General features: G+C 37.3%; 11 protein-coding genes across 25 annotated transcripts in view; 7 read left to right on the forward strand and 4 right to left on the reverse strand.

Moving 5' to 3' along the window:
• Nucleotides 1-6,503, forward strand: part of mtmr1a (myotubularin related protein 1a) — an 18,116-nt gene extending 11,613 nt beyond the window's left edge. For all 9 annotated transcript variants that reach the window (XM_065248795.2, XM_065248797.2, XM_065248791.1 and 6 more), the window contains 4 exons: nucleotides 4,049-4,141; nucleotides 4,372-4,485; nucleotides 4,608-4,784; nucleotides 4,872-6,503. In XM_065248795.2, the coding sequence (XP_065104867.1) occupies nucleotides 4,049-4,141; nucleotides 4,372-4,485; nucleotides 4,608-4,784; nucleotides 4,872-5,039 (552 nt within the window). In that variant the 3' untranslated portion in view covers nucleotides 5,040-6,503. The remainder of the gene's footprint in view (nucleotides 1-4,048; nucleotides 4,142-4,371; nucleotides 4,486-4,607; nucleotides 4,785-4,871) is intronic.
• Nucleotides 6,504-7,743: 1,240 nt separating this feature from the next.
• cd99l2 (CD99 molecule-like 2) lies at nucleotides 7,744-26,827 on the reverse strand. Of its 5 annotated transcripts, none has more exons than XM_065248802.1 (12): nucleotides 26,575-26,827; nucleotides 24,337-24,384; nucleotides 24,149-24,196; nucleotides 23,868-23,945; nucleotides 20,371-20,445; nucleotides 18,577-18,651; nucleotides 17,787-17,837; nucleotides 17,229-17,300; nucleotides 17,075-17,113; nucleotides 16,242-16,361; nucleotides 16,089-16,154; nucleotides 7,744-11,667 (listed from the first exon to the last, which is right to left on the reverse strand). In XM_065248802.1, exons 1-12 carry the CDS (start codon nucleotides 26,630-26,632, stop codon nucleotides 11,606-11,608), a joined length of 792 nt encoding a protein of 263 aa, XP_065104874.1. In that variant the 5' UTR covers nucleotides 26,633-26,827; the 3' UTR covers nucleotides 7,744-11,605. The 5 variants fall into 5 exon arrangements, with proteins under 5 accessions (XP_065104874.1, XP_065104873.1, XP_065104876.1 ...); XM_065248801.1 differs by having other exon boundaries at nucleotides 17,784-17,837; XM_065248804.1 differs by lacking the exon at nucleotides 20,371-20,445 and having other exon boundaries at nucleotides 17,784-17,837.
• Nucleotides 26,828-30,489: 3,662 nt separating this feature from the next.
• Nucleotides 30,490-34,725, forward strand: hmgb3a (high mobility group box 3a). Its single transcript, XM_065248807.1, has 5 exons — nucleotides 30,490-30,620; nucleotides 32,536-32,738; nucleotides 32,906-33,042; nucleotides 33,209-33,383; nucleotides 33,466-34,725. The coding sequence occupies exons 2-5, from the start codon at nucleotides 32,589-32,591 to the stop codon at nucleotides 33,637-33,639; spliced, it is 636 nt and encodes a 211-aa protein (XP_065104879.1). The 5' UTR covers nucleotides 30,490-30,620; nucleotides 32,536-32,588; the 3' UTR covers nucleotides 33,640-34,725.
• A 3,820-nt stretch (nucleotides 34,726-38,545) lies between these two features.
• Nucleotides 38,546-92,545, forward strand: arrb2b (arrestin, beta 2b). Its single transcript, XM_065248808.2, has 15 exons — nucleotides 38,546-38,799; nucleotides 73,032-73,062; nucleotides 73,668-73,728; nucleotides 74,122-74,166; nucleotides 77,370-77,566; nucleotides 77,775-77,834; nucleotides 77,926-77,993; nucleotides 78,083-78,218; nucleotides 78,467-78,551; nucleotides 81,367-81,439; nucleotides 82,617-82,754; nucleotides 84,419-84,502; nucleotides 84,581-84,657; nucleotides 88,130-88,184; nucleotides 88,275-92,545. The coding sequence occupies exons 1-15, from the start codon at nucleotides 38,777-38,779 to the stop codon at nucleotides 88,366-88,368; spliced, it is 1,227 nt and encodes a 408-aa protein (XP_065104880.1). The 5' UTR covers nucleotides 38,546-38,776; the 3' UTR covers nucleotides 88,369-92,545.
• A 1,088-nt stretch (nucleotides 92,546-93,633) lies between these two features.
• On the forward strand, nucleotides 93,634-110,393 carry pelp1 (proline, glutamate and leucine rich protein 1). The gene is made up of 17 exons (XM_065248809.1): nucleotides 93,634-93,816; nucleotides 94,172-94,236; nucleotides 94,369-94,474; nucleotides 94,569-94,718; nucleotides 97,542-97,613; nucleotides 97,700-97,759; nucleotides 97,835-97,991; nucleotides 98,069-98,201; nucleotides 98,334-98,421; nucleotides 98,531-98,619; nucleotides 98,774-98,887; nucleotides 99,828-99,972; nucleotides 101,513-101,672; nucleotides 101,761-101,816; nucleotides 101,983-102,207; nucleotides 104,099-105,895; nucleotides 109,846-110,393. Exons 1-17 carry the CDS (start codon nucleotides 93,676-93,678, stop codon nucleotides 109,936-109,938), a joined length of 3,651 nt encoding a protein of 1,216 aa, XP_065104881.1. The 5' UTR covers nucleotides 93,634-93,675; the 3' UTR covers nucleotides 109,939-110,393.
• Nucleotides 110,394-114,610: 4,217 nt separating this feature from the next.
• On the forward strand, nucleotides 114,611-133,233 carry alox12 (arachidonate 12-lipoxygenase). Its single transcript, XM_065248811.2, has 15 exons — nucleotides 114,611-114,792; nucleotides 116,748-116,891; nucleotides 118,655-118,859; nucleotides 118,942-119,023; nucleotides 119,118-119,240; nucleotides 120,839-120,945; nucleotides 121,993-122,165; nucleotides 122,982-123,125; nucleotides 123,717-123,920; nucleotides 127,440-127,526; nucleotides 128,000-128,169; nucleotides 130,427-130,548; nucleotides 132,141-132,241; nucleotides 132,518-132,688; nucleotides 132,828-133,233. Exons 2-15 carry the CDS (start codon nucleotides 116,748-116,750, stop codon nucleotides 133,005-133,007), a joined length of 2,013 nt encoding a protein of 670 aa, XP_065104883.1. The 5' UTR covers nucleotides 114,611-114,792; the 3' UTR covers nucleotides 133,008-133,233.
• Nucleotides 133,234-135,594: 2,361 nt separating this feature from the next.
• Nucleotides 135,595-137,227, reverse strand: rnaseka (ribonuclease, RNase K a). Its single transcript, XM_065248812.1, has 3 exons — nucleotides 136,967-137,227; nucleotides 136,429-136,511; nucleotides 135,595-136,164 (listed from the first exon to the last, which is right to left on the reverse strand). The coding sequence occupies exons 1-3, from the start codon at nucleotides 137,042-137,044 to the stop codon at nucleotides 136,020-136,022; spliced, it is 306 nt and encodes a 101-aa protein (XP_065104884.1). The 5' UTR covers nucleotides 137,045-137,227; the 3' UTR covers nucleotides 135,595-136,019.
• A 594-nt stretch (nucleotides 137,228-137,821) lies between these two features.
• Nucleotides 137,822-143,204, forward strand: LOC135730841 (uncharacterized). Its single transcript, XM_065248814.2, has 7 exons — nucleotides 137,822-138,335; nucleotides 139,004-139,220; nucleotides 139,389-139,498; nucleotides 139,576-139,663; nucleotides 139,764-139,925; nucleotides 142,365-142,482; nucleotides 142,583-143,204. The coding sequence occupies exons 2-7, from the start codon at nucleotides 139,014-139,016 to the stop codon at nucleotides 142,681-142,683; spliced, it is 786 nt and encodes a 261-aa protein (XP_065104886.1). The 5' UTR covers nucleotides 137,822-138,335; nucleotides 139,004-139,013; the 3' UTR covers nucleotides 142,684-143,204.
• Nucleotides 143,205-143,344: 140 nt separating this feature from the next.
• Nucleotides 143,345-146,662, forward strand: LOC135730840 (P2Y purinoceptor 3). The gene is made up of 2 exons (XM_065248813.1): nucleotides 143,345-143,574; nucleotides 144,465-146,662. The coding sequence occupies exon 2, from the start codon at nucleotides 144,579-144,581 to the stop codon at nucleotides 145,839-145,841; it is 1,263 nt and encodes a 420-aa protein (XP_065104885.1). The 5' UTR covers nucleotides 143,345-143,574; nucleotides 144,465-144,578; the 3' UTR covers nucleotides 145,842-146,662.
• Nucleotides 146,663-154,467: 7,805 nt separating this feature from the next.
• On the reverse strand, nucleotides 154,468-160,370 carry LOC135730842 (BPTF-associated chromatin complex component 1). The gene is made up of 5 exons (XM_065248815.1): nucleotides 160,135-160,370; nucleotides 159,794-159,888; nucleotides 155,564-155,781; nucleotides 155,353-155,457; nucleotides 154,468-155,177 (listed from the first exon to the last, which is right to left on the reverse strand). Exons 1-5 carry the CDS (start codon nucleotides 160,153-160,155, stop codon nucleotides 155,113-155,115), a joined length of 504 nt encoding a protein of 167 aa, XP_065104887.1. The 5' UTR covers nucleotides 160,156-160,370; the 3' UTR covers nucleotides 154,468-155,112.
• A 455-nt stretch (nucleotides 160,371-160,825) lies between these two features.
• Nucleotides 160,826-172,067, reverse strand: ache (acetylcholinesterase (Yt blood group)). 3 transcript variants are annotated; one of them, XM_065248816.1, is made up of 6 exons: nucleotides 171,835-172,067; nucleotides 170,868-170,940; nucleotides 167,465-168,931; nucleotides 166,793-166,985; nucleotides 166,497-166,675; nucleotides 160,826-163,495 (listed from the first exon to the last, which is right to left on the reverse strand). In XM_065248816.1, the coding sequence occupies exons 3-6, from the start codon at nucleotides 168,870-168,872 to the stop codon at nucleotides 163,374-163,376; spliced, it is 1,902 nt and encodes a 633-aa protein (XP_065104888.1). In that variant the 5' UTR covers nucleotides 168,873-168,931; nucleotides 170,868-170,940; nucleotides 171,835-172,067; the 3' UTR covers nucleotides 160,826-163,373. The 3 variants fall into 3 exon arrangements, with proteins under 3 accessions (XP_065104888.1, XP_065104890.1, XP_065104889.1); XM_065248818.1 differs by lacking the exon at nucleotides 170,868-170,940; XM_065248817.2 differs by lacking the exon at nucleotides 171,835-172,067 and having other exon boundaries at nucleotides 170,868-171,247.
• Nucleotides 172,068-264,511: the final 92,444 nt, after the last annotated feature.

The raw sequence follows: 264,511 nt of genomic DNA on the forward strand, positions 1-264,511 counted from the left end.
ATTGCATAATCAGTGTAAACATGTCACTTCCTGTTGCCAGCTGGTGGCGCTATGACCATAAGTGACTATTGACATGTAGATGTGTTAAGTCCAGGACTCTTATTAATCATATGAAGTTAGGGAAAGATCGGACATTGCATAATCAGTGTAAACATGTCACTTCCTGTTGCCAGCTGGTGGCGCTATAACCATAAGTGACTATTGACATGTAGATGTGTTCAGTCCAGGACTCTTATTAATCATGTGAAGTTAGGGAAAGATCGGACATTGCATAATCAGTGTAAACATGTCATTCCTGTTGCCAGCTGGTGGCGCTATAACCATAAGTGACTATTGACATGTAGATGTGTTCAGTCCAGGACTCTTATTAATCATGTGAAGTTTGGGACAGATCAGACATTGCATAATCAGTGTAAACATGTCACTTCCTGTTGCCAGCTGGTGGCGCTATAACCATAAGTGACTATTGACATGTAGATGTGTTCAAGTCCAGGACTCTTATTAATCATGTGAAGTTTGGGACAGATCGGACATTGCATAATCAGTGTAAACATGTCACTTCCTGTTGCCAGCTGGTGGCGCTATAACCATAAGTGACTATTGACATGTAGATGTGTTCAGGTCAGGACTCTTAGCAATCATGTGAAGTTTGGGACAGATCGGACACTGTATGCCTGAGTTCCAGCAACCTGTTTCATAGCGAAACATCCAACTTTGTCGGGCCAGAACCGACACAAATTTTAATATAGAATCAAATCCTTCGCAATTTAGCATCACAAAGGCCTTAAGATGAGACTCGCCAAATATGATGATGATCCGACGAAAACTGTAGGAGGAGTTAGTTAAAGTATGACTGCTGGAAATGAGAAAAACTGAGCCAAAATCTGAGAAATAATTCAAAATAGCTGACTTCCTGTTTGGTGTAGGGCGTTGCTCCAAGATACTTTTTTGTAGGGCTTGTAATAATACATGAGTATACCGAAATTCGTACATGTAAGTTAAACACAGTCCAAGGGCTGCTGCATTGAATATTTGAAAGTGGCGCTAAAACATGTTCCTTCAGGTTGCCAGCTGGTGGCGCTATGGCTATAAATGAAAATTGTTATGTAGATGTGTTCAGGTCAGGACTCTTAGCAATCATGTGAAATTTGGGACAGATCGGACATTGTATGCATGAGTTCCAGCAACTTCCTGTTTCATTGGAAAACATCAAACTTTGTCGGGCCAGAACCGACACAAATTTTTACGTAGAGTCAAATCCTTCGCAATTTAGCATCACAAAGGCCTTAAGATGACACTCCCCAAATATGAAGATGATCCGACGAAAACTGTAGGAGGAGTTAGTTAAAGTATGACGCCTGGAAATGACAAAAACTGCGCCCAAATCACAAAAATAACTCAGAATAGCTGACTTCCTGTTTGGTTTACGGCTTCGCTCCAAGAGACTTTTTTGTAGGTCTTGTCATGCTACAGAAGCGTACCGAATTTCGTAATTGTACGTTAAACACAGTCCGAGGGCTGCTTCGTTGAAAATTTGTAGGTGGCGCTATAGAGCCGTTTTCCCACGCCTAATTCCAAAGCCTACACCACATGTAAATTTTCATCACTCTTGACATCCGTGCAAAATTTCATGAGTTTTTGAGTATGTTTAGGCCCTCTAAAGTCCCGCTGAAGTCGGAGAAAAATAATAATAATAATAACTCCTTGAAGAACAATAGGGTCCTCACACCCCGGTGTGCTCGGGCCCTAAAAAATAAGGGTTTGGATGAAGTTGTGGAGACGGCAGGAACATGGTCTGTACAAGTTCACTTTGCATCAACTTTACTTTGTGCTGCACCATGACTGCTTTCGTCTACCATCATCTCGCATTCTAATTGGATATTGTTTCGTTTCACGTGATAATCTCAAGAGAGTGAGCGCGTTTGTCCTCGGGGTTCCCCCACACATCAGGAGTTCTGATCGTAAATATTAAACATGTTTAATATTTACGATTTGCGATCGGGTACGGCTCCAACGTTCTTCCGATCAGGTTCGGACACTCTTAAAACACCAAACAAAATGTGAAAATCTGATAAGATAATCTGTAGAACCATCAAGATAATCGCGACATAGCTAGGATTGGCGAAAGGGGGAAAATCGGACCAAAATTAGCCCAATTATTTTTTGGTTTGTGTACCCAGCAGAAGTCATGGCTCTCCAACCCTGTTTCTGGAGGGCAGCTGTCCTTCAGATTTCAGCAACAACCCCAATCAAACACACCTGAACCTGTTAATCAAGTTGTTTAGGGCTACCTAAAAGTTAGAGGCAGGTGTTAGAGTGAGTTGGTACTAAAATATGCCTGACAAGTGCCCTCCGGGAAAACATTGGAGACCTATGGTGCTTTGTTAAACACAGAGCTTTTTTTGCAATAATCTAAAAGTCTATAGAAAAAATGTAACGTCTTTTAGTGAGGGAACCCATGTCCCGCTAACCTCCGGGGTTGGTTTACAAAAATTCTTCATCCCTGCGGCACTCTATAGAATAATCATTAAAGGATTAGTCCCTTTTTTTAAAAAAAAAATACCATGTCATCCAAAATGTTGATGTCTTTCTTTGTTCAGTCGAGAAGAAATTATGTTTTTTGAGGATTTTTCTCATTTTAATGGACTTTAATGGATCCCAACACTTAACAGTTTTAATGCAGTTTAAAATTGCAGTTTCAAAGGACTCTTAAGCCGAAAGTATACTCGGGACGTCCGCGTATGCGCGCCGTCCGCATGACGTCATTTTCGTCATCAGGAGGGTCCGCGGCCGGCCGCGCGGACCGTCCGCGTGCAGCCCAAAATTTGAGACCGCGCGGACAGTGCGCGTACAGTCCGCGTACGACAGCGCATGCGCATGAAAATATTTAGACAGGACACTCCACTATAAACAATTATACAAAGGAAATAGACAGCATTTGCACACACACTATCGTTTTTCTTCTTTAACTTTTACTTCTTCCAAGAACAGAAAGCTCTGGAGCATGTTTGTTTGATTCCTGTTCTTTGTTGTCTTGTTGTTTGTTCTAAACTGTGTTTGCAATGGTGGATCAGTTACTTTTCTTCACCTATCCTAATGTTATAATGTACTGTAAATGTCTCCAAATCAGTGCTGCCCTGACAGCCTGTTAGACTAATAATTTGAATAAGAAATCATATGTATTGCGTATAGTGTCGAACGCGGCCATCCGCGTGTAGCCGCGAGGACTATACCCGGAAAGCTGCGCGGACGCGTGCGCGCGCGAGCCGGACGCGGACGCGGAAAAAAAGTATACCCGGGCCTTTAGCGATCCCAAACGAGGCCTAAGGGTCTTATCTAGCGAAACGATTGTCATTTCTGGCAAGAAAAATAAAAAATATACACTTTTTAAACCACAACTTCTCGTCTTCCTCCCGCTGTGTGACGTCGAGCCAGCACGACCTCACGGAATTGTGTAATGACGTTAAAAGGTTACGTTTTACATATATGAAACGCACATTTGCGGACCATTTTAAACAATAAACTGACGCAAAGACATTAATTAGTATCATTCCACATACAACAACGTCGAAACGGTCCTCTTTCTCCACACTTGTAAACACTGGGGCGTAGTTTCGCATACGTCATCCGTGACCTCTTGACGTCATGACATATTGCGTGAGGTCGCGCTGGCTCGTCACACAGCCGGAGGATGACGAGTTGTTGTTTAAAAAGTGCATATTTTTTATTTTTTAACCTCATTAGAGATTGTTTAGAGTCCTTTGAAACTTCAAATTTAAACTGCATTAAAACTAATACGTTTTGGGGTCCATTAAAATCCATTAAAATTAGAAAATCCTGGAATGTTTTTCTGAAAAAACATAATTTCTTCTCGACTGAACAAAGAAAGACATCAACATTTTGGACGACATGGTGGTGAGTAAATATCTGGATTTTTTAAGAAAATTGACTAATCCTTTAAGAAACGGTATACAATTTTTCTTACAAAGTTATTTTCTTTTAAAAAGCATTATATTTAATTACTAACTCCTACCTCTCATAATTCCAGCGTGTCGGTCATGGAGATGAAAATCATGCAAACTCTGAGCGTTCCCCTCTGTTTGTGCAGTTTATTGACTGTGTTTGGCAAATAATGAGACAGGTGAGCTAACTTATGTCATCTGTTTATCCTTTATTGTTGTCTAGACAATGCACATTTATAATAACAACAGTACAATGTTAATGATGGAGTTGTCTGTATGGCATCATAAAGTGTTGCTTGTTTGTAATTTTCTGAATAATTCTGGAATGTTGTATTGTGGAAATTACTTCTGGTGAACGAACAAACAAATGATTCACATCACTGATGTGTTGTGGTTGCCTTTATTTCAGTTTTCCTCTGCCTTTGAATTCAATGAGCTCTTCCTCATCACCATTCTGGACCACCTCTACAGCTGCCTGTTTGGTACATTTCTCTACAATAGTGAACAGGAGAGAGTAGAAAAGGTATGTGTCATTTTGTTAATGAGTCAGATAGGTCAAATTTATGTTAATATAAAAAATATGTGTTCTTCACCTTTCTTTCTTTCTTTCTTTCATCTTCTCTCTTTCACTTTTACTCGATTCAGGAAGTGAACCGCAAGACGGTGTCTCTGTGGTCTTACATCAATAGTCAGCCAGAAGACTTTACTAACCCATTTTATGTGGACTATGAAAACCACGTGCTATACCCTTCAGTAAGTCTAAGGCATTTGGAGCTGTGGGTTGGATATTACGTGCGCTGGAACCCCCGCATGAGATCACAGGTGCAAAACATCAAAAGAGCTGTAATGTGTGATTTTACAATCACCTCCCAGAGTTAAATTGAAATGCTGTCTGTGTTCATTCTTTAGGTGCCTGTACACCAGAATCTAAAGGAGCTGTTGTATTTGCGTACGGAGCTTCAGAAGAGGGTAGATGAACTTCAAAAAGAAGTATCTTCATCAAACTCAGCCTCCTCTTCATCAGATCATGCATATTCTCCCTCACATGGCGGAACGCCCCTACACACCACTGCTTAAAATACATAAAAGGTCAAATCACTGGTAATGTGACATCTATATGTTCATTTATTTTTTACTGAATAATGGATAGGGCAGAATGTAGAAAGGCCCAGCACTTAAACACTCAGGCAAAAACTTGCATGAATACAAAAGTGGACAGTCTTCCACAGAATAGTTTGTGTATTTACAGTTTTTATAGGCATACTATTGAACAGATCATCATTTTAATTTAAGTTATAAAATAGCCCAATTTTTAGCATGTTAAATTTCCCTATATGTTTTTTTCTTAATAATTTATAAGAATGTAGCTCAAGTAATATGTGTTTTTTTTTTCACTTTTACAGTATTTTTATCATTTGATTGTTTCTGTGCCAATCCAGTATGACTTTTTATATTTTTTACACTAGTTTTATTTATAAAATCTTCTTGTAAGAAGAGTATAACTTGTGTTCATGTTTAAGGTAGAATAAATGAAGTAGGATAGTTGTTTAAAGATTATTTTGTGATAGAGAATGATGATTGGGTCAGGAGGAAATACTGCTGTTACTGCCATTTTTGAGTCATAAGCACTTGTTAGTATAAAGATTGAAGCCTAATGTTGCATACTGTACTACTGACATTTATGTTTACATTCACTGTAATGGAGGGCAAGCGGGTTTGGAGAATGCACTGTAAAGTAAAAGAGGAAGAATCAGAACCGTACTCCCTCTGTTGATCATGTATGTTTGTTTTATATTTAAAATCTGTAAAAAATAATAATTATGCTTGATCTTTGAGTTAACACAAAGTATTTCTGAGGAACTTTTTCATATTGAGCAAGAATCCTTTACAATCTGCAGTTAAAGGGACCCTTGGTGTTTTCAGCAATATTAAAGTTTCAGCTCAGATCTTAAATTATACGATGTTGAACATTTGTGTATGCGATGAAAGACATGCTGTTTTGTGTGTGTTTCTTTAAATGCGAAGAAAGCTTCTGTTCCCATCCCCGAATGCAAATTAGGGGGTAGAGCGCTTACACATGTGCTTTGGACTACATCAAAACATGTGTCTCTGGCAGAAAGTTGAATTACGTGCTCATAAGGCGGAGTCTGTGAACGATTATGGTTGGGGCGTAATTAATTTGATATCACACACACACATGTGTGACTATTGCTGTTTAAAGGAGATTACACAAAGAAAATAAGATGGATTTGTATAATTACAGAATGTTTCTGCACACACACACTGGAGACTCATTTTATTTAAAAGTGCATTTTCTGGGTTGGGGGCTTTAAGGGTTGCCAACTTTCTGTACTTCCACTTAGAATTATTTAATGAAGGGTTTTTTTACTTTACAAGTGAGCAACAATTCAGATCATTTTAACAAGTCAGGCTATGCACCTTAAAGGGATGTTCACCCAAAAATTCTGTCATCATTTACTTACCCTCATGTTGTTATAAACCTCTATGAATTTCTTTGTTCTGATGAACACAGGGGAAGATATTTTGAGAAATGTTTGTAACCAAACCGTTCGTGGATCACATTCACTTCCATAGTAGAAATAAAGAATACTATGGAAGTAAATGGGGTCCACGAAGGGTTTGGTTACAAACATTTCTTAAAATATATTCCTGTGTGTTCATCAGAACACCAACATTTTTACAGGTTTGTAACAACATGAGAGTGAGCAAACGATGACAGAATTTTCATTTTTGGTTGAACTATCCCTTTAAGAGGCCAACTGTCAGTCTTACAGTTTTAAAGGACAAGTTCGATATTTTAGACTTAAAGCCCTGTTTTCAGATTGTTTATGAAGAAATAGAACGGTTTTGACTGAAATTTGGACATATGATGCTGTCCCGAGAATTTTCGGGTGTTTGTTGTTTCACCTCCCACCTCTACAATGGGTCTATAGGTGCACTGGGACAATCCTTCCTAAAATGCATTAAACTTTCGTTTACAAAGATGTGAAACTCACCGAGTGATCAGGGGTGTTCGCTGATATGCTCACACAAAAATCGCTGCAAAAGATGCTTTCCAACAAGTGTTTTAGCATTCGTTGTAAACTTGTGGACCTATTTTTCCAAACGCCTCACACCCGTATATTTTTCCGTTGAGAGCTTGAATAATAGACAATCCAGCCCAGTTGGTGCCGATAATCCGCCTTTGCCAATTGCAAGAATACAAACAAAGTTCCCGGCGTGGAGTATTACAAGTACCTCACAGCACATCTAATACAAGTCAATTGAGTTGGACAAAACTACGATAAAACCTTTTGGAAAGCATCTTTTGCAGCGATTTCTGTGTGAGCATATCAGTGAACACCCCTGACCACTCGGTTAGTTTCACGTCTTTGTAAACGAAAGTTTAATGCATTTTAGGAAGGATTGTTCCTGTGCACCTATATAGCCATTGTAGAGGTATGGGGTGATACAACAGAAACCAAAAATTCTCGGGACAGCATCATATGTCCAAATTTCAGTCAAAACCGTTCTATTTCATCATAAACAATCTGAAAACAGGGCTTTAAGTGTAAAATACCGAACTTGTCCTTTAAATGTTGATTACAAGTAATATTTCAAATGCACCTTTTAATATACTGTGTATTTTTGTTTGTTTTATTTGATAAGTGTATTTTTGTATATGTTTATTCTTTTTGTTACTTTTATTCTCTATACATACCTATACATTTCTTAATTGTAGATATTACAACCTGATAAGTAAAATAAATGAAACAATCAATCAAAGACAAGATAAATCGTTTATTATTGGGTTTCTTTATGCTGATATCCGCTATAGGTAAAGCCAGTGGGATACAGAATAAAATTTCTGAACAAAATTTGAATATCAAATTACAATAGTAGAAATTTAAAGTTTCTAAAAGGGGATTCCCAGTTCAAATCCATGTATTTATACTGTATGCGTTTGTGAGTTTTCATTACATTCTATATTTGTGTAATTCAGTGAGAGATTCAATGCTGAAAGGTTCAGATCATGACCAAATGTATTTACTTAAACCACCTAATATTGCACAGCATTAAAAATCTGATCTGTGGCTGTAATATGATGGGAAAGCTAAACTGGCAGTGCAAATTCAAGACACCTCAGAAACGTCTGGCCCAATAACAACATTTTTTTTTATCAGGAATAAACCCAGCACACAAGAAGAACTTTAATATTATCTACAGCTAGAATTCAAAACATGCAAATCTGTACAGTTCTGCGTTTACACCCTTGTTTTGACAACATTGCAACTACTGGCCTAACAATACCAGAGAGCCTTACAAATGCAACCTTTGCCATTCGAATCTCTTAAAGGCCACCTAATTTTTTTAAAATTTAGACTAATTTAAAGGATTTTGGGAGGTTTTAACAGTCGGATCATGCAGACCAAGCAACCAATGTGGAAACGGCTATTATAAACACAGATAGGTGATGGGGTCTTTCATTTAGTCATCCTTTAAAATTCACCGGATCACTACATTGACACCAAAGTCGAAACACATGCAAAAACCATCACATTTTATCTTTGGTGTTCTTCATTTCTTACAAATCTAGCACCAATAACGCTACAATGTTCTATGTAGCCTAACAAACGTCTTATCAGTAAAAAGAGTTACATTCAGCTAACATTCTGTTGGGTTGTTTTTATTGATATGCTTCAAAAGCCATGAAAGGATAAACTGTCACTGTGTAGAGTTGGCTGTTTAAAGCAACGTGCTGATATCAGGCAACATTGTGCCATTGTACTGTAAATCTAGTTCATCTTGAATGTGATTGATAGAGAGAGAGCAATATTTTGGTTCAAACTGCAACCAATGCAGGTTCTAATCTGCTACAGTATGTCTGGTTTAAACATTCAACTGATGCAGCCCTCCTAATGGTTGCGACTGTAAGTGGTGTTAGTTTGCTTGCGTGTCTTCCCTAATGTTAGCGTGGTAAGGCGTTAGGAAGGAAAGCACCATTGGCAAGGACTAGAGGAAGCTAGGGGGTATAAAATGTGCACCTGATTTCACAGTGAAAAACAAAAGCTACAGGAAAGTCTGGAGCATCGATTAGGGACGGCATTGTTCTGCTTTCCAGTCAGTTTTGCTAACTCTCCTTGCTAGTTTTCCTTACAATTCTGGATGGTAACCATTAGAGAACTACAGGGTTAATAAGGCTGGGCCCTTTCATCCGAGCAAGTGAGATGGACCAATATGCAAAACAGGCTACTGGGAATGCAGCCAGGGACTTAAGGCAATAGCAAAACTGGTAAGGGTGCAACAAGTCTACAAGGATACTAAAAAGACTCGAAAGCTCAAACATGCTACAAATGATACAAACACTAAGCTAGGACGAAAACTACTCCCCATTTGAAAAGAAAATGGGGGGGCTACAAACATTTATGTACATTTAGTGCTACAAGTGTGAATAGAGATACACTGACACAACAGTTCGAGTACAATCTTCAAGTACGCAATATACAAGCACATTATTCCCTTAAAACTCCCATACGGCAATCGAACAGAATTTGCGATACAAGAATTACTACACCGCGCAAGTATTGTGCTAACATGAAAACACAACTAACAGTTACTTCCACACACAACTGTAACTAGCCACTCTCATCACGTCGGGGTCATCTATTCCTCAAAAGAAGGAATCGTAACCACTGACATCCAGCTATACTACGCACAAAAGCAGTCGACATGGTTTTTTCATCAACACAATCACATCTTCACACTTATACCCCTTTTGATCATTGTTGTTTTTTAAGCAAATTAGACAGTAAGCAGCTGTTGGTTAGTTTCTGACATCAGTCATTAAAGGAATAGTTCACCCAAAAATGAAAATTCGGTCATCATTTACTTACTCTCATGTTGTTACCTTTATACATTTCTAAAATACCGATCACAAGCCCCATTCACTTCCATACTAGAAAAAAAGAATACTATGGAAGTGAATGGGGCTCATGGTTACAAACATTCCTCAAAATATCTTCCTTTGTGTTCATCAGAACAAAGAAATGAGACTGAGTAAATGATGAAAGAATTTTCATTTTTGGGTGAACCACACCCTTAAATTGAGTCAAAAAGTCACTTCACTAAAAAGTTTGCTAAGACACACAAATACCTGCATATATGTGTAACAATCTTTTCACATTGCCATGTGAATGCAAGGCAAATATATACAGATCGTGTAAAACTAACGATCAAACAAAAACCCCTTCCAAAATGCCAAAAGTGCAAACATAAAATAAAAGACAAATCCTTCATGAGCATATGCCACCAATAGCAACAACCTGTTAGCGTACTGTAACAGTCTAAAAGCATATTTATGATTATCCAATCACTTGTTTCTGTAAACATAGGAATCGTCAGTTATCTAAAGACTGATTTACTCACTCGCAAATCTCTATGACTTGCTATCTTCTGCAGAACACATCATTTCTCTCCTATGTGCGTTCTTGATGTTCATATTATGTACATTTTGTGTATATTTGAATGAACATGAGCTTATGATTTTACTGTAAACGTGATAAAAAATCAACCAGACAGCACTTGGAAATAATCAGCAAACCACATTCACTTTTTTTGGGGTGCTTTATAAGGGATATAGTACAGCCAGACGATTGTTTTTGCAGAATAAATCCCGACAGGATGACTTGAGTCTTGTATCACCCTGTATGGATTTATTTGCAATAACAACCGTCTGAATGTACATTAACACATTTATAAGAAAGCTATTTGGCACTCGGGGTAAATTTATGGAAATAAAATATTGATTTGATATATAATTCGCTGGTTTGTAAAAAACAAAGCCAACGCAAGGAGAGAAACCCATTACCTAGCGGGTTTAGGTCAAGGAGTGAAGTTCAAACAAGACGAACATGTATCTGGTTTAATCAATTGTCACTATAATCTCACGATATTAATAATGCATGTATATTTTTGATTTGTGGCTATTTAACTGCACCTGTCAATATAACTCACAGTTGCCGGATGAGGCGGTGTTATTAGGAATATGAAACCTCAGAATGTCATGACTAGCCAATCAGAATCAAGCATTCCAGAGCGCTGTGTAATAATAAGCAATAAAAAAACTATGATAGACTGCCATTTTATTGAACTCACCCAGATTTTTTTAATTAGCCTATAATGCGTTCTGCAGAAGAATAAAGTCACACGAGTTTAAAACAACATGAGTGAGTAAATAATGACAGCAACTTCAGTTTCTAAAGAAGTAATCCTTTAAGCATGCATTTCTCTAAGCTAATCTGACACATTAATTTGAAAAGGTAAACATCAAGACTGTACTGCAGTACGGTGTGCGACTCTTTGTATGGGGTTCCATACCGATTCTTAAAAAACTTGATTGCGAATGCTCGGGTCTCAGCAGACCGTGCTAAACTTAATTTTTACCAGAGTTCAATTCATTATTGCAAACACACTTCAACAGTTGAATAAATTAAATGATATGACATTAAGTTTAACCTTGATTTAAACAGTTACATTGGTACTTCAAAAAGGGCGTGTGGTGTATGTATAGTGGAAAACAGTGGAATTGAAATGGGGAAATGAAGATTCAGAACTGTGCCCCTTCTGTTTGGATGCGTTTCAGGTTACACTGCATTTTCCTCTGTCGGTGGCTCGGCATTAGGAGGCTGGAGAAGAGTTTGTTGAACTGGGATTGGAAGAAAAAATTTAATCTATATCAAAGAACTTCACATTCAATACAAAATACATATTCAATATATATTCTGCTATCCCTAAAAAAACTTATAAACAGATCAAAACATGAAAAGTAGAATAAAGGTGCCCTAAAGAATGACAATCATGTTTACAAAGACAAGATTAAGACTACTTATATGGTATTTAAAATATTATAATATAGTATCTAATATATAGTTATCCTTTATAAAATCAGCTATGTCTGTCTCTCTCTTAAGGTTTTTTTTTACCTAGGACTTTTTTCCCACAGGGTTTTTCTCCTAGGAGTTTTTTCAACCCCTAGTGAGTCAGCTGACATTGGCTTAACTTAGAACTCTCTTCTATAAGTTACATTATTATTACATTACTACATTACATTATTACATTACATTTTTACATTACTCGCTAGTATGGTTTAATCTTAGCCGCTGTTCTCTGCTTCTTATGTTGTCCAACGAGTTTTCTGTTTTATTTTTTAATGTAAAGCTGCTTTGAAGCAATTAAACAATTGTGAAAAGCGCAAGTATAAATAAAATTGAATTGAATAAATATATGTGGTCTGATAAGTCATTTAAAGGAAAACACCACCGTGTTTCAATATTTTACTATGTTCTTCCTTCAACTTAGACAAATGAATACATACCTATCTTTTCTCAATGCGTGCACTTAATCTTTGTACAGCGCGTCGTAAATGTGTTAGCATTTAGCCTAGCCCCATTCATTCCTTAGGGGTTGTGTACACCAAAACTTTTAAACGCGGCTGAAAACGCCTTGAGGACGCCGAATGCCAGCTGTTTTTCAGCTGAGTGCCAGCTTTCTTCAGCTGAGCGCTTTGGTAGCTGTGATACTTCAGCTGCGAGCCGGTTGGTTGCTGTGGTAATGTCCCGCCCCTCCTCCACTGTGATTGGGCGGCCGTGTGAGAACTGACATTGACGAGCGGAGCTTTTCTACCAAAGTTGAATCCCATTCAACTCTCGACGCTCAGCGCCGAGCGCGGAAAAACCGTCGAGCGCCGGTTTTCAGCGCGGAAAAAACCCGCTAGCTGCTGGCTTATTTGAAAAACGCCGAGCTTCCATTGGAAACAATTGAAAACATGCGCCGGCCGCGGGCGTAAAAGTTTTGGTGTACACAACCCCTTAGGATCCAAACAGGGATGAATTTAAAAGCCACCAAACATTTCCATGTTTTCCCTATTTGAGACTCTTACAGGTAGTGTTGTTTTTGGCGGCCTGTTTTCATTTTAGTTTTAGTCTAGTCTTTGTGTCAAGCTGACATTTTAGTTTTTATTAGTTTTAGTCAGTTCATACTCTTTTTAGTCTAGTCAAGTTTTAGTCGACTAAAAGTCTGGGCATTTTAGTCTTATTTTAGTCAGAATTATCCTTGACTATTTTTGTCTAGTTTTAGTCGACGAAAACTGGTGACATTTTTAGTCTAGTTTTAGTCAATGAAAATTGTATTTTAGTCTCTTTTTAGTAATTCAATTCTATTTAACCCAGTCAATTTAGTATAAGTACCTAGCAGTAGTGTAGACAAAATCAAAATTTTCTTTTAGCCAAACCCATTAAAAAAAGTTATCTTGTTATATTATACCTTATAGATATAAGAATACATCCATTTCAGACTTGGAAGATGCTCTGATTGGAATTTATTTGATTTGAAGATATATATTTTACTTAATTTTATTTAACCTCTGAGTGAGTGACTTGACTGTAGGTAAAGAGTCTACATTAAAGTCTACATCAGTGGTCACCAATCCTGGTCCTGGAGGGCCGGTGTCTCTGCAGAGTTTAGCTCCTACCCATCAAGCACACCTGCGGCAGCTAAGTAAGGAGCTTCAGGTGTGTTTGATTAGGGTTGGAGCTAAACTCTGCAGAGACACCGGCCCTCCAGGACCAGGATTGGTGACCACTGGTCTACATAATCAAAACAGAGTAGTCTAAGCAGAAACACACACACAGGGCCACTGCTGGTCAGATGGGTGCCATAAGCTGACTTTTACGGTGGTGCCACCTTTAGTTAAAAAACAACAACAAAATCACAACTATAGTAGGCTATGTGTGAGAATAGCACTTTATTAAAATGCTATTGTTATCATTTATAATTGTATTTTGACCACACAAACTACAATTATACAAATATGCAATATAGTATATCTGTATTTGTGTAGCTAATGGCACTCTAATGTGACAAAGCTAATTTTACGTGTCAGTATAAATCCAAGCAATTTTGGAGAATTACTAAATATCTTTCTTGTAAGTAAATTAAAAGCCAGCTTTAAGAAACATCAGATGTCTATGAACAAAAGCAAAAGTTTGTATGTATGGTTATGTTCTTAATAATACAGCTGTTTGATTGATTTAACACTCAAGCATTCAGTTAAGCAAGTTTAGTTAATTCAAATAATAAATAAGGACACAGCTAGACCCTTGTTGTTAGCATATAAGTTATAAAACAACGTCTTTAGCATATATATATTTACCATGCTTCAAAACACAACGCAGCACATGTCATTTAAACGATTGAAGATGCAAACCGGTACATTGTTATATTATTTAAATCACACTGATGAGTTTGCGGTGCCAGCAGTCAACGCTATACATATTAACAGGCTTGTGAACTCACCTGAAAACGATGCACGGGTTTCATTTTGGACTTTTTGTTTCCATTTGAAGACTTGATGCGGCGGTGTATTCGCGGGCGCAGCTGGCCATCAAACGTGACGTGTCATGTGTTTCTGCGCAAACGGATTGCGTATGATATCAAAGCATCGCGAGAACAGACTGCTCTGCATGCTTTATAATCGCTCTCGCGGTACGTTTACGTATTTTTGCGGATCGATTTGCAGCGCGCCATTGAACACACATGATAATTTGCAGTCAGGTGGCGAGGTGCCAAGAGATGGCTAGACGAAATAACATTATAACATTTCGTCTCGTCTCGTTTTGGTCAACGAAAATGAAGAAACATTTTAGCATAGTTTTTATTTAGTAAACCACTTTTAGTCTCGTTTTTATTCGTCAACAATATTGTATTATACATTTTATTATAGTTTTCGTCACATGACCAGCATTTACGTTGCATCTCGTCTCGTTTTCGTCACGTGATAAAGGTTCGTTGACGAGGATATTTCGTCATACTTTTCGTTGACGAAAGCAACACTACTTACAGGAGTAGTTACACGAGTAAGTATGGTGGCATAAAATAAAACGTGGCGATTTTTTAAGCGGATAAAAAATTAGAACTATTATATGGAAAAAGAGCACTTAGTTTGCAGCACTTCCACCTCAGTAATATCACTCCTTTGTGCCACCACTCATGTAACAGTCTTTAAAATACATGTAAACATATTGGCATATAAAGGGTTACATTTTTCAAAAAATTTATTTATATTTTATATGAATGTTTCAGGCAAAAGTAGTTTTAAAAGATTGTCTCGTTTAAAGTGAATTTTTTTTCATATATAACATTTTTTGTGCAGTTTTTGTCAAGGTGTCATTTCTTGGCATACGTAAGAAAAAATTAATCTCTTAAGGGTTAACAAATAGTCCGCAATAATTGCATAATTAGACAGTTAGATTAATTTAACCTTTTCTCGTGTAACTACTTGTGTAACAGTCTTTAAATAGGGAAAACATGGAAGTGTTTGGTGGCTTCTAAATTCATCCCTGTTTGGATCCTAATGAAAGAATGGTGCTGAGACATTCACAACGTGCTGTACAAAGATTAAGTGCACACATTGAAAAAAGATGGGTATTAGGTATGTATTAATTCATTTACATTGAGGGAAGAAAAGAGTAAAATATAAAATATTGAAAACGGTGGTGTTTTTCTTTAAATTCCCTTTATCATGGCTGCCATGCTAAAATTAAACTAATCATTCAATCATCTAAACTAATATAAAAACAAAAAGTCTAATACCATGTAAGAAATATCAAAGCACTGTGCATTTAGTTTAATACACATCAGATTATAATGTTATACATACCTTTGATATGATATCTACAATATTACAATGGAGTGTTTCTCAATTGAAGTCCTTGCATCCCCCCTCCCATTATATTTTATATATCTCCATATATAAAAAAAACCCTGATCCATCTCATCAGCTTGTTAGTGTGTTAAGGTGATATCTATACTATTAGGCTTGTTCGACTTTAGTGGTGCTGTGCAGACAGACTCTGTACTCTGTATGCTTTCAGATCACTCTTGCGGTACTGTGATGTCACACTCAGACTGTGATGTCGCCATTTATGTTTGAGACATCTAAAACATTCTGGAGGTGGTGGTGTGAGGACTGATATTGAGAAACACTGTTATAAAACATTTTCTACTGTAACTGTTTCATAAAACTGATCTATTTGTCTCGTAAAAATGTCATGAAAAGGGGGTCTCTACCTTGTGGCTCCTGTGCTACTACAGCATCTGGAGCATCCGCCTTCACCATATCTGTATTCAGACTCTCTGTGGAAAAATTAAGTATGAGAGAAGCAATTAGAAGCCATTCAACTTAAATGAGATGTGATGAATTTGAGATTGAAACAGTCTTACGTTGTATGCTGAAGCAAAACTTCTTCTTCTGGTAGGAGATGTAGCCGCTCACTGCACCAACCAGCGCCATGCCAATAGCACTCGCAATACCAGCGATGGTACCAGTCTGAGCCACTGTTTCTACAAAACATATTTAACCCTTAAGAGATCATAGGGACATTTTTTGCCATTCTTATTTGACTGTGTTGATTGAATATTGCCCAAAATTGCCAGAGGTTAATCATTTTGGTTTCAGTTTTTTAAATTACGGTAGCTTAACATGGCTAAGCTACGCAAAAACCGACACATGTGATCATAGGGCCAGAAAAATGCCCCATTGAAAACCATTATAACTGCTATTTTTGACCCCCCCCCCCCAATTTATCTTAACATAAACTAATGCATACCTTTATGTCAAGTTATTATTTTGGATTAGTGGCCTTCAAGTTTAGATTTTTATACTTGTGCACCAGGTGGCGCTATTCCATGCATGCATTAAAATGTAACAGTTTTTTTCTTTACAGTTTACGATGTCCCACAAAAGGTTTCACGACATCAGCCGAACACCGTGGTTCGACTAATGTAAACGTATAGGGTATAAAGGGTTAAAATTTTCATAACTTTTATTAATATGTTTCAGGCAGAATAGTTTTAAAAGATTGTATCGTTTAAAGCTGAAAAAATATTGATATATAATATTTTTAGTGCAGTTTTTGTCAAGGTGTCATTTCTTGGCATAAGTACATTTTTTAATTTCTTAAGGGTTAACAAATAATCCTCAATAATAATTGCATATAAAAAGTATTTAATTAGACAGTTAGGTTAATTAAACCTTTACAATTTGAGTTTCATACCATTTTCATCCGAATCGCTACCTCCAGTTGCTCGTCCACCTGCAAAAACATGAACATTAAATTTACACAACTACAATAGGCTAATTACTGCTCTTAAATTTGACATTTACCTCAAACCATGTGAGATAGTGAGATTTAACAGATAAGCCTTTACCTTTGCCTTTGTCTGGGTTATAGGTTTCATCTTTCCCTACATCCACAAGGTCGTTGTCTGAGAAACCACCACCTGAAAAGTTAAAGAAGACAATTAGCCTGAGAGCAACATGATAAGTACACATTTACTTTATTCAATCTTGGTTCTTTTCATTTTATTTGACATATTAGCTCTCTATAGCTCTCAAACTAGAACCCAGAGCGATTTAAACGAAGAACCTTGTGGGATCCCAAGATAGGAAAAAGCCAGAAACCCTTAAAACTGTAGGAAACAGAAAGCTGCTAATACAATTGAGTGCAAAGCAAGAGAACAACAGTCTGGAGGATAAAACCCAAATCCATGCAAAATCCAAGTTTGCTGCAGATAAAAGAGATTAGGAGCCTTTGTGGTCAATATGTAAATAGAACATGATTCAATTCCTGAAAGCCGAACAGCCGATTAGAGTTTAAAGAAGGGTGAGGTTTTTATTTGATTCGGTATGAAGCGTGATTCTTCCAGCCAAGAAAATAACGTTTCCCATGCTACATTACCCAAAAACAGCTGTTGATTTCTTACCACCTCGGCTATTGGGTTGGCCATCATCACGGCCTCCTCCTCCAAGACCTTTATCTAGCAAGGACAGGAGATGCATCACGCCTGGCTATCTTGGGTTAATTCATCCTGACTACCAATAACAGCTGAGTAGGTTACCTGCTAATGTATACTGTGATCCTATTGGCTATGCCTTTGATGACCCTTAAGATTACAGGGACATTAAAAATTGGGAAGAATAACCTGTCAACTCTCAAACCTGTCAACAGTTTTGATTCCAGATTCCAGTAAGAAACAGCAGCTTACATTTTAAAAATGGCTGGGTTATTTTTGACCAATAATGGGTAAATATTGGACAGAAAACATGCTGGGTTAAAAATTACCCCATGCTGGGTTATTGTTATGCAACCATGGGGTATAATAACCCAGCAGTTGGGTGAAAACAACCCAGCATTGGGTCAATTTTAACCCAGCAGTGTGTTCTGTCCAATATTTAACCACTTTGGGTTAAAAATATCCAAGCCATTTTTAGAGTGTAAGGTAAAATCTTACCTTTATGTATTTTAAAACAATATCGCCATGTTTATGAATTTGACCTATTTATATTTCTCAGACAAATAAGACTTAACCAAAGACTTATTTAGCAAGCTGGATTTATCCATCTTTTACATTTAACATTAGGTGCTTTGTATTCAAACCAAACATTCCTGTTGAAGATGGCTGACTTACTCAAATAAACTACAACAAATCAAATATGTAAAAAGATATAGACAGAAAATTGTATACAAGAAAACTGTATAGACAGAAAAATACGCACCATTTTTGTCAGAGTCTTTACCCTTTCCTTTGATGTCATTGTTAGGATCCAAAGCATCCGCAAGATCAAATTCATCTATCAGGCAAAATAAATGTGTCAGTATATAACTCACACAGTACATAAGAAACACAGAGTTAATTGTACAACAACTACAAGTGACAATGGAAAACACTAAACTGAGTAGTCCGGTAGTGATACTACGGTACAGTGATGGTATCAGATGGTAACCCCATTATGGTTTGACATATAGCATGCTACTAAAATGATTAAAGACAAGTACAAGTGATGCCCAAAATGATATGATACTAGAGTATAAAACACTTCAAATAAATGGATAAAAAGATGAATTGGAGCTGGTCAGCAACGTTTCACTGACTGCAGTGAAGTCATCAAATGACATTAACATGCACTAAAACAGACTGAGGAACGCTTAAACCTGATTGGTTGAGCTGACTAATAGAAATCAACTGCAATGACCATATATGCCAATCCTGTAAGAGCTCAGAAGCTACTGAGTACCAGAGGTCTTCTCGGGTCCAAAGAAATGTACCCGACCCGAAATGACCCGAATAACTTCATACCCGAACCCGACGTGCATAAATAAAAAATTTTTAAAGAAAGACCCGACCCGAGACAAACCCGAGAAAATTAGACCCGAGTCCAACCCGAACTAGTGAAATTTTTTTTTTAACCCGACTGGAACCGAATGTAAACGGCACTGACGTGTGTGCATTCTGCAGACCCACGCGCAGCAGTCAGACAGAAAGAAACTCCGGTGGCCTTGCAACCAATTTGGCGAGCTGCTCCATTCGTTTTACTTTGTTATCTGACGACGACACCAACGTAACCGCTAAAATGTACATTTATAATTGACTGACATGTTTGTCTCAACGAAAATGAACCTTCCGACAACCACACAATGTCGCAAGCGCTCTTGGCAAACAGATGAGAGGTTTGAAAAGGACATTGACGCACACAGGCGAGAGAGTTCGCGTCTTCTCGGGTCCGTTCAGAAGAAACACATTCATTTTTAAATTACCCGAGACCCGATGCCGCTATTATTGTACCCGACCCGTGTCCGAGGCACATGTGAAACTTTTGGACCCGAACCCGATTGGGTCTCGGGTCGGACCTCGGGTTTTCGGATCTAAGTGGACCCGTGAAGACCTCTACTGAGTACCTCAGTAAAAAGGAAGGGCCACAACCCACAAGAAAGTTTTAATGTGATTCACTAGACTAGTGGTTTCTAATGCAGTAAGATATCTGAACTGTAAGCTTTTGCATTTAGCTAACTGCTGTGGTCTGCATGAAATGATTGCCAGTTCAGATAGGACACATTACAATGAATATACCTCATTATTGGTTTGTGTGCATTCTGTATTAGAATTGAACCTTTTATAAAAGTAACATAGGCTATGTTTATATGTGTGTGCATTGTTATACTATCAGTGTACGAGACATTACAAGCTACATAAACTGACTCATGCTTTTTACTAGTAAATTGGATATAGGACACTTACGTTAAGAATGTGATGGAGACATTGCCTTTCTTTTGTGTAGACTTTTTAACATGCACATTCAAAGCATAATAGAAAACAAGGCTAACAGCTACAAAATGATCACATAATGGCCAAAATGTATAAGATTGATCTTAAACCATAAATCTGCTGTTAATTTTGGCCTATTTCTCCAATCTTGCTTAGACTTGCTGTGAATATAAAAATCTTCATGCAACACAGACGAAAACAGACATGATGAACGGTTCTATGAGCGGGCTGACAGCACGGTACACACCAAGAGGTTTAGTGGTTGTTCGAGGTAACAGACCCGGCCGAATGGTGGAATCAAAGAATTCCCTGTATATCTCTTCTGTTAGTAGAGGTTAAAATGTTAGTGTTTGTAAAGAAGTTCACATTTACACCAAAAGGTTGTCCACCAAGGAGTGTACATCAAATGAAAATATTATCAAAAATATGTACCTTAAAGGGATAGTTCACCATAAAAATTAAATTCTGTCATCTTTTTACTAATGTTGTTTGCAACCTGTATTCATATATTTATGCTGTCAAACATAAAAGATGATGTTTTGATAAATGATGGTAACCAAACAGTTGACAGTACCCATTAACTTCCATCATAGGACAAACAAATACAATGGATTGAAACTAACGATTGACATCCATAGGGGATTTCCAAGGTCGTTTCCAAGGTCTTTGGTTCTTACCACCTGACTACCTGCCTGTTAGATCCCATACCCACCCATCTCCTTCAGGCCATCTCTCCATCGGTTATCCCTGCTCTCACCCACCTTAACAACTCATCTCTTTCCACTGATACATTCCCTGCAGCTTTTAAAGAGGCCTGGATAACCCTGCTGCTGAAGAAACCCACACTTAACCCTGCAACGTTAGAAAACTACAATCCCATATCTCTCCTTCCCTAATTGCCAAGACTCTTGAGCATGTGGTTTTTGACCAGCTCTCCTCTTTTTTCACACAAAATAACCTCCTGGACAGCAACCAGTCTGGTTTCAAAAGTGGTCACTTCACCGAGACTGCGCTGCTCTCAATGATTGAAGCCAAGCCTAAGGGAGGCAATGGCAACCTCCAAATCATCTGTAGCCTACTGATCCCACTGGATCTATCCGCCGCTTTTGACACTGCCTATCACTACATCCTCCTTTCGACCATCGAGGCTATGGGTGTCTCTTGTACAGCGCTACTATGGTTCAAATCTTACCTCTCAGGTAGGTCATTTAGGGTATCCTGGAGAGGTGACGAACCCCAACATCTTAATATCGGGGTACCTCAAGGTTCAGTGCTTGGCCCACTGCTCTTTTGTGATATACATGACATCCCTGGGTTCTGTCATTCGAAAACATGGCTTTTCCTACCATTGCTATGCAGGTGACACACAACTCCACCATGAAGATCCCATGGTTTCTGCCTGCATCTCAGCATGCCTGAGGGACATCACCATCTCCAGCTAAACCTTGCAAAGATGGAGCTGCTTGTCATATTGTCTGACCCTAAGATTTATCACAACCCTTCCATTTAGCTAGGTTCTTCGACCATTCGCCTTCCAGGGCAGCCAGAAACCTGGAAGTGGTAATGGATGATCGATCAGCTTAGCTTCTTGGAGCATGTTGCCAGCACCGCCCGCTCTTGTAGATTCATCCTCTACAATATTAGAAAATTAGACCTTTCCTAAATGAGCATGCTATTCAAGTCCTAGTCCAGGCTGTTGTCCTGTCCAGAGTGGACTATTGCAATGCGTTACTGGCCGGACTCCCAGCCTCCACAACCAAACCCTTATAGATAATTCAGAATATACATCAAAGCTCTGCTCCTGGCCTTTAAAACCACCACTGGGTCAGCCCCCTTTAACTTCACTCGCTAATACAAAGTTATGTGCCCTCTCGATCCCTTCACTCTGTCACCGAGTGACGGCTTGTGGTGCCATCTCAAAAAGGGGAAAAAATCACTATTGTGTACCTTCTCTGTGGAATAATCTGCCGGTCACGACACGATCTGCTGACTCTGTAGCCGTCTTTAAAAAATCGGCTAACACCTCACTTTCTAATACAGAGCTTAATATATTTTTCTATTTTCAATCGTAATCTTTATCTGTACATTTCCTGTAAAAAAAAAACTAACTAACCCTTGAACAAAAGCGTCTGCTAAATTACTAAATGTAAATATAACTGTGCACTTACCATCTATTATCAAAATAGTTTTGTGTTTAACAAAAAAGCTTTTAACATGTGGGTGAATTTTAGGGATGCACCGAAATGAAAATTCTTGGCCGAAACCGAAATGAGGAAACCAAGGCCGAAAAACCGAAACACCGAAATAAATTATTATGCCAATTATTAGTACAAATGCCTTTATGGCTATCACTGTGTACTAACTTTACTAGGGGTGTGTGACAGATCACAAAACTCACGGTTCAGATCACATTACAGCTTTTGAGGCACGGCTCAGATTATTTTTCAGATCAGCAAAAAGGGGGTGGGGAAAATCTAATAACAAATAAAGAAATTACAAACATTTATAAAAAAAGAACAAAGCTGCACATTAATAAGGGCTAACATTAGCATTAGGGACAGAAATCGAATTAAATGAGTCATAACGCTGTCTTTATTGTATAAATTAAATATATTATTATTTTTAGAGCTATTTGTATAAGTATGTTAATTGAGGTTACTGTCTCTTTAAATAAGCAGAGACTGGTTTATTACTGTAATCTATACATACACTTAAGACATAAACAAATGTTTTTATTAGAAAAAGAATACTTTGGAGATAATTTTGTTTATATGTGCCCTGTCAATAACAGAAAGATTTTACGTTCGCTTGTTTGCGTCTCACTCGTGTGTGCACTATTGAGGGCACTTAAACGCGCGCACACAGAGAACGAAGGCGAATCCCAAACAGCGCAGCATAAAAACGTTACGTTGTTTTTAATTGCTTTGTTCGGCACATGTATGTTAATGGACTATACAGTATGAGACACATTTGCGCGACTCTCTCTAAAGTTTACACATCAAGAGTTCTGATCTTTGAAGGGCGTACTCACTGTGATGATCACGTCTGGACCGGACACAACCGCATGTGCCTCTGTGCGTACTTTAGCGCCTTTTTGCTGTTAAATACATCCACGCCGCATACATGTTGCTTCAGACAAGCATGTGCAGGTCGCAGTCTCTGTTTGCGTCATCACAACATTTCGGCCGTATTGTTTCGGTGATAAAAGTCTTTCGGCCGAAAGCCGAAAATGGTCTTTTGGGCCATTTTCGGCCAAAAATTTTCGGTGGCCGAATATTCGGTGAATCCCTAGTGAATTTGGATTTTTTTGGGTGAACTATCCCTTTAAGAAACCAGCAACAAACCATTAGGTCATATGATGTTGTGACTATAAATTAATAAATAAATATATATATATATATATATCAATAAAATAAAAAATATTCTTATGTGTATTTTATTCTTATTGTTAAAAAATTTTTGTCTTTACAAAAAAATATTATTTTTGTGCCTCATACTAGTTATACAGCCTCAATAAACCCTTTTTTTTTTATTAAACTTTTCTATGAGCTTTTTTACTTAACAAGGTACTGCATGTTGTATATTAACAGTATGTTTTGGCACACAGAATCCCAGTCCATGAGACTTCAGGGGCATGAAGGGATTTTCTCTTTCAGTGTTTGTTTGAGAGGATTAGTAGGATAATTAACTATCTGGTTATCTGAAGAAGAAACACTGGCAAGGATTCGATAAGGCCCTTCTCACCTGTCTCTTTAGGCTTGGGCTTTGCTGGATCCTTTCCTGGGACCATGGGCGGAACAGGACGCTTAGGAGTGGGCTTTACTGTTGAACACAATAAAGATAATTTTCAGATATTTTAAATTAGTTTTATTTAACATCCATTAATATTATTGAAGGTAATTGGTTTTGAGTCTTAAGATTTGATTAATAATCACATCACTGAATTATGAAAGCCTAATTTAACAACTTTTGATCTACTTTCAATGTTATTAACTATTTGCAAAAATGCAACATTGACAACTGACCTGCTGGTCCGTCACCGCCTGCTGGTTTTACTTTAGGTGCTGGGGTAGCTGTAAAAAATGCTAAATAAATGTCCTTCTTATGCAGATAAGTAACAGTAACAGTCTTCTCATTACATTTACCAAAAGCAGACAATAAGCTTTTAGCTGAAACGCTGCAGGGTTATGCATCAGCTCTTTTTCATACTCACCTGGTTCATCATCAAATGCATCTGCCAAACTCAGATCCTGACCAAATCCTGTAACACACACAAACCAGTATAAAATACTTCAGTGCAAAATTATTTACTTCAGTGAACATCACGCATACTAAATAAACAAGAATGTATTGCACTTTTACATCTAAACATTGCAACATTGTATATAAAAATTATCATACTTATTTGCATGTTTATGTTATGGATATTTACATTTATGCTTTTGGCAGATGCTTTTATCTAAAGCGAATTACAGGGTATGCATTTTATCAGTATTTGGTATCAAACTCGTGACCTTGTGAGCTGCTAACAATGCTTCTACCAGCTGAGTTACAGGAACATTACATATCACTATATCACATCACATCACAAACAGTTTTAGCAACAGCACCATATTGTTATGCTTTTACTACAGCTTTACTACAGATTCCTCTTGAAAAACAAATTCCACAGCAGTGCCGTTGCATTCCTGGATTTTAACAAAGACATGAAAATGACAGCAATGCATTCTTGTAGCACAAAGAGATCTTTTGTGTTTATATAACGCAAAAACACAAAGACATTTCTGGAAAGATGTTTTCCCCATGTGTCATTTTTGATGGTACATTTATGCAAATTATTTTTTTCTGTAATAAGTCACACTACAGTCCGTGTTCATCTTATGCTGTAAATGCCCTGCATACATATTTAGCCCAGGGTCACCTATTCAGTTTATTCGGGTCAATCTTTTTTTTTCTTAATGGCTGTTTTTTATTTATTTGTCTGTTTGTTTGTTTGTTTGTTTCTCTCTCTCTCTCTCTCTCTCTCTCTCTCTCTCTCTCTCTCTCTCTCTCACACACACACACACACACACACACACATATTATTTCGCAGCTGTCTTGTGTGACTATATGTCATCACACTGCACACCAGTAATAGCAACAGGACTATAAGTGCCTCACATGCAGCAGTGCCAAAGCCAGTTCAGATGGGGCACACTGTTATGTGGTCAATATGTCATGTGATAGAAGCTATACTGTCACGTGCTTCTAACATTCACAACAGATACATGCAGGTTTACATACATGTTGGGATTAATATGATTTTCGGATGGCATTTTTCTCTAAACAATGTTTACAGATAAGAGAGTGTTATCATGGATCTGATTACATAGCCTACAACAGAGGGTGTGGCTCACAAGGAAATAGGGAGGAGATGTCTATCACTGCCATTCTGCACCGGCTTACTTTATTCATTTTAATGGGGGTCTTCAAATTTAAAAGGGGTCTCAAAAAATAAAGGGCGGGGTCCACATCATCTTTCAAATATTCAAATTAGTCTTTCACAGCACATGATGGTATAACTTTCACCAAACAGTTTCTGATTTCATAACCCTGCATGATTTTTATCAGAAGTTTTGAAAGACTACAGGAATTGTGCCTAAGAGAATCCTTTTAAACCGCACAAGCAGAACGACACCCCCATGCCAAAATGTTGGTATCTTCCTATCTTCTGCAGTCTCCAAAATATTCCAGACTCGTATGCCGTACCTGAGCGCATTGTGCCTGCGTATACGCATGCGCTCTGACTCCAAACTCCCAAACCTACCTGTACTGGAGAAGACTACATTGTTCTCTAAATATCTTTTGATTCACTATTGTAATATTTTGCTAGCATATGAGTAATGCTATTTCCGTTACAAATAGAATGGGAATTCTCGTCCGGAAATTATGTTGGCAGCAATCCCAGTTTGGTAAGATTTAACTACCCCTTATTTCTATATTCAAGAATTGGGGTTTGGTTAATCATAAAAAACAACAAAAAGACACAACAATTATTCGTTTTTGAATTGGCCTCACTTACTAAACAGTAATAAATGTGAACTAAAACAAATAGTCTTATTCACTATCCTCATGCGTAAAGACTTTAAATTTCTCACATTTACGTAAACTCACATCTTCATTGTTTCTGAATAAGTGATCATTTGTTGAGCCTCAATATGTCATGCACGGCACGGTAGCCATGGCTAGACACCGACATACAGCATGATGGAGACTGTGTCTACAGATGTTAAAACGCAACTTTAGCGCTCTCTGAACGAGGCTCTTATAGACTATAAAGAATCCAGTATACATAAATAAAAAAGAGGTTGATTTTTAAAGTCTATTATAAAAATGCTTTCTCACTGTGCCCGCAGGTCGACAAAATAGTAGGCATGGCACAGGGTTCAACAAAGAGGGGCGAAACGCTTACCTTTCACTACCAGCAAAGAAAAGACTGCCAGAAGCGTCCATGTCGAAAGCTTCGCCATGTTAAAAGTGCAAATGGCACCTGGATCTCAACGATATTAAATTTACAACAGAATTGTAGTAAAGAGTATAAAATGACTTTTTGTCCTTGGGCCTAGCTGAAATTTAAACAGCTCTAGTGAATCACTTTGATCAGGAAAATGCTGCGAGACTCATGCGAGTAACAGTCTGCAGTGCGAATGAGGTAGCATGAGATTTGCTGACTGGATCACGTTACATCGGCTTTAGGGCGGTTCCTTAACCTAAGCTTTGCTTTTGGTTTTATAGAGCACGCTGAAATACATTATTTTATTAAAAAAAAAAAAAACGATAGCAATAATAGTACTTTTAATAAACAAGTGTGCGATTTGTGTAAATGAAAAATGAATACAATTAACCATTACAAAAATGTCATGTGGTAATCGTGAAAACAACAGAAAAACACATATGGCATCTAATTATAAATTCGTCTGATACAGTACAACAAAAAGTGCTGTGGTATTCCTGTCATATTTAGCTACACACATTTGTTGTGTGGTAGTTTCTTGATGTACCAAAGCACCACCACAGCGGTTTTTGTTTACGTAAGGAATTTAGTTGAACCACAGGAATGAAACTATTATATGACAAAAAAAGAACGCTTCGTACATCTTTACCTGAATAAAATCGTGGTTAATTAGGATTCATTAGACAAATGAATCCTGATCTAACTGACCGAACTTCTGACGAGGGAAATGTACAGAAAATGCGCCTCTTAGCGGTGTAGTGTACTGTTTATCATGTGTTAATCACGTGCAGCGGCTGGGTGTTTGAACAACACAGTCTGGGTTGGTTTGAAGGGATAAGATGAGCTTCTCTAGCCTAGAAATCTAGACGCACCCTAGCGGCCGCAAAATATATTTGCTGCCAGGGTTTAGTCTAGGCACTCACAATACACTTAACAGCTCCAAAAACCAAAATTTGGTCAGGCCAATCACATCGTGTGTAGCGTCTGTGGGGCGGGCTTAACATGATGACGACAGAGCTGCGACGGTTCCTACTTGAAAACTTTGTTCTTCGTTGCTCTGATTGGTCATAGCGCTATCCTATTGCGTGCAGAGGCATTTTGAGGGACAACCTTATATCCCGCCCCTTGCATTGAGCCGTTTGTGCGAAGAGTTGCCAGACCTTACATCTTGATGTAGGTCTGGCTAACCAGGCTAGAGCTTCTCTCTTCTCACCTGACTACCATTGAATGCGTGAATTAGGATAATTATGCGTTAATAATTAAGTGCCATACAGAATTTACTCAATTATTGATTATTGTGGTGTTTTTTCACGTGCATCTATGATATATTCAATTGATATCAGTTTAAATATAGCCTATACATTTTGTTTACAATGTTGCATTGTTTCAAAGCAGCTTTATATGAAATCAAGGAAAAAACGAATATTAAATATATAGAATAGAATGCAAAGTATTATTGCAAAGTATATTGTTTGCATTAAAAGACTGTAATCTAAACATATAGCCTGTATTTTGCAACATATGTTTAATATCTATTTAAAATGGGATAGGTAAATATTTAATTTGCTGTTAGTGTTCATATGTGTATATTGTAATTATATGTTATAATTTTGTGATTAAAAATAGCTATACTATTTTAGGTGTGGACCTTACTGCAAACCACCAACTGTTGCTCTAAAAGCTGTCAGAGAAGGGCATTATTGTCTCTGCATTTCCTATTTTGATTTGTTTTTTTATGCTGCTATATTGACAAATCAGTGCTGTTCTCCAAATACTGCTCTTCGTTGTCCAAATAGCAGCTTTAAGGCTAAACAACTGGAATGTCCCATTTACCTTATCCCATTTTGGCATTTTTATTGACCTTTGAGACCTGGGATTAGAAAGGGACATGAACTCTCATATTTCTTTCAAATGTGATTTTCACTTATACAATAGTCATGTGCTTCATTGTAAATCAATAAACATAAACAGGTCTACTTGCAGAAATATCCCATTTAAAAAGAGTGCATATCCAACTAAGTGTTGACACTAGTGCATATTTGACCATGTATTGCAATTTCACTCTTGTGAAACATCTAGAGAAAATACTCTATCACAACATAAATACATAAAAAATTTAGATTGTCTCACGCTGCATACACTATAGAAGTAATATAACTTATGGACCCACAAATGTTATCTTTTGCTGCCAGTCAGTCTTTCTACAGGTGTACATAACTTTACTGTGAACTAGACAACTGTAATACTTTCATGTGGCATCTAGAAATAAATGTAGCACATGTATTTGTTTGTTTGTTTGTTTGTTTGAAATGTTGAGGGAAATGTGCTGTAAAAAAAAATCTCAATGAATAGTGTTAATCGTTGGTCAGGTGGATATCAGTCTAATTGAACAAGTTGAATGATTGGTTTTATGTCTTATGTGAAATAATTAACACTTCTTAAGTGTAAATAACAGTTAAGAGAACTATCAAAGTTTACTTTTCATATTATTACTAATAATATCACCATAAAGAATGTATACATGGGTCCTCCATGGTATATTATGAACATATAAACAGGACTGTTGGTCCCAGGTGTGCCCACAAAAGCTCTGCATGCAGCCTGATGTTTACGTGCATATAACTTTGAAGTGTCATTTCATAATGATAACGGAAATGTGTAAAGGAAATCGGTTATGCCAGGGTTTAGTTTCAATTTGCATTGTTTGATGAGACATGGTTTTTTTTGCCTGACAATTGCTCTAGGACTATAAACTATAAAACATATGGCCCTAAACCACAAAACCAGTTTTATGTCGCACAGGTATTTGAAGCAATAGCCAACAATATATTGTATGAGTCAAAATTATGGATTTTTGTTTTATGCTAAAACTCATCCTTCATGAGGATGTATTGAACATTTCCTACTGTACATATATCAAAACTTTATTTTTGGATGCAATTGCTAAAGATTTCATTTGGCAACTTTAAAAGTGATTTTCTCAATGATTTGATTTTTTGCACCTTAGATTCCAGATTATTAAATAGTTGTATCTCAAATATTGTCCTGTCCTAACAAAATACATCAAAAGCTTATTTTTTCAACTTTTTAGAAAATTGACCCTAATGACTGTTCCAGGCTCACATATGTGTATAGTTTCATACTGTTACCCTCACAGTGCAGTAAGCTTTGTTTATTCTGTGACAGCTTTTATCATGTTATGACCGTTATTAAGCAATTATCAGTAATATCAGTTTATAAACAGTTTGTGCAAACTATTTAGTTCTTTTTATATACGGCAAATGCAATATTGTGTTTGAGTTTTCTGTAGGCAAATTATAGCATGCGTTTTAAGTCGGCCTATCAACTGATTTCTTAAACTGACAGTTTGTGCAAATCGGTGGAAGCAAGACAATTTTAACTTTTGTGCAAACTTAAGTATCACATTTTCTATTAGGCTAATAGGAAAAGCAGAATGTTATATATACATATATTTTTATGTTATTTTATCGTGTGCGTGTGTGTGTGTGTGTGTGTGTGTGTGTGCGTGCGTGCGTGCGTGCGTGTGTGTGCGTGCGTGCGTGCGTGCGTGCGTGCGTGCGTGCGTGTGTGTGTGTTTCTAAGGCTGTAACATTATGTTCAGGTGACCCTTTAATAAAATAAAAAAATTTAACTTTTGTACCTCATTGTATAATGTTTCAAAACAAGTACTAGGATGAACTAAATATAGATATATCCTACAACTGGAGCCCAAGTTTATCTTCTATGCACGGTCACTGGGCAACATACAAAGTAAAGAGGCCGGGCAAACGAAGACCTACAGTAGGACCAATCTAGGTGGAGAGTCGGTAGATGTGCACGTGGCACTGCCCAATGAAAAGCAATGGAGGTTGTTTTGAATCGGCGAGACTGCCTAGCCAATCAGGCCGGTCTCGTGTTAAGCTAGCGCGAGGCTGTGCGCTAGGGTTTAAAGAGGGGAGAGAAGGGAAGACAGTGGCGAGATTTCAATCAACTCAACAACACAGGTATGGAAACTCGTCCCATATTTAACAAAACACATTTAATTCATGTTTAGCTATATCTTATTATATAATGCTTATTTATAGATTTTTTATAAAGTGTGAAAAAATATTAAATATAGCATTAATAATACAGACGTAATTTTAAAGCAATTTGGTGAAATGTGAAGGTCAAGAAAGAGTTAAGAGTATCTGCAATTTGTCAATTTTCTCGTGTTGTTTTTTATTAGTAACGTTTTCTAAATAAAACAATGTAGAAATATGTAAAAATGAATATGAATGTACAAAGTATTTTGTTTTAAAGGTCAAACGATATACAAGTTTTATTGCATTAAACAATGTTTGTTTTTCAACGGAATTATGAAAAGTTAATAAACTGTTAATAAAAGACTGTATTCTTCACGGCGCGCATCGCTGCTATTGCTCTGTGTAATATGGCTTGCTATGTTCCGTTTATGAACCACCCCGTCTTCTCCTATACAGACCGATTTCGATGGCATCTTTACGTAAATGTTATATTTTATTATCCAAATCATTCGCTTATGCTATGTCTTTATGCTCTCTATCTTATGCACTGAAATATTACCCAGTACAAGCGTCGTTAACATAATATTGCATTTTTCCTATGCAACTTAAACAAGCGCGCTTGCCGTGTATTAAAATGGCTGGCGATTGAGACCACTGACGAGCAGCTATTCCTTCATACAGCAAGGACGGAAAAATTTCAAATCGCAAACAAATATCTTAATAGCAAAACTCCCATTTCCTTTCGTTTTCGCTTTGAGGTGTCTATCTCTAATGTGTGTGTTCAAATTAAGACAATGCAAAGCGATTTATTATGTTTTATGGTTTGACAGTCGCGCTTGCATAGTGAATGGCTGGCTTGTAGTCTTTGTTAAGGCAGCACTGCGCCAAGCGACAGCTAGGGATCTAACTTAGAAAACAGTTAATTACATCAAAATACGATATGACAGCATTTAAAAATCAACATAAACTGAAAATACAACGTGTGTTTTAGTTAACAAATATGTTTTTCCTTTGATTAAAGGTGCGAGATCGCTAAATTCGCGTTTTTAAATCCGAGGGGGTGTGTATGGCTTTGTTGCACGGTCAACCCATCTGTTTGCTCGCTCCGCAAAGAAGCCATTTTAATGAATGAAGCATCGCAAAGAACAGCAGCCCAGGGCTGAGCTTATACAACAGATATAACATGCACTGTATACCACTAGAAGAGGAAGAAGGTTTTGCGTATTTTAAACAAGAAAAGTACTTTAAATGAAAAATGAAAATAAGCTATAAAAATATGATCAAAAATAAATAGCAGTTTCTCTCATAAGAATGCATTTCACAAAATGGATGATGAATAAATCTAGGTGACTTTTCTGTGTTAAGCTTCTCTTTTTGATATAGGTTACCACTAGGCTAGCACTTAAAACATTTAGTGCAACAGAATCACTACGCTGGGTCTTCATATGTGAGCAATGAAGCATCCCAAACTTTTTGCACTATAGGAAAACACTAATATATATCTATATATAATTTCTAATTACTTATGAATTTAACCAACAAAGAAGATTACAGGGACACGTAATGTTTACTAAAAAAGAGCAGTGAAAACCAATCAGTCTCATTAATAATCAGTTCACATCCCCCACAAAAGAAGAATGGGTCTGCAATTCCCTTTGTGTTAAAGCTTTGGTAATAACAAGTCTCATCTTGGTTTAATAAGCCCTGCATCCCACTGCTTTTGAAATATAACAGGCCAATATAGATTATTAAAATTATTTTTCAACACATTTCTTTTTTTAATAACTTGCTTTTTACAGAAAAGGGGAAGACAATTAAATATATTGTTGCACTTTCATATGTTCTTTGTCTGGTTAATGCATTTTTTTATTAATCTATTTTTATCACATTTTAGATACAATAAAAAAGTGAAAGTTTATTGGACACAGGCCAACCCATCTCACGAAAATGGCAAAAGGGGACCCCAGGAAACCCAAAGGCAAGATGTCTGCATATGCCTACTTTGTTCAGACCTGTCGGGAAGAGCACAAAAAGAAGAGCCCAGAGATACCAGTCAGCTTTTCCGAATTTTCCAAAAGATGCTCTGGAAGATGGAAGGTTAGATATGCTATAACATTTCAAAAAAATGTAATTAATTGTGTTCAAAATGACCAAACTTTCTGGTTTATTTTAGCCATTTATTAATTTTAGCAATTAAATAATTCATATAATATTGTTCAGAAGTATTTTTCCATTCCAATCTTCATTGAATTATTTGTGCTTAGGCAATGTCTGATAAAGAAAAATCCAGATTTGAAGACATGGCCAAACAAGATAAGGTGCGTTATGATCAAGAGATGATGCATTACATGCCAGGCAAGAGAGGCAAGAAGAAGGACCCAAATGCCCCCAAGAGACCAGCGTGAGTACAAATTGTATTTTTTCAGTAATAATTCAGTAGTAATTATTTAATATGTAGGTGTGTAAAAATGATAGATTTATTATTTTTTGCTGTTTTCCTTATCTCAAAAGTAAAGCTCATATTGTTGATGAATAAATTTATATTGTTTTCTCCCATGATTCAACAGCTCTGGATTCTTTCTGTTTTGCTCTGAACATCGTCCACAAATTAAGGCTCAGTATCCCAGCTTGGGTATTGGAGATGTGGCCAAAAAACTAGGCGAGATGTGGAACAGCCTCACAGATGCCACCAAGCAACCCTACCTGATAAAGGCCAACAAGCTTAAGGACAAGTATCAAAAGGTATGTCTAGATCTAGATGCTTGAGTAGTTCTCCACCATTTACTCTGGTATTATTATAATATATATAATATCCTTTTCTCAGGATGTTGCCGATTACAAAACGAAGGGCAAAGTTGGTGGTGTTTCCATGGGAATGGGAATGATGGCGAATTGCGTGGCTCCAAAACCAGTGATGAAGAGCACTATGGACGATGAAGATGATGACGAGGAAGAAGATGAAGAAGAGGACGATGATGAATATGATGACGACGAGTAGACTTTCATTTGTGTGTGTATTATAATACCTGTTTTCCTCCCATTGAGGTGCAGTACGATACAGATTACACTGGCAGTCTTTCATTGCCCCGTTGTTGTTTGAATAGAGGTGGAATATTTTGTTTGCTGTGGGTGAGAGACTACCACGGCTTCTTACCTCCGGCTTTGTATGTGTGTGAGTGCATGTGCAGATGTAAAGATACAACTATTATAGTAGCCCAGTGTCTTCCTAGCCCATGTATCCTTTTACCAGCTGTATAACAAAGGCCTTTACACAAGTATATGTAAATCCCTTTTCTATGTATTTTTGTTCTGAGTTTTCTGAGATGTCGGTAACTCTGTATATGGTTAACTTTGAGTAGAGAGTGTTTCATGGTTCTAGTGAGTTGCATGTGGTGTCATAGTTCAATACTGTGCACCAATAGCAGACATTTCATGCTAAACCAGCAGCTGTTTCTTTTCCCTAACTATTTTAGGAAAAAACTGCATATCAGTGTGCAAAAGAGCAGTTAGTACCAGCACGTCTATTAGTCCTGCTGCAGGGCATGTGCTATATATTGTCTACTATACTTCATGCTATACTTCATGATATATTAGCACATCTGAGAGCAATATAGGAAAGATTTATATTATCTTTCCTATATATAAATTGTCGTGTAATCTAGGAATGCACCAACATAGAAATTATGTTGTTATTGCTGAAAACAGATTAGCTGTACAATATTACAGGTACTTTTAAAACAACATGTAACTGTTACATGCTTGTGTAAAATAAAATTAGGTGAAACTAATGATGAAAAGTTAACTGAAGAGTTATTAAATATGGCATAAAAATAGTATAATGTTTAAATTGAAGAAAATAAGCCCCGATAACATCCAAGTCTAAAGTCCACATACAATATTTAAAACACTAATATTGGCCAATATTGATATGGTCCCTGATATATTGTGCATTCCTAGTTTGCTCCCTTATTTTTTTCTTGAATATAATGTAAGAAACAATGCTGATGATAAAACTGTACTTATGATGTATTTATGATTTTCACTTAATATGTTTGAAGTTTGCAATTAAATTGAAACATTTTTATTTGTGTACATTATATGTTTACATATACAAAGAGGATAGGATATAGATGTGAATGGACCCTGGTGAAAATGTAAAATAACGAACATCACAAACTACATTATGAAAAATACAGGGAATAATTGCAAAAACGTGATGGCACTGATATCTGAAAATCAATAATTTTGTGGATACATTATTACATTTGGCTCATCACCTTAAATGAGCACCAAAAAATTCTACCTTACCTCAGTATATCTTACCGCATTCATTGTGTTTCAAGCCCATAGCTTTCAAAACTTTAAAAAGTATATTTTTCATTAATGCAAAGACAATCTCTTCTACTTAAAATTTGCAGATGCATTCATTAAAGGCGACATTTCACAAGACTTTTTTAAGATGTAAAATAAAACTTTGGTGTCCTCAGTGTACGTATGTAAAGTTTTAGCTCAAAATATCATATAGATAATTTATTATAACAAGTTCAAATTACCACTTTGTAGGTGTGAGCAAAAATTTGTCATTTCAGGGTGTGTCTTTTTAAATGCAAATACGCTGATGAAATGCCAACACTGATCACCATTATGGTGGGGGTTGAAATTGAAACTCAATTGTGCTGTCAATTATTCTCTCTCTCTCTCTCTCTCTCTCTCTCTCTCTCTCTCTCTCTCTCTCTCTCCCTCTGCACCAAATGGCAGTGCTGTGGTTGGATAGTGTAGATTAAAGGGTGGTATTATTATAATAAGATTTTTTTACTCAAGGGCCATGTCAAATTCAGATGTAACCTATTTATTCCAAATCAGCACTCTATTACTGTATTAAAGATGGACATCTTTACTTTTCTTTTAGGAACACAATGTCATATTTTGGGAAAAAATCACATTTACATTTCTAAAGTAAACATCATAATCAAAGTAATATATAGCATTGTAAAACACAACTCTCATTTCATATTCATTGTGAGACATAATTACAGTTACCATCATGTTATATTAACCATGGCTTTATTTTTGTAGTAACCATGATTTTAGCAGATTAATTAGCATTTGTATTACAATAGTATAGTTTTACTACAAATAAAATACCATTGTTATTATGGTTAGAACTTTTGTGGTTACTTACTGCAAATAAAACTATGTTTACTAGTCATGATTTATTTTCTTAAGGTCAAATGATCACAAGTGCATTACTTGATAAATAAAAACAGAGAAAAAACAGTTTGTGGCAATACTTTGGGCAAATCACACCTACCACCTTCTGTCGTAAGCTGGTGAAATATTTTGCTTTCCATTCTGAGTTAAACAGTGTATATGTCTCGGTGGCAGCCGGTGAATCTTTATTCGAGGGTGCACGATGCGAAGTTCGTCACAACATGTATGTAGCCCTTCATGTTTGTGGTTCGTAATTTAAATATCCTATGTGCATCATGTGTCTTTTCAAAATAAGTGATGCAGATGCGTCTGGGTTTATGATAAAATAGATGCTTGCATTTGCCAGTTACTCGAATAATCTCATGCGTAATCAACGTTTACTGTTAAGGGAGTGTCTTGTGAGTATTTTGTGAACGTGAGCGTCTCTTTTATCATAAACCTGTTTGCACGTATGCAGCAGGCACTTATTTTGACAAAACACGTGATGCACATGGTTCACATGACACTCCAAACACATATTTTGAATTTGTGCCCCCCAGATGAGCAGTCACGAGCCGCCACTGATATCTTTAATCTTGTTATTTTTTCAGTAAAACAGCAGTCAAAATGTATTTGTAAATTCTTTTTGGGCCTCCCTGCTGCTGATGGCGCCCTATGCGACCGCCTGGTTTGCCCATGCCTGGAAACGTGCCCCTGAGTATTAGTTTTTTCTTGTTGTAGGTGGTATTACGGGAATGAGATTGACATTAGAAATAAGTGCAGAAATATGTTTTTAAAGAGCACCTATTGTCCAATTCATGTTTTTACATTTCCTTTGGTGTGTAAGTGTTAGTAGGGGTGTGTGGGGCACAAACTAACTCAGGGTTAAATGGCTGCCAACAAAATAAATGTGCCTGTCTTATCAAAAATTGTGTGTCAAAATGTATTTTTGTTTATATCTTTAATATTGATTGAATAAGGTGATGTCAAAGATTAAAATCATAATGAAATTAATGGCCAAGATCAGACTTTGATTTTCATTAATCTCAGAATTTGATTTTGATACGTTAGTATGGTTTTTACAGACTGGTTCACAAAAGTGTTTTTTTTTTTTTGTGTTAAAAAAAGCAGTTGTTCCCCGCTCTCCCATACATGTTAATGATATGCAAAAGGTACAAACCTTACGTCTCCAACGTAAATCTCTTTGACTACAACAAACACACGGATTGTAGGCAATAGTTTAATTCCTGGGATTGGTGATGTAGACAAGACCGACATTATCATAATTCATCCCGCTTCAGACTCAGAGTCACAGCCTGTAAGTTAACTTCTGTTAGCATTGCATTTTGACCAAATCTTTCAAACATGGTAAGGAGCGTCACATTTCCAGCTGACATGAGAAGTATTCAGGCCAATCACAATGTATAGATTAGCAGGCCAATCAGGGACACAGAGCTTTTTAAATCCATGCATTTCAGGAAGAGAGTGAAATCTGGAGCTACAAAAATGTAAGGTATGTGGAAAATATTGTGTTTTTTAACCATAAACCACGCAAACACACTGTATTATACCAAATACACAAAAAAAAGTTTTTTTTAGCAATGAAATAGGTGCTCTTTAAATAAATACTGTTGATGTTTAAGAGTTTCAACATATTCAACTAATATTTTTTGTTTGTTTATTGAAAATAAAAGAGGAAACATCATGTAATATAATTATCTATAGACAATAACTACATACTACCAAAATAAAATATATAACGTGATTAGCCTACTTATAGCCACTGTTTAATTAAGTACTTGTCCTTTTCTGTTTCTTCTAAAATTATCAATTGTCAATAATTCTCTTTTTTGACCTTTACTGAAAACTGACTACAACATTGACATTGTTAAACCCCTTTATATGTCACCAACATGATGTTGGAACCGAAAATTTTCAGAGTTACTTTTAAATGAATGATTGTATAAATGAATTGCGCATTATTTAGGAGTCAAAATATTTTCATTAGTAATTAAATCGACACACAAATGCCAAACAGATGTAGTTACATTACAGACTCAAGCATTATAGCATTTCTCTAATGGGCATGTGTTTTATATTTTAAGTCGCAAGGTGGCGCAATACTCTATTGTTTTACATTAGTTTGTATGAGATCATGCGTTACATAATGCCAGCATTGGAATTTTTCAATAGTGAAATTGGCAACGATTACAGAAAATGTAAGAATAGTATATTTCTTTTAAGCATGAACATGCAATCATAAAACAAACGTAATATTAAGGTGTCAGAAAATAATGTATATAACATTGCAATAAATACTCGTTTTAACTGGTTATTACATGTATTATATTTAGTTGCTGCTCTGTTGACATATGACATGGGCTCCGTTCAGACAGCAAAGCGAGCTTAACATTTAAAAACATAAAACATTCAAATAAGCCTTTTAATCCCGTAAAATCAATCCTGTCAACTTCTTTAAAGCAACATCTTCTAGCAGTTAAGGACCTGCCTATTATTTGATAAACCATAAGACATAAATATGTAAACTAACGAAGTACTATCCTCCTTGCACTGTGCCGAGCAGAACGCATCTTTCTTAAAATGATTTTGATTGGCAGTGCCTAGAGCAAAGTAGGCGGACCTTCTGATGACTTCAAACATTCTGGCGCATGCGATTGGCTATTTGTGGTGCCTATCAAATTCCGAGGCCAAAGCCCAGTTGCTAGCTGTCTGAAGCGGCAGCGAGCGGAGTTGGGCAAGAAGCTTCCGTCTCTCTCTGGGCTGCGGAAACTACTACAAGAAAGCCAGAGATCTCTCTTGGTTGGAGACTCTTGAACGGCGGCTGTGATTTGGGGAAAGGTTGAACGCTTTATTCAGAGTCTCAGCTCAACTGACTATACATATTTAGAACATTTTCATCTGATAAAGGTTAAAGGCCTTCGGAGATGGGCGACAAGGCGGGGACCAGGTAAGACACTTTTCAGTACAGGTTGATTGGTGACCCGAAAGCTATTGAGTTTCGTCTTATTCTCGTGATGGGTAATCCCACCCAACCCGTGAGGCTGGTGGGGTGTCTTGTGAAACGTAAAAGCCTCTGTGGTGAGGGACTCGCTAAATCTGTTGCGGGATGTGTATCGGCACTCGATTCAAAACAATTTCTCTCTTAAACACAATCAATGGACATCTTATGTGCTTCAGTGAGGGTGGGGTTGCTTACAATCGTGTCCCCACCATAAATCCATAAAGTCTTTCTGTTTACACCAAGGAAATGCGAATGTCTTTAGTCTAATTTTAATAGGCATATGGTCGCGTTATTAAGTTGCTTTAAAATGCACACTTGTCTGTTATGATTCATCTGATGTCATTTGGTTGTTTCAGGAGTGAAGTTGTGACCCTCCACCAATGTTTTTGTAGCATTCACTGCTATACGTTCAGTAACAGTAACAAACACAACTGTGAGACCGTGACAGATTGTTATAGTTCGGAATTCTTTTACATCAACAGAAAGCTTGAGTATTTTACGCCCCACCGAAAAGTCGTCGCCTAACTATCGCACCCAGTTTGAGAAATTCCTGCTCATCACTGAAAGCTCACTTCCTCAACTTTCAGAAAAGGGCTCGACGTTTCCTGTTGCAGAAAGCGGTTAGTTTGATGAGCCTAAAATGCAATTTTAACACAGTTGTGCGTGCGTGCGCGCGCGCAGAATAGGCCCTGTAAACGCAGTGTGGACTGATAGTCGAGTCGTGGGCGACGATGTACGTGCGCTGAGTTTGATGAGTAACCCAGCAATCCTTTCAGTTGTGCCTTCATTTCTGCTAACATGTCACGGCTCACACACCACCGTGAGAAAAATCCACAGTCTTACAGCCTCCAGCGGCAGCCTATCTCACGGCTTTCTTACGGAGCTTTATCAAGGAGTCACGCTAAAATTATGCAGTGACGTTCGTTTGACGTATGACACAATATAACAGCAAATGCACAACATAAGTCCATCTATCCTGCAAAACGTTTAGATATCGTGCCTCTTCTAGTTAGCGTTTTGCTGGTTAAATGCAAACTTACTTTTCCTCTGCAAGTGAAACTCAACGGAGAGCAGTGATTGTTAGCTCGTGTTGTGTTTTAATACGATTAAAAAGCGTAGCTTTTGTGTATGAAGAGCAGTTGTTCGTCGGTCCACCTGCACAGCAAATTCATGGATTGGCACACATTCAAGCCGATGCAAAGCTGTAAAGAGGCGGTTATATGTTGGCGTCCTTTCTGTGCATTTAAATTAGCTTTGCTTTTATTAATACTTGCTGTCTCTTCCTTATTCTGCCCTTATCTTTCTTCCTGTTAAACACATTTTTGCTTCATAAAAAACGCTTAGATGCTTTCTACGTGTTCCTACTTGTTTCTCTTTCTGCTAGGTCTGTTCTTTACATTTATGCATTTGGCAGACACTTTTATCCTAAGCAACATATGGTACATTCAATCTGTACATTTCTTTTACAAGTATGTGTGTATGTCACATTTGCATTTGCTAATGTAGTGTTTTACCAGTTAAGTTACAGGAGCGCTAGTGTTGACTATCTAATGTGGATCTTTGTAGAATCACTGGCGGAAACACCAGTGTGTTTTCTTCTTGCATGTCCTCTCAGTGTCTTTATCAGATGACCTTTCAGCAATCCTAGCCTTAACCCAACCCTTGTAGCAGCATACCCTTGTTTTGTAGTGATCGGTTAATTTTCTACCGCCCTTTAGTACAACACCACCCTCTACTTTATTGTTTTCTGTCTTTTGTTTTATATTGTTATTATTAAAAGGCATCTAATGTATTTATACATGTTCTGTTTAACCTTTGCCCAACAGTCACAGTTTTTCATTCAGGAAGTGTTTATTTTTTTACAGCAGTGTCTAATGCAGCATGGCCGCATAATGGCACACACAGTAAACATTATGCAAGTTTTATGCAAGTTTTAGAGAATCTGGCCCAATAGCAGTGCAGACAGGACAAAATAACAAGAACATGAAGAAATGTTTAGTAAAAACGAAAGAAACAAGAACAACAGACTTCTTAGGTGGTTGTTGTCATTTTTATATAGTTTTGTTTGGTAAGTAAAAAAGAAATGGACGGATGGGAAAATAAAGTGCTTTAAAGCAGTGGTTCTCAAACTTTTTTTTGGTATCGTGCATCCCTAAGAAAATGTATGACATAAAACATTTCAAAACGTAAAATTTGAATTAAACAAAACATTAAATTATTAAAGGGCACCTATGGTCCGATTTACGATTTTAAATGTCCTTTGGTGTGTAAGTGTGTATTAGTACATGTTAACCATATGCAAAAGGTACAAACCCCAAAGTAAACGATGACGCGAATTATCGTTTCCAACGTAAATCTCTCTTTTTGGACTACAACAAACACACAGATTGTAGCAACAGTTTACTTCCTGGGATTGGTGATGTAGTAAAGGCCGACATTATCATAATTCCCTGTACTTTGGACTCAGCCTGTAAGTTAACTCCTGTTAGCATTGCATTGTGAGCAAATCTTTCAAACATGGTAAGGAGCGTCACATTTCCGGCTAACGTCAGAGGTATTCAGGCCAATCACAACGTACAGATTAGCTGGCCAATCAGGGACCAGCGCTTTTCAAATCAATGAGGCTATATCCACACGAAGCCGGTGCATTCCCTATCCGATCATTTTTTTTCCTTGCTCTAAAAAAATAATCCGTAAACACGAAACCACTGAAACCGACTGAAAGCGGTGTAGTATATATGCCGGACCAGTATGGGGCGCTGTAATTCTGCCACAGATATACACTATACACGGAGAAGAAGACTTTGAGCATGCGCATAGCCAACGTATGGTGTTGTCCATTATCGCTTATTACACGGCTCTCTGGAATGCTTGATTCTGATTGGTCAGTTGAGACATTTGCAGGTTCGTTCTTTTCGAATAATAACCGCTCCAAAATAATAACGCATAGCCGGTACTACTTTTACGAGTAAGATCGCTCCGCGCCAATAAAGATCAATAAAGATTACTGTCTGTTTGGCGCCATCTTGTGACAAACACTGGACAACCACGACAAGACACAGAGAGCTTACTGAGACTGAACTTGACAAAATAGAGCATGACAGCTACGAAGCCAACACACAAAAAAATACAGAATAGGCATTAAAACTTCTCAAAGACTGGCTAAAGAGAAAAAAATGGAGATAGACAAGTATGAAGCAGAGGATCTTAATAAGGTATTACGATCATTTTATGCATCTGTGCAAAGTTTCGCGGAAGGATATAAATGTTAATTTAAAACAAATATGCCAATAAAATGTTTAAAATTCATATTCATGTCCAGTTTGTTGTCTTATGTGACAAGTAGCCGTGTAATAAGCGGGATAATGTAGAGGCAGCCGGTAGTTATTGGGAAATAAGCCCCTTCAGTGTGATACAAGACCCTCCGCTTCGCGTCGGGTCCTGATCACACTGTCGGGGCTTATTTCCCAATAACTACCGGCTGCCTCTACATTATCCCTTACTTGTTGGTCACCACAATTGCATAGAAGCAATAGATTTTGCTGTAATAAAGCTAGTAGGCTTTAGTAGCTTCTGTAGCACGAACACAATCTCGTAATCCGCCGTTATTGTTGTTGCTGTTACGTGTGACGCTTCCGACACGTGATGTGATGACGTTTTCGCTTCACAAAATATACAGATTGGCTGTACAGACGAAACCGCAAGGGTGTCGGTTTCAGATTTATCCACGTTAGGACCCGGTTTCAAAAAATAGCGGATTCAGTCTCCCAAAACGCCGGATCCGTGTGGATGAAACGCCAATACGATAACAAATTTATACGTATACAGTGATACGCGTCTCCGTGTGGACAGCCCCTGAGTTTTGTACAAAATCCATGCGTTTCAGGAAGAGAGTGAAATCTGGAGCTTCAAAAATGTATGGTATGTGAAAAAGAATGTGTGTGTTTTTTTTTAACCATAAACAACATGAACACATTGTATTATACCAAATACACAACACAAAATAACGTTGTTTTTAAGCAATTAAATGGGTGCCCTTTAAATTATACAATGTAGTGGTGATGTTTAGTAGCCTTATTTTCCAAAGGTTTAATTACACAGAATTTCTGATCAATCAACCTTTTTAATAAAACGTTATTAAACTGGGCAGTTTGAGAAACACTGCTTTAGAGACATGAAAGAGGAGGTGCAGGACGCAATTTGCAATTGCTGTTTTTATTTAAATAAGCTATTTTAATCTAGAGCCGAGCTCGTCAATCCATCCCCAGTGGGTTAGAAGACAGAAGTTGTGAGCAAAAAGGGTCACAACTAATTTTCTGGAGTTTTCACATTTTTACTATCTAAAGTTGCTGTGCATTGTAAACAATTCATCTGGCGATTTTGGGTTTTGTAAGCCCTTTGATAAAACCAGGGCAGGATAAGTGGAAGCGAGCATCTTTTAAATGATTTAAAGATCAGAGTGCCTCTTGTGTGGCCCTATACAGTAATGCACTGGAGAACCACATACATTTTTTTTCGCATTTGCACCATATTAGTGCAATATCCTGGATGCAGCTGAGCTCGTAATATATTGGGGATTTACTTGTGGCCAGCTTTTGCACCAGCTTGTTTTAATAGTTACATTGTTGCATGCTCAAATGTGTAGGCTACTCCCCCGTGTTGTCCTCATTTTGTTGTGTGGCATTAGAGTGATTGATTGGTGTGTGTCATTAAATCACATGAACATCAGTGAGATTAGATACAACGTTTGTGTGTTTTGGAGACTGACCTTCAGTGACCTAGATCATTTTTGTGCATGTTTTTTACTCTGTCCTCTGAGTGTTCTAATTTTCCCTCACGTCACCCCGCCGGATTTTCTTTTTTGTGTTCGTCTTTTGACTCTGGAATTAACAACACTGCTGGTGCACCTAGATTTGTGATGATCATTCCTCTTCATCTCTAATCAGCACAGCAGTTTATAGCATAATTGAAAGATTTTTGTAAAGTACTGTCATGATGGTCGATAATGTGAGATGAACTAGTTTGTCTATAGATTATTTTTATATATGTATAGAGTTCAGATGCAAAACCTGCTAAGTGCGTCTAGCATAATCAGACTCTTAATGGATTCTGCAAAAAAAGCATTTCTGAATGGCCTTAGGGTGGGATTAAGCAGATTTGACCCCGAAAGTATTTGATGAATGCATAGTATGTGTCAAACATTCGGTTACAATCATTATCTTATTTTTGATAGAGGTGGCATTTAGTGGCTTTTGCATCTGAACTCTTCATATATAAAAGTTTTGTACCATATCGGCATTTTGTCCAGACAGACCTGTTGAAATTGTTTTTTTTTTTTTTTATACCGGGTTCCAGAGTGGATAAATCTGAACACGTCACCTTTGCAATATTGTGTGTCTTTTATGATACAATGATGTCATCAACCCATGTCTCAACCCTAGTCAGATGCCGCTACATCACGTAACGGCACCAACAACAACAACAAAAATTACCGATTACATGTTTGTGTTCATGCTGCAGATGGTAGTGAGCGTACTAGCTAAACTTTATGTAAGAAAAATCTTCTGCTCCTCTGCTACTTGTGGGCAACAAATGATTATGGACAACATCAAGCTTCATGCGCATGCTCATAGTCTTCTCTGTTTTTAGTGTATTTTGTGTCAGATTTACAGCACCACATACTGGCTTCGTGTGTACACAGATATTTCTTGAGAAGACGCTGTGTTTACAGACTTTTTTTTAGAACAAGGAAAAAGAAAGATTTGATGGGGAAAGCTCAGGCTTCGTGTGGTTGTGGCCTCAGTATGTGTGTGTTTGTGTACATGCCCTGTTTTCTCTCTCTCTCACACACACACACACACACACACACACACACACACACACACACACACACACACACACACACACACACACACACACACAAACTCTCTAATTCATCTGCTGATAGCTCCATTATCTCATTTTAAGCTGTAAAGTGCTATTCACCAGAGGCTCAGGAGCACATATTTAGACACCTATCTGCACTATTGGATTAAAGGTTTACACTTAATAGGAACCCTGTACCTCTTAACAGTCTTCTTTAACCTCTCTTGTGGGATTTTTGTTCCAAATTAATGCTGTGCCGCTCCATTGGTTTTGTTTCATATATACTTTGGGTTTGTAAAGCGTACACTTGATTTATATACAAGGGTGACCAAAGGCTTTGCTTTGAATGTAGAAATTTGCTTGATGGAGTTGGGAGGTCCAGACCTTTAAGGGGTCCAGTATAGCCTGGCTAACACCAGACCAGTCTCATAGAGAATGAAACGTGGTCTGGAAACCACATGCTCATTTTCTCATATTTGAGGCGTGGTTTATGAATGCCCAGAGACGTTTATTGGGTGCTACGAATTTCTATCAAATGCGTCTGTATGTAGCTCATAGCCAATCGTTTCTATTATACCAGATGATGTATGTAGAGTGACATAAATTTTAACATCAACAGCTTTTATCGGGTACATGTGCACACAGCTGAAAGCTATGCAACTAAACCGGTAGCTAATTGAAAAGCAACACAAATCAGTGGCATTGTGACAACCACAGTAGGTAGACTACAGGCATAATGACAATATGATATTACTAAATACCACTTACCATTTAAAAGTTAAATGGACTTTGTCGATCGACGATGCCTAGCAGGTTGGTCCTATAAAACTCAGTGGCTATCATGTCTTGCCATATCCATGCAATTGTTTATCGCCAAAAGTTGCTCTTTTTTTTAAATTCAAAACTACTCAGAAGAACACTACCTAAGGCTGCATCGAAAAGTAACTTTGCATCTGCTGCCGTGTTTGATAAACAAAACTGCTTCGGTGTGTCGCATAGACGTTGTCATCGTCTTTGCCTGCCCCCTCCCTGTTCTGTGATTGGTTCCCTATTTCAGGGGGAAAATTGGTCCATGGTTTCCATGCTAGACTTGCAGCTTGTAAACATTTTTGCGTGCAAGGCAGCATGGGGAAACCCAGGCTAGGTCCAGTAAGGAAAATGACCTAAATCTCCTTATGATGGCCACCACTGTATCTACATCATTATGCTCTATAAACCATAGAACCGAGCCGTAATGTGGAGATTTAGGTCATTTTTCTTACTGGCCCTTGAAAGTCCTGACCTCAACCCCTAGAGCGAATTTGGGGTGAGTTGGAAAATTGCAACTGCAGCGTGTTGAATGCAATGCTATGCTATTCAGGCCACTGTCCTCCATAGCCTTTATCATGTTCAGTGCATTATCTCTGACAATCTCATGCAGACTTCTCAATGTGCCAGGTAGCCAAAGCATCAGATATCGGTGTTGCAGTTTGTGACTCCTGTGCGTAAAAAAAACTAACAAAAACTGGGGTCTATCCACTGTGCTTTTAAGCTAAGGGTGCTAGTTTGGATAACCTCTGAACACCAAATGTGTGTGGTAAAATTTAGTTAGAGTTGGGTTGTCTGTGGTCATAAGCTCATGAACATGTTTTGCAACACGTTCTTACATTTTAGGTAGACAGGTTTCTGCAAAGTACCATATGCTTGGCATTGGATTTCGTAGGCTCCTACAAAAGTTTTAGCCGCGTTAAACAAAGTCCTCTGTGATCGAATGGCTGGTCATAAAAGCAGGTAATGAATTCTATGTTATCCCACATGTTTTAGCATTATCATCTGCAAATTTCTTAGTCTTTTCAAAAAGTGTGGCAGATGACAGTGTGTGAGTTCTAGTTGTTGTACTTTTAACCAATATTGTTTTGCATTACTCTTCATGTTCAATTGGGTCTCGTGATTTTAGATGGTGTATCAAACCTGTTGCCGAAAAGTTCTTGGGTACCACACCTCCTCTTGAAATTTTCTCAGAACAAACTTTGCATATTGCCCATGTGTAATCCGATTGACCAAAACGCACCTTAATACCACCAGGTATAAACAGGGTCTTAGGAAAGTAATAGCAGACCTCTCTCTTCAGCAGTAAGTTGGTGTCATTAATGTTTGTTGCACAAATTGTTTGGAGTTTTGTTCAGCAGTTTAATAATACTTGGGGTTTACATTATTGACGGTTGCTTTACCAAGCACAAAAATTATATAAGACTGTCTTTCCCTAAAAATAGCAAAGTTTTATTATTTCTATTATCGGTTTCTATATTCGGTTACCATGTACAAAGATATTGAATGTTTCACATTGTCCTCTTAGCTCATATAGCAGAAAGCAGACATTTAAGAATTCAGCGGTTTGAGTTCCCAAAGGGAAGTGGTCTTGCAAAATTGCATTTATTTGCATCGCACCTCAGCAGTGGATAAAATGAAAATGGAGAATTGATCTCAGCTGAGTTTTAGTTTGGTTTTTCAGTCAGTATTTTGCTGTTTTAATTAAAAAGTTGCTTGACCTCTATGGCTGCAAGGTGAAATTATCGGAATATCTGTATGTTTCTGTTTTTAATGCATTTTACTATTTTATAGACTTAAAGCATTATTATATTGTATATTGCATCATTTAGGGAGTTATCAAATATTTCCTTTAATACCGTGCAGCCATATTGACCATGTAATTTTTTCATATAACATTTAATCTCACTTTGCTCTAGATGTAGGTTGTCAAAAGTGCACGAGTTCCTTAAAACAGGGCACTATTGTACATTTGGTGTGTGACAGCAGCACTGTGACGTGTGGTTTGAGTGGTTAGCCTAACGTCCTGTATGTCGTCTACGTGTGCTTGTGGCTGACAGGTGATTATAACCAGTTACATTTCCCGCTTCCATTGGCTCTATCCAAAGACAACATTAAAATTGATTTAAGTCTCTCACACACATTTACTATATCTGTCCATTGCTGTCTCTATTCTTTACAACATTGGTCCTTCATTCTTTTATTCTTTTTTTCATTTCCATTGGTTAGTTATTGTTTTAACTACACATGAATTATTATGCATGTCTCTTTGTTTTTCAAATTAATTTGTTTACCGTATGCTTATATTTGATTTGTAAATGTTAACTAGCCATACACCCCAAACTCATTCTGCAGTTATCTGTTTCTGGTGGCATAAACTTGAACTCTCACTAAGCCAAGGCTGTTATTTATGTCCAGACATGAGAAAAATATCTGTCTATACTATTTTTTACATACACTCTAGTGTTGGGCAATATGCCCCATTTTGAGATCGTCCTATCGTCAGCCTGTGAGATCGGCGATACACCATAGTATCGGGGGCGGGCAGTAGTTTATTCATTTTTTTTATTTGTTAATTTTTTACTTATTATAACAAGTCACTTGATTGGTGGACAAAAAAGAACTAGAGCAACACTGTCATGACTGCAACCTTCTTAAAACTGATCCCATTAATGCGAGCGCATCATTAAAACACTAACTATGATTACTTAACTCTTTCACCGCCATTGACGAGATATCTCGTCAATTAAGAGAAAACGCTTCCCCGCCAATGACGAGATTTTCCGTCTTTCCGCAATACCGCTATTCCGCAACTTTTTAAACCCGGAAGTATTGCCCTATGGCAAGCGGCTGCATGTCCGTGTCTGTTTTAAAGATCGCTCTGAATGGGATCTCCATGAAAAGTCCGTCACAAAAATGGAATTACCTCTGCTTTTTGCTCAAAATGTGGTGTTTTTGCAGAAACCTACCCATATTCAAAAGCTGATTACAAAAGAACCACTGAAGGTAGGATGAAACGGGTTTTTTTGTTTGAAAGCAGAGGGTCTGTTCTTTCATTTGGTATATTGTATGTTTATATATTTAAAGAAGAACATTTTCTGGAAGGCATTAAACTTTGGTGAAAATCATGAAAACCGCTGTCGCTGGCTGGCAACTTTTTTTAAAAAAAACGCTGGCGGTGAAAGAGTTAATAATTGTAAAAACATGCATCTGCGCACACACAAACGCACGCACGCACGCACACACACACAGGTGTGCGCACATACAAACAATTCAATGCATTTGTTTAGTGCTGTTGCAGAAGGCTACACGTGTCAAGCAGTGGTGGCTTTTTAAACACATTGGTCCAGCCCAGCGGAACGCGATCATATTTTAAACACAATCATACTTTAAACACGAGGGACGTGTTGCTACAACTCATTGAAATGCATATCATAAATAGGATTAATACCTAGTGATCTGACTTCGGACAGAGCGCAGCTCTCTGCACGTATGCGAGAGTGAGAGAGGCGCCAATATACAGCGGCTCATATTTTAAACAAAAGGAATAGTTTGCCTCAGCTTGCATGAAACGCATTAAACTGAACAAATACATAAGCATTACTACTTAAGTTTATGTTTAGACTTCGGACAGATGCGAGAGCGCATGCACGTGAGACAAAGGGAAACGCAGCTGGATTTAGTGATAGAAGGAGTCCAAGACGCGCACATGAAGTGCAGGTACGTGCAAGAAGGAATTCTCTCTTTACAAGCTCGCCGCGGAAAGTGAAGCCCACAAACCCTCATGCTAGGAAAAGCATGCAATGTGGATGTTAAAGTAAAACTATGATAATAATAATAATAATAATAACCATTTGCCAACTATCGTCATGACTATCGCCATGAAAGCCTGCCATTGGTGATATGTCTGGAGATCGTCGATACTATCGGCACAACCCTAATACATGTATTATGGATTTGGCAAAAAAGACAAGTTTTGGGGAGACAGCTTATTTTGTAGGAATTCTGTCAATTATAATGCACACACCCAAAAGCAATAAGGCCCATTAAATGGAGGAGGGGTGGCTTTATAATATATTTATAAAAATAACAATTATTTACATTTTTGTCTACTAGGGATGGGCCCGAGTACTTGAGTGCTCGAACATCACATCGACGATCTATTACAAAAACGATGATCGTGTAGGTTTATTTCTTTTATTTATTTGGATTTCTGACTGGTAAAAGCTCCTGTGATCCATAGTAAAAGATTGAGGATGTGTTTGACTTTGTGTTGCGCTGCGCAGACCAACTGGCGTATGACATCATGGTATCAGTGATTCAAAACCGCATGGAGTATTTCCCACCCATTCCAAATTCCCTTAATTCCCTTAATTCACAGTGGAAAACAAGCAACCACTTTTTTTTTCTCATGTGATATTCTGTCTGATTAAGAAATATGTCACAATGCGGAAGTAAAGTTGAGCGTGACTTCCTGTTCACTGGGACTTACTAACAGAAACCTTGCATTGCTATTTAAACCACCAAATATTGACATCTGAGATCTGGTAAAAACTTAAGTTTTGCACTAGTGTATCATAGGAGTCTCTTAACACTTCTGCAGTTTCCCTTCATGCTCTTAAATGTTAACAATTCCACTGTCATTTCTTCCTCTTTCTTAAATCCCTTCAGCTGTTGTAATTGATTGTGATAGATCTAGTTCCTCTATATAGACTCTGTTTTAATCTGGTCCAATCCATATATGGGCAAATGTTCACACTGGTTATTGCAGGGTAATACAGTAGTGTGAAAAGTGTTGGCCCCCTTCCTGATTTAAAATTTTTTTTGTATGTTTTTCACACTTTAATGTTTCAGATCATGAAACAAATTTGATTATTTCTTAAAGATAACACAAGTTAAAACAACTTGCAGTTTTTAAATGAATGTTTTTTTATAGGGATGCACCGATAGGATTTTTTTGGGCCGATACCGATTTAAACAGACATCTTCTGGCCGATGCCGATACCGATATTAAACACTTGTATACAATACTATACAGTTGGTCTATTAGCTAGTTTATTTCTGCATCAAATTATTTTTACCTGAACACGGATTGGATCTAATTAACATTCAACTGACCAACATAATAAGAGAAGCACACATTAAGCTAAAACAAATATAATAAGACAACATGACAACCTTCAAAGGTGGTTTTTGCTATTCAGCATTTATTTTATTAACGACATTAACAGATTTTTTTACATATAATGGATATCTTTATGCAGTTAATTAATAAACAATCGGTATCGGTCTTTCCCGTGCTATTGCCGATATGCCGATGGTTTCAAATTCATCAAAAATCGGCCGATAAATATCGGCGGCCGATACATCGGTGCATCACTATTTTTTTATTATGAAGGGAAAACAAAATCCAAACCCACATGGCCCTGTGTGAAAAAATATGTTTGCCCCCTAAACTCAATAACTGGTTAGGCCCCCCTCGCAGCTATAACTGCAATCAAGCGTTTGCGATGACTTGCAATGAATCTGTTACAGTGCTGTGGAGAAATGTTGGCCTACTCATCTTTGCAGAATTGTTGTAATTCAGCCACATTGGAGGGTTTTTGAGCATGAACCGTCTTTCTGCATCTATTGAGGTCAGGACTTTGACTAGGCCACTCCAAATTCTTCATTTAGTTTTTCTTCAGCCATTCAGAGGTGGACTTGCTGGTGTGTTTTGGATCATTATCCTGCTTAAGAACTCAAGTTCGCTTTAGCTTGAGGTCACGAACAGATGGCCAGACATTGTCCTTCAGGATTTTTTGTAAACAGCAGAATTCATGGTTTTATTTATCACAGCAAGTCTTCCAGGTCCTGAAGCACCAAAACAGCCCCAGACCATCACACTTGGATTTTTATAATAAAAACCTTCATTTAAAAACTGCATGTTGTGTTTACTTGTGTTATCTTTGATTAATATTTAAATTTGTATGATGTGAAACATTAAAGTGTGACAAACATGCAAAAAATAAAAATCAGGAAGGACATTTTCACACCACTCTGTTAAGTGTCAGGGTGTGATCTTGTGTTCAATTTATGTTCTTGTTTTGCGAGCCACCGATATATGATTGAAATAATAAACAAATGTCTGCTCTGACAGTATTTGTTTGTTTGGTCTGTATGTTTTCCATTTTCATTGTTTTCTCTAGAGCTAGAAAAACATGCAAACACGCACTCTGGAGTCAGCAGGCAACAGGAACACACAGAGCGTTGTTGATCCAAACTGTGTGTTTGCTGTGAACGCATTGCTTGTCTGTTAGCGTTTTGGAGTTTGGATCATTGTTCTGAAGTTTGTTTCTGTCATCATTTTTCCTTGAGTTTATGTGCGAGATGTTTTAATGTCTGTCTGTACATGTGATTTATGACGACTTTGCACAGGGGCAGTTGTTTTACCCTGAGGTGTGGTTGAGTGTGTTTCTGAGAGAGACTTCAGGATGAGACTGAATGGGATTTATTATATGAAATATGTAATTTATGTTCCCTAGGGGCATTTATAAATTAAAGGAGAGACCAGACATTGGAGGAACTGAGAAAGCGTCTGGAGTGGGACTGGCATCTGTGCTGATTCAGTGTCAGCTGTTGACATTGAAGTGCGATAGCTATAGCTACCTACTTCCTATTTTTGTTTAGATTTTGTGTTGTGGTGATTTTTAGCTATACGGTTCAGCTGTAGTTTCTTGGAAATAGTTCTGACAGGTTGTAGAGGTAACTTAACTAATCTAAAGCGGTTTCCAGGCCTCACGCTGTCTCTCTCTGAATGCTAACGTAAGAGCCAAGTGACTTGAGAAAAGTGGTGCCTTCATACAAAAACACAGCCTCAGATACAGCCTAAAATGACTAATGCATCTATGAAATCTATTATCAGACATGTAATCTGTGTTGCTGATAGTTAGTGTTATGAGGCGTGTACACCAAGGCGTGTACACCTGCGGCCGACATATGTTTTCAGTTGTTTTCAATGAAAGCGTTGTGCTTTTGCAAAAATGCCAGCAGTGTTTGGTTTTTCTGCGCTCAGCTCCCAGAGTTGAAAAATATTTCACTTTTTTGGTGAAATGTTCAGCTCGTCAATGTCATTTTTCACTCCATCCAATTTTCAGCCATCCAATCACATTGAAGGGTGGGCGGGACAAATGTCTCAACAACCAAGCGGTGCATTATTCAAATAAAACTGATGTATTATAGTAACCAAATCGCTTGGCTGATAAAACCCTGGCAAGCGCCCACAGTTGGCATCCGCCTGCTGTTTTCAGTCACGTTTAAACGCTTTGGTGCACACTCCCCCTTTTTCAAAACCCTCCATAATTTCAGTAGGATGAATAGATCATATAAAAATTTGAAACTCCCTTTGAAGTTCATGTATTAATAATGTTGATGTATACATTCTGAAGACCTTTTATGCATAGCCAGACATTGTCCCCCAATTATGTGATACCACAATAGTCCTGGCAAAATACTTTTTCAAGGTGATTCATTTAGTTAGATACTACTGACCACCAAACCACTGTATGGTAGAGGGTGAGGTCGGATACAGGATGGCTGTCCTGATCATAGACTGTAAAAAATAAAATATGGACGTGGTGTCCGTGACGTCACCCATAGGTTTGTGAAGAGCTTTTTGAAGCCAATAGTAGACGGAGACTGCCGTCGCCATCTTGGCCGCGTGTCACCACGAATCGCTCGCAGATAATCAAAAATGAGTAGGTGGGACGTGGTTGAAGCTGAGGTGGCTTGTTGCTGAAACCACACACGCCTAGCTTGACTCTATGACAGCAGTGGCTGTTCAACCGTCACTCAGGTGGCCACACCCTTAATTATGCTGATCTTTAAAACGGATGGGTTACAAAACAATTGTCATGAAGGGCAAAATTCACTATATAGACCAAAAACACTTTTTGTTCCAGGCTGTAAACACACTATATTTTGCTCCTAAAGTTGTGTATTTTGGGGTCTATAGGAACTGGAGCCAGCCTAGGGCTGGGTATTGTTTAAAATCTTTCGATCCGGTGCCAATTTTGATATCTCTGTTTCGATACCGGTTCCTAGCGGTACTTTTTTGGATACCATATGCTTTAAAATCCATTTAAACATCAACAAAAATACATTAACTTTTTTTTTCACCTTAATTAAAACTAATTCTGGTAACACTTCTCACTCAGGGTAACATTATTAATAAAACTGGTTGTGTTTTTGGATAGGGATGCGCCAGCAGACACACTTATCTGTTTATTTTTATGAAAACAAGGAAACAAAAATAAAGAAATTAAGAATATAATTAACACTGATTTATTTTATTTTATTTTATGACATGTAAAATGGTCTTTAGCTACTAACAGTATTTAAATAAGTGGGTTTATTATAGCTGCAACTTTGACCAAAAGTTAAATTATTTAAATGGGTGACTGAGTTTTACTGGGAAGATTTGTATGCATGTTTGTTTTGTAAACAAAGAAATGTAATACTCAACTTCATAATAATCAAAATATTAAATGCATTTGGGATTTTTAAAATGAGTAGAAAATGCATTCAATGTCATTTCATTCAAGTTGGCAAACCAGTTAAATGGAATTTAACGAGCCAGGCTTGTAAGCAGTGTTGGGCTGCGCGTGTGTGTCAAGTTTAAACCATAGACCTTAAAAAATAGGTTTAAATGCATCGTCCATTTTGGGAGACGGGGGCATTAAGTCTTGCGATGCAGAGAGAGAGGCGCAAGTATTTCATAAGCATTGAGGGACACAAGCTGCGCATGTGGGTCAAGTTTAAACATCTTGAGTGAGCGCAGGTATAGACCAATTTCGTGTTTGCAAACAGAGATGACGTTTTTTTTTGTGGGCGGAGCCAAACTGGTTGCAGAAAGTGACTGTTCCGCAGTAGGGTTGTGAAGTGTTTTAGCATTAAACCGTTATTTTTATGGATCTGGTGTTCTGTCGAAGTCTGATTCCCCTATGTTTCTCTTTAGTGCAATGTTTCTTATAGCGTTTTAATCACGTTACGTTTATTTTTTTAGATAGATAAAAAGTTTAAATGGCTTGGCTACTGATATTCATGTATGTGTATATGTATTGTTCTTTTTTGCTAAATCAATTATTTTTACAGTCTGAATCGCTTAAGTACATATAAAAGCAATACTATCATGTATTATATATAATAGCGTTTATTAAATATTTCATAATTTTCCTGTTTTCTATTATTTCTTCCTTATATTTATCTTACGTGTTTGTTCTAAATCTATTATAAATTATAATGTTTAAACATACATTAAAAAGGCCTGTTTATATATTAATAACACTTTATATCATGTGTGTGTTTGTGTGCTATATTTATATATTTATTAAGTATGTAAACATAATAATTTTAGAACAAACAGGAAGAAGACATAAGCTAAGATATAAGGAAATAAAAAGAAATAATAGAAAACGAAAAAATTATGAAATATAAAAAAATTGTGATATTATTGCTTTTTCATTATATTAAAAAAAACATTTATTCTGAATAAATTATAATTGTAACGTGATAAAAACACTATAAGAAACACATGGAGGGAACAGACTTCGACAGAACACCGGACATCTTCTCTACTTAATTTCTATTCTAATTATTAAAAGATTTCCAGATGATTTCCTCCCTCCATTCTGTCCGTTTAAGGGCTTATTGTAATCATAAACACCTACGTTTATCTTCAAATGATGTCTTCGACGATGGTATTCTATAAAAATGAAAGCCATCTTTTTTGGCATTCTTATTCTGACACTTAACAGCACAACAGGACATTTTCCAGTGAGTTATCTTGCTCTTTTCACTCGTGTCTAATTCATTTCCACTGTTTTTCTGCAACCGCATTGCGCGTGCAGCTTGCAGTGGCGTAACTGTGACATCTACTCTAAATTGGTCTATAAACATTCATTTTAAACAGCCTTATTTACCTTTTTTTGTAATTTTTTTTTCAAATTGTTTTTCTTCTTTATTGTTCAATGTATTTATTACCTTTCTTTCAATCATTTTGCACATCAATGCAACAAGAACGCATTTAAGGTATAGTTTACCAAAAATAAAATTTGCCCATAATTTACTTCTATTCGAATGCCTTTCTATAGATTATATGATATTATATGATTTCCTTTCTGTAGCCGAACACATTTAGCATTACACTTCTAATATAAAATGCGAAATCAGCATACAACTAACGAAAACGAATGATCATCTGAAGGGAGGAAGTCGTATACACCTAGGATGGCATTTAAGTGAGTAAATGATTGCCTATTAATGTCTTTTTTTATAGGTCAGTTGTACCATATTAATTCCTTTTTTTACTTTTCAAGTTGAATAAATAAACATTTGCTCATTTTGTATAAATAAATGAGAACTAAAAATGAAAATGGCTATTTGTTTTCTGTTTCAACAGCTAAAGGTTGTAGCTGAGGGTGATGTAATTTAAGTATCTGTGTGTCTGCCATTTGTCACAAAAAAGTCAAAACTCCACAAGTTACACATGCACACATGTCTGCTATCTATCTATTTATGTTTGGTGGTTCAATGTATGTGTGGAAACATAATTCCGATGCATAAGCAGCACTGTTACCTGCTTGCATGTGCATTTCTGCATGCGACCCGTTGCTTAAACCTTTGCTGCTTTCTCACACCTACACAATAGGAACAGGAAACACACAGGCAGAATGAAGGAAGTGTGACCACCACATGATTAGGCAAGAGATCTGACTCCACTTATCCCCTCTTTCCTCTCTTGCTCTGCTTCTGTCTCTCTTTCCCTTTGCCTTCAGTTTCTTTTTTTGTATTCTGTTGACAGTTTTCCTCATGTCTGTGTTTTTGCACATTTTCTTTTTTCATGTTTTAGATTAGGTTTGCGTACAGTGCGCTTCACGTAAATTTCTTCATCAGAAAAGAATGCGTGCAGCGGGATTGTAGTATGTCTGTTACTGTCTGGCATGTGCGTACAGGAGAAAGTAACACTCAAAAAAATGAAATGTTGGATTTACTTAAAAATATTTTGTCAACAGGTTCCACATAATTTGTTAAGTAAACTCAACGAACAATAATTTAGTTCATTTAACAAAAGAAGATTAAGTAAACTTAACAAACAACAGTTGAGTTGATTGTACATATAAAAATTAATTAATGATGACAAAAATTTGAATAATGCCATTTTATAAACTCCACCCCTTTTAACTAATAACTCCTTAACACTGAATCAATCAATCAATCAATCATAGTGCAGCTGCTTAATACAACTAATCATATAAGCCTCTTAATTATAACTTATCAAGTACATCACAAATATATTTGAAATGAAATGTTACATTTCAAACCATTAATTTGTTTGTTTTTGTTCTAATAATATATCAGAACAAGTTAATTCACTCATAGTTGGGCACAGGTACGTATCTAATGGTGCTACACTTCTGCAAGAGGGTGCCAGAACAACAACAATTACCCATAATACACTGCAACATCATCAGCCAATGAGATGCCAGTCTTTATTGGTTTTATTAATCTGTTAATTTTACACAACACTGTTATGTTGGCTGAACAAATAATTTTTAAGTAAAGCTGACAAGACACACCTTTTTGTTGAATAAACTCAATTCAATTAAGTTCACGTTGTTAAATTAATTTTTTTAAGCAATCACAATATGAAAGGATTAAGTAAAACTGGCAAAGGCGAAAGTTCATTTTTTTGAGTGCAGGAGATTCATAGCATTTTGTTGCAATGCTTATACGTCGAACTCTGTGTATATGTACGAGTCAAATAAACTATGCTTTCCTAGGCTGGTACGTTCGCCCGTGCGCATACGTTCATGCACATGTAAAAAACCGACTACACTCTGGGCTTTAGGGGTCATGTCCTGATCCTGTTCCTGTATCTCTGGGACATGGTTTATTATGCATGTAACTTTCTGCTCTAAATGTCTGATGAAATAGTTTTTGAGTAAGTATGGAATTTAAAGCGTTTCCTTGGGTTACGAAGAGAGGAAACAGGGCATGAGGATATGCGTGATGATTCTGCTGAAACTCAGCAGTCTTTCTTCCTCAAGAAAGTAATGTGTGCTTGTTATCTGACCTGTCTCTTATCACTTTCTTCTATCTAACTTTTTGGCTCTTGTTTGAAACTTAACTTAAAGATCTCATGTTCAGAAGACCTGAGATTATGGTCACGGTCATGCTAAACAGCTCAAGTATGTTACCCAATATTTCCTCGTCGATCAGGGCAGATTAGCAGTGGTATGACAGCCAGTTGGGTAAAGCTGTTAAACCACGACTATGTGAAAGTGTGCAGAGTGTGTTATATCTCCGGCAGATGTTGTGACTCGAGACGTGAAGGAGAATCATCTTCGCATTGTGTGGCTCACTGTTACTCACCAATTGTTGAAGCGTCACCATTTTGTAAAGAGCCTTTCGCTCTATTTTCTTTATGTTTCTCACTCCATTATTTTCAAATGATCCTCTTTTCAGGCCTTAATTTCCTGATGTCAGAGATTTGGGAAGAAAAACTGTTGAAGCGATAAATATCTAATCAACTATGTTCTTCACTCATATGTGCTTTAAATTGGTTTGTGTATAATGAAATTGTCTATTTCATTTAATTGAGAAGATAACCCAAACAGACAAACAGCATTTGTATTTTTTGAGATCTTCTAAGTTCTCAAGCTTTTTTTGACGTGCGGCCCCCCTTGTGTACTGTGCATCCCTTCATGGCCCCCAAAGCAAATTTATGACAAAACATTTTAAAACTTAAAGTATTAATTAAACAAAACATATCAGATTAGACTGTTGATTGGTAGTCTTATTTTTTTTTTTAGGTTTAATTGCACAGATTTATGGGAATGTGTTTTATAAAATGTAATTAAAGGTCCCATTTTTTCTATGTTTTTGAAGTTTTGATTGTGTTTACCGTGTGCAATATAACATGTGTTCATGTTTCACATGTAAAAAAACCACAGTATTTTTCACACAGTTTACTTATCTGTATAGCGCTGTTTTCACTGTCCTCAAAACGGGCTGATGTCTTCCTTGTTTTATGAAGTCCCTGCTTCAGAAATACGTAATGAGTTCTGATTGTGTAGCTTGTTTAGTGTGTTGTGATTCGACAACAGCTTGGCTTGGCAGAGCCATTTGAGTCAAAGCTGGCAACTGATGTATTCCTGTGGGCGGAGTTTAGTCAAAAAACGGTTTATGGATGTCATTTATCCGGAAAGTAGAGGGCTGTAGTCCAAACCGGCCGTTCGCTGTAGGCTTTGAAAGGGGAATTCTGTTAAAGAAAATATATCGCATGGCAGTGAACTTTGAGCTTTATCATTTTGCAGTTATTATTTATGCTCTAATAGCAACATTACACACTAACTAAGGTTTGAAACATGGGATCAGGAAGAACGTGACCTTTAAACTGGGCTCCCCTCACAATCTCGCGGCCCCCTGTTTGAGAACCCCTGCTCTAATCCTCTACTATATACTGCAGCAGTATAAATTTGCAAATGTAAATCTGAACAAACTTTGGGTTACAAGCTCGACTCTCTAACCTTTGGCCACTAGGTCAGTCTCAGTCTATAACTGTTAGAGGTCTGAAATTCAGTTGAGTAATATTGTGAATTGTGATGATTTACATCCACTACACTTATTGATGTCATTTTGATGCTAAAAAGAATGTCAGGGACACCTTCCAATAAAAATGCACAGCAATTGAAACATTCTTGCTTAAAGAGCACATATTATCCGATTCGCAATGTTACATTTCCTTTGGTGTGTAATTATGTATTACTACATGTTAACGATACGCAAAAGGTAAAAATCCCAAAGTTAACAATGACACGGGTTATTGTTTCCAACCAACGTATATCTCTTTTCTTGGACTACAACAAATATTTAAAGATTTTACTACTGACTAAATCATGATTCAAACGCAAGTTTTGCACAGTGCAGAGTAGCGCTTGTTGTATCTGCGAGATGTTTGGTTTTATGTTTTAGTGAACCTTACCTTACCAATCTGTAATGTTCTGCTCAAGCCGCACTGGCAAAGTTGATCGATCAGCTTGGCCATCTGCATTTTCTGGATCAGATTCAGCTTGTATTGATAAGGTAGTAAATACAATATTTACTTCTGTTAGCATTGCATTGTGAGTTTATCTTCATGGTAAGGAGCGTCACATTTCCGGTGGACGCCAGAGGTATTCAGGCCAATCACAGTGCTTTTTAGATGTGTGAGCTTTGTAAAAAATCAGAGCGTTTGAGGAAGGCACGGATATATGGAGGAACAAAAATGTTTGGTATGGTGAAAATAATGTGTTTTTTGAACCAGAAACCATGTGAACACATTGTATTTTACCAAACTTGCAAAATAACATTGTTTTTAGCAATGAAATGGGTGCTCTTTAAAGAACTCTAATATACATTGATGCAGATGACATGTGTGACATACCATCTGAACTGCTATCAAGGGCATATGTTTTGCGATGTTTATGTTTAATTTTAATTATTCACATTCCATATGTTTTAGGAAAATCCAATAAAAACACAGTTTTTGTCAAGTCACTTGACTTTTATATTTTCTAAACACGGTATTTACAGTTCTTGCACCCTCATTTGATTTTCAGCACTCGACTACACATCCTGTTTACTTCAATGCATTTAAATTCCTAGAAGTAATTTTAAGAGAAAACATGCAGCCACTTTTGCAGCTTTAACATTTAAGAACTTCAACATGACATTGACTATAAATATAATACTGGTGTATTTTTAGTTTTTTCAGTAGTTAAAAATTGCTTAATGCTGGGCTTATAAATGATGTTTAATCATTCAACCAAACAAACCTTCTGGCACAATTCAGTTAAGTGTTGTTCTCTGTACTGAGTTTATTAAGGAATTTAAAATTCAGCACCTGTTCCTTTAAGTCAAGGACTTTGTGAAAGTTTCAAAATGAAACAAAAAAAAAACATTCACATAAAGTTTCAACATTGCATATTAAGGAGGCGTTTCTGGTTGATAAGGATGATTTTCAGTTATTTCCAGACTTCAGTCTCAATCTAATTATTATGAGATTAGGAGCATCAAAGATTGATTTAACTCATTGATTTTACATAGATTTCAATTTTGACATGACCTTATTCAGTCATAATTAAACATAGCAATGTAATATTTTCATAGAATGTTTACATTAGGATGAGTTTGTTGAAAACCGTTTGGGTTTTAACTATAGGGTCACATTTTATCTCTTGTCTGTTGATTGTATTTGTAATATAGATGTGTTAGTATGTAATATAAACTAAAGGACTGTAACAAGGCCTACCGAATGGACTATGCTTGCTTTATTTGCATGTCTCATTTGTGAATTTGTAAATAACTTCCATCCTCTTACTCATGGAAAGCTCATGATTTGCATGATTCAAAATTGCAGATTCCATATAATTGACATTTGATGCATTTTTATGCCATATGTAATGTGTATATTTTATATATATTTCTCAGGCCTCTAACATTAAGAGACAATATATTATAATTTGCTGAATCGATGCATTTATATAAATAATTTATGAATTGCTCTTTAAATGGCCATGACTGTCACAGGATCAATACTTGCCATCTGTGAATACTAAAGCTGACATCTCGTGTTTTATGCTTTCTCTCTTCTATTTCTCCAAATGCTCCCCGCACTCTGTGAATGTCGAGTTTGTGTCTCAGTGTCACGCTCGAACACAATCGCTGCCTCACACGCAGTCTGTGACGCACGATCCCTTCGGATCCTGAAAGCTGAAGTCGATCTTCCTCAGTCAGCAGTTAGCACAGACTGTGTTGTCAGCTTCTAATTTCTCACTTAAGTGTTTTGTCCATTTGTGTGGCCTGACTGAGCTTGCCTAATAAGTTTTAGCGGCACCCAAGAGAATAAATGTTTAAAAAATAGATTAAAAACCCAAATAAACTCATTTGGACACAATATTAAAGAACACAAATGGACCAATAACGAAAATAAAGAATACAATCATGCAATCTTAAACTTCCTAAATATCACTGCTGTTTCTTTAATATTTTTTTTCACCATGCCTCAAAAATATGCTAATCACGCGGTTTTATAGAGTTTAATGTACAATAAGGTTTTAAGACTGACATTCCTAGCGATTAGCCTGTTTGGTCATGACCCTTATTAACATGCCAGTCGGATCCAAATGACCTCACGTACCTCATGTAAGTTAATAGTGTGTGTGTGTGTGTTTGTTTGAGTGTTTATCAGCAAACGGGTCTCTATTTGGCTGTTGCTCATTGGAAAACGCAAAATCCCTGACAATGACGCACACTGTAATCTGCCAAAACAATAGGCAGAATTCAGTGGGCGATTTGGTATTAAGTCTTGAGTTTAGCTTCTGGCTGTGCAGAAAATTGATAGCCAGTAATGTGGGAAACACACAGAGATCTTGCCTCAGTTTCAAAAGGCAAAATGCTGGGAAATCATCTATAAACTTGTTTGTTCGGATGGGGGGTTAATATTTTAAGATATGCGGTTTTACCACACAATGCTATATCATTATTTTCACACTAAGATTTTATCTATTAAATTAAATTTCTTTATAGGAAAAATTACATTTTTAAAAAACTATAATTATATTGTCAACTACATATTAATATAATACTGTTTATCCAGATCCCTGTCGATTGTTACCTCAGTCTATAAAGCACATCATGATATATATATCATCATGACACTGGTAGGGCCTTTGTCTCCAAACAGTGTGACTTCTCCCTTAAAGCGATAGTTCGGCGAAAAATGAAAATTACCTTATGATTTACTCGCCCTCAAGCCATCAGAGATATACATGTCCATCATCTTTCAGACAAACTCAATGTCAGTCCTGCATTATCTTACAAAGTTGCATTGATTGACCCCAGAAGACCTTTATTAACCCTCTGTAGCCGTGTGGATTACTTCTGTGAAGGAGAGATGCACTTTTTTGGACTTGAAAGTCGTGCACCAAGTTTTCGACGGTTGTAAAGCTTGGAAAAGCCAGGACATTTTATAGAATGACTGAAAATGTGTTTGTCTAAAATGGATGATGGATGTTTGTATCTCGAGGCTGAGTAAATCATGGGGTAACCTTCATTTTTTTGCTTAACTATCCCTTGAACAAAGCTTCACTGAATCATATTTTCATTAAAATAAAACATTTGAAATGTAATATTTGCTTACCAAATACTGGAAATGATACTGCGTGCATACTCTCAAAGTAGGGGTGCGCGGGGAAAAAACTAACGTGGGGTTAGTTGTAACACGGACTCTTTACATTGTTGCACAAGGTTGAGGGTTTTGTATTTCTGGTATTTTTTCACGCTGCCAAAAGACGATCTCTCGCAAATGATTGGAAATGTATATGAGATATTTATGAACGAGTGTTTTGGTGGCATGTAAGTACATTTTTTTCATGGTTTTTTTTTTGGTTTATAAGTTGGGTGTGTAAGATACCAAATCCAATGTTATGTCACATTAATCAGTAACAAGGGGCCAGTTGTTCAAAAAGTTTAATCTGGATCAAAATGATCCGGATTTGGAAATCACATTTTTTCCTATTCAGGATCAGGTAATCCGTCTTACTTTTATGCCGGTTTTTCAAAGCAACATTGGATTGGATCACCCTGATCCAGATACACAGTTTTCAAGATTACCAAATCCAGATTACCTGTGCTCTAAATGGGACAACATATCACAACATTTGCTACCAGCTATGTGAAGAACAGGTAGAAGAACCAATGTGGGATCACTGTAAGAGTTTTTAATTTTGAGACAAAACGCAAAAATAACATAAACATCCATTTATAATTTCTTTTATGAACCCTCATCTGAGTCACCAAAATACATTGTGGACGCACAAAGGACCTTTAAGTGTCTTTTCTGAGCTCCTGTGACTGCTGGCTCTACCAGTAAGGGTCCAGGTTGTATTTCAATAATACAGTAGGGCTGAGATCCAGAATGAATGTTTCCTCACTTTCCTTTACAATCGTAGGCTCACCATCCCCTACAACACCCTGAATCCCATGCAGAGCTTTATAGTTTTCACCTCCAATAATGTCCAGAACCACATCTATGTATTCATCAACACTACTCATTGCAAAACAAGATGTGCAATTGAGCTTTTAAATGGAGTTCTGAAGAGACGCTTTGCATGCCTTAACTACTTGCGAGTGGAACCACAGAGAGCATGCAACATAATACTAGCGTGTATGTCCTGCACAACATCTCTACCAGGTGCAATGTCCCTCCCTGTGATGATGTTTATGATGCACCTGAGCCGTTTGAAGAACCAGACCAACCTCTGGCATTCTGTCAGAATGAGGGACTGAGTGGACGTATAGTAAGGGATGCCATTGTTAGACATTGTTTTTGACAGGCTCATCTCTGATGATTGTTTCTTTGAAATTAATATATGATGATGAATGACATAAAAATTGAATATATTATTTTTGTTTGTGATTGAAATCTGTTTGGGGGATTATTTCATATTTCATTATTTTTACTTTACTGAATAGCTTAATTGGTAGCCTATGTCTATACTATATCTACTTTATCACTGTTACAACAGTTACACAAGTCAAATGAAACAAATGTGTTATTTGACCAATTTTAAAGTTTTTCTACATTTCCCTCCTGGAATCCACCTTTAAATCCTACCCCCTGTTGGGATCAGGATAATCCAGTTTTTGTGGATCAAAGTTATCCAAATCCTACTGACAAGTTTTGAACAACACAAACTGAAGGTTTGATCCAGATTTAAACTAGGATTGGATTCTGTAATCTAATCTGATTTCAGATTCCTTCTTTCCCTTTTGAACAACCCATTTTCAAGATTTGATCCAATCCGATAACCAAAATCCGATCAGCTTACCTTTGAACAACTGGCCCAAGATGACTAAAACATAGCATCATTTTGAAATATGTCTGCAGCTTTTAGCAACTTTTTTGGTGGGCTTGAAAATATTTTGACTCAGCGGGGTTAATAGTAACGCTGTGTTACAACTTACCCCTCAGCACTTATGATATGAAAACCGCTAACGTTTGCGTAATTCTTGCCGTTTTTTTTAAATAGGCTACACACAAATGATTGCTGGCTGCCAACAAAATAAATGTGCCTGTCTTATCAAAAATCGTTTGTCAAATGTAGTTTTGTTCATATCTTTAATATTGATTGAATAAGGTCACGTCAAAGATTGAAATCATAATGAAATGAATGACTAAAATCAGACTTTGATGCTCATTATCTCAGAATTTGAGTTTTGAAACTGTAGTATGGTTATTACATACAGACTGGGTCACATATAAAAAAAAAGTTTTGTCATAATTTTGCTGCTTTTTCTCACATTATTTAGACATTTGTATCCATTTATAATTGAACTATTGTTAGAAAAGGGCTGGATTAATGAATACAGTGTGGATACCTGTCTATTATAGACCGATATATAAATAATATCCACTTCAAGTAATAGTATTGAAATATTTGCCTGCAAACTTAATATTTAGCAAGTGTTACAACTAACCCCCTGCCTGTTACAACTTACCCCACCTATGTGGTAAATTGTAACGTTTGCACTTCTGTCACGTTTGGTGTAATTGTCCAAGAATGGTAAGTACTAAAAATAAACTTCAAATGTTCATTTGTAGCAGATATGTGTGTGTTGATTGTGTAAAACTATAATTAATCAAACTAAAATATTTTTAGGCTGATTGAGCCAAAACCAAAACGCGTTAGGTTGTGCCCCGCCTTCCCCTATATATAATAAAAATGAGTATATGAAGCAAGCAATCAGCTTATAATTAGTCTCACACCTTGCCATTCTGACCATGTGTCAGAAAATGTTATGGGTGCATTGCATTGTGGGACATTGCATACTGCAAACAAAATACATTTCTCACAGACGTATATAGCCCCATATCATGTAGTTTGTATACTTTTGAGTAAAGTGGGTATAGTGTGACCAGAATTAAAAAGTTCTGCTTGCACTTAGTATTGATGCATATTCAGACTTATACAAGGCCAGTCGTGTTTTTTTTAAACCTTTTAAAAATATGTCTGGCATTTACAGTACTCCTTCCCCACCTCCCTGGTATGTCTCCCTCTATCTGCCTTGATAAATGTGCCTTTATTTAGCCCCTCTTTACCCTTCCCAAATTAAATTGAGACCCTGATTGATTTTCCCATCTCCTTCTAACACGAGTACACATTCGTGCACACACTTGCAGTCCTTGGCGATAATGAAAGTGTGTCTCCTCGGTGTGTATAGATTGTGTATAGTATATGTCCTTCTACTGTAACAGTCTCCAATGTCAGATCTATAAGGGCCTGTTTTAGAATGGTGATGTTTGATACTAATGACGTGTGATCGTCCTGGCATTTGAACTGCAGTGATTTGAGGAGAGAAATGGAAAAAGTGACAGAACGGGATCAACACAGATCGAAGATACCAACAAACGCTTCCTATTTTCCCTTTTTTAAAAGTATATTGTGTGCCAAAAGCATTTGCATTTTACATTTGAATGAGGGGAACAGGAACTATTCCTTGCCATATGAGTGTTGTCTGTGGATGCACAGTCACTAATATTTGCATTCCTACAGAGCATAGATACATGGCCTTGTATATATTTGTTTTTTGTTGCTTTGCTGTGTTTGTAAATGGTTATCAGTCACTAGGATACGGCCTGCAGTATCTTCCCTACAGGATTTTGTCACATAAAATTTGGATGTTGTTTGAGATGAGAGCAATGTGTGTTTTAACACCATTTATGTAGTCGAGCGTAAATTTCCGGCATACAGCAGCAAAGAAATCAGAACATGAATGTTTTTCTTTTTAATTATTACAGTACAAGAAGATTTGAGAAAAAAAAAGTACCGTGGTTGTTATTAGCACCATATTACAGTTGTATTTTTTCAGAGGTGGTATTTTGACAGAAATCAGGTTACTTCAGGTTGTTTTGTTTTTAAATTGTAAGACACATGTCAGTTTCCCCTAAATTATTGATGCCCTCAAATTTGGGTGACAGTAAAGGTCGATCGAATCACTCGAGCTCTTTTGATGTTTTCTTTTTGCAGACATACAATTAGCTGCTTTTCACTTCCACATTCACATCGAAGTGTCTGATGTATTTTCCCTCCAGTTTGTGGTTGCTGTCTTTTTGCTCTTTCTTTTCTCAACAAATGTACTTTTTGATGTACTTTGCGTGCGCCGCCATGAACTTTATGCCTTATTCTGTCGTCATGGCAACACAAGAAAGCTCCTTTCGGCTGCCATGGTAACTGAATGCAGCGTATTTAGGCAAGTGTGCAGCTTGACTGGGATTAAGTGGATAAAAAGCCAGATCATAACGTTCAGACGCACACTTGTTAATTGACCCTTTGTGCTAGAGACTCGATTGGTTTACGAAGAGTGCATTCGGAAAATGATGCATGCATGTGTCTGTTTCTAATGTGGTGCGCTCTGTTTAGTAAGCATGCTAGAGCATCTATATAAAGTATGTGGTTTTTGCAGGTGCATGCATATGCAAGAATACAGCCATCCACGCAGACAGAGGTGTGAATGTGTGCGTTTGTGGTATGTATAGGGCTTATTATAGTTTAGCTTAGGTTTTAGCCTCAATCCTCAATCGGATTTCATATACTTCTGCATTGTCATCCGTGTCTGCATGCAATTACACATGCAGACCGCTAGTAGGCAGTATTCATGTGTGTAAACCAGTGCGACAGCCAAAGAAGAAGTAGCTTCGCCAGTTAACTAGAGCACGACCGATTTCATTTATTTTTTTTCTGGGGGGGGCGATACAGATATTAGGAAGGAAAAGGGCTGATAACGATACATCGCCCGAAATTCTTTGTGTATATTATAGTACAGTACACATATACTACAGTATATTATGCTACAGTGCTATACATATACTATATACATTAACAGAATATACTGTATATAAATAATACAATGCAGTGATCAATCAACAAATGTGGTGATCAAACACTTAAAATGTGACAAAGATATGTAATATAGGCACATAAATAAATAATAATAAACTTTGTCATCCAAAACAAGTCTGATATCAGTGCACAAAACCGTAAACTTCACTTATTATAATGTTTAATGTATTGCACAACGTTTTTATAACACAAACAGTGTTCGGCGCAGATTTGACACTTTTATAAAACTAAAGCGTTTGCTCCCAGCCTAATTTATTTAGCGAGGGTGTAAATTTTTGCGAGCTTATTTGATCAGTTGCTCTGAAATTACAATTTTCAGTAACAAAATAAGCAGCTGTACTCTCACACACTGTAACAGTAGTGCGCGATTGCGCGTAAGATTAAACGTGTCAGTTTCCGCCTCGCGTCATTTCTCTCGCTTGCATTTGTTCAACTCGCAAGTAACCCGCCCATTAATCTAATCTAATGTACTGAACACAATGTTTTACGTCTTTTCTGACTTCTGGCGAATACATGATGTACAGCGCTATTTTAAGCCTTTCATTGATAAAACTAAAGCGGTCGATCCCCACAGTTTCATTTAGCAAGCGTGTGAAAGTTGTGCGATCTTATTTCATCAATTGCGCTGAAAATTCTGAGGAATCTCTTACAACACAAGCAGCAGACTCCGACATAATATTAGTTCGCATCCATATAAACTCGTCATTTCTCCCGCTCATGTTTAAATGACAAGGTGCAAAGTACTGACAGATGTTCATCTGACAGGAAGTTTCGTTTTATCAGGTATGTGCGTGTATCATACTTTTCAACTGGCAGCACAACTAACATGGCAGGACATCTTTGGGTTTAAGGTCAGATATTATATTTCATAACAGTCTACTCTAAAAATGGCATTGCATTTTTTTTGTGCTTTCAAAAAAAGTTAAAAATCGAGAATAGAATCGTGACATTGGAATCGAAAATGTAATCGAATCGCGGATTTAGAGAATCGTGACACCCCTACTCTACAGTAAACCCACAAACGAAGAAGTAGCAGCTTGTTGTGTATGACTTGAGAAGACCAGCAGTGATGGATTGCAGCTTAAGTTAAATCACTCCTCAACTTGGCCCATCTTTGTTCTTACAATCCAAGCAGAAATGCCTATGAGGAAATCCGATGCAGATTTTTATTTGACGGGTTCTAATCGACCAATGACAGTGATAGAATGGATGCGTTGTTAAAATTTTGGTGAGGTGCACGTCAGGCTACACCTACGCACAATTATAAATGAAGTATATGGCTTTGACAGCTGCTCAAGAGTTTAAATTAGATGAAGAATTTAAAAATATGCTTTTTATTTTGTTTTGCTGACTGGAAAGCTGGCAAACATTTGTTGGAGTATTCAGTGTACATTTATCAAATTGACAAAAAACGCGAAGAGTTATAGCAGCAGACACTTTTCTTTGTACTTTGACTTTTTCTTGTAGGTGTGCTTGGCACCTACAACTCTATTGTTTGATGTTCTTTGAGTATGAATTAAAGAAGGCAGTTGACATTTATAGCTGAAGTGGATGAGGTCAACAGTCACCATCTAGCTGTGTTACACACACACACAAACACTATGGTGCTGGGGTTATGGCATTAATTCTGCAAGTCTTCCTCTCAATCGCTTTTCTTATTCTGAGTGTGCATATACCGATATACTTGGGGTGTCATGCATGTGTGGTTCAATAATGGTGAGGTGTAATGACCACATGCCACTGCTGTGTTTTCACTTCAGGATGTGGCAGTGAGTCTGTAAGCTTGTGTGCATCTCAATGCTGTCAGTTTACAGCACATCTCTTATCTCTGAACTTGGTTTGACAGGAGACTTTGTGAGAGAGTTTTTCATTCATGGCACACACATTCCAGTTATATATCACCATCTTGGCATTTGTCATCAGTGGTAGGCCATTGTTGCTCACTTATGGGTAATTTATTTCTAGACATTTAGGGATTGTGTTGCCAAGGATGTTGCTCCAGCATCTGAATGTTTGTACTGTAATTCTAAAACTTGGCATAAAACATTTGTAATGTTTTGGAACATGGTTTGTAACTTTTTGTTTCTCTGTTGTTCGTCTGCGTGCATGTATGCGTTTAGATGCATGCCAAAAACCATTTTGAATGCATAAACCATCACGCCAGACTTTTGAAAATAAATTTGAACTGCGAGAGAGAGAGGGGTGTAGAAAGTAAAGAACACATGGGGAACAGATGAGTTTCAAAGTGGGATGCATAGAGTAGGCCTACAGAGTGATTTAGGGAAAGTGAGGTGCTGTGGAGGGAGTGCACATGATGTTGTTTCTCTGTCATTTGAAACAGATGGAGCAATGGGACGCCACTCCTCTCAGCACAGGGTGAGACCGCTTCCTCTCTTATGTTGCCCGCACACATGACATCATCACAGACACACCCACATTTAGATCTCGCTTACAAGTGCACGTTTCCTATAAACAACCATTCATAAATGGGATGGAACAGAGTTTCTTGATAAACTTGTCTTGACTGTGCCCTCTTAAAATGTAAATGGCAAACTTGCACTCAGAGTCCCATGTAAAGTAACCTATGTATTGTTTTAAGAGGTTAGCTTATAAGTCATTGGGTACATGGGGTGTGTTTTGTTTCCATTTTCCTGTTCTGATGGTTCAAGAAATGCTGACAGGGACTTGTTTGACGGGCATTTATTGTCAACTACTGCTGAGGCTAAGGTTTTACTCTTCCTCTTTCCTCTTCTTTCTACACTCACAGGCATGCAAAATTCACAACCTCTACAACAAATTTGGACAACAGGATATGATGTCATGCTCTGTTTGTTTAATAATTGAGCTTTGGAGTTGTATTTAGTGTATTAAATAGAAGTCAATCAGTGATGCTTAGTTAATATATGGCAATAATATTACTTTGTCCATGTGTGTGCATGACAATAATTACCTTGGAGTTAAAATTTTTGTTTCATTGCAGCTATAAGGGGCCGTTTCCTGGACAGGGCTCATTCTAATCCCAGACTAAAATGCATGTTTGAGAAACACCTTGTACTGACATATCTTAACATGTATTAGTGCAATAGTTTTGTCTCAAAATGCACATCAGTATTGTTTTTTTATAAGGTATGTTTGTAAACACTACTTTAATTTCTTATATAACTAAGGCCAAGTGCTAGACTAAGCCAAACTCCAAACTTTGTAAGGCATTACTTATTTAAAACCTGTAACTGCATATATGTCGCCATATCTGTTTTAAACCTTAAGGGTTTATTGCTAACACTTTATTTTGAAGTCCATTCTGGTTGAAATGGATTGGCTACACATTCAAAATATGACTTTTTGTGCGTGTACGTCTAGTTCATTTACAATTTTTGCATGCAACATCTATAACCCTGGCCTGAAGGAATTCAAAATAATGCAAATACTTTCGACGGTGAAACGAGTAGGACATGAACCGTCGTCGTGTTTGACCTGGAAAAAGTTCACGTACGGTGCACTGTTCCTACATGGCTGTGGTAAGGGATGGGGACTTGGTTGTATTTTCAGTAAATCAATTCATAGAAAAGACTTTTGTCTGATGAGTATAACAGGGATCCACCGAATCCAGATTTTTTGGGTTCGACCGAATACCGAATCTGAATACCGATAGTAATGACTGACAGGAAGAAGTTGGAGGATTTGCACAAAAATCCATGACAAATCAGTACAATCTATATCACTTTAAAGCTTGCTGCGAGATATTTAAAAAGATCGCAAAAGTGAAAGTGAAACTCGAGCGCGCGCTCAAACGCAATTTAAATACCCAATGCCTGAATTTCATGCACCACAATTACCCATCCAAATCTGTGAGAGAATACATAAGCATTTAAAATATATTTTTTCCTCCCTATAAGTCAAGATAGCTCGACAGATAGGGCGGGGATGCATTTTGATAGCCCGACTGCAAAGCACAATGAAAGCGATGTGGTGCGAAACGCCCCTAAGGCTCACCGAAAAAAAAAACTTATCTAGACGTCTGCACCTGATGTGTGTAATCAACGGCCGCTTGAAGTCGACCAGCGTAGCGCAAGCTTAGGGTTCGGTTCGGTGGAAAAAAATCTAAGATTCGTCCGAACCCGAACCCTGTCAAAAAGCCCAGTATTCGGCCGAATCCGAATCCTGGATTCGGTGTTCCCCTAGAGTATAACGCCCCATTCAGACAGCCAGCGACCAGCAGTAGCAGAGCGACGCGATCTCATTCATTCCAATGGAAACCGGGTGAAAAGTGATCATTGGCGACTGTATGGGTGTGTCCAGCGACGCGGGAAAGTTAAGAAAAGTTTAACTTTATGCAAATGTCGAGAAAATTTGGATGCGACAACCAATGAGAACTAAGCAGTGTAGTTCACGTCATCCTTCTCTCGTCAGTTACTCGCGTGGATGGTACTCATTTGTTTATGACAAGCAGATTTAGAAACGCCTCATTGAAAGTGATGGGGGTGACACACAGCGATAACATCGCTGGCTGTCTGAATGCGGCTTAAGAGGCAAGTCCTGGTTTGACTTAAATGACCCTCATACTTTTTCAAAGTGCTGTGCGAGTACCAAGACTTTGTAAATGAATGGCTGCTATGGTGGGGTTGGATGATGTACAGTCCAATCAATCGGATAAATTGTGTAAATATATATTTTTTATTCGATAGAAATAGATTTTTTGTCTAAATGGTACATATAAAACACAAGAAGTACACCTTACTCAACAGGCTGTACTTCTGTTCCTCGCAGGCACCTTATTAATGACTTTTGCCGTCATGTACCCTGACTAATGTCTAGTACTATTATTTATTGTCTGTCTACTACTGATCTCTCTACTGTCTCATAGTGGTTTAACCCCTTGTTCTTGTTCCTTGTTTGTCCGTTTCATATTTTTCTGCATTTAGATGAATCACAAGCACCTACAGTAACTCTCCCACACTTTTGTGTGCTTTTTTTGTCATTATCTTCCTCTGTGCAGCTGCGTCTATCCCATTTAGTGTTTTTTCTGTTCTTCCTTTGTCCTTCTCCCTCTCTCTCTCTCTTTCCTTTTGTCCATCTTCTCTGTGTTTGCCAGAGCAGTTTTGTCATTATTCTTTTGTCCCTTTCTTCCTTTCAATCTTTCCCATTCCCAGACAGAATTAGACTTGCTTCTATAAAAATTGTGAATTTGCTCATGAGCCACAGATAATACTCCAGCAATTACATTGGTTAACCACAAGTAGTCACTGGCTTTCATATTTTGCAGTTTGACTAAACCTTATAGTGCTTATAGTCCTCCTAAACCTTAAAGGCGAATGAAAAGACATTGAAAGTGTAATTTAATCTTGCACAATAATGATAAATTTGACTAATGTCGCGTTGCATGATCTTTTGGATTTGCCCACTTTGGTATGTTGTCACATTGATAAATACCTTATAAATGTGCTCTGTTTTATTTGTCATGTTGCAAAAATCATTGACAGAAAATAGGTTTTGTAATGATTTCCTGTCTTTCATTTATTACAGAGTCTTCAAGAAGTCCAGCCCCAACTGCAAGGTAAGATTCCCCTGTGGTAGGTGGGTTCATCACTGATCTCCATGGACCTTTTACCTTCCTGTTTCTCTCTCTTCACCTCCCTCATTTATCTCTCTCTTTCCGTCTCTTGTACACCTCACCTCTACAAATCCCATAAACTTCCTACAACTCTCGGTTTTACTAGATTCACATCTTTTAGATGTTTTTTTTATTGTTTTTTGTTCGAGTTGGTGCGTTTTTCTTCCTTTTTATCTTTTGACTGCTTCTTTATCACCAAAGCGGTGATCACAACATTACTTCCTCCGTTATTATCTCCGTTTGCTATTTCAACCAAGTTTCTTCTGTTCTGCATTATCTCTCTCTCTCCTAATCTTTCTCTGTAATGGAGAGCGTTTTGCTTGTGGAGGATGTGTGTTGTGAGATCACGCCGCCTAGAAGGGTTTTCTTCAGGAAGGGAGTGGAGCAAGCAGGGGTCAGCTTGGCATGCCTTGAGCTGTTTTTTAAATTGTTGTGTGTGTGTGTATACTTGTGCAGGTTTCGCAGAATTTGCTTTACCTCAAGGGTCTTTGTGTAGCAAGTTGAAACTTGTGCTGTTTTCCAAAGATGTTTCTGATTTTCCGGTTTAGCTCACAGTATACTTGGGGAAGAGGGACTTTGTGGATCATCTAGATCACGTGGACCCTGTAGGTAAGTCAAATGAGGGGTCCTACTTAAAATATCTTGCTGTGTATATTGATGGATATACAATATTGATGGATATACTTATTTAATTACCTATTTAACTGTAGACATTAAAACCTCAATTCCCCTGAGAATGTCTTACACTCAGTGTTGCATGGCAGCCAGTCACTTGAGACATCAGTCTGGGAGAAACTGTTTGTACAGGCGTGTTGCTCTAAACATATTAATGGGCTCTGTGATGAGGAGATTAACAGTGTCTTGCTTAACTTATGTGTAAATAAATCACCTATATGCTGAATTTTGTTTACTATGCTATTACAGTATTTATGTAAACATTATTTTGTGCAGGTTTCACTTTAATTTGCTAATGCTCACTTTTCATATTTTGGGTAACTTTAGATGGGGTGCTCTTGATCGACCCAGAATACCTTAAAGACAGAAAAGGTAAGAGAATATTTTGTTTTACTGTATATTTAAATTATTTGTATAGCTTGTCATCAACATGTTCTAAACAAATGGACCTTGGACCACAAAACCAGTCATAAGGATGTTGAACCTGAATAAATAAGCTTTCGATTGATGCGTGGTTTATAAATTATTTGAATATCTAGAATCTGAGGTTGTAAAATTCAAAATATTGATAAAATCGTCTTGAAAGTTGTCCGAATGAAGTCCAATGCAAGTTACTAATGATAAATACTATGGATGTGATGATAAATTGCGATACAAACTAATAATACCAGGCCGATAACTACTCTGAATCGTACTGCCGATATTATGCTCAGCTACTATGTATTACAACTTTTGATCATTAAAGGTGCAGTGTGTAACTTTTTGAAGGATCTCTTAACAGAAATGCAATATAATATAACTATAATATCAGTGGTGTATAAAGACCTTTCATAATGAACCGTTATGTTTTTATTACTTTAGAATAAGACATTTTTCTACACATACACCGAGGGTCCCCTTACATGGAAGTCACCATTTTGTGCCGCCATGTTTCTACAGAAGCCCTTAGCAGACAATCTTTTTTTACTAAGTTGTCTCCGACTATGACATGTTTGTCCTGTGGCGGCTACCGTAGCTTCTCTATGTTTTTCAAAAGCGAGGAGTGAGCCGTGGACTGGGACGTTGGCGCTAGAATTTACACACTGCACCTTTAAGTCCTTATCGATCTAAAATCACTATTAGTTTGAGTCGTTTTTAACATGCATTTGAAAAAGCAACACTCGTCAAACATTATCAATATTAATATTCTTTATTATCATGAAAATACCTAAAAAGGTTTGAAAAACAGCAATATAAATATATGCTTAAGCCATTTCCTGGAGCTGCGTGTGTAATGGTTGTTCTTCAGCGCATATTGAGTTTCTTCACGAGAGCGCCCTCTGGCTTTTGGATGTAGCGGCATTTCACAGTAATTCATTGAGAAGCATAGCAAGCATCATTGGCCGATATATTGGTGCACCCCTAATAAATAATTTTTTTATATACAGTCTTGTTCAAAATAATAGCAGTACAATGTGACTAACCAGAATAATCAAGGTTTTTAGTATATTTTTTATTGCTACGTGGCAAACAAGTTACCAGTAGGTTCATTAGATTCTCAGAAAACAAATGAGACCCAGCATTTCATGATATGCACGCTCTTAAGGCTGTGCAATTGGGCAATTAGTTGAATTAGTTGAAAGGGGTGTGTTCAAAAAAATAGCAGTGTGGCATTCAATCACTGAGAAATCAATTTTGTGAAGAAACAGGTGTGAATCAGGTGGCCCCTATTTAAGGATGAAGCCAACACTTGTTGAACATGCATTTGAAAGCTGAGGAAAATGGGTCGTTCAAGACATTGTTCAGAAGAACAGCGTACTTTGATTAAAAAGTTGATTGGAGAGGGGAAAACCTATAAAGAGGTGCAAAAAATGATAGGCTGTTCAACTAAAATGATCTTCAATGCCTTAAAATGGAGAGCAAAACCAGAGAGACGTGGAAGAAAACGGAAGACAACCATCAAAATGGATAGAAGAATAACCAGAATGGCAAAGGCTCAGCCAATGATCACCTCCAGGATGATCAAAGACAGTCTGGAGTTACCTGTAAGTACTGTGACAGTTAGAAGACGTCTGTGTGAAGCTAATCTATTTTCAAGAATCCCCCGCAAAGTCCCTCTGTTAAAAAAAAGGCATTTGCAGAAGAGGTTACAATTTGCCAAAGAACACATCAACTGGCCTAAAGAGAAATGGAGGAACATTTTGTGGACTGATGAGAGTAAAATTGTTCTTTTTGGGTCCAAGGGCCACAGGCAGTTTGTGAGACGACCCCCAAACTCTGAATTCAAGCCACAGTACACAGTGAAGACAGTGAAGCATGGAGCATGATATGGGCATGTTTCTCCTACTATGGTGTTGGGCCTATTTATCGCATACCAGGGATCATGGATCAGTTTGCATATGTTAAAATACTTGAAGAGGTCATGTTGCCCTATGCTGAAGAGGAAATGCCCTTGAAATGGTTGTTTAAACAAGACAATAACCCAAAACACACTAGTAAACGGGCGAAGTCATGGTTCCAAACAAACAAAATTAATGTTATGGAGTGGCCAGCCCAATATCCAGACCTTAATCCAATTGAGAACTTGTGGGGTGATATCAAAAATGCTGTTTCTGAAGCAAAACCAAGAAATGTGAATGAATTGTTAAAGAATCATGGAGTGGAATAACAGCTGAGAGGTGCCACAAGTTGGTTGACTCCATGCCACACAGATGTCAAGCAGTTTTAAAAAACTGTGGTCATACAACTAAATATTAGTTTAGTGATTCACAGGATTGCTAAATCCCAGAAAAAAAAATGTTTGTACAAAATATTTTTGAGTTTTACAGTCAAAGGTAGACACTGCTATTTTTTTGAACACACCCCTTTCAACTAATTGCCCAATTGCACAGCCTTAAGAGCGTGCATATCATGAATGCTGGGTCTTGTTTGTTTTCTGAGAATCTACTGAACCTACTGGTAACTTGTTTGCCACGTAGCGATAAAAAATATACTAAAAACCTTGATTATTCTGGTTAGTCACATTGTACTGCTATTATTTTGAACAAGACTGTATATTTATGGTAGGAAATTAACAAAATCTTTATGAAACTTTACTTAATATCCTTATGACTTTGTGATGATAAAAATTATAATTTTGACTCATACAATGCATTGTTGGCTATTGCTACAAATATACCCTTGCGATCTATTTTGTGGTCCAGGGTCAAAAATCGAATGTGTTTAGATTTTGTTTAGTTTAGGTAATGAGAGATTTAAAAGTACAGCAACATCACAGTAAAAACTTCATATAGCGTAAAAACTTCCACATGCAATGTCTCCTTGTGTTTTATCTAATATACATAAGTAGCAGGATTTTTGTTCAGTGAGTTTTTACTGTAGGTGGGTCTACTTGGTGAAGTGCCCAAATAAGAAAGTCAAGCAACCCACAAGACGTCACGGCACATTAGGACGCCTTTAAACACAAGACTGTTAAATTGCCCCTTGTGTTGTGTCAGTTTAGGACACTGTGTAAAACTCTTTGTCATTCTAATGTAAATCTTTGAAATGGACTGAAATGTATTTATCACTCGGCTCTCTGTGTCGTCTTTTACTAGTGTTCGTGACCCTGACGTGTGCCTTCCGTTATGGTCGCGAAGATCTGGATGTTTTGGGCCTGTCCTTCCGTAAGGATCTCTTCATCTCCAGTTTCCAGGCATATCCTTCCTTGCCTGAGGAACGTAAACCACTCAGTCGGCTGCAGGAGAGACTGCTGAAGAAGCTCGGACAGAACGCTTACCCTTTCAACTTCACGGTGACAATTTTTGAACATATGCACTCAAATGCATGTCATTTTGAACTGTGATTAATTTTATGAGAGGATATGCATGTTTTGTTCAATGTAATTTAAGTACTTTTTTAAAAATATACCTTTTTGTGATGCACTTTATGGTGGGGCTACTTGTTTTTTATTGTGATCCATTTAGTTTAGTCTAAAGTTTTTATTTTTATGTTTTTTATAGATTCCTCAAAACCTTCCCTGCTCGGTTACTCTACAGCCAGGCCCAGAAGACACAGGAAAGGTAATGACACGTTAACGCACTAACGTATAACATCAGATTAAAACCCCTTGTTTTTTTCCAAGGTTCATTTATCTAATCTTTCCACCCTTAGGCTTGTGGTGTAGACTTTGAAGTCAGGGCATTCTGTGCAAAAACTGTGGATGAGAAGACTCACAAACGGTATAATACCTTTTTTTATTGTCTTGATGGATTATCAAAACAGTATAGTTGACCATAAAAGTTGAATCTAACTGAGCTTTTTCTATCAGGAATTCTGTGCGGTTGGTAATTCGGAAGGTACAGTATGCTCCAGAGAAACCTGGTCCGCAGCCAATGGTGGAGACCACACGGAGCTTCCTTATGTCTGATCGCTCCCTTCACCTTGAGGCCTCGCTAGATAAAGAAGTATGAACAAACATCCGCAGGTTTTCTCTACTTCACACTTTTTTATTAAATAAGTAATTGGTAAAGTCTTCCTTTTTAGCCACTGGTAGAAAGAAATATGAATGTGTTGAAGTGTTCATTTATTGGTGTAGCTGTGCTGCATAAAATGTATTTATGTAAATCCTACATAAAACCATAGCATATTATCCTATTACATGGAATACTTCAGTATGCAAATGTGTTGGGTAAAGTTTTGTTTTTATTCACAGCTTTACTACCATGGTGAACCTATCAGTGTGAATGTCCATGTCACCAACAATTCCACCAAAACAGTCAAACGAGTGAAAATTTCTGGTAAGTGAACTTACACGTTTTCAAAAGTATTGCAGTTAAAAGTATTTCAAAACAAACATATATGCATATAAACAAAAATGTGTTTAAGGAGTTGTTTTGTTTGTTTGCCTCATTTGTTTTTTGTTAAGTATGAAATTGTTTGGAGATCATTTAGGATTGGTGCTAGCTCAAATCCTTTAGTTTTCAGCTTCCCCCTTTACTTTCCTGTTGCTTTATTCCCGCATTTGTATCTCCTGCACTCCCCAATATTTATCTCAGATCAACAAAATGGGTTGTTTACAAAACTACACTACAGGATTTTTGGCCTAGATTCACCCCGACACAGAGAGTTCGGGAGAAAATTGTGTCCAGGAACTGCCAGTCAGGTCCAATTTCTAAGCTTCCTAATATTGTTAAGGAGTCCCCAACAAATGCATGCAAGGTTTAAAAACAAAACACATTTCTACAAAATGTAAATCTTATGTTACCCCATTTCTTAGAGATCCCCAAATGATTTGTGCAAATCTCACCTTTCAGTAGCCTACTCTGCTCTGATTGGTCAACTGACCCAGTATCCGCACAGTCCAACAACAGTGCAACATGCATTGACCTAGTGCTAACATGACTTATTGACAAGACATTACGAGTTTGAAAGCCGACATCATTACACATCACTCATCATTAATCCAAGTAATAGACCGTTTCATCGGACGCACGAGGGGTCACACGATAGTGCGTTACTGGTCAGAGCTTTACTTCCGGTTTCTGTTTGTTTATTGGTCTGACTAGTTGCTAAACTGAACTCTTAAACAAATACCTTGTTGAAAATAACAAATGTTTTTGTTTCCTAGGTAATCTACGTGTTGTTTATTTTGCTTGTTGTATAAATAAAAAGACTTTGTTGTCATTTATTCTTAGCGGAGTTTACCGAAAGTTACGTGTGACCACGGAAGCCACTTGTTTATGTTATTACTGCTGAAACCATCTATAAAATGACGAAAGACACTTTTACAGTCATGTAAGCTAATCGGGCCACAGCTAAACAACTCCAATATTTTATTTGCCTTTCGTTTAAACGACGACTACGTTTTTTGGGCTTAAAAACAAAGGGTAAAAAGGGTAAAAACACAAAAGTCTGCTCACGGTGGCTCTCGTCGCGTACGCGTTTACGTCACAGGCATGTGCCAGTTCAAGAAAATAACAACAAACATGTCGGATTATTTCCATACGTCGGACGTTCAAGGTGCCATAGCAGCTCTGATAAATATACCAGTCTTTCCAACAGTTGTATGAAATATTCACAGCTAGTATTTCTGATCAGAGAAGGCGCATTAATTACCTTAATTACTTGGTATTGTTGTGTGTCAGTGCTTCACATTGCCACCTAGACGCCTGGAGTGCATAATACATCGAATATCACACACTTTTGCGTCACCATATGCACACAGATATCCCCCTCAAAACGCTCGTATAATCGCGGAATAAAAAGTGATAACGCAACGCCAATTTTGTGTTTTCTTTTCAGAGACATGATGAGCTTAAAAACCGACATTTAATAGGCTACATGTTATTCATCATTAATCCAAGTAATAAAACCAACGACAGACACTAACAATTTACACCCATGTAAGCAAGTATGTAAGCTAACCAGCCTTACAGAAATAAACCATGGTTTTACTACAGTCAAAACCAAAAAACACGGTTACTGTAGTAAAACCTGGAAGTTAACATCATAAACTTAATTTAGCAGCTGTAAACTTCAAAATAATATTAAATGTGTCACAATCTCCATCTCTTAACCTCTGCTTCCATGGGGTCATGTGAAGCTCTCCTGCTGCCACGATAAACTTAATATTTTGTGGTGCATTATAATTTTTACATTTTGTTGTGTGAGCCTGTTTAAGTTTTGAGAGAAGACAATTTCTCCAGGTTCTCCTTATGTGTGTGCTGCAACCAGATTTTATAATCAGCCAAGATTTTAAACATCCTATAGTGTGGGCCCAATTTGAATGATGGTATCAATTTATCCGCAAAAAACATCAAAATATCTGAGTGACTTGCACATCCGTCTTGTGGTTCTTGTTTTTGTCTCAAAGTACTGCAAAGAGCATCGTTTCAAAATTCAAGTATTGATATTTCCAGTCAATATCATTACGTCTGTTCAGCTTAAGGTTACCAGTCATTAAAAATTCATTAGCTAAAAGCCAATATAAACACTCGAATTTATTTCCATAAAGTTAATGTATTTCCAATAGAAAAATGGGCAATGAATAAAATGGGCGGGGCTTGTTTTTTGTTGAGAGTTAGACCATAAGACATGAGGTGCATCGGAAACCGCCTTCTATATAGTATGGAAGCAGTTGGTGAAGCGAGTAGTATATCTGATTATTCAAAAAATGATAGGCAAAATGTACACGGATAACTGACAAGATCCTGAATTGTTTATTCGATGGACACTTTACCATCGTGTGAGCTTCAGCAAGAGGAGTTATCCAACAAAGAAAAAGGAGAGGCGTTGTTTTATTTAGCAGAAAAGACAAATATTATGAAAACCTTTTTTATCAGATTGAATCATTTACAATGATGTGTAAATAGGGTCAATTTTTTATTTCCTGTTGATGTCATGGCAACACAATGTGTACTATGTTTAGGTCTTTTTCTTGAGTATGCAATATTCGAGTTCATAACAGGATTCCCTATTCCCAACTCCTTAAGAAGTTTTGTGTGAACACCCTGTACACTGCCTTGTACATGATTACATGTGTGTTTGGTCTCTGTATGCTTTCACCCAGTCCTGGTAACCCCTTTTGTGTAACCCCCTGCTCTTTCCTCACAGTGCGACAGTATGCTGATATCTGTTTGTTCAGCACCGCCCAATACAAATGTCCTGTGGCTCTGGTAGAGAACGAGTGAGTAGACCTCTGGCACCTCATCATCTCTTTCTCTGGCCCTCCATCTCCCTCATATTCCAGTGCTCTTCTGTGTTTTTTTTTTAATGCTTATTTGGTTACAAATCTTCTATATTTATCTCCATCTTTTTCTCGCTCAACTCGTTTTCCTCAACGTCTCTTTAAGATGTATAGCAAACACTCCTACTTCTAAGAAACAATGGTTTGTATTTGTTCCGAATAAATTTAGAGTAGGGATGAGTCAAACTGGTTGTCCAATTAGTGAGGCTGACTGGTTAGTCTAGATTTTTACAATACTTTATCATTTAGATATTATATAAAGTCATCCATGTAATATTGAACGCTCAACACGACTAATATACAGCAAATGCCCCTCAATTGAAACGTCCTGGAGAACCCAAAACAAGCGTACTTATCCAGAGCTTCTTTAAAATCAAAAAGTACCCACACTAGGTGGTTGTTTTAAAGAATATGTAATTTACTCTTGACAATGTCACCTTTCCTAGCTGTTTGCACAAGCGATGGCCTTTTCGCCTCACAATAGCATAATCTCCATGTAACGTGACACGAATGCTTCCCACTGCCCAGAGCCCCCAAATGGTCCAATCCCTCCTCCTAGCAATTAGTTGTTTCCATGCCAATAGAACGAAAAGCCTCTTTTCTCTTAGTGCTACAGGTCACAGATGTGGTTATGTACTCCTGTGACACCTACAGAGCATCTGTGGGCTGCCAGTCATCACGGTGAGTCTTCCATCTAACAATCGTCTGGTTCCTGTCACCCTAGCCCACCACTGGTTACTGATAATGGACCTTTTCTTCAAACTCTCCATCAGATGAAGCAAACTCCGTCTTTGTTACCGAAAAGTGTGATCGTAGCTCTTCCTTTGCACTCCCACCTTTGGTTTTGTTCCCAGCTCTTTAATATGTATAGGTTGAGTTGAGGTCGATTAAACCAACAACTAGTGATTTGTTATTGTAGCTTGTATGCGTCATGTCCCTTTTCCATTTATAACCTTAACTTTAGTTCATCATGTTTCACTTCCTTTTTCTTTGGTGTCATTTTCCTCACCGTGTTTTTTCTCATCTCTAATCTTGACTCAGATATGTTTTTATTCGCTTAAACCACATGTTACTTACCCAAACAAGTTCTTACTCTTGCTTGTTTTGCCATCTGCAGTGACCAGGTATCACCCAGCTCAACATTTTGCAAGGTGTATACACTCACTCCCACGCTGACCAACAACAGAGAGAAGAGAGGTCTGGCTCTGGATGGTCAGCTAAAGCATGAAGATACCAACTTGGCCTCCAGTACCATGTAAGTGGCTCTCAGCTCAGATAATATTTTAATAGAAAAGGCCATCCATAACATAAGCTCCACTGATTTGAGCTTGTAGTGCTTGTACTAGGGGTGGCACGGTACATGAAAAACCATCCGAACCGTTTGGTTTGCTTGTCTCGGTTCAGAGTGTGTGTATGTCGCACGGTTCAACGCATGCACAATGTAGCCTTGTGCCCGTATGTTACCTGAAGCCTTGTATACTTTCACCTGGCTCCACATCCTGAGCCTCCGTTTGGGGAGGTGTTTATACGAGACGTCATGCTCGGCTAGAATTCCCGTGGAACTTGTGCTTCTTGGGTTGCAGAGCTGCGCACAAAGTTACAAAATTTGACGTGCACACCGGCAAGCAAAATAGGGTCTCGCACACTCAACGCACACTGACGTCATTTTTGCCGCATGCACCCTCACGCTTGTGTGGACGCTTCGAGTATAGGCTTAAAGCTACACTGAAGTTGGCAGTTCAATAAATGCAAGTTAATTCTTCAGTTTAATCTTTGTGAGAGATTTACGCAAGTTCCTGTAGAGATAGCAATCCACATCCTTCTTTTTTTTTGCCAAGGAAATGAAAAGCATGCCATCATGTCTTCTCTCTTGCTGTATCAAAATCTCAACTAGCTTTCCTCAGAGATGCTCCCAATAATGTGCTTAAAGTCAAGTCAAATTCAGTTTGTGCATGATTACATGATATAACAATTTTGTTACTGTATCCGAAATTGTGGATAATTAAGCTATATATCATATGATGAAGTCAATTTCTGGAGTGTTAAAAATTTTACGGAACAACAACAACAACGTACAGAACCGAAAACGGTGATACGAATCGAACCGTGGGCTTTGTGAACCGCGCCACCCATAGCTTGTACACAAACTTTAACACATCTGCCAGTGATTTTCAAGCAGCCTTGAAGGCTCAGTTTAGGTGTTTTTGATATAAGTTGGTGCTGGAAAATTGGAGGCCATCTCAAGCAGCAGTATAGGTTTTGGTTATCGCTGGGTGCGGCCTTCCAAGGCCGTATTTGAAGGCAAATGACATCACCAGGCCTCGACAAAGGCTGTCCCAATTTGAAGGCTCCTTCACATACAAGCCTCCAAATGTGGCCTCATAGATCTATCCTACACAGCCTAGGCTATCCCAAGATTCAATGCGCGCCTGTGACGTCTGGGTATTTTGAAATAAACATTCAAAACTGTCAAAAGTGTACATTTTGCAAATTATAGGTTCTTGTGACTTCTTTTACTATTGTAAATTATGTTTAAGTGATGTGAATTAATATTATTGCTGCAATATTGTGCATGTTGTCATGTTTTTAAGGTTGGTAAATTTTACATACTGTTGGATAGTTTAATCTGCATCAGTCTGTTATATTTTCTAAAATAAAATAAAAAAATCTGCCCCCATATTTATTTTTAAAAGTCTGATTTTGTGTCCCACTCACCAGCTTATTGGGTGGGAACAGCAAGTGACGCAATTCCCCCTTAAGGCTAGACCGTCTCATTTCAGTTCACTTCTTGGCATTTAGAGGCTTCCGCCTTCAAATATCGAGCTTTGCCTTCAAAGGCCGTGGCCTTAAAAGGTTCCAGGCCCTGAATTGGGATGCACCCGCTGTGTGTTTTCAGCATGTGTTTCTTTGTGCTTACAGAGTGAAGGATGTTTCTAATAAGGAGGTTCTGGGAATTTTGGTGTCCTACAGAGTTAAAGTCAAGCTAGTGGTGTCTCGTGGAGGGTAAGTGTGCACTCTGCAGTAGAAATAGCTCAGACTTGAAAACATATGTAACCCTTTTAACACTTTTTCTCTTTTAAGTGACGTGTCTGTGGAGTTGCCTTTTGTCCTGATGCACCCTAAGCCCTCCGAACAGCCAAATTCGAGACCGCAGTCAGGTAACTTCAACTTTTTAATTATATGTCTGTTTCTTATGTGTATCTTTATCATCATTATATATAATTGTTCTAAACATAAAAAAAATTACATTTTGTGCTGTACTGCAATTAGTGCATGAAGTAGTTCCGTGGAATTAAATTTTATTTCTATAAAGCACTTAAGAAAACATAAAACTGAATAGGAACACATTATACAGGAAAAACACTGCTTATTAGAGATGCACTGATATAACATTTTTCCACCGATACCGTTTTGGTTTAGAGCGGTTTCATTGGACGCATGCACATTGTCATGGTCAAGGCCGCCTTAATGCACGGGCTTACCTGGGCTGAAGCCCAGGGGCCTCCCAAGTTCAGGGGCCTCCCAAGTTCACGTTCATATTGTTTTGCAACTTGTCAGGTTATCTGTCAATCACTCTAACTGCACGTTACATGGCTGCTGATTGGTCCGTGGTAACTTACCGTGAAATAAAATATCAGACGTAACAGATTTTTCTATTCCCTGTAATGTAATTAAGTGCGCGTTGTCAACTTGGCATTCCTGCATGTTAGACTGAGTGTGACAGAGAAACAGGAAAAAATCCACCATCAAATGAAAGAGTAATTTATGAAATTACATAATAAGCACTGAGGTGCAGGTCTCTCTGTCTTTCTCTCTGTGCTCATGCAGCTGTGTGAGTCTCTGGCATGCAGAAGTCTCTCCAACTGTGCGCAAGATACTGTCCCGCCAAATAAAGAAATGAGTACCCGAACACATTAATGCTGTTCGTTGTTATAAAGTTTAAGTTTACTCGCGTTTATATCAGTGACGCGTGCGCAGCTGAAGCGATGTAGTTTGACGCGATGTAAGTTCAAAGTACACACATCTGTTGGTTTCGAAAGACGACGCAACGGTAAATGTGCAAGTCAAAGCGCGACAAGACCATCTCAAATGATCATCCCCTGATCGCACCATTCATATTTATAATCTCCTTATCTAAAGATCTTATATACAGGTATGTTCCCTTCTGTTTTGTGCATATTCATACGTGTTCGTTTTACATGCGTATGCATAAATACCAAATACAATGCAGACTATATCTTCAATAGCCTACAAAATAATTGACTGATTAACAACAAACAACAAATTGACTGATTAGTTTAACAACAAAATTCTGTCTATAAAGACTTATCTTTTGTTAACATTAATGCATTTTCACTTTAAAACTAACTTTAACTTCTTATATTTTTAAAACTGTGGTGAGCATTTAGTTAGTGAGTGGCAATTTTCTGCAAATTTGTATATTCCAAAAACTATACACTGTAAAAAAATTCCGTAGAAATTACAATGTTATTGCAGCTGGGTTGCCGGTAATTTACCGTAGATTTACATTTATGTTATTTACTGGCAAGAGTTTGTTCAAAGTTAAATACATTTTAAATATTAACAAGTCTTTATCTTTACAGAATAAAACTATAAAATTACAGCCTCATGCAAAGCATTCTGGGAACCAGAAATCATCATCAACCTTTTTCTGTTTTTTGCTTTAGATTTTGTTTCCCAGAATGTTTTGCTTGATGCTGTTTTTTTTAGTTTTACTCTGTAAAGACAAAGACTTGTAAATGTTTAATGTTCATTTAACTTTGAACAAACTCTTGCCAGTAAATAACATAAATGTAAATCTACGGTAAATTACCGGCAACCCAGCTGCAATTTCTACGGAATTTTTTTACAGTGTATAAACATAAAGCTTATAAACACTCTCATACATTTTGGTTTAATTTAAACCACAAGTTGCTGTGTGTGGTTGTTAAATAAAGTGTCTTGTGTTTATGCTCAAGTGGGCTCAGTGATATGTTAATAATGATATTATTGTGTTTTCTGGGTCAAAGAGGGAAAACTCACTGTTGTATCTATTGAAAGAAACTAATATCTTTTTTGTGATGTAGATTACCTAGATATTACACTTTTTTTTGAAATTAGACTATAAATTGAGGGTATGGGGGGCCTCCAAAACCTCTCAGCCCCAGGGCCTCACATTAGGTTAAGGCGGCCTTGGTCATGGTTACGCGTCTCGTCAGAGCTTAACTTAACTTCTGGTCTCTGTTTATTTAATGGTCTGGCTAGTGGCTAAACTTAACTTTGGAACAAGTATCACGTTGAAAATAACAAATGTTTTGGTTTTCTAAAGACAAGGGAAGATGGCGATTATGGATCACTGCTATGTTTGGCAGGGAGGTTTGGCAGCTGATCTGTAGTTAAAATCATATACATATAGTACAAATTTTACACAGTAACATTCGTGCAGTGTAGTTTTTGATAAGCTTTAGCTATGGTTTAAAACTATGGTAATATACTTTGTTTATTTTGCTTGTTATCAGAAATAAACTACTCTAAAAGGACTCAGTTGTTATTGATTCTTTGCGAAGGTTTACCGAAAGTTGTGTTTGTTTCACGAAAGCAGTTTGTTTGTTTTTACTGTTGAAACCATCTATATTAAATTGTTTTAACTAAATTCTAAAGATAACTTTTTGAGAATATTATTCATTTACATAATGATCATTTATATTGAGCATTAACTCTTTCACCACCATTGACGAGATATCTCGTCAATTAAGAGAAAACGCTTCCCCGCCAATGACGAGATTTTCCATCTTTCCGCAACTTTTTAAATCCGGAAGTATTGCCCTATGGCAAGCTGCTGCATGTCCGTGTCTGTTTTAAAGATCGCTCTGAATCGGATCTCTATGAAAAGTCCGTCACAAAAATGGAATTATCTCTGCTTTTTGCTCAAAATGTGGTGTTTTTGCAGAAACCTACCCATATTCAAAAGCTGATTACAAAAGAACCACTGAAGGTAGGATGAAACGGTTTTTTTTTTGTTTGAAAGCAGAGGGTCTGTTCTTTCATTTCTTATATTGTATGTTTATATATTTAAAGAAGAACATTTTCTGGAAGGCATTAAACTTTGGTGAAAATCATGAAAAATGCTGGCGCTGGCTGGCAACTTTTTTTTAAAACGCTGGCGGTGAAAGAGTTAAACTAGTGTTGTTTCTTTACATTGTCTATACACAGAGCTTAAAATTATAGCATTTTCTTGTTCTCTTTTCATTGAAAGATATATCGGCCATGACTCTTGGTTGTTTTCAAACTATTTAGCTTTTATCGAAAATTTGCTTTTATCGACCGTTACAGATTATTTGCCAATATTGGTGCATCTCTACTGCTTATAGTATGATTTAGTTTTTTTAACCACAAAATAATATCATCCTGGTATTTTTATTTTCTTTTTAATTAAAATATATAATAAAATGTCTTGTCTTGTGTGAAGACTTTGCTAATGTCAACGTTGTTTTAACTTTAAAAAAAAGCACATTAAAGTTGAAAAGTTGTTGCATGCTGTTATTTTTTTTTTTTTTAATCCTCTTTCCTCTCCGCACGTCTGCTGTAGTTATTCGTGTAGTTTAACCCAATGTTTGTTGTCTTCCACAGCTGTGCCAGAGACAGATGTCCCTGTGGATGCCAACCTCATAGAGTTTGAAACAAAGTCAGTCGCTTTTGTGAGGCTTTCATAGTATGAGATGCCTGCTTTTGCCCATCGACATGACCTTTAACGCTTTTCTCTTTTTGTCTTCAGTAACATTTCCCAGGATGATGACTTTGTGTTTGAGGACTTTGCGAGGCTCAGGCTGAAGGGAATGAAAGATGAAGAGGACGACCACTTCTGCTAACCCCCCTCCTCTAATATACAAACACACACACACACACACACACACACACACACACACACACATAATCATGACACCATAAAGAGGAAGTGAAACAGGAAGCAAAGGAAGTGGAATGGGGTTTAAGGTGTCAATCTGCCAGTACTCTCATACCATTGCTCCACTGGGCCCATCTGATGGAGTGGAGCACAAAGTGATATTTCAAAGCCTTTTGTCTGTTTTTCCTTCATCCTTCCTTTCTTTTTTCTTTTTTACTTTTCTTTTGCCTTCCTGCTACACCACTTTGCCATGTGTGACATGGTTCTTACATTGACCCTTTTTCTCTGGTCACATGAGCCACTTCACTCTTGTGCTTGTATGTTGGAGAGAAATATATTGAGCAAAGCAACTGAATTTACACCTGGTATTCAGATACGTTTGGTCGATAGGATCACAAGTGGAGGAGAGAGACGCATGTTCGTTCACACCTGGGGTTTTAATCAGTCTCTCTTGTCCACTTTCCACCACTTCTGTCCTGATTACTTTGAGGGGGTGGTCTGTGGGATTTCTTTTGAACACGAGTGGGATAAAAGATGGGTTTAAATTGACTCGCGCTATAATATGTCAGAATGCCATTGCTTGTGTTGTTAATAAACACGATGCACAATGTTTTATACAGGTTAATGCAAGGGCGCTCTCAGATATTTCAGAGCAATTGGTGAAATAAGCTTTCTCAACTTGCACACAATGCAAATGGAAATGTAAGGTAGCGTGCACACCAAAGCGTTTACCCCAGCGGCCATCATATGTTTCTAATGGAAGCACCACGCTTTTAACAAAACGGCAGCAGCTAGCGTGTTTTTTCTGTGCCGAGAACTGAAAAATATTCAACTTTGGGTCAAATATTCAACTCGTCAATGTCGTCCAATCACAGTGGAGGAGGGGTGGGACAAATATCACAACAACGAACGAGCGCATTGTTTTAATGATGAAATATAGAAATACACAGAAATATAGCAACCAAAGCGAAGAAAAGACGGCAAGCGTCTACAGTTGGTGTCCGCCTGGCCTTGGTATGTATGCCCCGTAAATGAGAGGTGAAGAGCAACCACTTTAGTTTTATCAATGAAAGCCTAAAGACCGCACAGAACACGAAGTCGGGACAGATGTAAAAACATTGTGCCCGTCAGTGTTGGGGGTAACGCATTACTTAATAATATTACTTTTCTGAAGTAACGAGTAAAGTAACGCATTACTTTTTAAATGTACACTTTAATATTTTAGTTACTTTTTCAAAAAAGTAATGCAAGTTACTTTTTTAGTTTAATTAATTCGATTTGAAAAAAATTATGTACCGAATTAAACTAAATGTAGTCACATTGTGCACTCTATGTGTACACGCCTGTGTGGGAACAGTTTGAGTCAGAAACTGAGATGGGAGGCCAGAGCTCAACATTTTTGTGATGAAATATGCGATTTAACTTTTCAGTCATAAAAACACCTGCAAGGCCTAAAAGAGATCAAGCCTCAGCCAAGAGAAAGTATCGCAAAAGTAATTAAAAAGTAATGTAAGTATTACTTTCCATGAAAAGTAACTAAGTAACGCAATAAGTTACTTTTTTGGGAGTAACTTTTAACATTGTGATGCATTACTTTTAAAAGTAACTTTCCCCAACACTGGTGCTTGGTACATCACATTAGATCAATAGGCAGAGAGTGGGTGGCATTTTGTGGCTGTTCAAACACATTTGACAATGAGCGTGACCGCACAAAAGCAATACCTCTGAAAAAACCTATTACACTGCGTTTAGTGTCGTCCACTTGTGATCCGATCAACCAAAATGCATCTTCATACCAGGTGTAAAAAGTTCTTCAATGGGTTATCTAGACATCAATGTATGAGATTGTGGATAGGCGGAGGATCCATCCATTCAGGGTTGAATTTATTTTGTTTATTATTTCTTGTTATATTCCCACTTATATATATCAAGTGGGCACTACTAGCTATGTAATGAAGATATATATATATATGTTCCATGTTATTTCATTGTACAGTACATACACTGTTCACAAACACCATAGGGAACTTGAGTTTGGTGTTGATTTTATTCCTGTAATCCAATCCATCCATACTTGCTCAGCGGCTTTTATGTTATAGTTATGTCAAATGTAAACATATCATACAAATTTGTAGTAACACTTTTCTGTGCGCTTGTAGTGCACATAATACTCAAATAATTAAGGATGTGGCATTTGTAGTGGAAAAGTAGTCGGCAGAGTGCATTGGGACACAAACGTCTGTTTTCTTATTGTACATTTTAGCATCTACGATATACCACATGTTGAGTTATAGAATATGTATACACTGCTACAAGTCTTCAGTTGAACATTAGTTTGTAGATAAGGCCAGCAACAGGATGCCAGATGTCTGTTATTTCTGTATATGTGCCACACAAAATGTAATTCTTTATTATTTGTGCCTGCCAAACTATTTGCCAAAATGTGATGATTTAAGATGCTGCTTGTAAGTTAAGCTAAGTTCAATTCTTGCTCATTCCATGTTTTAGTTCACTGTTACAACTGTTGATGTAACCATTGGACTGCCAGAAATATTTCAATATTAATGGTTATGTTAAAGTCTCATTTATAGCGTGATTTCCAGACGTTTTACTGTTTAGTCTTCTGCAAGGAACAAGCCTTCAACATTCTGCATAGTTTACTACTGAACAGTGGCAAAAATTATGTTATGGTTAAACTTGTTACATTGTGTACAAAGAATGCAATATTTTGCAGTAAACAAAGTGGAGCTCCCATTGAAGGACAAAAAGCTATATCTTAAATAAAGGTTTGCTTTCTTTAAAGCACCCAAAAAGTCAAGTCAGTGGGCATACTTGCATTGGGTTTTAACTTTTACGTGTCCTCTAGTAGGGGGTTTAAAGGTCTTGTCCTCTTGTAGGTCTACACAACCACAAATCTCGACAGAGACCTAGAAACATTGCAGGAGATCTTTTAGATGATAAAGAGAAATGCAACTAACCATTGCTTAACCCAGTAACATTAGTAGTCTATAACGTGTGAATAGATGAGTTTCCCAGCTATTATGTTTTTTTATTGTCAAAAACACGACAAAGACATCTTTTATTGTGAATTCAGAGTTTATTTTTATGAGAGCTGGAGAATGTTGTATATAATGTAATTGTCTATGAATATTGTACACCATTAATGTCAGGAGACTGTCTATGTCCAGTAAAGTCAAAAGGAGGATGTTAAGTTTGATAGTTTTGCTTTCCGGCTAGTTTCCACTGCAGTCCTATAGTTGAGATTGATATTTTTTCAGCACTGTCTATACAGTACAGGAAGTGATTGGCGTAATGTGATGTGAAATTTTCCAAATTTAAAGCAAATGCTGAATAGAACACTTTCTATTGTCCAATTTTGATAGTTGCTGATTTTTATAGATGAAACCTTTTAACGGCATGTATAGATATGTAATCCTGAAAACTGAAATTCAGTCATTCTGTAAGATTTTGCAAGCAGAATTATGAACATTGTTTATAAAGCAAGTACATTGTGTAAAAATATCACTGTACTCTGTGATTAAGAACTTGATAAAACTGGCATATTATGTAAAGACAACTTTGTGAGTTTGGATAAACATTAACAGATCTGAAATCACTGTGGCACGAGCCATTAGTTATTTTCCTCAATAAATAAAGCATCAGCAATAGCTTGAAACCAGCACCAGTCATGCATTTTGTGGTAACGATTATTGTGATACAATCATTACAGTAGGATTGTTATATCACATATTGGTTTCATATATGTACACTTTGATCTGTCAAGAATATAATGGCTTATTTTTGACATGGCCATGAATGGTTTAAAGCTTATTTTCTGTCCTGTAGTGGGTGCTTTGCTAGAAAGCTGCGCATGCATTCTAGATCCCGGCTTTAAAAATGTTGTACTTTTGTAGCGCAATCTCACTGCATCTTAATATAAAATTTGCTTTGTGATCTGAATGGAGCCTGATATGTCCTTTAAGCAGACAAATGTAAAGGTTATTCATTTGGGTCTGAGGAAACCCCACAGTCTTGTTGGTTTGTAGAATGTCTAGACCAATGTCACTTTTTAAAGGATGATTTTAAAGCTACTTCTCACTAATAAAATTAAGTAAATAAATGCAAGCTACCAGTTGAAAGAATACTCATTGTTTATTGTTACTTCATCCACATTGTCATGAATTAGTAAAAAAGAAAAAATCTGTGCAACTTCACCTACTCACAAGGTAGCTATAAGGAAAAGAGCAACAATTAAAGGGAAAATACTAAAAGGAAAGATATTTAAATTGAAATAAAACACTTCATACTAAAAATTTGACCCTTATAAAGACTAGATCAGGGGTCTCCAACGTGGTGCCCGCACAGAGTCTGTGAGGTGCCAGCCAAAGCACATTCTATTAATAGTCTCAATTGTAATATTTGATTATTACATTTTTTATATTATATAGCTTGGCTTGGTTTACGTATGTTAACATTTTAAACAATACTAAAACGTATCAACAAATAAAAAAATAAAAGCAACAAGTAAAACACGGCGATGCCATAGAATAACTTTTTTTTGTTCCGCAAAGAACCATTTAGTCATTTCTTCATAATTTTTTATAATTAAAAAAAAATTTCACCTTAAAGAACATAAAGGTCCTTCAGATGTTAAACGGTGCTTTAAGGAACCATAAAGACAGAAAAGTTTCCTCTATGGCATCATGAAGCACCTTGTAGTCACTTTTTTATATCCTTCAGTACTAATTTTAAGCATTTAAGCATATAACCCAGATTAGGTTTGAAAAGATCATAATGGAGTGATTTACTATTATGGGCAATGGGTTTTTTATTGGGTTTCTATCTGGGCAATTGGGCAGGGTTTAGATTAATCAAGGACTAGGCATTTGCTATATTAGGACATTTAAGTAGTTTTTACAAACATACCTTTCAAAATAAAATAATACTGGTGTGCACCTTGAGACGTAGCTAGGTATTACTTTGATTTTTAAGCTATGAATACCACAGTAAACTGCATTTATTTTATTCAATAAAATGGAATGTGATTTTCCTGTATGCCAAAACCCTAGTCAAGAATCACGGTTTTGGCTAGAATTGATACAGCAAACGTATGTTGGGTTTGGGGTTATGTTTGGGTGTAGCATTTTCATTAATATGAAAACAGCGCTCATCTGGCGAGATTTCACGAGATTTGGGCGTTTGCCTTATCCATTCTAGCCCACAACCACGGACCACTCGTCGCAGGGTTTTGACGTCACCCGGGGCTGGTAAGATGGCTTCTGCGGCTTGGCTGCATGGCCCCAACATACCGCGACTTACGGAGGGATTGGTGTCTGTTCTCAAGGAAGAGAGACCTGAACATTTGCCCGCTCTTCTTGCAAACTACCGCGAACATGGAGCGGTTGGGACTCAGGTGGGACAGAGCTTTGTCAAACAGTTTTGTTTACTGGTCAAACGTGCGACGTGAGATCAGTACAGCGCGTCATTTATCATCAACGCGACTCGCGCTCGATTTATTTTAAAATGAACGTTAGAGAAGTACTCTTAAAAATTATTTTTAAAAGATGCAGTTTTATGTGTTTGCTTTGTATTTTCTGTTTGTTTGTTTGTTTAAAAATTGCTGAGGAATTTTGTATGATAACCATTGAACGGCTGTCAAGTAGTTTAGTGTTCGTCTCTTTCATTCAAAAATGTTAGTTTATATGAAAACACTCTGAGCAGAAAAAACTTTTTATTAAAAAAAGATTGGTTTGTTTTTGTGTCTTCAGAGCACAGGAGCTGTGGGTGGTCTGGTGGGCATCAGTAATGCACGGCTTGGGTCCAGTAAAACCAGGTAAGTGTTTACTGTCAAAGAGTAAGACTAACTGAGAGATATCATAGTGAACTTGCATTGAGAGATTGTTGAAATTTGTAGAACATAAACTAAGTACAGTCCCATATAAACTGTGGTCACGTCATGTTTCAGGTTTGAGGGTCTCTGTCTGCTGTCTGTGCTGGTGAAAGACAGTTCGAGTGAAGTGTTTCAGCAGCACTGCATGTCATGGCTTCGATCGCTTCAGCAGGTCATTCAGGTGAGACATGTTGACTTAATGATTTATTTTGTAGATTTTCGTCTGCTACGTATGAATTACTAATATTTGTACTTTTTTCTCTCTTATCCCTCAGTCGCAGGCTCCTCTCCCCACAGTGCAGCTTGCCGTGAGCGTGTTACAGGATTTACTGCAGTACTCATCCCAGCTGCCAGAGTTGGCCAGGGAGGTGGGCCTTAACTCTGTCCTGGGCATTCTCACCTCCCTGCTTAGTCTCAAATCTGAGGTACACATTTTATGTTTTGTTGATTTTGTATGTAGAAGATCGCTCGTGCCATCCCATAAACATATGACTTCAGCTGATACAAAAAAGTTGTATATAAAATTTTTGTTTTGTTTTTATGTTTAATGTTAATCTTATACACTACTCAACTCTGACAAGCACATACATCCATCATAAAAAAGTGGAGTGATTGTCAAGTTTGCTAGCCAATACTCAAAATGTGACCTCTGCAGTTAACCCATCCCAGTGAGTTGTGAACACTGCAGCGCCCGGAGATCAATTGGTGAAAACGTGCCTTGCTCAAGGGCACTTCACTCGCAACCTGCTGGCCGTGAGACTCAGACCAGCGACATACGGGTTACAACCCAGACTCTTTAACCATTAGGCCATGACTGCCCCCAAAAATAACTTAAATAATGGGTGAATTATGTATTGAAGAAAATGATCTATTTGAAGAAAAATATTTTGAGCTTCTTTATCAAAATTGAGACCAAACACTATTGCTTACTTGCCGTATCATTGCAAGGCATGGGAGAACCGATTACGTTATAAACATGCCAAGGTAATTTGATTTTAGCACTGAATGTGTGTTTGTTCTGATTTCTTTTTAGCCAGATAAGCTTGAAATATTAACCGTTTTCTCAAAACGCAAGGATTGATTTTCAGAAAGGAGGTTAAGTGAAAAAACTGAGTTAGTTAGCCCTGAAATGAGGGAACCTTTGGGTTTTCGGTTTCAGAATGGGGTATGTTAAAACCGAGACAGCGCGGTAAGTCAAGCCTGTTTAGGAGCGGTAACTTATACTTGGAGTCTGTTTCTGGCGTAACTTACTCTCTGAACCTAACCTGGTCAGGAGCAGGTTTTATTCTGTAAACTTTTGAGTTTCTGGCAGTTTCTTCCCCTTTTTTTAAAAGAATAGCGGTGTTTAACTCGTTAGTTCATTTGGTACATTTATTCATTCATTCATTGTGTACATTTGTATTATGTAAACTGTAAAACCTTTTTTAGCTGTTAAGTTATAATCAAATTGCCAGAGCAAGTCATTTAACCTTACTACTTTAGGGGGCGGTTTCCCGTACAGGGATTAGACTAGTTTTATTAGACTAAAATAAATTGTCTAATTTATTATTGTGTTAATTTAATTTTAGCTGAGCTGCTCTTCTTTTTGTCCATGGTATTGCATCTGCATGAAAATGAATAAAGCGTGTAATAACATACAGTCCTCAGTTTATTTACTTCTGATATTTTAACAGTGACCAGGGCTCCAGACTGCCACCAAAATTTGAGAGTGTGCCACTGAATTTTACATCCAGTCGCACATGTGCGACCAGCAAATGTGACCTTTTTTTGTGCTGTGACACTGAATTTGAAACAGCACATTGTACCTTTTCTGCATCTATCATTAAAGGTGACATAGAATGATTGAACGGGGTATTTATCCTTGTTCTGTGATGTGACATGTAGACAAACATTTTTTTGTTTGGGTCTGTAATGCCTTAGAAGCTTCCTAAAAACTTCTTTCAGATAGCTCTATTAGGGTGGGGGATTTTAAACAAGTGGTTTTGCACCTTTTTGGCTCCCCTACTGGCTTAACTTGCAATCTCATTACTGATTGGCTGACTTTGCTGCCACTCAAAAAATGTAGCCAATTATTTTAAAGTGGAGGGGCAGTGAGATGCCTGTGATGTCATAAGCATCAGTTTTTCAGATTGGGACGTTTTCTGGTTGACATTTCTAAAAGAGGAATTTCTATGAGACAGATGTTTAGCATGTTTAACACTTTTTCTATGTTTTTGAATGCGGGTAGACTACCATTATTCAACAAAGACAAGGTAAAAATGTTTTTTCATTCTCTGTCCCCTTTAAAGTATTTATTAGTAATACAGTGGAAATTAGTAGAAATGTGAATATTTGGTTAGCATGTTGATTTACGGTGTGTGCCCCTAAATTTTCTGGTTGCGCCCCTACAATTTTCAGTTGGGGGCCACTGTGCTCCAAGTGAAAAAAGTAAGTCTGGAGCCCTGAGTGATGAAAAATTAAATGTATGCATTTACTAGAGTAGCAATTTCCAACAACTCTATTCTATATATTCTCATAGTTGCTGTACACTTGCAGCAGCACTTTCAGTTTTAGAAGTAAAAAGGATTTAGACCTTTTTTTGCGTGCCGTTTGCCATGGTGAATCGTAATATGGTTGCTCCACTGATGTTGGCTTTTCACAGTAGTTGTGCACGCGCTTAACTTAGAATTAACCTACATAGAGTAGATTGAACGAACTAATTTCAGCTGTTCTGTAACCGAAAACTCAGTTTTCCATCTCAGAGTAAGTCAACTCAGAGTTAAAGTTTCTGTTTAAACCTCCTTACTGAAACGAGCCCCAGGTGACATATTAAATGAATAGTTCACCCAAAAATCTTTCATCATTTACAAACTCTCACTTTGTTCCAAACCTGTTTATTTATTTATTCTCCTGAACACAAAGATATTGTAATGAAGCAGGAAATCGAAGCACCATTGACTTCCATAGTAGGAAACATTGCTCAAAATATCTTCCTTTGTGTTCAGCTGAACAAAGAAATGAATACAGGTTTTAAACAACACAAGGGTGAATAAATGATGACAGAATTTTCCTTTTTAGGGGAACTTTTCCTTTAACCCGCTTTAGCGAATTTCTTTTTTTATGATACATGTGCGAGTGCTGTGTAAGGACATCCATGACTGAAAATTCATATACACCTATGAAGTCATATACCTGGCATGACATAAGGGTTGATTAGGAGAAGTGTTTCATTTTAGGTGGTAACAATTTTTTACCCTCTTTTCTCATAGTGCCACCTAGCTGCCATGAAAGGAATGATGGCTTGTATGATCTACTACCCACGGGCCTGTGGATCTCTGAAGGTGATTAAAGTCCATACTGTCAGTGTCTCCTTAAAGTTATATTAGTTAGTTTTTGTTACTAAAGCATCAGTTGTTGTCCCTTACAGGAGAAGCTTGGGGCGTACTTTTTGTCTAAGATGGACTCGGATAACCTTAAAGTACAAGAGGTTAGTTGAATCAATGCAAAGTATGCATATTTAATTGAATAAGCAATTCAACCAATGCTCATGTTCTCATTTTAGATAGCTTGTGAGTGTTATGGGCGCTTGCCCTGCCTGGGTGGTGTTTTGGATCGTGGAGGGGGTGGGCACAGAGCAGAGGGATGGACCAATCAACTGCACTGCCTTTTAGCATCAGCAAATAGCATGATCGGACAGTTATACCAGGGAGCAGAAGCAGGTAAATAATGAAACGATTTGCTTGTCTCCTCTGAAAACCAAGAGTTTTTGTATGTCAAGTTTCCATTGTTCTTTCAGATGGGACAGTGCAATATGAGGGTCCTGGCATGGAACTGCCTTTACCGCCTCTGGATGACATAGACCCACTATTAATCTTTCAACTACATCATCGGTTCAAGGCCATTTGCATGGCTGTCAGACACACCCTGAGGTACAGTTTTAGTTTTGCTAATAATATATGGTAAAACGGCCTTTTCTAGGAGTCAATCCCTGGTATTTTTAATATCTGTTGAACCTAATATGTTTGATAAGGATATTTGACATGATGTGCTGTGTCCTGTAGTGTTGGTCCAGCATCTTCGGTCCGTCTACCTCTTCAGAGCGTCCTCAATTTTGTGTGCCGAGCCTTGGCAGTCAGCACTAAGAGCATCGTAAGGCTTTTACTAACTGTCTCTATATATAAAAAAGTACATACATCAATTTAATGTGACAGATTTACTTTGTGACGATGTGTATACTAATCCAATGGGTTTGTTTTAGAGTCCAACAGGAGAGGGCTGTCTCAAGCTGTTGATTTTACCCTCCATACACAGTGACACTCTGGAGCTCCTCTCTGCCCTCATCAAGACGTAAGACACACAGACAAACAAATCCTCATATGGGACGTAGCACAGACACCCTCGAAGTGTCTCTAAATAACCATCCATTATGTTTAACATGATCATTTTGCGTAGTTGTTTTATTGGCTAAGGTCGTTCATTCGTAATGTTTTGTTTTTGACAGTGTTGGTGGTGGACTGGTCCAGTACAGCAGTGTACTCACAAGGCTATTCTCACAGTCTTTGTCTGCATGGGCACCTCTGCCTGAGACCAGTCTGGGCCAGCAGAGAGCCTACAGGTAATACAGAAACACCACTGATTATTGGAAGTCACTTTGAGGCTGTTTACACTTGGCATTAACATGCGTTTTCGTCGATCGGATCACAAGTGGACGACGTTAATGCCAGGTGTAAACTGTTCAAAACGTTTTGAGCTTGTCCACTTTCGACCACTTTCAACCACATCCAGAGGTAGTCGAAACCACTTTCGATCGGAACGCAAATGTGGTTGAATGTGTTCGAACAGCCGCACGCGACCGCCTTCTCTCCGTCAATTTATCTAATGTATTAAACACAAGTTTTACGTCTTTTTTTGACTTCTGGCGTGAACATACGGTGAACAGCGCTATTTTTAGCCTTTCATTGATAAAACTACTGCGGGTGTTCTCCGTAGTTTTGTTTTAAAAGCGTGAAAGTTGCGCAATCCTATTTCATCAATTGTGCTGAAAATTCAGAGAAAGCTCCAACATATAAATGTACAAAACACTGTGCAGCATGTTTACTTGCTAAGCAAGCAGCGGACTCCGACATAAAATTGGTTTGCGTCCTTATAAACTCATAATTACTCCTGCTCGCATTTGAATGACAGCAGAGAGACTCGTCCACCGTCTCACGGACCGTCCCCTCATAGTATTCAGAACAGAAGCGGTCGAAAGTGGACAAAAGAGACGGATTTAAATACCAGGTGTAAACGTAATGTGTCTCTCTCGTCCACTTGTGATCCGATCGATGAAAACACATCTTAATACCAAGTGTAAACAGCCCCTTTTATACCATTTACCGTATAAGTAGCCAACCCGAGACAAACTTGAGTATCATGTGATGACTTGTGATCAGATTTCATCTCTTATTTTGTCACTGCATTCATTACTTTTCTAGAGCTTGATATGTTTATATGACCAGTTTGTTTTTGTTTTGATTTGTTTTTTTTGCATCAATAATGTTCTTTTAAATCTACAGTGCAGTGCGGGTGGCCGTGTACCGTGCTTTAGATCTGTGGGTAAGGGTAGGTGGTGCCTCCCTGCTTCAAGGAAGCCCCTCCCACACAGAATTACTATTCACTCATCTGATTAGTGAAATCACGCCAGGGGCAGAAGCGGTCAAGGTAAAGCATGTTAAATATAAATCATAAAATAAAAGTGTGTAACATACAAGCATTGATTGGAATACAATTATTACAAATGTTTATCAAGGTCATGTTTATTAAAGGATAAGTCAAAATCAAATTTTCTGATACCTTATTCACCCCCATGTCAAGATGTTTGTCTTTCCTTCTTCAGTTGAAAACAATTAAAGTATTTGAGGACATTTTTTTCTCTATTTTGTGGACTTAAATGAGTCCCAATGTTTTGAAGGTCCACATTGCCGTTTCAATTCCAACCAAGGCATAAGGGAATATATAGGCATCTAGAGAAACAGACATCATTTTGGCCAAAAATATATATTTTTAATCACAACTTCTCGTCTTGCACTAGCCCTGTGATGCACCTACGTGACCTTACGTATCACGTAATCAAGTTGTAAGGTAACGCATGACAAAAGGTCAAGCATGCGAAATGCACACGTACAGACATTTTAAAACAATAAACTGACACAAAGACATAGTCAGGGTTCCCACGGGTACTTGAAATCCTTGAAAGTTTGTGAATCTGGGGAAAATAATTCAAGGCCCTAGGAAGTTTTTGAAAATATACTTATATGGATACAGGTCATTGAAAGTGCTTGAATCTAATTTATGCAATAAGTTTTCTGGAAAAAAATCCATATAATTCCCTGTGTAGTGTAGGATAATATCATAAAAATTCTAGACTTTTTAAGCACACGTGATTAACTGTTTGCTTTAAATGCTTATATCTTCTGTATGTGAATGTTGATTCATACCAAAATGCTTTTTTGAATAGTTGTGTTTGACACATGAAAACGTCTCGGGATGTGTATGTTACTGTTGTTCCCTGCGTCTCTCTTGCCATACTTCTTGCATCCCTGTAATGGTTTCTTGCAATATTTCAGATAGCGATATACTTTCTGGCTCCCGTGTCATCCTGTTTTTGTCGTTAAGCTTCACGATTGGTTGAATTTGATATACACATTCAAACGCACTTAACCCCTGGAGACATCCCCAAAGTGTCACCGCAGCAACGCAGCACAAGTTCCCTCAAAAGGGAACTGTAACAATGTTTCTTAAAAGGTAACACAATGTAACCTTACTCTCACTTGAAATGTATCCCCACATTTAGTCTTGAATTTGAGGGTATTGGACCTGGAAAGTCCTTGAAAGGTCCTTGAATTTCAAGTTAACTAAGGTGTGGGAACCCTGGTAGTGCAAGACGAAAAGTTGTGGTTAAAAAGTAATTTTTTTGTGAAAATAAGACTCTTATGCCTCGGGTGGCATCACTTAGAGCCCTTTGAAGCTGCATTGAAACAGCAATTTTGCCTTTAAAACATTGGGACTAATTTAAGTCCACTATACAGAGAAAAATCCTACGTTTTCATAAAAAAATTGAATTTCTTTTCAACTGAAGAAAGAAATACATAAACATCTTGAATGAAATGTGGGTGAGTAAATTATCAGGAAATTATATTTTAAAAGTGGTCTTATCCTTGAAATATTTCTTTCTGCATTTTATTTATTTATTTATGTCTAGCTTCGTTCAGGAGCACAGTCAGCTATTCCCGATCTGATGGTTTCTGCTGGTAAACCAGGGCCTCGTCGAACGAAAGGATTGGGAATGAGTGACGGGATCTTGCTACAGAGGAAAGGAGATGTGTTAGCTAATCAAGACACATGTGTTGCTGCTCTTCGTGGTGAGAAACAAGTGACACTCTTTGAATGTAATATTTGCAATATTCAATATACTCTCAGTTTCACTAATTACAAATGACTCCTTTGTAGCATTGAGACAGATCATTTTAACAAGTGGAACTTTAATGAAAGAAGATCTGCATAAGGTTAGTCCATAACATCTCTAAAATAAGACTGCATAGCTAGGTTTTTATGACACGTAAGTACATTCTGCCTCAATTGTTTTATTTAAAAAAACCATACTACTATGTAGATGAGATGTGTAAGATGTCTTACATGTTGTTTTACTAAACACACTCCCACCCTTATTAGAGGATACAGGACCTGGTGGTGCCTCTGTGTATAAGGCTACAGCAGCAGTCTCGCTGTGCTCTGGAGCCAGGCACTGTAAGTGGGCAGTATGGCAGTCCTACCCCTCGCCGAGAGCTCTACCGCCTCTTACTGGCACTTGTGTTGGTGCCCTCGCCCCGCTGGCCGCCTCCCCTCTCCTGTGCAGTGTCCGCCTTCAGCCATGGACGCCGAGATCAAAATATTATGGTGAGAGAACATTGCTACTATAAACAGTACATGTCAAACCTGTCCATTGCATGTTTTGGCATGCATTGTGCACAGTAATATTTGTTAATACTTCACACATGCCCATACCTACTAGTGGGAGACTTACTGTACTAGTGAGCTTTCACAAACATTAGTTTTATAGTTAACATTCTGCTGTTAAAAACAAAACCACTGAAATAAGACCACAGTGTTGCTTAAGGTATGTTGTAATAAGTAGCTTTAGTTTCCTATAGCTTTATGTGTTCTTATGTCTCAGTGGTTGAGCATTGTGTTATTGTGGGTTCAATCCTAGGGAACACGAGATAAAAACAAATGTATGGTAACACTTTACTATAAGGTTGTATTAGTAGACATTGGCAAATGCATTATCTAATAAACGATGATCAATATAGTTAGTTACAGCGCTTTATTTTATAACTGAATTAGTAAATGTAGAAATTAATATGAACTAAGATTTATAAATGTTGTAGAAGTATTGGTCATGTTAGTTAATGCATTAGTATTTTTTGGTTTCAGTGTATTTTGGTATTTTTAAGCATTATGCATTAAGCATAAATAGTTGATTATGTTTTGTTAATGTCTGTTGTGTTAGTGTAAGGAATCAGAAGATATCAAACTATAAACTGGAAAAGTTTAAACCGTTTTCTTGAAACGTGTTGAACTAATAATACATAAATGTTTTTTAAGCATTGTGTCATTGTACCAGTTTTGGAGTCGAGTCTTACAATGACCAGCAGATGTCCTCAGTGTGTGTAGCATGAATGCATACGTACACATAGCATTTTTTTGTGTGTGTGTGTCAATGTCCGGTGTTTATTATATTATACTTGATGCATAATATGTATATTAATTGTGCCTCGGGAGTAATTATAAAAATGTGTTGGTTTTATTGGATTATTAAAATTTTACCATTAATATGCTTATTGTTTCTTAAATCTTCCTTTTTGAAATTTTTAGTTTAATGAATAGAGGTGTTACATAAATTTTATTTTTTTGATACACAATAACTATTTAGTTTTTTAAGTAATTCAACTTATCAGTAAAGTTTTGATTTGCTTTCCATTTACAACAATCACCGCCTAAAATCCAGTCCTATGTTTACTTTTCCATTCAAACATGCAAGGATTTATATGCACCTGTGTATTTAACTAACCTGTATGAACATGCCTATGTGTTCAAAATGTCAGTAACCAATTATTGACATTCAAAGACATTCATTTTGACAGAGAAAGCACTTGATCTTTTTCTCATGTGGTTGCTTTATTTCGCTGTAACGGGGGAGTGAATATTTGCCTGAAAATGACGCATGAGTCTGTAACTGGAGACTGTGTTTCAAGTTTGTGAATGTGTAGTATCGAGACATCAAAAGAAACAACGTCATAGCAAACTCATTCATTAATCTTGTTTAATTTTAGCATGTTGATGCACTAAAATAGGAACTCCCACAAAATTAAAGTTACCCTGCCTTACACCCTGTTTTTTCACACAGTTATCATATTCCTTTTTCCATGTTTACTGGTGGTTGAAAGTAGGGTTGAGCAGGGCACAAACTATCGCGGGGTTAATTGTAACGCAGCTATTCTACGTATTTCTACAGGGCCAATCAATTTCTGCTTTTGGTCTGTTGATTGTGTAAAAAAATGATTTATCTAACTTAAATATTTTTTGAATGATAGAGCCAAAGCCAGAAAAACATTAGGTTGTGCCCTGCTCTCCCATTTTACCTTTGTTTGTTTGAGTTGAACAGTGGTGGTGTTATGTTTATGTAATAATAAATTCAAATTTTACTGTCCTAGCTTGGGGCTATTTATGCTAATTAATTTCCTCCTCACTCTCTCTCTCTGTCTCTTACACCTGTCTATACTCATAGGTTTCATCATTCTGTGCGGAGGCCCTGACCATATGCAACACTCTTATTCATCCTCGTACCCCATCAATCTCCCTCCCTCTCGCACCTCTAAATCTTAAATCTACCCCATCTGCCCCTGTCCTTGCTTCGGGCCAAAACCCCTCATTATCCATCCCTAACCTTCTTAGTGGCCCTGCAACAGCACTGCCATTCCCTGCCAGGCATCACATCGGTTTAGGTCCCACTACTCTCCTTGGCCCTCTGGACAACCATCTCCCTTTGGTTCCACCAGTTCTTTCCACCCCATCAGGCCCTACTGCCGCCCCAGGTGACCTACTACTCTCTCCTAGCCAACACAGTGAACTGGCAGGCCTTGGGGCCCCTGAGGGCCAGCGGCAAGTTTTCGTACGCTATGACAAAGAGGAGCCAGAAGATGTGGAGATCTCACTAGAAAGTGATTCAGATGATAGTGTGGTCATCATGCCACCAGGTATGATAATGGAGATGCAAGATGGAGCTGCTAATGCGCAAGCATTGTCCCAACAGCCACCACCGGGAGGAACCTTGCCGCCTACCGCCCCAGTCGTGGGTGAAGTTGGATCAGTTGAAGCCTCTCTACCTAATGAGCTCACCACATCCATTCCACACCAGATTCTTCCAGCGAATGCCAATAACATAAATTCCTTCCCTGGACCAAGTCAGACACCCCAGCTTGTTTCTTTAGTTCCTCCTCTGAATTCTGCAACAGCTCCAATCTCAGCATCCCCTGGTGGTCTGGCAGATTCACTTACAGGTGGTCCCCAACTTCAGCAGATGCTGATGCAGACTTCTCCAGTCGGACAGCCACCTGCACTCGGGTTGTCTATACAGATGCAGCTTCAAAACCAGATAGGCCAGACCAGCCGCCAGCTCCAACAGCAGCCCTCGGGAAATGACGTGGACCAAAACGTTATCAACATCAACAGTTCAGATGACGAAGAGGAGGAGGAAGAGATGGATGAAGAGGATGAAATGGGTGACGAGGAAGACGAAGATGAATGCTTGGAGGATGAGGAGGAGGAGGAAGAAGGCAGCGATTTCCCAGAGGAAGAGGAGTTTTACGATGAGGAGGATGAATATGAAGACTTTGATGAAGAAGAAGAGGATGAGGAAAGCGAGGAGATCCAGCCAATAGAGCGAGACAATGGCAGAGTAATGTTGGGCGAGGGGGAGGCGGAAGTGATGATTGAGCCGGATGAGCAGCAGGGGATGGGAATGTTCTGCATGGAGAGAGAGCAAGAAGTAGAAGGTGGGATTCAGGAAATGGAGGGTGTCAGGAGCATCTATGCAGATGATTTGATTAAGGAGAAAGCAACGGTGGAGGAAATTGAGAACATCGGAGCGGTTGAGAGAAGTGAAGGTGTCGTTGTCAAGCAACAAATCGAAACTCTTTTAATCGGTGAAGATGCCGAGAGCCAAGAAGAGGAAGATACCACAGTGGAAGCAGTTGAACCAGAAGTGAGAACATGGGAGCAGGAAGCGGAAAGACCAGAAGATGACACCGAACAAGCTGGGCCATCCCAACAGTGTCAAGAGCTGCCCGCAGAGGGTGAAATTAAAGAGCAAATGCCAGAATTACAGCCAGAAGAAAAAGACACCCCAAGTACAGCATCCACGTCAGAGCAGCCTGCAACACAGATTGTAGAAGAGACTGCAGAAGATGAGAAAGTGAGAGTTGAGGAGGAAGATGATGATGATGCAGATGCGAGAGGAACAAAGAGGAAAATGGAAGATCGGGAAGAGGGAGAGTCTACCGAACAAGGCACAGAAAAGAAAAAGGTAATTCAGCAATTCTAATTGTTTGGTTAAAAAACAACTGGCAAAACAAACTAGTCTTTTTGACTACAGCATATCGTCTAGTCTAGTGGCTTTTGCAGCTTAAACGGTTGCAGAACCATACACATAGAGTCATCTGATTGAAAAGTAAGATATACAGTATGTTCTGTTTTTACATGCCCTTTAAGGGCAGCTTTATTGGCAAATAGACCGTAGGAAATTTAAAAGTGCCTCACTCTTTAAAAAAATTGTACAAAAAAAATTTATCACAGAAAAGTACATGGAGAAGTAGATGTAACGATTAATGGTTAACCACTATAAAAAATGTCTTAACGGTTCGTATTACTGCGTCATTTTAACTGTGCCAGTGTTATGGCTTGAAAACCCCTGTCCAGCATCAACCAATTTAAGCAACAACATGAGACAAACATTAATTTGGGTCTGTTCCCATGTTTTTGTGATGTAAGTGCTTCACTGACTAAATTTAAACCCCCAAAAAATTTCACATTTAGGAAAATGTAGTTGTATGGACTGACGCATGTTAACTTAAAGGTATAGCGGAAGATTTTCCCCAATTTTTTAAAAGAACCACCCCTCCACTTTAAAAAAATGTGCATGCGCAACACACTACCTCCACCCGAGAGGGAACGCCAATTAAAGCGTGCACGAGCAAGCATGCACGATCCTAGTTTCTCTTCGCTCTGTTTACAAGTTGCTGCCGCATGGCTCATATATTGAGATGTTTACTGTGTCTGCGTGGTTCGTGACTTGTGCCAGGTCTAGCATCGCTAATCATAGCTTACATCAACTTATACTAGCAGTGATTTTAAATGGATTTCTCCAAAAAGCATGACAAACTTTACCTGTTGAGTAGAAACTTCATCGGCTCATCTGCACTACAAATAGGAAAAAGAGGCTACAATTTGCACAAACTCACCAAAATTGAACAGTTGAAGACTGGAAAAAAGTCTCGATTTCTGTTGAGACATTCAGATGGTAGAGTCAGAATTTGGCGTAAACAGAATGAGAACATGGATCCTTCATGCCTTGTTACCACTGTGCAGGTTGGTGATCATGGTGTAATGGTGTGGGTGATGTTTTCTTGGCACACTTTAGGCCCCTTAGTGCAAATTGGACATTTTTTAAATGCCACGGCCTACCTGAGCATTGTTTCTGACCATGTCCATCCCGTTATGACCACCATGCAAGGCTTTGAACCGGTTCATGGAACGAAAACGAAAACCAGAAACTTTTGATGTTTTGCAAGGAACAGAAACGAAACCAGAAACTTTCCAAAAATATATGTTCTGGAAAACAGAAATGTTTATTTAAAATAATGGTAACCGGTTAATACCGTAATTTTTTTCGTTCTTTGACAAGATTTCTGTGCAATACTCCATAAAGTTCACTTCCAGTCGTCGTTGACTAATCTGAGAAATGAGAAGCTTGTCACCAGCAAGCCCAAGTCTCTAATGCTCAATGGCTAAATGTTGTAGGCTACCAAGTATCTCAAGATGTTCATTTTTTAAATACTAATTAGTGGTGTAATGCTGAGTTTACACCAGCCGCGTTTCAGGCCTCAAAATCGCGTCTACCGCGCGTTGTTTGCCGCTTGAACAATTTGAATGCATTCGTGCGTGTAGAGCGGAGTAGACGCGCGGAAAAAGCAAGCATTTGACGCGCGTCAGAGGCAAACTCCGCTTCTTGTGGGAGGGACAAGTGCTATGCAGTTGTCTCTTTGCAAGATGACTGATGTTGATTGTGCATTTATCGAGAGAGTTACCAGTTTGTATTTGGTAACCTTACTATAGGGGGAAAATAAACGACACGGGTCGATAAACGTCACGTGACTCAAAAGTGAAGTGTGTATTACAACTTACCAGGTTGCCCAATGTCCTCACTGACACTCTTCCAAGGGAGGTCCTTTTTATTCCTGTCTCTATAGAAATAAGAACTTGTGTCGTATAGCTCCGGGTGACTGCTTACGGACAATATCAAGCGTTTGTTGAATGAGTGACTCCGGGCGGGGCTGCCACCACAGCAGCAAGCAGGCTCCTGATTGGTTAACGCAGCGCGAAATTCCGCCAAAGTTCACATTTTTCAACTCGGGCGTCAGCCGCAAATTCGCGTGAACTGCAAAATGCACAAAAAGTACCATTCGCGCGTACCACTCACAACGCTCAATTCGAGCCTTTCGCGCACAAAAGAGGCGGAAACGCGTCTTCCGCGCCAAACGCCTCTTCCGCGCCGCGGGACCTCCTGACGCGCTTCAGTACGTCTTCACATTGACTTAACATTGAAATCGCTCGCGCTTCATGCCTCTACCGTGGTTGGTGTAAACGCAGCATTACAGATCCCAGTTGATCCATGATCCATTCCGTACAGATCACGACCACGGTTCAGCTCGCATGCGATTCGCGGATTAATATGCAAATTTAAATGGGGTGAAAGTTGATCATTTGCACGTGTTTTAAAGGCTTGAACACCGGAAACGTTAAAATACTGCTTCGGTTCGGAACGAGCCAATTGAGAAAAAATTCTGGTTCAAAGCCCTGCCACCATGTACCCATCCTCTGATGGCTACTTCCAGCAGGATAATGCACCATGTCACAAAGCTCGAATCATTTCAAATTGGTTTTTTGAACATGACAATGAGTTCACTGTACTAAAATGGCCCCCACAGTCACCAATAGAGCATCTTTGGGATGTGGTGGATTTACTACACAGAGCCGTAGTTCACTGAACAGCCTTGGCCATGTCGCGATTGTAATCGCAGGCGATTTAGTACTAATCAAGAAACCGGCTTTACTCCTCATCCAGTGGTACAGTCAGTACGAATATAAGCCAATAATTCTGAATCTTATATGTAAATTATTTCTTGTTTAACTTTCCATAGAGATAGAGCGCAGTTATGCTAATTTGAAAACCACGTCCACGGGGGGGAAACAAACCAACCGTCTTTATTTACTTTGTATTGCGAGAGGCTGCCTCCTTGTCATACTTATAACAAAAACCAGAATAATGCCTAAAAGCTGCTGCGTGACAGGGTGTACAGCTAACAAGACAAAAAAAACAGAAATACGTTTTTTATAAGCTGTCGACCCCAAAAGACGATTGTTTAAAGACACACAAGTGGATCGCCGATTACTTTTCTCTCCAGTAGGCGTAGTTGTAATAATAGTTCTACTAAGAAAAGGTGCCTGTGTCCACTTTTGCGTCTTTAAATACTTGTTTTCTTGTGGTCAACAGCTTATAAAAACGTATTTCTGAGTTTTTGGCTTGTTAGCTGTACACCCTGTCGCACAGCTGCTTTTAGGCATTACTCTGGTTTTTGTTATAAGCCAGAAATGACAAGGGGGTGGCCTTTCGCAATACAAAGTCAATGGAGACGGATGGATTGTTATCCCCCGGTGGGCGTGGTTTTCAGGTTATGACGCGTTGTGCTCTTTCTCTATACTTTAAAATTGTCAGATTAAAGGTCTATGCATTGTTTTGGATGAATTATGTAAGATATACATCACAGGCGTGCTTGCTTAGCCAGAATCATCCCAAGGTCGGTCATTTCATGATTCAAGTTGCAAGAGAATGCCGTGCACACAGCCTTGCTCACCCCTCAATTACGTCATTTTTGCCGCACACATATGCGGACGTGTCAAGTATAAACAAGGGACAAGTCTTTTCTGGTTTTGTGCACAATATGCATTAAGCAAATAGACTGAGGAGGTCTGTTGGTGTGCGATCTGAAACAAGAATACTTCTGGCTTTAGTCTTGATTTGTCAAATTAAACAAATTAAGAATAAAACAAATACGTTTTAAATGCTTTGTTTGTGATGCTAATGTCTTTAATTTGTATACAAATAAAACTGTTATTCTAGGGTTTATTCTGACATGCTGCACTAGCTGATGTGTAACTGTGGCTCGTTTCTCTTGCTCAATCTCTTCTTATCTCTAGAAGGATGATGAGGCAATGGCTTCCATGCTTGCTGACTTTGTTGACTGTCCTCCAGATGATGAAGAACATGGTGCTTCACAGTCACAGACCTAACATGACCTCTCACTCTGCAGATATCACATCACTGGTGTGTTGAAATCAACAGTCGCATTCTGAGATCCCACACATGTTCACATTCGACTGATACTGTACTTTCAAAGTCTACTTTAGTTTCACTTTGTTAGCTCCCAAGTTGTTTTTGTGATAAGCCAATTCTGTGATATTCATTATGTTACCCTTGAAAAAGATGGCTATGATGATGAGAGTAATACACTTTAAAGATATCATGGTCAGTCATCTTTCTTTTAACTGGATTTGCAGAACTTTGAAAACCTGTCAGCATAATACAGGTACTACAAAAAGTGCTTTTTCAGTTTGATGATTTGGTTTGTGTTGTTTCGTGGCCTTTTCTTCCTAACATCATTTGTATGTAACTGTCTGTCAATGCATGTTATCGTTCACTGATAGTTTTTTTTTAAAAATGCAATAAAGTGAATCTTTCATTGTAATTGGTTGATGTTCTATAAAAAGAAAACACCATTTCTAACAACAGCTTAGTAGATTTTACATGGTTAATTATAAATGTGTGAAATTATTTGAGCTACACTCAAAAAAAAAAAAAAATGCTGGGTTATTTTCAACCCAGCGTTTGGTCAAAAAAGGACAGCAGCTGGGTTGAAATAAACCCAGAAAATGTGTATATTTACAATGGGTTAAAACAACCCTGCATAGGTTAGATCAGTGGTTCTCAAACTTTTTCAGAATGCGGCCCCCCTTGTGTACATTGCATTCCTTCGGTGCCCCCCCAAAGAAAATGTATGACAATTTTGTTCTAAAGCATAACATTTTAATTAGACAAAACATTTTAAAGTATACAAAGTAGTGCTGTTGGTTAGTAGCTTTATTTATTTAGGTTTAATTACACAGAATTTATGAAAAATGTATGTATTTTATAAAATCTCATAAAATGGCCCCCAGTTTGAGAACCACTGGGTTCGATTACAACCCATCGGGCTAGCTCGTCCCTTTTTTGACCCACACTGTAAAAATATCAAATCAACACAATAGTTTTGATACTTCAACTTAACAAATTAAGTTAAACCATTATAACTTGTTTTTATAATTATGTCAACCAGTCAAAACTTAAAATAATAGGTTGAACTGATTTGCATAACCAAGTTGTTTTTCATTATGCATTTTTTTACAGTGCAATGCTGGTTTAAAAATAACCCAGCATTTGTTTACAGTGTGTTACATCAATGTTATAATTATTGTGCGTTCACATTGCAGCAGCCATTTATGTCTGATATTACTAATATATGCAAATGCATTTTGAATATTTTTAAAAACATTGAAGTTTGACTTATTGCAAACAAATTATGTGAATTAAAAAAACAGCTTTTCCGAAAAGTGCCTACGCGTATTAATCTATTTAATTGTTAAGTAAAATGGTTTATGTTTTAATTGCTAAATCACTTGAAAGCGGTACTTTCAGGTTAAATACTTAAAGGAGCATTTCACCCGTAGAAACATTAATCTTTATTGAAAGTGTGTCATATTTGTAGTCGAAATGTAACATACATTTAGAATTTGGTGCCTGTTTGACCGAGAAAAGGGGTGTTTGTAGTCTCACCCCCTCACAAAGATATTGGACTTCCTTCTTCAAATGATGCAAAATGATGATTTTTACATCATTGAAAGATGGTAGTGCAACACTGAAATCTGTATTTCTCCTGTCTCAGCGGCAACTGAGGAAATGATGCACGACCATTCAAAAACATGACTGGGGTTCTAACTATACAAAGCTTAATGCAAATGGGTGAAGTGTCCCTTTAGGCCACAAAAACAGGTTTAAAATTTTGAGGAACCTTATATAGACGGTTTCAGCAGTAACTTAAAAAAAAACGCTTTCATGGAACGAACGTAACTTCTGGTAAACTACCGCAAAGAATCAATAACAACAGAGTCCTTTTAGAGTAGTTTATTTCTGATGACAAGCAAAATAAACAAGTAGTTTACCTTAATTCAAATCATAGCTAAACTGTATCAAAAACTACACTGCGCTAACATAACTGTAAAATAAATGTATACTTTGTTAGAGGCCCACTGAAGTGCATTGGAATGTGCAGCATTATCTGATGTGGTGACTGAAACAAAAGTCATAACGCAACTATCGAGAAGACCCTCCCCCTTTAAAAATAATCAATAATGTTAGGGCTGGCACAATTATGAAATTTGGCTGACGGTTAATTGTCTAATAAATTATTCTTCATAAGAAATATACCTGAAAATAAAAATTGACTATACCAAAACAGGCCTTAAATAGTAGCCAATTCTACTAAGGTCATATTAGTACTGGACCACATGCAAAAAATCTGATACGGTCTTGTTTATACAGGCGCTGCAGCTCCCCCTTGTGCTTTAAGAGAGATGTGCAGTCATTGGGGTGATCTGAAATCATTGCGATGAAGTCAAACAATCTCGATGAGACAATTATTTAATCATTGTGACAGCCCTAAATAGCGTTTCATTTATAGCACAGTCCAGCAAAGACGTACTGTAACAAAATGTAGAGGGGAAGGACGCTTCAGCATCTAAAAAGCATTTGATTGGACAGGAAATTTGATCAAAAGCTGAAGTGATGTCATAAAAATTCCAAACTTTTTTAAGCGCACATGCCAAACTGTAGGCTTTGAATGCTTAAATTTTTTGTATGAGAATTTTGTCAGTGTTTGGACCATACCAGATTATATTTATTCTTAAACCTAACATATTTATGCTAAAAGGAACAAAGTTTAATTTGAATCTCATTGGGGCTTTAAAGGAACACTCCACTTTTTTTAAATATATAGGCTCATTTTCCAGCTCCCCTAGAGTTAAACATTTGATTTTTCACAGATTTGGAATTCATTCAGCTGATCTCCGGGCAGAGCCGGCGCCAGACCATAACTAACGGGGGCATTTGGCTTCCAACGGGGGGGCATGCAATAGCAACAATAACTTGCAAAAACAAGACATTAAAACAACAAATACAGTGCAAGCACACACTCATACAACTGGTACAGACTGTCAGCTCATTTCCTGTATAAAGTACAAAAGACCACAAACCATGCGCAAAACTATTTTGAACTTCGACCGCGGCGTGAGCGCAAGCTGAGTTCCGCTGCGCTCGCGCTTTACAACAACAAATCGCCCTCGCGCGGCACAAGCCATTGAAATGAATGGGTTTCATAGCGCAGCGCACACCGCGTCCAAGCTCTAAAAAAGCCGCTTTACCATAATCACGTCGTAATGCTGTTAACGGTCTATAGCCACACTTCACATTTAAGCTTACGTAATTTAAAACAACGCTAACTTACCTTTAAAATAGCTGAAGACGGTGTGTACGAACATAAACTTCCTTCAAACAGTGTCCTGTAGATTTGTAAATTCCACCTCGACCTCTAATCTCTGAGTTTGAGCCAGTCTGTGTTTGCATGATGTCAGATGAAGCAGGCGGTGCTGATTCGTTCTAAATGTTCTAATATTCATATTTTACACCATCCATAAAATGCCGCGAAAAAACACGTTGCTAGTATCAAGTCACAAATATGCTAAAGACGTAAGACGGGTGAGACGCGGCAATACATCCAATTAGAGAAACTGGTCTATTTTAATTAAAGAAAACATATATCAACTATATTTTCCTCATTTGATTACATTACAAGTCATGAAACATTCAATGTTTAATTTATTTTAATTATTCTTGATATATATTAAATTAATAAAAAACTTTGTAGGGGGGCACAACAACCTGTTTGGGGGGGGGCACTGCCCGCGAATGCCCCCCCTTGACGCCGGCCCTGTCTCGGAGTCTGGGGGTACCACTCTTAGCATAGCTTATGATAATTCATTGAATCTGATTAGACCATTAGCATCGCGCAAAAAAATAACCAAAGAGTTTCAATACTTTTCCTATTTAAAACTTGACTCTTCTGTAGTTACATCGTGTACTAAGACCGACTGAAAATTAAAAGTTGCGATTTCCTAACCAGATATGCTAGGAACTATACTCTCAAAGTGGTGTAATAATCAAAGACTTTCCTGCTGTAACATGACTGCAGCAGGCGCAGTGATATTACACGCTGCCCGAAGTGCGCCTAATATCATTGCCAAAAGTGGCACGATCATGTCCATAACAATTAACCAACAACTCTTTTCCCACGCTCATCATTATATTTTCAAACAAATTAACAAGGTAATTGCATAACAATAACAGTTGCACAACATAGAGTATAAACAGGTCTATCATAAGATACAAGATAAGTCTTGTATTTGCCAATACCCTTTTCAAAATTACTTTTGCTTGAAGTTCAGCACAGAACAGCCTCTCATACAAATAAACCAGCTATAGTTAACTGTACAGTAATGACCACTCCACTGTCCGATGAATAGGTTTTGTTGGATGTCTGTTGAAATGTGGTTACGTTACTTGTGTCACATACGGTTCACGTTTCTGCGGAAGGTTTCAGTTTGGTTGCGCAGATAACAAATTCTGGTGTTAAAGCCATGTGGTTTCTTCTATTCGTTTCCTTGAACTAGAGGGCAAATATGTATGAATAAACAAATGAGGGTGTAAAAATGTCAGTCCATAGATGAGTGTGACCGAAAGACAGTGTTGGGAGAGGGGGATGGGAGGGTAGCAGGTATGAGGGAGGAGACTCGAGGAGACAAATATCTGTCTGATGCAGTCAGTGCAGTGAAAGGCCAGTCTGCTGCAGTGTAAAGGGGCTGTGCATAAGGGTGTCACAAAAAAGGAAACTGTTAAAGTTAAGAAAAAATATAGTGGTGAACTGACTGAGAGAAAAGAGAAGAACTATTTGTAAACCCGAGTGGAAAGAGCAACAGAAACCATCCTGCGTAGAAGAGGTATTTATACACTTGCTTCAGATTTGTTTGTCCAAATGACCATTATGTGAAAGTGTTATCTTTTAGTTTTATATTCTAAGAGTTTATTTGTGAGAAAACAAACCTTTTGATACTCTTTACTTTTTTCAGTTGTGCTTATCTAATATTGAGTTTCTTTTCAAGCACAATAGTTTGACCCACTAGAAGGCTTGGTCTAAATTGTAATGTAGCACTGATACTACAAGTATGTTGATCTGGCTTGGTGACTCAGATTACTCAATAGATTTTTTTTCATCTTTTACCGGATTTTACAACTTACACACCCTTAAACCGTTATGGCAAATAATACAAGCATGGCAGAAATAACAACATCAGCAATAGTCGATAATATTAAAGTAAACAAACCGTGAATATGGACCCACACTGTGAAAAGTGTTTGATGTCTTAAATTTTAAGTAGGCTACTACTAAACTGGCTTGACAAGTCATTTCAACATACTGTTTTAATTTCTGGCCATTGACGAGTTGCTTTAACTCATAAAAGTAAGTTGAAATTGCTTAACTAATTTTTAAAGGGGTCATATTATGAATTTTTTTTTAAAGATGGAAAATAAGTATTTGGTGTCCCCAGAGTTCCTATGTGAGGTTTTTGCTCAAAATACTCCAAAGAGAATTAATTATAACATTTTAAAATTGGCAATTTAGCAAAATGTGCAGTTTTTGGGTGTGTCCTTTAACTTTTTCCCCGCCATTGACGAGATATCTCGTCAATTAAGAGAAAACGCTTCCCCGCCAATGACGAGATTTTCCGTCTTTCCGCAATACCGCTATTATCCACCAGGTGGCGCCCTTCCGCAACTTTTTAAACCCGGAAGTATTGCCCTATGGCAAGCAGCTGCATGTCCGTGTCTGTTTTAAAGATCGCTCTGAATGGGATCTCTATGAAAAGTCCGTCACAAAAATTGAATTATCTTTAATTTTTGCAAAAACCTACCCATGTTCAAAAGCTGATTGCAAAAGAACCACTAAAGGTAGGATGAAACGGTTTTTTTTGTTTGAAAGCAGAGGGTCTGTTCTTTCATTTGGTATATCGTATGTTTATATATTTAAAGAAGAACATTTTCTGGAAGGCATTAAACTTTGGTGAAAATCATAAAAAACGCTGGCACTGGCTGGCAACTTTTTTTTAAAACGCTGGCGGTGAAAGAGTTAAAATGCAAATGAGCTGATGAAATGCAAACACTGATTGCAATGATGGTGGTTTGTTGCAATTGAAACTCAATTATTTTTTTCTCTTTTTCTCTGTGCACTAAATGGCAGTGCCGTGGTTGGATAGTGCAGATTAGAGGGCGGTATTATTGTAATTGGCCTTGCTACCTACCTCACAAAACAGGCGAATTTTCAATGACCTATTTTTTCACATGCTTGCAGAGAATGGCTTCCCAAAACAAAGTTACTGGGTTGATCTTTTTCAAATTTTCTAGGTTGATAGAAGCACTGGGGACCCAATTATAGCACTTAAACATGGAAAAAGTCAGATTTTCATAATATGTCCCCTTTAAAGAGTTTTAAGAGTTTATAGTAGTTTGTAAAGCCACTTATTTACAAAGAATTGTTACAATTGTAAATACCTCATACACAAAGGTAAAACCCTCCTTTATAACCTATAAACTGTGTATACATTTGTTGCCAGAGCCAAATACTTGTAACTGTATACCTGCTCTTGTTTTTCTGTTTCATGTTTAAGTTCAAATTCCTGGAAATGTATCTAAATGTTATTGTTAAACCACTTACACAGGGTAGTACAGCCTAGAGGAGAGTATACTTGCGAAATATCGCTCTGTTTGTATTTCCCAGCATGCTTGGGAAAACGATAGAAATACACTTATATATTTTGCAACAGCTTTCGGTTGTTTATGTAGTTTAATAGCTGAAAATGTCCTAGAGTTGATTCAGCATCAGTGTGTGTTTGTGCAGATGGAGTACACGGTGACAGTGGCCACAGGGACGTCTGAATATTCAGGAACTAACAACTATGTGTACGTGACTTTGGTTGGAGAGAAAGGAGAGAGTGAGAGAACCGTGCTGGACAATCCAGGTTTGGATCTTTGCAGAGGAGCGGTGAGTAAAATTGTGAATTTTTGAAAAACTCGCCATTGAAAAAGAGACAAAAACTACTCTCTCCTTGTTGGCAAGCTGCCCAGTCCTCCCCTTACTTTAAAACTAACTTTTGGGTGTGTCCTTTTAAATGCAAATGAGCTGATAAAATGCAAACAGTAATGGTGTTTTGTTGAAATTGAAACTCAATTGTTCTCTATCAATTATTTTCTCTATCTCTCTGTCTCTGCACTAAATGGCAGTGTTGTGGTATAAGGGGTGGTTTTATCGCCTTTTGACAAGGGGAGACACATTTTAATGAGCTATTTTTTCACATGTTTGCAGAGAATGGTTTACCAAAACAAAGTTACTGGCTTGATCTTTATCACGTTTTCTAGATTGATAGAAGCACAACCCAGTTATAGCCTGTAAACATAGAAAAAGTCAGATGTTCATGATATGTCCCCTTTAAGGTTATATGCTAATTATTACCTATAAGTTGCCTTGGATAAAAGCATCTGCTAAATAAATAAATGTAAACGTGGGAAGCATTTAAGTAGTGATAAGATCTCAATAAAGAAGTCTTTTGTTGAAGTGAAACAGTAACAAAGCACTTAGGATTCATCTGAGCTGGAGTGAACCCTGAAAATCAGTCTAAAGGACGTATTTAACGGATTTGAAAAGCTCTGTGTCCCTGATTGGCCAGCTTATCTTTACATTGTGATTGGCCTACGTAACGCTCCTTACCATGTTTGAAAGATTCGGTAGCTAATAGGAATTAATTTTCCGGCTGTAAGTCTGGAGTGGGAGGAATTATGATAATGTCAAGCACAAGGGTCTTCTCACTCTCCCCCGCACAGTAATTTTATTTTGCTTTTTTTCTGTTGTTTCCTTTTATGGATTTATTAAAGTTGTATTTTAAATGTGCAAATAAACAAATCAAATCAATGTTGGTCTTGTCTACATCACCAATCCCGGGAAGTAAACTGTTGCCTACAATACGTGTGTTTGTTGTAGTCCAAGAAAAAATATTAACAGTGGAGAGGAAAACTCGCGTCATCGTTTACTTTGGTGTTTGTTCCTTTTGCATATGGTTAACATGTACTAATACACCTACACACCAAAGGAAATGTAAAAACGTGAATCAAACAATAGGTGCTCTTTAACATTTTATACAGTTTCAAACCTGTTTTCCCACCCCTAATACTAACGTGGTATCCCTTTGAAATGTAAACCAAAAATAACAATGGAAGTGACCACTCTTCATTCCCATGCTATAGCCATCACCAAAGCTGTGCTTAACCAAGTATGATGTTTAAACAGATGCCTTTTGTTATCACATATGTAACCATTTGATCTACGTTGGTTGCCGAAGTCTTTCTGCCATTTCCAAAAATAATGAATAAAATAGAAGTCATGCTCAGCCCATATATAGGGAGTGAGCTTTGCTCTAATTCTCTAAGGAAGTGAAGGCAGACTGCAATTTCTTACAATAGTTTTAAAGGCTGTTTCACTTTAATGCAATCTATTTGGTTCTCTCCACCAAATTATAAACTATTATTTAAGTGTATTACAATGTTGTGTATGTAAATGCACAACAACCAGTTCATATTTTTATGTGGGGGGGGGGGGGGGGGGGGTGAGTGTAACAACCCTAACAAGGCTTAACAAACTGAAAAGGTTGAACACAGAGCTCCAGGCTGCAACGTGTTAAAGCACGCACACAGCCAACTGAGTTATTTTGCTGACCACTTATCTCATTCTTTTCATCTCTTTCCTCTTTAAAGGTGGATGACTACACGGTTCGAAGCAGCAAACATTTGGGCCGTCTGTTACTGGTGCGACTTGAGAAACAGAAGTACTGGGTGGAGGACAATTGGTTCTGCCGTTACGTGAAAGTCAGTGTACCTGGAGAGAGACGCAGTTATACTTTCCCCTGTTATCGATGGCTAGTGGGAGACGGAGTGATGGTAGAGCTTAGAGAAGGCACAGGTCAGTTACGCCTAAACGTTTACTTAAATTTACTTAAAACAGTGTGATTCTAACCCCATACCTGTTTTTTTCCCTATCATAGCCAAAAAGTTGAGGGAAGACACCTTGCCAGAAGAGATAGCGCACAGAAAGGCTGAGCTTGAGGAGAGGCAGAAGATATTTAGGTGGAGATTACATAACACTTATCACTGCATTCCTATCTATGTAAAGAATGCATTTTTCACCAGTCAATGACAAACTGTATGTCTCTCCTTTCAGATGGGTTGCATGGGCCCCCGGGATTCCCAAATGCATTGATAGCAAGACAGAGGCAGACCTGCCCCAGGACGTTCGCTTTGACAATGAAAAGCGCAGTGACTTTGTGGGATCCTTACAATATGCGTAAATACTATTTTAAGTTTTAAGTAAAACAGGTTTTAGCCTTTCACAATGAACTCTCCAAAACACCTAGATTGTCACCAGCATATGCGTTTGGATGTTTGTCACCAACATGGGCTATTGATAAACCAACATTCTACTTTACATATTATAGCTTCAAAAAGCTTGTTGACCAAATTTTTTTGCCAGTGAACAACATTGCTAACATGGTTTAGCATCAAACCAATACTAAACTCTTAAAATGTCTGGATTATTATGAAACCAGTCTCACGGAGTTGCGTATAAATGTGAAAATCGTGCAATACATATGCCAAATTCCAATTTGCCGTGCATATGATACGCCAGTCCTTCCCATTCACTTAAACAGCGCATCTTTTTTGGTCATCTTATTTATTAGTTTCTCAATGTTTTTGCTATTTTTTACCATTTTCGCTTGGGTTTAGGGTTAGAACAACTTTTTGTTATATAAAAATGACATCCTAACCCAAACACCAATTCTAACCCCAATCCAAGCGACCATGGCTTAAATATAGACAAAAACATGGAGAAACCTGTATATTACATAACGTCCTTAAGCAAATCTGAAATCTAACCCTAAACCCAAGCGAAAATGGTTTAAAAAACAGAAAAAAAATTGAGAAACCAATAAAAGATGCGCCATTTAAGTGAATGGGAAGGACTGGCGTATCATATGCACGCCAAATTGGAATTTGGCATATGTATTGCACGATTTTCACACTTTGTGCTATTTATACGCATCTACAAGAGATTGGGTAGTTATTACACATAATGGGTAAATATTGGACAGAACACATGCTGGGTTAAAAATAACAAAACCAAGCAACCATGGATTACACACTGCAAAAAATGACTTTCTTAGTATTTTTTTCTTGTTTTCAATAGAAATATCTAAAAATTCTTAAATTAAGATGTTTTTTCTTGATGAGCAAAACGACCTAAGTAAATAAGTCTAGTTTTAAGACAAATAATAAAATTTAAGTGAAATTGTCCTTAAAACAAGCAAAATTATCTGCCAATGGGGTGAGAAAAAAAAAGTGAAATAAGATTTCTTTTATCTTAAACACTTAATTCTAGTAAAATTTTCTCACCCCATTGGCAGATATTTTTGCTTGTTTTAAGCATAAATTCACTTAAATTGTATATTTTTTGTCTAAAAACTAGTATTATTTTCTTAGGTCATTTTGCTCATCAAGATAATACATGTTGATTTAAGAATTTTTAGATATTTCTACTGAAAACAAGACAAAAATACTAAGTAAGAAAGTCATTTTTTGCAGTGCAATAACCCAACAGTTGGGTTAAAACAACCCCTTGGGTCAATTTTAACCCAGTGGTGTGTTCTGTCCAATATTTACCTATTATGGGTCAAAAATAACCCAGACATTTTTATAGTGTATACAGTTTAAACTAAGAAAGTCTTACAGCAGGCTGAAATAGCTCTAACATGATTTCAAATTTAAATTAAAATGACACATTGACAACTTTTTTTTATAAGAATCTGCCTTCTGTCTACCTGTTTGTTGTCGAACTTTGATTTGTATCCATCATTCATAAATGGGCCATTCTTTCTCACCTTTTAGACTTTTAGAGCTCTCTCTGAAAAAATTGGCAATTATGTTTGGAAAGTCCTGGAATGATCTGGATGACTTCAAAAGAATCTTCTGGAAGCTGAAAAGCCCTGTGGCAGGTATAATCATTTGTTCCATTTCCCCAATATCTATCTATTAAGTTAGTTATAACTAACTAACTGCTACCAGGAATATCAGGAAATTGCTCAACTTCCTGTAACTCTTTTCCAGACTGTGTTAGTCTACAAGGAAGTAATCTCTCAGCTGCATGTAAAATACTCTTTGTTAAACCAGTGTTACTGTTTGCTTCAATCTGACTCTATATATGTATATCCAAAATGTTTTTTCTACAAAAATGTACAGCAATAACTGTGATGTTCAGATTTTACTTTTATATTAAATGCTGTTATTTAAATAAGCTTGAGAACCAGGAAATATAACAAAGCTGCGCTGTCATTTAAACTGATCATGGACATAAAAAATGCCATCTCAGCTTTATGTGTGCTTTAAATAATTTGAAAGATAAAGTAGCTGATTAAAAGTTTTTGATATTAACACATTCTTTCATTATAACAATTTTTTATAAGGTCAAATGTAGGTTCATCATTTAACTTAGAAAAAAAGTAGTTTCCAAGGAAAACTTTAAAGGAGACAAATCTGACTTTTCCATGTTTAAGTGCTATAATTGGGTCCCCAGTGCTTGTATCAACCTAGAAAATGTGAAAAAGATCAACCCAGTAACATAGTTTTGGTAAACCATTCTCTGCAAGCATGTGAAAAAATAGGTCATACAAATTTGGCTCCCCTTGTGATGTCAGAAGAGGATAATACCGCCCCTTAATCTACACTATCCAAACACGACACTGTTATGTAGTGCAGAGATCAGCTCATTTGCATTTAAAAGGACACACCCAAAACTGCACATTTTTGCTCACACCTACAAAATGGCAATTTTAACATGCTTTAATAAATTATCTATATGATATTTTGAGCTACAACTTCACATACGTACTCTGGGGACGCCAAGATTTATTAAAGTCTTGTGAAACTTCCCCTTTAATGGCAAGATTTAGAGACAAGATTTAATGGCATTCATTGCATACATACAGTACAGCATTTAGTGAGAGAGCTAAATAATATGAGTTTGTGATCATTTGTCTTGTTAGAATACACTATGAAGCACTGGAGAGAAGACTGGTTCTTTGGTTACCAGTTCCTCAATGGCTCAAACCCCCGAATGATTAAGAGGATAGAAAACCTGCCCCCTAACCTTCCTGTCTCTGGAGACATGGTACAGTCCTCGCTCATACCTACAACCACCTTAAAGGCAGAACTTAAGGTAAGAGTTTAGTGTAGGTCAGTGATAAGTAGGGGAGACTGCAGTTTCTTTTACAATTCTTTCATAACTAGTAGACAAATGGTTCAAATCAACTGCACCATTAATGGACTCATAACTCTTAAAGGGATAGTTCACTTTAAAATGAAAATTATGTTATAATTTACTCATCCTTATGTTGTTCTAAACACATTTATGAATTTCTTTTTCTCATGAACACAAAAGAACATATTTAAAAATATGATGGTAAACCCACAGCAGATAGTGACCATTGACTTCCATAGTAGGAATAAAAAATATGAAGGAATTTAATGGGTACCGTCAACTGTGGGCTTACCATCATTTATCAAAATATTTTCTTAGTCATTTATCACAATACTTCCAAAATATTTTTTTTCTACTATGGAAGTCAATGGTCACTATCTGCTCTGTGTTCAAATTTTAATATATATATTTTATATCAAAATATATTATTTTGTGTTCATCAGAAAAAAAGACATTCATACAGGTTTAGAACAACATGAGGATGAGTAAATGATGACAGAATTTTAATTTTAATGTGAACTATCCCTTTAACATTATGTCCAATTCCTTTGCATCATTAAATGGACAGCTTGGCCATTTTTGAAATATGAATGTGTCTCCTGTCAATGTTTAATGTTGTGGTTGGTTGGGAAAGGGAGATAACTTATTTGTTTTGCAAAACAGTTAATTGGAATTTAGTGTTACAACTGTCCCCATACATTTACCCCAGTTTGCACCACATATAAATATTTACCACAGTCAGTCTATGAATGTGTTTTTCTTTTCCTCTTAAAGAAAGGAAACATATTCCTGGTTGATTATCTTATTATGGATGGGATTCCTGCCAATGTAATCAGAGACAAACAGCAACACATAGCTGCTCCACTCTGCTTACTCTATGAACATCCTGACAAAGGCCTCATTCCCATTGCCATACAGGTAAACTGTTTTAATTTGTTTTAATCCCTATAAAACCTAATCCAAAGCAATTTACAGTGCATTACATTTTATTAGTAGACTATGTGTGTTTCCTGGGGATCAAACCCATGACCTTTGCACTGATAATGCAATGCCATTCCAGTTGAGCTACAGGAACACCCATATTGTTCTTGGTTCACTTACCGCTGCACTTTAATGTCCTATTAAAACACATCAGCGCAAAAAGTAACACTGCGCATTGCTGATAGGCCTTCAGGAACTGACTGATAAAAGCAAAATTTTCACTGGTTAGTTATAGGAACCCAGTTAAAGAAACCAGAGACCAGGGTGGTTCCCTAAGAACAATATTTGCTCCTACACAGTAAAGTAATGTTGGGAGACTTGAGCATACAGTAGTGCTTTTTTCAGAAGTTTCACTGTTAAAAGCATAAATTCCAAAATTACACAATTCAGCAGGTTCTGGAGACATTTTACAAATGTTCACCTACAGTCAACTACAGTTTAAAACAGCTAAAAAATGGGAAAGCGCTGGAGTGAAACCCCCAAAACACTGATCTAAAGTATTTGATTGTTCTTTTCAATCTCTTTCAGCTCGATCAGACACCTGATAAGGACACACCCATATTCTTACCAAGTGACCCACATCTGGCCTGGTTATTGGCTAAGATGTGGGTTCGTCACGCAGAGTTTCAGGTGTTTCAGCTGTTGTCACATTTGCTGCGCACACACTTGGTGGTTGAAGTGATCTGTGTGGCCACAATGCGACAGCTACCCGCTGTTCACCCTGTATATAAGGTCAGAGGAAGTCTCCTGAATGTCTCCTTTAATGCATCGTTTTAATCCCATACAATTTATTGAGATGTTAAGTTGTGCTTTATTTAGGACGCCCAAAAAGTCTGAGATAATGATCTTGGATTTTTTTTGTCAACCTAAAAAGAAAATATTAAGTAGCCTAGTCTGTGGCGGACAGTGACTTTTCTTCCTACGGGACAGGAATTCGAAATGTGACGTGTCATGTGTGTGGCTCATCATGTCAAAATATGTGTTCACGGTGTTGTGTGTGGCTCGTCTTGTCAAAATATGTGTTTGGCATGTCCTGTGTGGCTCATCTTGTCAAAATATGTGTTCACTGTGTTGTGTGTGGCTCATCATGTCAAAATATGTGTTCAGCTTGTCGTGTGTGTGGCTCGTCATGTCAAAATATGTATTTGGCATGTCCTGTGTGGCTCATCATGTCAAAATATGTATTCGGCTTGTCATGTGTGGCTCATCATGTCAAAATATATGTTCGGCATGTCATGTGTTTTGCATGTCATGTCAAAGTATGTGTTTGGCGTGTTGTGTGGCTCGTCATGTCAAAATATGTGTTTGCCGTGTTCTTTGTGGCTCGTCATTTAAAAATATGTGTTCAGTGTGTCATGTGTGTGGCTCGTCATATCAAAATATGTGTTTGCCGTGTTCTTTGTGGCTCGTCATTTAAAAATATGTGTTCAGTGTGTCATGTGTGTGGCTCGTCATGTCAAAATACGTGTTCGGCGTGTCATGTGTGGCTCGTCATGTCAAAATATGTGTTCACTGTGTCGTGTGTGGCTCATAATGTCAAAATATGCGTTTGATGTGTCGTGTGTGGCTCATCATGTCAAAATATGTGTTCACTGTGTCATGTGTGTGGCTCATCATGTCAAAAAATGTGTTTGCCGTGTCATGTTTGCGGCTCATCATGTCAAAATATGTGTTCGGTGTGCCATGTGAACTTATGTACATCATGTGCCATGTCAAAATACATGCCTACTACATTCGCGTCAAAAGGGTTCGGCATGTCATGTGTTTGGCATGTCATGTCAAAATATGTGTTTGGCGTGTTGTGTGTGGCTCGACATGTCATGATATGTGTTTGCCGTGTTCTGTGTGGTTCGTCATGTCAAAATATGTGTTCGGTGTGCCATGTGAACTTATGTGTATCATGTGCCATGTCAAAATACATGCCTACTACATTCGCATCTAAAGGGTTTATGATAAAAGAGACGCTCGCGTCCTAAAATACTTGCAAGACACTAACTTAACACTAAATTTTTTGACAAAAACAAACACATTTTTTGACATGATGAGCCACACACATGACACGGCAAAAACATTTTTGGACATGGCAAGCCACACACGACACGGCGAACACATTTTTTGACATGACGAGCCACACACATGACACAGTGAACACATATTTTTACATGACAAGCCACACGTCAAACACATATTTTTACATGACGAGCCACATACATGACATGGCGGACACATTTTTTGACATGGCAAGCCACACACATGACATGGCGAACATTTTTTGACATGGCAAGCCACACATATGACACGGCGAACAAATTTTTTGACATGACGAGCCACACACATGACACGGCGAACACATTTTTTGACATGACGAGCCACACATGACACGTCAAACAAATTTTTTGACATTATGAGCCACACACATGACACGGCAAAAAAAAATTTTGACATGGCAAGCCACACACATGACACAGCGAACACATTTACTGACATGGCAAGTCACACACATGACACAGCGGACACATTTTTTGACATGACGAGCCACACACGACACGTCAAACAAATTTTTTGACATGATGAGCCACACACATGACACGGCGAACACATTTTTTGACATGACGAGCCACACATGACACGTCAAACAAATTTTTTGACATTATGAGCCACACACATGACACGGCAAAAAAAATGTTTGACATGGCAAGCCACACACATGACACAGCGAACACATTTACTGGCATGGCAAGTCACACACATGACACAGCGGACACATTTTTTGACATGACGAGCCACACACGACACAACAAACAAATTTTTTGACATGATGAGCCACACACATGACACGGCAAAAATATTTTTTGATATGGAAAGCCACACACATGACACGGCGAACACATTTTTTGACATGACGAGCCACACACATGACACGGCGAACACATTTTTTGACATGACGAGCCACACATGACACGTCAAACAAATTTTTTGACATTATGAGCCACACACATGACACGGCAAAAAAATTTTTTGACATGGCAAGCCACACACATGACACAGCGAACACATTTACTGACATGGCAAGTCACACACATGACACAGCGGACACATTTTTTGACATGACGAGCCACACACGACACGTCAAACAAATTTTTTGACATGATGAGCCACACACATGACACGGCGAACACATTTTTTGACATGACGAGCCACACATGACACGTCAAACAAATTTTTTGACATGATGAGCCACACACATGACACGGCAAAAACATTTTTTGATATGGCAAGCCACACACATGACACGGCGAACACATTTTTTGACATGACGAGCCACACACATGACACAGTGAACACATATTTTGACATGACAAGCCACACGTCAAACACATATTTTGACATGACGAGCCACACATGACACGTCAAACAAATTTTTTGACATTATGAGCCACACACATGACACGGCAAAAAAATTTTTTGACATGGCAAGCCACACACATGACACAGCGAACACATTTACTGGCATGGCAAGTCACACACATGACACAGCGGACACATTTTTTGACATGACGAGCCACACACGACACGTCAAACAAATTTTTTGACATGATGAGCCACACACATGACACGGCAAAAACATTTTTTGATATGGCAAGCCACACACATGACACGGCGAACACATTTTTTGACATGACGAGCCACACACATGACACAGTGAACACATATTTTGACATGACAAGCCACACGTCAAACACATATTTTGACATGACGAGCCACACACATGACACGGCGGACACATTTTTTGACATGGCAAGCCTCACATAAGACACGGCGAATACATTTTTTGACGTGACGAGCCACACACATGACACAGTGAACATATATTTTGACATGACAAGCCACACGTCAAACACATTTTTTGACATGGCAAGCCTCACATATGACACGGCGAATACATTTTTTGACATGACGAGCCACACACATGACACGGCGGACACATTTTTTGACATGGCAAGCCACACATGTGACACACAGCAGCTTTGGATTTGTACGCCCATGAAAAAGAAGTCATCTGCCGCCACTGAGCCTAGTAATAGCATAACATAGCAAAAAGCTCAATATTCTGCACTATTTTGGATTAATAATGAAAAGCAATCGAGTTTGAGCAATTGCATGCGTGTCAGTTGCAAAGCATGTCGCTATTAAAAGAAAAGACCTGGCCTTCACTTTTCCTTTATTCTCTCACTGTGTCTCTTGATTCAGCTCCTGACTCCACACCTGAGATACACGCTTGAGATTAATTGTCGTGGCAGAACCCAGCTCATCTCATCAGATGGCATCTTCAAAAGGGTGAGCTTCAAATAATGAATCACACATAAATAGAGAACCAGAGGGGCGTAAGTGACATTTCACCAACTTTACAGTGGGGCTAGAACAAAAAAATTACCATGGTTTGATCTTACTTTGTGTACAAATTTCTAACTTTTATCATTCCAAATTAATTAAGAAGTCATTTTGGTATCAGAAAAAGCTCATAAAGTGCCTTCATTTGAAATATATCTCTCAGTTTCACCCAAAATGTCACTTCCTTCTCACCCCTCTACATGCACACACACTTTCTTGCACTGCCATTTTGGTGTTTTTTGGTAATCTTAGCTACAATATTCTCACTGATATAAATCAAGCAGCACCAAGCAACAAGAATGCTGTGTTTGCAATATACCTCATACTTACTCATACAGATAGATTCAGAACATTCAGTGTATTTTGTTCAATTCCTGCATGCTAAACTCCTCATATGTTGTAAATTGTGTTTTTTTTAGGTGGTATCAACAGGAGGAGATGGAGTCTTGATGCTGGCACAGAGGGAGTATAAAATACTAACCTATCGCTCTCTCCAGCCCAAATTTGACTTCTTGGACAGAGGGGTGACTAAAGTGAAAGACTATTTCTACAGGGATCATTCCATGATGCTGTGGGACGTAATTCACAAGTAATGTACACAAACAAGATGCTTCAATTTTGATGTTCCTCCTTCTAAATGTAGCTGTACAATTTTGTAGATATCACATGCACACATGATTGAAGCAGTGTGCAATGGGGTGTGCATTGTGCAATATGGTAATATTAGATTGTGGATGATTAAAATGTCTTCACAATCTAAAAGAACATTTTTAAATCTTGCAACATTCTATGGCTGCGCCTGTATATAAGGTGCTATTTTTAACCAGATGTTGGTAACAACCCACACAATCCACACATGCAAAGAACTCAAACCATAGATGTCAGTAAATTAAGTTATGTGTAATAATGTTAAATGGTGACGTGTTCAACGCTGTACATGTATCGTAGTCATTGTGGTTATTCGTCATCACAAGTTTATTATTTGCATGCGTTTGAAACCCTTTCCAGTTTTTCTGTCTTGCACACTGCTTTTCACACATATTTGCGTGCACAGATAGCCGGTGTTATGGTTTATCTGGTTTCTGTATTGACTGGTAACCAACTTCCATTTCCAGCTTCACATGTGAATAAATTACCGCAGCAGAGTCATCAAATCTGATAACGTAATGTAGATGTTTTTGATGAGATAATCTTGATAAATGCACTTTCCTACAGTACTGCATGATTTTGGCATCTTTGTAAGGATGACTTATTATGGGTAAGATCTGTGCGTAATGTCTGAAGTATGATAAATAAACAAATTAAGTTGCTTAAAGGTCATCCTGAGTCTTGACACAGAATTGGAAGTCAGAAATGTTGTTCACGTCATGGCAGAACAGTCACACGCATTAAGTTTCATGCGCCGATTTTTGTCAGGATATTATATTTAGTGTGCATTACATTTACATTGATTAATTTAGCAGACACTTTTATTAAAAGCGACTTACAATTGAGAGGCTATGACGACCAGCGTAATCTAGCTACTTTCAGTTTAAACCAGTTAAACCCAGCCAACCAGATTGTACTGTGTTTAACTGATTTATCAGCTTAGTATGGTGACTACAGTAAAATAATGTCAATGATTGTTTTCCTCAGTTTCTGGAAATCACAAATCATGTTTATGGATGACATAATTTAAAGGTTTATACTGGTTACCGTTATAAACCTTGGCTTGATAAAAACAGCTGAGACACTACAACTGCTATAGTCATATCCTGCAATGAGAATCGAAACCTGTTACCTTCAGGTTAAAACTCCAAATTTCTAATCACTGCCTACAACTCCTATCACTCATTGCTCCTTCACAACGCTATCAAGCTAAGAAAGTTCTGTTGTTTTGCAACCTTTATCAGTAAAACTGACATATTGTGCCTTTTAATGTATCACCGAGCAGACCAATCGGTGTATGATATCAAAGTACTGCATGAGTGATTCAAAAGTTTTCAGCACCATGACAGACAACTACATTTTTGCCAATCCCACGACTTAATCCAACCTTTAAAAGGGACATTTCACAAAACCTTTTTAAGATGTAAAATAAATCTTTGGTTTCCCCAGAGTATGTATGTGAAGTTCTAGCTCAAAATACCTTATAGATAATTCATTATAGCATGTTAAAATGGCCATTTGTAAGTGTGAGCAAAAATTTGGGGGTTTTGGGTGTGTCCTTTAAAATGCAAATGAGCTGGCATACTTTAAAAATAACTTTGAAAATAATGCGTTTTTTTTTTAATATAAACCATGCATACACACTGTATTATACCAAATACACAAAAAAACTTGTTTTTTTTAGCAATTAAATAGGTGTACTTTAAAGGCCCACTGAAATGCCTGAATGCAGCTTTATTCAATGTGTTGATGTAATTTCAACTGAAACAGGAAGTCAGTGCAGAACATGTAGAGTATCTCCTCCTTGCAACAAAGCTGCATTTAAAAGCTTGTGACAGGCATAAGCCCCTAATAGATTATTAAACTGTTGCTTGAGAAGTAAAAAGCAGTGATGTGTAATTAATGTTGTTGCATGACAGCAGTGTCTGTTTCCTCTTGTACTTGTCAGATCTGTCTCATTCACCCCAACATACTTTCACTGTCTGAAACAATCCATATCCCCTATATAGTGTACTGTGTGCCATTTACCATATAGGATATAGTAAATGTGAAGTAGCTGATTTCAGATGCCACTTCATCATCTTTATTAATGTAGGGATCCTTCAGATTCTAGAGACGTTTTGATTGGACAGAAAATTTGCATCTTTGTTCTTATATAACAATGTTTATGGATTGTGATTCTTTTTCTTTTCTTTCAGGTTTGTTTCAGGTATAATTTCTCTGTACTACAAGAGTGACAGTGAAGTGGAGCAGGACTCAGAACTTCAGGCTTGGATTAATGAAGTGGCTACAGAGGGCTTTGTGGATGTGCCTCATTTTGGTAAGTTAAAATCTTATGCTGGTGTTTTTACATAGTTGGACTCACTAATGTCCCGTAACAATAGTGAGTAAAGACTATATTTAAACCCATGTGCAGCGTGTTTTGTTGACATTATAATCCAGAAATTTGACAGTACACACAGACAGGTTTCCATGGTTACATGATAAAACACCATGAACATCAGAGGGATATAAATACACACAGGTGTATTTATAGGTCCACAGGTATACACTCGGAAGGAAACACCCTCATATTGTTACAAACCCATACAACTTTCTTTCTTTCTTCAACACAATAGAGATGTTTGGGAAAATTTTACTCAGTATTACATTTCAGCGTCAACAATCTGTAACTTTGTTAACTTGAACACTCTTGTGTTCCGTGGCACATAAAGTCAGACTGGTTTTGAATAACATTTTTGTGAACAATCCCTTTATTTTGAAGTTAAAGAGAGTAAATGACTGAAGACACAGCACCCCCGTATGGTCTAACATGAAAGTGACAACATTCATAACGGCCTTTATATTTATTACACACTGCAAAAAAATTACTTTTAAGTACAAATATCTAAAAATTCTTAAATCAAGATGCATTTTCTTGATGTGCAAAATGAAAAAATAAGTCTAGTTTTTAAACAAAAATATATAAAATTTAAGTGAATTTTTGCTTAAAACAAGCTAAATAATCTGCCAATGGGATAAGAAAAAAAATCTTGAAATAAGTTTACTTTTTTCTTAAACACTCAATTCAAGAAAAATTTTCTTACCTCATTTGCAGATTTTTTTGCTTGTTTTAAGCAAAGATTCACTTACATTTTATATTTTTGTTTAAAAATTAGACTTTTTTTTTTCATTTTGCTCATCAAGAAAATGCATCTTGATTTAAGAATTTTTAGATATTTGTACTTAAAAGTAATTTTTTGCAGTGTGTAATAAATATAAAGGCAATTTAAGCCGTTATGAATGTTGTCACTTTCATGTTAGACCACACGGAGTTGCTGTGTCTTCAGTCATATACTTTAACTTCAAAATAAAGGGATTGTTCACAAAAATGTTATTCATTATTTAAAAATATTTTTTATTTTTTAATTAAAAACTAGACTTATTTTCTTAGGTAATTTTGATCTTTAAGTAAATACATCTTGATTTAAGAATTTCTGTATATTTGTACTGAAAACAAGACTAAAAATACTAAGTAAGAAAGTCATTTTTTGCAGTGCAAATATACAGCATCCCCCACTCCTTTTTTATACCTTTTATCTATAGGATCTGGTATCTATAATAATATTTAATAACATGTGTTTAAGTAATAATCATCATTTTAGAATATTTTATAATATAATATTTAAAAATATTTACAATCAGTAACTTAATAATCAGGTTTTTAGTCTACAAACAAGAGCACAGATTATATGGTTCATAACTAATTTTCATGGTTATATAGCAGAACATAAGATTCTGTAAGTTCCATTAATAATAGTATTTATGTGTGTCCGAACTTTCCTGCCCACAATATCCATTTCTTGTGCTTAAAATAGCATTTTAGATGTACTAATGAATGTAACCTGACCCTTGACCTGTCTGGTGTATTAGGTTTAGCCAGTGAACTTAAGACAAAAGAAGAACTGATCACACTGCTAAGTGTTGTGATATTCACCAGCACAGCACAACATGCTGCCACCAATAACGGACAGGTAACTAACACATCTCACTAACAAATCTGATCGACTTTGATGCATTGTCCTCTTGTGTGCTCATAATAGCAAAAATTCATCACATTTAATGATTGTGGTGATGCATCTAGTATATTGATCATGCATCTTTTTTTATTTTATTTCTAATTCAACAGTAATAGCATAATTATGATATTTATTGTATACCTTTATTTTTTTGTTAAACGTTAGTGTTATGATTACTTTTAAAAACTTTGCTAATAATCATCATGTGACATCAATTTGTTTAATGTGTAGTTTGATTGGTGTGCATGGGTACCCAACACACCATGCACCATGCGGCAGCCCCCTCCAACTGATAAGGATGCTGTTACGATGGACATGATCATGGACACACTTCCTGATATCAGTCAGTCCTGTCTGCAGATGGCCATCACGTGGCATCTGGGTCGGGCGCAGCCAGATGCGGTAGGTTAACAGCACTGGCTGAAATATCTGTGCCTTTCACATCACCATGTAAAACACAATGTTAATGTACGGACACTGTGATCGTGTGGACTTCATTGTGAGATATTAACTTAAAGATAACTTTATTTCTATCCATCAGATCCCAATGGGCCATTATGTGGAACAGTACTTCATCGAGCCTGCTGCTTTGAGGGTGATTGACGAATTCAGAAAGGATTTAAAAGATCTGGAGGAGCAAATGATCGCTCAGAGTGAGGGCCTAGAACTGCAGTACCTTTACCTGTGTCCAAGCCACATTGAAAACAGCATCACCATTTAGAGACAGTAAATCTTGTATTCTGGACTGCAAAATTAATTTCATGGCTCGAATTTAATGTCTTTGCTTTTCAAGAAACATTTATTTTTGTTTGTTGTATTTTTAAAACAAAAATGAGAAAGCTTTTTTCCATTCAACTGAATTGTAATTACTTAAAATATGATGTGCCACAAGTTCCATAAAAATGTGAAGAGAAACTTTAAACATAAAATGTTTTATTATTAACTTATTTACTTGTTTGTGCTTTGTGTGGCTTCTTCCACTGATTTACTGCATTCAATTTCATGAAATGCTCCTTCAAGTCTGCTTCTAACTAAAAGTGTGTTTGACTTCATGTTGCACCACACAGTCTGATATGCTTATGGTATCAAGGTACTGAGAGCAATCCAAGAGTACTCTGTTATGTGTGCTTTTGCTCTCGTAGTACTTTCGAAGTCAAAATGAAATTGAAATGAAAAACTGTCATTTGTTTTAGAATATTGTGGGTTTTTTTTCAAATGATTTATTTGTGAGCTTCATTTTTTTTAAATTCATGTGGCCTCATAATCTTTTATAGACACTTTTACACATTTTTACGCATTTTGGCAATGAAAGTGGTGTTGTTCCCCAGTGGTTCTAACTCAGAAAGTTTATTAAAACGGTTTCCCAGCATCAAAATGTATGGTTGTTGCGTTTGGTTGCACGAATATAATATACGTATATATGTGTATCTGGCCACTTAATATTTGGCCATCTGCTAACGTCGTCTATCCACTCCACTAAAGTACACATATCTGGTAGCTGTGTTGAAAAAGTTGAAAGTCAACTTTTTAAAATAACTTTCTCTGTGTTGGTTCACTGCAGATTCTTGCCGTACTTCCGTGGTCAAAATGTGCATGTATACGTTGCCACGTCATCATTGTGTACAAACAGTAAAAGGGTCTATTAGAAACGCTAATCTCCTCCCCTCCTCAAAACGATCTCTCTTTACATTAGTCATATTGTATGGCAGGTGGGCGAGGTTCGGGAAAAGATCGCAGCAACTAAGAATCAGCAACATGACCCAAATTCAAACGATCTAACATCAGTTCTTGATGGACGAATTCCAGTCCAGCCCTACGTTTATTTAATTTCAGAAGCCTTTATGAATATACGTCACCACAGGGCAAATAAGACATTTGCTACTTCCGTTTTGTGGCATTTTGTATGTATGGCCCTGTCCCAAATGGCGCACTTCATGTGGACTTTCACTCTTGTGGCCTTTAATTGCACATGCTCGCTTAGTCTACAGGTCCGTATGCAGGCTTCACGCACCTTACCAACCCAGAAGAGCAATCAGACGACGGAAGGGAGGAGCAACTTCTCTTTCTATTTCCGGCATGATGCTCAAGTCTGTCCCAAAATATGACTCCGGAGCACCCTTATGGACTCGCGTCAAGGGTCCCTAAGGTCTGCACTACATGACGTCATCAAAGTTTGGACTATAGTCCCATTAAGGCTCTGTCCCAAATGACAAACTACATCCCAAATGGTCAGTTTTAACGTGTCGCAAGGGTTCGTCATCAGAAGAGTGTGTGCGTACTCCAAGCGCCCTGATGGATTTTCAAAACCCCACGTACATTGTAAGGGTAGGTTACACAAGTGCCTACGGGAGAATTTAGTATGGATATCCTGGGCTACATTGCATTTTGTCACAATGCACATCCATCGAATGTCTGTGTACACGGTGTTCGACCACGCGTGTACATCAGAATATACTCCAGACTTTATTTAAACATATGTTCATTTTCCAGCTACCCTAGAGTTAAACATTTGATGTTTACCGTTTTGGAATCCATTCAGCTGATGGCTAGGAACTAAACTCTCATTCTGACGTAATAATCAAGGACTTTGCTGCCGTAACATGGCTGCAGTAGGCGCAATGATATTACGCAGTGCCTGAAAATAGTCCCATGCTATTGAAAGTTACCAAGGGGACTATTTTCAGGTGCTGTGTAATATCATTGTGCCTGCTACAGCCATGTTACGGCAGCAAAGTCCTTGATTATTACGAAAGAATGAGAGTTTAACTTTTAATTTTCCCTCGGTCTTAGTACACGATGTAACATAGAAGAGTCAAGTTTTGAATAGGAAAAATATTGAAACTCTTTGGTTATTTTTTAGCGCAATGCTAATGGTCTAATCAGATTCAATGGATAATGCTAAGCTATGCTAAAAGTGGTAGCGCCAGACCCAGAGATCAGCTGAATGAATTCCAAAACTGTAAAAATCAAATGTTTTACTCTAGGGGAGCTGAAAAAATTTTGTATATTTTCAAAAAAAGTAGAGGGTTCCTTTAAGGAGTGAGCCCAGAGGAGTTTTGTACATGAAAACAATGTACAAAGGGTTTCAAAAATACGTCTGTGCGTGTACAGTTATGGGCGCAATCTTTTGATGACAAAAATTGCGTTGTGCGCATTGTACTCTGACTCTTCTGTAATCTGTACGCTTAAAAAATTGACCATGCTTTGGCCTTGACACTCACGTTGCATCTATTCAGACCTAACAGCTGCAGGAAACACCGATGTGGCATAAAGTGCATGTACAGTAATAAAATCTCGACACATTTCAATTTGAAAGATAAATGCAGAGTCATTTAGTGAGAAAATAGAGCTAGAGCAATTATTTAACATTTGGTTCCACAAACAATAACTTGATGTATATTTGACAGTTGTAAAGATATAAATTATATATTCAAAATATCAATAATAAGCAGCATATGCTGTACAAATATTTTGATTTTATGTTTTTCTGGTCCACAGATCAAAAGGCACTGTAAAGGGCATATTAGTGAGGCACAAGTAATCATAAAGGTCAATCTTAAGCAAGTTATATTTTGTCAATAGCTTCGAAAGAGCAATGAAGGAAAAAAGGTACAGTAGGAAATATCAAACAGCTTGATATTTTAAATATCTACAACCATGTATGCTTCATTTTAAGGTTAACACAGCAATGCATACAAACACAACAAGAGACAATTCAAGCAGGCTGGTGGTGCTAATGCACCAGATATTCCTTGCGCTTGTTCAGGCGAACCTGACAAAATGACAGTAATCCTATAGCCACATAGATCGCTGCTGCAATGAAGCAATTGTATCCAACTTGGTTGTACATTTTATAAATGGGCTGCAGTGTTGTTGACCTGAAATGTGAGAAGAGAATATTACTTTGTAAATAACATAAACACTCTTGACCAGGCATTATTTACAACTGGAATGCATCCATTGCCTGTTTTTATGTATTGGACTAGTATTGGTTTAAAACACCTACGAACGGGCTAAAAAAAATAAAGTGGTTGTGGGGGTGGGGGTCAGAGGTACTTTCATATAGTGATTTGCATGTGACATTCCCTGAGCTAGACAGACAGATTATTTTCCAGAATGAGTAAATGGCAAAAGGAACTCACTCGTTGTTCACGTCTTCCCAGTTAAAAGGCACATCCTCTATGAGCACAGCTGAATGTGTGGTAAAGAAAATCCCCAGCATTGCCTAAGAAAAATCAGACAGAGCTCCAATTGAACAAACCAAACAATATATAAATCATAATTTATCTACCCATATGTTATTTTTAACATGTATGACTATGAGACACAAAAAAAGGATTTTCCGCAAAATCATACAGTTTTGGAACAACATAAGGATTGGGAAATTACTGGCATTTTAAACTAGCCAGTCTCCTGCCAGTTGTCATATTGCTGACTTTACCATGTTAAGACAATTTAAAGGGTATGACTACAGTTTTAATATTTAATACTTGCTTAAATACATTATAGTTCTTATGTTGGATTTTAGTTGTTGTTTTTGACCCCTAAAAAGGGTTACAATAAAAAGAACCATTACTTTAGTGGTCTTTTACACAATGTTTTAAAGTCTACATGTATTAAAAGAACAAATGTATAAGATGTGACAAGATACAAAGAGGTAACAGTTAAAACTTTTCTTACCAGCATAATGACACCCCAGATGCTCAACACCAGTCCACATGCTGCTAGTTTAGGACCGCAAAAAAGCAACGAAGCCATTTTTGAAATTACCGTTTTCCAGGTTTCAGTTGCCTCGAGATGTCTGAGAACAATTTGGAGTGAAATAGATTTTATTCGACCGTCATCTGTAATTTTTAAAGTTACTTTCTTTGGAGTTTTCAGGTCTCGTAAAGACCGATGTCAACAGTCACCCGATTAAATCAGCTGACTTTAGAGGAAGCGGAAGTTCACTTTACTGTAGTGTGCAACGTCATCGACTTAATGTAGCGCTGCGCAGACAGGTCGGCGTATGACATCAATACCGCGAGAACGATTCGCATTAAGGCAAAAGACTTGTACGACTTCATGTGGGGGTTCAAGAACTGACAAACTGATGACGTCAAAGTACCGCGAGAGCGAAGCGAAATTAGACTTCTCCGTTTGAATCGCTCTCGCGGTATTGATGTCATACGCCGATCTGTCTGTGCAGCGCAGCGCAGTGTAGGACAAGCCTAAAACAACTAAACATTTAGAAGTTGTCAAGGAGATTTTTTTTTAATACTACCCTCTTCCTCCGTTACAATTATCATTTAACGGATTTATTATATTAAACAACAGTATAAAATAAACTTTTACATAAATGCATTTTAAACATGAAAACATTTGTGACTCTTTTATCATAAATGTTTCATTTCGTGTGCATTTTAAATTATATATATTACTTGCCTTGCGAAATATTATGTGAATACAATACAAACAAAGTAAACATTGTTGAAACGTAATCTGTCATAAATTAAGCATGTGTAGACTTGTTGCTTGCCATTTTGACTCTAAACTGCTTGGAGTCCTGTTAGGAAAATCTTGGAAAATGAGATATGGAGAGAAAAAAAACTATTTATTGCTCATGGACGAAAATATTAGCAATATATTTGTAATTGTATGAATCTGGACACTTGAAATGGTTACTTGTATGACTCTTGGATGTTTCTCCACCCTTCACGTTCTCAGCCCATAACAAAACGTCGCCAAATTCCTTTAGTTTTCGCATTGTGTATTGAGTAGGTTTATGGGACAAACTACTGGATCGATTAAGTCAGGGAAACCCGTAAACGCTAAATAATAAAACCATTCAAACAACGCGTAGTTAACAAAAAGAACTTTAGAAAGGAGAAAGAAACCGAAGAAACTTATCTCAAATGATGAAAAGAGAGAAAAGGAGACCGAAGACACGAGAGGGCGCGTAACGGGACAGCACGGGAAAAGATTTGCTGTAAACTCCAGGGAAAACGATGGGAACTTGTGATTATTGATTTGACTACAAAAGTAAACACGTTTCTCAAAAACGATATAGGTAAGGATACGTCCCAGAAAATACATTAACATGGTAACTTTATGTAATAGCAGAGTATTACGTGGCCAAACTTGCTAACTCCAGGCTACATTGCTAGCACTTAAAAATGTAAAACATTTTGGCGGATTATTATTAAGCTCTTTTCTAGATTTTAATTTTTTTATTATACTTTCTTGGCTAATACGTACGGTAGATGGGGCTCATCATGTTTATATTTTGTACCAGTGCTCAAAATGTTGAAACATTTAAAAAAGTGTGATCCCTACTGAAAAAAAAACAGCTAAAACCAGCATAAGCTGGTGAGCTGGTTTTTGATGGCCTCCCTTTGTTTTAGCTGGTGTAGAAAGCTGGCTTAGCTGTGTTTTGGTCACTTTTTAAAATGGTCAGGCTAGACTTTTAGTTGGTCTGGCTGGAACACCAGCTGGCCCACCTTCTTTGCCAGGCTGAGAGGACCAGCTAAAACCAGCTACCAGTTAATGCTGGTCTTAGCTGTTTTTTCCCACTGTGTCAGACAAACAAAACCCAGTTTTAAACAAGCATTTGGTTGAGATTGTCTCCACCTTGTGAGTTTTCTTTAAGAAAGTAAATGTGATACAATGATTTTGTGACATATCAGTAAAAACATATCAACATCATGTACTATTCTTCATCCACACTTCTTATATTAGGGGCTTGAGGATGGATGGAGAGAAGGAGAAAGAGCGGGAGAGAGGAGATGAAAAGGAGTGTGATGAGACAGAGGAGGATGCAGAGGGGGCAACCTTGGTTTGGCAAGAGGTATACCCTGAAGATGACCTAGGCTTACCCATAATGCACTGGGAGGATCTAAACCTTCGTATTGCTGAACTTGAGAAGCAGCAGGAGGAGCGAAGACAGAGGGAAAAGGTCTGGATGAAAATATACTTTCATTTACACATTTTTCGTATTCTGCTTTTATGCAAAGCGACTTAACAGTGCATTTGAACTACATGAAAACAGTTCTAGTCATTTACTACGTCACCTGATTTTTGTAAAGCATTGACTGTTAATGTACGCTATAATGTGGTTCTGCAGGATTTAGACAGTCTGGAATGGCCAGGAATCAGGCCGCTAAACAGTCACAGAGAAACCTATGAGGACATGGACGATGAACGCAACAGTCGCCTGACTGCTCTTACATCAAGGTCACAAAGATTTTGATTCAAAATAATTACTTTAAAACATAAATAAATTGCATAACAGTTTTGCATTATTATTCCAGACTTCACAGCCAGACAAATCTACAGCTCTGCTTCATCAACAACAGTGAAAGTGAGGAGGAAGAAGAGGAAATTGAGGCCAAAAAAGATGTATTAATATATGGTTTTTATTGATGTCTGTGTAATGGCCGTTTACTGTACTCTTCTCTTAGTGTACTCCACGCAGACTGAGATTTGTAATTGTTTACAGATGGCAAAACAATCCAGTAAGAGTGGAAACAAGCAGAGGCCCGAAAGGCAGCAAGGTTCAAGCTCAGCATCGACTAAGAAAGCCAAATCAGGAGGATTCAAGAATGATGTCAGAGCTGCACTGAGTGTGCTCAGACACAAGTTGAGGTTGGAGCAAAAGCAGGTAAAAAAAAGTGCAGATGTTTTTCTTTATTATTTTGTATACTATGGTGGTTTCCTGGACATGGATTATTTTAAACCAGGATTACACCTTAGTTAAATTAGGAAATATAACTAGTTTTAACAAACATGCCTTACTAAAAACATTGCTTGTGTGCATTTTGAGGCTAAACAACAGACACTGATGTATTTTAAGATATGTCAGTGCAAGTTGTTATCAGTTTGGACAGCTTTTAGATTTATTGGTCTAGGACTAGTCTAATCCCTGTCCGGGAAACCGCCCCTAAATGTTGTGGTGGGCGGTATGACCAAATCTTATGTCACAGTTAGAGACATATAATATATTTGAAACAGTTTATGGCCTGGTTTTACAGACAATGCTTGGCTTAAGCCAGGACTAGGCCTTAGGCTGGATTTACACTGCAAATCTTGACATGCAATGTAAATCATAAACAAGGACGTTACTGGTGAGTATCTTCAGACAAATCAGTGGCACTATTTTAAGATCTGTCGGAAGTTATTTGTAGTCGAGCCAGCTCAAACGTGTTTTAGGCCCAATCCCATTTCTCGGTCTTAACCCTTCCCCCTACCCCTTAGTTTTGCACGTTCACAAGAGTGAAAGGGCTATACCAATTGGTCCTTACTCTCACGTGAACGTGCAAAACTAAGGGGTAAGGGGAAGGGGTAAGACAAAGAAATGGGATTGGGCCTTAGTCTAGGACTAGCCTTAAGCCTTGTCTGTGAAACCAGGATATATATAATAATATTGTTTTTGCTAAATCTAAACAGAAATGTTATACAGCACATATGAAAGGTACTTCATCGTATTAGATTATTAAACAGCTGCACATAACATCAAAATTTACCAAACAGAAGTTTCTAATTATCATTAAAGGAAAACACCACCGTTTTTCAATATTTTACTATGTTCTTACGTCAACTTAGACGAATTAATACATCCCTATCTTTTCTCAATGCGTGCTCTTAATCTTTGTACAGCACGTTGTGAATGTGTTAGAATTTACCCTAGCCCGATTCATTTCTTAAGATCCAAACATGGATGATTTTTGAAGCCACCAAACTTCCATGTTTTTTTATTTAAAGGTATAGCGGAAGATGTACCCAAATTTTTTAAAAGAACCTCCCCTCCACTTTAAAAAAAATGCACATTCGCAACACTTTACCTGTTCAAGAGAGGGACAACTATTAGGCGCGTGCACGAGAGAGAGCAAGCTCTGTTTACAACTTGCTTGTTTAACATGTCTGAGCGGTTCGTGACTTGTGCCAGGGCTAGCATCGCTTTTACTAGCAGTGATTTTAAATGGATTTCTCCAAATAGCATGCCAAACTTTACCTGTCGAGTAGAAACTTCGCGTGGGAAGCCCAACCTGTGCTATTAGCTTTTGTGAAATATTCTCCCAAAAACACTCTGGTCTTGTTTCTTTCTTCAGAGGCATTTCTCTTCTTGTCATACAATTCGTAGACACTTTTTCTCTTGCGACCCTCGGACATTTTGAAAAAACATGGTGAGAACGTGAGCTTCAATGAATGGTTGAAACCGTAGACCACCACACATATACACCTGAAAGTGCGCATGTGCGGAAAGCGAACCTAGGGACGAGCATGTACGACAGCCTTACGCCAACATACCATCAGAATGATTGACAACTGGGATGACCAATAGTCTTGATGATCCATCCGGAAAAAGAAAATCTTACGCTATACCTTGAAAGACACGGGTTACACGGGCAAGTATGGTGGCACAAAACAAAAAGTGGCAATTTTTAAGCAAAAAACATTAGAACTATATTGCACTGCGAAGTGCTGCAAACTGTGCTCTTCCACCATACATTGTAACAGTCTTTAAATAGGAAAAACATGGAAGTGTTTGGTGTCTAATTTAATCCCTGTTTGGATCCTAAGGAATGAATGGGGCTAGGATAAATGCTAACACATTTAAAAAAAGATTAAAAATAAGATAGGGATGCATTAATTCATCTAAGTTAGGTAAGAACATAGTAAAATATTGGAAAACGATGGTGTTTTCCTTTAATGGAGCCTCTCGGCGACACTTTGCAAAGTACATTTACATCCATGCATTAAGCAGCCTTTATCCATAGTTGCTTACAGACCATTCAAGGTATAAATTGTATCAGCTGAGAATCAAATCCCTGATATTGGTGTTGCTAACAATGCCCTACTATTTGAGCTTTAGGAATGCTCTCATCTATAAAGTGTAGACTACTACACAGTAGTCTTTAATTTGCGGCTTGGATTTTAAAAATCGTACTACAGACATAATGCTGTACACATTGTTGATACATTTCTACTGTTGCACAGGATACACTATCATACGGGCCAGCCCTGTTATGTCTCCTATTATATGTATACTATGTTCTGCATGACAAAAGACATAACTGCACCCCACTATCTCCTATTACAGACTATACCTCCCAGTGAGGCTGTCCGAAACAGGAAGCGCTTTGAGCGAAGTGATTTGAAGAACTTAAGCGTAAAGGAGTTAAAAGCATTAAGGACCTCACTAAGCAAAGACATTCACGGTAAGAGCAGAGCTAAACTTTAAAGCTATTCATTTACAGTGATTAGATCACCATCTATTTTGAATAAATTAATAATATTAATGTGTATACATGTGTGTAGACCTCAGTTCAGAGCTGGTGGCTCGACTTCTCACAAGGGACCAGCTGAGGACAGAGCAGGATGCCCTGCTGCTGGAGGTACAAGATATGACATCATTCTGATGTACAATCAGAAGAAGTATTTCCTCTAAGGAACAAAAAAACAGGACATTTGTTTACAAGACCTGCAATCTCTTCCTGTACTAAATGACTGTGAAAAGCTACAATACTTTATCATCACTACAAAAGAGCAGGTGATGTTGCTGGTGGAACCGCAATCCAAAAACGTCAATTGTTTTTGAAAAGTAAACATCTTTTTAACAACTTCAGTCACTTTTTATCGCCTTATATTTGATTGTTTCCATTTAACAGATGTAATTGAATTAACATAAGTTTACATTGTACAGTTTTTCAGTCAAACAGATTTATAAATCAAAAAACAGTATACGTCATTCCATGCTACTTAGCTAAACAATACACTACTCAGTTTTTTGAGTGGCAAATTATATATCATAAATAGAGGTCATTTTTTAATACTATCTAGCCAAGTATGTGTGTTTATCAACTCAGCAACTGGATTGATAATGTTTGTTTAATTAATACGTAAAAAAATGTTTGTGGAATTAAAGGGATTTTAATAAGGATCTGTGTGTTTTGTTGTGGTAAATATGCTATTTATTGTCTGTGTGTGCTTTGCCCAGCCAGAGTTGTGTTGTCAGAAGGCCAAGTCAGCATTATAGAGAAAAGAAGAAAGAGGGAGGGACAGATCATGGAGCAAAAGATGACCAAGGAGGGTTGGACAGAGAGAATGATCAAAACAGTTAATAGAAACAGCTGAAGTAAAGACAAGATTCAGACTTGACAGAACAAACAATGCCTTCCAATGTCATTCTGCTCAACTGTATTTAGTTCAATAGTCGGAGTAGTGCTGTTTCTCAGGTGTTGGGTTTTATTCATTCTTTAATTACTTCTGGAAAAGGACTTTATCTCATAATTCAGCCATACATCAAATAGGTACGTTTCGTTTTTTCAACTTTTTCAACAGCTGAATACATGCTGCAACAGGTGTGTTTAGCTGTTTTCTTGTGTGCCACGATTGTTTAGATGCACTTTAAATAAATACAACGAGGTGGGATTTACATTCACTATTAAATACAGTTACAGTTTACATGATGCAGTGCAGCAATGTGTAATCAAAATGATTTATAACAAAGATTGTTTGAACTTTTTATGATGTTGTCTTATTGCACAAGTAAGGACCGTCTTATTGATGTAGCCAAACCAGATCTACCCTAATGTCATTTAGTGACCTTCAGGTACTCACTGATCTCTATTGACACAGTGTCTTATATGCCTCACGAGTGGTAGGCAATAAGCCGCACACTATGTGCTCCGTCAGCTGTGTGCTGTTTACTAAGAGGTGGGGATAGCTGTGAGATAGCATGTGAATGAAAAGACTACCAAAATATGTGTAAATGGATACAAAGGGAGCTTAACTTTGTTTTGACCAAAACTGAAAAGGTTGACAAAAGGTGTGTAAGTTCATATTTTTTAGAGTACGAGGGAATAAGTGATCGGGGAGAGAGTGATGTACATTGGGGGGGGCAGATAAAGGATAGAACACAGAGGGGAAGTGTGGTTACTGTTTGATGAGTTAATGAAGTGAAAAGAGTCTGAATCAGCAGCATATATATATATATATATATATATACACCTGTGCGCAAACAGTACGAGGGGTTGTGAAAGAGAAAGGGGATCAGGGGAGGGACAGCAAGTAAGTGGGAGGCTAGAAATGGGAAACCAACTTGCATGATTGAGTAAAGGGATATGGCATGCTGTCAAATGTGTATGAATACATGTTCTGTATCCAAAATATGTTCTTAACAGCAACATGTCTCTCACAGATATTGAACGGGGCAAAGAGGACAAGATGGTAAATTCAAGTTCGGAGCCGATGTGGTTTCAGAAGCACAGAATGGGATTATGAAACAGGGCTTTCTTTTGCGAACTAGACGACAATGACGACGAGCGTACCTACAGTTTTGACAAATAAAGGGTCAGGTGCAGACACCCAGCTGTCTTCCTCAAGTAATTCTTCCATTACTGGCCCCTGCAATATTGATGAGTCCTACAAGTACATTTTTCTCCCCATTTGCTACTCTTTTACATTTGTTTTCAGCATAACCCTTAACTTTGTAATTCTGTATCGTTCCTTTCGACGCACCAAGCGCTGGAATGCATCGCTGATTTACATGGTAAACCTGGCCACTACAGACTTCATGTATGGTCTATCCCTGCCGTTCCTGGTGTCCAGTTACGTCATGCATGACGACTGGGTGTTCGGGGACTTCATGTGCCGCTTAGTGCGATTTCTCTTTTATTTCAACCTCTACTGCAGCATCTTCTTCCTCACTTGCATCTCGGTACATCGCTATCTGGGCATCTGTCACCCCATGAAGACCATTACCTTAGAGACCAAACGAGCAGTCAAGGGAACTTGTGTATTGGTATGGATTGCTGTCTTTGTGCTAACATGTCCAATTTTTCGTTTTGCACAGACACAATATCTTCCACGTCAAGGGATTTTAGGGGCAGTCGTGCATGGTGAAAGCACAAGGGAGGAGATGTTCAATAATTGCTGGGATGATGCAATTGATAAGGAGTTCCACGATTACATTCCGTATGGGATCACGCTTCATTTCTTGGGTTTTTTCCTGCCATTTAGCATCATCGCCTGGTGCTACTCGCGTGTAGTGTTGACGATATTTCGGACGCTCCACTCTCAGCCGCCTTCTCAAAGAGCTAGAAGTGGGACGGGCTGTGAAAGTCTATCAGGGATAAGAGGAGAGGGCATGTCAATCATCTTGGGGGCACGTTCACCGTACGTAAACAGACGTCACAAGTCCATCAGAACCATAATTACGATCACCCTGCTCTTTGCCCTTTGCTTCTTACCGTTCCATGTCACTCGCACAATTTTCCTGCTGCTGAAATTGACAAGTAGGGTGCAATGTCATACCATGAGCATGGTTTCCATCTGTTATAAAATGACTCGGCCACTGGCCTCATTCAATGCTTGGCTCAATGCGCTCCTGTATTTCCTGACTAAAGAGAAACATGGATCCTGCTGTCAAAAACCTGAACATGCCCAGCATGGCCTCTTGTGGCCACTGAGGATGCTTGGAAAAGGAGAGGAGGAAGAGAATGAAGCTGACGATAAAGGGAACCATAAGGATAATGGGACCAAAACTAAAAACAATACATACAGAGGTCTAACTTAAGAAACAGCACAATAAAGATGAACAACAACAAAAACAGACAAACAATGAAAAGATTGTCTTCGATTTGTGATTTATGATGTCAGAACTGAAATAATATATCTAATATTTTAATTTTATTTATTACACCTTACAGGAAATGATTGTTTCACTCAGAGCAACTGCTTAAATGGTTAGACATAATTTAAATAAAAAGATTGGTCAATTGTTCTGTTTATTCATGGCATCATACTTCAGAGTGAGGTCAGTGTCAAGGATTAATATATACTGTGAATGAATTAAACTCCTGGATCTTAATTTGCCCATCAGTTTTTAAAAGTGTTAATCTTTGTCTATCTTTTAATACTTCATTCTTATGTTTTCTTTGTTTTGAACTAAATTTGTATTACACACGTGACCAGAAACCGTGCTTTGTGTACTTTCCATGTACACAGAACATAACATCCGCATACAGCACGAGATGTCTACCCTTTGTACTTCCGTCTTATTAAAAGAAGTTAGATCCAGATTATTCTAAGTGTCATAGACTGTTATTACTTTTTGGTATTTCATTGGTTAATGGTCAACTGTCATGTTGCAAGACAGATTTGCTGTATCAAAGGAAAGCCTGTCTAAATATAAACATTTATGAATGATAATAGTAGAAGAATGCATGCTATTAATGAAATACCTTGTCAGCATTACAGCTATTTGTAACACTGCTGCTCTTCTGCGAACTCACACTTGATTAATGTTTAAACCATTTTGTTTTAAAAGATTGTGTACATGTGATATTATTACCAGACTGTGTAATGTACATAAAGTTAATGAATATTTACTAAAAATGTGTCACCTTTATACCCATTTAAACACATCACATGCAGGGGACTTGCATAATGAAAGAAGTGATGTAGATTGCAGAAACCATGTATTTTGAGTGTTGTTTTTTCCTAGACATACAGCTATATTTAAACTTAAATTAGACATTACTGTGTAATAACCGGATACATCTTGAAAAGAGGCCAGATCAGGCTGTGGATACATTTTAACGAGGAACAGTTTTGTTAGACTTAAAAAATATCAAACAAAATTAACAGTTAACTTTATTTTTAAAGTTGTGCTCGAGTTATAATCTAAACGTGGTTAAAACAAGCTCTTGGCATTTAGTTTAGTGTATTTTGAACATACTGAATTTACATTACAATACACAAACAATACAACAGGGGGCGGCATATCGCAGTCGAGGATTTGTAGTTTGGAAATTTGAAAGAAAACTAGCTATGGCACTTCCCGACCTGCACCGCGGTACATACATGATCTGACGGTTATTAAAAATTATCAAAAAATAAATATAAATTACTGAAGCAAGTTAATGAATAAATAATAACTAGAATAGCTTTTATTAACTTAAAGGCAAATAATCCGTTTGTGGAAAAAAATATTTTACATTGGGGAAAATTTATATTTATTTTTTCATCTGCCCCGTGTCATCAGAGTGGTAGAGCTGCTGCTGTTGAACGTTGGCGCCATTTTCAAACTTCAGAGCCTCAGTGACTGAACTCTTCTAACAGACACATTATTCCTCATTATGCTTTTTTCCACATCTTTACTTCAGGACTACATTAACATTTATTTCACCATAATTAGCCATTGAAAACGGATTTTCACAAAAGGTAAGCAATTATTACTACTTGTGCATAAAGAAACAATTATATTTACTATCTTCTTGTGTAAACTAAATATTTTTGCAAACGCCGTCTTATTTTTCCCTGTTAAAAATGTATTCGTTATTGACTTTGTGTTTTCGTATTTATTTGTTCGAAAAAAGAAAGTGTAACTAAGTTAGCTTAAAAACATACTCAAACAACACTTTAACAGAATAACGCATGCCTTTAACAATTATTAGTTGTTAGAAAACGTACATTTGTTGGTTAGCTAAGTAATGTTGGCAAGATTTCGAAAAACACTTTTTTATTAATGTGATCACAAAAAAACCCAATCAAACATACTAGTTTAACCGACCTCCAAAACTCCAAAAGCGGAATAATGTCCACACAACTTATTTCAAACTAAACGATGCTTTGGCCATAGTGGCAATATAAACCAACCCAAATAAAGTAGTACTCTTCTAGTGTTTTTGACTTAGCTTTAAAGACAATGATCCTCGGTGCCTCTAATAATCTGAACCACTCCCCTCAGTTGCTGTCCCCTCACCCACAGCCAAGCACAATGCACTATTTTCCCCCACATGTGTTTTTTAATTTACTCCATGTACGAAGGGATTTAGTCATTAGATCAGTTTACAACGATTTCGTTAATCGAAACTTTTTACACAGGGATGGACATGTTTCATTTTGTATAAAATGGCGATTAAAAGGAATTGTTACGTCTGTGGGATTTGAAAATCTAAACGGCTAAATTAAATTTTATGCACGTGGCATTGTGGCGAAACTAGATGAACCGTCGATAGACAATGTTCAAAGTATCCAAGAATTTAACCGAAAGAATCAAGAAATATTTCCAATGTAACAGTTAAAGATTGCGCTTTAACGTGGTAACGTACATTCAAAAATACGCGATCATCAAACGTTTAAGTACTTTTTACCGGATTGGTATAACTGTGTAACATTTTCCCCACAACATGTTTTGCAGTTTTTAATCTATAAGATGTCAGGTATGCATCCATCTACCCTTTAGCTGATCTGTGCCTTTGAACACAGATTCGATACTTTACTAAAACGTTTAAGCGTTTTAACATTACAAATGAATGTTGCTAATTATAATATTACAACGTACTGTCGAGCCTTATATTATCTGTATCTTTTAAATAGAAACGTTACAGTACATCCGTGTATAGTCAAATTCGTCTACAAAAATTAAATAATAACGTTATATACAATATAAGATGTGGTTGAGAGTAGTGATTGTGTTGTTTTTAATTTTGCCGTTATTTTCAAACGTAATTTTGTTAGTTTTACTATGACCCTGTAACCTTGTGATTAAAGTACACGTCAGTATTTCTTCATTTGGTCTTGGCTTTATAGCTAAAGTATTAAGGGCCGTGGTTTCCCTTGTCTTTTCTTTTCCGGACTCGCCCTACGTGTTTATAAGTTTTTCCTCAATAAAAATGTGAAATGTTTTAGTAAAAGATCAGGCCTGTGCTTCTTGCCTTGAGTTTTTAGAATATCTGAAGTATGCAGTGTGCCTGTACTATTTGTTCAATTCTTGATTTTCTCAGTTGGCAATTTGAACAAATAAAAAACTGCTATAGGATGAGAATGAATTCTTTGGTATGCCATTAAAGCTGTGCACCTGTTCCTAGATTACCATATATATATATATATTTACATATACAGTATGTATGATATTGGGGCTAAGCATCAATATATACATTTTAATGAGAAATGTCCATCTTAACAGCACATCTGCTGAAGCTACACTTCTAAGGAATAATGCATGTCATGAACAGTTTGAATTTGGATGAAAAATGTTTTAAATTAGTATTTTTTGTCTTTGTGACATTGAGTTTTAACCTTATGTTTTGTACAACTTAAATAGTTGTTCTTTTTCTTGGATGCAATTTGACAGTAATTTTTATTCTTGAATTCTATCAATCTTATGTATTGGCCTGTGACATTTTTAGTTGGAGTATTTTTAGTCTTCTGTGTGGTCTCTGAACATTTTCTGAAACTTTTTGTTTTAGTTAGTAAGATGTTATTGGTAGGAATAATAGATAAGACAATTAAAGGTGTATTACAGTGTGAATTTTCTAGTTCAGTTTCCACTTTATAAATTGTATTGTACCAGTGGTTATATTGAAATAGGTGATTTTGCTGTAATTAGACAGTTTTTGTTTTCAACCAAACTGGTTACAATAGCCTGTGTAATCCTCTGTGAAAAGTAAGGTCCACAGCAATATACTAATCTCGAAATGAATTTGCTTTTTGACTGCAATTATCACAGAGGCCTTTGTCTTGTCTAGATATGTGTGTGTGTGTGTGTGTGTGTGAGTGTGCGTATGTGTGACTGTGTGTGTGTGGTTTGTGTGTACTTTTGGACCATGGTTGTCCTACTCAGTAAAACTATCTGTAGAACCAGATCAACATATTCTCCACTCTTTGCACCCAGCCTTGTACTATACAGAAAACCCACAGAGACCCCGTATAAAATCCGGTTGCATAGAGAGTATGAAGGGTATCAAATATTTAAAACTTTGCTGTTTTTGCACTTTTTTTGTTTACTGCAAACTCTGACATGTGTTTTTGCCGTTCCTCCGTCGTTGTTTTAAAGGGCGATCATTATTGATTATAAAATGTTTTTTTTATATTTCACAACATGTTTACCTAGAACACATCCCTGTTTTGGTTGCTCGGGTTTTGAGTTTCATATCCCCTTTCTTGTGCGTCTTTGCAGTCGAACCTTCTCCCTCTTTTGTCCCCCCCCTCTCTCCGTTGGCTGTGTGAATGCTTTGGCAAGGCTACAAGAAATCAAGCAACGAGAGCTGCTAGGACTGGCGCGTCCCAAACACTAAGCCCCACAAATTAATTTTTTCCTCAGAAACCGTAACACAGACGGTCGCCAAACTTCACAGTCTTCTAAGAGGGCCCTGGGGTGACGCCCTGATTTTTTTTTAGATTTTTCCTGTCACCTTAAAATGTTCAATTTAATTGTAGAAACTGATGCCCCGGGAAAAAGGCTACAACCCCTGCTTTTTATGCCTACCAAGTTCCTCAGGCAGCCTCACAAGCTACAGCTAAGCAGAGGCTGCACACTGCACTGGACTGCTGGTCTGGAGGTGAATAGGGATAGAAAGGGGTTTAAGGGCTGAAAATAGGTGCTGGTGGACAAAAGGTTTAGGCACTTATTTGACTCTTGGAACCCCACCCCCCCAAACTGGAGTGGGAGCCCCAAGCTCAGACGAATGGGTGTATTTTTGACCTGAAATTAAGACTTAGGATTCCCATTGATAAGTGTATGGGAGGGTTTGCTTTTCTTTTTAAATCTTTTTCTACAATTTTTTTTAAAGCAACTAAACTGTTGTAAGTGTAGAATTAGCTTTAGATTTGCAAAAGATTTAAATATTTGTCGCAGGGAAACTCAATCGAGTTTTTAGAAACAAGTATTTTTTTGTTTTTAAGTATTTTGTTAAATTTTTCTAAATACCAAAACAAGTTTAACTTTAATGTAGTAAGTTGGGCAATTACTTTTTTTATCCAGGTACACGAGAGAGACTACACTGCAAGAGGGTGCTTGGTGGGTTACTTTGGGAAAAGCAGACACCTTTTCCTCTTCCCTGTTGTCTAACATGCTCAAGAACACGGATCGAGGGTAAGTGAAATCTTTCCTGCGTCCGTTTTAAAGCTTAACTAAAACGGCCTCTGGTTTGAAAAGGTGTGTGCAAAGTTAGGCCAGGGTGTATATGTGTCTATGTAAGTGTTTGAGCTTCTCGATTTAGTCTCCCTCTCTCACCCGTTTGCTGTCTGTCCTTTTCTCATTTTTTTCTCCCTCTCTTTTGCTAACAGCCCCCACCCCCCCACCCTCTCTCCCTTTCTCGATGAACTACGGGGCAGATGTAGACAGAAGCAAATGCCTTCTGCAACTCTGCTGACGTGATCATTTAACTTAAAAAGACCTTAAATAGACTGGCCTTTATGAGATATTTCTTAGGGTGTATTTTAACTAAACTCGTTAAATAGGGTTTAGAACGTCATAGACCTCTCAAGAACATTTGGCTGTTGTATAACACAAATTTAGTCACACCTTAGTCTATTTTGCTATAGATAAACTTCTTCTTTTTTACTGTAAAGGTTTAAAAAAAAATTAAGTCAAAAATTTCTTTGTTTTGTTGAATTACAATGGTCAGAATTATGATTTGCTATCAAGTTTTGGTTTCTTCTGACATTAGAACTTAATCACACCACATAGGGTGTGGTGTACTTTGAGTATTTTTTGAATGGCTTCAGAATTTTTCTTTTGTGTTTCTTTTAATCCACCACAACAAATATTTAATAGTTTATTTAGTTTATAAGTCATCAGTTTTAAATAATAAAAGTGCATTTGAAAAAAAATACTTTGAAACAAAAAATTAATTGTGTTTTTTTAGTAAAAAATTTATATTGTTGTGGTTTTCCCTTTTTAATGTATGCCATATTTAAATGTTGTGCCATTGTTTTGGGTGTAAGGTTTTTTTCTCTAAAAATTGCAAGCAAAATATAAACAAAAATCCTTCTTTTATATACCTTTAAACAAACACCACAACAGCTCAATCAGTCACATCATGTTATCACTTCACCCATATTAATAACATCATAATACACATTAAAAGACTGATCTGGAAATGCCATGATTGCCCCTATTTTGTCAATTAACTTCCCACACTTCAATCTATCCTGCTATTCCCCAACCATTTAAATCGACTATGATCAGTAAATAAATGTTCCTAGAAATAGTCAAAACGAATCTTTTATTGATTTGTCCTTGCTAATATTGTTTTTTTTTTTTGCTTACCCACTTTTACAAATGATTTTGTAGGAGTGTACAAGCATTCCTTTTTATCCTCTTACTTGTTTTAAAATTTCAAAACATTTTCTTGGCAACAATTATTTTGAATCATTTAAAATAATAGTGTTATAATACTTTTATTTAGTGGGATAAAATTTTATTAGATATTTACTTTGTTTTATTTCAGCAATGAAGCAATCTTGCTTTACAATGTTAAAATTATTTTGGAAATTAAAGATGTAGTTATTTTTTTCTATTTATTGGTTGCTTTTTTTTCCTCACAGTAAACTATCCCCATAGTAATAAAACCTTTTGACAGGCACTAGTTTTCCCTCCTCATCTCTCTCTTTGTTATCCTCCATTTTGTCTTCATCCTTAACATCCATTTTAGGACAGTGTGTGCACAGTAACTCACTTATTAAGTCTCAAAGGGCATTAATAGACTGGCATGATGTGGGTGACCATAAGCTTCCTCATGATTATCTGTGCCAAAAGAAGTAAAGTAATGCTCCGTTATTCTTACTGTATTTTATTAGATTTTTCAAGTGATGTGTGCTCACATCTGTTTACATGGGTTCTCATCAAATTTTATTTAACTTTTACATTAAATACACAAGACATTTTATATTGCAATGCATTTAAAATTTAATAATTTTTTTTTCTTTCTAGTGAGGAACACTGGAGTGTCAGCATCTTTTAATTTAGCCCAGAGTTCCCTGTAGCAGCACATCATGGTTTGTAAGTTCTAAGGGCAAAATCCAAATTATGATGTGCTGTCACTGGGAGTCTGGGAATTACTCCATTAACATGACATCATTCTACACCTGCACTTTTGTGTTACTTCCTACAGTCATAAGAAATCTGAAAATATCATGGAATTTTAGAATTGTGATTTTTAGGTCGGCAAAAAACATAGAAATGAACGAAATCTAAAAACACAATACAATATAAAAATAATACTTACTATAGAATATAGTAATGCCATTTGTATTGGGCTAAAATTGCTCTTTGTGTAGTCTCAATTATTGTTAAAAATAATTATCAACATATTACAAATGTCAAAAAGGTATAAGACAATAAATGCAAGAGCTTTTTGTTTATAGCTATTAGTAAAATGCAGTCTGTAGTGTTTAGGATTTGGTCAAAACATCTTACAGTTGTGCATTTATTTCTGAAAAAGCAGGGGGTCTTTCTTAGTACCCATTATATTTTTATAAATGACCAGATTTACAAAAAAAGAACAGATAAATGTCCTGTATTTGTTAGACTGTATTGTAAGAGATTATCATTACTCGTTACATTTTTAATTGCTGTTTGATTAATTCATTACTGCTGTATACATTGTGTTTAATTTTTACTTTCTTCTTTCATGGACCATGATACTTTAGTGTGTTTGACAGTAGCAGCACATCAATATTGGCAGCTGCCCTACCCTAGGGTTGCCAGTAAGGTTTGTGCTGCTCCCGTCAGACAGACACACTCTACAACTCTATTATTCAGAGCAGTATGGGAACCACAGCTTTATTTTACCTTCACAACACATTAAAAAAAATTCAGTCATCTGTATGTGTGGCAAAAAAGTGGAAAAACATTAAAAATATGAGACAAAACCTTATTTGAGTGGTTAAGTTTAATTACACTACACAAAATGTCACTTACTTGTGCTTTAGGTTTGCCTTTTTAAATGAATAGTTCACCCCAAAAATAAATTTCTGTCATCATTTACTTACTCTCATGTTGTTACAAACCTGTATAAATTTCTTTGTTCTGATGAACAAGATATTTTGAGGAATGTTTGTAAGCAAACCGATCATGAATCCCATTACACAATAGGAAAAACGAATACTATGGAAGTAAATGGGGCTCATGAATGTTTTTTTTTTTTTCAGAACAAAGAAATGTATATAGGGTTGTAACAACACTTTGGGTGAACTATCACTTTAATGCTAAAGTATACAATCTTTACTCATCTTTAATTATAAAATGCCAATCCAGAAGTCTAATTTTACGGTGAATATGTGCATTCATTAGGCCATAATTATTGAGCCATGAGCAATAAGAACAAAGATATAGTCACCCGAGTTTCAGACTAAGAAAATTAAACCTTAAATATGTGTAATACTGCAACTTAGCAATTTTTTTATGTAGAAATATTGAAAGGTGACTTCTTTGTAAATTTTCCCTCCTCACACAAAAAAAACATTGCAAACATTGGAAAGTTGATGAGATAATGCTAAAAAAATAAATGACTCTGGCTAAGGCTACAACTATGCACGTAGAAGTTGAAACTTTGGAAAGGATCGATGTGATTAAAGCACTTCCTGTTAATAAAATTTTCACTATTGGAGATGGCATCTTTTGTGTGTAAAAATGCTATTAAATAATATACAAGACAATGACCTAAGGTATTATCAAAAGTACATGAAAAAAATATTTTGCCTTGGTGACCAATATTGCAATGCAAGCAATTTAGCTTTTCCCCAAAGCTATGTATATAAATTCTTCATCAATAATGGTTAAAAACAGGTACAATACTGCTCTAACAATTTACAAATTAACACATTTTAGACAAAGAGCACTTATGTAGCATGATTTATAAGATTTCAGAACTTCTAGTACAATAAGTGATCCCTTCCTTCACGATCACAAAAAAAAGTGTCTTCCTGAAGATAAAAAAACTCCACATTTCAGAACTCAACAGTTTCTTGGGTTGAAATGAACCCTCACTGAGGGGACAGGATTCAGTTTCATTTCATTTTTCAATTCATGATACACGGCTGTAAAATTTTGAATTTCAACGTGATAACAGAGGCAGGTCACTGGAATTCATGATGAGACTGGAGTCAAGATTTAGACTGTCTGCAAAGGAAAAAAACTATTATTTTCCCATTTCAGTTGGGAAGAAGACATAACAGATAATAGGAAAAACTATGTAATGAAAGTGTTGTTTAAGTTTATACATTTCAATGTATAAGTCACTTGGTTGGTTCAGAATGTGGAGGGAAGAAAAAAAAAAATGAGGAGCCAATCTTACCTTGATCGAAATTAAGCTTTTTAGACGTGGAGCCATCACCTAGCCCTTCTATATCTACCAGATCACTGTTTGCATCAGAGTCATTCAGTGCACTGAGGGTGACCTCTGAAATGTGTAAAATGAATATATTTTTCAAAAATAATGAAATTAGTTTGGAAGTTACTGCAGTAGTAGTCAAATGTAACATAAGTAAATCTTGTATCATACTCACCAGCTGTCTTTGATGACTTAATGCTAGATGGACGTGTGGTTGAACCCTGTAAACCCGCAGTCACCACAACCTGAGATGTTGGCACAGCAATGACTTTAGGTGGTGCAGGGGGAGCCATAGAAACAGGTACCTTTTTGGTACTCTTCTTTGGAAAATCAGTAGATAAAACTCCACTGTCTTCATAAATCTTCCTCTTGACTGTTGTTTTCATTTGTGCCCTTATGTTAAAAAATATCTAATTAATTCTTGACACAACAAAACAAAAAATATTTTCTGGTCTAGGGATGTAGAAAAACTAAATGCAAGATAAAAAATAAAGCCTGATTTCACAGTAGCCAGGATTACACCCTTGTAAATAAAGATACAAAAAATGCCTTTTTAAAAACATTGCTGGTGTGCATCTTGAGACAAAGAAATAACACTGACAAATTTTAAAGGGATAGTTCACCCAAAAATGAAAATTCTGTGATTATTTACTCACTCTCTTGTTGTTACAAACCCGTATTCATTTCTTTGTTCTGATAAACACAAAAGATGATATTTTGAGAAATGTTTTGGCTGGCGTTTTTCCATTGCATAGTCCCCCATGGTTTAATTTGGGTCAGCTTACTTTTGTGAGCTTTTCCACTGGGTGCAGTGCGTAGTACGCAATACTTTTTTTAGTTCCAAGCGACCCGAGCAGATACCAAAACATGCCCCAAAAACACTGTAGATCACTGATTGGTCTAAAAGAATCGTCACTACCAGAGTCATCGCTATAATGTAAAGATTAGCTTTACCTTAGTGCTAGCTTGCGCTGTCTCGAGCAAACGTGTTGTCATCTGTGCTCTGCTGTTCCCAAATTCCCTTTGAGCGATGAAAAACACCCACAGGTTGAGAATCAGGAACACAATAACAGTTTTTTTCCAGACTTTCAGTTTGTGGCGGCACATTCGTGACGTTCATGTCCGCATATATGTTTAAATGCAACTTAAATGAGGCTCAGCGGAGCGTGTCGACTGACGCCACGGGTGTTTGTACAGAAACTGTCATGTGAGACAGAGGTAGTGATAAACGCGATGTGCAAACATCTATTTGTGGTGGTCAATTTTAATTTTGTGGCAGACTGAGAAATAAATGAACGTATGGGAATGTACAACGACGCGCTCTCACTTGTACACTGTAAAAAAATCCGTAGAAATTACAATGTTATTGCAGCTGGGTTGCCGGTTATTTACCGTAGATTTACATTTATGTTATTTACTGGCAAGAGTTTGTTCAAAGTTAAATAAATTTTAAATATATACAAATCTTTATCTTTACAGAATAAAACTATACAATAACAGCCTCATGCAAAGCATTCTGGGAACCAGAAATCATCATCAACCTTTTTCTGTTTTTTGCTTCAGATTTTGTTTCCCAGAATGTTTTGCTTGATGCTGTTTTTTTATTTTTACTCTGTAAAGACAAAGACTTGTAAATGTTTAATGTTCATTTAACTTTGAACAAAATATTGCCAGTAAATAACATAAATTTAAATCTACAGTAAATTACCGGCAACCCAGCTGCAATTTCTACGGATTTTTTTTACAGTGTATGATGTCACAGCAATAGGCACTGCAAATATAACGAAACGCCAATAATCCATCCCACTCCGACGTGTTACTAAACTCGATGGAAAAGCTAGTGAGGTGAGGTGAGCTTACCCAAACCGTGGGGTACTATGCAATGGAAAAGCCCATTTGTAACCAAACCGTCCGTGGACCCTTTTCAATTCCACAGTAGGAAAAAAATACTATGGAAGCAAATAGGTCCACGAACGGTTTGGTTACAAACATTTCTCAAAATATTTCCTTTGTGTTCATCAGAACAAAGACATTTATAAGAGTTATTAACAACATGAGAGTGAGTAAATGATGACAGAATTTTCATTTTTGGGTGAACTATCCCTTTAAGATGTCACGCCAATTTTTTTTTCAGTTAAGACAGCTCAGACAATGATTTTATTGATTATTATTTGCTCTTGTTAGATCAGATTAATTTTAGGATGAGGATGATTTTAGGATACACTGGGGTGGTCTTTCGAACAGAGATTAGCTTAAGCCAGGACTAGACCTTAGTTTAATTAGAAAATATCAGTGGTGGACAGTAACGAAGTAAATGTAATTCTTTACTGTACTTAAGTAGTTTTTTCGCGTATCTGTACTTTACTCAAGTACTTTTATTTTGGGAGACTTTTACTTTTACTTTACTACATTTTAAAGTCAAATATCTTACTTTTTACTCCACTACATTTTAAAAAATCGGTCGTTCCTTTTTATTTATCAGTGGATAAAAAACGTAACTGGGCAAACTAAAACAAAAAAACTAAGATGCACACGTGATGCGTCAAACCACCAATCAGGGTACAGCATGCGCTTCGTTTTGAACCTGTTTTGGTTGCTGCGCTGTTTCACGTAAGCTACGCGAGTCACGCGAGTGCAGCAGCCAGCCAATGCATCGTTTGGAGAATGAAACTGCATTCAAAAACAACGGAGGAGTCACAACAACAATGGCCTTATTTACGCGAGTTTTTTTAAGTCCTTGAATAAAAGAACGAGTCCTTCGTGTCTTCTCTGCCTGCCTTGAAACTGTGCTATTTCGTTTAAAAAGAATACTCTTTCAAATCTAAGGAAACGCGTAAAGGTAAGATATTTTTATTTTGATTATATTTTTAAATGAGCAATCTTAACAGTAGCTTGCAGAAAACTGTTAATTGTGTTGCTAAAATATATACGAGGTTATCATGAATGAACTTTAAGCTATGCAGGCTGAAGCTATTTTTAGCCGTATAGTTAGCTGTATAAAGTTAGTTAGCTGTTTCACTTAAGTTCATTGTATTTGAAGCTCAGTGCTCTGTTATTTTGAAATGACAAAAAATTATCAACACTGTTGTAAAATATAAATGACATTTTGATTAGCCATGCAGTGTATGATGCTTAAACAGGCAGGTGGATTGGAGTGCTCCCTATTAACTGAGATTGTTATTTTCAAAAGTTTTGCTTCCAAAATATATAAATACATTTAATTATGTATTACAATATACAAATGACATGCTAAAGCACATGAAACGTTTCTGAAATTATATTCTGTAAGATTTGTTTTATTTGTCAAAGAAAGGGAGACTGATTTCTAGATAACGTTATGTATTCAATGTTTTGAATCTTTTCTTTTGCAAAGAAAGCATGGTACTGTAGCCAACATTAAAAGGTATGTTACTGTAACATCATCAAGGAAAGAAAACCTGGAGAGTGAGGAGGCTCCATCAACCTCCAGATAGTAAAAGAAAACTCATGTGAACCTGTGCTTAATTCAAGTTTTTATTACACTTAAACTGTTAAATTATTTAACAAATAAATCTTGAAATGAGACTTACTGCTCTCAAATCCTGTTATTTCATTTGGTGCTAAAGGAAATTTTTTGTTTTTAAGGTTTTAGACTTATGATAATTTTAATAGACATCAGTGTCTGATTTATTAATGTCCTTCTATTAATAGATTGGTAAGCCAAGAGAGTTATTTCACATAATTTGAGTTTTGTGACAAAAATGATACGGCCATAATAAATCACAGTACTTTTGTACTTAAGTACATTTTAAGGAAGATACTTTTGTACTTTTACTCAAGTAAAAATTTTAAGCAAGTACTTCTACTTTTAGTTGAGTAATATTTTACCCTGGGTATCTTTACTTTTACTCAAGTACATGATTTGTGTAATTCGTCCACCACTGGAAAATATACAAAACATGCCTTACTGAAACATTACTTTTGTGCATTTTGAGGCAAAACAAAGGGCATCAATGTATCTTAAGATATGTCAGTGCAAGTAGTTTTCAGTTTGGATAGCTCTTACATTTATTTTAGTCTAGGACTAGTCTAATCCCTGTCTGGGAAACCGCCCCACTGTGTTTCTTTACAGCTAAAGTTTGTGTCTATCAACTTCAGCAGGAAAACAGCATTTAAGAACGCCCACAAATGCCATTAAAAACAATACTTAAAAACATTTGAACTAAAGTTATATACAAAAGTAAAGTTGGCGTAATGACTTATTACCAAATTTGTTTCACAGACCAAAAGAGATTTAGGTGTAGATGGGAAATTAAAGAGAAAGCAGAATGGCTTATAAATGAGTAAATAATACAATTATATTAACATCATATTCAACACGACTCGGACAAGGTATAACAAAGGACATAAAAGCTGAATGTCTCACCCTGCTGGACTCATATCTGCTACTGGATGCAGTTGCATGGTTAGCTCTCCTAATTTTGTAAACGCAGCTCCAGCTGCAGAAAATATCTCACCAACCTAAAAATAAAAAAACAACTTTCAGTAAGCAAGATATAACTGTTGTAAGGTCAAAACTTTCCTTATACAGAATTGATAACTGGAAGTACTTATATCCTGCTAATGCTACTAGCATACTAGCCAGCAGCTATTGACAAGACATTAAATATTATCAACACCTGATACATTTAACATCAAACGTACACTAAACAAAGGACAGCATATGTGACAGATGAGTAACGTAGGTCTTTATAATGAAATTTTTACCTTAGTGGACGCTGAAGTCATAATTTTGATTTACACAGGACTGCGGTTGGAAATGCGGTTTAGCTAGCTGACTTTGGCATCAGTGACTAACCGAAAACACCGCGATACTTATTTGTAACAAAACTGTTTACATCACGAAACAATAACAAAAGCATTTTTAACTAAACGAACAACACAAATGCGCCATAAAGATGATACTGCCATACACAGACGCTTATTGGTCTGAATTTCAGCCGTCGGACAGGATTGGTTAACACCAGCGAGTTGCTCTAAACATTCAATACTGCGTTGAAAATGCGCAATTAATTTCTGCTGTTGCAATTCTGATAGATTTTTATTTTTCCTCATTCAAAACCATGTAAATATGAACTTATACTGCTACTAATCATTGTCACAGAGTAAACTCCTGCAGCTTTCGGTTTTATAGAGAAAAAATATTTTTTATAAATAACATCCAACAGTACATTGCTGCCTTTTTTAGCAACAACGTATGAATTAGAGAATTATATTGTAAATGCAGGACATTAAATCTGGGTACGATGCATTTGTTTTATACGTTTTTGTTTAAAGTTTACACCTAAAGTATACCTTATATGTGTACAACACGACCCTTATATTGGGGTATGCTGCCCTCTGGTGATGTTTTCGTACTTTGAGTTAAAAACCACACAGTCAAACGCATCTATTTGATTTTTAACTGTTTATTGATGTTGCATTGACAGCTTCTGATATGGTGCCCAGAGATGGCGCATATGACATTTAACATCATGCAGAAGATTTGCACGTTGCTGTCATTTTACATGTTTGGCACTAATTTGACAGCAATATCTGGACTAAATAATAAAAAAAATGAATAACAAGACCAACAATGATTGTTATTATAACATCTATGTAGAAGAACAGAATACGCTTGCTCAGGCAAGTGCAATGTTCTACATATTTTTGTGACACAACTGTATGGATTTGTAGGAGACACATGTTGAAATGTAATTAAAAGGCAGATATCCTTATTGGCAACATTTGACAAATAATTTGCCTTAAAATTACTTTTGGCAATGACTTGTTTAAAGCCATTTGAAAGTTGAAGAAACGCAGACAAACAAAAGTGATCACATATTAAAAATATATGTACGATAGCATATGGCACTCTATATTGCTTTGATGATCAATGTTGTCAAATCATGACCACTGTTTTTTAATCAATCAAGACAATTACATTACAGCATCAACGCATTCAAATAACTATATTCATTTACAAGTGTATTTTGTTATTGCTAACATCAATATATCTCTCTGGGCTATCATAATATTTGTATAGCTTTAAACTGTAACATTAACAATAGACATAAGCACTGATATTGTCAGAGAGGGTAACAGTCATTTTAAACCACAGAACACAGAGGAAAAGGAGGGGTCTGGGGCATGCACAAGTGGATTTCATGAAGTGAATAAGATATGTGGGCTTTTAACTTGACAAGAAGTGCAAAAGCAGCTGTCCTTCAGACCCAGAAACAAACGAACATAATGTTATTTTCTCGCATGCCATTATCTATAGCTAATATAGATTTTTTATTTTAAATGACATGTTTTAAGTAAACAACATTAGTCCAGTCATAATCAAAGGCTGAATGCTTAATGACAGCCTATAGTTTTGAGTGATCAAAGACCCGCTCAACACATTGTCTCATCACATCACAAACAAGAGACTTAGATCCCTTTCACTGTGTCACCAAACGGTTGATAAATAGTACTGCACAAATACACTGATATAGGTTTGGTAAAAACAGGCTGACAGGCATAACTAGACATTTACAAATTCAGCAGGTAAATAATAAACATGAAATGCAAACTGGGGCAGTGTATATGAGAACAGAGATACATTCACACTGTAAAATACAAAATAATGTTTGATCCAAATTCACAGGCAAAATGGAAAAATATGTATGCAGTTCCACAACTGTAATAAATACACACAAATAAAATATTTTCTTTGATGTAAGCACACTAAAAACACTTCACATGATTTTTGATACATATAAGCCAACTTATACTACTTCACATGATGCAAACATGCAAATAATTTAAATAAAAAAAAGATAAAAAATAAATATAGAACATGGAACAGGAGTGGCTTTTGTAACCCTGTATTTTTTGCCTTCACATCTTTCCTTTGCCTGTGTTTTCCGTTATCATCCTCCCACTGCATCAAAAGAGGGTGAAGGTGGGGCTGGGGGGATAGCTGACACAGCGGGCTGTCATTTCAAATGAGCACTAAGTAAATTACTCTCCCTCCATTATCGTAATGAGAATCCTTTCCCATCAAGAGAGGGAGACTGCAGAGGTAAAAAATGATACTGACCCCTTGGCACACAGACAACATTACTCATACTAATCATGCTCTCTTTTTCATTCTAGGATAAAACGCTTTAACATACAGTGCCCATATGAAGTCGGAACAAAGCAGAGGAGTGGTATTATACATATTAACACATATACTGACCTATGCAGTGGATATATGGTAAACATACTCTCTCTCACACACGCATACATACATACATAAACAAATAGTCATGCTGTGGGCACTAGAATGCATGCAATGAGTCAGTAAGTCAAGCCAGCATCCATGAAATTAATCAGCTTCTGATGTCTGCAAAAACTATAGGCTGTGTTGAGTTAGCCCACAGTCAGAAAGCAGAGACAGCAGACAAGTTCACATGACAAAGGACTACACGAAACGCTGAACGGATATGGTGGATGCAGAATGGAGATTAATGGACAGATAGACACACGGTGAAGCAGCCAAAATCGAAGCCTGTAAGAACGTAGGAAAAAACGAAGCTAAAAAAATGTGCAATCCTGAGGACCCGAGTAAATGAGAGGTTCCAGTGGAAAATATAGACGTAGACGCTCACTTTTCAGAGGTAATATCGCAAAAATAACATTTTTTCTGATATATTTGATGACCATAGCACTTAATCTGTCATAGCAGCTTGTGTGTGTGTATAAACGGTATATACATGTAATATAGTTGTGAGAAGAACAATAAACTACATAGAGAGGAAAATAAAACTATGCACAAAACAGGTAAGTGCAACATTCACAGATTCATTCTCATGCTTACTTAAAGATATTAACGAAAGAAAAGGTTTTGTGGAGCTGTGGCAACTATTGAGGAGAATTTTAAGGAATATGGTCATCAATCTTTGATCTGCGCTCTTAAACATTTATGTCAGAATAATCTAGAGATCTGTACAGCGCTCTTGCTTGCTGTAATGGTCGAACTGGCTCTTCCAGTGCATCATGTAAGAGCTCCAGCGCTGGAACTCCACTTTCCACTGTCGCTCAACATCATCAATGTTGTCTGGGTAAGAGCAGAAAAAACAACCAACATGAGATTGAATAAAAGGGCAAGAAAATGGAGGTAGAAAATATCAGGAAAGATATCAGAGGACAAACGTATGATTTAGAGAATGTTCAGTACAATGCGCTGCATAAGCTAAATAATCCATTAAACTACACAGTAGTACCAACGCTCTAAAAATCCCAGCTATTTAACAAAGCAATTTGTCATTTTCAATTATATGTCACTACAAGCAGGCTTGGACAATGCTCTTTGCTTTCAAATGTCAGAAATAAAGGTATAAAAGCTGTCACTAGGGCAGTACCCTTCCAAAAAGTACATTTTTGTACATAAAAGGTGCATATTAGAACCTAAATGATATATATCAGGACCATTTTGAAGGGTACTGTTGCAGTGACAGCTTTTGTACCTTCATTTCTGACAGTGAGTGCGTTTACATGCACAATCTTATGCCGATTATGCTTAATAAACTGATAACACGTGGGGTCATGTAAACGCGTAAAACGGTTTTCTTTAATCGGGGAAAGCTCATAAACGGCGTAAGCAAAAACAGATCGGCACAGGTAGTTTTTTGCTCATTACGCCGATTTCGCGTGGCATGTAAACACCTTAACCGGCTTTCTCACGGTTTTGTCCATGTGCGCATGTCTCCGTGTATGAAAGATAAACGTCACACGCGGAACTTAAGCGCAAAGAAACGCATAAAAGTCTCCGCTCGACAAAAGCAGTTGGCAGAGAAACTGTTAAAATAGAAGCTCATGTTACATTTACAGGTTCTGCACACACAAGAAGAGATACAACAGTAAAGCTTAAGACAGATATGCCGTTGACTTTTTGAACAACTATTGCGTACTATAGGTGGTGATGTCACTGCCTGCGAGAAAACTGATAAGTCTTAAAGTCCCATGTAAACGCAGTTGACTGCATAGCCGGCTTACTGATTTGCATGTAAACGCATGAAAACGGTTTTCTGTAATAAGCAGATTTTTGATAGTTATCCGCTTATTCTGTGCATGTAAACGTACTCAGTGATGTTTACCAAAACACTATATATGGATTCAGAGCACAAAAGACACATTTGCATAGACAAGGCATTTCCATGAGAAGTAAAATGGATTGTTTAAGATTATGGCCAGTATTTCATGTTCACCTTTTTCCAACACACATTTTGTTATTGAGAAATCTGACTTCATTTAATTCCAACTTAAAGTGTACAGGCATACAAACAGAACTTAAAGGGATAGTTGACTTTAAAATGAAAATTCTGTTATCATTTACTCATCCTCATGTTGTTCTAAACCTGTATGAATTTCTTTTTTCTGATGAACACAAAAGAAGATATTTTGAGAAATTATAGTAAACAGGGCCTGAAGTTAACTTTTTTGACCACCAGCCACTGTGGCAGGTGGATTTAGAAATCCACCTGCCACAGAGACTTTTTACCAGCCAGTTTTTTTTTGCCTTTATTGTATGAATTAAATATATATATATATATATATATATATATATATATATATATATATATATATATATATATATATATATATATATATATATATAGAGCTACAAAAGTGAATTTCTCTTTGTCTTAGGTTGTTTGATTAACATTAATGACACAGACTTAAGTTGGTTAATTGAGGTTACTGTCTCTTTAAACCAGCACATACTGGTTTTTGACTCTCTATACATACACTTAAGACATAAAGAAATGTTTTATTAGAAAAAGAATACTGTTGAAATCATTTTGTTTATATGTGCCCTGTCAAGAGCAGAAAGATTTTATGTACGCTTGCTTTTAGGAACGCGTCTCTCCGATGTGCCCTATTGAGTGCCCTAAAACCTGCACACGCATACAGAGACGGAGGGGGCACAATCTGCACACATAAACGTTGCACATACGTTGTTTTTCATTACTATATTCGCAAAATGTATGTTAATGTACTACAGTATAAGGCATAGTAGCGCAACTCTCTCTAAAGTTTACACATCAAGAGTTCTGATCAGTCACAGCAGCACTACACATCTGTGCAACTGTGATTATACTGTAGCCTATGTCAGCATTACATTCTCATCCCATCTCACCAACAGTTTAATACTTGCTCGCACATCCAAACTTAGTCAGAGAAATGCCTCATCTTCTTTCCAATCGCATGAACGTTGCGAAACAGCAGTCGCATCCTCTCAATGAATCACTCAATTTGCATCGGTGATATGCGCAGGTTGATAAGAAATGAGCGGGTGCCGGTTACGAGTCATTAAAAAATATTTTAATGATATTCGGGCCGCGGTCAGTCGGTCGAGTTTAAAAACTATTTTGAACAATTGTGGGCACGTTAGTTGAAAATGTCGGTCGGGAGTGGGTTGTTTATACAATGACCCGCGCATCACTGATTCGCATTGGCTACCCGCCAATGTGGCTGGTAGATTGACAGTGTTACCCGCCAATTGCAAAATCCACCCGCATTTGGCGCGTGGTCGGGTGTTAATTTCATGCCCTGATAGTAAACACACAGCAGATAGTGACCATTGACTTCCATAGTAATAAAAAATATTTTGGAAGTATTGTGATAAATGATGAAGAAAATAAATTGATAAATGATGGTAAGTACACAGTTGACGGTACCCATTAAATTCCATCATATTTTTTATTCCTACTATAGAAGTCAATGGTCACTATCTGCTGTGTGTTTACCATCATTTCTCAAAATATCTTCTTTTGTGTTCATCAGAAAAAAGAAATTCATACAGGTTTAAAACAACATGGGGATGAGTAAATGATAACAGAATTTTAATTTTAAGGTGAACTATTCCTTTAACATGATGTTTTGTATGAAAGCGTCCCTCTCATAAACAGCAGTAAATTTTAATGATCCATCTATAAAACAAGTCTGCAGTTCCTTACTTTCAAACTACAAGCCTGTGTAATTCCTGTGTAACAATAACACAAAAGTTCTAATTAAATAAAAACACAAGTCTATACTGTCAAAGATGGGTTAATTACCTGTGATGTTAAGCAGTCTGGGCAGAAATCGAGTCCACAGAGCACAAGCCTGTGTTCTTAGTCCCTTGTACACCTTCATTGGCTCTGTGTTCAAACTTACATACTTTTGCTCAGTAACTGTAAACTGTGGCCATCTCCTTCGACTGTCTATGGTGCCATCAGTGTTCATGTTAGGATTACTTCATGAAGAGGACAGAAAAAGAGAGGACAAGGAAATTACACCCTCCAGAACTAATAGATAAATCCAACAATTTTCTAAGAAAACTATGATGAGCAAACCTCTAAATATCTCTTACCCAGTGCGCGCAAAATTGGCCCAGTATTTCATCATACGTCGACTGAGTTTCTCTTCTTCCGCTGTGTAATTTAGACTTTTATTTAAAGGCAGGCCAAACACAAACTCGATCTCGTAACCATGCATTACTCCCATCCACTCGGGCCAGGCCAGGTTTGAGGCTCGATGGTCAAACAAGTAAAGGTAGACAGAACCTAAAGACAAGAAGGTGGCATATAGAAAAATAATCAGTTTGTAATTTTGTTTTACTGCCTTTTGTTAATTACATTGGCCCTTGACTTAAAATTGTTACCAATATTTGTGGATGCATACAATTGTATATATTATTTGTTGCAGATTCACATTAAAGCGGTTTGTTTTATTTAATTTAATTTCTTCATTTGTTTTCAGTCTCATACCACACACACAACTAAAATTAATATTCTAAAATTTAATTACAACAAATTGATGTGCTTTGTTTTGTGGTTTGTGGTGATGCACAGCCGCTGTGCCACAAGCATATGGCTGTGGCCTTAATGGAGAAATGTTTTCCCATCTTGCTTCAATAATCATCCAAATGTTTAACCGTTATGATAACATGACAACTTTTTAGTTAACTAGTAATAATTTTACACAGGCTAGTAATAATAACATAAGTGCACTGCTCTCATTCTTTACCAAGTATTGGCCTTACCATGAGAGTTGCCACTGTTATAGCCTGTTGATCCAGAGTTTCCCCAGCCCGGGGTCCCTGGGACTGCTCCTGGCTGGATATGGAGAGCTGTGTGCTGGGCATATGCCTTTGCAAAGTTCAGTAAAGGACAGATAACATTTTGATCTCCTACAATATCATCCATGGCATCTCGATTCTTTACAGGGTTATTCTCATCCATCCAGTCTGTATACTGAAGTATAACCGCTTCCAAGCCGATTTCATTAGCATGAGGGACGCCCATCTTCACACCTTCAAGGAAGTCTTCTCGTGATATCAAACTCTCGTTGTCTTTACTGAATCCTGGTGAGCCATAAATTAAGAAATAAGATCCTTCATCCTGATTTACACCCAACAGGATCTGAGTGTTTTTGAAGTTTCCTGAGTTGATCATGGCCTCCGGGGTGTCAGGGAGGAACACACCGTCTACGACAGGTACAAAGGAATAGCGGAAAAGGCTGCTGTATGGGAGCACTTGCCACTCCTGATCAATTAGTTCTTGAGGATTTTTGTTTCTCAGGCAGTCAATTAGCTCAGTGTCATTACCCTCACTGCACCCAACCAGCTTGCCCAGCAAGGTGGTCCTTCGACGGGCCTCATCAAAGCTAACAGTAGCCCAGGGGGTGTTAGGAACACCGCTCTGCAATATGGCACGTGTAAAGTATGGGCGACTGTCTGGTGACAGAACATGCAAGCCTACTGAGGCTCCTCCGGCACTTTCTCCAAAAATGGTCACCTGTTTGGGGTTACCTCCAAAAAAGTGAATGTTATCTTGTACCCACTTGAGGGCCATTCTCTGGTCAAGAAGACCAATGTTTCCCGGTGCTTCTGATGAGCCATTAAGTGCAAGAAATCCCAAAGGGCCAACACGATAGTTCATAGAGACAACCACTACCTTTTCAGTGTAAGCCAAGTACCGGCCATCATAAACGTCAAGAGAGGAGGAACCACTAGAGAAGCCACCACCATATATCCAGACCATCACTGTGAGATTTTGTGGCCTAGGGGATGGAGGCACCCACACATTGATATAAAGGCAGTCCTCACTCATGTCTCTGTTGGGGTTCCACATCTCAGTGCCTGGAAAGCCTGGGTAAGAGGTGTCTACGTACTGATAGCAGGCATTAGGGTAGTTTGTTGCCTCAATCACACCATTCCATGGCTTTTTCGGCTCTGCTTGCTTAAAGCGCCTCTTCCCTACAGGAGGTTCGGCATACGGGATCCCCAAGAAAGCAACCACATGATTCCGGTCTGGAACAGGTATGCGCAAGCCTTGCACACGGCCCAACCTTGTTGTTACTATGAGGTCAGATTCACTTTGTGCTAGGCAGCATTTTAAAAGGAACACGAGAAGCACAGAGGGCAGAAGGAAAAGGTCTGAAGTCTTCATGATGCCTTATTTGCTTAAAAAAATTTTGCAATCTCACTGTGATCAAAGCTCAGTTTTATCTGTGAATAAAAAACAAAAATGAGTTAAGATGATAATCGAAGTCCAAGAAAGGCTACAAATAAAGGGTATAGAGAAAAAGGAACCAGGTTAAATAAGAGTTGTAAAACCCTACAATGTTATTCACTTAGTTATAAATTGTCAAATTTTCAACTTTGATCCTGTTTATTGAACATCTATTATCATCTTCATTTATATTAAATGTATCAAAACAGAAAGAACTTGTTCACACAATGCATTTTTGCTTTGAACGAGGTGTGTGAGCACAAGACAGATAGACCGTTGACAGGGATTTATAGGTTTAAAGTGACAAGCTAAAAGGGATTAATGTGAACAGATATTATTCAACATTAATAACCTTGGCCTAATGGGCTGTGATAGTAGATTACACTTACTTCAAGGACCCACAAATGCTTTTGACGTGAATGTTTATATTTCACATGTTGCCCGGTTGCCATGATGGCTGGATTAGTTCTGGGGGCACAGTCAGGGAGCACATGCATTTGACTGCAGCTGTGTGTCTGTTTAAATGAGGCTATTTCTGTTCCCCTTGCCTCCTTCGCTCATGTGGGGTTCTATTTTTGAGGGTGTCACTTCTCTCCATTTGTCCATCTACCTCGCTTTCCATTCAACCCTTTCTTTGAAATATATATATTCTACACAAAGCTTTAAGTAAGTGTACCCAAGTATATTACAGTATAAGGGTCATTGGATCAAAACTATATATTATCATTTAAAATTATCCATTTGGCAGACATTTTTAACCAAAGTAACTTACGTGTATGTTTTACAATTGCATTATACATGTGTTCCTTGGGGATCGAACTAATAACATTTGCATTGCTAAAGCAATGCTAAAGGAGCACATAATAATCAAAATGAGTTGCATTAAATTGCTCTGCTTATTACACAATCTTTTGATTGTTTCACAAACAAGTAAGGTAATATTGGAATCAATAGTAAAAATAGGCTTGGTGGACTGCAATGCAATTGATCAGTCACGCAGCCTATCAATAGATTTATTATTATCTTCAAAGACAGCTGCTTTCCGGAAATGGGGGGCAAGGGCAGCTGCAAGCACTGGGGAAAAGCAGAGGGGGAGAGACTGTCTGAACTCAAATTAGATCCTGGAATCCATGGGTGAAGTTCACTGAGGGGTTTGCCTTTCAGCCTGGGATAACACATCGTTGTGCACACCATCATTTTATTATTCAATCACATCTCTTTCTGTCTTCCAGAAATGCTTTTGTGTGAGACAGGATCGGCCCTTGTCATAGCTTTATCACAGTAACGAGAACGCATTACGCTTATCTAGTCTTTCTCTGCATTTGTCAGAATCATTGCCAGCAATCTGTCTCTTTTTGAACTCTGTTGCCATGGAAATTATGAGCCTGCACTACCCATCCTCTCTCATTTCTCTTACACTCTGTCGGCAGCCTTGTAGTGCCCTGACTACAATCACTTTTCCCCTCTCAAACAATCTATATTAAAGCAAGCAACTTTAAAATGATCTAATATAGGTACGCGCTACGTCGCGTGGAGTAAACATGTTTACGTAGACGCTTAATGAGGGAAATGTCAAGGGAAGCGGGCTGTTGTCTGGATACGTTCAAAACAAAAATGACACTTTCAATTTAGTGTGCCTATCATGTGATATTTCAAAACTGTCTATTTGATGAGTGGCACAGAGGAATTTTCCGTTTCGTGGTCCGTCCGTCTAATATTTCACGAGCGCGCTCAGTAGCTAACGCGTGCCAACATATACACTTGGGCTCGCGCTGTCCTGTAGCCAACTGTAGAGACGCTATTATTATCCCGATTACAACCACTTTATTTTAATCCAACAGTCCCCCAGACGACGAAGTAGTAATTAATCTAAAACAAAATTTTAGCATTACACGTCACAATTAATTAAAACAGTGCGACTAAGAAACTTACCTGCAGAGTTTCCGAAAGCTGTCTACAGGTTTATCATACAGTAAATGCACCCACACGATGTCTCTCGCAGCAACTGTGTGATTAAGCAATTAAAATACAGTAAACAAATAAAACCACGAACCCTTTAAACAGGACACGAAAGCAATGAAAAATGCGAAAACGTTTAACTTCATAATACAGATTTAATTATCAAAGCAGGACTCCATGGAAACGCGTGTCTGGACGAAGTTTAAATTTGGTGGCCGAAAACCAAAGGAGAATGGAAGGTTACAAGACAGGTGCTGAAGGTAAACAAGACACAATTTTAGGGAACCAGGGCCTTCGAGTGCGCGTGCGTGGATGGACGCTCACGCGCACCAATTCTTTCTTCAGCACGTCTAATTACATCAATTTTTCCAAGCCACATAATCGCACTGTTACTGTAAATGCACGCATATCCATTAGGCACACTGTTCGTTATTACTTGTTTGTTTTATAAAGATATGACAGCAAATTAATCTAGTGATAAATATTGCATTGCATTTATACAACATAACAATATCAAACCAGATGTGTTGGCGTGCAAAATGATAAGAAATCGCATTAATCAACACAGAGAATTAGTCTTGACATTATAATAGATATAATTTATTAAATTAAGTACATGTCTGAAATCATTTAGTGTAATGATAATAATAGAAAATAACCGCAGACTAATAATAAGAAATACATATTTCTAGTATTTATACATAAAAATAACTACAAAATGATACTTGCATATAAACAGTTTAGCAAAGAGATCTCTTATATTTACATATGTATATTGTATATTGGTAAAATTCGGTCCAAAACTAAAACACGATACGTACAAAACCCATATTAACACACTATAAACTCTTCGTCTATGTTTTAATATTGCTTATACTGTGTTGCCAGTACGGTATTATTAAAATCCAAGTGATTCAAAACCGAAGCCAGTGAGACGTACCTGACAAATCCTGTTCATAAACCGGCTTCGCGTCAGCCTCCTCTCTCTGTCTTTGAACGGAGAAAGACAGAATTTCTGCCGTGCCACGGGGAAATAAACACAGCAACGTATTGTTGATATATGCAGGACTGAATTGTAGGCTCTCCCGTCTAATCTGATCTAGCCCCTCACGGAAATGGGCAAAGACAAATCTGCGTTGCGAGCCGCGCTGCACTGCTGTATCGATAGGGGGAGACTCCTTGTAATAAGCATAATCAGCTAAAAAACAAACTATAGAGCTCTCGCGAGATTTACCGCCACTGCTGTTCCCTCTCTGAGCCTTCCAGTCCTAAACTGCTTAGAGTGCGTTTTGTCATGCCGTTTAAGCGCTATTGGCAGACTCACTGTATTTATGGGTTTATACCATCGTGCAAATAAACTCTACACACTGTGCAAAAAAGAACAAATGTGTTTTCTATAGTGAGTATAAAGATGTTTTCCTAAACGTCACCAAATCTGTTTGGTTAATAGATATTAGACATACAGTAAAAGCCTGTAAAATCTCTGTTTTCAGCAAATATATGTTTAACTCTCAAAAATATATATAAGATGTATATTTTCTAGGCTATATTACAATTTGTTTTGGTTGACAAGCGTTGTGCTTGAAATTGTACAAGTGTTCATAAATGACTAAAAGAAGTTCTGGGGATATTTCATTATAGGCCTACCATTAAAAGCTTATTTGATCTTTTTTTAAATCACAACACCAAAATATATAAATGATCTTATGTATCTTAAACAGCTTTATACTTTTCCCAGGAACATTGTGAAACAGATGAGACTGTAAGGGATAATGTATAGGCAGCAGGTTGTTATCACATAAATAAGCCCTGACAGTGTGATTAGGACCCGCCGTGAAGCGGAGGGTCTTGTATCGCACTCAGGGGCGTCAGTTTGTGTTGAAAAGTGGTGGGGACAAAAGATTCGATGAAAAAGCAATACAGCAGGATGGGAAAAATATTGAATAATTGTGCATCGAAAAATGGGCATAGCCTAGGCCACACTGCAAAAAATAACTTAGTTAATAACTTAGTTTTTAGACCAAAAATATAAAATTTAAGTGATTTTATTCAAAAAACAAGCAAAATAATCTGCCAATGGAGTAACCAAAAAAATCTTGAACATTTTTCTTATACACTAAATTCAAGAAAAATTCAGATTGGCAGATTTTTTTTGCTTGTTTTATGCACAAAATCACTTAAATTTTATATTTTTGGTCTAAAAACTGGACTTATTTTCTTGGGTCGTTATGCTCATCAAGAAAAGCATCATAATTTAAGAATTTTAGATATATTTACTGAAAACAAGACAAAAATACTAAGAAATGTTTGTTTTGGGTCATTTTAGAGAAATTAATAGTTATTATGTTTAAGCTACTTTTTGTGGATAATGTACATTGTTTCTTTCTGTATCTAAACTGCATTGCATGTTTTATTTTGTGCAAATAAACCTTTAATATTTCTTGGTTTGCTTGAATTTTCAGAACATTTTAACCAAATGCTTTCAAAAAGTGGTGGGGACAAAATCAGCCATTTCAAAAAGTGGTGGGGACATGTCCCCAGCGTCCCCAGTGTAAATGACACCTATGATTGCACTGAAGGGGCTTATTTTGCGATAAAACCCTGCTGCCTGTATATTATGCCGCTTATTACACGGCTTTTTGCCTCATAAGTAAACTTTTTGTGATAATATAAAAAATATATATTCTGAATCAGATATTGTGGGAAAACATGTTTTTATAACAGACAAACGGAGATCATGCATCAATTTACATGTTTAACATCATGAAGCAGATGAATGCATGCTTTTTTCTCGCACTGACAGCGGAGGTGATAAAATAAGTCAGAACTCAAGGTAATCTTCAACTGCTGCCTCATTAAGCCCCTCCGCCACGCTGAGATGCGGAGGCTTAGGCCAACTGAGGTTGACCCACCTGTCCCATTGTCTTTGGTTCCGTAGGACCAGATCTTCAATCTTGTGGCCATGGAGGACCAAGCCCTACCCACCATGGCTCCTGACAGCCCTGTGTCATCAGTCAGCCTTCTTGAGAAGCGCGAAAGGAGGGTCTTGTGGGAGTCCGTCTCTGATGCGTTCTCCTCACCCACCATGACCACTACAAATCCCCTGCCTCCTGCTTTATACTCTGCACCTCGCCCCCGCAGAAAGAAGAGGAAGAAGGGAGAATTGGCCCCTCAACCTGAATCTTCCCCAGGGCCCTCCCTAGTCTCTGGCTCTTCGTCTGGTGCAGCGCCCCCTGTTTTTGCTCCACAGCCAGCTGCAGCGCCCCTGGTCTCTGCTCCACAGTCAGCTGCAGAGCCCCCTTTCTCACCGTCTGTGCCTGCCTCAGTCTCTCCTTTCCCATTGTCACCCTTTACCTCAGTTCAGTCCACAGTGTCCATGTCATCCCTCAACTCCATCCCGGTCCCGGGAAGCCCCAGACTTCCTTTAGATCAAATTTAACAAAATTCACACCCTCAGCCTTGCCCATTCCTTCCCCTTTTCAGCCTTCGAATCCTGTCCCATCCCCGTCTGCTTCTCCTGTTATGTCTGGACCTGTCCTGCCTCAGTTTTTCCCCCTGGACCTTTTCCTTGTGTGTCCTCACCCAAGCATGCCTCTTCTAAAACCTTTACGAAATCTGCCTGGACTTCTCGCCCTCATTTCTCTCCTTGACCTCCCAGCTCAAAGACTCCTCAAAGACTCCCCAACCAGTCTTGCCCTGCCTGGCCCACCTCCATTAACTTTTTATCCACCGCACCCCCTCCCTTGTTTTTATTGTGTAACCCCAACCCGTTTGTAATTTATTCATTTGCCTTTGTTATTATTTGTCATGTTCTGTTTGGTCTTGTCCTTGTTCCATTTTGTCGTGTCTCGTGTGTCCCCTTGTCCCCTGTGTGTCGCACTTAAATTTACATCAACGTGATTAAAACTACAGTAAATTACAGAAACCAGCTATGAAAGAAAGATAATTGAAGTGTAATTAAATTGTTTAGTTGGTCTCAAGTCCCATTGATTAACATGGGGTAAGCGGGGTTTATGACCTATACTGGGACCAGTCACTGGGGGGCGATTGAGAAGTTTTGGCTTCACTTTCAGGGCTTGTGCGACGTGCTTGGCTGGCACTCAGTTAAAAAAACAGCTGACATTCGGCGTCCTCCAGGTGTTTTTAGGGGCGTTTAAAAGTTTTGGTGTGCACAACCCTTAAAGGGGCGGCGCCCCAGTGCCCCCTATTGACCAGCCGCCACTGTTTGGTCATTTTTAACGAATACAGACCTTTCGCGAGGGATGTCACAAACACACTAGTTGGTTTAATCATTTATGCCAGAAATGTAATTAAAATACATAGTTAATTTTGTGTATTGTTAAACTGTGCCTGTCAAAATGATTTGCTGCATCCGGGTTAGTTTTCGGTAGTTATCTAAAGGAACAACAACCTTGGAATGTCGCCACTGGCCAGTCAGAATCTTGCATTTTAGTGAGCTGTGTAATAAAGAAAAGTAAACTCAAATGCACAAGAATAAGATGTTGGGTGTTTGTGTTTACAGTCCACCTGATAAATCATGCACATCCTTAGGTATTTGTATTGTTTTAATGTCCTCAACACAAATGATCAAAAGGTATAGCATCATCATTGTGCTTTTCTTGAGACATACAAAGGCAAACTTATAAGGTACCCAAAGGTGTGCTGACCCTATAGCATATGCAGTGTTGCAGTGGTTCCGTTTTTCTCAGCCTCATAAATATTTTCATTTGGTAGAAAAATACCCCCCAAGAGCCATTTAAATTGAATATTTCAAATACAGTGAAAATCCATCTTCCTCATGGTTCGTACTTCATTCCATAATTACTGCATATTCAGCACCAACCACGGCATCTGTGCATTCCTAAGCCAAGTAAAGACTGAAAAACTGCAGCCATGCAGCTAGAAAAGCACATAGAGATGGTGGATGGAAAAAAGCCTTGTCAGAGCAATCAATAAGCGCAGGTAAAAGCATTTGTTTGCAGAGCTCAAGCTATTATCTAATTGCTTGGCTACTGGTGATTGCATGGATACATTAATCTCTCTTACTCTCCTGTTCAATTTTAACCTTATTTTAACCGCAAGCAGGCTTGAAAACTACCTTTGGTACTAACTAAAAGAAATATAGTTAACCATACCCACAAAATGATCTGTCATTCAGCAATAATGGAGGTTACACAAGCTTAATTAATTTTCAGGTCTTGCCATTAATGTTCATTCTGTTCAATGTTTATTCTATACACAAAATTCTTATGAATTCATATAACCACATTTGTAAGTTTGAATTCATATAACCGATTTGCCGTGACCCCTATGATGTTGGGGTTAGGGGTTTGGTTTCGTTGTTGTTTTTTCATGAGAATCATATGTTTTTGTGCGATTAACTTCATATGAATTCATGTGAATTAGCCACCTTGTAAAATATATACAAATTCTCGTAAGATTAGGCTTAGGCTGATGTATTCCCACACGAATACATCAGTCACCAGCTTTGTGTTATGGTCATGTCTTGTGTTCCCCTGTCTTGTGCTCTTATTTTGTCTTTTGTAGTTCTTTTGTTCATTGGTCCTTGAGTTGATTGTTTCCCAGGTTTGTCTTGTTATCCTGTTCACACATGTGTATATAACCCGAGTGTTTCAGTTGTCTTGTGTCAGTTGTTGTATGTGAATTAAATATTGTACGTTTTAACCATTCAGTATTATCAATGTATCACTATGTTTATTAAAGAGCACTTGCGTTTGGATCTGCCGTCTCTGCCTGCCTTTGTCCACTCAGTGACAGAACGACTGACCATATAGGATCCAGCAGTGACTCTCATCAGCCCACACCATGGACCAAGCAGCATTGTTGCCACCGGCCATGAGACTCCTTATTCTCTGCCAGGGCTCCCGCTCCCTTGAGGATCACACACAGGACTCTTAGGACCTTGTTTCACAAACCCGTTACCCAGAAAAATCACTAATAGTTTTAAATAAATGAAGTTTAAATGATCCTTTCAGAACACTACTCTTAGTATGACCCTCAGGGGAGTTTTGAGAACTTTGGGGAGCTAGCCCTGATGTTGAGTGGGTCTCCCTCCACTGTGGGTGAGGTCCAGAAGGAGGCCTTGCTTAAACAGTTTTTTTTTGGTGGGGCAGTAGGCACCAGGCTCCACAGGCTGAAGAGCCAGGCCGGTCACAGACACCTGAGTGTGCTGCAGGTAATGGTGGCTAGCCCAAGACTCATGCCTGCACCTGTTTTAAAGATGTCCGCAACCATACCTGCACCTGTTCTCAAGAGGGCCGTCGCCATGTCTGCACCTGTTCTCAAGAGGGCCGTCGTCATGCCTGCACCTTTTCTCAAGATGGCCACCACCATGCCCTCGGCAGTTTCCAAGATGGCTACTACCACACCCAAGCCTGTTCACAAGTTGGCTGCCGCCACGCCTGAGTCACTTCACAAGATGGCCGCCTCCACAGTGAAGGTGAACTTTAGGTCTAGATGTCTCATTTCGAGTCTGGCAGATACTCCACTGGTGTTGGTGCAAGCAGCTGGTGTTCCTAGTCGGGTGGTCTCTGGTTCCGTGGTCTATATGGTGCCCAAGGTATGTCCTTTGATTTCTGTGTTCCCTGTGTTTGCCATGGCTCTGTGGTGTGTTTTGTCTGCTCTTTGCTCTTCTGTTCCATAAGAGGTCTCTCAAGTCCATTAACCTGAGTCTCCTGAACTTCCTGTCACAGCTGAAAGGTCTGAACCCTAGTCTCCTGCCCTTCTTGTCATGACAAAAAGGTTTGAACCTGAGTTCTCTGCACCTCCTGTTTTGGCTAATAGGTTTGAATTCGAGTCCCTTGAGCTTCCAGTTTTGACCAAGTTAGCTGAGCCTAAGTTTCCTGAATTTTCTGTCCTGACCATAAGGCCGGTTGCCAATTTCTCGGAGTTTCCTGTAAAGGCCAAGATGTTTACTCCTGACTTTCCGGTGTCCTGTAGGTCAGCCAACATGGTCGCTCCCAAGCTCCATAGACTCTCTGCCCTTGCCAAATGGCAGTGTATTACTCCCATAGACCTTCTGCCCTTGCCAAAATGGCAGTTTCTAAGTTCCCCAGTCTCTGTCCTGCCCAAGATGGCCGACCCCGAGCTCCCTGAACTCTCTGCCTGGCCTAAGATGGCCGTCCCCAAGCTCCCTGAACTCTTTGCCTTTCCCAAGATGGCCATCTCCGAGCTCCCTGAACTCTCTGCCTGCCCCAAAATGGTTGTCCCTGAGCTCCCTGAACTCTCTGCCCTATTTAACCTGGCCCAAAGGCCCTCTCTCTGCTCTCTCCCTCTGCCTAGATTCCTGTTGCCGCAAGCACCACCATGGCTCCCGACTTTGCCCTGGTCTCTTGTTCTGCCCGCGGCTCCACCCTGGTCTCTGGTTCCATCCTCCCTCCTCCGCTCCACCACCCTCCTGGACTCTTGTTTTGTTTTTTTTCATGTGGAGCGTATGGAAGCCGCTCCTTTGGGGGGAGGGGCTATGTAACAGTCATGTCTTGTGTTCCCCTGTCTTGTGCTCTTATTTTGAAGTTCTGTCATTGTTTCCCATGTTTGTAGTCTTTATTTTAGTTATTTTGTTCATTGGTCCTTGTGTTGATTTGTTTCCCAGGTGTGACTTGTTATCCTGTTCACCCAAGTGTATATATACCCCAGTGTTTTAATTGTCTTGTGTCAGTCATTACATGTGGTTCATCCTGTCTGGTTTGTTTATTTCTGTTTTATACTCCCAGTGTTATTTTGTATTACTTTGTTTATGTCCTCATTAAAGTCACTTGCGTTTGGATCCACTGTCTCTGCCTGCCTTGTCCATGTTACACTTTGGCTCAAACAGCTCTGCTAAGCTGCTGTCGAATCACAACACACTAAACAAACTACACAATCAGAACTCCTTACGTATTTCTGAAGGAGGGACTTCAAAGAACAAGAAAGACATCAGCCCGTTTTTAAGACGGTAAAAACAGCGCTATACAGATAAGTAAATTGTGTGAAAAATACTGCTTTTTTACACGTGAAACATCAACACATCTTATATTGTGCAGTGTAAACTAAATCAAAGTTTCAAAAACACAGAAAGAATGTGACCTTTAACAAATAGATGCAAAAATGATGCACTATATTTTTAAGTAAATCCAGCCTTTATTGTTTTCAGTTTAGATCTTAAGAAACCGTATACTGAGCTGCCATGCCTTAAAGAATGATGTTTCAAGCACAACATCATGTAGAGAAGTTGTGCAGAATTGTTCATGACTAATAGCTTTAGTTTTGACAACACGGAAAAGGGCACATCAGGCTACCGGTCTGAAATGACTTTAGTTGGTGTTGCCCCCCCCCAGCTTATCAGGTGGTACGGCAGAGGAGCATAATGTAAACATGTAAACTATTTGAAGTATTTATTGTTATATATGCTCGGATGAAAGAAGCCACTTTACAGCTTAGCTCCACTAATATATTTGAAGTCTAAATCACAGCTTAACATTAAGAACCTACAAAGGCCTGTTCTTTGCTCTAGAGCTCCTCTTTGTGGGAAACAAAAGCAGTACTGCCTGTATGCTATCCAAGTTTATTCTCAAATTGTAACGTTCATTTTCTGCTAAACGTTTAGCTGCTCAGAGATAATATCCCATCTTCGCTCCACCCTTTCTTGATAGAAACCATAAAATAATATTGCATGCAACTCTTATCTGACAAGGGAATGGTATATTGTATAAAAAAGTCACGTCTTTTGATATAAGACTTACACAGTTAGTTCATTAAATGTTCATTTTAATTACACCTCTCACATTCTTTATTCTGCTTTTATACCAGACTATCTAGGGCCGTGGGCAGGAATATATCTTTGACAGGAAGATAGCCTATCACAGGACAAAACATTCACACTTTCATTGACGCCCACAGGCAATTTAAAATTCTGTCACTTTCACTGCTCTATGTTGATTAATCATGAAAGTTATACCTTTGTCCGATTTTTCGATATCAATGTTTTATACAAACAATACATGAATAATTGTTAAATATTTAATTCATATTAGGGATGCACCGATATGGTAATTTTGGCCGATACCGAGAACTCTTTATATTTGGGGGCCGATAACCGATATATATATAGGTCGATAAATATTCATATTAATTTTACAATGAAAAACTCCCAGACCGCGGACATCTTGGGCCTCATTTATAAAAGTGCGACGTAGGAACTATCCTACATTTCATCTAAGACCATTTCTGAAATGATCGTACGTGTGATTCAGAGAAAAGGAGCGTACGCACAAAAAAACGTGCGTAAGCCTCTTTTCCAGATGTGCAGTTTATAAATCAGAAATTATCTTGAAATTGTGCGCAGCCGAATGCTCTTAGAACTCCGCCTTGTAAACGCCCCTAATTTAATTCATTAGCATATAAATATTAAATTATCAAAGGCCAAATTCTCTGACTGCTACAATGGCAGTGGTCAAAAAAACATCTTTGTTGTTGATTGCTTAAGTTTTTAATATTTCTAAATTCTAACATGGAAACTTAATTGACATCGCTCGAGTTAAGGCGATTATTAGTGGACCTTTCAATGTGTTTTATTTAACTTTACAATAAGGTTCATTAGTTAATTCATTAGGTTCATTAGCATAATGTAATGTATTAACTAATATGAACAATAAGCAATACATTTCTTACATTTATTCATCTTTGTTAATGTTAGTTAATAGAAATAAAGGTTTAATTGTTTGTCCATGTTAAAACGATTGAATTCGCATTCACAGTGCATTAACTAACGATAACAAGATTTTAATAAAGTATTAGTAATTGTTAAAATTAACATTAACACAGATTAATTAATTCTGTATAAGCGCAGTTCATTATTAGTTAATGGTAACTAATGTAGTTAACTAATAAACCTTACTGTAAAGTGTTACCCATATATTTTTACACGTAAACGTAATATTTGTGTCTTAAAAGTTTTGTTTCAGTTTGCCATGCCTCCTGCACGGCGGTGTAAAAATAAGAGATTTTTCGTCTTTAAATTTTAAATCGTATCATAAACGGTCTGAATATATTCCATACGAATTCATTTGGATTTACAGATGTTTAACATTAAAATCGATGTGTGGGAATAATTTATATTAATTTTTTTAAATACCCATTACTCTTAAATGTCGCATGTCCCTTATTGTAGGCTACATCGAGGCTTTAAAATGTAATTCCTTTCACGTCCTTTTCAATAATTTCGCTTTTTACTTTTTATTTAATAAGCACATTTTGTAACATTTACATATGCGTTAAACACCGCGAAACAATTTAGCTATATTAGTTTTATATTTTTTGAAAAGATGACGAACTAGAAAATCGTTTCCTGAACCTATGGACACATTTTTGCATCGGAATTGCCATATATTTTAAAATATCAAAATAGGCCAACATATTTTGTTTAAAATATATTCTAAAACCTTGTTTAATTATTTTGGAGTAGTATGCCTTTCCTTCTTGTTCATTTGCTGTGTGCAACATTGTTGCATGTTTTTATGTTTCTATTCTGAATAAACCAACAGCGCAGTTTGCATGCTTCGTCCTTGTTGCATTAGTTCATTAAGATAATTCTGAACAGATTTCTGTAGTTCAAACAACTCTGAATTGTAGTTGAGAACGTCATGGCGCACTATTAAAACATTGTCGGGCTTAAATTGGGCTCGGCCTTATAATTACAGTTAATTTGTCAGTCGGGCCGGGCTCGGACACAACGTGCAGGGGGCTTCGGTTACGTTTTTTTTTTGTTGGGCCCAATAAGCTCTTATACAGATGATGCTGACGCTGTAAAAGTTTCGAATATGCCTACCTGCAATACTGCAATATTGCCACAAGGAAACGTGCGTACGTCAAGTCGGAACCTGACGTGGAGGTAAGTACTTTTCCACGTCAAAGACGAGTTTTATAAATCTGAGCTTTGGAGTGGATTTGAGCGTACGCACGGTCTAAGATCAAATCTGTGCGTACGGACGCTTTATAAATGAGGCCCCTTGTCTTTGCGCTAGACTAGCATACTCTTCTTGAGCCCGCAACACGTGTCATCTTCGTGCTATGTCACAGAAAGCACCAATCAAAACTCCACATGGCCAGCAATGAGCAAGTGAAGTGGTTCAACAAACTGAAATAATCCATCATTTATCGGCTTTCATTTATCGGCCTAATTTTGCTATCAGACCGATAACCGATAATATTAAAAATAAGCAGTTATCGGCCAATATATCGTGCATCCTAATTCATATTTGATTAAAATATGTATTTTTTAATAATTATCTAAATCAGTCTATCATGAAGCACTATCCCAACAACAACAACAGCATTTTTCCCAAAACAACACATGCAGGTGTGCTACACAAGGGGGGACACATTTCTAGTCACTGATCAGTCACTGCCCTTGGCAGCGTACAAATGACACGCAGAGTGATTATCGTGCAATAGATACGCCAAATTCCGATTTTGCGTGCATATGATACGGCAGTCCTTCCCATTTACTTATATGGCGAATCGTTTCGTGACGTTTTATTTATTGTTTTCTCATTTGTTTTCTGTTTTTTAAACCATTTTCGCTTGGGTTTAGGGTTAGATTTCACATTTGTTTAAGCAGGTTATTTAATATACAGGTTTCTCTAAGTTTTTATCTATATTTAAGCCATGGTCGCTTGGAGTTGGGGTTAGAGATGGGGTTTGGGTTAGGATGTCATTTTTATATAACAAAAAGTTGTTCTAACCCTAAACCCAAGCGAAAATGGTAAAAAAAAAACAGAAAACAAATGAGAAAACAATAAATAAAAAATGTCACGAAACGAAATCGGAATTTGGCGTATCTATTGCACGATAATCACACTGCGTGTCATTTGTACGCTTTTTTGGTGAGAATGGGTTGCTATCAAAGTATAAAAAGCCTTAATAAATAGGACTAAATCATTAAAACATTTAAAAATCACTTAATTGTTTGAGCTTCACACACACTGAAAAAAAACTTCTGGACCTTGGTTGCACATGATTAAATTAGGTTTTCTTAAAATGAAATTAAAATTAATTTTAAGAAAACTTGATTCAATAATGTTGAACTGGTGTAGATAATTAAATTCTGTGGATCCAACAATTAAAAAAATATATATATATATTTTAAGAAAACTTAATTCAATTATGTGCAACCGGAGATTTTTTTCAGTAGAATGCCTGTCCTAAATCATTTTGAATTGTACTAATACTGCTATGTATTTTACCAATGGGTGGAATTTTTGCTTGCAGTCTTTGTTAAACTCATCATGTCATCATGTGCTGACATTGTTCCTATGAATGCTCTGTATCGTTATCTGCCAAGTATCAATAGCAAGTAAGGACAGAAACAATAAAATACTGATAAACTCTGAAGCTTTAAGAGCCATTAAGTCATAAAACAGGCCTTTGGTTTTGTTACCAACCATCCCCACAAACAAACATTACATGAAATGATAAATTCCAACAAACGTATCTCACCAGTGAACGATAAGTCAATGCAGTCTATAAAAAATTAATAGCACTGCTTTTATATTGTATGTAGATGTTTCCTAATACAGAAAAATGATCTTAATCTGAAGATGGGTGTTGTGTAGTTACTCAACTCTTGGATTCAGTAACACAATGGGCAAAGATATACCAAAAATTTTTAAGCAGGAAAAAATGCACTTCCTTTGTAGATTTAAAGTCAAACTCTGTGGTCATAAAACTAAAGTGTGCAACTACGACAGCATGTAAAACAAAGCAAGTAATCATTTTCCAAAACTAGTCAAAAATTATTTCCATGTTGTCATAGTTTTTTTTACAGAACTTCCAGTTTGAAAGCTGTCCAAAGGATATGTTTTATGAGCAAATTATTCAATTTACTAATTCAATTATCCCCTCTCTCCCAAATAATTGATTGTCAACTTGTAGTGTTTATAAGGTGTATGTGGTTTAAAAAAGATCTTAAAAAGATTTTCTCTTCTTCTAAAAATCACCACAAATATAGTCAATTTTTTAATAGTCAAGGGAAATCAGGTGGTGCAATTTGTCACAAAATGTATACATTTTATAAGAAAATTTTTTTAGATTTTTTTTCTTCCCAGTTCTGTATAAATGACAGATTTCGTATATCTTATTGTTTCGGTTGTTTATAATCTACACTGTAAAAAGTTAGATTAACTTAAAAAATAACTTTAAGTAACACTTGTAAAGCTAACATTTTTCAGGTGTTACCATTTAAAGTAATTTTTTTAAGTAGATCCAACTTTCACTTTTTAGAGTATATGAAAGAGTATTAACTTTCATAATTAGATTTTGGGCTGGTAGAGAACGGTTAAGAAAACAAGTCAGGACTTGCAATTAATTTTGGACAACTACGTCATTCAGCAAGGCCACTGACCTTTGTTCAATAACTGTTATCTCTCTGTGGAGAAAAGGAAACTTTAAAATTGTGCAGGAAGTGAATTTATCACGAAACTAAACTGAAACAACTACTTTAGCAACGGCACTACTTGTAACTTCATTAAATACAGAAAGGAAGTGTACAAAATATTTGTGTGGGAAAATTTTTTATGTTTGCAAACCTACAATTTAATAAAGGTGTATTGGTAGCACTTTACAATAAGGTTGTTTTTGTTAACATTAAGAAATGCATAACTAACGTAAACTAGCAATGAGTTATACAGTTTTCATCATGTTTATCTTTGTTTATGTTAATTGGTGCCAATATGGTTCATAATAGTTTTTGTGCACTTCCCTAATGTTAACAGTTACAACTTATGGTTTTAAAAATGTATCAGTAAATGCTAAAATTAACATGAACTAAAATTAATAAATACTTCTGAAGTGTGTTAATTGTTAGTTCATGTTAGCTAATGCAATAAATAATGATAACTAATACTGCCAAAATGTTACCAGTGTAATTTTTCTATTTAAATTTATTGCAAATATTAAATACACCACATTATAAACAACATGATGCTATATCCTTTATTTTTTCATAAGGATCATTACATATGCTGTAATTACATGTACTAGATGTAATTAGCAACTTTGTTTACTGTTTACCTGGACAAAAATGTCTTCAGGAATGTAGTGAGAGCTGCTTAAATAGTTTATGTAATAAATAAAAACCTTACTTTAAAGACCCCCTGAAGTGAAAAATCACATTTTATAGTTTATGTGCTGTTTTATGCTTTAAGAAAAAACATGTTCAAAGTCAAAAAGTTGTTTAAAAAATGTGGTTTAAAAGAGCCCCTGTTTCTTATGTCACAAACTTCAGAGGGGGACTTTTCCTTTGGCAGGGGATCTCAACAAGAGAAAAGGGAATTATACAGGGTCATCTACAAGTCAATGGATTGATGCGAATAATAATACATTTTCCAGTATGTATCAGTCTTTAAAATGTCAGATGGAATACTGCAATTGATATGATTAGGCTTCTACTTGGCAACATTATCAAACAGCTAATAATGTTACACTAGCCATGGACAAAACAACTCGGGTAGGCCTACCTTTAGCAACAGTGGATGAATTATGTTTATGATGTATATTACTTTGTGTGATTTTAAGGTGGCAAAAAGGAACATGGTTTATGACATTAACAACACATTAATAGTTTGATAGCGCAATCATATCAAAGGCTAATATCAGTTACAATTAGGTGTCTCAAGTTGTAAAGTGCGATATATAAAATGCATTAGCATTCTTATGGTATATGTATCGTAAAATATAAGATCGGTCTGTAAAAGAACAATTTACTCTTTCTCTCCTTAAATAATTTTCTGGTTAAAACATATATGGCTGAATACAGCAATTCTTCCATTGGAGATTGTCACATTTATTACAATTGACAGAGTGGGTCAAGTACTAAGTGAAGCTGCTGTGACTGAGTGTGGAGGCAAAGACTAATGCCTAGCGTAGACCAAAGGATTTTCACAGTCCCAGACTAAAGACCGGCAGTCTTTAGGAATCTAGCTGGAGTTTCGGCGCGCTCCCGTCGTCTCGATCGTTAACTGTGAGGTGATAATCTGCAGTCGGCGACCCGATTTATGCCAGTCTTTCTTTAGTCTTTCATATCAAACATGTTTGATATTATCGCAAGTCCCAGCGTAGTCTCGTGACGTAAAACAATTAACAACCAATAAATTCGTTCTCCGAAAACCGGAAACAGGAAGCCATCAGTCACAACAAAGAACGAGCGCCAAGTAGGCGAAAATGGACCGTGTGGATGAGAGGAGCGCCTTGTCGAGCGGTGGGCAGAGCAGCCGTGTCTTTTTGATGTAAACTGCCGTTCATACCACGACAGAGTGGATAAAGAAAAGAAGTGGAGCGATATTGCCGAAAAGCGTGAGCAACGCGTAAGCGGCGCATGTTTTTTTGGTGCCCATGTTAACAAGCACGTACACCCCACGCGTGCGGTCATAAATGTGACGCCAAGTGTGTTTCAAACAGTCATGACTTTGAGCAATTCAAAAGAAAGCAATTAAATATTTAAAAACACCAGAAGACTGCGCTGTCATTCACTCTCTGCCCAGCAAATGAGTCCTCATATAGCTTAATACTGTTCAGAGAAACAGATAACGTACATCTATAAATCTAAATCTTATGCTTAAACTGTTTCAGGGAAACACGATCGACTGCTTCATGCTGTCAATCACTGAGTGAATTTTTTATTTTATCGTAAAACTTAAGAGAAACATATTTTATAATGTGCCATGGGCTTGTTATGTCTATAATTGTGTATTGTGTCTATATATGTCATTACACGAACCAGAACAGCACGAAAACAATGTGGGTTAAACAAATCACAGTTAAATAAATTACACTGACCGTCAAAAACCGTCTTGAAGAGGTTTTGCTCATTAATGCATATAAAATAAAGTAATGTGAACTTGAGATTTTTATAATGTTATTAAACTGCACAGTATGCGCTGCAAACGCTGTAGAAACCGGCATACTAATGTTTGATATTGACATTACTGTACAAGAGCACGAATGAAAGACTGAATGAAAAAGAGAAAATCTAGCTTTGCACAAACTGGGAAAATGTAACTAATGCTACCCTATGTAGCCTATGTTCCATTTGCTGAGGTTAAAACACGCAGCATGTCTCTCAGGACACAGTTTGCTGAGACCTCTAAGTGGGAGTGGGGACAAGGCCCTCACTTCTTTTTTCTTTCACTGCAAATGACTGCAATGGCAAAAGCCACAGTAGCTAACTGTAGCTGCTTCTCCTACATTTTACACTATATATTTTATATATATATATTATATATATATATTATTATACACTGCTGAGCATGATGGGAGGAATTTGGTGGTAATAAAAAGCTAAAATAATCTTGTTGTAGTCTTGTAAATAGTGTCACTACAAGATTCAGTGTTTGTAAAATCTTTTAGTCTGAGACTAAAAACTGTGAACCGAAGTCTTTAGATGTGAGCTGATAATCTTATAGAGTCTTTTCTAAATCTTTTCAAAGTCTTTAGGTGTACAGAAAGCATAATTTGCATTAGACAACATTCACTATAAAAAGTAAAAGTTGGATCAACTAAAAAAAACACTTAAATTGGTAACATATAAAAAAATGTAAGTTGTTTCAACTTATATGTTGTAAGTGAAAAACAGTTTAAATAAAAAATTTTAAACAACTTACATTTTTTAGGTGTTACCAATTGAAGTAATTTTTTAAATTTGACCCGACTTTTCACATTTTACAGTGCTGTAGCTATTTGAAGGCATGAACAAGTATTCTTAAGAGTAAAAAGTAAAAAATATGTCATTTTGATTATTAAAGATAGTTATGGCGTAGCCGCGACGGCGTAGGTTCCGCGTCGGTTTTCATTTATATTTTTGCTTCCATGTCGACGTGCAAACACACGCACAGACCGCTGGTAGGCAGTATCCATGCGTGTAACCACAGTAGCAGCACGACCGTCAAAGAAGAAGAAGTTTGGCAAGTTAACCCACAAACGAAGAAGAAACAGCAACTTGTTGTGTATGATTTGAGAAGACCAGCAATGATGGAAGTAAATACATTTTGTTGCAGTTTGAGTTAAATCACTCCTCCACTTGGCTCATCTTTGTTTTCATGATACAGTTTTTTTACCTGACGGGAGGGGTTCTGGTGGACCAATCAAAGTGCTTGTGGTCCGCGTAGAACTGACGTGCTGTTAAAAATTTTGCTACGCACAGGCTACGGATAACCTATGGCGTAGCTATGGCATAGAGTTTACGCACGACTATAAATTGGGCTTTACTTGATTGCAACCTATTGGTGTTTGGAAACATTTCTCAGAGATTCTGGTCCATACTGACATGATAGCATCACACAGTTGCTGCAGATTTGTCTGCTGTACATCCATGATGTGACTCTCCCGTTTCGCTACATCCCAAAAATGCTCTATTGGATTGAGATCTGGTGGCTGTAGAGGCCATTGGAGTACAGTGAACTCATTGTCATGTTCAAGAAACCAGTTTGAGATGATCTGAGCTTTGTGACATGCTGAATTATCCTGCTGGCAGTAGCCATCAGATGGATACACTTTGGTCATAATAAGATGGACATGGTCAGCAACAATACTCAGTTGGGCCGTGGTGTTTAAAGATGCTTAATTGTTACTACGGGGCCCTAAGTGTGCCAAGAAAATACCCCACACACAATTACACCACCACCGCTAGCCTGGACTGTTGATTCAAGGCAGGATGGATCCATGCTTTTATGTTCTTTATGGCAAATTCTGACCCTACCATCAGAATGTTGCAGCTGAAATCGAGATTCATCAGACCAGGCAACATTTTGTCAATAGTCTTTTGTCCACTTTTGGTGAGCCTGTATGAATTGTATCCTCAGTTTCCTGTACGTGTTGTGCGTTCAGAGATGGTATTCTGCATACCTTGGTTGTAAGAAGTAGTTGTATGAGCTACTGTCATGTCGCACCAGTCTATCCTCTCACCCTTCTCTGTACACCCTAGAGATGGTTGTGCATGTAAATCCCAGTAGATCAGCAGTTTTTGAAATACTCAGACCAGCCCCATCTGGCACCAACAACCATGCCAAGTTCAAAGTCACTTAAATCCCCTTTGTTCCCAATCTTGTTCCCCATAGGTTTGAACTTCAGCGAATCATCTTCAACACATCTAGATGTCTAAGGGGGGATATACACAAAAGTGTTTAAACACGGCTGAAACGCCAGGTTTCTTCAGCTGAGCACTTTGGTTGCTATGATACTTCTGTTTTGTTTATCAGTCGTTGTAAGATGTGGCGGTTGGTTGCCGTGGTATTTTCCCATTTCTCCTCCATTGTAATTGGACAGCTAAATGAAAAGTGACATTGACGAGTTGAGCGTTTCATGCAAAGTTGAAAAATTTTCCACTCTGGGCACTCAGCACGGACAAAATCCACCAGCTGCTTGCGTTTTTTTTAAATAGTGGCGCTTCAAGTAGAAACAATTAAAAACATACGCTGGCCGCAGGCAAAAACGCCTTTGGCCCTGTCCCAAATGGCGCACTTCATGTGGACTTTCAGGCTCGTGGCCTTAAATTGTGCGTGCTTGCTTAGTTTACGAGTCCATAGGGTGTCCCATCTGTCATTTTTACGCTTTGAAGTGTGCTCATCAGCGCCTCCTTTACCCCCTTGATGCCGCATTCAGCGAAGCCCGCACCGCAGCAGGCTTTGCGCACTTTACCAACCCAGAAGTACTTGTGAAAGAGCAGTCAGAGCAATCAGAGCAATCAGAGCAATCAGACGACGGAAGGGAGGAGTCCACACCGCAATTGACGGGTAATTTCCTTCCTATTTCTGGCGTGACGCTCGAGTCTGTCCCAAAATACGACTCTGGTGCACCCACGTGGACTCGCATCAAGGGTCCCTAAAGTCTCAATCTATTGAACAATCTATTGAACATGTGAACCTAATAAAGATGGGTCTTCCTCAGGACCCACCAAAATATTTTTGATAGAAATATGCCGAATAAATACATTTAGAAATACTAAAAGAAATTAGTAGTAGAGTAGTTTGTATTTTAATTGTCATTTTAAGAATTAAATGTGCAATTTGATATCAAAACCTTTGCTAATTGGCATTAGTAGGACAACACTCTTTTTGTGTCCTTCACCACAACAACCAAGTTGCTGTGCAACCCAGCTGATCCTACTGTCCGACCCACTATTGGGTCCCGACCCAGAGTTTGAAAAACCCCAATCTAGAGATCATAACAATGAACCTTTCTCCTATATTTACACAGACACAAACACACTAATTTGGGTGCGTGGGTACATGTTTATCAATAAGATTTAAATCAAAAACTACAGCCATATTTACAGTTATGTACACTATTGTTTGTTTTTAGCAATTCTTTGTCGTGTGCTGTCTGTAAAAATAATTCAACGTCTCAAAAAATTCAGTGTCAAAATAAGAGTCAACATCCGGGGAAGCAAGGAGAAGCAATCGATCCCTGTATCAAATCATTCAACATCCAGCCAATCATTTACGCTCCATTGGTCATGTGACGCTGAAACGGGAAGTCGGTGAAGTTCAGGCAAAGGGTTTATTTGCATTAACATAGTACGAAATCTCACATTTTCACATCTGGCCCGTTTACATTTATCAACATCAAAGTGGCTTCTGTATCTGGATGTGTGATCGATCGATCCCGTACGGGGAGACGCGCTGGATGAATAGCTGTCAATCACAAATGGCTACAACTGGCTTTAACCATATGATTTAGGGTTGTCGCGGTAACCGCACTCCCGTATTGTACAGTTCTACTGAGAAGCAAACAGCAGAGAATAACTAGCAACCCCAACAACCGTGATTCACATTTTAAGCTTTATATTTTAAGCTTTAAAGGTTTTATCTTTGTTTATCTGCAGCGTCCGCACCGCAAACTTTACCTGAACTTGACTTTCACCCACATGCTTTTTATTAACAACAAAATCCACTGTTTTAGTCTGCCTTAATAACGGGCAGGCTCTGTCTGAACTTATACGTTTTTGTTCTGTAGCCTACTTTGTTCACTCACATATTTCTATATCAGCCATAAACTGTTGTTACCTATGTTTCCTGATAAGTTTAATATGATTTAAATAAAGAGCTAACAATTTCCTAAATTTCCTGTTCATGTCTCCCTCTAGTCTAGTTCGTAAGAAGTGAAGTAAGGTAATTTACAAACACATTTAGGTATAAGAAACTTACTTTGCATAACCAGCACTGAACAAATGTATTTGGTCAATGTTATTATGGTTTGTACGTGTTTAACCTAAAACGTGTTAAATGAGATAGAAACTGCCGACTGACCAGCGCAATATTCACGTAATGACCCTTGATATGTCGCCATGGAAACTCAAACATTAAAACATCCATTAAATTCTGCTACTAATTATTAATCTCTACAGGAATAGTTGGAACATAATAAACATGTCCCTCAATAACTTAAAAATACAAGCAGTGTTAAAATGCTTTTGCATATCGATTTATTTCAAGACGTTCAAGCTTAGCTAGCATTGCTCCACAAATATGAATTTATAGAATACATAGGATTTAAATTGCATCTTTTATCTAACTTTTGCGAGTTTTTCCATGGTTTATATTGTTGTAGTTTTATATTGATTAAACTAAACAAATGATTGGTTTGCTTTTTTAAATAAATATATCTAAAGATCCTTAGATTTATGTAATAAGGCAGGTAAAATGTTTTCCATTTATTCGTTTTTGTTAAACCTTCTCCTTAATATAAGCGAGTCATTTAAGTAATTTGTTGTTGTTCTGTTTTAAGAAAAATAATAATAAACAAATACTTAGCATTCGCAGTAATGGAAAATTATGTCTTTCATTTATTTGTGTTAGAACGCAGATACCATCCGTCGAATTTGTTTTAATAATAATAATAATAATTATTAATAATATTAATAATAGTTCATAATAATAATAAAGAAACATTTAAAAAACTATTTTAATTCAAGAAATGGAAATATTTAATAATCTGACTTTAAAAGCAAAAGTAATCTAGTACAGATGAACGTCTTTGCCAAACAGGGGCGCTGCTAAGGATTTTGGGCCCCATGAAAAGAATCTTGACAGGGCCCCCAACACAGCTTAGACTTTTTGTCATATTAATTTACATAAAATCATGCACTTTTATGGTATTTTGACTACCAATGGGGTGATAAAAATTTACTCGAATTAAGTGTTTAAGAAAAAAGAAATCTTTTTTCAGAATTCTTTTCTCACCCCATTGGCAGATCATTTTGCTTGTTTTAACGACAATTTCACTTAAATTGTATATTAATTAGTCTTAAAACTATACTCATTTACTAAGGTAATATTGCTCATCAAGAAAAAGCATCTTAATTTAAGAATTTTTAGATATTTCTACTGAAAACAAGACAAAAATACTAAGTAAGAAAGTCATTTTTTGCAATGTTGAACATTTAACTAAAACTGTGTATTGTTATTTTTTCCAGCGTTTTCTTGACCTAACATGGGGAGAAAATGAGTTCCCTTTCAGTCGGTCACTACGACGTCACGTCGTGACCGACGAATTGGGAACCGCTTCGCGGGTGACCTATCTGCTTCGAGAAACCTTTAAAACGCCAATGAACTTGGCATGCAGATAATTGCATCTGCCGGCGCCGCCCCGCCGCGCAGGTATTTAATGAGCGGCAGGTGCAGTTATCAAATCAGCTTTTTTAGCTTCGAAAGCTGGCAGTGACACTGCTCACGAGAAGCTGCTCTCTCTGAAGGAATAGATCTCGGCGTGCTAGTTGGTTGGGCGAAGGCACCACAGCGGGGCTCGCGAGTGTTTCCACCTCTCTATCTTTTTGTGATCTCTTTCACATTTTTTAGTTGAGTGTGTGCGTTCTCCTCCCTGTGTGCTTCATCAACTACACAGCTAAAAGAGTGATTTCCCCTAAAAGAGCTGCAGTTGAACTTGCGTCTTTTTAAAGACAGCCGTTCACTGCTCACGGGCGTTAAGCGTCTTTTTAAAGATGTCTTTTCGTCCGTGTTCGACTCCTGGATGCGATAAATATATGATTCCTCGTGATGGACACGATCGCTGTCTCTCGTGTTTGGGTCTCCAGCACGCTGAGGCGGCTTTCGTGGAGGGACATGCTCCGCTTGCGAGAGCTTGACTCTTGCGGATCTGCGGGGTCGTGTGGCGTTTCTCCGGGAACGCCGCCCTCCGTTGCTGATCGCCCCTAAGAAGGCGGCTGTGAAGCTACGGAGAGACGACCTCCGCCTCACGGTGCTGAATCGGCGAGCTGGTCCGTCCAGCAGCCCTCAGCCACCGGATCCGCAACCATCCGAGGTCCCGATGGAGATGGAGAGCGCGCGTTCTGCGTCGCTTTCTACCTCTGCCGGGCCTCCCGAGGATTCGATATCTATCGTAGCATCGGAGGGGGGGCCGTCATTTTCGGACGTTGATCCGGATCCTCTCCCTCCTTCGGGAAGGGTTGCGGTTCCCGATCTCGATCCGGAGATGACTGCCATGCTCGCTCGGGCCGCGGAGACGGTCGGGTTGGAGTGGAGAGCTCCTCCCCTTCCCGTACCGTCCCGCCTAGATGATTGGTACTTTGGGGCTGCACGGGCTTCACAGTCTTCCCCTCCAGTACCTTTCTTTCCCGAGGTGCATGATGAGCTGACTTGGTCGTGGAAAACCCCGTTTTCCTCCCGGAACCGGCCGCATCAGCCATCACCCCTCACCTCCCTCGATGGCGGGGCTGCTAAAGGGTATGCCGGTATCCCGACAGTGGAGCGTTCGGTAGCGATGCAGTTGTGTCCTGCCGGCGTTTCCTACTGGAAGGACCGTCCGACCCTTCCCTCACAGGCCTGCAGACATTCGTCAGCTCTGACGGAGTCTGCATACCGGGCTTGTGGGGAGGCAGCCTCAGCCATACATGCCATGGCTTTGTTGCAGGTTCATCAGGCTAAGGCTCTGAAGGACCTGCACGAGGGAGGTCACGATTCGGCGGTCTTTAAAGACCTACGTGCGGCTACGGATCTGGCGCTACGTGCGACTAAGACCACCGCACAGGCCGTCGGTCGTGCTATGTCCACTTTGGTGGTCCAGGAGCGCCACCTCTGGCTGTGTCTGGCGGACATGAGAGACGCCAATAAAACCCGGCTCTTGAATGCTCCGGTGTCCCAGACCGGCCTGTTCGGCGAGGCAGTAGAAGACTTCGCACAACAAGTCTCAGCCACCCAGAAGCAGACTGAGGCCCTTGCCAACATCATGCCGCGTCGGAAGAGACCAACACCTGCCCCGTCGACGTCGGCACCTCAGTCTGCCCCTCGCCGAGGGCGTCCTGCAGCGGCGGCCGCCTCCGTTCCTCATCGGGGCCCTCCTAGGAAGCGAGGAACCGGCCGTCAGCAGCCCGCCCCGCCCTCTCAGCCCGCTAAGCCTGGTGGAAAGCGTAAATCCAAGCGGCCCTGAGACGGGCGACCTGGAGGTGGAGGGGATCGCTCTTCGGGAGATGGTGAACGCACCACTCCCCCCCCGGAGGAGGACCGGGTGGGGAATCCTTGGTTTTCTTTAATTTCCGTTCCGCCGGCTTTTCAGCCGGCACCCACAAAACCACAAAAAGAGCGAATTCCTCTTCCTCCTCCAGGTCTTCAGAGGCAGCCGGGGGTGACGGATGGGCTCATAACCCTACGTCCTCCCTCTCCTCTTTCGCCAGCGGATGTGTCGAGCGCACCGAGACATCTTCATCAGGGTCTTCTCCGCGCAGCCATCCATCAGCGGAGTCTGGTGAGTGCTCATTTACACAACATACATATCAACGCAGCCCAAGAGAGCGCGTCATCGAGCACCCCTGTTCCGCTCGCCGCGGGTACTACGATCGTGCCGTTAATTCCCCTCGCTCGGTATCTGGAAGCTTGGCAACAACTTCCCAGCCCGTCGCGTTGGCTTTTACGCACGATCCGTCTCGGCTATGCAATACAATTCGCCCGGCGACCTCCCAAATTTACGAGCATTCGTTTCATTTTAGTGAAACCCGCCGATGCGCACGTACTACGTGCAGAGATTGCCGTCCTATTGGCGAAGGATGCGATCGAGCCGGTTCCTCCAGCCGAGATGAGGTCAGGGTTTTACAGCCCTTACTTTATTGTACCCAAGAAAAGCGGCGGGTTGCGACCGATCCTGGATCTGCGCGTTCTGAATCGAGCACTTCACAAGATGCCGTTCAAAATGCTTACGCAGAAAAACATATTTCAATGCATTCGCCTACAGGATTGGTTTGCAGCCATCGACCTGAAGGACGCGTACTTTCATGTCTCAATACTTCCCCGACACAGGCCGTTTCTTCGCTTTGCGTTCGAGGGTCAGGCATACCAGTACAAAGTCTTACCGTTCGGGCTCTCTCTCTCTCCCCGCGTCTTCACGAAAGTCGCAGAGGGGGCTTTAAAGCCCCTCAGAGAGAGCGGTGTTCGCATCCTGGCATACCTCGACGATTGGCTTATTATAGCACAGTCGCGTCAGATGCTTTGCACCCATCTGGATCGGGTGCTCAAACACCTCGCCCGTCTCGGTCTTCAGGTCAACCGAGAAAAGAGCAAACTGTGTCCTACACAGAAGATCTCTTTTCTCGGCATGGAGTTGGATTCGGTCAATCTTACAGCACGTCTCACGGAGGCGCGCGTTCAGTCGATTCTGGCTTGCTTGAATACATTTTCGGGCAGGACTGCGGTCCCTCTGAAACAATTTCAGAAACTCCTGGGGCATATGGCAGCAGCCGCAGCTGTTACACCGCTCGGTTTGCTACATATGAGACCGCTTCAGCATTGGCTTCACGACCGAGTCCCGAGGAGAGCGTGGCTCACCGGCTTTCACCGTGTCACGATCACACCGAAATGCCGTCTCACTTTCACCCCGTGGTCAGACCCAGCCTTTCTCAGGGCGGGGGTGCCACTGAGGCAGGTCTCCAGACATGCAATAGTATGCACAGATGCCTCCAACACGGGGTGGGGAGCCACGTACGGCGAGCTTGCAGCTTCAGGAGTGTGGACATCACCCCAGCTGCATTGGCACATAAATTGCCGAGAACTGTGGGCTGTATATCTTGCGCTCGTCCGCTTCAGCAGCGAGTTGAGAGGCAAAGATGTATTAGTTCGCACAGACAACATTGCGACTGTTGCGTATATCAATCGCCAAGGCGGAGTGCGCTCTCGTCACATGTCGCATCTCGCCCGCCATCTCCTCTTTTGGAGTCAGAAGAATCTGAGGTCTCTTCGTGCCATTCACATCCCGGGGTCGCTCAACGCAGCGGCAGACGCGCTTTCTCGAGCAGCGCGCCCCGGCGAGTGGCGACTCCACCCTCAGTCGGTCCAGCTGATTTGGAGACGTTTCGGCAGAGCGCAGATAGATCTGTTTGCATCTCCAGAAACAACCCACTGTCGCCTATTCTATTCACTGAACGAGGGAACACTCGGCGTGGATGCATTGGCACACAGCTGGCCGAGAGGTCTTCGCAAATACGCATTTCCCCCAGTGAGCCTCATTGCGCAAACATTGTGCAAAGTCAGGGAGGACGAGGAGAAAATTATTTTAGTTGCTCCATATTGGGCCACCAGGAGTTGGTTTCCAGAGCTCACTCTCCTCGCGACAGCCCCTCCCTGGAGGATTCCCCTGAAGAGGGACCTTCTGTCTCAAGAAGGGGGCACATTATGGCACCCCCGTCCCGATCTGTGGAACCTCCATGTGTGGTCTCTGGACGGGGCGCGGAGGTTCTAGGTGATTTACCCCGGCGGTATCTAACACCATAGCTGCAGCGCGAGCGCCGTCTACGAGACAGGCGTATACGCTGAAATGGAACCTGTTTGTTGTGTGGTGTACCTCTCAACGAGAGGACCCCCGAGAATGCTCGATCAGTATTGTGCTTTCATATCTCCAGCACCGCTTGGAGAAGAGGCTGTCACCATCTACTATTAAAGTAGATATCGCGGCAATATCCGCGCATCACGCACCCATAGACGGTAGATCTGTAGGTCAGCACGATCTGGTCATTAGGTTTTTAAGAGGTGCGCGGAGGCTGAATCCTTCACGCCCTCCCTCTATTCCTCCGTGGGACTTGTCCATGGTGCTGAAAGCCCTTCAGCACTGCCCTTTCGAGCCTCTGCTCACGGTGAGCGTCAAGTTTCTCACTATGAAGACTTTGACGCTCCTCGCATTGGCTTCTATTAAAAGGATAGGGGATCTTCATGCATTTTCGGTCAACGGTTCGTGCCTTCAGTTCGGGCCGGCTGAATCCAGCGTTACACTGAGACCCCGGCCGGGCTACGTGCCTAAAATTCCCACCACTCCCTTTAGAGATCAGGTGGTGAATTTACAAGCGCTGCCTTTGGAGCAGGCAGACCCAGCCATGGCTTTGTTATGTCCTGTTCGTGCACTACGTGTGTATGTGGATCGTACTCAAAGCTTTCGGACCTCAGAACAGCTCTTTGTCTGCTACGGTGGTCAGCAGAAAGGGAAAGCTGTCACTAAACAGAGGATGTCTCATTGGATTGTAGACACAATCGCCCTGGCGTATGAGAAACAGGGCATTCCTTGCCCCTTTGGTTTGAGAGCCCATTCAACCAGAAGCGTGGCTTCATCTTGGGCTTTGGCTCGTGGTTCCTCACTTGCAGATATTTGTAGAGCTGCTGGCTGGGCGACACCTAATACGTTCACTAGATTTTACAGTGTTCGTGTTGAGCCGGTATCCTCTCGAGTTCTCTCGTCAGATCAGTGAGAGCATCGAGGGACGGCTCCTGTGTCGGCTTGGTGCCTTTCTTTTCGGTGCTGCACGACCGCACCATTATGGAAGGCAGTTAAGGCAAAAACGTTACAAAAAACTGTTTTTTGTCTCCTCCACCGCTTGGTGGCTGATGTTGCGGAGCATCGGCTGCCAGCCTCTCACTGGATGTATCCTTAAGAACCTGGGTGAGGCTAGCGTCCACAATGCGCCCCCTAGTGGTTTCTTTGTGAGTATTCCGTGGAAACTTCTGATTTACCACGTTTCCCTTAGTGGAGTTCATTCCACGCCTCTCTAGTGTACTAAGAGAGAGTATTTTTTATATAGACCTCGTGTCTTTTTTATCCATCACCTTAGTGGTAGACCCCTAGAGGGTTTTCTTTCCGCAGCGATCTTAGTCCCGCCTGACGAGTTCGCTTCCCAGTTCGCCTAGTCACTATCGTGGGTTAAGGAACAAGTAGTGACCGGCCTCTGCTTCAACCCCATTTCCGTTCCCTTAAAGAGGAGAATCGGAGGGTTTACGCAGGCACTGGAAGGGTCAGCTTCAGTGGCGCTTTGGTAGGGATTCCCAATTCGTCGGTCACGACGTGACGTCGTAGTGACCGACTGAAAGGGAACGTCTCGGTTACATATGTAACCCTCGTTCCCTGAAGGAAGGGAATGGAGACGTCACGTCCCGTCGCCACAGTTTGCTGTTCCACTGCTGATACCGGCCGGACCCTTTCCTTCTGTCCAGCTTTCTCAGCAAAAAAAATAGCTGATTTGATAACTGCACCTGCCGCTCATTAAATACCTGCGCGGCGGGGCGGCGCCGGCAGATGCAATTATCTGCATGCCAAGTTCATTGGCGTTTTAAAGGTTTCTCGAAGCAGATAGGTCACCCGCGAAGCGGTTCCCAATTCGTCGGTCACGACGTGACGTCTCCGTTCCCTTCCTTCAGGGAACGAGGGTTACATATGTAACCGAGACGTTCCCTTATCATGCACTTTTAACACTATAACGGCCACCAGCAGTCATTTTAACCGCAACATTTAAACTTATGCATTGCAAAAAATGATTTTCAAGAAAAAAAATCTTAGTATTTTTTCTTGTTTTCAGTAAAAATATCTTAAAATTCTTAAATTAAGATGCTTTTTCTTGATGAGCAAAACGACCCAAGAAAATAAGTCTAGTTTTTAGACCAAAATATTACATTTAAGGGATTTTGTGCATAAAACAAGCAAAAAAAATCTGCCAATGGGGTAAACACATTTTTCTTGAATTTTTCTTGAATTTAGTGTTTAAAGAGCACCAATTATGCTAATAAATTGGCACGTTAGCACGTTATTGCAATATCCCATAGTACATACATGTTATTAAAACTTGAACTAATGCATTGTGAGTCTTATAAATTGCTTACATACCTCACCGATTTCCCACTGTCTGGAAAACGCTCGGTTTAGTTCCTGTCTCCGCCTCCCAAAATGTCTAGTGTAATCGAATTGGTCAGATGACTACTCAACTGTTATTGGTCAGCTGGGTTCGGCGTGTGTTTGAAAGGTTACGCCCCTGACTACGTGTGGGTTTTTCACAGCCTCAGAGGCAACGTAAACAAGCGTTATATTTCTCTATAAACGATGGTGTCTGTACTGCCTTACCACTTCGAGCTCGATCCAGAGAGTTCAGAAGGTCGTTGCGATAAAAAACGATCTCCGTCAATGAATGTGATTGGATTTAACTTTTTTAGGTGTCCTTAGCTCTGCCAGAATGCTAAACGAAGACGAAAATGTGTTGCAAAGACATCCAAAAGGTAATTATAACATACTACATTACTTTGCAAACTATATGGAAACACCAAATGTAGCACATAGAAATAGAAAGTATTTGTTGAAATGCTTATAAAACTATTTCACTTGTTAACATTATTTTACTATAGTAAAATTTATTATAAAAGACTGCTTACATACTATATTACTGTGCAAACTATATGGAAACACCAAATGTAGCACATAGAAAGTATTTGTTGAAATGATTATTAAACGATTTCACTTGGTAATTTCTACATTATTTTACTATAGTAAACTTTATTATAAAAGACTGCTTACTTACTATTTTACTGTGCAAACTATATGGAAACACAAAATGTAGCACAAAAAAAGTATTAATTGCAATGAATGTTAGTTCTACATTATTTTACTATGGTAAACTCTATTATGAAAGACTGCTTACTTATAAGTGCTATGTTTTTACTTATTAGGTTTTAAGGAGAATGCAACAGGTTCCAGGGCTTCTTACCTGCGTGATTCATCATCCAGGTTTTGCACAAATTGTCTAAATCCCTACACACAGAACATTTATTGTACCGACTATAAGCCTTTGAGGCGCAGGACTAGAGTAAGTTTTATTACATTTTTAAACCAATAACACTAAAGTATTATTATAGTAACAAAGTACCCAAAAGAACAAAAGATGTAACTTTAAAGAAAATATAGTAGTCAGTCAAAAGTTTATTTATTACAAATATATTTTTAAATGTTAAACAACATACAAATAAACATACTTTAGTAACCGTATTGTGCTCTTCTTTCAAAAATTGTTCAATTCATTTCTTACAGCTATCTATTCAGATAAATGGCATATCAAAGCTTTGTCAGCTGGTGCTATCTAAGACGACACTATAGGGTTATCATCCTGTCGTGTGTTGTTCTCCAGATATGCTTGGAGCTTCCTGATCAGAATGCTGGCTTCCGACGACCCCTGCACTGAAGATGGCATGCAATCACGTTCTCCTTTGAAGGTCTCTCAAACTGTGATGCCAGGTCCATTGGAATCGGGGTTTCCTTCAGCTTATCTTCAAATACCTCATCAAACACAAGCCTGATCACATCCTCCACATAACTGTAGAAATATTGCAGTAAATAAATCTTTTGTTTTGATCATTTATTTCCCTGCTTCATACATTAAGTTTTTAATTATGAATGTATTTGAAATAAAACATTACTGCTTACAGTATGTCACTTGTGTGTTTTGGGAACATAGCCTTGTACTTTCCCTCTCCTGCTTTTGTTACGGCTTGGTGACATTGTAATGGATGGCTTCAAGGTACAACCTTTAATAATATAAACAAGCAATACATTTATTGTAAAAGTAAATACTACTTTATTTAACACAGTTACTAAAATACTTAAATACCTGCACAGCATTCCAATAAATGGGAAAGTCAAATTTTTGGCTGCAAATCTGAAATCTCAGGGTACGGACGGCAAAGGCATCCACTGATGATGGTGATTGAAACATTGTGAAACGATGCTACTGCCTGGGATCCTATGATTATGCAGAGAAAAAAAACTTTGTCATCATCAGTTATACATTTAAGACTGGTAGTGGTTTCACTAGCTAAATACATCATATGTGTTACATACCTTTGCTCCTCATATGCCAGTCTGACTCCTTGTACTGTGTGTTATGATGTTGCATGTTTGCATACAATGTTAGTTAGAAGGATGTGTCCAGCTGCGAATCTAGGATATAGACAAATAAAACAAACAGTCAAAAAGACATATTATAACAATAGAGTACAACGATTATAACTCGTTAGACTATTCATTAAAATGTTCATGTATTACATATAACATTGCCCAACATTAGCAACACACATTACGTGTTTACTTCGTTTCAAAATCTAAGAAAGCTTCAAGTAAATACAACAGTAAAATACATATAACTTTAAACAAATCATCTGTACTTAGAGTTTCTTGAGTTTGATCATGAGAACAAATTTTACCGGTAACAGTTTAGCTGGAACAGCTTAGCAAGTTTGTAAACACGTCTAAATAAACATCGATAAAAACGATAGTCTGCATAATTCAACATACACGTGTGTAAATATGGTACGTTGTTTAGGAAATACATTATTACAACACAAAACAATTAGCTTGCAAGCTTAGCTCTACACATAGATATGTATCTGAGCTCTATAAGCATAATGTTAAGCTCCGGTAATAAACATGAATACTTACAGCCTGTGATCCAGAAGTGCACGGTAATCCAACTTTCAGGAGGAAACGTCGCGCAAATCATAAGAAGCAGTTATTGTGAAAACTCCGTGAACAACTTCTGACTGGATTTTTCCGGAACCGTATTAAACATGATGTCCTCTGTGGAAGTCCATAAAGTGCTATTTTGCCCTAGCATCTAAAGAGACAGCGTCTACTCGAGAGATTTAATCATTTAAACAATGAAACAAGAGTTTGCAAACAGAGTCAAAGCAGGGACTCCCAACCTCCGCCATTTTAGCTCTCTTCTGACTCGGCGCTCCCCACCCTCGTCTTTGAGGGCGTACCCAAGCAAAGCAGAGAGGGCTGAACTATGATAATGTTGGTCTTATCTACGTCACCAATCCCAGGAAGTAAACTGTTGCCTACAATCCGAGTGTTTTTTGTAGTCCTCGTACGTTAGAGACGATAACTCGCGTTATCGTTTTCTTTGAGGTATGTACTTTTTGAATATCGTTAGCATGTACTAATACACACTTACACACAAAAAGGATGTTTAAAAACGTGTATCTCTTAATAGGTGCTCTTTAAAGGACAAGTTCGGTATTTTAGACTTAAAGCCCTGTTTTCAGATTGTTTATGGTCAAATAGAATGGTTTTGACTGAAATTTCGACATTTTCGGCTGCCCTGAGAATTTTCGCGTGTTTGTGTTTCAGCTCAGACCTCTATAATGGCTTTATAGGTGCACTGGAACAATCCTTCCTAAAATGCATTAAACTTTCGTTTACAAAGACGTGAAACTCACCGAGTGGTCAGGGGTGTTCACTGATATGCTCACACAAAAATCGCTGCAAAAGACGCATTCCAACAGCTGTTTTAGCATTCGTTGTTAACTTGTGGACCTATTTCCCCAAACGCCTCACACCCGTACATTCTTCCGCTTAGAGCTTGAATAATAAACACTCCAGCCCAGGTGGTGGCGCTAATCCGCCTTTGCCAATTGCAAGAATAGAAACAAAGTTCCCGGCGCGGAGTAATACCGTACCTCACAGGACGTCTAATACAGTCAATGGAGTTGGTAAAAACTACGATAAAACCTGTTGGAATGCGTCTTTTGCAGCGATTTTTGTGTGAGCATACCAGTAAACAACCCTGACCACTCGGTGAGTTTCACGTCTTTGTAAACGAAAGTTTAATGCATTTTAGGAAGGATTGTTCCAGTGCACCTATAGACCCATTGTAGAGGTCTGAGCTGAAACACAAACACGCGAAAATTCTCAGGGCAGCCGAAAATGTCGAAATTTCAGTCAAAACCATTCTATTTGACCATAAACAATCTGAAAACAGGGCTTTAAGTCTAAAATACCGAACTTGTCCTTTAAGAAAAATGTTCAAGATTTTTTTTGCTTACCCCATTGGCAGATTTTTTTGCTTGTTTTATGCACAAAATCACTTAAATTTAATATTTTTGGTCTAAAAACTAGATTAATTTTCTTGGGTCGTTTTGCTCATCAAGAAAAAGCATCTTAATTTAAGAAATTTTTGATATTTTTTACTAAAAACAAGACAAAAATACTAAGAATTTTTTTCTTGAAAATATTTTTTTGCAGTGTGGTAATTATCTGTAACACTAGAACTGTTCGTGTTTCCTAAACAAATAAATTTTTTTGATACCAGGAAACAGCAAATAGAATAATTTAAAGTTAATAATTTTTACTATTAAATATTGTTAGCACCACAATTTTGGGGGCTTCTCTGGGCCCCCTCTTACTCGTGGGCCCCGAGAATCGTCATTGTTTACCCCCCCTTTACAGCACCCCTGTTGCCAAATATAGGCTATTTCCTATAAAATATGTGGTTTGTTTAGTTCAGAAGGTGAAAAAATCCTTACCTGCATTTCCATAATAATACAAAAACAACACATCTATGTAAGAACCTAAGTCTCTGTGTTATTTTTACATTATGACTTAAAAGAAAAATTTGGACAATGAGATCAGAAGCGCGTGAATCCGCAATAACACTTGCTTTGAAGGCAGATTATTTTGCCAGAGAAAGATGTGTTAACATTTCTTCAGAATAATTCCTGAAACCTATTAATTTACTGATGTTTTTATTAGTACTCCAGCTGTTTTATCGGCCTTTGAGATGGGACGTGGCAGTCAAATTCATGCTGAAAGCGGGGTGAATTCCAATTGGCGTTAGCACCCTTGAAGGGCACTTCAGGAAGGGAATGTCAGTCTATCCAAATAAAGAGATGTGCATATTTCATTGCTCTATTCGCCAAGTGTATTTGAATTGACCACACTATGAGACAATTGTGCAACTTTCTCTAGAGTTTATACATCAAGTGTGTTCTGATCTTCGAAGGGAATAGGGCATAGGGATAATAATATTCTATTGGAATATCTTTTCGTGAGCAGCAGTCGCGTAGGCTTTAACCAATCATTGAACAGATTATTAACAACAAATCATATAAGATTTTACTGACCCTAAAGTGTTAAAAAGATTGCAGGGAAATGTTTTGAAATTTCTTTTAATTCACACATTAAAATTCTCATACTACAAATAATTAAGAAATTAAGAACACAGGGCTTTAAATGTGATGGCGCTTTAGGCAAATCATTAAACAAAATACACAGAAGAATTTTCGTTGTGTTTTATTTTTCCATCTTGATGTGTGGCGCAAGAACGGATAACATTCCGATCACAAACGCAGCCGAGGACGGATCTCACTCAATCCAGCCATGGAAACTGCATTTACAGGTCAACAACTATCATTATTCTTCTCCCTGACAGCTGTCAAAAATAAAGGACGTTAGGTCATGGTGCGCATTTTAACACTGCTGGGGGTATTTTTAATTCAGGCATATGTTTAATATGTTCCAACTATTCATGTTGAGATTTAATATTTAGTAGCAGAATTTAATGGATGTTTTAATGTTTGAGTTTCCATGGCAACATATCAAGGGTCATTACGTGAATGTTGCGCTGGTCAGTCGGCAGTTTCTATCTCATTTAACACATTTTAGGTTAAACACATACAAACCATAATAACATTGACCAAATGCATTTCTTCAGTGTTGGTTATGCAAAGTAAGTTATACCTAAATATGTTTGTAAATTACCTTACTTCACTTCTTACACACTAGAGTAGAGGGAGACATAAACAGGAAATTTAGGAAATTGTTAGCTCTTTATTTAAATCATATTAAACTTATCAGGAAACATAGGTAACAACAGTTTATGGCTGATATAGAAATATGTGAGTGAACAAAGTAGGCTACAGAACAAAAACGTATAAGTTCAGACAGAGCCTAAAGCCCGTTATTAAGGCAGACTAAAACAGTGGATTTTGTTGTTAATAAAAAGCATGTGGGTGAAAGTCAAGTTCAGGTAAAGTTTGCGGTGCGGACGCTGCAGATAAACAAAGATAAAACCTTTAAAGCTTAAAATATAAAGCTTAAAATGTGAATCACGGTTGTTGGGGTTGCTAGTTATTCTCTGCTGTTTGCTTCTCAGTAGAACTGTACAATACGGGAGTGCGGTTACCGCGACAACCCTAAATCATATGGTTAAAGCCAGTTGTAGCCATTTGTGATTGACAGCTATTCCTCCAACGCGTCTCCCCGTACGGGATCGATCACACATCCAGATACAGAAGCCACTTTGATGTTGATAAATGTAAACGGGCTGTGTCCTGATATACTGATGATACGATCTGCCAGATGTGAAAAATGTGAGATTTCGTACTATGTTAATGCAAATAAACCCTTTGCCTGAACTTCACCGACTTCCCGTTTCAGCGTCACATGACCAATGGAGCGTAAATGATTGGCTGGATGTTGAATATTTGATACAGGGATCGATTGCTTTTCCTTGCTTCCCCGGATGTTGAATCTGAATATTTTGACACTGAATTTTTTGAGATGTTTAATTATTTTGCACTGAATTTTCTGAGACATTGAATTTTTTACACCGAATCTTTTGAAACATTGAATGTTTCTACACTGAATCTTTTGAGACATTGAATTTTTTTTACACTGAATTTTTTTAGACATTGAACATTTTTTTAACTGAATTTTTTTAAAACATTGAAAAAAAGGTCATAGGCAAAAAAGTGCTAGAAATTCGATGGCTTTTAAAATTCTAAGTCTGATTTAGATGCAAAATAAAATTCAGTGTTAAAAATTCGATTTAAAAAAATTCAGTGCTAAGAATTAAAATTCAAAATCCAACGGCACTGTTTTACTTCCATAAGATAGCAACATATCTACAGCTTAACAGTGTATATCAGTTAAAGCAGTCAACTAAATCAGCTTAATTCATAACATGTAAAGATTACTTTAGCAAAAAAGTATTAGATAATTGTAATGTTTCAGATGATTTATTTTTAAGTTGGGTGTCTGTAGTCGCTCGGGGCAGGAAACTCAAATGTATAAAATGTATTATAAAATTTATTTTATATATAAACAATAAATTGTTGTGGAAAATCTGAATGGGTTGAGAACAATGCCACTATGGCTACTTTATAACAGTGCATCATGATCTGTAAAATCCTCCCTTAAAGTGGACTTGTTTGGCAATGTGTGAGGGTTGGGAAAAATCAAAGGGTTGTGTCTGTATCTTTATTATTGTATTTAATTGTGTTTCATGATCTATAAAACCTTCCTCACTGTGGACTTTGATTCATAATTATGTTTTTTTTAAGCTGTGAGCATTGACACATGAACCTTGGTCCATGGGTCTATAGATATTTTTGAGGTGAACAGGTAGACCTACGTGAAAGTTAGAACTACCGTTCAGGATTGAGTTCGGATACTTTAGTGTGTTGGCATATGTATATTTACAGCATCATTTTGGGACTATGGCCTCCGTCTGGATAAGCTATATGTCTACATTAATTCTGATCTTATGCCTCATTTCAGGTAAGTGATGTAAATAAATTATGAATAATGCTACATTAAAATTAATGAACAGCATTGTTAGTAATAATCCTGTTTTAGATTTGTTATTAAAAAGTGACCCATTAAATCTAGAGATTAGTCACAAACAAATTTTAAGACAGAGTATGACCGTGTGTATTATAGAAAATATTTTTTCTTATATTTTGCATATTGCTTAATTAGAAAAACAAATATTTTGATTTCTCCTATAAATGCTCATGTGTTAGGTAATAAAAATGTAGTAACATACTGTTGGTTTCACGACCAGTGGACATGTCCTAATGGACATGGTGAAAATGCAAAAAATAGGCTGTTTAGGAATTGGGATGGATTTTTGAGGAGTGCTTAAAGAGACACTCCACTTTTTTTGAAAATATGCTGATTTTACAGCTCCCCTAGAGTTGATTTTTACCGTTTTGGAATCCATTCAGCCGATCTCCGGATCTGGTGCTATTACTTTTAGCATAGCTTAGCACAATCCATTGAATCTGATTAGACCGTTAGCCTCGCACTCAAAAATAACCAAAGAGTTTCGATATTTTTCCTAATTAAAACTTGACTCTTCTGTAGTTACATTTTGTACTAAGACCGACTAAAAATTAATGAGTTGTGATTTTCTAGGCAGATATGACTGGGAACTATACTCTCATTCTGCCGTAATAATCAAGGACTTTTCTGCCATAACATGGCTGCAGGAGGCGCAAGGATATTACGCTGCAGCTGAAAATAGTCTGTGTCTGTGATTATTCTGTGATTATTACGCCAGAATGAAAGTATTGTTCCTAGCCATATCTGCCTAAAAAAAAACGCAACTTTTAATTTTCCGTTAGTCTTATTACTAGGGATGCACCGATATGGAAATTTTGGCCGATACCGATAACTCTTTATATTTGGGGGCGATAACCGATATATATAGACCGATAAATATTCATATTAATTTCACAATGAAAAACTCCCAGACCGCGGACATCTTGTCTTTGCTCTAGACTAGCATACTCTTCTTAAGCCCGCAACACGTGTCATCTTCGTGCTATGTCACAGAAAGCACCAATCAAAACTCCACATGGCCAGCAATGAGCAAGTGAAGTGGTTCAACAAACTGAAATAATCCATCATTTATCGGCTTTTATTTATCGGCCTAATTTTGCTATCAGACCGATAACCGATAATATTAAAAATAAGCAGTTATCGGCCGATAACAATATGTCGGCCGATATATCGTGCATCCCTACTTATTACACGATGTAACTACAAAAGAGTCAAGTTTAAAATAGGAAAAATATCGAAACTCTTTGGTTATTTTTTCGCGCGATGCTAATGGTCTAATCAGATTCAATGTATTGTGCTAAGCTTTGCTAAAAGTGGTACCGCCAGATCCGGAGATCAGCTGAATAGATTTCAAAATGATAAAAATCAAATGTAACTCTAGGGGAACTGGAGAATGAGCATATTTTCAAAAAAAGTGGAGTGTACCTTTAACATCAGGTAGATAAAAAATGTATTCTGCTTTTTTGTGAAGCTGTGAGGGAAATCATGTCTATTTTATAAATCCACAGTGATAGCCACAGAAAGTGATCTAGACATGACCTAAAAAAAAATAAAACTTGGGATTTCATGGGTCTTTAGGAAAAGTAGAAGTTTTAATTCATTAAAATGTATATTATATAAATGTAGTCTTAAATCAATTTTAACTTCATGTTGACATTGCACTCTCATGTGTTTTGTTAAATTAACCTAGAAAATGTTTCTATTTAACCCAACAGTGGGTTTAAACAACCAGCATTTTTGGTTGAAACAACCCAGAATATATTAAATTACTTTTTGACCCAATGTTGGTTTTAAAATAACCCAGCATTTTTTAGAGTGTGTGATTCTGACATCTTCTTCTTTAAGATACCACCATAACCATTAACATAATATATCTAACTTCCAATTCAGGTATAGCAACGGAAGAATCTGCAACATTAGACACAAAAATATCAGAGAACTCTATTACAACTTCAAAACAAAGCACTTTACCTACAATTGACATCACAGGAGGATCAGATACTTCGGCTACAACAGATCGCCTCTCAACTACAGCTGATCCTTCAACTACAGCAGGTAACTGAGTTGTTAAAATACAAATCAACCAAATCAATTTAATTTAAGAAACTGCACCATACACATAGGCTTTTTCTATGTACCAATGACTCAATGGGCCATTTCTGGCCATTTCGGCATTCTAGGCAAGATTCCAGTGAACCTGCATTATCCCCCAAAAATTTGCTGAGTGCACTGTCATGATTGTTTGTAAAATATATATGAAGCGTGTGTCTGCCATGATTTCTTGCTTATTACTATTATTAGCAGTTAGAAGACTCTCGATGGATTCTGCTTAAAAAGCTGTATTTTTGAATGACCTAAGGGCAGGATTACACAAAAAGTATTTGATGCGAAAGTATTCGCTACAATCATTATGCTATTTTTGACGTTTAGCGGCTTTTGCACTCTGAACTCTGAATCTGAACTGCTATAAATGACACTATATCATATAAGAAACTGTAATTATTGTAAGTTGTTTCTTGAGACACTATAAAATAATTATCGTATATCAGACTAGTTGTCATAGTAAAACTATACTATCATTTGTATACACATTAGTTTCTGATTATCGACTTTCTGATAACACTGAAAACAACTTTATCATGCTAATATTAGGCAGTGTCATGTGAGTGTATTGTGCTCAGAGGTGTGTGCGCTAAATCCCATTACCTATAAGTTAAAATACAAATATAAATAGAGAGGAATGGGGGAAAATATATGGGTAAATATGAATTATTTTAATATGTATTCACCTACTGTATTATTTTCATACATTTTCCTGAATCACAATCTCAAAATCTCAAAACATGTCTTTAAATTAAAAACCGTCTAAACTCCTAAACATTTTCAAACAAACACCTACTGCTGATGCAAGGCAGGAAATCTATGCTGCTGCAGTATTAGGTACAGTATCTTGTTAACAGATATGGTAAGGTGGAAGTACAGTAAAGCTGGGGACACACCTGATGATTTTCACACAGATTATGAATGTAATTTGATCATAAGTTCAGCTGTGCTCAGTCTTTGTTTACAATGACAGATAAAATCGTTTATGCAAGAAACACTCTTTATGTGTGCTGAGTCCAATCTTATGAGTGTTTCTGCATGTTGTTAGGTGTGTCCCCAGCATAAGGGTGGAGATGGGTCATTGTTAGAGCTCTAAATGTGTGCTGTGTAATGCTGTTTTACAACACACTAATAAAAATATTTAAAGAAGAGGCATGCAATTTCATTGGTTGCGAAATGCATGAATTGCTCATCATTTTGAGTCACGGTGATATGTTGGCAGATCTATCTAGATAAAAGACTATCAGCCTTCATCTCAGCTGAATGGGTGAACTTGATCATTTTTTACACAATACAGGACTACTTCAATAAAAAAAGGCACAACAACAGATCCATCGGTTACAACAGAAATTATAACTTCACAATATACTTCACAAGAGTGTTCTTTAAATTATCTAAAATTACTTAAACAGAACATTCCCTAATGGTTATTTTTGCAATCACGTTTGCAGGATTGCATAGTTTGTCTGAAAATTTAAGAATAAAAAATAATAATTCAGTATTTTATTACATTTAGTAATTTAATGTAATTTATACATAAAATATTTATTTAAAGGTGCAGTGTGTAAATTTTAGCGGCATCTAGTGGTGAGGTTGTGAATTGCAACCAATGGCACAGTCCACTGCTCACCCCTTGCTTTTGAAACGCATAGAGAAGCTACAGTAGCCATCACCGGATAAACATGTCATCAACAGAGACAAATTAGTAAAAAAGTTTGTCCATTAAGGGCTTCTGTAGAAACATGGCAGCACAAAATGGCGACTTCCACGTAAGGGGACCCTCGGTGTATGTAGATAAAAATGTCCCATTATAAGGTAATAAAAACATAATGGTTCATTATTAAAATGTCTTTATACACCCCTGATAATATAGTTTTGTATATTATTTAGCATTTCTGTCAAGAGATCCTTTTAAAAATTACACACTGCACCTTTAAAGCAGACATATCATGCTTTTAAATCTGTCCTTTTTACATATAAATCATCTATTTGTGGTCTATGTAAAGCGAAACTGCAATGCTTGGGTCTGAAATCCTCATTATTATAGCTCCACAGGCCCCCTTTCTACCCCTTTTCTGATGTGCATCTGAGAGCAACTCGTTTTGGTACTGTCTTTTTAAATGCACGTCATACCCTGCCCCCTCTCCAGGTTGCAGAGGTGATACTCGGTTAAACTGCACCCCGTTCGGCCATTTTTGTAGTTTTATAGCAGAGATACGATTATCTAGCGGCACAGAAACTTTTTATTTACTCGTTATTCACAAAATGTCAACAACGGAAGACATGTCCATCCAGCCTTATATGTTCGCGCCAGAGTCGGAAATGGAGCGAGATGAAAATGAAGACGACGAACCTGCAGAACAACGTCTTCATATGGAGGTATCGCAATGGTGTGTTAATGCCGGCTGTCTTATTTCAGAATATTAACAATTATATAGTTGACTATCATTCTTAGTTAATTGTAAATTGTTGTAATATGCTATAACTTAATCCCGGGTTGATGACCAAATGCGACATCCGCAGGCTGCAGCCTTCAGATTGAGAAACGGCACTGCTAAACCATGACCACCGTGTACTTTACTGTTTTTAAAGTTATTTACAGCTTACCGAAGTGCTTTGCTCGTCATCTCCAAAGATAGAAGTAATTGACTCCTCAATCAGACGAAGTCTATCGGCAAATCCTACTTTATACTGGTGGAGGTTGGTGAAATAGTTATCCTTCGCGCACTAAAAAAATGACATTTCCGTGAAAAATAAAACTCAACCAGGCACAGGTTCAACAACCGAACATTTTGATTTACTCTCTCGTAACTTCTGCATCCTTGAGCTTGGACTACAATATCGCAGCGAGAAATTGAAAATGGCGGATTGCTCGTAGTTTTGGGCTGGGAGTCGATGTCCTTATTTGACAGTTCCGCTGCAAATACTGTGATGTAATTGTTCAAAAAACGTAATAGATAATAGAAAAATCAGAACAGGTTGGAAAATATGACCAAAACAGAACATAAAGATATCAACAAAGCACCTGAAGAGACTAATTTCAACTTTTATGTACTTCTAAACACTACAAATATACAACAAAATGCATTTAAGAGCTAAGAAAGTGGAGTTAGCATGATATGTCTCCTTTAACAATAATTTATTATTTAGAAAAGTAAAAATAACGTACACATAACATTCTCCAAACAAATTTGACAAATTTAAACTATTCAGAAATGGTTGACGTGACAAATAAACAGAAATTCGATTCAAAGTAAAAACTAAAACTGTGGCTTTGTACAGAAATCTACCAAGCTCCTATAGACGGTTTCAGCAGTAACAACATAAACAAGCGGCTGTCGCGGTCCGCACGTAACTTCCGGTAAACTCCGCTAAAAATAAATAACAACAAAGTACTTTAAACGTAGTTTATTTATATAACAAGCAAAAAAACAACACATAGATTAAATAGGAAACCAAAACATTTGTTCTTTTCGACGAGGCATTTGTTAAAGAGATCAGTTTAGCAACTAGTCAGAGCATTAAAAAAACGAAACCGGAAGTAAGGTTCGGATCCAGACGTGTATCACGTGCGTCCGATGAAACCGTCTATAAGGTGACATTGGAGTAAAAAAAAATCTAAAGTTTAGTTTCATGTGCTCACGCGAAACCTTCATGTGCAGAATATTTTTTTTAAGTTTAGTTTCGCGTGCTCGCGTGCTTATTGCCATGTATAAAATGTTTGTTTTAAATATATTTAAAGGGGACATTTCACAAGACTTTTTAAATATGTTAAATAAATCCTTGGTGTCCCAGAGTACATATGTAACGTTTTTAGCTTATAATACCATATAGATAATTTATTATAGCATGTTAAAATTGACACTTAAGGTGTAAGCAAAAGTGTGCTGTTTTTGGTTGTGTCCTTTTTAATGCAAATGATTTGATCTCTGCACTAAATGGCAGTGCTGGTTGTATAGTGCAGATTAACACAGGGGGTAACACAGCCCCTTCTGACATCACAAAAGAAGCCAAATTTCAAAATAATGGTTTACCAAAACTACGTTACTGGGTTGATCTTTTTCACATTTTCTAGGTTAATAGAAGCACTGGGGACCCAATTATAGCACTTAAACATGGAAAAAGTCAGATTTTCATGATATGTCCCCTTTAAATATATTAGGTTTCTGTGTAGCTTTACTCACAATTAGATTATGATTCAGAAGGCCACCACTTGATGCATCTTGTCTTCGAAAACACTTTTAAATGGCGGTCCACTGTGTGTGCGTGCGTGAGAGAGAGAGAGAGAGAGAGAGAGAGAGAGAGAGAGAGAGAGAGAGAGAGAGAGAGAGAGAGAGAGAGAGAGAGACGGCTTGTGTTACAGTTCTTCTGAAAAGAAAAACCCATTCATTTGCTCTACTGTACTTAAATGTATACACCAAATGTTAGCTAACAACAAAAAAATAAAAAAATATAGAAACTTTAAATGTAACAGGCATTGTTTTAATGTGCTGATGGGAGTTTCAGGACAGCTTGCATGACTGACTTTGTGTATTTTGTGTAACAAAACACTCTGAATATTAAATCTGGAGATCTGGACAGTCAAGACTATTGTTACAGTTACAGTTAGTTTGGACTTTGTGTTTTCTTGGACATTCAGTTTGTATTTCAGTAATTCCTTTTGTACAGTTTCCACCTCTTGTCAGTTTCTTTACTTTAGATGCACTTTTGAATTCAGTCTTTGTCAGGTCACTGTTGTGTTATTGTGCGTTTCCCTGTCTGTCCATTTGCTCCTGAGATTTATAATTAAAGTCATTGTTTGGATTTTACTGTGAGTCTTCAGTCTGAAACTGGTGTCATTAAATCTTTTACCTTAGTTGCTTAAAGACATTTCTTGAAACTATGCCTCATATTCTCAACAGTAAACACAATTGCATAACATCTCACCCAATACTCCAAAAATCATATTTTCAGGTCAAAACCATTCACTCTTACTGAAAAAACAAACTTTTCACTCAGACATCACACACAAAATTTCAAAAAAACTACACACACACACACACACACACACACACACATTCTGGTTTCCATGTTTTGTGGGGACATTCCATAGACGTAATGCATTTTATACCACACAAACGGTATATTCTATTCCCTTTACCTACCCCAATCCCTAACCCCAACCATCACACAAAACTGTCTGATACTTCACATTCTCAAGAAACATCATCCTGTTTGATTTATAAGCTTGTTTCCTCATGGGGACATCAAAATGTCCCCACAAGGTCACAAAAACACTGGTATTCCTATCTTTATGGGGACAATTGGTCCCCACAACGTGATAATTACCAGGTACACACACACACACACACACACACACACACGCACACACACACACACACACACACACACACACACACACACACACACTATAACATAGTCTTACACACTGGTGCAATAAATTCAAAACAATATATCCAAAACTAGTAAGTTGCTTGTGGTTCTCCCGCTCAAAAACCTTTTCATATGACCAAAAAAGACACTCTGGAATCAATCACTCTTTTGGAAAAACCATAAGCACTTTGCCAACACATTTTCATTGTGATGCACCCGTGCTGCAAAATGGTGGGCACAGGTGACAAAAGTCAAACACAATTACACACGTTTTCAAAACTAAGTCTCCTTTTTCCAAAACTCTACACACAATTCTCAAAACTGCACACACAAAATGCAAAATAGCACACATCTCCTTCAAAATGCAACACTGCATTCAAAATGCCATAAACACATGTAAGAATCAAGCATTTGCATCAAATGGCAAACACTTCTTTCACAATAATACATTTAAGCAATATTGCTCGAGTAGGAGTGTGATATAGCTCTATATCAGCACGGCTGTGATTAGGCCAGAGGCACGAGGCCGTAGGCTGAGTGCCAGAGGCAATCACAGCCGTGATGATATAGAGCTATTTCACATGACTCCGAGAGCGATATTGCTTTAATACAACAGTTCGACGGCACACGTTTGAAAAACGAAAACTAGAAAACAACAACGGAGTTATTTTAAAAGCCTCTTTGTTTGGGAACTACTTTCTTCCACCACGGATTTGAGGGCGGCCAGAATGACAGGTAAAACTTTCGGCTGCTTTAAATCTCATAATAACTCAATGGACGGAGTAGCCGTTTCTTTATATTACCGTTTCTTGGTTACAAAGTGTAGTTTTAAGATTAGTTTAGTCGAGAATATATATGTATTATATTTAAATCTGCAGTCGATTAGTAAAGATAGCGCCTGTTTGAACGTTTGCTTAGTAAGATTCGGTGCGTATGAGAACCAGAGCATGAGCGGACGTCAGTGTTCACTCGCCCCGCTGACCACCACCCTCTCTGGGCTACATCTCTGACAGGGATTCCCTGGCTCTGATCATCAGAGTCTGATGTTGGCCCTGTCTGTATTTGATGGTCAAAAATGAGATTAAATCAGCAGTATTTGGTGTCATGATGAAACTATTACTTGGTTTCTTATTCATATTTAGTGTCTTTTGTGTTGTTATTGTTTTGGCGCGAGGTAAAAGTTAATAAAACTATACTTATATAATGTTACTATTGCTTTCCCATTTAATCTTAACGCGATACAAGCACTCGCTTGTTATTAGATTTTGTTCTTGTCAGTACTATATAAAACAGTTTTTATAAGTGTCAGAGAGATGTTTTTTTGCATGCTGCTCATAAATATATCAGTGGTGATATCTCATAACGTGTTTTACAGTTTTTCTCAAATGCTAAAACACATTTCACAAACGTTTCCTCCATGTTCCCCAATGTCCAAACACAACACCCTTTTCTAACGCTACATAAACACAACCACACTTTCTCACTTCAAAACTCAAACTTTCACACCAAAAGAGAGGCTCGAAGCTTTCAAAAATGTAAACACTATACACATCATTAGGTTGTTTCACACAAGGTTTTTTGTTTCATAAGAGCCAATGCATATTTTTAGAAACTTTAACGTAATGGATGTTCTTAGATCTCTGCAGAGGATTAGGCATTTAGATTTGTGAGTTTCATATGAAGAGTACAAATCTGTACTAAATTCTGCATGTACACTACTGTAACACAACTCAATGCAAAAACAGAATCTATTGCACACAACAGTACTCTTGAAAAGATGATCAGGGTGTTGTTGTTGGCGTTCCAGGAGGATGTCTTTTAGCTGCTCTAGGAAAGTGAGGAGAAGTTGGGTGTTGTAAGACCCAATGACAGCATGCCGTTGGACAAGCCCCTCCAAACCCATTGCCGCACAAAGAGTAATATTACCGCCCCGTTGGCCAGGAACCTCAGTGATGCTTCTTTTGCCAATGATGTTACGGCCTTTTTGCCTTCGTTTCTGCAGGTTGAAGCCAGTCTTATACATGAAGAGTTACTCATGAGGTCTGGCCATCGCGTCCAACTGTAATATCCTCTGTGAAAATGTGAAAGTGCACAGGTGTTCAGAACAACAGTCAATCAGGTAGCAGAGTATAGTCCAGAAGTAATGTAGGCCACTAAGCAACACAGTATGTCCACTAACTGTACTGTGAACATGGATGTATACTTACTTGCACATACTCGTAACGTAGGTCTTTGTGTCACCAGAGTTGCACTCAAAGGGAACCCTATAGACCTGTTTCATCTGCATCTTTTGGCGCCGGAGAATCCGCTCTATTGTGGCCAAGCTGACATCATCAATGCTCTCAAAGTTGACATTATCGGCAATGACTTTGTCTCTGATCTCCCGGAGTGAACCTACTGTGAACCTACTCAGGTTTGGACGGACTCTTAGTCCTGCTTCAGCCATTGTCATGCCATGGACCATGACATGATCAATGACTGTTGCTCACATCTCGTCCGTAATGATGGTGCGAGATTGTCTTGCTCTCCCTCCTGGACCTTCTCATCTCCCTTGTTGGCCTCCTCCTCTCCCTCCTCTGATGTGAACTACTGTTCCTCGTTGGCCTGATCCTCTTCTTCCATGGCCAGCTCTTCTCTCTCCTCTGACTCGAATTCCTCTTCCCCTGACTCTGCCTTCATCCATTGTGTTTGCTTGGAATCTTCAGCAAACTGTGCACTCTGAACGTGCTTTTATACATGTGGTTACAGCATTAGCAACAAGTGTCTTCAATTTTGAGTCGTTGTGTGTAATGAATGACGCCAGGTGTGTTCATTGTGTTCAAATATTGCTGACTGTGGCAAGCATTTTGCATCACATGAGCTTTCATTTGAGAATATGAGCAGAGTTCTTTTGCAACTTGTGTTTTAGCAAAGAAAAACGTGTTAAGATTTATGAGAACGGAGGATTGTGTTTTGTGAATTGTGTCTTCATTTGAAATGTGTTTATGATATTGGAAAATGATGGCTAGATTTAGTAAATGTGTTTATACAACTGGTCATTTGGTTTAGAGGATTGGCTTTTGTGTTTTAGCATTTGAGAAAAACTGTAATAGTCACGTCACGATAAAATAAATGATCAATGTCCACATTTAACAGCTGTGGTGCTTACCTGTGGTTCCACGGTGTTTTCGCATTCTGGGGAGAGAGATCGCTCCAGAAAAAATATTGTTTACATTCCTCTTTCCAAGTGTTAATCGTCCACACGATGTGACAAGACATTACTCCCATTAAGTTTATTGTAAGAGCACTGATCTTTGACGGAATAATCACTTCTGATTGGGATTCACACACTGATTCACGAGCTAGTGAACTAATGAGACACACAGAGAGTGTTTAAAAACAGCGTGTCTGTGTGTGTGCGAGCCTGTCTCACTAATACTAAAATGACCAGCAGGTGGCGGAATGATACAAAATGGTGAAGCGGTTACTGTGCCGTTATCAGTAGAATATTGCATGCCTCTTAGCCAATCAGATTCGAGAACCAGAAAGAACTGTTGTATAATTTTGGATATATCATCTAAACACTGCTGTTCTAAATCGAAAGCTCTTTGGTCTTTCTTATATACATTTCAATACAATGTTCTCCAGTGAAAGTAATCTGCTGAGAGGGGTAACAAGTACACTGGAAACGCCAATGCAATGTAGGAACAGAAAATATTTATAAGTCCAAACATTACTGTTGTATACATTAGCATACAACAAAACTATAAACATGTTAACCAAAAGTTTATTCTTTACAGTAGAATACAGTAAATTGTGTGTGGGGTCCCGGTCCAGGAATTGGCAGGGGGGTGGGGTGCAGATTGCCAAAACAGGTAATCTGACCTTTGACCTATTTATCGGCCTATCTATATTACTGTAAAGTAAAGCAGTGATTGGTTAGTGATGTGCACATGTGAGGAGTGTGTCTGTGTGACCTGGTGAATAAGTGTAGCATTTTGATTGGTTGTGTTTGGAAAAGGAAAGCAAGTGACTTCCTCATAGATCTTTGTGTTTTAGGTAGAGAATTGTGTGTAGTGTTTTGAAAAAAGTGTTTTATGCAATTGAAAACTGAGTCAAAGGCTGAGAAAGAGCTTATGGTTTTGAAGATTTGGCATGTAGTCTTGCACTTTGAGAGAGAGGTTTTAAAAAATCGGGTGACATGAAAAGATTTTTTGTGTTTGCAATCGTAAAAAACAGTAAAGCACAAGTGTCACCACTTGAACACAACTACTCAAAATTGATCACACTTGTGGCTAATGATGTGAGGGAACAAATATAGTAAGCCAGTTCAGACAGCACTGGTTTGTAAGGCCCTACAATTTGTGTGGAAGAGTTTATGTGAGAGGTGGTCGAGGTGGTCAGCGAAGACAAATAAAAGTAAAATGATGAAATCAGAGCTACTGTGATTGACCATGTTCTGTTTTGTCTTTTTGTACAAGTGCTAAATGCACAGGTTTTTTTGTTTTGCAACAGCAAGGGTAAAATCTTCTTGCCTGATCCACCCCTGGCATTCATTTACTGATATATCTATCTGTATGGAAGGCAATTTGATGCATTTCTTTATTCCAGTAGCATAGTCCAACAGTGTATGCACTCTAAAGTTACTGTACAGGGCTGCGTTCTCCGATAACATTGTCTCTTAGCACGCTATGAAGACTCAAAAGGTACACCTTAACTACAGGTATACCTTTCCTACGTGTGTTCTCCGAACTATACCTTAGGATGTTGCTTAAGGTAAACCTTCTTAAGTTCGACCTTAGCGGGTGCTGGCCATGGTGGAGGTGCTGAATAGGTTGATATCGATTGCTTGACAATCAATTGTTCACTTTCTGTAATAGGTTTCACTGCCTTATGAGATAGCGGTGTTCTTTATTAAAAAACATTTTAGAAAAAGTTCAAGTTAAATTTATTAGGAATATCTGTAAAAAATATTTCAAATTGCAAACAACTAAATTCAACCTTCTATATTTTATATCCTACCCATTCTCACCAAGATGCGTACAAATGACACGCAGTGTGATTATCGTGCAATAGATACGCCAAATTCCGATTTTGCGTGCATGTGATACGCCAGTCCTTCCCATTCACTTATATGGCGAATCGTTTCGTGTCGTTTTATTTATTGTTTTCTCATTTGTTTTCTGTTTTTTAAACCATTTTCGCTTGGGTTTAGGGTTAGATTTCAGATTTGTTTAAGTAGGTTATTTAATATACAGGTTTCTCTATGTTTTTGTCTATATTCGAAGCCATGGTCACTTGGAGTTGGGGTTAGAGTTGGGGTTTGGGTGTCATTTTAATATAACAAAAAGTTGTTCTAACCCTAAACCCAAGCGAAAATGGTAAAAAAACAGAAAACAAATGAGAAAACAATAAATAAAACGACACGAAACGATTCGCCATATAAGTGAATGGGAAAGACTGGCGTATCATATGCACGCAAAATCGGAATTTGGCGTATCTATTGCACGATAATCACACTGCGTGTCATTTGTACGCAACCCGTGCAAAACCCGCAACTTTATTTCCAAACGTATCATGTTTAAACTGCTCCAATTCATCCGCTATGCCTTCACTTGAAAGGGATCATTTATATTAGGGGTTCCCAATAAGTGCGTTGCACAGGGGAATAAGGTGGGTCGTGCAAGTACTTGGTTGTGCATTACACTTAAAATATATAAAAACAAAATGTTGTTGTTCATTAGTTCACTCGTTTATTGTGCTTGGACACTGGATGCGCAAGCAGCGTCGTTACAATGCAGATAAAGCTTAATCCTGGAGCCTGTCTGTCTACCTCAAATATAACATATAAAATATATATATATTATATAATAAATAAATATATATTATGATTACTTTAGATTTTAGCTTTGATTAGTTTTAATGTGGAAATTGTGTTGACCTAGGAGACTATACAAGCAAGTGCGCAGTTTATTTTAAATGTTTATAAAGAATATGGCATGCAGTTGCCTCAAACACTGTAAAAAATGCTTGTGAAATCTACAGTAATTAACTGTGTTCATGCACAGCAAATAACTGTAATAAAGTTCACAGTGGATTACAGTGCATTCAGTGTGAAATCACAGTAGTGTTTTTAAACTGTAAAAATCACAGTAAAAAGGTATGTGCTGTAGAAAATCACAGTAAATAAAATATCCTGCAAAGATTCACAGTAACCAGCAATGTACTGTAGATACTCACAGTAACCAACATTGTACTGTAGAGACTCACAGTAACCAACATTGTACTGTAGAGACTCACAGTAGGGGTGAGCAGGGGCGAAAGTACAATTTTTCAGAAAAACTTAATTTTAAAAGATAAAGCTTTAGACAGATATATTTTTGCTGTGATCAGTAACTCAAGTGTGGACTATGAATTCCAGGTGAAATTTTGGAAACAAAATGGCCTTAGACTCTGTCAGCAGGGACGAAAGTAACACATAGGTGGCTCAAAAGCAGAACAGAACAAGATAGATTTTTGTGTTACACTTGTTTTTAGTAAATAAACATGACTATGATCTTGTTTATATGTATTTTCGGTTAAATTTTGGTTTCATCAAATGTTTCTAAAGCAACCTGACAGTACAAACTTGAATTGTTGAAAAAAAAAACATTTTTAACAGTTTGAACACAATAAAATTAAATCAAATAAAAAATATACATTTTCAACATAATGCAACAGTATTGGCAGTGGGAGAAGAGTAACAAGTGTTACTTTCATCCCGACAGGAACTCCTGACATTTAAACCCGATTGAGTTTTATTTTTAAAAACTCTGAGAAATCAAACTTCATGATGTGTTACAGCACATTTTACAGTAAATGTATTTAAGTCCAGTCAACAACAATTTTTGTTAGCAACATGCTGATGTCTAATCTTATTCAGGATACTCAAAATAAACTGAAGAAAATTATTTCTTCAATAATCTTTGTTGGGAATTCCTTTTTAAAGTATATTTATTATATTATATTTGAGTATTATGCTAGTAATGACAAATTAGATTTATTTTCTATTTCTTTAAAGGAGAAAGTCACTATGATTATTGTTTTGTCTACAATATGGTACACACAACATTCCATTAAATATGCTACCACACTGAAATAAATTGTAGGTTACACTTAATACTTATACAACTATAAATAACTTTTCAACTATGTCAACCAACTTTCACTAATTTGCAACTATATCTCAACTAACTGTCTAACTGTCCTTAGAGTATTAGTAGACTGTTAGGGTTAGGGAAGAGGTTAGGGTTAGTGGAATAAGTTGACATGCACCTGCAAAGATACTTATCACAATATCATCACAATAAAGTGTGAATAGATATTAAGCAGACAGTCTACTAATACGGTAAAGATTGGTAGGATAAATAGTTGCAAAGTTACTTATAATTAGTAAAATGTCTAAAGTGGACTATCGAAAAAAAGTGTTACCAAATTGTATTGGCTGGTTAATATGTATAAATGGTTAATATAAATGGTTAATATGACTGTCATTCAGTAAACTGGCCAATGACTGCTGTGTGAGCACTGGTTTAGTTTGAACAAACTAAGGGTGCATCCCAATTCAGGGTCTGGATCCTTTTAAGGCCGCGGACTTTGAAGGCAAGGCTCAATATTTGAAGGCAGCAACCTCTAAACGCCACGGAGTGAAATGAAATGAGACGGTCTAGCCTACGGGGGCATCACTTGCTTTTCCCGCCCACTACGCTTGTCACTGGGACACAAAAGCTGAGACCTATCAGACTTTTAAAAATAAATATGGTGGCAGATTTTTTTATTTTACTTTAGAAAATATTCAAATAAATTAGAGTCGCACACCTGAAGTCAATAGATTGTTGCGTAGGATAAGACGACAAAAAGTCTCAAAATATACAAAGAACAATTCCCGCACACTATCTGCTTGCTGAAAAAATGTATTTAATGAAAGTTGCATTGCAACGTTTCGATCAACTGATCTTCATCAGGCAACATGAAGAGCAACATGATCTTCATCAGTTGCCTGATGAAGATCAGTTGATCGAAACGTTGCAACGCAACTTTCATTAAATACATTTTTTCAGCAAGCAGATAGTGTGCGGGAATTGTTCTTTGTATACTTTAGAAAATATAACACATTGATGCAGATTAAACTATCCAACAGTATGTAAAATTCATCAACCTTAGAAATATACAAAAGCAAAATGCAACACACAACATTGCAGCAATAATATTAATTTACATCACTAAAACATCATTTATAATAGTAAAACAGACACAAGGACCTTTAATTAGCAAAATATACAATTTTATTTAACTACAGTTTTGAATGTTTATTTCAAAATACCCAGACTTCATATTGAATTTTGGGATAGCCAAGGCTGTGAAGGATACATCTATGGATCCTCGGTAGGGCTGTAACGATTTATCGTGCAAATGCGCGTTTTCTCAATTAATGAATTTGCATAAATTACGGTGAAATGCCGCCACATCCAAAAGCCAGGGGGCGCTCTCGTGCAGAAACTAACTTTGTGCCACAGAAGAAGTAGGCTAGCATTGCAAACGCTGTTCCAGGAAATGTCTACAAGAATATTTATATTGCTGTTCTTAAAATAGTTTCAGGTATTTTCATGATAATAAAGAATATTTTGAATGATTTTGTTTTATTTTGAATGATTATGATTTTTGATGCATAATCAGGCAGGTCTTTATAATGGGACAAGCTATAGCGTTACAGCCCTAACTCGGAATCAGTGGGGAAAAGGCCACAGTAAGAGGCTTTTATATGAATGAGCCTTCGAATTGTGACAGCCTTCGTCACAGCCCGGTGATGTCATTTGCCTTCAGATACGGCCTTGGAAGGCCACAGTCCCTGAATTGGGATGCACCCAGTATGTCAGTTTAAAGGGCGATTTATAGTCGTGCATAGGTCCGTAGCCTGTGCATAGCTCTGCGTAGCCTGACGCGCACCTCACAAAATTTTTAACAGCGCATCAGATCTACTGACGCGCGTCTATCTACAGCGCGTCAGATTGGTCCACCAGAACCCCTCCCGTCAGTTAAAAAAAACTGTGTCATAGGTATTTCCGTTTGTGACGGTGAAAACAAAAATGAGCCAAGTTGAGGAGTGATTTAACTCAAATTGCATCAAAAGTCGATGTTTATTTACTTCCATCATTACTGGTCTTCTCAAATTATACACAACAAGTTGCTGTTTCTTCTTCGTTTGTGGGTTAACTTGCTTAGCTTCTTCTTCTGTGACTTCTTTTGCTGCTAAAATATTTAATTTTAGAGAAAATACACATGGTAGGCTAATAGATACTTTAAACAGTATTACACTGAAATCATCTTGGCCATATGCTGGTGAGACATGAAAACACATAAGCCATCTGAATGGAGAGCAGTCCCATTAGAGTTTTACCAGTGGCTAAACCTGCACACAGGAAATAAAATTGCACAGTTTCATCAAAGTGAAGTGTGTATAAATAACTTAATAAATAACTTTGTTCACATATATGATACATAATCTATTGGAAAATGTCCATTGTTTGGAGTCATGTTTTGGTGATTCACTTAAACATCTGATAACTAGTCCACTCAAAGCTGATATTATTTCGTACTTAAATGTCAATACAGGCACGTTTAATGTAAATTAAACAATAATGTGTTTAAGCATGTTGAATAGAATTAAAACATAAATTCTAACTTTTAGTAAATCTTGTAAATATGTTTATTCATACTGTAGGATCCAGTAGATTACTAGCAATTTAAATGAAAACAGCTTTTCAATCTCTTAACATTGTCTGTTGTGGTATGGTTTCACTGACCTTTTTGGGCATATTTTAATGTTACTTTTACACTGTAAAATTAGGATTCTGAATTTAGAATAATTTTTAGAATCAATGGTTGTGTTGTGCACTAGAACTATTTATTTTGGAGTGAAAATATTGTAGACATAAATTTGTTTTGCATTTCAGTTATTATACTTTACGTGTTTAATAAAAATTGGAGGAAACTTTAACAGTTTACTTGAAGTGTACTTTTGATTTATAATTAATGATTTTGTTTTATTTACAGATTGTACTGAATTATATTTAGATATTTTTAGATTGTAACAAAAGTTTAAGATGTTTTAAGATACATTTCTTGGGAATTCATACTTTTTCATCCAAATTAAAATGTTATTTTACAAATGTTAGCATGCATTTATTGAATGTATTTGACTGTAAAAATTTTTTTTTTTTTAGTACATATCTGTGAAATAGTAGCATTTTCCCTCAAATCAGAAAACTTATTGTATTGTTTTGTAATTTAGCATATTTAAATTAGATAATTAACGTTGTGACATGATCACACAAGATACATGTTTTACCACTCATTATATTGTGACTTATGTATATTTGAGTTTAAATTAGTTTTACGTGTTTTCTTAGCCATTTTATCCTTTTGCTATTTTAGGTGTGTATGTCTTTTATTTTGCCTCGTCTGCCTGTCATGTGAGGGGTCACATGACATGGAACTTTGTATAAAAGGAAGGAGCAGGAGCACATGGTTAGCTGACGCTATAGCTAAAACAAGCGATTGCTGGGTTGTGGAGTTTGTGTATTTGGGCTTACCTGTCCAGTTACGTTTTATGGACTTTGGATATCACTTTCTTGGATTTTATATACACAGTGGAAACTTTGCACATTTGGACTTTTAACACGCTTGGACTTTTATATTGTTTTAGATTTGTTTTTTGTATTTCCTTCTTTTAACAGTCTTGAGTTTTTAAATAATTGTAACTCAACCTTTAAGGCTGGCCGTTACAACTTTATTTTAACATTGATGAATGTTTACAGAAAATAACTAACCAATCAAAGGCTGTAGGGAAAACCACAATGAACTATATATTAAAAACATATAATCTCTGCTTAGTTACTTGTCAATGACTGCCAGTAAATTACTGTGGAAAAAAATCACAGTAGTTACCTGGCAGCCATTGACAATAGTAATTTACTGTAGAAAAGAAATCACAGTAGTTAACTGGCAGCCATTGACAAGTAACTTACTGTGGAAAAGAAATCACAGTATTTAACTGGCAGCCATTGACAAGTAACTTACTGTACGGAAAAATCACAGTAGTTAACTGGCAGCAATTGACAAGTAACTTACTGTACGGAAAAATCACAGTAGTTAACTGGCAGCAATTGACAAGTAACTTACTGTATGGAAAAATCACAGTAGTTAACTGGCAGCAATTGACAAGTAACTTACTGTACGGAAAAATCACAGTAGTTAACTGGCAGCCATTGACAAGTAACTTACAGTACGGCAAAATCACAGTATTTAACTGGCAGCAATTGACAAGTAACTTTCTATAGAAAAAAAACACAGTAGTTAACTGGCAGCAATTGACAAGTAACTTACTGTGCTTTTTCTAAAGTAAGTTACTTGTCAATTGCTGCCAGTTAATTACTGTGAATTTCACAATATGTTTTTTACAGTGAAGTTATAAAACATAAAAAAAAACTTCGATGCAAAGTCGCATTAACATTAACAATCCTAATTAGTTTTTTATTTTTTATTTACCCGATTTATTTATGCAGCTAAAATACTAGCCGGTAGACTAAGATTTAACGGATATGAAATGCACAAATGAAATAGTAGGATTCGCTGTATAGCTGCCAGTTTCACCAACTCCATCACCCAAAATATATTTTTAAAATAGTTTCTTAAGCCTGTAGCATTTAATAGTTCGCAGCTGATGTCCCTTTGGAAAACATAATTAAAAATCTAACAACCATCAGTGTAATGATGTCTAATTATGTGAATGTTTTACGCTTTAAATATAAAAATATTTGCCTAATTAAACATGGAGTGTATTGCAACTTTTTTTTTTTACAAATATTTAGTTATATAGACTGCAATGTAAGCTTTTATGAAAGTGATGGCCCCTAGTGGAGTCATGTGGGATAAGGTATAGCTAAGAGTGCTCCAGACCAACCTTACGAACGTATGACTTACAGAAGGGATACGTAACTAAGAACGTTTCGGGAAACACGTATTAGTGATAAGGTACAGCTTAAGGTACAACTTAAGAACGACGTAGCGTTAAGGTAGTTTCGGAGAACGCAGCCCAGAGCAGTCTTACTGTAAGTACATCTATCTGTTTTCCTCCCTGAAGGCTCTGAAGATGGATGCAACAGTGAAGGGACTCAAATTAGGCTTTACTCGTTGCTCAGCCTCCTTCATAGTCATACCATGGAAAAGGGCATGGTCCGCTAGAGTAGCTGGAATTTCATCTGAGACTGCTTATCACCTTGCCTTTCGTCTCCCACTTTCACCACGTCCTCCTCCTCTTCCTACTCCTTCACCAAGTCCTCTCCCTCCTCCTTCACCACATCCTCCTTTTTCCCTCCTCCTCTCCCTCCTCCTCTTCCTCCTCTTCCTCCTCCTTCTCCTCGACCTATTCCTTAATTTCTCTGTGGATTCATTGTTCAAAAGCTCAGTGAACTGATTCAGGCCCTTTTATCTATCTATTGATGGATCTGATTGATGTGTGTTCAATTTTGACTCTTAGTGTTTCCACCTTGGTAATTGTTTGCTAATTGAGCCTAAGCTGTGCTGACTTGAGTGAACAGTTTGAATGCTAGTGCTTTCCATATGACCAGATGGTGTAAGCACTGAGAAATGTAGGGATTTGTGTGTTGATTTTTGAAGTAAAAGTTCACCAAATCTGTCTCATGTGTTAAATCAGGGGAGTAGTGTTTATTGTTCACCAAAATGATTGTGTTTCTAAAAAAATGGCGTTATGGTTTTGACATTTTTGTTCAAAAGCCTTGTTTTAGCAATCTAGAAAAACGGTAATATCATAGTTCAACAAATAATGTAAAGGTTAAATATTAATTAAATAGTAATATACTTATTCACTACAAAAATAATTAGTAATTAAAATAAAATAATAATAAAAAGTAATTTTACTGCATAAACAGATCAAACTTGAGTTTTGTTATCAATATTAAACTGCATAATATAGGCTATGAATCGCCATGTATTGGGCGATACACAAAAGTCTAATATTTTCATAAAAATTTTTATTTTGCTTCTGAATAGGTTGACAACGGTATTAGCTGAATAATTATGTTGCTAATGCTATTCATTACTAGGCATAGCCTATCTCTCTTTACCTGTCTTCACTTGTGTTTGTCCTCTTGAAAATAAATCGATTAGCTTGGCACATTTGGCAGCCTCCTCCTCCAATGTCTTTCTTTTCTTCAACCTGGTTTTTACAGCACCTCCTGGCCTCTTCCTCCCACTAGGGTGGCCATTCGTGCCAGTTCCGCCGGACACGTCCCGAACATGTTTTCGGGTTCGTTCTCCGGAAGTTCGCGTTGCTCGACCGCATACGTCATCGAGGTTCTCACATTTCAGTAAAATACATTAGAAAATTAAGATTTATTTATTTTAAGACATACAATCATTGTAGTTTCATTCTTACCTTGAAATGTAACGGTTGCTTGTCTGAAATTAAACCTGAAATATTAAACCTTGATGACGTATGCGGTTGACCAACGCGACTTCCGGAGAACGAACCCGAAAACATGTTCGGGAGGTGTCCGGCGGAACTGGCACGAATGGCCACCCTACCTCCCACCCATCGCCCCTGAAACGCATACCGTTACGTAACGGTAGGGCCGGCCCAGCCTACCTGAGGAAAGTTTTGGAAAAGACGCGCTATGGACCGAACCAACTCTATGGGAGGGGAGGGGGGAACTCACTCACATGGTACAACCCATGCAAAGGACGCGCGTTTCAGCACTTGGACAGCGTCCTGAGTTTTTTTAAGCATTACTTAAAAATGTTTTTCATCTCATCATATCCACAGTTGTCATATACAATAAATCCGTGAGGTAGCATTTAAAAAAAACATTTAAACAGATGCATTTGTTTAAAGCAAAGCATTTATTTACTTACCAGGCTGCAGGTAAAGCAGCTCTTTGTGCCTTCTAACGTCTCATAATTAGTCCTCATTTATGTCCAAGAGACTCAATAATAATCTTTTACATTCAATACTTTAATCTTTCATATTTAAAAGCGTTTTTGTGCTGCTGCGCATTTATGTTTGTGATAAGCAAACCCGCGTATTCGTCCCGTTTATAGGCGCATATTACTAATGCGCTCTTTAAATACTTTAGAGCAGGTTTTTGTTGGTCAATGGCGTAGTCTATTTTAGTTGCCTCAAAATAGCAACGCGCCAACAATGCGCCTGAACACACCTCGTTTTCAGACCAGAACGTTTTCAGACCTTTTGCTCCAAGGGGGCACAAAATCCATTTGCTATTTAAAAAACGTGGCGCTAAACATGAAAATGATAATTGCGCAGGGTGAAAACTAGCAAAAGACACTTGCGTCGCGCAATGCGCCGGGTGTAAGATAGAGCCCATAATGTTTTGAATTTATTGCACCAGTGTGTTATACTATGTTGTAGTGTATGTGTTTTTGAAAGCTTGTGTGTCATGTCAGAGGGAAAAGTTTGTTTTTTCAGTAAGAGTGAATGGTTTTGAGTGTAGAGCTTCATTTTGACCTAAAAATAGGATGTTTGGAGACGTTATGGAATTGTGTTTACTGTTTTGAGAATATGAGGCATAGTTTCAAGAAATGTGTTTAAGCAACCGAGAAAAACTGTAACTTTAGAAATTGCCTCAAACAGTGATTTTTTTAACATATTCCAGTCTAGACGGATTACTACAACTGAAGATACAAAAACAATCGGTCTATAATACTTTTTGTTTCAAAAAACAGAGCCTACAGCAAATTCAGAAAGTCCCAGAACAACAGATGCATTAACCACAACTTCAGAACAACCCAATTCACCTACGACTGACATCACAACAGCATCAGAAACTTCAGATACAACAGATCATATCTCAACTTCAGCTGATCCTTCAACTACAATTGGTAATTGAGTTTTTAAAAAACAATAACCCAATCAATTTCGTTTTAGAAATTGTTCCAAACACTAAGCTTTTTTAAAAATATTCCAGTCCTAGTGTATGGCTTACTACAACTGAAGATACTCAACAATCGGTCTGTTATACTTTTTTGTTTCAAAAACAGAGCTTACAACTAATTCAGAAAGTCCCACAACAAAAGATGCATTAACTACAACAGACATTACAACTTCAGAACTACCAACTTCTGCTACGACTGACATTACAACAGCATCAGAAACTTCAGCTACAACAGATCAAGTATTGACTTCGGCAGATCCTTCAACTACAGCAGGTAATTGAGTTTTTAAAAAACAATCAATCAAATCAATTTAATTTTAGAAATTTTTCCAAACACTGAGCTTTTTTTATCATATTCAGTCGAGACCATTTACTACAATTGAAGTTACAACAACAATCGGTCTAAAATACTTTTTTGTTTCACATAACAGAGCCTACAACAAATTCTGAAAGTCCCACAACAACAGATGCGTTAACTACAACAGACATTACAACTTCAGAACTACACACTTCACCTACGACTGACATTACAACATCAGAAACTTCAGCTACAACAGATCAAGTCTCGACTTCAGCTGATCCTTCAACTATAGCAGGTAATTGAGTTTTTTAAAAACAATAATCCAATTCATTTTACTTTAAGAAATTTTTCCAAACACTGAGCTTTTTTAACATATTCCAGTCGAGACCCTTTACTACAACTGAAGTTACAACAACAATCGGTCTAAAATACTTTTTTGTTTCACAAAACAGAGCCTACAAAAAATTCAGAAAGTCCAACAACAACAGATGCATTAACTACAACAGACATTACAAATTCAGAACTACCCACTTCACCTACGACTGACATTACAACAGCATCAGAAACTTCAGCTACAACAGATCAAGTCTCGACTTCAGCTGATCCTTCAACTACAGCAGGTAATTGAGTTTGTAAAAAACAATCATCAAAATCAATTCATTTTAGAAATTTTTCCAACACTGAGCTTCTTAACACAGTCCAGTCGAGGCCATTTACTACAACTGAAGTTACAACAACAATCGGTCTAAAATACTTTTAATTTTGTTTTAGAATTTGCTCCAAACAGTGAGCTTTTTTAACATATTCCAGTCTAGAAGGTTTACTACAACTGAAGTTACAACAAAAATCGGTCTAAAATACTTTTTTTGCACAAAACAGAGCCTACAACAAATTCAGAAAGTCCCACAACAACAGATGCATTAACTACAACAGACATTACAACTTCAGAACAACCCACTTCACCTACGACTGACATTACAACAGCATCAGAAACTTCAGCTACAACAGATCAATTCTCGACTTCAGCTGATCCTTCAACTACAGCAGGTAATTGAGTTTTTAAAAAACAATCATTAAAATCAATTTAATTTTAGAAATTTTTCCAACACTGAGCTTCTTAACATAGTCCAGTCGAGACCATTTACTACAACTGAAGTTACAACAACAATCGGTCTAAAATACTTTTTTTTCACAAACAGAGCCAACAACAAATTCTGAAAGTCCCACAACAACAGATGCATTAACTACATCGGACATTACAACTTCAGAACCACCCACTTCACCTACGACTGACATTACAACAGCGTCAGAATCATCAGCTACAACAGATCAAGTCTCGACTTCAGCTGATCCTTCAACTACAGCAGGTAACTGAGTTTTTAAAAAAGAATAATCCAAATCAATTTTGTTTTAGAATTTGCTCCAAACACTGAGCTTTTTTTAACATATTCCAGTCTAGTGGGTTTACTACAACTGAAGTTACAACAACAATCGGTTTAAAATACTTTTTTGTTTCACAAAACAGAGCCTACAAAAAATTCTAAAAGTCCCACAACAACAGATGCATTAACTACAACAGACATTACAACTCCAGAACAACCCACTTCACCTACGACTGACATTACAACAGCATCAGAAACTTCAGCTACAACAGACCAAGTCTCGACTTCAGCTGACCCTTCAACTACAGCAGGTAACTGAGTTTTTAAAAAAGAATAATCCAAATCAATTTTGTTTTAGAATTTGCTCCAAACACTGAGCTTTTTTTAACATATTCCAGTCTAGTGGGTTTACTACAACTGAAGTTACAACAACAATCGGTCTAAAATACTTTTTTCACAAAACAGAGCCTACAACAATTTCAGAGAGTCCCACAACAACAGATGCATTAACTACAACAGACATTACAACTTCAGAACTACCCACTTCACCTACGACTGACATTACAACATCAGAAACTTCAGCTACAACAGATCAAGTCTCGACTTCAGCTGATCCTTCAACTACAGCAGGTAATTGAGTTTTTAAAAAACAATCACCCAAATCAATTTTATTTTAGAAATTTTTCCAAACACTAAGCTTTTTAAACATATTCAATCGAGACCATTTTGCTACAACTGAAGTTACAACAACTATCGGTCTAAAATACTTTTTTGTTTCACAAAACAGGGCCTACAACAAATTCAGAAAGTCCCACAACAACAGATGCATTAACTACAACAGACATTACAACTTCAGAACAACCCACTTCACCTACGACTGACATTACAACAGCATCAGAAACTTCAGCTACAACAGATCAAGTCTCGACTTCAGCTGATCCTTCAACTACAGCAGGTAATTGAGTTTTTAAAAAACAATCATCCAAATCAATTTTGTTTTAGAATTTGCTCCAAACAGTGAGCTTTTTTAACATATTTCAGTCAAGACCATTAACTACAATTGAAGTTACAACAACAATCGGTCTAAAATACTTTTTTGTTTCACAAAACAGAGCCTACAACAAATTCAGAAAGTCCCACAACAACAGATGCATTAACTACAACAGACATTACAACTTCAGAACTACCCACTTCACCTACGACTGACATAACAACATCAGAAACTTCAACTACAACAGATCAAGTCTCGACTTCAGCTGATCCTTCAACTACAACTGGTAATTAAGTTTTTAAAAAACAATCATCAAATCAATTTCGTTTTAGAAATTGTTCCAAACACTAAGCTTTTTTAAAAATATTCCAGTCCTAGTGTATGGCTTACTACAACTGAAGATACTCAACAATCGGTCTGTTATACTTTTTTGTTTCAAAAACAGAGCTTACAACTAATTCAGAAAGTCCCACAACAAAAGATGCATTAACTACAACAGACATTACAACTTCAGAACTACCCACTTCACCTACGACTGACATTACAACAGCATCAGAAACTTCAGCTACAACAGATCAAGTATTGACTTCGGCAGATCCTTCAACTACAGCAGGTAATTGAGTTTTTAAAAAACAATCAATCAAATCAATTTAATTTTAGAAATTTTTCCAAACACTGAGCTTTTTTTATCATATTCAGTCGAGACCATTTACTACAATTGAAGTTACAACAACAATCGGTCTAAAATACTTTTTTGTTTCACATAACAGAGCCTACAACAAATTCTGAAAGTCCCACAACAACAGATGCGTTAACTACAACAGACATTACAACTTCAGAACTACACACTTCACCTACGACTGACATTACAACATCAGAAACTTCAGCTACAACAGATCAAGTCTCGACTTCAGCTGATCCTTCAACTACAGCAGGTAATTGAGTTTTTTAAAAACAATAATCCAATTCATTTTACTTTTAGAAATTTTTCCAAACACTGAGCTTTTTTAACATATTCCAGTCGAGACCCTTTACTACAACTGAAGTTACAACAACAATCGGTCTAAAATACTTTTGTGTTTCACAAAACAGAGCCTACTAAAAATTCAGAAAGTCCAACAACAACAGATGCATTAACTACAACAGACATTACAACTTCAGAACTACCCACTTCACCTACGACTGACATTACAACAGCATCAGAAACTTCAGCTACAACAGATCAAGTCTCGACTTCAGCTGATCCTTCAACTACAGCAGGTAATTGAGTTTTTAAAAAACAATCATCCAAATTAATTTTGTTTTAGAATTTGCTCCAAACAGTGAGCTTTTTTAACATATTCCAGTCAAGACCATTTACTACAACTGAAATTAGAACAACAGTCAGTCTAAAATACTTTTTTGTTTCACAAAACAGAGCCTACAACAAAATCAGAAAGTCCCACAACAACAGATGCATTAACTACAACAGACATTACAACTTCAGAACCACCCACTTCACCTACGACTGACATTACAACAGCATCAGAAACTTCAGCTACAACAGATCAATTCTCGACTTCAGCTGATCTTTCAACTACAGCAGGTAATTGAGTTTTTAAAAAACAATCATCAAAATCAATTTAATTTTAGAATTTTTTCCAACACTGAGCTTCTTAACATAGTCCAGTCGAGACCATTTTGCTACAACTGAAGTTACAACAACAATCGGTCTAAAATACTTTTTTGTTTCACAAAACAGGGCCTACAACAAATTCAGAAAGTCCCACAACAACAGATGCATTAACTACAACAGACATTACAACTTCAGAACAACCCACTTCACCTACGACTGACATTACAACAGCATCAGAAACTTCAGCTACAACAGATCGAGTCTCGACTTCAGCTGATCCTTCAACTACAGCAGGTAATTGAGTTTTTAAAAAACAATCATCCAAATCAATTTGTTTGAGAATTTGCTCCAAACACTGAGCTTTTTTAACATATTTCAGTCAAGACCATTAACTACAATTGAAGTTACAACAACAATCGGTCTAAAATACTTTTTTGTTTCACAAAACAGAGCCTACAACAAATTCAGAAAGTCCCACAACAACAGATGCATTAACTACAACAGACATTACAACTTCAGAACAACCCACTTCACCTACGACTGACATTACAACAGCATCAGAAACTTCAGCTACAACAGATCAAGTCTCGACTTCAGCTAATCCTTCAACTACAGCAGGTAATTGAGTTTTTAAAAAACAATCATCCAAATCAATTTTGTTTTACAATTTGCTGCAAACAGTGAGCTTTTTTTAACATATTTCAGTCAAGACCATTTACTACAATTGAAGTTACAACAACAATCGGTCTAAAATACTTTTTTTTTCACAAACAGAGCCAACAACAAATTCTGAAAGTCCCACAACAACAGATGCATTAACTACAATGGACATTACAACTTCAGAACAACCCACTTCTGCTACGACTGACATTACAACAGCATCAGAAACTTCAGCTACAACAGATCAAGTCTCGACTTCAGCTGATCCTTCAACTACAACTGGTAATTAAGTTTTTAAAAAACAATCATCCAAATCAATTTTGTTTTAGAATTTGCTCCAAACAGTGAGCTTTTTTAACATATTTCAATCAAGACCATTTACTACAATTGAAGTTACAACAACAATCGGTCTAAAATACTTTTTTTTACAAAACAGAGCCTACAACAATTTCAGAGAGTCCCACAACAACAAATGCATTAACTACAACAGACATTACAACTTCAGAACAACCCACTTCACCTACGACTGACATTACAACAGCATCAGAAACTTCAGCTACAACAGATCAAGTCTCGACTTCAGCTGATCCTTCAACTACAGCAGGTAATTGAGTTTTTAAAAAACAATAATCCAAATCAATTTTGTTTTAGAATTTGCTCCAAACACTGAGCTTTTTTACATATTCCAATCTAGACGTTTACTATAACTAAAATAACAACAACAATCGGTCTAAAATACTTTTTTTTCACAAAACAGAGCCAACAACAAATTCTGAAAGTCCCACAACAACAGATGCATTAACTACAACAGACATTACAACTTCAGAACAACCCACTTCACCTACGACTGACATTACAACAGCGTCAGAATCATCAATTACAACAGATCAAGTCTCGACTTCAGCTGTTCCTTCAACTACAGCAGGTAATTGAGTTTTTAAAAAACAATAATCCAATTCATTTTACTTTTAGAAATTTTTCCAAACACTGAGCTTTTTTAACATATTCCAGTCGAGACCATTTACTACAACTGAAGTTACAACAACAATCGGTCTAAAATACTTTTTTGTTTAACAAAACAGAGCCTACAACAATTTCAGAGAGTCCCACAACAACAGATGCATTAACTACAACAGACATTACAACTTCAGAACAACCCACTTCACCTACGACTGACATTACAACAGCATCAGAAACTTCATCTACAACAGATCAAGTCTCGACTTCAGCTGATCCTTCAACTACAGCAGGTAATTGAGTTTTTAAAAAACAATAATCCAAATCAATTTTGTTTTAGAATTTGCTCCAAACACTGAGCTTTTTTACATATTCCATTCTAGACGTTTACTATAACTGAAATAACAACAACAATCGGTCTAAAATACTTTTTTTTCACAAAACAGAGCCAACAACAAATTCTGAAAGTCCCACAACAACAGATGCATTAACTACAACAGACATTACAACTTCAGAACAACCCACTTCACCTACGACTGACATTACAACAGCATCAGAAACTTCATCTACAACAGATCAAGTCTCGACTTCAGCTGATCCTTCAACTACAGCAGGTAATTGAGTTTTTAAAAAACAATAATCCAATTCATTTTACTTTTAGAAATTTTTCCAAACACTGAGCTTTTTTAACATATTCCAGTCGAGACCATTTACTACAACTGAAGATACAACAACAATCGGTCTAAAATACTTTTTTTTACAATGCAGAGCCTACAACAATTTCAGAGAGTCCCACAACAGCAGATGCATTAACTACAACAGACATTACAACTTCAGAACAACCCACTTCACCTACGACTGACATTACAACAGCGTCAGAATCATCAACTTCAACAGATCAAGTCTTGACTTCAGCTGATCCTTCAACTACAGCAGGTAATTGAGTTTTTAAAAAACAATCATCCAAATCAATTTTGTTTGAGAATTTGCTCCAAACACTGAGCTTTTTTAACATATTCCAGTCTAGTGGCTTTACTACAACTGAAGTTAAAACAACAATCGGTCTAAAATACTTTTTTTCACAAAACAGAGCCAACAACAAATTCAGAAAGTCCCACAACAACATATGCATTAACTACAACAGACATGACAACTTCAGAACAACCCACTTCACCTACGACTGACATTACAACAGCATCAGAAACTTCAGCTACAACAGATCAAATCTCGACTTCAGCTGATCTTTCAACTACAGCAGGTAATTGAGTTTTTAAAAAACAATAATCCAAAACAATTTTGTTTTAGAATTTGCTCCAAACACTGAGCTTTTTTTACATATTCCAATCCAGACGTTTACTATAAATGAAATTACAACAACAATCGGTCTAAAATACTTTTTTTTTTACAAAACAGAGCCTACAACAATTTCAGAGAGTCCCACAACAACAGATGTATTAACTACAACTGACATTACAACTTCAGAACCACCCACTTCACCTACGACTGACATTACAACAGCATCAGAATCATCAGCTACCACAGATCAAGTCTCGACTTCAGCTGATCCTTCAACTACAGCAGGTAATTGAGTTTTTAAAAAACAATCATCCAAATCATTTTATTTTTAGAAATTTTTCCAAACACTGAGCTTTTTTTAACATACCGTATTCCAGTCTAGTGGCTTTACTACAACTGAAGTTACAACAACAATCGGTCTAAAATACTATTTTTTACAAAACAGAGCCTACAACAATTTCAGAGAGTCCCACAACAACAGAGGTATTAACTACAACAGACATTACAACTTCAGAACAACCCACTTCACCTACGAATGACATTACAACAGCGTCAGAATCATCAGCTACAACAGATCAAGTCTTGACTTCAGCTGATCCTTCAACTACAGCAGGTAATTGAGTTTTTAAAAAACAATAATCCAAATCATTTTATTTTTAGAAATTTTTCCAAACACTGAGCTTTTTTACATATTCCAATCTAGACGTTTACTATAACTGAAATTACAACAACAATCGGTCTAAAATACTTTTTTTTCACAAAACAGACCCAACAACAAATTCTGAAAGTCCCACAACAACAGATGCATTAACTACAACAGACATTACAACTTCAGAACTACCCACTTCACCTACGACTGACATAACAACATCAGAAACTTCAGCTACAACAGATCAAGTCTCGACTTCAGCTGATCCTTCAACTACAGCAGGTAATTGAGTTTTTAAAAAACAATAATCCAAATCAATTTTGTTTGAGAATTTGCTCCAAACAGTGAGCTTTTTTACATATTTCAGTCAAGACCATTTACTACAATTGAAGTTACAACAACAATCGGTCTAAAATACTTTTTTTCACAAAACAGAGCCAACAACAAATTCTGAAAGTCCCACAACAACAGAGGTATTAACTACAACAGACATTACAACTTCAGAACTACCCACTTCACCTACGACTGACATTACAACAGCATCAGAAACTTCAGCTACAACAGATCAAGTCTCGACTTCAGCTGATCCTTCAACTACAGCAGGTAATTGAGTTTTTAAAAAACAATCATCCAAATCAATTTTGTTTGAGAATTTGCTCCAAACAGTGAGCTTTTTTTACATATTTCAGTCAAGACCATTTACTACAATTGAAGTTACAACAACAATCGGTCTAAAATACTTTTTTTCACAAACAGAGCCAACAACAAATTCTGAAAGTCCCACAACAACAGATGCATTAACTACAACAGAAATTACAACTTCAGAACTACCCACTTCACCTACGACTGACATTACAACAGCATTAGAAACTTCAGCTACAACAGATCAAGTCTCGACTTCAGCTGATCCTTCAACTACAGCAGGTAATTGAGTTTTTAAAAAACAATCATCCAAATCAATTTGTTTGAGAATTTGCTCCAAACACTGAGCTTTTTTTACATATTTCAGTCAAGACCATTTACTACAATTGAAGTTACAACAACAATCGGTCTAAAATACTTTTTTTTACAAAACAGAGCCTACAACAATTTCAGAGAGTCCCACAACAACAGAGGTATTAACTACAACAGAAATTACAACTTCAGAACTACCCACTTCACCTACGACTGACATTACAACAGCGTCAGAATCATCAGCTACCACAGACCAAGTCTCGACTTCAGCTGATCCTTCAACTACAGCAGGTAATTGAGTTTTTAAAAAACAATAATCCAAATCAATTTTGTTTGAGAATTTGCTCCAAACAGTGAGCTTTTTTTTACATATTTTAGTCAAGACCATTTACTACAATTGAAGTTACAACAACAATCGGTCTAAAATACTTTTTTTTCACAAACAGAGCCAACAACAAATTCTGAAAGTCCCACAACAACAGATGCATTAACTACAACAGAAATTACAACTTCAGAACTACCCACTTCACCTACGACTGACATTACAACAGCATCAGAAACTTCAGCTACAACAGATCAAGTCTCGACTTCAGCTGATCCTTCAACTACAGCAGGTAATTGAGTTTTTAAAAAATAATCATCCAAATCAATTTGTTTGAGAATTTGCTCCAAACACTGAGCTTTTTTTTACATATTTCAGTCAAGACCATTTACTACAATTGAAGTTACAACAACAATCGGTCTAAAATACTTTTTTTTCACAAACAGAGCCAACAACAAATTCTGAAAGTCCCACAACAACAGATGCATTAACTACAACAGACATTACAACTTCAGAACAACCCACTTCACCTACGACTGACATTACAATAGCGTCAGAATCATCAGCTACCACAGACCAAGTCTCGACTTCAGCTGATCCTTCAACTACAGCAGGTAATTGAGTTTTTAAAAAACAATCATCCAAATCAATTTTGTTTGAGAATTTGCTCCAAACACTGAGCTTTTTTAACATATTCCAGTCTAGTGGCTTTACTACAACTGAAGTTAAAACAACAATCGGTCTAAAATACTTTTTTTTACAAAACAGAGCCTACAACAATTTCAGAGAGTCCCACAACAACAGATGTATTAACTACAACGGTTATTACAACTTCAGAACAACCCACTTCACCTACGACTGACATTACAACAGCATCAGAAACTTCAGCTACAACAGATCAAGTCTCGACTTCAACTGATCCTTCAACTACAGCAGGTAATTGAGTTTTTAAAAAACAATAATCCAATTCATTTTACTTTTAGAAATTTTTCCAAACACTGAGCTTTTTTAACATATTCCAGTCGAGACCATTTACTACAACTGAAGTTACAACAACAATCGGTCTAAAATACTTTTTTGTTTAACAAAACAGAGCCTACAACAATTTCAGAGAGTCCCACAACAACAGATGCATTAACTACAACAGACATTACAACTTCAGAACAACCCACTTCACCTACGACTGACATTACAACAGCATTAGAAACTTCAGCTACAACAGATCAAGTCTTGACTTCAGCTGATCCTTCAACTACAGCAGGTAATTGAGTTTTTAAAAAACAATCATCCAAATCAATTTTGTTTGAGAATTTGCTCCAAACACTGAGCTTTTTTAACATATTCCAGTCTAGTGGCTTTACTACAACTGAAGTTAAAACAACAATCGGTCTAAAATACTTTTTTTTTACAAAACAGAGCCTGCAACAATTTCAGAGAGTCCCACAACAACAGATGCATTAACTACAACAGACATTACAACTTCAGAACAACCCATTTCACCTACGACTGACATTACAACAGCGTCAGAATCATCAGCTACAACAGATCAAGTCTCGACTTCAACTGATCCTTCAACTACAGCAGGTAATTGAGTTTTTAAAAAACAATCATCCAAATCATTTTATTTTTAGAAATTTTTCCAAACACTGAGCTTTTTTAACATATTCCAATCTAGACGTTTACTATAACTGAATTACAACAACAATCGGTCTAAAATACTTTTTTTCACAAAACAGAGCCAACAACAAATTCAGAAAGTCCCACAACAACAGATGCATTAACTACAACAGACATTACAACTTCAGAACAACCCACTTCACCTACGACTGACATTACAACAGCATCAGAAACTTCAGCTACAACAGATCAAGTCTCGACTTCAGCTGATCTTTCAACTACAGCAGGTAATTGAGTTTTTAAAAAACAATAATCCAAAACAATTTTGTTTTAGAATTTGCTCCAAACACTGAGCTTTTTTTACATATTCCAATCTAGACGTTTACTATAAATGAAATTACAACAACAATCGGTCTAAAATACTTTTTTTTTTACAAAACAGAGCCTACAACAATTTCAGAGAGTCCCACAACAACAGAGGCATTAACAACAACAGACATTACAACTTCAGAACTACCCACTTCACCTACGACTGACATTACAACAGCATCAGAAACTTCATCTACAACAGATCAAGTCTCGACTTCAGCTGATCCTTCAACTACAGCAGGTAATTGAATTTTTAATAAACAATCATCCAAATCATTTTATTTTTAGAAATTTTTCCAAACACTGAGCTTTTTTAACATATTCCAGTCGAGACCATTTACTACAACTGAAGTTACAACAACAATCGTTCTAAAATACTTTTTTGTTTAACAAAACAGAGCCTACAACAATTTCAGAGAGTCCCACAACAACAGATGCATTAACTAAAACAGACATTACAACTTCAGAACAACCCACTTCACCTACGACTGACATTACAACAGCATCAGAAACTTCAGCTACAACAGACCAAGTCTCGACTTCAGCTGATCCTTCAACTACAGCAGGTAATTGAGTTTTTAAAAAACAATAATCCAAATCAATTTTGTTTTAGAATTTGCTCCAAACACTGAGCTTTTTTACATATTCCATTCTAGACGTTTACTATAACTGAAATAACAACAACAATCGGTCTAAAATACTTTTTTTTCACAAAACAGAGCCAACAACAAATTCTGAAAGTCCCACAACAACAGATGCATTAACTACAACAGACATTACAACTTCAGAACAACCCACTTCACCTACGACTGACATTACAACAGCATCAGAAACTTCATCTACAACAGATCAAGTCTCGACTTCAGCTGATCCTTCAACTACAGCAGGTAATTGAGTTTTTAAAAAACAATAATCCAATTCATTTTACTTTTAGAAATTTTTCCAAACACTGAGCTTTTTTAACATATTCCAGTCGAGACCATTTACTACAACTGAAGATACAACAACAATCGGTCTAAAATACTTTTTTTTACAATGCAGAGCCTACAACAATTTCAGAGAGTCCCACAACAGCAGATGCATTAACTACAACAGACATTACAACTTCAGAACAACCCACTTCACCTACGACTGACATTACAACAGCGTCAGAATCATCAACTTCAACAGATCAAGTCTTGACTTCAGCTGATCCTTCAACTACAGCAGGTAATTGAGTTTTTAAAAAACAATCATCCAAATCAATTTTGTTTGAGAATTTGCTCCAAACACTGAGCTTTTTTAACATATTCCAGTCTAGTGGCTTTACTACAACTGAAGTTAAAACAACAATCGGTCTAAAATACTTTTTTTCACAAAACAGAGCCAACAACAAATTCAGAAAGTCCCACAACAACATATGCATTAACTACAACAGACATGACAACTTCAGAACAACCCACTTCACCTACGACTGACATTACAACAGCATCAGAAACTTCAGCTACAACAGATCAAATCTCGACTTCAGCTGATCTTTCAACTACAGCAGGTAATTGAGTTTTTAAAAAACAATAATCCAAAACAATTTTGTTTTAGAATTTGCTCCAAACACTGAGCTTTTTTTACATATTCCAATCCAGACGTTTACTATAAATGAAATTACAACAACAATCGGTCTAAAATACTTTTTTTTTTACAAAACAGAGCCTACAACAATTTCAGAGAGTCCCACAACAACAGATGTATTAACTACAACTGACATTACAACTTCAGAACCACCCACTTCACCTACGACTGACATTACAACAGCATCAGAATCATCAGCTACCACAGATCAAGTCTCGACTTCAGCTGATCCTTCAACTACAGCAGGTAATTGAGTTTTTAAAAAACAATCATCCAAATCATTTTATTTTTAGAAATTTTTCCAAACACTGAGCTTTTTTTAACATACCGTATTCCAGTCTAGTGGCTTTACTACAACTGAAGTTACAACAACAATCGGTCTAAAATACTATTTTTTACAAAACAGAGCCTACAACAATTTCAGAGAGTCCCACAACAACAGAGGTATTAACTACAACAGACATTACAACTTCAGAACAACCCACTTCACCTACGAATGACATTACAACAGCGTCAGAATCATCAGCTACAACAGATCAAGTCTTGACTTCAGCTGATCCTTCAACTACAGCAGGTAATTGAGTTTTTAAAAAACAATAATCCAAATCATTTTATTTTTAGAAATTTTTCCAAACACTGAGCTTTTTTACATATTCCAATCTAGACGTTTACTATAACTGAAATTACAACAACAATCGGTCTAAAATACTTTTTTTTCACAAAACAGACCCAACAACAAATTCTGAAAGTCCCACAACAACAGATGCATTAACTACAACAGACATTACAACTTCAGAACTACCCACTTCACCTACGACTGACATAACAACATCAGAAACTTCAGCTACAACAGATCAAGTCTCGACTTCAGCTGATCCTTCAACTACAGCAGGTAATTGAGTTTTTAAAAAACAATAATCCAAATCAATTTTGTTTGAGAATTTGCTCCAAACAGTGAGCTTTTTTACATATTTCAGTCAAGACCATTTACTACAATTGAAGTTACAACAACAATCGGTCTAAAATACTTTTTTTCACAAAACAGAGCCAACAACAAATTCTGAAAGTCCCACAACAACAGAGGTATTAACTACAACAGACATTACAACTTCAGAACTACCCACTTCACCTACGACTGACATTACAACAGCATCAGAAACTTCAGCTACAACAGATCAAGTCTCGACTTCAGCTGATCCTTCAACTACAGCAGGTAATTGAGTTTTTAAAAAACAATCATCCAAATCAATTTTGTTTGAGAATTTGCTCCAAACAGTGAGCTTTTTTTACATATTTCAGTCAAGACCATTTACTACAATTGAAGTTACAACAACAATCGGTCTAAAATACTTTTTTTCACAAACAGAGCCAACAACAAATTCTGAAAGTCCCACAACAACAGATGCATTAACTACAACAGAAATTACAACTTCAGAACTACCCACTTCACCTACGACTGACATTACAACAGCATTAGAAACTTCAGCTACAACAGATCAAGTCTCGACTTCAGCTGATCCTTCAACTACAGCAGGTAATTGAGTTTTTAAAAAACAATCATCCAAATCAATTTGTTTGAGAATTTGCTCCAAACACTGAGCTTTTTTTTACATATTTCAGTCAAGACCATTTACTACAATTGAAGTTACAACAACAATCGGTCTAAAATACTTTTTTTTACAAAACAGAGCCTACAACAATTTCAGAGAGTCCCACAACAACAGAGGTATTAACTACAACAGAAATTACAACTTCAGAACTACCCACTTCACCTACGACTGACATTACAACAGCGTCAGAATCATCAGCTACCACAGACCAAGTCTCGACTTCAGCTGATCCTTCAACTACAGCAGGTAATTGAGTTTTTAAAAAACAATAATCCAAATCAATTTTGTTTGAGAATTTGCTCCAAACAGTGAGCTTTTTTTTACATATTTTAGTCAAGACCATTTACTACAATTGAAGTTACAACAACAATCGGTCTAAAATACTTTTTTTTCACAAACAGAGCCAACAACAAATTCTGAAAGTCCCACAACAACAGATGCATTAACTACAACAGAAATTACAACTTCAGAACTACCCACTTCACCTACGACTGACATTACAACAGCATCAGAAACTTCAGCTACAACAGATCAAGTCTCGACTTCAGCTGATCCTTCAACTACAGCAGGTAATTGAGTTTTTAAAAAATAATCATCCAAATCAATTTGTTTGAGAATTTGCTCCAAACACTGAGCTTTTTTTTACATATTTCAGTCAAGACCATTTACTACAATTGAAGTTACAACAACAATCGGTCTAAAATACTTTTTTTTCACAAACAGAGCCAACAACAAATTCTGAAAGTCCCACAACAACAGATGCATTAACTACAACAGACATTACAACTTCAGAACAACCCACTTCACCTACGACTGACATTACAACAGCGTCAGAATCATCAGCTACCACAGACCAAGTCTCGACTTCAGCTGATCCTTCAACTACAGCAGGTAATTGAGTTTTTAAAAAACAATCATCCAAATCAATTTTGTTTGAGAATTTGCTCCAAACACTGAGCTTTTTTAACATATTCCAGTCTAGTGGCTTTACTACAACTGAAGTTAAAACAACAATCGGTCTAAAATACTTTTTTTTACAAAATAGAGCCTACATCAATTTCAGAGAGTCCCACAACAACAGATGTATTAATTACAACGGACATTACAACTTCAGAACAACCCACTTCACCTACGACTGACATTACAACAGCATCAGAAACTTCAGCTACAACAGATCAAGTCTCGACTTCAGCTGATCCTTCAACTACAGCAGGTAATTGAGTTTTTAAAAAACAATAATCCGAATCAATTTTGTTTTAGATTTTGCTCCAAACACTGAGCTTTTTTACATATTCCAATCTAGATGTTTACTATAACTGAAATTACAACAACAATCGGTCTAAAATACTTTTTTTTCACAAAACAGAGCCAACAACAAATTCAGAAAGTCCCACAACAACAGATGTATTAACTACAACAGACATTACAACTTCAGAACTACCCACTTCTGCTACGACTGACATTACAACAGCATCAGAATCATCAGCTACCACAGATCAAGTCTCGACTTCAGCTGATCCTTCAACTACAGCAGGTAATTGAGTTTTTAAAAAACAATCATCCAAATCAATTTTGTTTGAGAATTTGCTCCAAACACTGAGCTTTTTTAACATATTCCAGTCTAGTGGCTTTACTACAACTGAAGTTAAAACCACAATCGGTCTAAAATACTTTTTTTTTACAAAACAGAGCCTACAACAATTTCAGAGAGTCCCACAACAACAGATGTATTAACTACAACTGACATTACAACTTCAGATCCACCCACTTCACCTACGACTGACATTACAACAGCATCAGAAACTTCAGCTACAACGGATCAAGTCTCGACTTCAGCTGATCCTTCAACTACAGCAGGTAATTGAGTTTTTAAAAAACAATAATCCAAATCAATATTCCAATCTAGACGTTTACTTTAACTGAAGTTACAACAACAATCGGTCTAAAATACTTTTTTTTTACAAAACAGAGCCTACAACTATTTCAGAGAGTCCCACAACAACAGAGGTATTAACTACAACAGACATTACAACTTCAGAACAACCCACTTCACCTACGACTGACATTACAACAGCGTCAGAATCATCAGCTACCACAGATCAAGTCTCGACTTTAGCTGATCCTTCAACTACAGCAGGTAATTGAGTTTTTAAAAAACAATAATCCAAATCAATTTTGTTTTAGAATTTGCTCCAAACACTGAGCTTTTTTTACATATTCCAATCTAGACGTTTACTATAAATGAAGTTACAACAACAATCGGTCTAAAATACTTTTTTTACAAAACAGAGCCTACAACAATTTCAGAGAGTCCCACAACAACAGAGGCATTAACAACAACAGACATTACAACTTCAGAACTACCCACTTCACCTACGACTGACATTACAACAGCATCAGAATCATCAGCTACAACAGATCAAGTCTCGACTTCAGCTGATCCTTCAACTACAGCAGGTAATTGAGTTTTTAAAAAACAATCATCCAAATCAATATTCCAATCTAGACGTTTACTTTAACTGAAATTACAACAACAATCGGTCTAAAATACTTTTTTTTACAAAACAGAGCCTACAACAATTTCAGAGAGTCCCACAACAACAGATGTATTAACTACAACTGACATTACAACTTCAGATCCACCCACTTCACCTACGACTGACATTACAACAGCATCAGAAACTTCAGCTACAACGGATCAAGTCTCGACTTCAGCTGATCCTTCAACTACAGCAGGTAATTGAGTTTTTAAAAAACAATAATCCAAATCATTTTATTTTTAGAAATTTTTCCAAACACTGAGCTTTTTTACATATTCCAATCTAGACGTTTACTATAACTGAAATTACAACAACAATCGGTCTAAAATACTTTTTTTTCACAAAACAGACCCAACAACAAATTCTGAAAGTCCCACAACAACAGATGTATTAACTACAACTGACATTACAACTTCAGAACTACCCACTTCACCTACGACTGACATAACAACATCAGAAACTTCAGCTACAACAGATCAAGTCTCGACTTCAGCTGATCCTTCAACTACAGCAGGTAATTGAGTTTTTAAAAAACCATAATCCAAATCAATTTTGTTTGAGAATTTGCTCCAAACAGTGAGCTTTTTTACATATTTCAGTCAAGACCATTTACTACAATTGAAGTTACAACAACAATCGGTCTAAAATACTTTTTTTCACAAAACAGAGCCAACAACAAATTCTGAAAGTCCCACAACAACAGAGGTATTAACTACAACAGACATTACAACTTCAGAACTACCCACTTCACCTACGACTGACATTACAACAGCATCAGAAACTTCAGCTACAACAGATCAAGTCTCGACTTCAGCTGATCCTTCAACTACAGCAGGTAATTGAGTTTTTAAAAAACAATAATCCAAATCAATTCAGCTGATCCTTCAACTACAGCAGGTAATTGAGTTTTTAAAAAACAATCATCCAAATCAATTTGTTTGAGAATTTGCTCCAAACACTGAGCTTTTTTTACATATTTCAGTCAAGACCATTTACTACAATTGAAGTTACAACAACAATCGGTCTAAAATACTTTTTTTACAAAACAGAGCCTACAACAATTTCAGAGAGTCCCACAACAACAGAGGTATTAACTACAACAGACATTACAACTTCAGAACAACCCACTTCACCTACGACTGACATTACAACAGCGTCAGAATCATCAGCTACCACAAACCAAGTCTCGACTTCAGCTGATCCTTCAACTACAGCAGGTAATTGAGTTTTTAAAAAACAATAATCCAAATCAATTTTGTTTGAGAATTTGCTCCAAACAGTGAGCTTTTTTTACATATTTTAGTCAAGACCATTTACTACAATTGAAGTTACAACAACAATCGGTCTAAAATACTTTTTTTTCACAAACAGAGCCAACAACAAATTCTGAAAGTCCCACAACAACAGATGCATTAACTACAACAGAAATTACAACTTCAGAACTACCCACTTCACCTACGACTGACATTACAACAGCATCAGAAACTTCAGCTACAACAGATCAAGTCTCGACTTCAGCTGATCCTTCAACTACAGCAGGTAATTGAGTTTTTAAAAAACAATCATCCAAATCAATTTTGTTTGAGAATTTGCTCCAAACACTGAGCTTTTTTAACATATACCAGTCTAGTGGCTTTACTACAACTGAAGTTAAAACCACAATCGGTCTAAAATACTTTTTTTTTACAAAACAGAGCTTACAACAATTTCAGAGAGTCCCACAACAACAGATGTATTAACTACAACGGACATTACAACTTCAGAACAACCCACTTCACCTACGACTGACATTACAACAGCATCAGAAACTTCAGCTACAACAGATCAAGTCTCGACTTCAGCTGATCCTTCAACTACAGCAGGTAATTGAGTTTTTAAAAAACAATCATCCAAATCAATTTTGTTTGAGAATTTGCTCCAAACACTGAGCTTTTTTAACATATTCCAGTCTAGTGGCTTTACTACAACTGAAGTTAAAACCACAATCGGTCTAAAATACTTTTTTTTACAAAACAGAGCCTACAACAATTTCAGAGAGTCCCACAACAACAGATGTATTAACTACAACGGTTATTACAACTTCAGAACAACCCACTTCACCTACGACTGACATTACAACAGCATCAGAAACTTCAGCTACAACAGATCAAGTCTCGACTTCAACTGATCCTTCAACTACAGCAGGTAATTGAGTTTTTAAAAAACAATAATCCAAATCAATTTTGTTTGAGAATTTGCTCCAAACAGTGAGCTTTTTTTTACATATTTCAGTCAAGACCATTTACTACAATTGAAGTTACAACAACAATCGGTCTAAAATACTTTTTTTTACAAAACAGAGCCTACAACAATTTCAGAGAGTCCCACAACAACAGAGGTATTAACTACAACAGACATTACAACTTCAGAACAACCCACTTCACCTACGACTGACATTACAACAGCATCAGAAACTTCAGCTACAACAGATCAAGTCTCGACTTCAGCTGATCCTTCAACTACAGCAGGTAATTGAGTTTTTAAAAAACAATCATCCAAATCAATTTTGTTTGAGAATTTGCTCCAAACACTGAGCTTTTTTAACATATTCCAGTCTAGTGGCTTTACTACAACTGAAGTTAAAACCACAATCGGTCTAAAATACTTTTTTTTACAAAACAGAGCCTACAACAATTTCAGAGAGTCCCACAACAACAGATGTATTAACTACAACGGTTATTACAACTTCAGAACAACCCACTTCACCTACGACTGACATTACAACAGCATCAGAAACTTCAGCTACAACAGATCAAGTCTCGACTTCAACTGATCCTTCAACTACAGCAGGTAATTGAGTTTTTAAAAAACAATAATCCAAATCAATTTTTTTTGAGAATTTGCTCCAAACAGTGAGCTTTTTTTTACATATTTCAGTCAAGACCATTTACTACAATTGAAGTTACAACAACAATCGGTCTAAAATACTTTTTTTTACAAAACAGAGCCTACAACAATTTCAGAGAGTCCCACAACAACAGAGGTATTAACTACAACAGACATTACAACTTCAGAACAACCCACTTCACCTACGACTGACATTACAACAGCGTCAGAATCATCAGCTACCACAGATCAAGTCTCGACTTCAGCTGATCCTTCAACTACAGCAGGTAATTGAGTTTTTAAAAAACAATAATCCAAATCAATATTCCAATCTAGACGTTTACTTTAACTAAATTACAACAACAACCGGTCTAAAATACTTTTTTTTACAAAACAGAGCCTAAAACAAATTCAGAGAGTCCCACAACAACAGATGTATTAACTACAACAGACATTACAACTTCAGAACCACCCACTTCACCTACGACTGACATTACAACAGCATCAGAAACTTCAGCTACAACAGATCAAGTCTCGACTTCAGCTGATCCTTCAACTACAGCAGGTAATTGAGTTTTTAAAAAACAATCATCCAAATCATTTTATTTTTAGAAATTTTTCCAAACACTGAGCTTTTTTAACATATTCCAATCTAGACGTTTACTATAACTGAAATTACAACAACAATCGGTCTAAAATACTTTTTTTCACAAAACAGAGCCAACAACAAATTCAGAAAGTCCCACAACAACAGATGTATTAACTACAACAGACATTACAACTTCAGAACAACCCACTTCACCTACGACTGACATTACAACAGCATCAGAAACTTCAGCTACAACAGATCAAGTCTCGACTTCAGCTGATCCTTCAACTACAGCAGGTAATTGAGCTTTTAAAAAACAATAATCCAAAACAATTTTGTTTTAGAATTTGCTCCAAACACTGAGCTTTTTTTACATATTCCAATCTAGACGTTTACTATAAATGAAATTACAACAACAATCGGTCTAAAATACTTTTTTTTACAAAACAGAGCCAACAACAATTTCAGAGAGTCCCACAACAACAGAGGCATTAACAACAACAGACATTACAACTTCAGAACTACCCACTTCACCTACGACTGACATTACAACAGCATCAGAATCATCAGCTACAACAGATCAAGTCTCGACTTCAGCTGATCCTTCAACTACAGCAGGTAATTGAGTTTTTAAAAAACAATAATCCAAATCAATATTCCAATCTAGACGTTTACTTTAACTGAAATTACAACAACAATCGGTCTAAAATACTTTTTTTTACAAAACAGAGCCAACAACAATTTCAGAGAGTCCCACAACAACAGAGGCATATACAACAACAGACATTACAACTTCAGAACTACCCACTTCACCTACGACTGACATTACAACAGCATCAGAATCATCAGCTACCACAGATCAAGTCTCGACTTCAGCTGATCCTTCAACTACAGCAGGTAATTGAGTTTTTAAAAAACAATCATCCAAATCATTTTATTTTTAGAAATTTTTCCAAACACTGAGCTTTTTTTAACATACCGTATTCCAGTCTAGTGGCTTTACTACAACTGAAGTTACAACAACAATCGGTCTAAAATACTATTTTTTACAAAACAGAGCCTACAACAATTTCAGAGAGTCCCACAACAACAGAGGTATTAACTACAACAGACATTACAACTTCAGAACAACCCACTTCACCTACGAATGACATTACAACAGCGTCAGAATCATCAGCTACAACAGATCAAGTCTTGACTTCAGCTGATCCTTCAACTACAGCAGGTAATTGAGTTTTTAAAAAACAATAATCCAAATCATTTTATTTTTAGAAATTTTTCCAAACACTGAGCTTTTTTACATATTCCAATCTAGACGTTTACTATAACTGAAATTACAACAACAATCGGTCTAAAATACTTTTTTTTCACAAAACAGACCCAACAACAAATTCTGAAAGTCCCACAACAACAGATGCATTAACTACAACAGACATTACAACTTCAGAACTACCCACTTCACCTACGACTGACATAACAACATCAGAAACTTCAGCTACAACAGATCAAGTCTCGACTTCAGCTGATCCTTCAACTACAGCAGGTAATTGAGTTTTTAAAAAACAATAATCCAAATCAATTTTGTTTGAGAATTTGCTCCAAACAGTGAGCTTTTTTACATATTTCAGTCAAGACCATTTACTACAATTGAAGTTACAACAACAATCGGTCTAAAATACTTTTTTTCACAAAACAGAGCCAACAACAAATTCTGAAAGTCCCACAACAACAGAGGTATTAACTACAACAGACATTACAACTTCAGAACTACCCACTTCACCTACGACTGACATTACAACAGCATCAGAAACTTCAGCTACAACAGATCAAGTCTCGACTTCAGCTGATCCTTCAACTACAGCAGGTAATTGAGTTTTTAAAAAACAATCATCCAAATCAATTTTGTTTGAGAATTTGCTCCAAACAGTGAGCTTTTTTTACATATTTCAGTCAAGACCATTTACTACAATTGAAGTTACAACAACAATCGGTCTAAAATACTTTTTTTCACAAACAGAGCCAACAACAAATTCTGAAAGTCCCACAACAACAGATGCATTAACTACAACAGAAATTACAACTTCAGAACTACCCACTTCACCTACGACTGACATTACAACAGCATTAGAAACTTCAGCTACAACAGATCAAGTCTCGACTTCAGCTGATCCTTCAACTACAGCAGGTAATTGAGTTTTTAAAAAACAATCATCCAAATCAATTTGTTTGAGAATTTGCTCCAAACACTGAGCTTTTTTTACATATTTCAGTCAAGACCATTTACTACAATTGAAGTTACAACAACAATCGGTCTAAAATACTTTTTTTTACAAAACAGAGCCTACAACAATTTCAGAGAGTCCCACAACAACAGAGGTATTAACTACAACAGAAATTACAACTTCAGAACTACCCACTTCACCTACGACTGACATTACAACAGCGTCAGAATCATCAGCTACCACAGACCAAGTCTCGACTTCAGCTGATCCTTCAACTACAGCAGGTAATTGAGTTTTTAAAAAACAATAATCCAAATCAATTTTGTTTGAGAATTTGCTCCAAACAGTGAGCTTTTTTTTACATATTTTAGTCAAGACCATTTACTACAATTGAAGTTACAACAACAATCGGTCTAAAATACTTTTTTTTCACAAACAGAGCCAACAACAAATTCTGAAAGTCCCACAACAACAGATGCATTAACTACAACAGAAATTACAACTTCAGAACTACCCACTTCACCTACGACTGACATTACAACAGCATCAGAAACTTCAGCTACAACAGATCAAGTCTCGACTTCAGCTGATCCTTCAACTACAGCAGGTAATTGAGTTTTTAAAAAATAATCATCCAAATCAATTTGTTTGAGAATTTGCTCCAAACACTGAGCTTTTTTTTACATATTTCAGTCAAGACCATTTACTACAATTGAAGTTACAACAACAATCGGTCTAAAATACTTTTTTTTCACAAACAGAGCCAACAACAAATTCTGAAAGTCCCACAACAACAGATGCATTAACTACAACAGACATTACAACTTCAGAACAACCCACTTCACCTACGACTGACATTACAACAGCGTCAGAATCATCAGCTACCACAGACCAAGTCTCGACTTCAGCTGATCCTTCAACTACAGCAGGTAATTGAGTTTTTAAAAAACAATCATCCAAATCAATTTTGTTTGAGAATTTGCTCCAAACACTGAGCTTTTTTAACATATTCCAGTCTAGTGGCTTTACTACAACTGAAGTTAAAACAACAATCGGTCTAAAATACTTTTTTTTACAAAATAGAGCCTACATCAATTTCAGAGAGTCCCACAACAACAGATGTATTAATTACAACGGACATTACAACTTCAGAACAACCCACTTCACCTACGACTGACATTACAACAGCATCAGAAACTTCAGCTACAACAGATCAAGTCTCGACTTCAGCTGATCCTTCAACTACAGCAGGTAATTGAGTTTTTAAAAAACAATAATCCGAATCAATTTTGTTTTAGATTTTGCTCCAAACACTGAGCTTTTTTACATATTCCAATCTAGATGTTTACTATAACTGAAATTACAACAACAATCGGTCTAAAATACTTTTTTTTCACAAAACAGAGCCAACAACAAATTCAGAAAGTCCCACAACAACAGATGTATTAACTACAACAGACATTACAACTTCAGAACTACCCACTTCTGCTACGACTGACATTACAACAGCATCAGAATCATCAGCTACCACAGATCAAGTCTCGACTTCAGCTGATCCTTCAACTACAGCAGGTAATTGAGTTTTTAAAAAACAATCATCCAAATCAATTTTGTTTGAGAATTTGCTCCAAACACTGAGCTTTTTTAACATATTCCAGTCTAGTGGCTTTACTACAACTGAAGTTAAAACCACAATCGGTCTAAAATACTTTTTTTTTACAAAACAGAGCCTACAACAATTTCAGAGAGTCCCACAACAACAGATGTATTAACTACAACGGACATTACAACTTCAGAACAACCCACTTCACCTACGACTGACATTACAACAGCATCAGAAACTTCAGCTACAACAGATCAAGTCTCGACTTCAGCTGATCCTTCAACTACAGCAGGTAATTGAGTTTTTAAAAAACAATAATCCAAATCAATTTTGTTTTAGAATTTGCTCCAAACAGTGAGCTTTTTTACATATTTCAGTCAAGACCATTTACTACAATTGAAGTTACAACAACAATCGGTCTAAAATACTTTTTTTTACAAAACAGAGCCTACAACTATTTCAGAGAGTCCCACAACAACAGAGGTATTAACTACAACAGACATTACAACTTCAGAACAACCCACTTCACCTACGACTGACATTACAACAGCGTCAGAATCATCAGCTACCACAGATCAAGTCTCGACTTTAGCTGATCCTTCAACTACAGCAGGTAATTGAGTTTTTAAAAAACAATAATCCAAATCAATTTTGTTTTAGAATTTGCTCCAAACACTGAGCTTTTTTTACATATTCCAATCTAGACGTTTACTATAAATGAAGTTACAACAACAATCGGTCTAAAATACTTTTTTTACAAAACAGAGCCTACAACAATTTCAGAGAGTCCCACAACAACAGAGGCATTAACAACAACAGACATTACAACTTCAGAACTACCCACTTCACCTACGACTGACATTACAACAGCATCAGAATCATCAGCTACAACAGATCAAGTCTCGACTTCAGCTGATCCTTCAACTACAGCAGGTAATTGAGTTTTTAAAAAACAATCATCCAAATCAATATTCCAATCTAGACGTTTACTTTAACTGAAATTACAACAACAATCGGTCTAAAATACTTTTTTTTACAAAACAGAGCCTACAACAATTTCAGAGAGTCCCACAACAACAGATGTATTAACTACAACTGACATTACAACTTCAGATCCACCCACTTCACCTACGACTGACATTACAACAGCATCAGAAACTTCAGCTACAACGGATCAAGTCTCGACTTCAGCTGATCCTTCAACTACAGCAGGTAATTGAGTTTTTAAAAAACAATAATCCAAATCAATATTCCAATCTAGACGTTTACTTTAACTGAAGTTACAACAACAATCGGTCTAAAATACTTTTTTTTACAAAACAGAGCCTACAACTATTTCAGAGAGTCCCACAACAACAGAGGTATTAACTACAACAGACATTACAACTTCAGAACAACCCACTTCACCTACGACTGACATTACAACAGCGTCAGAATCATCAGCTACCACAGATCAAGTCTCGACTTTAGCTGATCCTTCAACTACAGCAGGTAATTGAGTTTTTAAAAAACAATAATCCAAATCAATTTTGTTTTAGAATTTGCTCCAAACACTGAGCTTTTTTTACATATTCCAATCTAGACGTTTACTATAAATGAAGTTACAACAACAATCGGTCTAAAATACTTTTTTTACAAAACAGAGCCTACAACAATTTCAGAGAGTCCCACAACAACAGAGGCATTAACAACAACAGACATTACAACTTCAGAACTACCCACTTCACCTACGACTGACATTACAACAGCATCAGAATCATCAGCTACAACAGATCAAGTCTCGACTTCAGCTGATCCTTCAACTACAGCAGGTAATTGAGTTTTTAAAAAACAATCATCCAAATCAATATTCCAATCTAGACGTTTACTTTAACTGAAATTACAACAACAATCGGTCTAAAATACTTTTTTTTCACAAAACAGACCCAACAACAAATTCTGAAAGTCCCACAACAACAGATGTATTAACTACAACTGACATTACAACTTCAGAACTACCCACTTCACCTACGACTGACATAACAACATCAGAAACTTCAGCTACAACAGATCAAGTCTCGACTTCAGCTGATCCTTCAACTACAGCAGGTAATTGAGTTTTTAAAAAACCATAATCCAAATCAATTTTGTTTGAGAATTTGCTCCAAACAGTGAGCTTTTTTACATATTTCAGTCAAGACCATTTACTACAATTGAAGTTACAACAACAATCGGTCTAAAATACTTTTTTTCACAAAACAGAGCCAACAACAAATTCTGAAAGTCCCACAACAACAGAGGTATTAACTACAACAGACATTACAACTTCAGAACTACCCACTTCACCTACGACTGACATTACAACAGCATCAGAAACTTCAGCTACAACAGATCAAGTCTCGACTTCAGCTGATCCTTCAACTACAGCAGGTAATTGAGTTTTTAAAAAACAATAATCCAAATCAATTCAGCTGATCCTTCAACTACAGCAGGTAATTGAGTTTTTAAAAAACAATCATCCAAATCAATTTGTTTGAGAATTTGCTCCAAACACTGAGCTTTTTTTACATATTTCAGTCAAGACCATTTACTACAATTGAAGTTACAACAACAATCGGTCTAAAATACTTTTTTTACAAAACAGAGCCTACAACAATTTCAGAGAGTCCCACAACAACAGAGGTATTAACTACAACAGACATTACAACTTCAGAACAACCCACTTCACCTACGACTGACATTACAACAGCGTCAGAATCATCAGCTACCACAAACCAAGTCTCGACTTCAGCTGATCCTTCAACTACAGCAGGTAATTGAGTTTTTAAAAAACAATAATCCAAATCAATTTTGTTTGAGAATTTGCTCCAAACAGTGAGCTTTTTTTACATATTTTAGTCAAGACCATTTACTACAATTGAAGTTACAACAACAATCGGTCTAAAATACTTTTTTTTCACAAACAGAGCCAACAACAAATTCTGAAAGTCCCACAACAACAGATGCATTAACTACAACAGAAATTACAACTTCAGAACTACCCACTTCACCTACGACTGACATTACAACAGCATCAGAAACTTCAGCTACAACAGATCAAGTCTCGACTTCAGCTGATCCTTCAACTACAGCAGGTAATTGAGTTTTTAAAAAATAATCATCCAAATCAATTTGTTTGAGAATTTGCTCCAAACACTGAGCTTTTTTTACATATTTCAGTCAAGACCATTTACTACAATTGAAGTTACAACAACAATCGGTCTAAAATACTTTTTTTACAAAACAGAGCCTACAACAATTTCAGAGAGTCCCACAACAACAGATGCATTAACTACAACAGACATTACAACTTCAGAACAACCCACTTCACCTACGACTGACATTACAACAGCATCAGAAACTTCAGCTACAACAGATCAAGTCTCGACTTCAGCTGATCCTTCAACTACAGCAGGTAATTGAGTTTTTAAAAAACAATCATCCAAATCAATTTTGTTTGAGAATTTGCTCCAAACACTGAGCTTTTTTAACATATACCAGTCTAGTGGCTTTACTACAACTGAAGTTAAAACCACAATCGGTCTAAAATACTTTTTTTTTACAAAACAGAGCTTACAACAATTTCAGAGAGTCCCACAACAACAGATGTATTAACTACAACGGACATTACAACTTCAGAACAACCCACTTCACCTACGACTGACATTACAACAGCATCAGAAACTTCAGCTACAACAGATCAAGTCTCGACTTCAGCTGATCCTTCAACTACAGCAGGTAATTGAGTTTTTAAAAAACAATCATCCAAATCAATTTTGTTTGAGAATTTGCTCCAAACACTGAGCTTTTTTAACATATTCCAGTCTAGTGGCTTTACTACAACTGAAGTTAAAACCACAATCGGTCTAAAATACTTTTTTTTACAAAACAGAGCCTACAACAATTTCAGAGAGTCCCACAACAACAGATGTATTAACTACAACGGTTATTACAACTTCAGAACAACCCACTTCACCTACGACTGACATTACAACAGCATCAGAAACTTCAGCTACAACAGATCAAGTCTCGACTTCAACTGATCCTTCAACTACAGCAGGTAATTGAGTTTTTAAAAAACAATAATCCAAATCAATTTTGTTTGAGAATTTGCTCCAAACAGTGAGCTTTTTTTACATATTTCAGTCAAGACCATTTACTACAATTGAAGTTACAACAACAATCGGTCTAAAATACTTTTTTTTACAAAACAGAGCCTACAACAATTTCAGAGAGTCCCACAACAACAGAGGTATTAACTACAACAGACATTACAACTTCAGAACAACCCACTTCACCTACGACTGACATTACAACAGCATCAGAAACTTCAGCTACAACAGATCAAGTCTCGACTTCAGCTGATCCTTCAACTACAGCAGGTAATTGAGTTTTTAAAAAACAATCATCCAAATCAATTTTGTTTGAGAATTTGCTCCAAACACTGAGCTTTTTTAACATATTCCAGTCTAGTGGCTTTACTACAACTGAAGTTAAAACCACAATCGGTCTAAAATACTTTTTTTTTACAAAACAGAGCCTACAACAATTTCAGAGAGTCCCACAACAACAGATGTATTAACTACAACGGTTATTACAACTTCAGAACAACCCACTTCACCTACGACTGACATTACAACAGCATCAGAAACTTCAGCTACAACAGATCAAGTCTCGACTTCAACTGATCCTTCAACTACAGCAGGTAATTGAGTTTTTAAAAAACAATAATCCAAATCAATTTTTTTTGAGAATTTGCTCCAAACAGTGAGCTTTTTTTTACATATTTCAGTCAAGACCATTTACTACAATTGAAGTTACAACAACAATCGGTCTAAAATACTTTTTTTTACAAAACAGAGCCTACAACAATTTCAGAGAGTCCCACAACAACAGAGGTATTAACTACAACAGACATTACAACTTCAGAACAACCCACTTCACCTACGACTGACATTACAACAGCGTCAGAATCATCAGCTACCACAGATCAAGTCTCGACTTCAGCTGATCCTTCAACTACAGCAGGTAATTGAGTTTTTAAAAAACAATAATCCAAATCAATATTCCAATCTAGACGTTTACTTTAACTAAATTACAACAACAACCGGTCTAAAATACTTTTTTTTACAAAACAGAGCCTAAAACAAATTCAGAGAGTCCCACAACAACAGATGTATTAACTACAACAGACATTACAACTTCAGAACCACCCACTTCACCTACGACTGACATTACAACAGCATCAGAAACTTCAGCTACAACAGATCAAGTCTCGACTTCAGCTGATCCTTCAACTACAGCAGGTAATTGAGTTTTTAAAAAACAATCATCCAAATCATTTTATTTTTAGAAATTTTTCCAAACACTGAGCTTTTTTAACATATTCCAATCTAGACGTTTACTATAACTGAAATTACAACAACAATCGGTCTAAAATACTTTTTTTCACAAAACAGAGCCAACAACAAATTCAGAAAGTCCCACAACAACAGATGTATTAACTACAACAGACATTACAACTTCAGAACAACCCACTTCACCTACGACTGACATTACAACAGCATCAGAAACTTCAGCTACAACAGATCAAGTCTCGACTTCAGCTGATCCTTCAACTACAGCAGGTAATTGAGTTTTTAAAAAACAATAATCCAAAACAATTTTGTTTTAGAATTTGCTCCAAACACTGAGCTTTTTTTACATATTCCAATCTAGACGTTTACTATAAATGAAATTACAACAACAATCGGTCTAAAATACTTTTTTTTTCACAAAACAGAGCCAACAACAAATTCTGAAAGTCCCACAACAACAGATGCATTAACTACAACAGACATTACAACTTCAGAACTACCCACTTCACCTACGACTGACATAACAACATCAGAAACTTCAGCTACAACAGATCAAGTCTCGACTTCAGCTGATCCTTCAACTACAGCAGGTAATTGAGTTTTTAAAAAACAATCATCCAAATCAATTTTGTTTGAGAATTTGCTCCAAACACTGAGCTTTTTTAACATATTCCAGTCTAGTGGCTTTACTACAACTGAAGTTAAAACCACAATCGGTCTAAAATACTTTTTTTTTTACAAAACAGAGCCTACAACAATTTCAGAGAGTCCCACAACAACAGATGTATTAACTACAACGGACATTACAACTTCAGAACAACCCACTTCACCTACGACTGACATTACAACAGCATCAGAAACTTCAGCTACAACAGATCAAGTCTCGACTTCAGCTGATCCTTCAACTACAGCAGGTAATTGAGTTTTTAAAAAAAAATAATCCAAATCAATTTTGTTTGAGAATTTGCTCCAAACAGTGAGCTTTTTTTACATATTCCAATCTAGACGTTTACTATAAATGAAATTACAACAACAATCGGTCTAAAATACTTTTTTTTTCACAAAACAGAGCCAACAACAAATTCTGAAAGTCCCACAACAACAGATGCATTAACTACAACAGACATTACAACTTCAGAACTACCCACTTCACCTACGACTGACATAACAACATCAGAAACTTCAGCTACAACAGATCAAGTCTCGACTTCAGCTGATCCTTCAACTACAGCAGGTAATTGAGTTTTTAAAAAACAATCATCCAAATCAATTTTGTTTGAGAATTTGCTCCAAACACTGAGCTTTTTTAACATATTCCAGTCTAGTGGCTTTACTACAACTGAAGTTAAAACCACAATCGGTCTAAAATACTTTTTTTTTTACAAAACAGAGCCTACAACAATTTCAGAGAGTCCCACAACAACAGATGTATTAACTACAACGGACATTACAACTTCAGAACAACCCACTTCACCTACGACTGACATTACAACAGCATCAGAAACTTCAGCTACAACAGATCAAGTCTCGACTTCAACTGATCCTTCAACTACAGCAGGTAATTGAGTTTTTAAAAAACAATCATCCAAATCATTTTATTTTTAGAAATTTTTCAAAACACTGAGCTTTTTTAACATATTTCAATCTAGACGTTTACTATAACTGAAATTACAACAACAATCGGTCTAAAATACTTTTTTTTACAAAACAGAGCCTACAACAATTTCAGAGAGTCCCACAACAACAGATGTATTAACTACAACGGACATTACAACTTCAGAACAACCCACTTCACCTACGACTGACATTACAACAGCATCAGAAACTTCAGCTACAACAGATCAAGTCTCGACTTCAACTGATCCTTCAACTACAGCAGGTAATTGAGTTTTTAAAAAACAATAATCCAAATCAATTTTGTTTGAGAATTTGCTCCAAACAGTGAGCTTTTTTTTACATATTTCAGTCAAGACCATTTACTACAATTGAAGTTACAACAACAATCGGTCTAAAATACTTTTTTTTACAAAACAGAGCCTACAACAATTTCAGAGAGTCCCACAACAACAGAGGTATTAACTACAACAGACATTACAACTTCAGAACAACCCACTTCACCTACGACTGACATTACAACAGCGTCAGAATCATCAGCTACCACAGATCAAGTCTCGACTTCAGCTGATCCTTCAACTACAGCAGGTAATTGAGTTTTTAAAAAACAATCATCCAAATCATTTTATTTTTAGAAATTTTTCCAAACACTGAGCTTTTTTAACATATTCCAATCTAGACGTTTACTATAACTGAAATTACAACAACAATCGGTCTAAAATACTTTTTTTCACAAAACAGAGCCAACAACAAATTCAGAAAGTCCCACAACAACAGATGTATTGACTACAACAGACATTACAACTTCAGAACAACCCACTTCACCTACGACTGACATTACAACAGCATCAGAAACTTCAGCTACAACAGATCAAGTCTCGACTTCAGCTGATCCTTCAACTACAGCAGGTAATTGAGTTTTTAAAAAATAATCATCCAAATCAATTTGTTTGAGAATTTGCTCCAAACACTGAGCTTTTTTTAAATATTTTAGTCAAGACCATTTACTACAATTGAAGTTACAACAACAATCGGTCTAAAATACTTTTTTTACAAAACAGAGCCTACAACAATTTCAGAGAGTCCCACAACAACAGATGCATTAACTACAACAGACATTACAACTTCAGAACAACCCACTTCACCTACGACTGACATTACAACAGCATCAGAAACTTCAGCTACAACAGATCAAGTCTCGACTTCAGCTGATCCTTCAACTACAGCAGGTAATTGAGTTTTTAAAAAACAATCATCCAAATCAATTTTGTTTGAGAATTTGCTCCAAACACTGAGCTTTTTTAACATATTCCAGTCTAGTGGCTTTACTACAACTGAAGTTAAAACCACAATCGGTCTAAAATACTTTTTTTTACAAAACAGAGCCTACAACAATTTCAGAGAGTCCCACAACAACAGATGTATTAACTACAACGGTTATTACAACTTCAGAACAACCCACTTCACCTACGACTGACATTACAACAGCATCAGAAACTTCAGCTACAACAGATCAAGTCTCGACTTCAACTGATCCTTCAACTACAGCAGGTAATTGAGTTTTTAAAAAACAATAATCCAAATCAATTTTGTTTGAGAATTTGCTCCAAACAGTGAGCTTTTTTTTACATATTTCAGTCAAGACCATTTACTACAATTGAAGTTACAACAACAATCGGTCTAAAATACTTTTTTTTACAAAACAGAGCCTACAACAATTTCAGAGAGTCCCACAACAACAGAGGTATTAACTACAACAGACATTACAACTTCAGAACAACCCACTTCACCTACGACTGACATTACAACAGCATCAGAAACTTCAGCTACAACAGATCAAGTCTCGACTTCAGCTGATCCTTCAACTACAGCAGGTAATTGAGTTTTTAAAAAACAATCATCCAAATCAATTTTGTTTGAGAATTTGCTCCAAACACTGAGCTTTTTTAACATATTCCAGTCTAGTGGCTTTACTACAACTGAAGTTAAAACCACAATCGGTCTAAAATACTTTTTTTTTACAAAACAGAGCCTACAACAATTTCAGAGAGTCCCACAACAACAGATGTATTAACTACAACGGACATTACAACTTCAGAACAACCCACTTCACCTACGACTGACATTACAACAGCATCAGAAACTTCAGCTACAACAGATCAAGTCTCGACTTCAGCTGATCCTTCAACTACAGCAGGTAATTGAGTTTTTAAAAAACAATCATCCAAATCAATTTTGTTTGAGAATTTGCTCCAAACACTGAGCTTTTTTAACATATTCCAGTCTAGTGGCTTTACTACAACTGAAGTTAAAACCACAATCGGTCTAAAATACTTTTTTTTACAAAACAGAGCCTACAACAATTTCAGAGAGTCCCACAACAACAGATGTATTAACTACAACGGTTATTACAACTTCAGAACAACCCACTTCACCTACGACTGACATTACAACAGCATCAGAAACTTCAGCTACAACAGATCAAGTCTCGACTTCAACTGATCCTTCAACTACAGCAGGTAATTGAGTTTTTAAAAAACAATAATCCAAATCAATTTTGTTTGAGAATTTGCTCCAAACAGTGAGCTTTTTTTTACATATTTCAGTCAAGACCATTTACTACAATTGAAGTTACAACAACAATCGGTCTAAAATACTTTTTTTTACAAAACAGAGCCTACAACAATTTCAGAGAGTCCCACAACAACAGAGGTATTAACTACAACAGACATTACAACTTCAGAACAACCCACTTCACCTACGACTGACATTACAACAGCATCAGAAACTTCAGCTACAACAGATCAAGTCTCGACTTCAGCTGATCCTTCAACTACAGCAGGTAATTGAGTTTTTAAAAAACAATCATCCAAATCAATTTTGTTTGAGAATTTGCTCCAAACACTGAGCTTTTTTAACATATTCCAGTCTAGTGGCTTTACTACAACTGAAGTTAAAACCACAATCGGTCTAAAATACTTTTTTTTACAAAACAGAGCCTACAACAATTTCAGAGAGTCCCACAACAACAGATGTATTAACTACAACGGTTATTACAACTTCAGAACAACCCACTTCACCTACGACTGACATTACAACAGCATCAGAAACTTCAGCTACAACAGATCAAGTCTCGACTTCAACTGATCCTTCAACTACAGCAGGTAATTGAGTTTTTAAAAAACAATAATCCAAATCAATTTTTTTTGAGAATTTGCTCCAAACAGTGAGCTTTTTTTTACATATTTCAGTCAAGACCATTTACTACAATTGAAGTTACAACAACATTCGGTCTAAAATACTTTTTTTTACAAAACAGAGCCTACAACAATTTCAGAGAGTCCCACAACAACAGAGGTATTAACTACAACAGACATTACAACTTCAGAACAACCCACTTCACCTACGACTGACATTACAACAGCGTCAGAATCATCAGCTACCACAGATCAAGTCTCGACTTCAGCTGATCCTTCAACTACAGCAGGTAATTGAGTTTTTAAAAAACAATAATCCAAATCAATATTCCAATCTAGACGTTTACTTTAACTAAATTACAACAACAACCGGTCTAAAATACTTTTTTTTACAAAACAGAGCCTAAAACAAATTCAGAGAGTCCCACAACAACAGATGTATTAACTACAACAGACATTACAACTTCAGAACCACCCACTTCACCTACGACTGACATTACAACAGCATCAGAAACTTCAGCTACAACAGATCAAGTCTCGACTTCAGCTGATCCTTCAACTACAGCAGGTAATTGAGTTTTTAAAAAACAATCATCCAAATCATTTTATTTTTAGAAATTTTTCCAAACACTGAGCTTTTTTAACATATTCCAATCTAGACGTTTACTATAACTGAAATTACAACAACAATCGGTCTAAAATACTTTTTTTCACAAAACAGAGCCAACAACAAATTCAGAAAGTCCCACAACAACAGATGTATTAACTACAACAGACATTACAACTTCAGAACAACCCACTTCACCTACGACTGACATTACAACAGCATCAGAAACTTCAGCTACAACAGATCAAGTCTCGACTTCAGCTGATCCTTCAACTACAGCAGGTAATTGAGTTTTTAAAAAACAATAATCCAAAACAATTTTGTTTTAGAATTTGCTCCAAACACTGAGCTTTTTTTACATATTCCAATCTAGACGTTTACTATAAATGAAATTACAACAACAATCGGTCTAAAATACTTTTTTTTACAAAACAGAGCCAACAACAATTTCAGAGAGTCCCACAACAACAGAGGCATTAACAACAACAGACATTACAACTTCAGAACTACCCAC

This window comes from Paramisgurnus dabryanus, chromosome 2 (genome assembly GCF_030506205.2).
Source record: "Paramisgurnus dabryanus chromosome 2, PD_genome_1.1, whole genome shotgun sequence".
Taxonomy (NCBI): domain Eukaryota; kingdom Metazoa; phylum Chordata; class Actinopteri; order Cypriniformes; family Cobitidae; genus Paramisgurnus; species Paramisgurnus dabryanus.

Coding starts and splice junctions, on each gene's coding strand:
- cd99l2 (XM_065248801.1), bottom strand. CDS start 26,632: ATGGCGAAGCTTTCGACATGGACGCTTCTGGCAGTCTTTTCTTTGCTG. Junction 23,946..24,148: donor AGGCGGTGACGGACCAGCAG/GTCAGTTGTCAA, acceptor TGTGTTCAACAG/TAAAGCCCACTCCTAAGCGT. Junction 16,362..17,074: donor TAGCGATTCGGATGAAAATG/GTATGAAACTCA, acceptor TATGTTTTGTAG/AAACAGTGGCTCAGACTGGT.
- hmgb3a (XM_065248807.1), top strand. CDS start 32,589: ATGGCAAAAGGGGACCCCAGGAAACCCAAAGGCAAGATGTCTGCATAT. Junction 32,739..32,905: donor GATGCTCTGGAAGATGGAAG/GTTAGATATGCT, acceptor ATTTGTGCTTAG/GCAATGTCTGATAAAGAAAA. Junction 33,043..33,208: donor AATGCCCCCAAGAGACCAGC/GTGAGTACAAAT, acceptor ATGATTCAACAG/CTCTGGATTCTTTCTGTTTT.
- arrb2b (XM_065248808.2), top strand. CDS start 38,777: ATGGGCGACAAGGCGGGGACCAG. Junction 38,800..73,031: donor GGCGACAAGGCGGGGACCAG/GTAAGACACTTT, acceptor CATTTATTACAG/AGTCTTCAAGAAGTCCAGCC. Junction 74,167..77,369: donor ATACCTTAAAGACAGAAAAG/GTAAGAGAATAT, acceptor GTCTTTTACTAG/TGTTCGTGACCCTGACGTGT.
- pelp1 (XM_065248809.1), top strand. CDS start 93,676: ATGGCTTCTGCGGCTTGGCTGCATGGCCCCAACATACCGCGACTTACG. Junction 94,237..94,368: donor CTTGGGTCCAGTAAAACCAG/GTAAGTGTTTAC, acceptor GTCATGTTTCAG/GTTTGAGGGTCTCTGTCTGC. Junction 94,719..97,541: donor TGCTTAGTCTCAAATCTGAG/GTACACATTTTA, acceptor CTTTTCTCATAG/TGCCACCTAGCTGCCATGAA.
- alox12 (XM_065248811.2), top strand. CDS start 116,748: ATGGAGTACACGGTGACAGTGGCCACAGGGACGTCTGAATATTCAGGA. Junction 122,166..122,981: donor CCTTAAAGGCAGAACTTAAG/GTAAGAGTTTAG, acceptor TTCCTCTTAAAG/AAAGGAAACATATTCCTGGT. Junction 127,527..127,999: donor CAGATGGCATCTTCAAAAGG/GTGAGCTTCAAA, acceptor TGTTTTTTTTAG/GTGGTATCAACAGGAGGAGA.
- rnaseka (XM_065248812.1), bottom strand. CDS start 137,044: ATGGCTTCGTTGCTTTTTTGCGGTCCTAAACTAGCAGCATGTGGACTG. Junction 136,512..136,966: donor TCTGGGGTGTCATTATGCTG/GTAAGAAAAGTT, acceptor GATTTTTCTTAG/GCAATGCTGGGGATTTTCTT. Junction 136,165..136,428: donor TGGGAAGACGTGAACAACGA/GTGAGTTCCTTT, acceptor CTCACATTTCAG/GTCAACAACACTGCAGCCCA.
- LOC135730841 (XM_065248814.2), top strand. CDS start 139,014: ATGGATGGAGAGAAGGAGAAAGAGCGGGAGAGAGGAGATGAAAAGGAG. Junction 139,221..139,388: donor AGCGAAGACAGAGGGAAAAG/GTCTGGATGAAA, acceptor GTGGTTCTGCAG/GATTTAGACAGTCTGGAATG. Junction 139,499..139,575: donor CTGACTGCTCTTACATCAAG/GTCACAAAGATT, acceptor TTATTATTCCAG/ACTTCACAGCCAGACAAATC.
- LOC135730840 (XM_065248813.1), top strand. CDS start 144,579: ATGACGACGAGCGTACCTACAGTTTTGACAAATAAAGGGTCAGGTGCA.
- LOC135730842 (XM_065248815.1), bottom strand. CDS start 160,155: ATGACTTCAGCGTCCACTAAG. Junction 159,889..160,134: donor TGACTTCAGCGTCCACTAAG/GTAAAAATTTCA, acceptor TTTTATTTTTAG/GTTGGTGAGATATTTTCTGC. Junction 155,178..155,352: donor AAAGCTTAATTTCGATCAAG/GTAAGATTGGCT, acceptor TTTCCTTTGCAG/ACAGTCTAAATCTTGACTCC.
- ache (XM_065248818.1), bottom strand. CDS start 168,872: ATGAAGACTTCAGACCTTTTCCTTCTGCCCTCTGTGCTTCTCGTGTTC. Junction 166,986..167,464: donor TAACAGTGGCAACTCTCATG/GTAAGGCCAATA, acceptor TCTTGTCTTTAG/GTTCTGTCTACCTTTACTTG. Junction 166,676..166,792: donor GCCAATTTTGCGCGCACTGG/GTAAGAGATATT, acceptor CTCTTCATGAAG/TAATCCTAACATGAACACTG.